The following is a 266,806-nucleotide window of genomic DNA, read 5'->3' on the forward strand; positions in this document are numbered from 1 at the left end:
AATACATAATTTACATGATTTTCCTAGAGCCTATGCCACATAAATCCATAGATTGAGGGTTTGTTTACCATAAGCAATCCTAGACAATCAGGTACATCCTTCTGAAAGCATTCCAGGGATAAACACTCTCCTGCTGGCAAATACTACTAGTTTGCTTACCAGGTCTGTCATTAACATGTTTACAAGGAAATTTGACTACATCACCTTCTTTCTTTTTTGATTGTGTCTCCCAAGCAATTAAGAAAATGAATTACAGAACTGTTCATTAACCAATTACTGCACTGTGTTTAAAATGTGCTGGGACCTCTGTGATCCCAGCACTTTTGGAGGCCGAGGTGGGTGGATCACCTGAGGTCAGCAGTTCGAAACCAGCCTGACCAACATGGTGAAATCCCGTCTCTACTAAAAATACAAAAATTAGGCTGGGTGCAGTGGCTCACACCTATAATCCCTCCACTTTGGGAGGCCGAGGCAGGTGGATCACCTGAGGTCAGGAGTTCAAGACCAGTGTGGCCAACATGGTGAAAACCCGTTGCTACTAAAAATAAAAAAATTAGTTGGGTATGGTGGCAGGTACCTGTAATCCCAGCTACTCAGGAGGCTGAGGAAGGAGAATCGCTTGAACCTGGGAGATGGAGGTTGCAGTGAGCCGAGATCACGCCACTGCACTCCAGCCTGGGCAACAAGAGTGAAACTTTGTCTAAAAAAAAATAGCTGGGCGTGGTGGCAGGCACCTGTAATCCTAGCTACTCAGGAGGCTGAGGCAGGAGAATTGCTCAAACCTGGGAGGCGGAGCTTGCAGTGAGTGGAGATCATGCCATTGCACTGCAGCCTGGACAACAGAGCAAGACTCCGTCTCAAAAAAAAAAAAAGAACTCTATGAGTGTAGTATTATTGTATTATTATCCCCATTTAACAAATAAGGATGTGAGACTCAGTGCTTACGGGTTCCCCAAAGTCATGATACCCGGTAAAATCTCAAATGTCCTAACCTCAAGTTTTCCTCCCCATTGTATTCCCGAAGATAAGGTCCCCTACCCAAATAACCCTTCTTATCATAGGGGCCAGGCACAGTCTCTATGTAACCCTATCTCTCCTAACCCTGAATAGCAGACTTCAGTTCTCTGTCAATCTGAGGAATTGTTCAAACAAGCCAATCACACCCTCCCTCAGGAACCAGGAGTCACCCCACTCTCTTGTTATTACAAAGCCTATGGCCCATAGCCCCGGCTTGTTCACTCTGTTCTCTGTTCCCAAATGCAACCTTTGTGTAGCCCTGCATAGCATGTGATGTCCTCCTCCCCTAGACTGTGACCATACGTGCCCAATAAATTGTTGTCAATCTCATCTCAGGTGTCACATGTTCAGCCATCCTTATAACCCTAGGGTGGAATCCCTTGCTCACTGATGGGGTGAAGTGAGGCAATCAAAACAATCAGCAAATCTGACTTCTTAGTCCATGTGCTTTGTATTACATTACACTGCTTCCCACAGCTAAAAATCATGCTCCCTTCACCATCTCCAAAATGTAGACTCAAGAGGAGACCCAGACATGAAGCTTGAGACTAGCGAGGAATGATACACCTGGGATATTGACTTTCACCTTGCCTGGGTTCTCAGCAAAATACATCTAGGATTTCTCTAGGGTTGTTACCAGTTACTTGTATCCAGCAAGAAGGCAGGCTCACAGCCAGAGTCTCTACAACCAGAAGAACCAGAAAAATGTCAAAAGGGACATTCCTAAGTTACTTTGATGAGGCTGTTTCATTGGCAGTGGGCCCTTTCATGGGACTTGAAATCCAGGAGAGCTTCCCCCTCCCACTGGAAGTGCTGCCGGATTCCTTTTTCTCCATGCATGTCCATATATAGGTAAGGGGCATCTTTTACCTTCAATGGCATAATTGTTGTCTGTTTTTTCATCACATGACACTTGCTGTCACGTGATGATCACAAGGATGATGTGAGTGGTGTATTTATAGTAATGATGGGAAGCTAAGGGAGGCAGGCTTAAAAGGGGGAAGAAATTGGGGGTGGGAGAGAGCAAACAAGAGGGGACCTGGGGGAAGAGTGAAGAGCAAAAGAAGATGGCCAAGGAGAATGACAGACTGGCCAAAAAGAACTGTTAAGAATAGGGAAGACTCATACTCAGTTTTAATAATTGTTTACATTCACGTGACAAAGCTCATCACTTTTCTAAAAGCTTTGATAAAAGGCAGTTTCATAGGTAAAAGCCTTCAGTGAATTTGGCTTAAGCACTTTTGAATGGAAATAAAAAGTACTCCAAAATGAATTTTACATTTGGGTGAACATCATGGTGGAGACAAAGGAACAGCCATTTTCTGAAGAACCAGAAAAGAAGAGTAAGGAATTAGAAACTATAGGTGATTCCGATAACCCAAGTGTTTCAAAAATTTTCAGAAACTTTTGGGTAGACGTTGGACTTTTCGCAGGACTTAATAGATAATTGAGCTAACCATATTTCAGTCTTGCAAAACAGGAAGGCCTTATTTGACAATATGCAAATAACAAAACTTGAGTGTGTTTCAAGTGTCAGGGTAGTTACGCCGATGGCAGTGGTGGGGGTCCACTTCTTAAATAAAACCAGGTAGCAGGACATCTATTAGCTCACAATTATTAAACTAGTTTTTTTTTTTAAACACGTAGCAGGGGTTTCCTGTCACATGATGATCACAAGGATGATCATATCGTCTTGTTATATAAGATTAAAATGTTTATCTTGTTTTTGTTGTTGTTGTTGTTGTTGTTTTGAGATGGAGTTTTGCTCTTGTTGCCCAGGCTGGAGTGCAGTGGTGTGATCTCAGCTCACTGCAACCTCTGCCTCCTGAGTTCAAGTGATTTTCCTGACTCAGCCTCCCCAGTAGCTGGGATTACAGGCGTGAGCCACCACGCCCAGCTCATTTTTTGTATTTTTAGTAGAGACAAGGTTTCACCATGTTGGTCAGGCTGGTCTCGAACTCCTGACCTCAGATGATCCACCCGCCTCGGCCTCCCAACATGCTGGGATTACAGGCATGAGCCACTGCGCCCAGTTGGAAATATGTTTATCTTTCTTAATTCAGTATTAGCATCATCTCTGGGAAGTCTTCTTTTGTGACTAAGCCCAGTCACTCCACTGATAACTATCTTCTTTGTGCCTCTACTCTGCCCTCAACAGTTGTCTATCTTAGTAACTGTGGCCCTAATGGAACTGTAGATCTGTCCCTCCCAATAGTCTGAATGTCCTTGCAGGCAGAGACCACATGTTTTCTGTGTTTTGAATCTCTAGTGCCTTGAGAAGTGCTTGGCTAACAGTAGGTCCTCGGTCTATGTTTGATGAATTAATCATACACCTGATCTGTCAGGTTAACTCATTAAACGACCCCAATGAGAGAGCAAGGATCTTGACAAGTCTGTCATTAAAATGAGGAACTTGCTAAGAGATCACATGGGTCTTAGCATCTTCTTTTTAGGACAATGACTCTGTCCTTCATGCTTTTCTATTCCTGTTGGCTACTCTAGTGCCTAGCACATAATAAACGTTTATTTGTGTAAGCTTTGCCAAATGGAAAGGTGAATAAATGAGGCTCAACAGCAACATATACCAGCCTGTGTAGAATTTCAAAAGCTGATGGATCTGTAGCAGTCTCACAAATCATCTGCTACCAGCCTGAAGCCCCTGAAGTAACTGAAAAATCACTGCACAATGTGGCATTTTCATGCAGGCTGCCTTCGGGGCTGTGGAGGTGGTGGCTGCTCCTGAGTAAACACAGGCTGCACTGAAGAGCCATTGTGGCCACTAGTAGTTCTTTTAAGTTCCCCTGGGGTCTGAAGTTGATTTGCAGCCAGAGCCAAGTCCCTGCCAAGCCCCCACACAACCTCCAATTTACCCTTCCCTTCTTTATCTTCTTTTTTTTTTTAATTAACTATAAGAAAAATATCCAGGGTGTAGCAGTTAGCAGTGGGCTGCCAATAGTAGAAAATTTTCTTTTGTTTACTCAGAGTGTTTGCACCTAATCTACTGAAAAACAGTAATGAGTCCTCAGAAAGCAATTCAGACGCCCTGGCCCCAAAGGAACACAGGCTTTGAACTTGGCAGGAAGGCATCCAGGGCGGCAAGAAGTGGGGCTGTAGCATCCCTCCTCAGCATGAGTCTCATTTCCAGGTGAGTGTTGTCCACAGGCTGCTTCTGTGCTGGCATTCCCAGGACCCTGGGAAGTCTCCAGTGCTCCAATCTCCCAAATATCTCCTGTTGGCCCTAGTTCGAATCCTGCTGCTTTCTTTGTTTCTTGTTGAAATACAAATGCCACTGAGAAGGACAACCCTAGAAAAGAGTCAGATGAACTGAGTTTAATTCTGGCTTTTGCAACTTAACTTTTGGAAATATGAATACAACAATTTACATCTCTGGGCCTCAGTTGCTTTACCCATTCAACAGAGTTGATTATGCCATGTGACATATAGGATTTTTGAAGTTGGAATTACTTTGTAAATTAAAAAAAACTTTTTTACATAAAAGTATTATCTGTAATAATTTCTACATGCATGGTACCTCAGCACATTGCAACATTGTATCTCTCTATAAACCACTTGAGGGCAAGGACTGTGTTTCATTTTGTATTCACCGCAACTAGCTCAGTACAGGGGGAAGAATAGGTGCCAATAAAGGACAGGGGAATTGAGCAGGGCTAGTTTACAGCAGCAGGAAGTTTAAGTATACTCTAACCTTCTACCATGTCTAACATTAAGATCTTCACTTCTTTAAAGATAATCACTGAACTATGTCTTTTCACTCTGGGAAAGCAGGGTAAACTGACCATCTCCACTGAATTCCCTGTGGAACTCTGAGCCATTGAACACGATGAGTATTCTGGGAACTCTTCATCCCAGATCTTCCCCAGATAGTCCACAGGTTAATATAGGTTGAGTATCCCTTATTCAAACTGCTTGGTCCCAGATGTTTTAGAGTTCAGATCTTTTCAGATTTGGGAATATTCGCATTATACCAACTGAGCATCATAAATCTGAAGATCCAAAATCTGAAATGCTCCAATGAGCATTTCCTTTGAGCATCACGTCCACACTCAAAAAAGTTGTGAATTTTGGAACATTTCGAATTTTGGATTTTTGGATGTGGGATGCACAACCTGTGGACAGTCTTATTGTACTCTTTGGTAGAGATGTGCTTGTCAGGCTATGCACCAAATCTTTGTTTCCAGAAGAATACTTATCATATACAAGGGACATGGTGAGACAGCAGGAAAAACCTAATGATGTGACATGTTAAAATCACTCATGTGAGCCCATATGCTGATTTTGACTTTTTACTGAAGCTTAGCAAAGGCAGAGATTTTTAAACATTTCCTTTGAGCCTGGGCACGGTGGCTCACACCTGTAATCCCAGCAGGTGGGATTTGGGATGTCGAGGCAGGTGGATCACGTGAAGTCAGGAGGAGTTCAAGACCAGCTTGGCCAACATGGTGAAACCCTGTCTCTCTAAAAATACAAAAATTAGCTGGGCGTGATGGCGGGCGCCTAAAATCCCAGCTACTCAGGAGGCTGAGGCAGGAGAATTGCTTGAACTGAGGAGGTGGAGGTTGCAGTGAGACAAGATGGCGCCACTGCAGTGCAGCCTGAGTGACAGAGCGAGACTCCATCTGAAAAAAGTTTAAAAAATAAAATAAAATTTACTTTGAGAAATAATGTAGGCTCAACCCTAGGGCCATCAGAAAACTGAATTCTACCATCATCTACTTATTGTTGGGTTAATCATTCCTTTGCCCTCCATTTCTTGTTTAGTAAAGCCCAGCAAGTGGAGAGATGACTTCCAAGGAGATTTCCATTATTCTGTGTGGGAAAGGCCACTTTCCTCATGCATAGCTGTTTTCTGTGTTTAGAATGCCTCCTGTTGGCCATGCTGAAGTTTCCACTCCCTCTCCCAAAATTGCTCAGAGCATGGGACCAAATCTGGACCATGCAAGACAGAGAGTTGGCACAGTATTATTTTGGGTCTGTCACACAAGTTCATCTGGAGAAGCAAAGAGACTTTAGCAGGAAGAGGACAGAAATTTGTATCAGCTGCCAACAGCTGAGAAAAGAGCTGCACAGGATCCCCAAACAAAGATGCATCCACAAGAGACAAGGGAGACCAAGCCAGTGAAGAGGAGAAGACTCATGCCAAGCAAAGTTATGCATTTTGTTTTAATTTTTTTTTCATTAAAACAATTTTTTTTTCTTTTTAGGAAAGGGGATACAGTATGTTGTCCAGGCTGGTCTCAAACTCCTGGCCTCAAGCAGTCCTCCTGTCTTGGCCTGCCAAAGTGCTGGGATTACAAGCTTGAACAACTGTGCCTAGCCCATATTTTGATTATTAAGTGTCTAGTGCCAATTTCTGAAACAAAACTGTGTTTGTAACTTAAAGTGGCAGTGAGACCATTACCCACTAAAGTGGAAAAAAGGCCGGGCGCAGTGGCTCACGCCTGTAATCCCAGCACTTTGGGAGGCCGAGGCGGGTGGATCACGAGGTCAGATCAAGACCATCCCAGCTAACACGGTGAAACCCGGTCTCTACTAAAAATACAAAAAAATTAGCCGGGCGTGGTGGCAGGCGCCTGTAGTCCCAGCTACTCAGGAGGCTGAGGCAGGAGAACGGCATGAACCCGGGAGGCGGAGCTTGCAGTAAGCCAAGATCGTGCAACTGCACTCCAGCCTGGGTGACAGAGCGAGACTCTGTCTCTAAACAAATAAATAAATAAAAATAAATAAAGTGGAGAAAAGCCATGGATCCACCGTAGGTTGGGGGACAGGGACAATTACTGTATTAAATAATATTCAGGCCAGGCATGGTGGCTCACGCCTGTACTCTCAGCACTTTGGGAGGCCAAAGCGGGTGGATCACCTGAGGTCAGGAGTTCGAGACCAGCCTGGCCAACGTGGTGAAACCCCGTTTCGACTAAAAATACAAAAATTAGCCGGGTGTGGTGGTGGGCACCTGTAATCCCAGTTACTCAGAAGGCTGAGGCAGGAGAATTGCTTGAACCTGGAAGGTGGAGTTTGCAGTGAGCCGAAATCGTGGCACTGCACTCCAGCCTGGGTGACGAGAGCGAGACTCCGTCTCAAAAAATAATAATAAAATAATAATAATATTCAAAGAAACAGTGGGAGGTAAAAATGAACTTCTGCCTTGATCACAATCCATGTATCACTCTTATTCAACATACCAACTTATATACCTTAAACATTTTTATATTCATTTCAAACCTCAGTTTATTGTCTGAATATATATATCAGACTGTGTAAAACTATTTTCCTCCTTTAATATTATGCACTGGAGGTTAAAACCACTCACTACTGAGTTAACAAATCAACAATAATTAGGTTAAGTCACCTATAAAATGTAAGATACACACATCTATAGAACTATACACATGACCGTTTTCCAGGCACTTGATTAGAATTGACTTGGTCTCAGATAGGTAATAAAGAAAAGGAGAGAAATATATTTTGTGTTTCTCCTCTGTTCCCTACAGTGGGTAACAAAATGCTTAACAGAGAAACACATGGGGTTTGCCACTCAGTATTACTATGATAAAGAGCAAATGGCTTAGCTCTCATTCATTCATTTTGTGCAATAAACATGTGATGGCCAAGTAAGAAGTCGAGAAGTAGTCTCAAGGAAGATTCAAGTTTTGAGGAGGTTGGCAGCCATAGCCTAGGGATGAAGCTAGGCTGGAATCCAGAGAAGTCCACCAGAGCACCTGGGAGGTATTGTAGGCATATAGCCCTGAGGACCCCACTGGAGATTGAACTGGGCTCTTTAATGCCTAATTAAACCCTGCAGAAGGGCATTGCTGCTCTGGGGAGACTTGAATTAGCTGCATCTTGGATTGCTAGGTCTGGTATCTGCTATCTTAGCCCCTGTTTACTTTTATGCCATCCATAAAACAATGGCTAAGCTTGCTTTAATTTATTGCAAAGGGTAGGAATAGCCTTGGGAGAATAATTAGAAGCCCACTGTTTTTCATTACATTATATTTTAAGACAGCATATTTTCCTGTCTAGTGACTTTTAAGAGGGCCCTGCCAAACAGTCTGTGTAAGAGTAAATGAGCAAATAAAAAGATTGCTTTGTAGCTATTTGGACTTGGTGTTTAAGGGACTTTATCTTCATTCACATGAAAAAATAAACAAACTCTAACTTCAGTTTCGCCAGGTTCCACAAAAATGTATAGTGTGTGCCTACAGAAGCAAAAGGGAGAAAAGGATGGAAAAAATGACTTAGTATTCAAGGGAAAGGATTCTGCTACCAATGAACAGGGGGCACTTTATGGATTGATTAGGCAATGATATTGACAAATTATTTGGAAAAATGGAGCAGCAGTAGGATCTTTTGAAATGCTGTAGGGGAAACATCTACTATAAACATAGCACGTTAAAAAATAATCCGAAAATGCCAAATAAATTGTCTGGCAAAATGATGTTCTTTTCCCCAAAGTTCTGTTCTTACTCCAAAATTCCCTTTTCACCTGTATAAAAACTTCAAACACCAACCCCGTCAAAGACCAGAAGCATCCACCACTGTAAGTTTGATGGGTAAAGTTGTGTTTTCAGGGTTTTTTTTTTTTTTTTTTTTTTTTTTTTTTTGATGAGTCTGACTCTGTCACCCAGGCTGAAGTACTGGCACAATCATAGCTCACTGCAGCCTCAAACTCCTGGACTCAAGCAATCCTCCCACCTCAGCCTGCCAAGTAGCTGGGACTACAGGTGTGTGCTACCATGCTTAGCTTTTTTGTTGTTGTTGGTTATTTTTGTTTGTTTGTTTTTGGTTTTTTTTCTTTGTAGAGACAAAGTTTCACTGTGTTTCTCAGGCTGGTCCCAAACTCCTGGGCTCAAGCTGTCCTCCTGCCTCAGCCTCCCAAAGTGCTGGAATTATAAGCATGAGCCACCATGCTGGATCTAAAGTTCTTAAAAGAGTGAGATAGATCTATATGTTATAATTTAGAAGTCCAACACATATTGTTGAGAAAATAAAGAAGTTCACTGAGTATATATTATGATACTATTCATGTAAAAAACAAAATACACTCTAGATAATACTATATAGTATCTATATCTATCTATCTATCTATCTATTCACTATGTTAATAGCTCCTTGATGCCTTTAAGTAGATGTTTTCCAAACCCTTTTTATCCATTTTATACATATATAGCTATATAGATATCTAATATTATATACATCTTTTTTTTTTTGAGACAGGGTCTCACTCTGTTGCCCAGGCTAGAGGGCAGTGAAATGATCTCAGCTCACTGCAACCTCCACTTCCCAGGTTCAAGCAATTCTCCTGCCTCAGCCTCCTGAGTAACTGGGATTACAGGCGTGTGCCACCATACTTGGCTAATTTTTGTATTTTTAGTAGAGACAGGGTTTCACCATGTTGGCCTGGCTGGTCTTGAACTCCTGGCCTCAGGTGATCCACCTGCCTCAGCCTCCCAAAGCACGGGGATTACAAGTGTGAGCCACCACACCTGGTCAATATATCTAATAATTATCTACGAATAGCTATATCTATATGTGTGAAAATAGAAAAGGTTTCAGGGAATTTCTACTTCTGATAATGGTAGAAAGGCATCTACTTAAAGGCATCTATTTAAACGTGTCAAGGAGCTATTAACATAATGAATAATTATTAGGCTAGGATCCAAGGAAGGGAAGGGTTCAGAGAGATGATCCCAGTGTATAGGATCTCTTTTTCCTTTGGGGGTTATTTCACCATTTACAAGGGACTGCTGAGAGGACAAGAAACTGAAAGTTTCTTTTGATAGTCTTGTTAGGCTAAGAGAACAGGAAAATGACAAGGTTCAACCAAAAACGGGGGTTCCCTGGTAAAGCTCCCTTGCTTTTTGCTGGGGTTTCAATACTCCACAATAGTAATAAGTGCGTGCAAGAGTAGGCAAGTTTTTGCAGCGATTGCCACTCAGCTTTGAATTTGGCTTAAGGAAATCTCATATTATTTGCTCACGGATGTGAGAAAACATGAAACTCTTCTCTGAAGGAAAAATACATCATATTGAGCAAAGAATTATTCTACAAATAATCTGCATATACATATCTGGCCTACATTTAAAGCACAATGGGCAAATAGGAGATACAATAAAAAAATAAAAACCAGCAGAAAAAACAAATGATGAAAAGGAGACCTTCAGAGAAACCAGAAACTGTGGCTATCAGACAACATTTTAAAATAATTCTGTTCACTATGTTCAGAGAGATAAAAGGAATGACTGAGAAATATGACAGAGAACTAGCAACACTAAAGAACAAAATGTTATCCAGCCTTATATTCAGAAAAAAAAAAGAACAAAATGGAAAGTCTACAACTAAAAATTATAACTGAATTTAAAACACAATAGACATATATATATATATATATATATATATATATATACTTTTTTTATTTTTGAGATAGTGTCTTACTCTGTCACCCAGGCAGGAGTGCCGTGGTGCGATCTTGGCTCACTGCAACCTCGGCCTCCCAGGCTCAAGCAATCCTCCCACCTCAGCCTTTCAAGTAGCTGGGACTACAAACATGCACCACCACACCCAGCAAATTTTCTTTTTTGTATGTTTTTGTAGAGATAGGGTCTCACCATGTTGCCCAGGCTGGTCTTAAACTCCTGGCTCAAGTGATCCACCTGCTTTGGCCTCCCAAAGTGCTGGGATTACAGGTGTGAACCACCGCACCTGGCCAAACACAATGGATATTTTTAACAGTGGATTAAACATTGCTGAATAGAGATTTAATGAACTGAAATATCTGTTGGAAGAAAATAACTAGAATGTAGCATGAGATAAAAAGAAGAAGGTGGCCGGGCACAGTGGCTCACGCCTGTAATCCCAGCAGTTTGGGAGGCCAAGGCGGGTGGATCACGAGGTCAGGAGATCGAGACCATCGTGGCTAACACAGTGAAACCCCATCTCTACTAAAAATGCAAAAAATTAGCTGGGCGTGGTGGCAGGCGCCTGTAGTCCCAGCTACTTGGGAGGCTGAGGCAGGAGAATGGCCTAAACCCAGGAGGTGCAGCTTGCAGTGAGCCGAGATCGTGCCACTGCACTCCAGCCTGGGCGACAGAGCAAGACTGTATCAAAAAAAAAAAAAAAAAAAGGAAGAAGGTATAAAGTAGAAAAGAAATAAGAGATATTGAGACTACAGTGTGACGATCTAATATATGACATTTTAATTTTCCAAAGGAGAGTAAGAATGAAACAAAAAAAAAATTTGACAAGATTATGGCTGAGGATTTTCCTCAATTGATAAAAGATATAAAGCCACAGATGCTAGAAGACATACAAAGCCAAAGAGGATAAATACAAAGAAAGCCATACCTAGGCACATTACAGTAAAACTTCTGAAATCCAAATATTACCAAAAAAAGTTAAATGCTAAAGAAAAAAGAGAGAGATTATCTTCAAAGGAGAAACAAAAGAACTTACAGCTAATTTCCCCCTAGAAACAATGAAAAGCCAAAGACAACAGAATGGTATGTTTAAATTGCAGACAGAAAATGACTGCCAACCTAGAATTCTATGCCTAGTGAATACATCCTTCATGAGTGAAGGTGAAATGAGGACCTTTGGTTTTCAGACATTAAAAAAACTACAGAATTTAACACCAGTATAGCCACATTAAAAGAAATAACCAAAGTTATTCTTCTGGTAGAAGGAAAATGATCTAAGATGGAAGACTGGAGATACAGAAAGAAATGAAAATGAATAAAGTAGGTAAATACAGAGCATTATTGACTACATAAAACAATAATATCTTATGAAGTTTTACATGTTCAATAAAATGTGTGATAACAGCATACAAGTAGGAGAGAGGGAATGGAGTGAAGATATTCAAAGGGTTTGTATTATCTGGGAAAGGGGGAAAGTATTGATCAGATTAGACTTTGAGGACCTCTGATGTTGACCAAGATGGAATATGCCCACTACAGTCTATCTACATGATATATCACCACAAAATACTTTGGACAGAATAGAAAAACCACCTGAAACCTAAATGTAGACAATAGTAGATGGAGATGGCCATTATTAACAGCAGGTGAATTGGAAATGTAAGTCAAAACTTAATTACCTGTTTTGTTTTTCTTCATTTCACCACTTTGATCTGAGGATAAGTAAAGCTGTAGAACCTCACAATGGACTTAGACAATAAAAACCCTTGAGAGAAATCTTCTATGGTAAACAGCCTTTACTATGACCCACAATGTTTTGTGCCTCTGGAATACATGCCATTGTGTAATCTCTTCCCCTTAAGTGTGGGCATTATTTAGTGACTTGCTTCTAATTAATAAAACATGGCAGAAGCGATGTGATGTCTCCTCTTAAATCAGATTGTAAAATGACTGTGGCTTCTATTCTGAATGTCCTATTTCACTGTCTTTCTCATTCACTCTGAGATGAACTATCTGCCATGTTATAAGCTACCCTGTGAAGAGGTCAACCTGGCAAGAAACTGAGGAAAGCCTCTATCCAATAGCCAGCCAGGAATTTAGGCCCTCAGTCCAAAACCCTACTAGGAAGCAAGAGAGTTTAGAAGTGGATCTTCCCCCAAGCAAGCTTTCAGATGATACTGCAACCCTGGCCAAAAGCCTAATTGCAACCTCATGAGATCTTAAACCAGAGACACTCAACTAAGTTGTGCCCAGATTTCTGACCTACAGAAACGGTAAATGTTTGTTATTTGAAGCCAGTTTTGGAGACAATTTGCTATTACCAACAGATAATTAATACAATATGCAAAACCAGATGGTTAATTTCAGCAGAGAGATGGAAACTGTGAGAAAGAACCAAATGAAAATTCTAAGAATAGAAACCACAATAACAGAGAAAATAATCTATAAACTTGAAATAAATAGAAATTACCCAAGTGAAACAAAAAGGAAAATAAAATGAGGAAAAACAGCATCCAAGAACTCTGAGATAACATGATAACAATCTAGATAAATGGTCTAACATATGCATAATTATTATAATTATGCATGATATATGCATAATATCTCCTAGAAGGAAATAAGAGAACATGGCAAAAGAAACATTTGAGGAAATGATGGCTAAGAATTTTCCAAAATTAATGAGAGACACTAAACAGCAGATGCAATGAACTCAAAAAATACCAAACGGAATTAATACTCCCCACAAAACCCCAATAAAACAAAATACTCATCAGGACATATCACATTTAAACTGCTGAAAAACAAAGACAAAGAGAAAAATCTTGAAGTCAGCCAGAGATAAATGACATATTACTTGCAAAGAAAGATGGATAAGAATTAGAGCAGACTTCTTGTCAGAAATGAGACAAACACAAAGATAATAATGTGACAGCTTTAAAGTGCTGAAAGAAAACAATTCAACCTAGAAATCTAGAGTCAACAAAAATATTATTTCAAAAATAAAGGAGAAATAAATACTTCCTCACACAAACAAAAACAAGGGAAATTCATTGGTAGTAGATCTACTTTATAAGAAAATAACTTTCAGGCAGAAGAATAATAAGACAGAAGTCTTGATCTATATAAAGAAATGAAGCACATTGGAACTGGAATAAATAAAGATACATTTAGTTTTTCTTAGTTTTAATTGCTCTAAAAGGTAACTATGTAAAGCAAAATTACTAAGAATGTATTACCTATTTATAGCATATTTAAAAGTAAAATATATGGCAATATGACAATAATAGTGCACTAGATGGAAGGAATGAATTGGAAATATATAGCTACAAGTTCCTTGCACCACATATGATGTTGTGTAATATTATTCAAAGGTAGACTAGATTATTTAAAATGGATATTGTAGACCCTAGGGAAACCACCAAAACTTAAAAATAGGTATAAATCAAGATGGAATGACAAAAATGACAAATTTTCATGACCAAGAGAAGGCATGAAAAGAAGAAATAGTAAACAAAGAACAGATAGCCAACAGCTAACATGATGGTAGATTTTAATCCAATCACACCAATAATTATGTTAGATGAATAGTATAAACACACTGGCTAAAGGACAGAAATTTCCAGATGGACAAAAAGTCAAGAACCAATTTATATGTTGTCTATGAGAACTAAGTTTAAATATAAAAACATAGATAGGTTAAAAGTAAAAGGAGGGAGAAAGTCTTACCATGTAAACACTAGACAAACAAAAACACTGCAGTAGCTGTAAAGGCATACCTCAGAGATATTGCAGGTTCAGTTCCACACCACGGCAATAAAACATATATCACAATAAAGCAAGCCACATAAATTTTTACATTTCTCAGTGCATTTAAAAGTTATATTTACACTATACTGTAGTCTATTAGGTGTGCAATAGCATTGTCTAAAAAATGCACAGACTTCTATTAAAAATAATTTATTTCCTTCCCTAATCACCATGGAATGAAATAAAAAGAATTTATTGCTAAAAAATGCTAACAACATTCTGACCCTTCAGTGAGTTGTAATCATTTTGCTGATGGAGGGTCTTGCCTTGATGTTGATAGCTGCTGACTCAGGGTAGTTGTTGCTGAAGCTTATGGTGGCTGTGGCAATTTCTTAAAATAAGGCAACAATGAAGTTTGCCGCATTGATTGACTTCCTTTCACAAAAGATATCTCTGTAACATGGAGTGATGTTTGATAGCATTTTATCCACTAGGACTTCTTTCAAAATTGAAGTCAATTCCCTCTGAAAACTGAAAATGAAATAACAGTGGAGAAAAATCAATAAAAACAAAAGCTGGTTATTTGAGATCAATAAAATTGATAAGCCTCTAGCAATATTGATGAGTAAGAAAAGAAGGAAGACAAATTACCAATAACAAGAATGAGAAAGGTGATATTACCACAATTTCCACAGCTGTTAAAAGGATAATAGGGCCAGGCATGGTGGCTTGCACCTAGAGTCCCAACATTTTGGGATGCCAAGGTGAGTGGATTGCTTGAGCCCAGCCTAAGCAACATGACAAAACCCTGTCTCTGTGGGGAAAAAAAATTAGTCAGATGTGGTGGCCTGAGCCTGTAGTCCCAGCTACTTGGGAGGCTAAGGTGGAATGATCACTTGAGACTAGGAGGTTGAGGCTGCAGTGAGCTCAGATCACACCACTGCACTCCAGCCTGGGTGACAAAATGAGAGCTTGTCTCAAAAAAAAAAAAAGGTGGGGAGGATAATAAAACATTACAAACAACTTATTAAGTAATTCCAGCAAATCTGAGAACTTATATGAAATGGACAAATTCCTTGAAAGACATAAACTACCAAAGTTCACTCAAGAAGAAACAAATAATCTAAATAGCCCTATATCTAAGTTTAAAAATTGAACTTATAATTAAAAACCTTCCCACAAAGAAAATTCTTGGGCCAAATGTCTTCACTGTTGAAATGAATTAATTTCATGACACCAACCTTATCCTAACATTCAAACCAGAGAAAAACAGTACACAAAAGGAAAACTGCAAGTCCTTGTCAGTCATGAACATAGATGCAGAAATCCTCAATAACATAGCAAATTGAATCCAGCAATATATAAAAAGGATAATACACCATGACTAAGTGGAGTTCATCCAAGCAATTGATTCAACATTTGAAACCTTTTATTCAAATTTCAACATTTGAAAAATCAATGTAATTCACCATAATATCAGACTAAAGATGAAAAACCTCATGATAATCTCAACAGATGTATAAAAAGCATTGGACAAAATTCAAAATATATTCAGTATGAAATAAGACAAACAAAAAAGCCTCCCAGCAAATTAGAAATAAAAGAGAAGTTCCTTAACTTAATGGAGGGCATCTACTAAAAAACTACAGCTAACATTATGTGCAATGGTGAGATACAGAATGCTTTTTCCCTAAGACCTGGAAATCCTGCTCCTGGTTATTTACCCAAATGAGTTGAAAACTAATGTTCACACAAAAATCAGTGTTTGAATGTTTATAGCAATTTTATTCAAAATAGCCAAAAAATGTAAATAACCAAGATGTTCTCCTACAGGTGAATGAATACACAAACCATGTGATGTCCATGCAATGGAATACTACTTATTGATAAAAAGGAATGAACTATTGATTCATGTAACAACATGGATGAATCCTAAATGCACTTTGCTAAGTGAAAGATCCAAAAGGCTAAATATTGTATTATTCCATTTATATGACATTCTGAAAAATGTAAGACTACAGTGGTAAAAAATAGGTCACTGGTTGCTAAGGCATGAGTGTGGAAGAAGAAATTGACTACAAAAAGGCAGAGCAAGGGAATCTGGGAAAAGATGAAACTGTTCTATATGGTACTGTGAGGGACACACAACCTTATGCACTTGCCAAAAACTCACAGAGTGTACACCACAAGGAGAATATTTTACTGTATGCAAATTTTTAAAAACCAAACACCAAGATGGAATTCAGAGTATGACAAATAAATCTAACTGTATTACATATGACATATATATTATGTATAATATAACCACACTGAAGAGGATGAGAAAGAAAGGCACTGCCCTAAGAAACTTTGGAAAACAGTGTTTTGAGTAGACATTGTAATGCCAGAGATAAAAATAACTATATAACCAATGTACTCTAGTTGGTAAACATGTTTCTTATAGGGATATGCATTCTGAAATTACATGTATACTATGGTTGAACAAATAAGTAAATATACTATAGATATACAAGAATAACAAAAATTCTCACTGCCAGAGAAAGAAGTTACAAAGGAGGAATGCAAGAATTAACCCTGGGTTGCTAGATTGGAATCCAAAACGTCCATATGAACTCATGGTTATTTTAATACATGTTCAGAGAGGTAACACAGAAGACATGGGTTAGCATACATGTATCATACATTCTCTAGCTCTGTTTACTTAGAGGACCTAGAAGCAGTGCTATCCTAGCAGCAATGGATACACCTAAGGCCCAGATCTTCGTTTCTAAATACCATTCTCCAATACAAAGAACCAAGGTTCTTTGGAGAAGCAGTTGACCCTGGGGCTGAGTCAAGGAAGATATAGATGATCCTGGAGTGCCTTGGGGTGCCAGAATAAGGAAGTTCTGGGAAAAAAACAAGATGAGGGCACGTCCAACAGTTCCCAATGCTGGAACAATTTGAATAACAAAATTAAAACCATAGTTTTGGGTTATAACCCACTGAATAAAATAAATATCCATGAGACCCTTGTTGATACGAATAAGTGACTGAATAGATAAATAAATTAGGGAAAAGGAACAACTCTTCTTCACAGAAGAACTTCAATAACACATTAAATTTAGAAAGAATGAAGGGAGTAAAAAAATCACAATTAGAATACCACAGTAATATTAGCTGCTGAAAGATCTGCCTATGAATGTGCTAATTAGTGGGCAAATGTTTAAGAAAAAACAGGATATTTACATACCCTCAAAGTATCTCCCCGTAAGTATTAATTAAAAAGGAAAATGTAACATTACAGTGGAGAAATCTGGCCAATACTACCTCAACCAAATGATCAATGTTAACATCACCAGTAAGATACTGGCATAATGTACTCCCTGATATCATGCACTAAGAGGGCACACCGCCTGTATGGTATTCTTCCCCCAAATCTATAGCCTTAAACTAATCATGAGAAAGTATCAGATAAACACAACTTGAAGGACATTCTACAAAATACTTGATCAGTACTCCTCAAAGGCGTTCAGGTCATAAAAGACTGGAGAAGATTGAGGAACTGTCACAGTTTAGAGGAGACTAATGAGACATGACGCCTAAATACAACGTGAGATCCTAAATTTCATGTTGAAACAGGAAAGACATTAGCGGAAAACTGGTGAAATCTGAATAAAATGCAATTTAGGTAGTAATATTGTACCAGCGTTAATTTATTAGTTTTGATAATTGTATCATGGTTAACATGTTCGCATTAGGGGGACCTGAGTAAGGGATAAATTGGAACTCTCTGTCCTATCTTTGCAAGTATTTGGTAAGTGTAAATATTATTTCAATAATAAAAATGTACAACCATTATATAATATGAGCCATAAGCTGTGAGGGAAGAAACAATAAAAAATTTTGAAAATGCAAAACATCATTATAAAAACCCAAATAGATGAGTTGAATAAGATTGAACATGGACAAAGAATAATTAAGAACTAAACATCAAGCAGCTGGTATCTCTCAGGACATAGAGCAATAAGATAAAAAGATGGAAAATATGGGGTTGGGTGAGAAATGTGCCAGATAGATCCAGCAGTTCCACTACATGTGTACTAGAAATCCCAGAAAAAAAATAATAGGGAAAGAAATGAAGATACTACTTGAAAAATAATGGCTGAGAATTTCCCAGAAATGAAGAAAGACACGTGTCTTCAAATTGATCGAAATCTTACCAAATGGCAGGAAGAATTAAAATAGTGATCACATCTAGACACATAGAGTAACATTTCAGATATCTATGAAACAGAGAAAAATCCTTATAACTACCAGAAAGACAAATGTGTACAAATGAATGAGAATCAGTTTGATATCAGACTTCCCATCCAGAAAATACCGATATAAAAATGTGAAAGTTGGCCAGGCGTGGTGGCTCATGCCTGTAATCCCAGCACTTTGGGAGGCTGAGGTGGGTGGATCATGAGGTCAGGAGATCGAGACCATCCTGGCTAACACGGTGAAACCCCGTCTCTACTAAAAATACAAAAGATTAGCCAGGCGTGGTGGCGGGCGCCTGTAAACCCAGCTACTCGGGAGGCTGAGGCAAGAGAATAGCGCGAACCCAAGCGGCGGAGCTTGCAGTGAGCCGAGATTACCCCACTGCACTCCAGCCTGGAAGACGGAGAGAGACTCAGTCTCAAAAAAAAAAAAAAAAGGTAAAAATCTCAGGTAAAATTTCTTAATGGGTCACTACTGACATTTGGATTAAACTAATTCTTCATGTGCAGGATTTCCCTGTGCATCACAGAATGTGTTAGCACCCATAACCCTGCCCACTAAAGGCTAATAGTGTGCCCCAGTCCTTATGACAACTCTCCCCTTCCCCTTCCTTCCTTCCTTCCTACCTTCCTTCCTTTCCTTCCTTCCTCCCTTCATTTTTTCTTTCCTTCTTTCCTTCCTTCCTCCCTCCCTCTCTTTTCTTTCTTTCTCTCTTCCTTTCTCTTTCTTTCTTTTTCTTTCTTTCTTTCCTTTCTTTCCTTCTCTCTCTCTCTTTCCTTCCCTTTCCCTTCCTTTCTTTCTTTCTTTCTTGCTTGCTTGCTTTCCTTTCTTTCCCTTCCATCCTTCCTTCCCCTTCCTTCCTTCCTCTTTCTTTTCTTTCTTTCTTTCTTTCTTTCTTGTTTTTTTTGTTTTTTTTTTTTTTTGAGACAGAGTCTCGCTCTGTCACCCAGGCTGGAGTGCAGTGGCACGACCTTGGCTCACTGCAATCTCTGCCTCCCAGGTTCAAGCAATTCTCCTGCCTCAGCCTCCCTAGCTGGGATTACAGGTGTGCACCACCATGCCCGGCTAATTTTTGTATTTTCAGTAGAGACAGGGTTTCACCATGTTGGCCAGGCTGGTCTCGAACTCCTGACCTCAAGTGATCCACCCACCTTGGCCTCTCAAAGTGCCGGGCTTACAGGCATGAGCCACCGTGCCCGGAATTTTTTTTTTTTTCCCAGACAGGGTCTTCCTCTGTCTCCCAGGCTGGAGTGCAGTGGTGCAGTCAAGGTTCACTGTAGCCCTGACAGATGCATGCCATCATGCCTGGCTAATTTTTAAATTATTTTGTAGAGATGGGATCTCCCAATGTTGCCCAGGCTAGTCACAAACTCCAGGCCTCAAAGGATCCTCCCGCCTTGGCCTCCCAAAGTGCTGGGATTACAGGTGTGAGCCACCATACCCACCCCCCTTCTCATTTCTAAACATCCTCTAGGGAAGCAATACCACCCAAGTGGAGGAACATTAGTCTTACAGAAAATAATTTTGGCCCTAGAATACTTTTAATATCCAGATGAGTTTATGATACTTCTTTGTGCCGGAAAATAAAGAGCTGATCAAAGAATGGTAGGGACGTATTAAAAGGACACAGGAAACTGTGGAGGGGCTCCCACTGGCCAAATCCAGGACAATTTTAACAGCAAAATAAATAATAACAATATTAAATTACAATCCATTGAGTAAAATAAGAATTTGAGTCCATACTGATATAAATACATGAGTGCAGAAATGCATGTGGAGAAGGGAAAGCTCTTCCTTGCAGAAGAAAATGTATGAATAAGTGTAGAAGGAATAATGGAAATAGATAACCATCAATAGGCAAACATCATAGTGGTAGTTGATATGGGCAATGGTGGTCAATGTTTGCTAAGGTTGGTATATGGAGGTTTAATATTAACATATTATCAAAATATATTCCCACAATTTTTCAAATCCCCTATGAAGGGAAAAATGGTGACTTTACAGTGGGAACACTTTATAGAGCAGCCCTGGTTCTTGACCAATAGTCCAGGTTAACCTCACAAGTGATAGCACACATTGATATCATTACTTCCTGACGTGATACGCTGAGAAGCACAGCATCATTACTATGCTGTTCCTGCCAAGAGTACATGTCTGAATCTGGCCATAAGCAAACATCAGATGAATCCAAGTTACAGGTCACTCTACAGAATGAAAGGCGTCTATTCTTTAAGTCCATCAAGGATATAAGGGACAGGGAAAGACTGAGGAATTGTTCTGCATTGAAGGAGCCTCAAGAGACATGACAACTATATTAGTTATGTATTGATGCATACAAATTATTCCAAAACTTATGGCTGAAAACAACTATCATTTATTTTGTATTTTTAAAAATATAGTTTATTTATTTATTTTAATATTTATTTATTTATCTATTAATTAATTAATTTCTAGACTGGGTCTCACTCTGTTGCCCAGGCTGGAGAGCAGTGATGTGAACATGCTTCCCTGCAGCCTCGATTTTCTGGGCTCAGGTGATTCTTCCACCCCAAGCTCCCAGGTAGCTGGGACTAGAGGCATGCATGACCATGCTTAGCTAATTTTTTTGTATTTTTTGTGGAGATGGGATTTCATCATGTTGCTCAGGCTGGTCTCAAAACTCCTGGGCTCAAGCAGTCCTCCCACCTTGGCCTCCCAAAGTGCTGGGATTATAGGTGTGAGCTGCAGTGCCCAGCCCTAATTTAAATTTTAAATTTTTGTGAGTACATAGTAGGTGTATATGTTTATGGGATACATGAGATGTTTTGATACAGACATGCAATGTATAATAACCACATCACAGAAAATGGGGTATCCATCCTGTATTAGTTTGTTCTAGCATTATTATAAAGAAATACCTGAGACTGGGTGATTTATAAAGAAAAGAGGTTTAATTGGCTCACATTGCTGCAGGTTGTACAGGAAACATGATGCTGGCATCTGCTCAGCTTTTGGGGAGACCATAGGAAACTTAAAATCATGGTAGAAGACAAAGTGGAGAAGGTACCTCACATGGCCAGAGCAGAAGCAGAAAGAAAGAGTGGGGAGGTTCCACACACTTTTTTTTTTTTTTTTTTTGAGACGGAGTGTCACTCTGTCACCCAGCCTGGAGTGCAGTGTTGCAATCTTGGCTCACTACAAGCTCCGGCTCCCGGGTTCATGCCATTCTTCTTCCTCAGCCTCCCGAGTAGTTGGGACTACAGGCACCTGCCACCATGCCCAGCTAATTTTTTGTATTTTTAGTAGGGACGGGGTTTCACCGTGTTAGCCAGGATGGTCTTGATCTCCTGACTTCATGATCCACCCACCTCAGCCTCCCAAAGTGCTGGGATTACAGGCATGAGCCTCCGCACCTGGCCCCACACACTTTTAAATGACCAGATCTCAGGAGCATTCACTCGCTGTCTCAAGGACAGTACCAAGAAAATGGTGCTAAGCCGTTCATGAGAAACCCACCCCCATGATCTAATCACCTCCCACCAGGCCCCACCTCCAACATTGGGGATTACATTTCAACATGAGATTTGGGCAGGGACACCTATCCAAACCATATCACATCCCCTCAAGCATTTATCTTTTGTGTTACAAACAATCCAATTACACTCTTTAAGTTATTTAAAAATGTACAATTAAATTATTATTGACTATTAGTCACCCTGTTGTGTTATCAAATACTAGGTCTTATTCATTCATTCTAACTATTCTTTTTGTACCCATTAACCATGCCCTCCTCACCCCCCACCCCACAATATCCTTCACTGCCTCTAGTAACTATCCTTCTGCTCTCTATCTCCATGGGTTCAATTTTTTTTTTAATTTTTAGATCTCACACATAAGTAAGAAAATGCGATGTTTGTCTTTCTGTACCTGGCTTATTTCACTTAACATAGTGACCTCCAGTTCCATCCATGTTGATGCAAATGACTGAATCTCATTCTTTTTTTTGTGGCTGAATAGTACTCCACTGTGTATAAGTACCATATTTTCTTTATCCATTCATATGTTGATGGACACTAGGTCACCTCCAAATCTTGGCTATTGTGAACAGAGCTGCAACAAACATGGGAATGCAGATATCTCTTTGATATACTGATTTCAACAAGCATTTATTATCTCGCAGTTTTTGTGAGACAGGAATCCAAATGTGGCTTAGCTGGATGTTTCTGGCTTAAGGTCTCTTACAAAGCAGCAATCAAGTTGTTAGCTAAGGGCTATGGTCATCCCAAGGCCCAAATAAGGGAGGATTTACTTCCAAGCTCATTTATGTAGCTATGGACAGAACTAGGGACTGGAGACATCAATTCCTTATCACACAGGATTGATGGTTATCTATTCCTTTCCATAGGGCAACTCATCATGGCAGCTGCTTCCTTGAAAGTGAGCACGAGAGCAGGAGAGACTGCCCAAGGAAAAAGTCACTGTCTTTCTGTAACCAAATATCAGAAGTGATATCCCATCACTTCTGCTGTTTTCTATTTGTTAGAAGACAGTAAGTCCAGCCTATACTCAGTGGAAGAGTATAATACACAGGCCTGACCACAAGGAAGCAAGGATCATGAGAGCCACCTTAGAAACAGTCTGCTAAAGGAATGCAGTGTATTCCTGGAGCAGATAGGAAAAAAAAAAAAAAAAAAAAGACATAGTTGAGACAGTTGGTGGAATTTGAATGGGGTCTGTGGATTGGATGGCAGTGTTGGATCAATGTTGATTTCCTGAGCTGGAGGACTGCTTCGTGGTAATAGAGGAGAATGTTCTTGTTTGGGGGAAGCTCTAATTAGTGTTTAGGGATAATGCAGCATCATGCCAGTAAAGTATTTTATAATTATATATCTATCTACCTCTCTACTGAGCAAAAGTGAAGCAAATGTGATAAAATGTTAACAATTAGGGAATCTAGGTTAAGGATATGTGGGAGTTCTTGTACTGTTCTTGCAACTTTTCTTTTACCATAACTTTCTGTGGGTTTGAAACCATTTCAAATATTTAGAAAAAATTCTAAAAAATAATATGAGTTAAGTAAGGGTTGAGGATAAAAGGAAGAAAAACTCATACTAGAGTTCTTGTTTTATTTGGTGGAAAGAGCGACTGATTAACTACTTTGACAGAAAAATGTTTGTGTGTTTATTTTGATATTTTAAGAGTAATTACTAAAAGTTTAGAAACAATGTGTATATCTTTCAAACAAGTAGAGGGAAAAATGAAAAACTTGTTCAATCAAACAGTAAGGAAGAAACAAGCAAAAAGACCCAAACAATAGTACCTGGAACCTATAAAATAAGTTTGCAGAAACAAGTTCAAATACAACAGTATTCATAATAAATGTGGACAGATTAAACTCATCAATTCATAGAGAGGGCATCTCATGTTGGAGATACAACATATTCCTATATAAATCACGTACATAATACATAAATGCATATGTATGAAAAATTATCTATAAACTCATCTATTCAAAGACAGGGCATCTATCTATGCATGCATATATGTGAAAAATTGTTTATCTTTCTATCTATCTATCACCTAAAATCAACCTTCCAAAGGACACAAGCTAGAGCAAAACAACACAGAAGCTGGGCATGGTGGCTCATGCTTGTAGTCTCAGCTACTTGGGAGGTTGAGGCAGGAGTATTGATAGAGCCCAGGAGTTCAAGGCCAGCCTACATAACACGGTGAGACTCCTTCTCTAAAACAAACAAAAACCTAGTGAAAGAAACACAGAAAAATTAATAACAAAGGAATAGAGAAAGATACACCAGATTAATAATAACGCAAGATATCTGGTAAAGTAATAAAGAGTAAATAGGATTCACGGTGAAAAATTCAGGACCAAGAGGGATATTTCATATTGATAAAATGACAAATTGTCAAGATGATATTTGTTAAGAATGTGTAGGAGCTAAAAACATATATATTTTTTAAAAGCTATTTTATTAAGATATAATTTACAAACCATGCATTTCACCCATTTAAAGTGCACAATTCAAGGGTTTTTAGTATATTCACAGATAGGTACAACCACCACCAGTCGGTTTTAAAATATTTTCATCACTCGGAAAGAAACCTCATACCCTTTAGTCATCATCACCCTACCAACCCATTCCTCCTCCAGCCCTAAACAACTATTTTCTATCTCTATAGATTTCTGAACTTTCATGTGAATGGAATCATATAATAATTGGGCTTCTGTAACTGGCTTCTTTTACTTAGCACAATGTTTTCAAGACTCATCCAAGTTCTAGCATGCATCAGTACTTCATTTCTTTTCTATGGCTGAACATTACGTTATGTGGATATACCACATTTTGTTTGTCTATTCATCTACTGATGGACATTTGGTTTGTTTCCTCCTTTTGGTTATTATGGATAGTGTTTCTATGAACACTCAGGTAAAAATTTTTGTATAATCATGTTTCCACTTTTCTTGGATATTTACTTACAAGAATTGCTGGGTTATATGGTAACTTTATGTTTAAGCATTTGAGAAACTGTCAAACTGTTTTCCACAGTGGCTGTACCATTTTTATATTCCCACCAGTAGTTTATGAGAGTTCCAATTTCTCCACATTGACACCAGCACTTGTTACTATCTGACCTTTTGATTCTAGTCCTCCTAGTGGGTGTGAAGTGGTATTTCACTGTGTGGTTTTTTTTTTGTTTGTTTGCTTGTTTTTTGTTTTGTTTTGAGACAGTCTCACTCTGTCACCCAGGCTGGAGTGCAGTGGCATGATCTCAGGTCACTGCAACCTCCGCCTCCTGGGTTCAAGTGATTCTCCTGCCTCAGTCCCCTGAGTAGCTGGGATTACAGCTGCCCACCATCATGCCTGGCTAATTTTTGTATTTTTAGTAGAGATGGGGTTTCACCATGTTGGCCAAGCTGGTCTCGAACTCTTCACCCTCAAGTGATCCACTTGCCTCAGCCTTCAAAAGTGCTGGGATTACAGGTGTGAGCCACTGCGCCTGGTCTTCATTGTGGTTTTGATTTGCCTTTTCCTGATTAATGATTCTAAGTATCTTTTCACGTTCTTATTGGCTATTTATATAGCTTTCTTAAAGAAATGTCTATTCAGAGCCTTTGCCTATTTTTAAGTTGAGGTATTTTTCCTTTTATTATTAAGTTGTAAATATTCTTTATACATTCTAGATACAAGTCCCTTATCAAATACATGATTTGCAAAAAATTTCTCCCATTCTGTGGGCTGTCTTTTCTCTTTCTCGATTGTGTCGTTTGAGACACAAAAGTTTTTCATTTTGATGAAGCCCCATTTATCCATTTTTTCTTTGGTTGCTTGTGCTTTTAGTGTCATATCTAAGAATTCTTTGTCAAATCCAAGGTGGCGAAGATTAATTTCTATATTTCCTTCTAAGAATCTTCTTTTTTTAGCTCTTACATTTAGGTCTTTGATCCATTTTGAGTTCATTTTTTGCTTGGTGTAAGGTAAGAACTCAACTTTACTTTTGTTTTTGCATGTGGATATCTAGTTATCCCACCACATTTTGTTGAAAAGACTATTATTTTTCCTATTGAATGATCTTTACCTCCTTGCTGAAAATTGACCATAGATGTATGGGTTTATTTCTGGACTCTCAATTCTATTGCACGGACAATATAGCTTTAAATTTTATATAACACAAAAATTGACAAAGGATGCAAAAGAAATTGACAGCCATGGTGGAAGTTTAAAAAACACTTCTTGGCCAGATGCAGTAATCCTAGCACTTTGGGAAGTCAAGGTGGGAGGATTGCTTGAGGTTAGGGGTTCAGGACTAGCCTGGGCAACATGGCAAGACCCCGTCTCTAAAAAAAATTTAAAAATTAGCTGGTGGTATGCACCTGTAGTCCTAGCAACTCAGCAGCCTGAGTTGGGAGGATCATTTGACCCCAGGTGTTTGAGGTTGCAGTGAGTTATGATCACAGCATTGTACAGATGGCAAATAAGCAAATGAAAAGATAAAGATAATATCATATATCATTAGAGAACTGCAAATTAGAACAATTATACACCACTATATACCTATTAGAATGGCTAAAATCCAAAACTTCTGGTGAGGCTATAGAGTAACAAGGATGCTCATCCATTGCTGGTGGGAGTGCAAAATGATACAGCCACTTTGGACGACAGTTTGGCAGTTTTTTAAAGAAAGCTAAATATATTCCTTCCATATGACTCAGCAATTGTGCTTCTTGGTATTTACACAAATGAGTTGAAAATGAACACAAAAACCTGCATACAAAGTTTATAGCAGCTTTATTTATAATTACCCAAACTTGGAAACAACCAATATGTCATTCAGTAGGTGAATGGATAAACAGGTACATCCACACAACAGATTATTATCAGCAATAAAAATAAAAGAGCTGTGAAACCATGAAAAGACATGGAAGAACCTTAAATGTATATTGGTAAGTGAGAGAAGCCAGTCTGAGAAGGCTCCATACTGTATGACTCCAACTACTACATTTTGGAAAAGGCAAAGGTATAAAGACAGTAAAAAAGGCCGGATGTGGTGGCTCACGCCTGTAATCCCAGCACTTTGGGAGGCCAAGGCAGGCGGATCATGAGGTCGGGAGATCGAGACCACCCTGGCTAACACGGTGAAACCCCGTCTCTACTAAAAATACAAAAAATTAGCCGGGCGTGGTAGCGGGCGCCTGTAGTCCCAGCCACTTGGGAGGCTGAGGCAGGAGAATGGCGTGATCCCGGGAGGCGGAGCTTGCAGTGAGCCGAGATCGCGCCACTGCACTCCAGCCTGGGTGACAGAGCGAGACTCCGTCTCCAAAAAAAACAAAACAAAACAAAACAAAAAAACCAGTAAAAAGTTCAGTAGGGGGCCGGCCGCGGTGGCTCACGCCTGTAATCCCAGCACTTTGGGAGCCCGAGGCGGGCGGATCACGAGGTCAAGAGATAGAGACCATCCTGGCCAACATGGTGAAACCTCGTCTCTACTAAAAATACCTGCTAACAAAAGTTAGCAGGTCGTGGTTGTGGGCGCCTGTAGTCCCAGATAGTCAGGAGGCTGAGGCAGGAGAGTCACTTGAACCTGGGAGGCAGAGGTTGCAGTGAGCCAAGATCGCGCCACTGCACTCCAGCCTGGGCGACAGAGCGAGACTCCGTCTAAAAAAAAAAAGAAAGAAAGAAAGAAAGAAAAAGAAAAGATCAGCAGGTCAGTAGGGGTCAGAGATTGATGGGTGGTGGGGGAGGGAGGGGCACAAGGGATTTTCAGAGCATAAAACTATTCTGTATAATACTGTAATAGTAGATACATGACCTTGCACATTTGTCAAAACCCATTGTACAACACAGAATAAACCCTAATTAAACTATGGACCTTAGTTAATAATAATGCATCAGTGTTGATTCATCCGTTAACAAATGAACTACTATAATGCAAGATGTTAATAATAGGGGAAATTGTGTGTGGGTTGGAGAGATACGAAGTGTATATGAACTCTACTTTCTGCTCAATTTTTCTGTAAACTAAAATAGCTCTAAAAAATAGTCTAGTAATTAAAACAAATAAAGGCAGAAATTAATCACATAGGAAAAATGGAATTGATTGGAACCATAAGATGGCTTTTTGAAAAAATTAATAAAATAATACAGATTAAGTCCTGATAATATTGATTAAGTGAAAAAGGGAGGACATGTAAAAGCATTTAAAACCTTGTAAGAGATAATTTTGCACTAATAAATTTGAAAATCCAGATGAAAATAATCATTTTCTATAAAGGTGGAAATTACAAAAATCAACTGAAGAAAGTATAGAAAACCTAAATAGACCCACTAACCACACAAGAAATGGAAATTTTTGTGTAATTTCCCAAATGTGTCCAATAATTTTACAAACAAGTTTTGTGAAAACTTTAGGGAAGAGAAAATTGCTATCTTACACAAAGTATTCCAGAGTACAGAAAATACAGAAAACTATTTCTGATAAAACATTCACTGTTTCTGTACACATACAATACTTTTGACAGCAAATAGGTGGATTTTTTTCCCCCCACACCAAGCAATTTTGCAACTCTCCAGATCCGGACTGAGTGTCCTACAATTTAATCCCATTTCGTTGCTCAAAAGCTTTTATATGGCTTAATCCCCAGAATCCTACAACCCCTTTCTAGAGGCTAGCGGGTGGGGCTAAATGTTTCAACCCTCTAATTACTTGGGTGTTTTGGTGACCAGCTCCATCCTGAGGCTATTTAGAGGGCCTACCCTAAGTCACTCATTAGATTAACTCAGATGTGATCAAAAGAGGCCACTTATGAATAACAAAAGACAATCTTATCAATTCCCAGGGTTTTAGAAGACTTGTGCCAGGTACTGGGAACACAGACCAAATATATTTCTTGTACCACACATTGAATCTATTTTGTGCAGTTGGGATAATCTTGTCACAAAAATAAGACATACAGAGTGCTATGGTCTGAATATTTGTGTACCCCCAAAATTCTTTGTTGAAACCTAATCCCCAAGGTGATGATATTAAGAGGTAGGGCCTTTGGGCGGTGATTAGATACTGAGAACAGATCACTCATGAATGGGATTAGCACCCTGGAAAAACAGACTCCAGGCTGGCCCAGTGGCTCACGCCTGTTATCCCAGCATTTTGGGAGGCCTTAGCAGGTGAGTCACTTGAGCCCAGAAGTTCAAAACCAGCCTGGGCAACATAGTGAGACCCCCTCTCTATAAAAAATACAAAAATTAGCCATGTGTGGTAGTGCATGCCTATAGTCATTCCAACTACTAGGGAAGCTAAAGAGAGAGACAGAGAGACCCAGAGAGCCAGCTAGTACTGCTAGTACCTTCCACCATGTGAGGACACAGTGAAAAGCTGCCATCTATGAACCAGGAAATGGGCCCTCACCAGCCCCTGAACCTGCCAGCTATCTCAATCTTGGACTTCTTAGCCTCCAGAACCGTAGGAAATAAATTTCTGTTGTTAAGCTACCCATTCTATGGTATTTTGTTATAGCAGCCCAAATGGACTAAGATATATAAACAGAAAAAAAAAGAACTAAAGCAGAAGGCAATGTCATTTCTATATATAGATGCAAAAATCCTAAATATTAACATTAGCAAATAAATTCCACCAGATTAATAAATCACTAATAATAAGCAAATTTTATCACAGAATGCAAAAATGATTGTCAGAAATATATTGATTCAAGTAATTTGCTCATTAACAAATTAAAGTCAAAAACCATATAATCTTTTCAATAGGGGTCAGAAAATAAAGAATCCTAAATTTCATACATTATTCATTATTTTTGTCTAAAGTTATTAAACTGAATATAAATAAATATTAATAAAAACTAAAAAATAACCCAAGCAACATAAATCATTATACTTACTGATAAAATTTTTAAACATCTATAATAAAAACAGGTACAGACAAGACTGATCTCCATCATTCCTAGGATTCAGAACTTTACTGGAGGTGCTGTCTCATGCAATTAAAGCAGAAAATGTAAGATATATAAGGATTGGAAATATACAGACAAAGTATCTATTATTTGCAAATAAAATAATTATCTACCTAAAATTTTTGAACAAATCAACTGGCAGTTGGTACAAGTAATAAGAATCCTATAGCATGCCTCCACAAATTATCAACATACAAAAATTAAGAGTTATCTATCCAATATAACTAAATAGAACTTGTAATTTTTGTAATGACTACTGTCATTATAGTAACGAAATGTATTAAGTACCTAGAAATTAAACTCAACAAAAAAAAGTTTAAGGCCAGGCACAGTGGCTCATACCTGCAATGCTAGCAATCTGGGAGTCCAATATGGGAAGATTGCTTGAGCTTAGGAGTTCGAGACCAGCCTGGGAAATATGACGAGACGCCATCTTTACCAAAAATAAAACATAAAAAAAATTAGGTGGGTGTGGTGGCATGTGCCTGTGATCCCAGCTACTCAGGAAGCCAAGGTGGGAGGATCCCTTGAGCCCAGCAGGTTCATGCTGCAGTGAGCTGTGTTTGTGCCATTGCACTCTAGTTTGGGCAACAGATTGAGAACCTGTCTTAAAAAAAAAAAGAAAAAAAAAGTTGGAGAAAAAGATAAAATTTTATTGAGCTAACTAAAATAAAACAAATAAATGGAGTGATAAACTGTATATATAGATGGGAAAATTCAATATTCTGCAAATGTCCATTCTCCCCCAATTTCATCTAAAATTTGATACTATCCAAGTCCAAATACTAATAGGATTTTGTTTAGAATGTGACAAAACTTTTGTAATATTTTTTATGGAATAGTAAATGTGCAAAAATAGTGAAGACACTTGTAAAAGATGAAGAAAATAAAAAAAATTCAATATATGTGTTACCACACTAAAACACTTCATGTCTAGAAATTTTAAAATATCATCAAAGAAAGAAGAAATCATAATGAAAATCAGAAAATATTTTACACTGAACAATTATGAAAAAATTACAAATAAAATTTTAGTAATAAAAACAAATAAATGGGCCGGGCCTGGTGACTCACGCCTGTAATCCCTGCGATTTGGGAGGCCAAGGTGGGTGGATCCCCTGAGGTCAGGAGTTTGAGACCAGCCTGGCCAACATGGTGAAACCCCATCTCTACTAAAAATACAAAAAATTAGCCAGGTGTGATGGCGCATGCCTGTAATCCCAGCTACTCAGAAGGCTGAGACAGGAGAATCGCTTGAACCTGGGATGCGGAGGTTGCAGTGGGCCGAGATGGCACCACTGCACTCCAGCCTGGGCAACAAGAGTGAAACTCTGTCTCAAAACAAAAAAATAAATAAATAAAATAAATACATATATTTTTAAATTTGAGACAGGGTCTCCCTCTGTCACCCAGGCTGGAGTGCAGTGGCACAATTTCAGCTCACTGCAACCTCCGCCTCCCAGGCTCAAGCAATCCTCCCACCTCAGCCTCCCAAGTAGCTCGTACTGCAGGTACAAGCCATCACACCCAGTGAATAATTTTTGTATTTTTTTGTAGAGATGCAGTTTCGCCATGTTGCCCAGGCTGGTCTTGAACTCCTGAGCTCAAGTGATTCACCGACCTCGGGCTCCCAAAGTGCTAGGAATACAGGCACAAGTCACCGCCCCTGGCCAAAGAAATATTTAGATAGAAAATTACACCTTAAAAATAAAATCTGAAAGAAGAAATCTTGAAATTAAATAAGCTAAACATCCATCTCAAGATGTTATAAAAAGGTTGTAAAATAGAAAGCTAAGAGCAAAACTGAGTAAACAGAATATATGCAACAAATAACAAATTTGGTTTTTTGAAAAGACTAATAAAACCAGCAAACTCTAGGCAAGATTGATTAAGTAAAAAAGAACGAAGTTACAAATAACCAACCAATATCAGGAATAAAAGAAAGGATAACTGTGGATCTTATAGATTTTTAAGATAATTTGAGGATATTAGGAACTAAATATGACAAAAATTCGAAAATTTAGATGAAATGGAAAATTTATTATATTTTGTAACTTAACAAAAATGATTCAAGAAGAAATAGAACAGCCAAATAATTCCCAAGTGTCAATAAAATTGAATTAGATATTTATTCCCACAAAAACTCCATATCCAGATGGCTTTAATAGCAAATATTACCAAATATTTAAGAAAACATTCACAAATTATTCAATGGAGAAACAGAATACATCCACCAACTCGTTTTATGTCACGTCATCCTACTATCTTCTGACCTCAATGGTTTTCAATGAGAAATCAACTGTTCATGTTACTGAAAATCTCTGTACATGATAAGTTGCTTCTCTCTTTCTTGCTGCTTTCAAAATTCTCTCCTCGTCTTCGGCTTTCAACAGTTTGATTATTATGTGTCTTAGTGGGATCTCTTTGAATTTATCCTACTTTGACTTTGTTGAACTTCCTGAATGGGTAGATTCAGGTTTTTCATAAATTTGGGAAGATTTGGCCATAATTTCTTCAAATATTCTTTCTTCCCTTTTTCTCTTTCTTCTTCCTCTGTGGATTCCATAATAAATATATTGATATGCTTGATAGTATCTTAGGGGGGCCTTAACTTCTGTCCAATGTTTTATTTGTAATTCTTTTTTAAATGTTTTTAAATTAATTTTTTTATTTCAATATTTTTTGGGGAACAATAGTTTTTGGGTGTTTGGTTACATGGATAAGTTGTTTAGTAGTAATTTCTGAGATTTTGGTGCATCCATCACCCGAGCAGTGTACACTGTACCCCGTGTGTAGTCTTCTGTCCCTCACCTCCCTCTCATCCTTTCCCTAGAGTCCCCAAAGTCCATTATATCATTCTTATGCCTTTGCATCCTTGTAGCTTAGCTCCCACTTATAAGTGAGAACATACGATGTTTGATTTTCGATTCCTGTGTTTACTTCACTTACAATAATGGTCTCCAGCTCCATCCAGGTTGCTGTGAATGCCATTATTTTGTTCCTTTATATGGCATGTATATATATAGCATTTGGGTTGGTTCCATATTTTTACAATTGTGAATTGTGCTGCTATAAACATGTGTGTGCAAATGCATTTTTCATATCATGACTTATTTTCCTCTGGGTAGACACCTAGTAGTGGGATTGCTGGATCAAATGGTAGTTCTAATTTTAGTTCTTTAAGGAATATCCACACTGTTTTCCATAGTAGTGTTACTAGTTTACATTCTCACCAGCAGTATAAAAGGGTTCCCTTTTCACCACCTCCATGACAACATCTATTATTTTTTTATTTTATAGTTATGGCCCTTCTTGCAGGAGTAAGGTGGTATCACATTGTGGTTTTAATTTCTGTTTCCCTGATAGTTATTGATGCTGAGCATTTTTTCATATGTTTGTTTGCTATTTGTATATCTTTTGAGAATTCTCTCTTCATATCCTTAGCCTACATTTTGATGGGATTATTTGCTTTTTCTTGCTGATTTGTTTGAGTTCCTTTTAAATTCTAGACATTAGTCCTTTGTTGGATGCATAGTTTGTAAATATTTTCTCTCACTCTGTGTGTTGTCTGTTTGCTGATTGTTTGTTGTTGTTGTTGTTGTGCAGAAGCTTTTTAGTTTAATTAGGTCCTATCTATTTATCTTTGTTTTTGTTGCATTTGCTTTTGGGGTCTTGGTCATGAGCTGTTTGCCTAAGCCAATGTCTAGAAGAGTTTTTCTGATGTTATCTTCTAGAATTTTCATGGTTTCAGGTCTTAGATTTAAGTATTGGATCCATCTTGAGTTGATTTTTGTCTAAGGTAAGAGATGAGGATCCAGTTTCATTCTTGTACATGTGGCTTGCCAATTATTCTGGCACCACATTTTGAATAGGGTGTCTTTTCCCCAATTTATGTTTTTGTTTGCTTCATTAAAGATCAGTTGGTTGTAACTATCTGGCTTTATTTCTGGGTTCTATATTCTGTTCCATTGGTCTACATGCCTATTTTTATACCAGTACCATGCTGTTATGGTAAATATAGCCTTATAGTACAGTTTGAAGTTGGATAATGTGACGACTCCAGATTTGTTCTTTTTGCTTAGTATTGCTTTGGCTATGCAGGCTCTTTTTTGGTTCCCTACGAATTTTAGGATTTTTTTTCTAGTACAGTGAAGAATGATGATGGTATTTTGATGGGAATTGCATTGAATCTATAGACTGCTTTTGACAATATGATCATTTTTACAATATTGATTCTACCCATCTAAGAGTGTGGGATGTGTTTCTATTTGTTTATCTGTTATTTCTTTCAACAGTGTTTTATAGTTTTCCTTGTAGAGATCTTTCACCTCCTTGGTTAGGTGTATTTCTAAGTTTTTTTTTTTCTTTTTTGTCAGCTGTTGTAAAAGGGTTTGGGTTCTTGGCCGGGTGCAGTGGCTCAAGCCTGTAATCCCAGCACTTTTCCCAGCACGAGGCAGGAGGGATCACCTGAGGTCGGGAGTTCGAGACCAGCCCTACCAACATGGAGAAACCCCATCTCTACTAAAAATACAAAATTTGCCGGGCATGGTGGTGCATGCCTGTAATCCCAGCTACTCGGGAGGCTGAGGCTGGAGAATCGCTTGAACCCAGGAGGCAGAGCTTGCGGTGAGCCAAGATCACGCCACTGCACTCCAGCCTGGGCAACAAGAGCGAAACTCCGTCTCAAACAAAACAAAACAAAACAACAAAATGAAAAACGGGGGTTTGAGTTCTTGATTTGATTCTCAGCTTGGTTGCTGTTGGTGTATAGCAGTGCTACTAATTTGTATACACTAATATTGTATTCTGAAACTTTATAGTATTCATTTATCAGATCTAGGAGCTTTTTGGATGAGTCTTTAGGGTTTTCTAGGTATAGGATCATATAATCAGTGAACAGCAACAGTTTAACTTCCTCTTTACTGATTTGGATGCCCTTTATTTCTTTCTCTTGTCTGATTGCTCTGGCTAGGACTTCCACTACTATGTTGAGTAGAAGTGTTGAAAGTGGGCATCCTTGTCTTGTTCCAATTCTCAGGGGGAATGCTTTTAACTTTTTCCCCGTTCAGTATACTGTTGGCTGTGGGTTTGTCATAGATGGCTTTTATTACCTTGAGGTATGTCCCTTCTGTGTTGATTTTGCTGAGGGTTTTAATCATAAAAGGATGCTGGATTTTGTCAAATGCTTTTTCTGCATCTACTGAGATGATCATATGATTTTTGTTTTTAATTCTGTTTATGTGATGTATCATAAATATTGACTTGCATATGTTGAACAATCCTTGCATCTCTGGGATGAAACCCACTTGATAAGACAGGCGTGGTGGCTTATGCCTGTAATCCCAGCACTTTGAAAGGCCAAGGCAGGTGGATTGCTTGAGGTCAGGAGTTTGAGACCAGCCTGGCCAACATGGTGAAACCCCGTCTCTACTAAAATACAAAAAATTAGCCGGGCATGGTGGCGGTGCCTGTAGTCCCAGCTACTAGGGACGCTGAAGCAGGAGACTTGATTGAATCCATGGGGTGGAGGTTGCAGTGAGCTGAGATTGCACCACTGCACTCCAGCCTGGGCGACAGAGCAAGACTCCATCTCAAAAAAATAAATAAATAAAAGAAAAAAAGAAAAAAGAAACCCATTTGCTCATGGTGTATTACCTTTTTGATATGTTGTTGAATTTGGTTAGCTAGTATTTTGTTGAGGATTTTTGCATCTATATTCATCAGAGATTTTGGTCTGTAATTTTCTTTTTCTTTTTTTTGTTACGTCCTGTCCTGGTTTTGGTATTAGGGTGATACTGGCTTCATAGAATGATTTAGGGAGGATTCCCTCTTTCTCTGTTTTTCTGAATAGTTTCAGTAGAATTGGTACCAATTCTTCTTTGAATGTCTGATAGAATTCAGCTGTGGATCCATCTGGTCATGGACTTTTTTTGTTGACGATTTTTAAATTACTGTATCAATCTCACTACTTGTTATTGGTCTGTTCAAGAGTTTCTATTTCTTCCTGGTTTAATCTAAGAGGATTGTAGATTTCCAGGAATTTATCCATCTCCTCTAGGTTTTTTAGTCTGTGCATGTAAAGGTGTTCATAGTAGCCTTTAATGATTTTTTGCATTTCTGTGGTATTGGTTGCAAAATCTCCCATTTCATTTCTAACTGAGCTCATTTGGATATTCTCTCTTCTGGGTTAATTTAGCTAATGGCCCATCAATTTTGTTTATCTTCTCAAAGAACAAGTTTTTTGTTTCATTCGTCTTTTTTGTTTGTTTCAATTTCATTTAGTTATGCTCTGATCTTTGTTATTTCTTTGCTTCTGCTGGATTTGGGTTTGGTTCGTTCTTTTTTCTCTATTTCCTTGAGATATGACCTTAGATTGTCTATTTGTCCTCTTTCAGACTTTTGATATAGGCATTTAATGCTATGAATTTTCCTTTTAGCACTGCTCTTACTGTATTTCAGAGGTTTTGATAGGCTGTGTCACTATTATCTTTCCATTCAAAGAATGTTTTAATTTCCCTCTTGATTCCATTGTTGACCCAAAGATCATTCAGGAGCAGATTATTTAATTTGTATATTTGTATAGTTTTGAGGGTTCTTTAGGAGTTAATTTCCAATTTTATCCCACTGTGGTCTGAGAGGGTACTTGATATCATTTCAACTTTCTTAAATTTATTGAGACTTGTTTTGTGGCCTACCATATGGTCTCTCTTGGAGAGTGTTCCATGTGCTGATGAAAAGAATGTATATTCTGCAGTTGTTAGGTAGAATGTTCTGTAAATATCTGTTAAGTCCATTTGTTCTAAGGTATTGTTGAAGTCCATTGTTTCTTTGTTGACTTTCTGTCTTGATGGCCAGGGTAGTGCTGTCAGTAGAGTATTACAAGCCCCCCACTATTATTGTGTTGCTGTCTATCTCATTTCTTAGATCTAGTAGTAATCATTTAATAAATCTGGGAGCTCCAAAGTTAGGTGCATATATATTTAAGATTGTGATATATTCCTGTTGGACTAATCCTTTTATCATTATAAATGTCCCTCTACGTCTTTTAAAACTGTTGTTGCTTTAAAGTCTACTTTGTCTAATATAAGGATGTCTACTCCTGCTTTCTTTTGGTTTCCATCTACGTGGAATATCTTTTTCTACCCCTTTACCTTAAGTTTATGTGAGTGAGTCCTTATGTGTTAAGTGAGTCTCTTGAAGACAGCAGATACTTGGTTGATGGATTTTTATCCATTCTGTCATTCTGTATCTTTTGAGTGGAACATTTAGGCCATTTACATTCAACGTTAGTATTGAGATGTGAAGTACTGTTTCATCTATTGTGCTAGATACCTTGTTTCTTTTTTCATTGTGTTATACCTTGCTTTTTTTTTTCATTGTGTTATTGTTTTATATACTCTGTGAGATTTATGCTTTAAGGCAGTTATATTTTGGTGTATTCTGAGATTTTTGCTTCAAGATCTAGAATTCCTTTTAGCATTTCTTGTAGTGCTGGCTTGGTATTAGAGCATTCTCTCAGCATTTGTCTGAAAAAGACTTTATATCTCCTTCATTTATGAAGCTTAGTTTTGTTGGATACAAAATTCTCAGCTGATAATTATTTTGTTTGAGGAAGCTAAAGATAGGACTCCACTCCCTTTTGGCTTGTTGGGTTTCTGCTGAGAAATCTGCTGTTAATCTGATAGGTTTTCCTTTATAGGTTACCTGATGCTTTTGCCTCACAGCTCCTAAGATTCTTTCCTCTATCTTGACTTTAGATAACCTGATGACTATATGCCCAGGTGATGATCTTTTTGTCATGAATTTCCCAGGTGTATTTTGCACTTCTTGTATTTGGATGTCTAGATCTCTAGCAAGGCCAGGGAAGTTTTCCTTGATTATTTCCTCAAATTTGCTTTCCAAATTTGTAGATTTCTCTTATTCCTCAGGAACATCAATTATTCTTAGGCTTGGTCATTGTATTTGTCCATTTTCATGCTGCTGATAAAGACATAGCCAAGACTGGGAAGAAAAAGAGGTTTAATGGACTTACAGTTCCACGTGGCTGGAGAGGCCTCAGAATCATGGCTGGAGGTGAAAGGCATTTCTCACATGGTGGCAGCAAGAAAAAATGAGGAAGATGCAAAAGCAGAAACCCCTGATAAAACCATCAGATCTTGTGAGACTTATTTACTGCCACGAGAGAACAGTGTAGGGGAACCACCCCCGTGTTTCAAATTATCGCCCATCACGTTTCTCCCACAACACATGGGAATCATGGGAGTACAATTCAAGATGAGATTTGGGTGGGGACACAGAGCCAAACCATATCATTCCACCCCAAACCCCTCCAAATCTCATGTCCTCACATTTCAAAACCAATCATGCCTTCCCAACAGTCCCCCAAAGTCTTAACTCATTTCAGCATTAACCCAAAAGTCCACAGTACAAAGTCTCATCTGAGACAAGGCAAGTCCCTTCTGCATATGAGCCTGTAAAATCAAAAGCAAGCTAGTTACTTCCTAGATACAATGTGGGTACACATATTAGGTAAATACAGCTGCTCCAAATGGGAGAAATTGGCCAAAACAAAGGGTTTACAGGGCCCATGCAAGTCTGAAATCCAGAGGGGCAGTCTAATTCTAAAGCTCCAAAATGATCTCCTTTGACTCCATTTCTCACATCCAGGTCATGCTGATGCAAGAGGTAGTTTCCCATAGTCTTGGGCAGCTCCACCCCTGTGGCTTTGCAGGGTATAGCCCCCTTCCTGGCTGCTTTCATGGGCTGGCATTGAGTGTCTGCAGCTTTTCCAGGCACACGGTGTAAGCTGTCACTGGATCTACCATTCTGGGGTCTGGAAGATGGTGACCCTCTTCTCACAGCTCCACTAGGTGGGTGCCCGAGTAGGGACTCTGTGTCAGGACTCTGACCCCACATTTCCCTTCTGCACTGCCCTAGCAGAGGTTCTCCATGAGGGCCCCACCCCTGCAGCAAACTTTTGCCTGGGCATCCAGGTGTTTCCATAAATTTTCTGAAATCTAGGTGGAGGTTCCTAAACCTCAATTCTTGACTTCTGTGCACCTGCAGGCTCAACACCACATGGAAGCTGCCAAGGTTTGGGGCTTGCAACCTCTGAAACCATGGGCCAAGCTGTACCTTGGCCCATTTTAGCAACAGTTGGAGCGGCTGGGACACAGGGCACCAAGTCCCTAGGCTGCACACAGCGTGGGGACTCGGGGCCCAGCCCACTAAACCATTTTTTCCTCCTAGGCTTCTGGGTCTGTGATGGGAGGGGCTGCGGTGAAGACTTATGGCATGCCCTGGAGACATTTTCCCCATTGTCTTGGGGATTAACATTTGGCTCCTTGTTACTTATGCAAATTTCTGCAGCCAGCTTGAATTTCTCCTCAAAAAATGGTTTTTTCTTTTCTACTGCATTGTCAGGTTGCAAATTTTCTGAACTGTTATGCTCTGTTTCCCTTTTAAAATGCAATGCTTTTAACAGCACCCGAGTCACCTCTTGAATGCTTTGCTGCTTAGAAGTTTCTTCCACCAGATACCTTAAATCATCTCTTTCAAGTTCAAAGTTACACACATCTCTAGGTCAGGGGCAAAATGCCATCAGCCTCTTTGCTAAAACATAACAAGAATCACCTTTGCTCCAGTTCCCAAGAAGTTCCTCATCTCCATCTGAGACCACCTCAGCCTGGATCCTATTGTTCATATCACTATCAGCATTTTTGTCAAAGCCGTTCAACACGTCTCTAGGAAGTTCCAAAATTTCCCACATTTTCCTCTTTTCTTCTGAGTCCTTCAACTGTTTCAGCCTCTGCCTGATACCCAGTCACATTTTTGGGTATCTTTTCACAACACCCAATTCCTGGTACCAGCGTACTTTATTAGTCCATTTTCATGTGGCTAATAATGGCATACCCAAGACTGGGAAGAAAAAGAGTTTTAATTGGACTTACAGTTCTGCATGTCTCGGGAGGCCTTGGAATCATGGCTGGAGGTGAAAGGCACCTCTTACATGGCAGCTGCAAGAGAAAATGAGGAAGATGCAAAAGCGGAAACCCCTGATAAAGCCATCAGAGCTCATGAGTCTTATTCACTACCACGAGAGAACAGTATGGGAGAAACCACCTCCGTGATTCAAATTATCTCCCACCGGGTCCCTCCCATAACATGTGGGAATTCAAGATGAGCTTTGGGTGGGGACACAGAGCCAAACTGTATCAGTCATTTAACATAATCCTAACTTTCTTGGAGTCTTTGTTCAATATTTTAAAATTCTTTTTTCTTTGTCTTTGTCTGATTGTGTTAATTCAAAAACCTTGGCTTCAAGCTCTGAAGTTCTTTCTTCTACATATTCTAGTCTATTATTGAAACTTTTCTGTGTATTTTGTATGTCTCTAAGTGTGTCTTTCATTTCAAGTAGTTGTGATTGTTTTTTCTTTATGATATTTATTTCTCTGGAAAATTTGTCATCCATATCCTGTATTTTCTTTTAATTTCTTTACGTTATTTTTTAACTTTCTCTGGTATCTCCCTGAGTAGCTGAATAATCAACCTTCTGAAACCTTTATCTGGCAATTCAGATTTCTTCTTGGTTTGAATCCATTGCTGGGGAGCTACTGTGATCTTTTGGACATGTTATAGAACCTTGTTTTGTTATATTACCAGAATTACTTCCCCGGTTCCTTCTCATTTGGGTAGACTATTTCAATGGAAAGATCTGGAACTCAAGGGCTGCTGTTCAGATTCTTTTGTCCCACAGGGTGATCCCTTGATGTGGTGCTCTCCCCCTTTCCCTAGGGATTGGGCTTCCTGAGAGTTGGACTGCAGTGATTGTTATTGCTCTTTTGGGTTTAGCCACCTAGTGAGGCTACCAGGCTCTGGGCTGGTGCTGGAGAATGTCTGCAAAGAGTCCTGTGATGTCATCCATTTTCAGGTCTCCCCACCTGAAATTCAGGTGTGGATACCAGCACCTGCTCTATTGGAGGTGGCAGAGGAGTGAAGTAAACTCTGTAATAGTCCTTGGTTATAGTTTTGTTTAGTGTGCTGGTTTTGTCGAATGCTGGTTATTCCAGCAGTGAAGTTGTCATGTGGACAGACTCAGGACCTCTGGTAGGCCAGGATGTTGCAGGCAGTGGAATTAGCTGTTGTTTTAGCTTTCCTTGGAGTAGGGTTATTCTGTCATGAGTTCTGTAATGGCTTGTGTTGGTTGACCTCCAGCCAGGAGGTGGCACTTTCAAGAGAGCACCAGCTGCAGTAGTAGAAGGGGGATTATAAGCGTGCCCTAAATTGGCCAGGATAAATATTTGGGTTTCTCAGGTGATGGGCAGGGACATAAAGCTCCCAAGAATTTGTGTCTTTTGTGTTCAGCAACCAGGGTGGGTAGAGAAAAAACATCAGGTGGGGGCAGGGTTAGGTGGGTTTGAGCTCAGTTTCTCCTTGGGCAGGGCTTGTTGCAGCCACTGTGGGAGATGGGTGATGGTTCTCAGGCCAATGGAGTTACGTTCCAAGGGAGAATATGGTTGCCCCTGTTGCGTAACACAAGTCACCAGGGAAGTGAGGGAAAGCCAGCAGTGACAGGCCTCACCCAAATCCCACATAGCCAACAAGGCCGGTCTCACTCCCGCTGTGCCCTGCCAACAGTGCTGAGTTTACATCTAGGATCCCCAGGCATGTGCATGGGGCTCAGACCTTGCCCCAAACTACGAGCCTCCCTGCTGAGAAAGTAAGTATGGCTTTCAGGCCTTGCCCTTCCCCACCTGTCCACACAATTGGCTGTGGCTCCTGCAGCAATTCCCATTTGCCCCCCAGATTCTGCTCAGGAAAATTTGTGCTCAGTCAAAATTATTTCAAATTTCAGTACTGGGTGTGGTGGCTCATGCCTGTAATCCCAGCACTTTGGGAGGCCAACGTGGTGTATCACCTGAGGTCAGGAGTTCGAGGCCAGCCTGGCCAACATGGTGAAACCCTGTCTCTACTAAAAATACAAAAATTAGCCAGGTGTGGTAGCACATGCCTGTAATCCAAGCTACTCAGGAGGCTGAGGCAGGATATCACTTGAACCCAGGAGGCGGAGGTTGTAGTGAGGCGAGATCACGGCACTGCACTCCGGCCTGGGCAACAAAGCAAGACTCCTTCTCAAAAAGAAAAAAATTACAAAATTTAGTTGGAAGCTTCTTTCACCCTACCTAGTGACCCCTACCTAGTTCCGCTGCATGCCTTCCCCAAGGACCCCTGTGAGGCAGAGTCAGGGATGACTTACCTAGGCTTGAGCTGGGGACTGGGAGTACCTACAGGGCTCTTCTCATTGCTTCTTGTATTTTAATATTTTGCTCAGCTCCCTAAATCCATTCCAACTCTAGGTAAGGTTAAATTATTCTCCTGTGATCTGGATTTTCAGGTTCCCCAGTGAGGATGTGTGTTCCGAGGCAGGTTTTCCCCTCTCATACTTTGGGAACTCAGGTTTTTAGCTGTCTCACACAGTTTGCAGCCATGAGCCGCTTCTTCCACAGGATCTGTGAACTCTTTCGGTCTTCCTGGCACATTCCTGCTGTGGTTCTTGGAGCAAAAGTACACAGTGTGAGCTTCCACATGCTGTTCTGTCTGTCCAAGTAGGAGATGCACATTAGTCCTGTCTCCTATCTATCATGTTCTCATTCTTCTTTCTAGTCTTCAGATGAATAACTTCAATTGTTCGCTGATTTTCTTTTGCTTGCTCAATCTCTTGCTAAACCCCCATGGTGAAATTTTTTTTCAGCTATTGCAGTTTTCAGCTTCAGAATTTCTATTTGGTTTCTTTTTATAATTTCTACCTCTTTATTGCTATTCTCTATTTGTTCATATGTTGTTTTCTTGGTTTCCTGTTGTTCTTTTGTTCAGGATTTTCTTTAGTTATTTGAGCATATTTAAGATAGTGGATTTAAGTCTCTCTTTAGTAAGTTTAATGTCTGGGATTTTATAGGGATGGTGTTAGGTCCACGACTATGCCAAATGTCCACTCAGGGTCAGGTTCTGGCCCATGCTGAGGTCTGAGGGGAGTGGGTGGATGGGCATTTAGCTGAAAGAACACTCGGGGGGCCGTAGGCAGGTGAATATTGTTTTATTCAGAAGCAGCTCTCATCAACAGCTTTCTCATCAGCAGCTTACTTACACCAGCTTTCTCACACTGTCTATCTCAGCTCTCTGCTCTGGCTCTGCGGCCCCTGCCTTCCCCATGTCTGTAGGGGCACGGCCAGCTCTCCCTTGCTTTCAGGGTCAGCAGCTTAACTCTTTCTCTCTCTGGGCACCAGCGTGAGCCATGCCATGGCTCATCTGCAAGATGGACAGCTCTGGTTCTCCCTCTCTCTTTCTCTGGGCACCAGCACCATGTCAAGCCATGCCTGAGAGCCCTGTGCACAGTGTCAGCAAGGCAGTTATACCTTCTACAGACAGTTATACCTTCTACAGGCTTTGAGCCAAGTATGAACTTAACACAAACAGGTTATATAACAAGTGGAGGTGTGCGCCTATGCACCAATCCTGCTGTGTCATGCAGGCCTGGATGTCTGCCTCAGCCTATTCCTTGACTAAAGCACATCCACGTACCTTACAGATGGTTTCTGTGAATTTATTTTTTTCCCTTGTGAGTGGGCCATACTTTCCTGTTTCTTTGCATGCCTTGTAATTATTTTGCTGAGAACTGGACATTTTGAATATTATAATGTGGAACTCTGGAAATAAGACTCTACCCAAGGCTTTAATTTTCATTATTGAGGGCAGCCATCCACTTGTTTAATGAGTTTCCAAATTGTTTTTGCAAAGACTGTATTCCTTGTCAAGTGTGCTCACTGAACTCTCTGTTTTGTTATCTTAGCAGTTGACTAGTGACCTGAAAGAGATTTCCTTAAATACCTAGAGACAGAAAAAAAAGAAAAAGAAAAACACCCACAAAACCACAAGACCGTGCCTCTGGTCTTTGCATTCTGGCTGTAAGCTAGGACACTCCTTCAATGCTAAGCCAAGCTGATGGCAACCCTACCTTAGCCTTCACTTCTTGCTTGTGTGGAGTCCAAAGATCAGCCACAAGTGTAAGTCTAGGATCCTCTTAAGCCTTTTCTGATCATGCATCTGGGCCTGTGCATGTATACTATACTCCAGATTCCCCAGTATATGCTGTAGCCCTCCAAAGCTCTTATTTCCCCAAGAATCTTCCTCCTCATTCTCAGGTTTTTGGATCTGTCTGTTGCTTGCCTCATCCTCCATTTCTTGCCCCAGGCAGCAGTGGATAGTGTATGTCTTTAAATATTTCCATCAGATCCTGTGCAGGAAGCCCTCCAACCTGAGGAGGTAAAATTAAGGGTCAGCTTCCAGGTCAGTCTCTTACAGCAGGGGTCCCCAACCCCAAGGCTATGGACCAATACTGGTCAGTGGCCTGTTAGGAACTAGGCTTGGGCTGCATAGCAGGAGGTAAGTGGTCATTGAGTGAAACTTCATCTGTATTTACAGTCTTTCCGCATTGCTTGCATTACCACCTGAGTTCCGCCTCCTGTCAGATCAATGGCAGGATTAGATTCTCATAGGACCACAAACCCTACTGTGAACTGCACATGTAAGAGATCTAGGTTGTGCATTCCTTATGAGAATCTAATGCCTGATGATCTGTCACTGCCTCCCATCACCCCCAGATGGGACTGTCTAGTTGCAGGAAAACAAGCTCAGGGCTTCCACTGATTCTACATCATGGTGAGTTGTATAATTAATTTTTTATGTATTACAGTGTAATGATAATAGAAACAAAATACACAACAAACGTAATGTGCTTGGATCATCCTGAAACCATCCCCCATCCCAGTTCATGGAAAAATTGTCCACAAAACTGGTCCCTGGTGCCAAAAACGTTGGGAACTGCTGCCTTAGAGAATGCAGAAACCGGTCAAATGCATAACCAAAATGTTTTGAGAACAAGGTCATAGTGCTGAGCCTGGGACCAGCAAGCTGCATCAGAACACAAGCCACCATCCATAAGACTACCACCAGGCTGGGGAGTAGAGGATGCTAGGTGGGCAAGCAAAATCCCCCATAATTCTTTCCTATCAAAATTCAGCTGCCTCTTTCTTTATTAAGCACTCCCTGGTGGACTTAAATATTTTATTAGACTCCAGAGTCTGAAATGTCGATTCTGTCATTTTTCCCCATTTAATGTTTGCTTCAGTAGAGGGACCAATTCTTGGCGCTCCCTATTCTGCTAATTCTGTGATGTCGCTTCCGTTACAACTACTTTAGAAAACAATTTGGAAACATAAATTTCTTCAGATTTATATAGTAAATCTGTAAACCAACAACTCTACTCTGTTGACATTCCAGAGCTGTGGTTCTCAAATGGGGCAATTTTGCCGCTCTGTGGACATTTGGAAATGCCTGGAGACATTTTTTGATTTTCAAAACTGGGGTGCACCATTAGCATCTAGTGGGTAGAGATCATGGATGTTGTGAAACATCTTACAATACACAGGACTACCCTCTCCCTCCAGCCTCCAGCAACAAAGATTTATCCGGCCCTACATGTTAAAAGAGCTAAGATTGAGAAACCGTCATCCAGAGAAATGTGTCCATGTACACTAGGAGAATGCTCATAGCTTCATCATTTATAAGAGTCCTAAACGGGAAATGATCCAAATGCCTATCAACAGTAGAAGGGATAAATATATTCTTGTGTGCATTCAGTGAGATACTTTATAGCTATAAAAATGTAGTACAAACACTTATAAAGAACTACAAGAAAGTACTTGGCACAGTGGCATGCACCTGTAGTCTCAGCTACTGAGAAGGCTGAAGTGAAGGATCACTTGAGCCCAGGAGCTCAAGGCCAACCTGGGCAACATAGCCAGACATCGCTCTCCAAAAAAACAAAAATAAATGAATAAGGAAATGCAAGAAAATGATTTCCATAAATTTCACGACAGAGATCACCTATAGGGGAAAAGTTGAAGGGGGAATTCAGATTAGGAGAGTAGACATGAGGATCATCTGGGTTGCTGGTGATGTTCTATTTCTTGAACTGGGTGGTGTTTATATAAGGGTTCACTTTAACAAAATGTACATTTGTATTCTATTACTTGTATTTATATCTCATAATAAAAAGATAAAAATAAAGGCTGCCAGTAATTACAGTATTTATTTTCTATTATACTCCCTACTCTATCAAGTCATATTCTTATTCAGATCTTCAAACTGAGCATAGTCCCAGCATAGATGTTCATTCATTCAATCATCGGTATTTACCGAACATCTACTATAAGTATTTACCGAACATCTACTATAAGTCAGGAACTGTTCTAAACACTAGGAATACACAATGGAACAAGATAGACATCTTGCATTCCAGAGCGGGGAGACAGGAAGTAATTAATAAACAAAAAGGTATAAAAGATAATTTTGAGGGGGGCTAAGTACTTTGAGAACAAGACAGAGTTAAATGAGGGAGGCTGACTGAAGTGAGAGTGACCGGAATGAGCTATTTTAGGTCAGTGAAGGCTTTTGCGAAGATGACAATTGAGGAGATAACTGACCTGTATCAAATGAAGGAAGGGCCTACATGAAGTTCTGCAGGAAGAATATTCCATATAAAGGAAGCAGATATTATTGAGGCTTTTAAGTACAAAAGTATTTGATGTGTTTGAGGAACCTCAGGAAATAAAAGTGTGGCTAGTGTGGCGTGAATGAGGGAAGAGTGACAGGAGATGGAGTTGGTGCAGTGGGCAAGGCCTCCATCGTGTACCATTTTGGTAGACCATGGAAAGCATTTGTATTTTTTTCTTTTTCTTTTTTCTTTTTTTTTGCACACAGAGTCTTGCTCTGTCACCCAGGTTGGAGTGCAGTGGCGCGATCTCCACTCACTGCAACCTCTGCCTCCCGTGTTCAAGTGATTCTTCTGCCTCAGCCTCCCAAGTAGCTGAGACTACAGGCGCCCGTCACCACACCTGGCTAATTTTTGTGTTTCTAGTAGAGATGGGGTTTCACCATGTCAGCCAGGCTGGTCTCGAATTTCTGACCTCAGGTGATCCTCCCACCTCGGCCTCCCAAAGAGCTGGGATTACAGGCGTGAGCCACCTTGCCCGGCCTGTATTTTTTTTTAAGTGCTATGAGAAGCCACTGAAAATGCTGCTATTGTGTAGGATGCAGGAGGGAAGACATGGGGTCATAGTCCACTTGTGCTGCTATAACAAAATACCACAGGACTGTGTAATTTATAAACAATAGAAATTTATTTTTCATAGTTCTGGAGGCTGGGAAGTCTAAGATCAATGTGCTGGCCGATTTGGTGTCTGGTGAGGGCTGCTCTGCTTCCAAGATGGTGTCTTGTTGCTGCATCCTCTGGAGGATTGCTGTGTCCTCACCTGGCAGAAGGGATGAAAAGGCAAAAAGGGGCTGAATTCACTCCCTCAAGCTCTCTTATAAGGGCATTAATCCCATTCATGAGGACAGAGCTCTCACGGCCTACTCCCCTCCTTGAGGTCCTCTTCCTAAAACTGTCACATTTTATATGTTTTCACATAAAGTTTGAAGGGGACACAAACATTCAAATCATAGCACATATGGAGATGAATTTGGGTGAGACAATAGTGGTTGTGAGGTGGAGATGTTATAGAGTGGATAGATTGAGAAGGTGGAGTCAAGAATATGTGATAATGGACTGGAAGTGAGGTGTGAGGAAACAGCGGAATCAGGGACAATTCCTAGGTTTTTGTCTTAACAATCAAGGGGATAGTAGGGACTTTCGCTTTGAGAAGACTGGGGAGTAAGAAACTTGGATCAAGAGGTTAATTAGGGCCATATTACGTTGTGATGTCTATTAGGCACTCCGGGGGAGATGTCAGGTCAGCTGTTGAATATGATTCTTCTTCACAGATTTTTTTTTACACTTTAAAATTCTTTTTCTCTTTTTTGTAACTTTTTTTGTTGTTGTTTTTATTTTGTCATTTTTTTCTGCTTCTAACACACCAAAACTCACTCCTTCCTTCCTTCCTTCCTTCCTTCCTTCCTTCCTTCCCTCCCTCTCTATTTCTTTTTTTTCTTTTTTTTTTTTTGAGACAGAGTCTCACTCTGTTGCCCAGGCTGGAGTGCAGTGGCACGATCTTGGCTCACTGCAAGCTTCACCTCCTGGGTTCACGCCATTCTCCTGGCTCAGCCTCCAAGTAGCTGGGACTACAGGCACCCGCCACCATGCCCGGCTAATTTTTTGTATTTTTAGTAGAGACGGGGTTTCACCCTGTTAGCCAGGATAGTCTCAATCTCCTGACCCCTTGATCCATGGGCCTCGGCCTCCCAAAGTGCTGGGATTACAGGCGTGAGCCACCGCGCCCGGCCTTTCTCACTCTTTCTTTCTTTCGAGTCAGGGTTTTGCTATGTTGCCCAGGCTGGTCTCAAACTCCTGGCCTCAAGCAATCCTCCTGCTTCAGCCTCCCAAAGTGCTGGGACTACAAGTGTCCCATCGCACTGGGTCCTTCTTCATAGAGTTAATGGACTAGATTTCAGGATATCTAGAGTTCCCTTCAACCATATTAAAAACATTCAACAAATTGCCAGTTGACTTAATGAATTAGACAACATGCATAGAATGCTATTCCATTAAGTGGTATGCAAAGATAATAATTTTTTTTTTTTTTTTTTTTGAGACGGAGTCTTGCTCTGTCGCCCAGGCTGGAGTGCAGTGGTGTGATCTCAGCTCACTGCAAGCTCCACCTCCCGGGTTCACGCCATTCTCCTGCCTCAGCCTGCCGAGTAGCTGGGACTACAGGCGTCCCCCACCACGCCTGGCTAATTTTTTGTATTTTTAGTAGAGATGGGGTTTCATCGTGTTAGCCAGGATGGTCTTGATCTCCTGACCTCGTGATCCGCCCGCCTCGGCCTCCCAAAGTGCTGGGACTACGGGCGTGAGCCACCGCGCCTGGCCCCAAGATAATCATTTTTAATCTAAAAAAGTAGATTATAAAACAGTTACCTATGGTTTGCCACCATTTTTAAGAATACAGTATATTATAACAACTCATTGGAAGCTTGAAGCAGATAGAATGGAATCTGAGCAGTAGCTACTTCAGGTGCTGGGGTGAGTGTCGTTTTATCCTTTTAAATTCTTGTTATTGGTAATTTAAAATGTTTTCAATAATCATGCATTACCTGTATAACGTTTTAAAAAAAAAAAATCCATGGTCTCTTTCAGCTGGGCAGTCTGCGGCTGGGTAATCTGTCAGGTGAGGGACATCAAGGTGATCAGACTCAGAGGATGGACCAGATACAAAGTGGGAGAGGCGAAGAGGCCCAGTTCCAGGGCCGGGGGCGAGGGGTGGGCGGTCCAAAGGGCACCGCCCCTGCGGGTCACGTGCTCGCCGACCACCAATGGCCGCCTCCGAGCCCACCTTGGGGACGGGGCGGGGCGCCTGGCTGGCGTCACCAGGACAACGGGCGTCGCCGGCGCCGTGTGACTTCGGGCTGTGGGCTCGCTCGCGGCTCTTCGGCCATGGTGAGTCTGGGACCCGCGTCTGCCTAGCTGCCCCGCCCCACCCCTACCGGGCTGGGTCCCCACGCCGCCGTCCGCTAGGGTCGGGCGGGCGGCGCAGGGGTCGTGGAGAGGCCGGGCCGCGGCCTGCGAGGCTGCTGGGCAGGGCAGGGCTGGGCGGGCCCGGGGAGGGGTAACCTGGGGGATTCAGAGCGCCCGCCTGCCGGGGGGCGACCGCGATGCAGCGTTTCCTGCCGCTGGAGTCGGGGTGACAGCCCGGACCCCCACCCAGTGGGCCGCCGGACGACGTGACGCTGTTTGGCCCGAGAGAGCCTGGGAAGCCACCCAAGGAGGGTGTGGTTAAAAAAAAAAATCTTGTATATGGATATCATATGTATTTATATTTACACTAAAGCAGTCTATATGCCTCCAGTTTTGTTTCTATGCAATTATGTGTAACTAATATAAGACATATATCTTCCTTTCAAAATCAGCATTCTGATAGGTTTTTTAGCACGTGGAAATTAAAATTTTTGATTTTAGAGACCCCTCCCCTCCTTTCTAAAAAATAGAGGGCATTAAGCTGGAGGGTTTTTTTTTCTGAGTGCCGCACCCTCACTAAGGGATTTAATTAATTCATAATTAGTGCATTGTAAACGTCTTAAATCATTACCTTTGTTCAGTTAACTTCAGACGGCGTGGGCATAACACCTGGCCCCCTTTAAGCTCGTTTTAAAAACGTTGCTCGGTTTCACTCGGCGGAGGTGCTGGCTTGAACAGACAAGTTCAGAGAATTGCCAACCAAAGGCATAATTCTCCAGAGGCCTTCACGGGGTGTAAGAGAAGAGAGGAGCTAGACTCCTTGCTTGGGGACACACCCTTGGTATAGAATACTTGAGGAGGTATGGCGGTAGGTGTAGGTAATAGGGAAATACTTAGTTTTGTTTTAACCATGAGTAATTAAGTGGAGATTTTCTCCTTATCTGCAGGAGTTTAGTGGAAGTGCTGATGAGCTGAGAATGCAGGGTGCTCCCCGAGTGCCAGCTGGCCTCATGGAGAAAAAACTATCATTAGGAATCCTGGCTGGCTCAGTTTTTTTCTTAATAACCAAGGAGAGGGATGGTGGTGGGAGGTGGATGGTGTCTCTCATTGACTCTGGAAAAGCAACTTCCAAATGTGTGGCATTATTGCTGGCAGGAGAAAAACATCACCCATAAATCACAGTACCATGTAATGCCTTTATTTTGTGTATGTTTCTTTTTTAAATTGCGAATTGCTTTTTAAGTGACAAATTAATGGAGCTGGCAAGAGTTTCAGAAAGTGAATTTTATGAAGATATAAGTGTTTCAAATATTGCAGTAATTTACTGTAATATGTTATATGTGAGAAAAGCCCTAACAATTGTAGCAAGGAGAAAGAATATCCAGGAATTAATTTTTCACAGCTCTCTGAAGTCTCATATTCCTCCTGTCATCCATTTTCCTTTATTTTTACTTCTTCCACTTCTTTCGTTCTGACCCACAGCCCACCCTCATTCACTATTGTGAATTTTAGAGTTTTACTTTAAAATAAAAGCATTTACTGTAGTTTTGTATTAGTGGTTGCTTTGCTGAACTTAATAATGCTTTGCTTTTTGTTTGTCTTTAAGCATTAAGAATTTAACTCACAGGAGCTTAATTGATTGATAAGGTGCCCAGGCTTCCATGGAAGTGGGGAATGGTTGGTACAGGAGGGAGAGGGATGAAGCGGCTGCATATATATGTCATCCCCAAAACTGTATTCTTTTTTTTTTTTTTTTTTTTTGAGACGGAGTCTTGCTCTGTCGCCCAGGCTGGAGTGCAGTGGTGCGATCTCGGCTCACTGCAAGCTCCGCCTCCCGGGTACACGCCATTCTCCTGCCTCAGCCTCCCGAGTAGCTGGGACTACAGGCGAGTGCCACCACGCCCAGCTAATTTTTGTATTTTTAGTAGAGATGGGGTTTCACCATGTTGGTCAGGATGGTCTCCGTCTCTTGACCTTGTGATCCTCCTGCCTTGGCCTCCCAAAGTGCTGGGATTGCAGGCTTGAGCCACCATGCCTGGCCCCCAGAACTGTGTTCTAAATCACATTACACTTCCTTAACTGCTTGAATCTAAACAAAACTTTAGCCGTTGATATAAATGACTTGGCACATTAATTTTGGAACTATTTCTCAATGAAAATTTCTTCAATTAAGTCATTTATTTCTACTCTATAATAATAATGACAGCTAATATTTATTGTGTACATATGTACATAGTTATTACTATAGAGGCAGTAGAAATTTTTCTAAGAGTCGTAAATGATCACAACAACCTTGTGATGAAGATACCTTTATCCTATTTTAGAGATGAGGAAATTGAGGCACAGAGAGGTAAAGTAACTTGCCTAGGTCACCCCACTGATAAATTGAGCCACTTTTAAAACCTGGCAGTTTCTCTCAACCTGTTTATGGATTGTACTGTAACGTATAGTGTATCTTTATATGTTTCCTCATATATATGTTAGGAAATTAGTTTTCTTTCTTATTAGGACTTAAGGTTTTTGAGCACTTATAAATGACTTGTGTTTTGTTGTTCCTGGCACTGGGTTAGATACTACGGAACAGGGTAGGCATGCTTAGCCTTCTCTCCCCTCTTTCTTCTTTCCTTCTTTCACAAAGTTGAAATGAGAAGGAATTAATAAAGACATGAATTAGATCAGCGTTCTTACTCACAGCTATACTAGCATTGAGTTTCTCCTGTCACATCAGTTCAGTTAAGGAATTGGCATCCGCTTTTTGTGTGAATCACAAAGACAAGTGTTTTACATAAAGCCTTTTGGATGTGGAGGATTTAACAGTGTTTTTAAAAAATGTATTCTCTGAGATTTTCCTGATTTTTAGATTTTAGTTTCATATTCTACAATTGTTATGAAAAGACTTCAAGGCTGGGCTCAGTGGCTCACGCCTGTAATCCCAGCACTTTGGGAGGCTGAGATGGGAGGATTGCTTCAGTCCCGGAGTTCAAGACCAGTCTGGGCAACATGGTGAGACCCATCTCTACTAAAAATTTGAAAAATTAGCCAGGCATGGTGGTGCACGCCTGTGGTCCTACCTATTTGGGCAGCTGAGGTGGAAGGATCCCTTGAGTCCAGGAGCTCAAGGCTGTGCTGAATTGTGTTCACACCACTGCCCTCCAGTCTGGGCAACAGAGCAAGGCCCTGTATCCAAAAAAAAAGAAAAAAAAAAAAAAAAAAAAAAAAGAAAAGAAAAGAAAAAAAGGCATCTAATAATTGTTTAAATTTTAATTCATATGGAACAAAATCTATTGGGATATATATGACTTGTCAAGTTTTTGTTATTGTTTAACACTTTATTGTGTAAAGCAGATTTAGTTTTTGGAAATAAATAATATTTTATCATATAATTTTCCAGTTTAATTTGTTCATTTCGACTTTCCTATTTTGACACTTCTCTTTCTGTATTTGTGGTCAAGACTTGTCACAGGTATTGGGAAGCAGAAGATGGAGAGAACACTGCAAAAATAGTTTGCCCATTAAAGTGATTTTTAAAATTTTTAATTTTTAAATTTTTTAATTATACTTTAAGTTCTAGGGTACATGTGCACAATGTGCTGGTTTGTTACATATGTATACATGGGCCATGTTGGTGTGCTGTACCCATTAACTTGTCATTTACATTAGGTATATCTCCTAATGCTATCCCTCCGCCCTCCCCCTACCCCTCAACAGGCCCCAGTGTGTGATGTTCCCCACCCTGTGTCCAGGTGTTCTCATTGTTCAATTCCCACCTATGAGTGAGAACATGCGGTGTTTGGTTTTCTGTCCTTGTGATAGTTTGCCCAGAATGATGGTTTCTGGCTTCATCCATGTCCTTGCAAAGGACATGAACTCATCCTTTTTTATGGCTGCATAGTATTCCATGGTGTATATGTGCCACATTTTCTTAATCCAGTCTATCATTGTTGGACATTTGGGTTGGTTCCAAGTCTTTGCTATTGTGAATAGTGCCGCGGTAAACATACGTGTGCATGTGTCTTTATAGCAGCATGATTTATAATCCTTTGGGTATATACCCAGTAATGGAATTGCTGGGTCAAATGGTATTTCTAGTTCTAGATCCTTGAGGAATCGCCGCACTGTCTTCCACAATGGTTGAACTAATTTACAGTCCCACCAACAGTGTAAAAGTGTTCCTATTTCTCCACATCCTCTTCAGCACCTGTTGTTTCCTGACTTTTTAATGATCGCCATTCTAACTGGTGTGAGATGGTATCTCATTGTGGTTTTGATTTGCATTTCTCTGATGGCCAGTGATGATGAGCATTTTTTCATGTGTCTGTTGGCTGCATAAATGTCTTCTTTTGAGAAGTGTCTGTTCATATCCATTGCCCAGTTGTTGATGGGGTTGTTTGATTTTTTTCTTGTAAATTTATTTAAGTTATTTGTAGATTCTGGATATTAGCCCTTTGTCAGATGGGTAGATTGCAAAAATTTTCTCCCATTCTGTAGGTTGCCTGTTCACTCTGATTGTAGTTTCTTTTGCTGTGCAGAAGCTCTTTAGTTTAATTAGATCCCATTTGTCAATTTTGGCTTTTGTTGCCATTGCTTTTGGTGTTTTAGTCACGAAGTCCTTGCCCATGCCTATGTCTTGAGTGGTATTGCCTAGGTTTTCTTCTAGGGTTTTTATGGTTTTAGGTCTTACATTTAAGTCTTTAATCCATCTCGAATTAATTTTTGTATAAGGTATAAGGAAGGGATCCAGTTTCAGCTTTCTATATATGGCTAGCCAGTTTTCCCAGCACCATTTATTAAATAGGGAATCCTTTCCCCATTTCTTATTTTTGTCAGGTTTGTCAAAGATCAGATGTTTGTAGATGTGTGGTGTTATTTCTGAGGGCTCTGTTCTGTTCCATTGGTGTATATATCTGTTTTGGTACCAGTACCATGCTGTTTTGGTTACTGTAGCCTTGTAGTATAGTTTGAAGTCAGGTAGCATGATGCCTCCAGCTTTGTTCTTTTGGCTTAGAATTGTCTTGGCAATGCAGGCTCTTTTTTGGTTCCATATAAACTTTAAAGTAGTTTTTTCCAATTCTGTGAAGAAAGTCATTGGTAGCTTGATGGGGATGGCATTGAATCTGTAAATTACCTTGGGCAGTATGGCCATTTTCACGATATTGATTCTTCCTATCCATGAGCATGGAATGGTCTTCCATTTGTTTGTGTCCTCTTTTATTTTGTTGAGCAGTGGTTTATAGTTCTCCTTTAAGAGGTCCTTCACATCCCTTGTAAGTTGGATTCCTAGGTATTTTATTCTCTTTGAAACAATTGCAAATGGGAGTTCACTCATGATTTGGCTCTCTGTTTGTCTGTTATTGGTGTATAGAAATGCTTGTGATTTTTGCACATTGATTTTGTATCCTGAGACTTTGCTGAAGTGGCTTATCAGCTTAAGGAGATTTTGGGCTGAGATAATGGGGTTTTCTAAATATACAATCATGTCATCTGCAAACAGGGACAATGTGACTTCCTCTTTTCCTAATTGAATACTCTTTATTTCCTTCTCCTGCCTGATTGCCCTGGCCAGAACTTTCAACACTATATTGAATAGGAGTGGTGAGAGAGGGCATCCCTGTCTTGTGCCAGTTTTCAAAGGGAATGCTTCCAGTTTTTGCCCATTCAGTATGATATTGACTGTGGGTTTGTCATAAATAGCTCTTATTATTTTGAGATATGTTCCATCATTACCTAGTTTATTGAGAGTTTTTAGCAAGAAGGGCTGTTGAATTTTGTCAAAGGCCTTTTCTGCATCTATTGAGATAATCATGTGGTTTTTGTCTTTGGTTCTGTTTATATGATGGATTACATTTATTGATTTGTGTATGTTGAACCAACCTTGCATCCCAGGGATGAAGCCAACTTGATCGTGTTGGATAAGCTTTTTGATGTGCTGCTGGATTCAGTTTGCCAGTATTTTATTGAGGATTTTTGCATCGATGTTCATCAGGGATATTGGTCTAAAATTCTCTTTTTTTGTTGTGTCTCTGCCAGGCTTTGGTATCAGGATGATGTTGGCCTCATAAAATGAGTTAGGGAGGATACCCTCTTTTTCTATTGATTGGAATAGTTTCAGAAGGAATGGTACGAGCTCCTCTTTGTACCTCTGGAAGAATTCGGCTGTGAATCTGTCTGGTCCTGGACTTTTTTTGGTTGGTAGGCTATTAATTATTGCCTCAATTTCAGAGCCTGTTATCAGTCTATTTAGGGATTCAACTTCTTCCTGGTTTAGTCTTAGGAGGGTATATGTGTCCAGGAATTTATCCATTTCTTCTGGATTTTCTAGTTTATTTGCATAGAGGTGTTTACAGTATTTTCTGATGGTAGTTTGTATTTCTGTGCAATCAGTGGTGATATTCCATTTATGATCTTTTATTGCATCTATTTGATTCTTCTCTCTTTTCTTCTTTATTAGTCTTGCTAGCAGTCTATCAATTTTGTTGATCTTTTCAAAAAACCGACTCCTGGATTCTTTGATTTTTTTGAAGGGTTTTTTGTGTCTCTATCTCCTGCAGTTCTGCTCTGATCTTAGTTATTTCTTGCCTTCGGCTAGCTTTTGAATGTGTTTGCTCTTTCTTCTCTAGTTCTTTTAATTGTGATGTTAGGGTGTCAATTTTAGATCTTTTCTGCTTTCTCTTGTGGGCATTTAGTGCTATAAATTTCCCTCTACACACTGCTTTAAATGTGTCCCAGAGATTCTGGTATGTTGTGTCTTTGCTCTCATTGGTTTCAAAGAACATCTTTATTTCTGCCTTCATTTCGTTAAGTACCCAGTAGTCATTCAGGAGCAGGTTGTTCAGTTTCCATGTAGAGCACTTTTGAGTGAGTTTCTTAATCCTGAGTTCTAGTTTGATTGCACTGTGGTCTGAGAGACAGTTTGTTATAATTTCTGTTCTTTTACATTTGCTGAGGAGTGCTTTACTTCCAACTATGTGGTCAATTTTGGAATAAGTGCAATGTGATGCTGAGAAGAATGCATATTCTGTTGATTTCGGGTGGAGAGTTCTGTAGATGTCTATTAGGTCCGCTTGGTGCAGAGCTGAGTTCAATTCCTGGATATCCTTGTTAACTTTCTGTCTCATTGATCTGTCTAATGTTGACAGTGGGGTGTTAAAGTCTCCCATTATTATTGTGTGGGAGTCTAAGTCTCTTTCTAGGTCTCTAAAGGCTTGCTTTATGTATCTGGGTGCTCCTGTATTGGGTGCATATATATTTAGGATAGTTAGCTCTTGTTGTTGAATTGATCCGTTTACCATTATGTAATGGCCTTCTTTGTCTCTTTTGATCTTTGTTGGTTTAAAGTCTGTTTTATCAAAGATAGAATTGCAACCCCTGCTTTTTTTGTTTTCCATTTGCTTGGTAGATCTTCCTCCATCCCTTTATTTTGAGCCTATGTGTGTCTCTGCATGTGATATGGGTCTCCTGAATACAGCACACTGTTGGGTCTTGACTATCCAATTTGCCCGTCTGTGTCTTTTAATTGGAGCATTTAGCCCATTTACATTTAAGGTTAATATTGTTATGTGTGAATTTGATTGTGTCATTATGATGTTAGCTGGTTATTTTGCTCGTTCGCTGATGCAGTTTCTTCCCAGCATTGATAGTCTTTACAGTTTGGCATGTTTTTGCAGTGGCTGGTACTGGTTGTTCCTTTCCATGTTTAGCACTTCCTTCAGGAGCTCTTGTAAGGCAGGCCTGGTGGTGACAAAATCTCTCAGCATTTGTTTGTCTGTAAAGGATTTTATTTCTCCTTCACTTCTGAAGCTTAGTTTGGCTGGATATGAAATTCTGGGTTGAAAATTCTTTTCTTTAAAAATGTTGAATATTGGCCCCCACTCTCTTCTGGCTTGTAGATTTTCCGCCAAGAGATCCGCTGTTAGTCTGATGGGCTTCCCTTTGTGGGTAACCTGACCTTTCTCTCTGGCTGCCCTTAACATTTTTTCCTTCATTTCAACTTTGGTGAATCTGACAATTATGTGTCTTGGTATTGCTCTTCTCAAGGATTATCTTTGTGGCATTCTCTGTATTTCCTGAATTTGAATGTTGGCCTGCCTTGCTAGGTTGGGGATGTTCTCCTGGATAATATCCTGCAGAGTGTTTTCCAACTTGGTCCCATTCTCCCCATCACTTTCAGGTACACCAATCAGACGTATATTTGGTCTTTTCACATAGTCACATATTTCTTGGAGGCTTTGTTCATTTCTTTTTATTCTTTTTTCTCTAAACTTCTCTTCTCACTTCATTTCGTTCATTTGATCTTCCATCACTGATACCCTTTCTTCCACTTGATCAAATCGGCTACTGAAGCTTGTGCATGCATCACGTGGTTCTCATGCCATGGTTTTCAGCTCCATCAGGTCATTTAAGGTCTTCTCTACACTATTTATTCTAGTTTGCCATTCGTCTAATCTTTCTTCAAGGTTTTTAGCTTCTTTGCGATGGGTTCGAACATCCTCCTTTAGCTTGGAGAAGTTTGTTATTACCGATCATCTGAAGCCTTCTTCTCTCAAAGTCATTCTCCATCCAGCTTTGTTCTGTTGCTGGCAAGGAGCTGCGTTCCTTTGGAGGAGAAGAGGTGCTCTGATTTTTAGAATTTTCAGCTTTTCTGCTCTGGTTTCTCCCCATCTTTGTGGTTTTATCTACCTTTGGTCTTTGATGATGATGATGTACAGATAGGGTTTTGGTGTGGATGTCCTTTCTGTTTGTTAATTTTCCTTCTAACAGTCAGGACCCTCAGCTGCAGGTCTGTTGGAGTTTGCTGGAGGTCCACTCCAGACCCTGTTTGCCTGGGTATCACCAGCGGAGGCATCAGAACAGCAAATATTGCGGAACGGCAAATGTTGCTGCCTGATCCTTCCTCTGGAAGCTTCGTCTCAGATGGGCACCCGGCTGTATGAGGTGTCAGTCGGCCTCTACTGAGAGATGTCTCCCAGTTAGGCTGCTCAGGGGTCAGGGACCCACTTGAGGAGGCAGTCTGTCTGTTCTCAGATCTCCAACTCTGTGCTCAGAGAACCACTACTCTCTTCAAAGCTGTCAGACAGGGACATTTAAGTCTGCAGAAGTTTCTGCTGCCTTTTGTTCAGTTGTGCCCTGCCCCCAGAGGTGGAGTCTACAGAGGCGGGCAGACCTCCTTGAGCTGCAGTGGGCTCCGCCCAGTTCGAGCTTCCCGGCTGCTTTGTTTACCTACTCAAGCCTCAGCAATGGCGGGCCCCTCTCCTCCAGCTTCTCTCCTGCCTTGCAGTTCAATCTCAGACTGCTGTGTTAGCAATGAGCGAGGCTCCGTGGGCGTGGGACCCTCTGAGCCAGGCGCGGGATATAATTTCCTGGTGTGCCGTTTGCTAAGACCATTGGAAAAGCGCAGTATTAGAGTGGGAGTGTCCCGATTTTCCAGGTACCATTTGTCACGGCTTCCCTTGGCTAGGAGAGGGAACTCCCCGACCCCTTGCACTTTCCAGGTGAGGCAATGCCCCGCCCTGCACCATGGGCTGCACCCACGGTCCGACAAGCCCCAGTGAGATGAACCTGGTACCTCAGTTGGAAATGCAGAAATCACCCATCTTCTGCATCGCTCACGCTGGGAGCTATAGACTGGAGCTGTTCCCATTCCGCCATCTTGGAACCTCCCACCCTAAAGTGATTTTTTTTTTAACTCAAGGTTTACAGACAGTTTTTTGTCATTATATGACACAGTTAAGAGAATTTATATGAGATCTATGTTAATAGATCAAGGAAAGTAGAGATTTCTCTATTAATTTTCTTTCTCTTGACAATATTCATCTCCCTTTTGTCTGCACTATTGTGGGGTAGGGAGTAATTTTTAGTAATTGTAACAATAGCTTTCTTTTATAGAACCCATTCTCTGTATCCAATTCTGGGCTGATCACATTTATTTTACTCAATTCTTCAATGTCGCTAAGAAATTGGCATTTGTTATTTAATTTTATTTATTTATTTATTAATTTTTTTGGAGACAGGGCCTCGTTCTGCCACCCAGGCTGGAGTGCAGTGGCTCAGCTCACTGCAACTTCGAACTCTTGGGCTCAAGCAGTCCTCCCACTTCATCCTCCCAAAGTGCTGGGATTACAGATGTGAGGCACTGCACCCAGCCTGAGTTTGACATTATTCCCATTTAATAGGGCTAAATTGAGTAGGCAGTTTGCCCAAGGTCATATAGTTAGTGAGTGGCAGAGCCAGGATTTGAACTCAACCAGTCTGTTTCCAAAGCCTGGGCTCTTAACCATTACATTATGGCTTCTTGCCAAACTAAAGATTGTGCCCAGTGCCTGGCACAAATGTACTAATTACACCAAGATTAAGAGTCTTAATGTCTTAACTGAGTCAGCAGTCTCTTTTAAATTTTATGACAAGCTGTTGTCATGTTGTCTAATGACATCCTGAAGGATTTACTGGGTTTTTTTTTGGTTTTCCAGTTCAGACAACCAAAGCTCAGATATGGACAGCTATGGGTTGGGTACACTTTTATTGCTGTTTTCTCTACCTCACTTTGAATCTCACTGCTATCCTGTGTAGTGTCTATATCAGCCACTTCCTCTTCCAGCACTAGGGTGGCCATGAGAGAGACAGGGATGGAGCAGGGAAGTCTAAGGAGACAGAACAGGGCATTTACTGGGAAGTTTTTAATAGAGTCAGAATCAAGGTTCAAACTCAGATTTCCCAGTTCTCAGTGCTGCCTCTACAGCTTCGTCTTTCCATTGATTTTTTTTGTTCTTTGGGTTTCTGTCCAACACATATTTATTGTGTGCTACTGTGTGCTAGTGACTGTTCTAGTCAGTGGATATCCAGCAGTGCGCGAACCGAGTATGGCTCTTCTCTCATGGAACTTATATTCTAGTGGCAGGGAGACAGATAATAAACAGATAAGGTGGTGAAAAGTACTTTGGAGAAAAATAAAGCTGGGTAGGAGAGAAAGAATTCTAGGGTAGGGTTGGAGAGTGAATGAGGGAAGGGATGTGTTGCTTTTAATGTAGAATAGAAGGGAAGGCCTCTCTGATAAGGTGACATTTGAGCAGAGGATATGCCATGGGAATGCCTGAAGAAAGACTGTGTCAAGAGAGGGCACTAGTCAAAGGTGCCGAGGCAAGAACATGCCTGGTGTGTTGGATGAACAGCAAGAAAACCAGTGGGGCTGGAGTGTAGTAAGAGAGGGGAGTGTGGTAGGAAGTAAGATCAAAGGGAGTCAAATCATGTAGGACTTTTAACCTATGTAAAGGATTTTGACTTTTCCTGTGATGGAAGGGGAAGGGATTGGTGGGGTTTATGTAGAGAAGTGGCATATATGACTTATATTTTATAAGAGAACCATTGTGGAGTAAAATTAGGGGAGAAGGGACAAAGCAGGGTGACTGTGGCATTTTTGTTGCAGTAATCCATAGGATTAGCTGATGGATTGGTTATGGAATATAAATGATTTTGATGATTTGAGCCTGAGCAAGAGGAAGAAGGAACTGCCATTTGCTGAGATGAAGACCATGGAAGGAGAAAGTTTGGAGTAGGGATGAAGAAAGCAGGAATTGGACTTCATTGACTCTTGAAGTGTTAGAGTTGGAAGAGACTTCGAGTTTATCTAGTATAGTCGTTTCCTTTTACAAGCTAGTAATACTAAATACTGAGAGGTTAAATGACTTTCCCAGAGTCAAACAGCCTATACTACCTGTTGTGCAGCATAAAGAGCCCTGGAGTTGTAGTCATGAGATGTTAAGTTCAAATTGTAGCTTTTTTGTTTCTTAGCTCTGAACCTTGGTCAAGTCATTTATTTTCTCCAAGTCTGTTTTTCTTCCATCAAAAGGGATAATAAAGACTTCCATTTCCTGTTACGATGTTGCAAGTTGCAACAGTTGACATTATTGCTCCCACTCTGGTAGTGAGAAAAGTCAGAGAAGGTACAAAATCATAATTTTAAAAAACCTATCAGAGTTGACACAAAAAAATCTAAAGAAACAAAAATCTGGAAAGTAATGAGTGAGCCTTCTCAAGAGAAAAAAAAAAGAGATACATAGGTACTTTCATCTATGGTGGAACAGCAAGAGGAAGAATTTGCAATAGATAGTTAAAGAGAAGTCAACAGTTACTGACTGCACATAGGCTGGAGTGACAATTTGGAATCCTGAGGAGTTCCAGCTACAGTGCAGGACTACACCTACCTGCCAACTTTTCCCATGGGCCTTCAATTAGTACATTGGAATAGGAGTTCGGATGCTGGGGCAAGGGAAAGAGAGCTAAGAAGGATCCTGCTGAGGTGGGTGGATTCTGCTGAAGGTTGGGGGCAGGGCAGGAGAGTTAAGAGAAATCCCTGTAGTGCACCAGGGGGTTTATGAAGTCTAAGCCTGGGCGTGCAACAGGCTGGGGGCATGGCAAGACAGCTAAGAAATCTCTTTATGATTATCTAGGCTTTTACTGAGGACAAGCCAGCCTTTGAGAAGGCATAGTCAGGGTAACAGAGCAAAGAGAGATCTCCTCAAGGCACAGAAAGCAGAAGGTGCTAGTGGAGACCAAGGACAACACCCTAGCTGAAAGCTGGAATGTGAGGGGAGGGCAGAGAGGAGGGAAGATATCTCACAGTTAAGAAACCTTGCATAGGTTATGAAGCTCAGAGATCTGTGAAGCTTCAACAGTGCTCAGATTTTAGCTTCTCCTGAAGGTAAAGTTCTGATTTCACCCTGAAATTATTATAAGGCAATCATGGACTAACACTACAGTCTCAAACCCAGCTCAACTGTAGATTAAAAGGATTGAGCCTCCACTCCCAGTTTCCCAGCAACTTAATTGAAGAAGGAACTTTCCTTTATGGAGATAAATTTATGTTCTTTTATACGCAGTATCTGGCATGAAATAAATTATGAGATATACAAAGAAACAAGAAAATGTGATCCATGGTAGAGGGGAAGAAAGAGGCAACAGAAGCAGTCTCAGTGATGGCCCAGATGTTGAACAACATGGATAAACAGAGAAAATTTCAGCAGAAAGATGTAAAGTGTGAAAGATAAAGATGTAAACTATTTCTCCAAGTAGAAATGCTAGAAATGAAAAATATATTAGAAATGAAGAATTCATTTGATAGGCTTAATAGCAGACTGCACACAGCAGAAGAAAGCACCAGTAAACTTAGGGACAGATCAATAAAAATCAGCATTCAAGATCTGTGGGACAATACAAAATTGTCTAGTATATACCTGTAACTAGAGTTCAAGGAGTGGAGGAGGAGCAGGGACAGAAGTCTGAACTGAGGTACATCAGATTCAACTTTCTGAAAATCAAAAATTTTTATAAAGGAAATCTTAAAAGGAGGTAGAAAAGAAAAATATATATAAAGGTGAACAGTAATATGAATAATTGACACCTTGTCAGAAACAATGCAGGTCAGAGGACAATGAAATAATTTTTTTTTTTTTGAGACCCTCTCACTCTGTTGCTCAGGCTGGAATGCAGTGGTGTGAATATAGCCGACTATAGCCTTAATGTCCTGGGCTCAAGGAATTCTCCCACCTTAGCCTCCTGAATAGCTGGAACTACAGGTGCATGCCACCATGCCCGACTAATTTTTTAAATTTTCTGTAGAGACAGTGTCTTACTGTGTTACCCAGGCTGGTCTCAAACTCCTGAGCTAAGTGATCCTCCTGACTTACCTCCCAAAGTATTGGAATTACAGGCGTGAGCTACTGTGCCTGGCCTGGAAGAACTTTTTTAAAGTGCTGTATTTTTTCTTAAGCAAATCTGCTAACCTGGAATTCAATATTCAAAAGTGAAGGAGAAATAAAGATATTTTTGACAGAAGCAAAAACAATTTGTCTACATCAGACCTATATTACAATGTTAAAAGAAGTTAAGTTGAAGGGAAGTGATAATAAAGGAAGTTCAGATCTGAAGGAATGAATTACACCAGGAAGGGTAAGTATATGGATAAATATAAGGGACCTTTTAAAATATGTTTCTTTAATACATACATTTATTTTAAAAATATGGACTATTTAAAGTAGAAATAATAACATATTATTTGGTATATAGTAGAAGTAGAAGTAAGCTATCCAACAGTAAGTGCACAACAAGCAGGGGAAGTCAAGTGAAATTAGACTGTGATAAGTTAAAGATGCACTCTATAATCACTAAAGCAAACATTGAAAAAAAATACAGAGAGGTATAGCTGTAAGATCAGTGAAGGAAACAGAATGAATATCACATTATGAAAAAAGTCAGGAAAGCAGAATAGAGGAACAAAGAAGAGAAGCAAATGGAAAATAAATATAAAGATGGCAGACTTAAAATCAACCATGTCAGTAATTACATTAAATGTAAAGACCATCATCTCCAATTAAAAGTTTGCAATTGTCAGGCTGGATAAAGTAGCGTGGTCCAACTATGTGCTGTCTTTATGAATCACTGTAAATATGAAACACAGATTGAAAAAGGGTGAAAAAGAAATACCATGCAAAAAGCATAAGAAAGTTGATGTTGCTATATTAACAAAGTAGACTTTAAAACAAGGATCATTTCTAGAAAAAAGGATCATCTATAATAATCAATTTATTAAAAATACATAACAGGCCAAGCACAGTGGCTCATGCTTGTAATCACAGCACTTTGGAAGGCCGAGGCAGGTGGATCACTTGAGCTCAGGAGTTTGAGACCAGCCTGGCAAACATGGTGAAACCCCATCTCTACTAAAAATACAAAAATTAACTGGGTGTGGTGGTGCACACCTGTAATCCCAGCTTCTTGGGAGGCTGAGGTGGGAGGATCATTGAGCCTGGGAGGCAGAGGTTGCAGCGAGCCAAGATCATGCCACTGCACTCCAGCCTGGGTGACAGAGCAATCCTCTGTCTCAAACAAACAAACAAAACAAATTTGTGTGTACCTCACAACAAAGCTTCAAAATACATGAAACAAAAATTGGCAAAACCAAAGAGAGAAAGAGGCAAAACCACAATCATAGTTGAATATAACACCTCTATCACTAATTGACAGAACTTGTGAAGAAAAAAAAAGTCAGTAAGGATATAAAAGATTTGAACACCACTATCAACCAACTTGATCCTTGGCATTTATGAAGCAGTACACATCACTACAGAATTTGAAAAACAGCAAAATGGCAGATGTTAGTCCCTCCTTATTAGTAATTACTATAAGTACAAAAGGATTAAATTTACTAACTAAAATGTAGACACTGGCAGAATGGATAAAAAAAAAAACAAGCAAAAAACTTCCCACATGATCCAATTTTATGTTGTCTGCAAGAGACCCTTGTTACATCAAAAGACAGGTTAAAAGTGAGCTGGGTTGGCTATACTAATATCAGACAAAATAGACTAAGTTATAATAAAAATTGTTACATGAGACAAAGGTGATTATATGTTGATGAAAGGTTAATTCCTACAGGAACCATAACAATTATAAGCACATATGCACCAAACAACAGAGCCACAAATATATGCAGCAAAGTGACAAATGCAGGGAGAATTTTTTCTTCTTTTTTCTATTTTAGTGACGGAGGTCTGTCTATGTTGACCAGGCTGGTCTTGGACTCCTGGCCTCAAGCAGTCCTCCCACCTTGGCCCTCCAAAGTGCTGGGATTACAGGTGTGAGCCACTGCACCTAGCTGAGAAGTGGTTTTATAATAGTAATTGGAGACTTCACAGCTGTCATCATAGCTACCATGTGTTAAGCACTTACTATATGCCAAGACTGTCTTAGGCACTTTACGTTTATGGACTCATTTCATTCACAACTGCCCTTGTGGCAGGTTCTATCACTATCCCTATTTTGCTGAAGAGGAAACTATGGCATAGAAAAGTGGCAGGTTCCATTAATATCCCCATTTTGAGGAAGAGGAAACTATGGCATAGAAAAGTTAAATGACATGCCCAAGGTTTACAAAGGTGTAAGTGGAAGATCTTGGATTATAAGACTCTTTTGGGAAATTAGATTTGATCCTTAGAGGTTTCCTAGTCTCATTTCCCACTGAAGAAGGGATTCCTTTCTCTGACAATACTGGTTCTGTAGACTCTACAGGAGCAGTGAAGATGGGGGATCACTGCTTCAACAGCAAGACATTCTAGTATGGCCTATTCTAATTGCTAGAAAGTTTTTTTTTTTCCTGTATTGGGGTGAAATCTCACAACTTTGATTCACTAGTCTTTGTAATAACAGAAAATAAGCCAATTGTTCTGACTGTTGAGATATGTGAAGGTTTTCATGTCATTCACCACTAACCCCAGCATCAGTTGGAGACTTCAGTACCATACTTTCAATAATAGAACATTTAGACAGCAGAATAAGGAAACGGAAGTCTTGAACAACACTATAAATCAATGAAACCTGACAGAGTTATGTAGAACACTTAACCCAATCACACCAGAATTGACATTCTTCTCAAGTGTACATGGAACATTCTTCAGGACAGACATATGTAAGACCACAAAACAAGTTCCAATAAATGTAAAAAGACTGAAATAATACTAAGTATCTTCTTGGATAACAATGGAATGAAGCTAGAAATCAATAATAGAAGGAAAACTGGAAAATTCACAAATATGTGAAAATAACACTTTATTTTTTTTTGAGACGGAGTCTTGCTCTGTTGCCTAGGCTGGAGTGCAGTAGCGTGGTCATAGCTCACTGTGGGCTCAATCTCCTGGGCTCAAGCTATCCTCCTGCCTTAGCCTCCTGGATAGCTGGGATTATAGGGACATGCCACCATGCCCTGCTGATTTTTAAATTTTTTTGTAGAGTCGGGTCTCACTATGTTGCCCAGGCTAGCCTTGAACTCCTGGTCTTAAGTGATCCTCCTGCCTTGGCCTCCGAAAGTGCTTGAGTAACAGGCATGAGCCACTGTGCCTGGCCCCAAATTAACACATTATTAATCAATAGGTGAAAGAAATAATGGCTATTTAAAAATACTTTGAGATGAATAGAAATGAAAATATATCATATGGGATGCAATGAAAGCAGTATACTTAGAGGGAACTTTATAAATGTAAATGCTTACATTAAAAAGAAGAAAGGCCAGGCACAGTGCCTCACACCTATAATCCCAGCACTTTTGGGGACTAAGGCAGAAGGATCAGTTGAGCCCAGGAGTTCAAGACCAGCCTGGGCAACATAGGGAGATCCTATCTCTACAAAAAATCGTTTTAAAAATTAGCTGGGTGTAGTGGCATGTACCTGTAGTCCCAGCTACTTGGGAAGCTGAGGTGGGAGGATTGCTTGAGCCAGGGAGGTTGAGACTGCATTGAGCTGTGATCATGCCACTGTACTCCAGTCTGACTGATAGAGTGAGACCCTGTTTCCAAAAAAAAAAAAAAAAGTCCAGTCAGTAACTTTGCACCTCAAGGAACTAGAAATATATTAGATAATTTAGCTACTTAACATAGTGCTCACTGGAACTTGGAATACAGTAGGCACTTACTAAATATTAGTCTCATATATCCAACACAAAGATTCATCATTGACACTACTTTGAAAATAAATGTAAGTTACTATTTATGGCACTATTTCCACTTCTGCAGTTTGTTTTGGTGGATTGTTTTTTTAATCCAGGTTTTAAAAATTGAGATATTCATCATATACTATAAATTTTGCTCACTTAAAAAGTACACTTCAGTGGGATTTAGTATATTCACCAACTTGTGTGACTGTTACAACTGTCTAATTCAAGAATTTTTTCATACCTTCAAAAGAAACCTCATATGCATTCACAGTCACTTTCCAGCCCTAGGCAACTACTAGTCTATTTTCTGTCTCCATGGATTTGCCTTTTCTGGACATTTAATGTAAATTGAAACATACAATATGTACCCTTTTTTGTCTGCTTTCAGTAGCATATTTTCAAGACTCATTCCTGTTGTAACATGTATCATTACTTAATTCCTTTTTATTGCTGACTGATATTCCACATTTTGGAATACCACATTTTGTTTATCCCTTCATCAGCTGATGGACATTTTGTAATTGTTTCCACTATTTGGCTATTAAGAGTAATGCTGCTATGAACATTCATGGACAAGTTTTTGTATGGACATATATTTTCATTTCTCTTTAGTCTTGACTTACAAGTGGAGTTGCTGGGTCATATGGTAACTCTTTTTAACCTTTGAGGAACTGCCAGATTGTTTTCCAAAGTGGCTATGCCATTTTACATTCCCACCAGCAGTGTATGAGAGTTCCAGTTTCTCCACATGTTCACCATTACTTATTAGTATCTTTTTTATTTTAGCCAATCCTATGGGTATGATGCATCTCACTGTGTTTTGACTTACCCTTGTCTTACCCTTATGTTGAACATCTTTTCATGTATGTATTGGCCATTTGCATATCTTCTTTGCAGAAATGTCTATTCACATCTTTTGCCCATTGTAAAATTGGTTTGTCTTTTATTGAGTTTCAGAAGTTCTTTATAGTTTGCATACAAGTGCCTGCTCAGATCTGTGATTTGCGGATATTGTCTCCAATCTTGTGGGTTTTTTTCCTACACTTTCTTGATGGTGCCCTTTGAAGTACAAAGGTCTTTTGTTTGTTTGTTTGTGTTTCTGAGACGAGACAGGGTCTTGCTTTGTAACCCAGGCTGGAGTGCAGTGGTGTGATCTTGGCTCACTGCAGCCTCTGCCTCCCAGGTTCAAGCTATTCTCCCACCTCAGCCTCCTGAGTAACTGGGCCTACAGGCATGCACCATCATGCCCTGCTAATTTTTGTACTTTTAGTAGAGATGGGGTTTCACCATGTTGGCCAGGCTGGTCTTGAACTCCCAACCTCAAGCTATCCACCTGCCTTGGCCTCCCCAAGTGCTAGGATTACAGGCATGAGCTGCCACGCCCAGCCAGGTCTTTTATTTTGATGAAGTCCGGTTTATCAATTTTTTTTGGATGTTTATGCTTTCAGTGTCATATCTAAGAAACCATTGCATAATCCAAGGCCACCAAGATTTATGCTTATGTTTTCTTCTAAGGGTTATAATTTTAGCTCTTATATTTATTTAAGTCGCTGAGCCATTTTGAATTTTTTTTTATATGAAGTGAGATAGGGGGTCCAAATTCATTGTTTTGCTTGTATATATCCAGTTGTACCAGTACCATTTCTTGAAAAGACTTCTTTCTCCATTTAAATCAGTGCTCATAAATTTAAGAGTTTATTTCTGGATTCTCTTTATTTTAGCCAATTTTATAATTTTATTTTAGATTATCTGTTCTGTTCCATTGATCTATATGTCTACCCTTATGCCAGTGAACACATTGCTTTAACTGCTGTAGCTTTGTAGTAAATTTCAAAATCTGGAAGTTTGCGTCCTTCAACTCTTGTTTTTCCTTTTCAAGATGATTTTAGTTAATCTGGGTCCCTTGCATTTTCATATGAATTTTTTGATCAGCCTTTCAATTTCTGTAAAAAAGGCAGCTGTAATTTTGAGAAAGATTGAATTAAATCTATAGATTAGTTTAGGAAGCGTTGCTAACATAACACTAGTAAATCTTTCAGTTCATGAACATGGATGTCTTTTGATTTATTTAAGCCTTCTTTAATTTTTCTCAACAATGTATTGTATAAGTTTTCAATATGGAAGTCTTATTCTTCCTTTGTTAAGTTTATCTCAAAGTTTTTTGTTCATTTTGATGCTGTTGTAAATAGGATTGTTTTCTGAAGTTTATTTTCAGGATGTTCATTGCTACTATGTGGAAATACAGTTTATTTTTATATAACTATATTGTATATTTATATGTTGTATCCTGCAGCCTTGCTGAACTCCTTGATTAGTTCTAATTGATTTTTGTGCATTTTTAGAATTTTCTATATGCAAGATCATGTCATCTGCAAATAGAGGTTGTTTTACTTCTTCCTTTCCAATCTGGATGTCTTTTTTATCTTTTGTCTAATTGCTTTGGCTAGAACCTCTAGTACAATGTAGTATCAAATGGCCATGTATTGCCATTTTTATGAAACAGTGATAGGACATAAAATATTTTATATTACTCAATATTAGAATATGGTGGCTGCATGAAATTAGTCACACCCTATTTGTAGGACAATAATTGGGGCTGTTCTGATCTAGTAGTATAAAAACAATTAATTTTTTCCACATTGATTAAAGAACATTTTCACAATTTCCTTTTTTTTTTTCTTTCCAGGTTTTCTCAAACAATGATGAAGGCCTTATTAACAAAAAGTTACCCAAAGAACTTCTGTTAAGGTAAGTGTAGATAAATTCTGGATGAAGAGTTTAGATCTGATTTAGTCATCAAGTTCCAAGACTATCTTCTTTCTCACTGTGAGTCCATAGCATAGAAAAACAGACAGAATTAGCCTAACTGACTTTTTGTTTTTGTTTTATAGAATGCTGTTCAGCTTGTTGTTAAATTTTACTTGGTCTAATCCAGAATGTACTAAGTATGTACATAGCATTGGTCTGGATTCTTTTTGTAATGTGGTAAGTATTGTAATAATCTTCAGTAGGTGCCATTGTTTTGTTTTCAGTAGATAATCGTGATGAAGTCAGTAATATGAGGAGAGATTATTGCAAGGTTGTGAGCTCCTGAAGTCATAAAGTTTTTGATGTTTTCAGACAAATGAGTTTTAAAATAAATGCAAAAAATAAGCACAGTTATGATATGTTCTTAGCACTTAAAATGCTGTCAACCCCAAGTATTGGTATGTTTTTATTCATATGAGAAGTATAAGTGACAGTAGTATAAAATAGGCTTTTTGTCTTTTGTTTCTGGCATCACTGAATATACAGTAAATGTTATTTTGGTTGTTGTTTTTACTAAGTAAAGCTATCAGCAAACATTTGTTGGCCTGGAGGCACTTCAGTTTTCTTTAGTATTATGCAGTCATCAAAAGAAATCTTATTTTAAGGCCAGGAGTGGTAGCTCATGTCTGTAATCCCAGCACTTTGGGAGGCTGAGGTGGGTAGATCACTTGAGGCCGGGAATTTGAGACCAGCCTGGCCAATGTGGTGAAACCCTGTCTCTACTAAAAATACGAAACAATTAGCCAGGCGTGGTGGTGCACGCCTGTAATCCCAGCTACTGGGGAGGCTGAGGCATAAGAATTGGGAGGCTGAGGCAGGAGAATCATTTGAAGCTAGGAGGCAGAGGTTGCAGTGAGCCTAGCCTGTGCTAACTGCACTCTAGCCTGGGTGACAGAGTCAGACTCTGTCTCAAAAAAAAAAAAAAAAAAAAAAAAGCTTATTTTTGTTTTAGATGTTGTTATATTTTAATTCTTTACGAGGAATTAATAGGTGTACACATGGTAATCCTTGATAGTCATTCCCCTGTTTCTCTTATCACTGATACTCCACAAAACAACAGCAACAGAAACCAGATTTTGTGATCAAATAACTATAGGAAACAAACTGTAGTCCTATAGGGTTAACAAAACCTATAGGACTTCACAGGGCCTTAATAGGCTAATGTGCATGGCGATGATACAAGTTGGGTAATTGTGCCATTTCAAACTTACTGACAATGGAATCCTTTTATTTTTTTAATTTTATTATTTATTTATTTATTTATTTTGGTGAGATGGAGATTTACTCTTGTTGCCCAGGCTGGAGTGCAATGGCATGATCTCGGCTCACCGCATCTTCCGCCTCCCAGGTTCAAGCGATTCTCCTGCCTCAGCCTCCTGAGTAGCTGGGATTACAGGCATGTGTCACCACGCCCAGCTGATTTTTGTATTTTTAGTAGAGATGGGGTTTTACTGTGTTGCCCAGGCTGATCTTGAACTCCTGATCTCAGGTAATCCGCCCGCCTTGGCCTCCCAAAGTGTTGGGATTACAGGCGTGAGCCACTGCGCCCGGCCGGAATCCTTTTAATATTCCACAGAAAATTTGGGGGAAATGCTGACATACAATAAGAGATTGACCAGATGACTCCATTCCCTGGCTGTACTAAATCTCACTTTAACATTTGGGGAATGACTGTGAGTTTTGTTTAAATATTGGGAATAATTATTTTCATCTCTTCCCAAGTTCACCATAGAACCACTTTGTAGATGCCACAGATTACTCACATTTGCTGTCATCAGGTTATTAAGACATTTTTCCTTCAGTTAGAAATGGGGTAAGGACTTAGCTTCTTTGTGGTAGTGATCACATTTCAGGGACTTCAGAGGGTGTTTCATTAGTCATCAGGTGTTGTTTGACACTGTTGTCATGAGCTCCTTCTCAGTTGATTAAAAAAACTGAGACAGGATTGTATGAAAAATATCAATTATATTTTCCAATAAGACAAATATTTGGATAAGAGAGAATGTTCTTTGGCATTTTTGACAAGTTTAAGGTAAGAAAGTGGTGACAAGAAAGAAATGTATGTTTGCCATATAAACCCAAAAGGCTTTGCTCAAGCACAGTAAGTTGTTAGAAGCAATACCGCTGTGTCCCGGTGGGCAGATTGTCACTATACTACTGCACAGATGCCATCCACATTGACTACAGTGTAGATGGTGCCCCCTAGGATTATGCAGTGCTTGCAGTCTGGGTCCGAACATTTCTCTAGAATGGGCATCAAGCTGTAATCTAAATATGGTATTCTTACCCTGGGGAATCATAAGCAGCTTCAGGCAGGCCCATGTTGGTCACTAAACACTAGGGTGTGATTAAACTCCACCCTTCTCATGCATACTTCTGCTGTGACTCAAGGCTACTAACTGAATGGTTTTTTCCTTCTGGTAGGGTTTGCTTTTATACTCCACTGAGCCATAGAACAGTTTCTGTCTGTTGATACCAAAAAAACAAAAAGGAATTATATCACTTTCTATGGTAGTGTGATTTCTAAACTGCAGTCTTGGAAACTTCAGTTCTTTTAAAGAACCATGATGGACTCAGCTGTTAGGAATTCTGGAGGTTGTCATCACTACTTATAGCTTTTGAATCATGCCATAAAGCTCATACATAGATCACTTTTCAGAAAGAATTGCCATTTGTGAGCAAATGTTAATGTCTCTTCATAGACTTATGTTCCCACTTGTATTCTTATTTCAGAGTCTGTAAGGGGAATTTAAAATATTGCCACTACAGATCTTCTCCAACTTGTGAGTCTCAAAATTAACTCTAGCCAACCATGTATTTTAATTTAAGAATTTTTTGCTGGCCTTTAAATCATTTCTGTCATTTTACTTTCAGACTTTCCATTCTCTGTGTAGCTTTCCCCCTTTTCCTAGAGATGCTTTTTTTTTTTGAGACGGAGTCTTGCTCTGTTGCCCAGGCTGGAGTGCAATGGCGCAATCTTGGCTCACTGCAAGCTCCACCTCCCGGGTTCACGCCATTCTCCTGTCTCAGCCTCCTGTGTAGCTGGGACTACAGGTGCCCGCCACAACGCCCAGCTAATTTTTTTTTTTTTGTATTTTTAGTAGAGACAGGGTTTCACCGTGGTCTCGATCTCCTGACCTTGTGATCCGCCCGCCTTGGCCTCCCAAAGTGCTGGGATTACAGGTGTAAGCCACTGCGCCCGGCCTTTCCTAGCTACCCTTTCTAAGAAAAATGTTGAAGAAGGGTTTGAACCAGATTTCCTAAGCATCCATCTTCATCATTAGTTAATTCCACAACATTGGGTGTAACAAAGCCCCCACCTCATGAAGCTTAAATCTTTATTATTTTCTGCTCAGTTAAATTATGTCTTCATTGTCTACCCTTGGCTTATATTTTTATTTCATATTGTAGACTTCTTTGGGACAGTGTAGTCTGTTGTTCCTAATCTTGTTGAATTCCTATTCACCTTCAGTCTTACTTCCTCAATACATGTGAATTCTTTGACTTTGAGACAGACCTATTTGCTTTCAGTCCAGATCATTTTCTCTTCTGCCACTTTTGACTGCTTCTGTTACTGCCATCTTTAATTCTCAACTAGCTTCCAATACTGATCACATCAACCGAAGCTTCAGCTTCCCCTTTGGAACCATTAACAACCATAATCTGGAATAATATGCTGCTTTTCATCTCTCTGTTATCACTTTGAATCCACTCAGAAAAATCTATGTTTTCTTTTCATCTGATTTTATTGATAGTTTTAAGAATATATATTATTTACAGATTCCTTCTCTACTACCCATTTTTAGTTTGTTACTGAACAAGTTTTTACAGTTTTGCTTTTTAAAATCCAGCTCTTGCTCATAAATTAAGGCTACTGAAGTTTTTTCCCTACCCTTTGCTCTCACATAGCCCAACAAACAGCTTTTAGTATTATTATTCCTGGGGAGTCAGTCACATAATTTTTATAACAGTGGAAGTACTTAATTTGTTGCAACCATTATCTATTAGTGAGTTGGATTATCCTTGCATATATTTTTTCACATTGTTATTGTCCATATTACTGTTGGAATCAGACTTTCTGGGTTCAGATTTCAACTCTTCTTATTTATTAGTTGTGTGACCTTAGTTACTTAACTCTCTGGGCCTTAATTTGCCCATCTGTAAAATGGGAATAGTAATAGTTCTTACCTTATGGGGTTGTTGTTCTTAGAGTACCTGGCATGTAAGTATTAAATAAATGTTCGCTCTTATTGTATATTAATATCAATTTTTGGATGCCCGAATATTTAATAAATGCTATTTGACAATGCAGTCAGCTTTAATGCAAACAACTGATGAATCCAGCTCTTAATATGGATCTTAATATATGCTACTGCTAACAATATCTCAGTAAAGTACCTGATTATTAAGTAACTCTGTGAAGGCCCAATGCTTCATTTCATTAAACTGGACGAATTCAATCTCAATAGAAATTGCATACTACTATCTTATATGAAACTGACAATTACTATTGCTTAAGCAAATGTGTGGTGTTGTGACACCTGATTTACAACTGCAATTACCTTGCATTATAAAAAAAGATAGTCTCTCAGAGGGAACTCTTCCCTTTTTGAGAAAAAAAAAATGTCTTCTGTGAATTGAATATTGACCTAAAACTCAGATTATAAATTATAATAGTAATTTGACTTTAAGTTTTAATTTCTATTATGGTTGCTTTCAGATGTTAATGATGAAGTAAAAGCACATGTGGAACCCCTCATAGGAGACAGCAAGTGATACCTGCAGTAAACAGCTTAAAACATCCTGAGGAGACAAAGCTCTAGTTAGTCATAAATAATAATGAAAGAAAATTACTAGACACATTTAAAACATTAAATTACTATTATTGATGTAATTTTCTTTCCTTTTTAAATTTGTGTGGATACATGATAAAATTTATTGGCTTGATAAAGGAAGATTTCATTGCCCCAAATGAGGGATTTGAGCCTAATAATTCTGGGCAATATGAAATCAAAGACATAATTTCATATAATACGACAGTTTTAGTAGTTGAATTTGCTTGGGAAAATTATAAAATGACTAGCACATCATTTTCAAATTTTCCTTTTCTTAAATTTGTAAGCCAATCCCATGAGTGAAAATCATTATGGTTTTTGTTGGAATCATTAAGATATAGCCCAGTGCTTATCATAGGTCCTTGGCAAGCAGTGCAGTAAAGGGCTCATTCCTGCTATGGGTCTCATTGAGTAGGTCTTGTTGCCTGCTGGTTGGTTTCAGCACTCCATGGGCTTTTTTAAGGACTGCTGCCTCTATTTCCTGCTGTCTGTGGTGCCTGCTGCCTTATATACCAGGGCATCCGAACAGGTAAGATGCTCTTTTGGGGGTACATGCTGCAATTTCAAATTTAAGCATCTATGCAGATTTTCCCTCTTTGCCGAAGAGTTTTTTTAGGTTGGTTTGCTCGCTCTCGTGGTTGTTTTTTGACTTGTGTGTGGCAGTGTGGGACTGAATAAATGTGTATGTTGAAATCAAATGCAGAAGCTTAAAAGCCCTCATTTTCATTACCTCCCTAAACTGTTATGTACTGTTTTAAGGTTGGCACTAAGGTCCAAATTGGCAGAAGCAAGTTTTCTTTAGTCTAGGTTGGGGTTATGCTTGTATATGAAAACTCTGAGGATGACTTTGGATTTTATATCTAGATTGAGATGCCATGAAACACCAATAGAGCTTTTCTGATAGGAAGGATAGAAACTAGATACATTTTGCCTCAGAGCCTTATCCCTAGCAAATTATATTAGAGATCTATTCATTTAAAAACTGTGAATTCAGTAACAGAAAAGATTGGTGAATTTGACTGTATGAATCGTGAAGTATGGTAAAATTATACCATACTAAAGATAAATAGTACAGTGGTGGATGAAATAATTAGATATACATTATAAGCAAGGGCATTATTCTTCAATATGCAAAGAAAATCAAAATTATTAAGATAAAGGTAGATTGATTTTATTAGAAATACAGTTTGAAGAGGCCACTAACAAAAGAAGAAATACAAATGGCTAATAAATGTATAAACAGATGCTCAACAAGGCCCATATTTAAATACAAATCAAAATAACAATAAGATATTACCCAAAAGTTTGATAATATTAGGTTTTGGCAAGGAGATACGAGATACTTTAGGTGGGAATATAAACTGTAGCAGCCATTCTGTAGGGCCACTGGAAAAAATTTTTAAAATGCTAAATGTATGTATTCACAAATTCCATTTCTAGAAATTTACTAACATATATTTGCAAAAGCACACTGAGGCATATATACAGGATGATTACTGCAGCATTTTAAAAACTTCAGTTATGCAGAATTGGATTACTCATAATTCTTGGTTAATGATACATTTTACCATTGATCCATGCATTGCCCTCTTTTATTCATTTTGTGGTATAAGGAATGTACATAAATGCTGCCCCTCCTCATTCCCCACCATAAAGGTAATATTATCAACAACTTTGTATTTATGATTTCTTGCTTCTTAAAACTTTTTATCTTAAATATATTTTGACTAAACAATATGTTTACTTTTGCTTGTTTATTAACTTCGTAAAAAAAGTATATGGTATATTCTTAGAAATGTTTTTCACTCAAAATTATGTTATGAAAGGTGATTCTTGTTGCTCTGATTGGCTGTTGCTCATTCATTTTTACTGCTGTATAATATTCTACTGTGTGAATGTACTAAAATTTTATTTTTTCCCCCTTTACTGAGTATTTTGGTTGTTTCCAGTGTTTTATCAGTAAGAGCAGTGCTGCTTTGGACATCCTCGTAGATGTCTCCTGGTGCACAAGTACACAATTTTCTCTGAAAGTAGAATTTCTGAGGGTTATAGGCTATACAGATATTTAACTTTATAAAGAAATATTAAATCATTTTTCCAAAGAGGTCTTACCAGTTTATGTTCATACAAAGAGTGGATAAGAGATTCAGTGCCAAACTGAATCTCTTTCCAACACTTAGTGTTGTCACATATCTTAATTTTTGCCAAAGAAGTGTAGAATGGCACCTTATTGTGCTTTTGTTTTGAATTTCCCTGGATTCTAGTAGTGTTGAGCATCTGTTCATATGTTTATTAGTCACACGTGTTTCCTCTTCAGTGAAACACGTATTTTTGTTTTTGGCCTATTTGGTTATCGGCTTATTGATCTGTAGTTCTTTATATTCTCAGTATAATCTTTGTACTGATATTAATGTTTAGCTGACAAATACTTTATCCCATCTTCTAACTTGTTTTTTTCACATTCTAAGGCATTTTTTAATGAATACCTTTTGTGAAGTCAAATGTATCAATCTTTTCTTTTATGCTTAGCGTTTTTTGTGCTTTCTTAAGGAACTTCCTCCTTACCCTGAAGACAAAGAGATAGTCACATGTATTTTCTTCTGAAAGCTTAAAAATTTTGTTTTTGATATTTCAGTTTTTAATCACTGTGGTACATATGTTTATATATAAGATAAGAATACATTTTTGTTTTCTTTTGCATATGGATTATCAATTTTTCCAGGTTCGTTTGTTGAATGATCCTTTCGTTTCTACATAGAAATGCCTTATCACCTCTGTCATACATTTATGAGTCTATTTCTAGTATTTAGTATTTTCTGTGTGTCAATACTACATATTTGGTAAGGCATCTGTATTTTTGAGTGACCAGGGCCCACAAATTTATTTCTCATACTATCTTTATCTGATTTTTTTGAATTAATATAAGCCTCAAAGAATTGAGTTGAGCAGTATTCACGTGTTTTTCTGTCCTCCGAAAGCATCTATTTGTCTTGGTTTAATTGTTCCTTGAGAGTCTGTTAGAACTATTAAATTATGTGAGGCTAGAATTTTCTTTTTGGGAAATTAATTATTACTTTAATTTGTTAGAAATGAATAGTATTTTTCAAGCTTTTTTTCTGTTTTTTCTTGAGTCACTTTTACTAATTTTATTTTTCTAGGAGTGTGTCCACTTTGAGTTTTACATTGGTAAAACTCTTGGTAGCTGTCTTTTTATTTTCTTTGTAAACTCTGCTGTATCTGTTGTAATGTTACTTTCTTCCTTAATATCGTTAGTTTATGCTCAAGTGTTCCCTCCTTGATTAATCTCACTAGAAGTTTACCTATTTCATTAGTCTTCAAAAACTAGCTTTTGGCTTTATTCTTTTCTATTGTTTCTTCGTTTCTATTTTAATAGTTTCCATTCATGTCTCTGTAAAAATTTTTTCTTTGCGTTTTATTCTGTTTTCTTTAGCTGCCTTCATAAGTTGGGCATTTAATTGCTTATTTTTTGAGCCTTAGACAATTAACTCAAAGCTCTTCTTTTGTTGCATTCTACAAATTTTGAACTGTAGTGTTTTTCTTATTCAGTTTCAAATATTTATCACGTACCACTTTTGCTTCTTTGACCCATACGTGTTTTTTTTAAAAAGCTTTATCATAAAATACAATATATAGTCAGAGAACTACACAAAACAAATATATGAAACAAATATCCTTGTAGACACCACCTAAGTCAATAAACTTTGCCAGTCACCAAAGAAGCACCTCTGTGTCCAAATCACAACTGCTTTTTTCCTCTTCTGAAGGAACCACTATCTTGACTTATAGCTATCACTATGTTTCATTTCTTTGTAGATTTATCACCTATATGTGCATCCTTAGACATTACAGCTAGTCTTGCCCATCTAAAAAAAATTGTAAATCTTTGAAGTCTCAGTTAATCTGCAGGTCCTCACTCCATATCTTTCTCTTCCATACATTTGTCTTTTGAAGAACTTGGGTTATTTGGCCTGTAGAAGTTCCCACAGTCTGGATGCTTATTGTGTCCTCACAGTGCAATTTCAAGTTTCTTCCATCCTTTATATTTCTTGGAAGATTGACAGTTGGATCCAGAGACTTTATCAGATTGATTCTACCCCTTTGGTAGGACTTTCTGTGGTGCTGTATTTGTTCATCAGGAGTCATACAATGTTTGGTTTTATCTTTTTTCAGATGCTAGTGTCAATGCTTATTGTCTACATCATTAATTTATTGGGGCTGCAAAGTGGTGATACTCTAATTCTTTTTCTTCCCACTTAGTGGAATACTTTTATAAAGAGGCACTTCAGTACTATTTGAGTGCCTAGTGTTATATTTTATATAGGAAAGGTGGGGAAAATGCTTGATTCTATCCTTTTATTTGCCAGTTTTAGAAATAATGAGATATATAAAGGTATGATGAGAAACAAAATATTTACATAGTTTCAAATAGTCTTTCCACTAGATAAATGTTAATTACAAAAGGAAAAATGCTAACTATAATAGGGCAGTCTGGCAGACACCACTTAAGCAAATGATCAAAGTTGGCATCACTGGTAACAATACAGATAGACATCATATGCCTGCTCATGCGACGTAGAGCACAATATCATATCTGTGGCATTCCTGACAAAAATTTATAACCCAAATCTAATCATGAGGAAGTATCAGATATACACACAAGGACATTCTACAAAGTAATTGGCCTATTTGCTTTTAAAAATATTGAAGTTATGACAGATAAAGGCTGAGGAAGTGTTCCAGATTAATGGGTACTGAAGAGAAGCCATGACAGCCAAATGCAGTATATGATCCTGAATTGGATCCTGGGTCAGATTTTTTTTTTCTTTTGCATTAGGACCATTAATGGGACAGTTGGCAGATTTTGAATAATATCTGTAGATTAGATAATAGTAATATATTACTGTTAATTTCCTTATTTTGATAATTATACTGCATTTGTAAAAGAATATTCTTGTTTGGGGGAAATATTTGAGAATTTAAGGGTAAACAGGCATCATGTCTACAACCTACTCTCAAACATTTCAGAGAAAATGAGATATATATATATAATATATTAAATATGTAGAGAAAACGATAATGCAAATGCAGTATAATTTAGCTTTGGCAAATTTGGGTGAAGAATATGTAAAAATTATTTGTCATACTTTTGCAACTTTACTGTAAATCAGAAATTATTTAAAAATAAAAACTAGTTGGTTTCTCATCCTCTGAAGGTGACCACATAGATTTTTTTAAAAAGTTATAAATTTATGAATTTAAACATATTTGATAATTTTCAGTCCATTGAAATTACCTTTATTGAAAATCACATTGTCTTGTCTTTGGCTCCTGAGTCTATTTACATGATCTTAGTAGGGTTTGTTTGTTTTTAGTTTTTTGTTGTTGTTTTTGTTTGTTTGTTTGTTGAGGCAGGGTTTTACTGTGTTACCCATGCTTGCCTTGAACTCCTCAGCTCAAGCAATATTCCTGCCATTGCCTCCTCAGTAGCTGGAACCACAGGCACCTGCCACTGCACCTGGCTTCTTGTAGCTTTTTCTGGTTTACTTCCTATCTAAGATAGGATATACCAGGCTCATCTCATATAGTCCCTATCCCAGACCTGGAATTAGCCATTTCTTTAGAAGTATTGGTTTCTTTCTATGGGAAAGGGTATTTCAAGATTATAGTCTGGTTGCTAGAGATATTCATGATTATTGGACTGGTTATTATTTCTAGGCATTTTCAGTACACTGAATTTATATCATATGAGAAACTCATAATTTCATACTTATATTGCTCATTCAAATTTAGGACTACAGGTATCACTTAATGTCATCAATCTTATGTCTCTATCTTCTTCCATCCACACTGATAGTCCTAGTTCTGGCACAGGAGATTGTAGAATTAGAATATCCTGTAAGTACTCATTTGCTTTATTCTGCATTACACACATAACAGCCTCAGAATGACACTAACACAGTTGTCATCAACATGAGTACTAAAAACAGGCAATAATTTTTCTTCTTCCTATTTCTCTCAGCCCCCATTTTTTGAGATCTTTCTTCTTTTTTGATGTTGGTGTTTAATGCTATATTATAATATTATAATTCCCTCTCAGAACTGCTTTTGCTGCATCCTTAAAGTTTTGGTATGTTGTGTGTCCATTTTCATTTGTTGCAAGATTTTTGATATTTTCCTCTTAATTTCTTCTTTGACCCATTGGTTGTACAGAAGCATGTTGTTTAATTTTAGAAATTCTTCTTTTTATTGGTTTCTAGTTTCATACCATTGTGATTAGAAAACATATTTGATGTGATTTCCAACTGCTTAAATTAGTCAAGACTTACTTGGTGGCCTAACATATGATCTATCCTGGAGAATGTTCTGTGTGTGCTTGAGAAGAAGGTGTATCCTGCTGCTGTTGGGTGGAATATTCAAAATATGTCTGTTAGGTCCTCTTGATCTCAAGTGTAGTTCAAGTACAATATTTCCTTATTGATTTTCTATCTAGATAATGTGCCATTGCTGAAAGTGGGATATCTACTATCTCTATCTACTATTTCTGTATTGCAGTCTTCTACCAGCTGCCATTTCTATATTGCAGTCTATGGCTCCCTTCAGATCTATTAATATTTGCTTTTATATATTTAGGTGCTCTGATGTTGAGTGCCTATATATTTACAATTGTTATATTCTATTGATGAATTGATCCCCTTTGTCATTATATAATCACTTTGTCTCTTTTTACAGTTTTTGACTTAAAGTCTATTTTATTTGATATAAGTATATAGCTACTCTGTCTCTCTTTTTGATTTCCATTTGCATGGAGTATCTTTTTCCATCTCTTTCAGTCTGTGTGTATTCTTGCAGATAAAGTGGGTCTCTTGCAGATAGCATATAGTTGGGTCTTTAAAAAAAATACATTCAGCTACTTTATGTCTTCTGATTGGAGAATTTAACACATTTACATTAAAGATAATTATTGCTAGGTAAGGGCTTAGTACTGCCCCTTTGTTAATTATCGTCTAGTTATTTCATAGATCCTTCATTCTTCTTTTTCACGCACTTGATATCTTCCTTTGTGATTATATGATTTTTCTGTAGTGGTATGCCTTCATTCCTTACATTTTATCTTTTGTGTATATACTATAAGCTTTTGCTTTGCAGCTACCACAAGGCTTACATAAAACATCTTACAGTTATAGCACGCTATTTTAAGCTGTTAACGACTTTAATCATATACAGGCCAGGCATAGTGGCTCACGCCTGTAATCCCAGCACTTTGGGAGACTAAGCGGGGAGGATCGCTTGAGGCCAGGAGTTTGACACCAGGCATGCCAACATAACAAGACCTTTTCTCTACAAAAAGGAAAAAAAAAGTCACATACAAAAACTCTACGTTGTTTCTTTCCTCCCCTTGACATTTTAGGTTTTTGATGTCATAATTTACATTTTTAAACATTGTGTATCACTTAAAAATTATTGTAGCTATATTTATTTTTAATAGTTTTATTTTATTTTATTTTATTTTTTTGGAGATGGAGTCTCGCTCTGTTGCCTAGGCTGGAGTGCAGTGGTGCGATCTCAGCTCACTGCAATCTCTGCCTCCTGGGTTCAAGCAATTCTCCTGCCTCAGCCTCCTGAGTAGCTGGGACTACAGGCGCACGCCACCACGCCTGGCTAATTTTTTGTATTTTAGTAGAGATGGGGTTTCACCATTGTTACCAAGGCTGGTCTCGAACTCCTGAACTCAGGTAATCTGCCCACCTCAGCCTCCCAAAGTGCTAGGATTACAGGCGTGAGCCACCATGCCCTGCTTCTTAATAGTTTTATATTTTAATCTTCATACTAAACATATGTGACTTATATATGCCATAATTATAGTGTTAGAGTATTCCAAATTTTACTATGTATTTTTACCGGTGAGTTATACTTTCATGTTTTTATCTTATTAACATATATTTTCTTTTATCTTTAAGAATTATCCTTAATTATTTTTTGTAAGGTAGGTCTGATGGTGATGAACTCCTGAAGCTTTTTTTCATTTGTCTGGAAAAGTCTGTCTCTCCTTCATTTCTGAAGGACAGCTTTGCTGGGTAAAGTATTCTTAGTAGGGAGGTTTTTTTAAAAAAAATTATATATTTAAAAAAACATTTGAGATGGAGTCTAGTTCTGTTGCCCAGGCTGGAGTGCAGTGGTGCAATCTTGGCTCAATGTAACCTCCGCCTCCTGGGTTCAAGTGATTCTCCTGCCGCAGCCTCTTGAGTAGCTGTGATTACAGGTGCACACCACCACTCCTGGCTAATTTTTCAGTATTTTTAGTAGAGACAGGGTTTCACCATGATGGCTAGGCTGGTCATGAACTCCTGACCTCAAGTGATCCACCCACCTCGGCCTCCCAAAGTGTTGGAATTACAGGCATGAGCCACCACACCCAGCCAAATTCTATATTTTGACTATGTCATCCTATTCTCTTGTAGATTGTAAGGTTTCTGCTAAGAAATTTGCTGATAAGTGTATTGAAGTTTCCTTGTATGTGATATGCTGCTTTCACAATCCTCTCTTTCTTTAATTTTTGACAGTCTGCCAATCCTGTGTTTTGGTGTAGTCTTATTTGGATTGAACCCGATTGGAGATTTTTGAGCTGCTTGTGTGTGAATATTCATATCTATTCCCAGACTTGGGAAGTTTTCTGTTATTTAGTTTTATAAGCTTTCTACTTGCCCCCACCTTTCTTTTTCTCTGCTCCTTTTGGGATCCACCCTCCTATAATGGGTATATATTACTTCACTTGTTGGTGCCTCATAATTCTGATAGGCTTTCTTCACTCTTTTTCATTTTTTTTCCTTTTTGTTCCTCTGAGTGATGAATTTTAAATGCCCTGTCTTTGGGCTCACTGATTCTTTATTCTGCTTGATCAAGTCTGCTGCTGAAGCTCTCCATAGAATTTTTCAGTTAAGTCATTGTGTTCTTAGCTACGGAATTTGTTTGGCTCTTTTTTTTTTGAGACGGAGTCTTGCTCTGTTCGCCCAGGCTGGAGTGCAGTGCCACTATTTCGGCTCACTGCAACCTCCGCCTCCCAGGTTCAAGCGATTCTCTGGCCTCAGCCTCCTGAGTAGCTGGGACTACAGGCGCATGCCACCATGCCCGGCTAATTTTTTGTATTTTAGTAGAGACGGGGTTTCACCGTGTTAGCCAGGATGGTCTCGATCTCCTGACCCCATGATCCCTCGCCTTGGCCTCCCAAAGTGCTGGGATTACAGGCATGCGCTACTGCATCCAGCCTGTTTGGTTCTTTTTATGGTTTCTATCTCTTTGTTGAACTAATTTTGTTTATGTATTGTTTTCCTGATTTCATTTAGTTGTCTTAATGTAGCTCAGTGAGCTATGCAATATAGATAGACAACTATTTTTTATTCTTTTTTTATTTTTATTTTGAGACAGGCTCTCACTTTGTCACCCAGACTGGAGTGCAATGGTGCAATCATAGCTCACTACAGCCTCGACTTCCTGAGCTCAAACCATCCACCTGCCCCAGCCTCCTAAGTAGATGGGACCACAGGAGCGTGCCACCACACCTGGCTAATTTTTAAATTTTTTTGTAGAGACAGGGTCTCATCATATTGCCCAGGCTGGTCTCCAACTCCTGGGCTCCAAGCAGTCCTCCTGCCTCAGCCTCCCAAAGTGTTGGGATTACATGCATGAGTTACTGCACCTGGCCTATTTCTAATTATTTGTCAGGCAGTTTGTAAATCTCCATGTTTAGGGCTGATTACTGGTGCTTTATTTTGTTCCTTTGATGATGTTATGTTTTCCTGATTTTTGTGATTCTTGTGGCTGTGCATTGGTGTCTATGCATTTGAAGAAGTAGGGACTTACTTTGATCTTGGCAGAGTGGCTTTAGCAGGGAGAGCTTATCACCAGTCAGCCCATCCGGAGATTCTGGGAAGGCTATCTGGCTTCCAGCCCCCATTTCTTAATGGTTGTATTAAATCTACATTGTTAAAGCTTTTAGCTACTATATATTATACTCTCTCTTTAACGCTTATTTAACTTATTATTTATTTATTTTATTTATTTAACTTACTTAACATAAATTATTTATTATCCTAATAGCCAGACTGACTAGGAGGAAAAAGAGACAACATTTACCAATTTCAGTAATAAGAGAGGAGATATCACTGCAGTTATTGAAATGATAGGCCAGGAGTGGTGGCTCACGCCTGTAATCCTAGCACTTTGGGAGGCTGAGGCAGGTGGATTGCCTGAGCTCAGGAGTTTGAGACCAGCCTGGGCAACACAAGGAAACCCCGTCTCTACTGAAATGCAAAAAATTTGCTGGCATGGTGTTGTGCCTCTGTAGTCCCAGCTACTTGGGAGGCTGAGGCAGGAGAACTGCTTGAACCGGGAGGTGGAGGTTGCAGTGAGCCAAGATTGTGCCACTGCACTCAGCCTGGGTGTCAGAGTGAGACTCCGTCTCCAAGAAAAAAAAAAAAGATAAGACAATATTATAAACAACTTTATGCCAATAAATTTAAGAAGTTAGATGAAATAAACAAATTCCTTGAAAGTCACAAACTACCAAAACTCGCAAAGAAATAGATAATCTAAAGAATTCTTTTTTTTTTAAATTTTAAACTCCATCAAGTCCTGGTAAACTAAAGATTTCTATACATATTAAAGAAATTGAATTGGTGGTTGCATAACCTTTCCTTCCAAAAACATGCAAAACCAGATGGTTTCAATGGTGAATTCTGTCAAACATTAAAAAACAAAACAAACATCAGATTCTACATAAACTCTTCCAGAAATTTGTTTGTTTGTTTAGAGAATAGGGTCTCACTCTGTCACCCAGGCTGGAATGTAGTGGTGTGATCATGGCTTACTGCAACCTCAACCTCCTGGGCTCAAGCAATCCTCCTGACTCAGCCTTCCAAGCATCTGGGACTACAGATACATGCCACCATGGTCAGATAATTGTTTTTTTTTTTTTGTAGTGGCAGGGTCTTATTATGTTGCCCAGGCTGGTCTCAAACTCCTGGCCTCAAGCCATCCTCCTGCCTTACCTCCTGAACTACTGGGGTTATAGACATGAACCACTGCATCCAGCCTCATTTAACTTATTCAGTACTCATTATGAGTCCATATTCAATTTCCATGTTGTCATTTTGTTTTGTGATTTTGATGCTTGTTCTCCAGAAGATATCTCAGGTGTTAATGGGAACAATATTCTCTGAGTTTTTATACATTGATAATAGTTTGTGCCTTTTATACTTGAAGGTCAATTTTGCTGGATATTAACTTGGTTCATATTTTCTTTTCCTGATTATCTTAATTATGCTATTCCATTTTCTTCTGGCATAAAGCTTTGCTGTTTAAAACTCTGATGATGATCCAATCTTTATTCCTTTATGTCTCTATATGCTTTTTATATTGTTTATATATCCTTGATATCCTCTTTAATTTTTTTTGCTTTTTACTTATTGTGAAATATTTAACTGATAAAGATTGAATATATTCAAGGTATACATGACAACATGATGATTTAATATATGTATATATTCTATAATGATTACCACAATCAAAATGACACATCTGTCACCACTCATGCTGTACATTAGATCCTCAGAACTAATCTTATAACTGAAAGTTTGTACCCTTTGACCAACATCTCCCCATTTCCCCTGCTTTCCCAGCCCCTAGCAACCACTGTTCTACTCTCCTCTTCTATGAGTTCAGCTTTTTTACATGCCACATATAAGTGAGATCATAGAGTGTTTGTCTTTTCTATGTCTGACTTATTTCATAGTGTCCTACAGGTTCATCCATGTTGTCACAAATGGCAGGCAGGCTCTATTATGGCTAGAGAATATTCTATGGTATAGTTAAAATGTGGAATCTAAAACCATGGTAGTGAACTTTTTGTATTCCGTTACATTGAACTCTACTTTTCTTGGTACTTTCAATGGATCTTTTTCCCATTTAAAGTTGATTTTGAAACATGTATCAGTCATTTGGATAATATGGTTCACTAAGTTATGCAAATATTCCCCTTGTTAATACATTTTATAATATTAAAATATCACATTCATTAATATCACCATTGATCTCATCAGAAAAGTCTTTAAGAATTGAGAAGCTAACAACTCGGAAGCCAATACAAGTTTTCCAAAATTCTAACTTTTTCTTAGAACTTGAATTTTATTATTGGTATAATTTTCCTTGAAGTGACATACTCAATTCATTAATTTTTAAAAAATGTCTGCCAAGTACCCTTGTCTGAATTACCATAATTTATGTCAGTTGTTCTTACATGTGAAAATGTGTTTCATGAAAAAAGTGGCTAGTTTAGCTTGCACTGCAAACAATTGCTTTTCCTTAAGACAAACATTTTAAGTTCTTCTTGAGACTTTTAAATTTGTCACACAGAAATTAAAAAGATGTGTGCTCAAAAGTCAAGATTCATTAGAATTACTATTTTGTTTCTGCTTAAAGTGAAATCAGCTTTTTTGTCCTCCCTCCCTTCCCTGTCTTTCATTCTTTCCTTTCTTTTCTTTTCTTTTTCTTTCTCCTTTCCTTTCCTTTTTTTCTTTCTTTTCTTTCCTTTCTTTCTTTTCTCTTATCTTTCTTTTCCTTTCTTTCCTTTCTCTCTCTCTGTTTCTCTCTTTCTCTTTCTCTCTCTCTCTCTTTCTTTCTTTCGCCATGGCAGTGAAGACTCTAAATATGATATGGTGTCACTTTCTTGATTAGTGCTAAGGTAGTTTTACCTGCCATTTCTTTTGTATTATCAATGCAAATGTCAGTTAAAAAAAAAAAAGATGTGCTTTTTCCAAAGTTGGAAAAGCAAGTAACATCTTAGTATTAACTGTGAAGATAGTTTTGGCCTTACAGACTCCCTAAGAGGGTCTACAGGACTGGAACACACTTTGGAGACTGCTGCCCTAAGGCATTGTCTTTTTTGTTTACTCACTTTGGTGTTCTTCTGTGGTTTTTATTTCAGAAAATTTTTCTTTCATTTATAATTCTATTCTTGAGTTCTGTTATGTCATCTTAAATTTTTCTAATTCTGATTTACACTGTTCTTTCATGTCGCTTATCATTTTCTTAAATTTAACTTATTTTGAAATAGTAGGTTACAGTTTTAATCTGTTTTGTGGACATATCTTTCTGGTATGTTTTAATCATAGGGATATTATTCTGCTCTTTTTTTTTTCTTTTAAAACTTTGCATGGGATTTGTGAAATTAGTTTTTCTTAATGGAGATGTAAGTGAGGAAAGCCTTTGGAATTTCATAAAGTTTCCTCTTAGTCATCGCCATTGTTGTTTAAGTGTTTAAGAAAGCAGCAGGTTGCTCTCATTTCCTGACTTTCTTCTCATCCCCAGCCTTTGACCTTTACATGGACTTTACTACTTCTTTGTTCTCTGTTTTGCTTACTTTTTTTTTTTTTTTTGAGACAGGGTCTTACTCTATTGCCCAGGCTGGAGTGTAGTGACGTGATCTCAGCTCACTGCAACCTCTGCTTCCTGGGTTCAAGTGATTCTCTTGCCTCAGCCTCCTGAGTAGCTGGAATAAAGGTGTGCCCCACTATGCCTGGGTAATTTTTGTGTTTTTAGTAGAGATGGGGTTTCACCTTGTTGGCCAGGCTGGTCTCAAACTCTTGGACCTCAAGTGATCCACCCACCTCAGCCTCCCAAAGTGCCGAGATTACAGGCATGAGCCACCACGCCTAGCCTCCTGCGTAATGTTTTTATTCCACCCTTAGCAGTTTCCTAAGTGTGGGATCCCATCCTAAAAGGTAGCTTTGGCAGTTGTTTTTGAGTTCATATGGCTCAGAATGCTTCAGCCCCTTTTAGAAATTAGTGTGGACCCCTCCACTCACATGCTATTTGATTAGTCAAAATTTCCTCCCAGTATCATCAGCTGCTGTTCTCACATTAGCTACCTGTGCTCTCTAGGGTATATTAGCTGTTTTGGGATTCTCCTGAGGTCAAAGGCCCCTTGGCTCCCTCCTGCATAGACACTGATAATAGTGGGTCCTGTGGCACTTGGCGGTTTGGCCCTCATCCACCTGTATTTTGAGGTTTGTGGGGATACTTTATCACTTAGGCTTTTTTCAACAGTCAAATGCATTACTTATTGAAGTATAATTTACAGACAATAAAATATGCCTTTTAAGGTAATCAATTCTATGAGTTGGGCAAACATTTTCAAACATATAACTATCACCACAGTCAGTGTATAGAATTTTCTCTGTTTTTCTTTTTTCTTCTTCTTTTTTTTGAGACAAGATCTCACTCTGTTGTCCAGGCTGAAGTACAGTGGCATGATCACAACTCACTTCAACCTTGAATTCCTGGGTTCAAGCGATCCTCCCACCCCAGACTCCCAAGTAGATATGACTACAGGTGCATGCTATCACGCCTGGCTAATTTTTAAAATTTGTACAGCAGGTCTCACTATGTTGCCCAGGCCGGTCTTGAACTCCTAGCCTTAAGCAATTCTCCTGGTTCAGCTTCCCAAAGCTATGGGATTATAGGCTTGAGCCACCATGCTCAGCCTAATATATGAATTTTTCATCACCCCCCAAAGTTCTCCAGTGCCCCTTTGTACCAGTTCCCCTTCCCCGCCTCTCGCACCGTGTTGGTGATTATTCTTTTCACAGAGAATGCACTTACACCTCAACCTCAAGAGAGAAAACCCAAATCCCATTCATTCACTGCATCCAATTCATAGTTCAGGGTCTGTGGGTGATATGCATTCCTCTCCATCAGATCTGGATGTGGTACTTAATGGTTTTGTTACTCTCCCTCAACTACTGTCTCTCACCCCATATTCAGGAGCAGGGACAGGATAACAACAATAAACAATAAAACTTGTAAAAAGGAAGAATGGAAGACACACATCATTGTTTTGTAGCAATGATGAGATTCTGCTAAACAGATATTATGAAGCCCGCCTTATCCTAGCAGTAGGGGTATGTTTCTATTCTATTCCATTCCATTCCCTATTTTGTTTACTGGAGGGGGCTCCCTTACCATTGGTCTTGGTGACTTTTAACTCCAGCCTCAGAAAGGTCTTACTTGCTCATTATTTTCCATGACTACATCTGAAGTGGGTGTTAGGGAATATGCCCTTACTGGGGACTGTACATGTTGAAAATCCCTAATCCAAAAATCAGAAATCTGAAATGCTCCAAAATCTGAAACTTTTTTGAGCACAGACATGAAACTCAAAGGAAATCATTGGAGCATTTTAGATTTCAGATTTTTGGATTAGGGATACTTAGCCCATACTTATTTCACAGCCATTTCTTACCTGTGTAGTTTTGGGAACCTTAGGATTAGTTGATAATCACAGCATGTTCTGGGCCAGGTTTCTGGGTTTTTTTTTTTTGTTTTTTTGACAGAATTTAAGAACTTAGTAGTCTTCTAATTACCACGCTCTAAATTCATTCTTAGACTGTAGCCCCAGACGTCTTTTGTTTTGTTTTGTTTCCTGTTCCCCATGGCTGTTTCTCACTGGTATCTATCTTGAGACATCTGAAACATAGGTGTGGGATGAAGGAGAGCAACTTTAATCTGATCTTTGCTACAGGTCTTGGTTGTTCTGTTTAACAGAGATTTGCAGCTCAAAGTGCTTTTCAATCTTACTTTTACTATGTGGCATTTAGAAATAGTTGACTTTTCTAACAATCTGAGGCTCTAAGTTTCTCTTTTCTCTTCCCTTTTATTTCTGCTTGCAAACCAACTAGTTATTTATTGAGTACTCTTTCTTTTAATGCCTTGATAAATATAGGAAGGAGAAACCATTATTTGCTAACCTTTTGGCACTTCGTAATCTCTTACCTAGATCTGCATTCTTTGTCTGCTGTCCAGATAATCATAAGCAATTATATTACATAACATGTCTTTATCTTGCCAGCTTCAGATGCATGTTTCCTGTGCTGTTACCCACTAGATGGACACACTAGACAGATGTCACATATTTTAGATTTTTGTTCAAAGTAGCACCTCACATCAAGATATCTGTTTCTAAATTAGTGTAGTTAGAGTAGGCTAATGTGGCATATACATCTAATTTTTTAAACATAACTGAAATTTACTTATTGCTCAACTAATAGAATTCGGTGTGTGAAAGGTCAGCAGGGCAATCCTCCTCTCTGTAGTTATTGAGGACCTTGTTGAAAGAAACCCTTCTGTCTTCAACCATGGCTTCCATTTATCCAGCTTACTTTTCATGGCTAGATCTCAGTTACATGGCTGTACGTACCTGCAAGGGGGTTTGGGAAATGTAGTATAGGTGTGTTTCCCGAAGGAGAAGGGAATGTGGATTTGGTGAGCAGCTAGCAGTTTCTAACACGAACTTCATTATTTGTAAAGCACGAATCCCAGGCAAGATGGGAGTTTTCTAGATTTTCCTTTAGGTGTTTTAAGACGTCACAGTCCCGGGATATATCAAGACAGAATTATAATTTTGATCATCCCTTTTGTATCTTGTTCAAATTTTACAAACTAGGTACTGCAATGGTTCAGCACAAACTTCAAGTATGGGAGCCCCCTTGTGGGAGTGCCCATGGCAAGTTTATCTAACCTAAGGATGATTTTTTTTTTTAGTGAGGACTTATTGAAAATAATTTTTTATATATCTCTTTATTATTTTAACTATTATTGGAACCATTTGAATGTATTGCCTATTAAATAAATTAAAAAATAAAGTAATTCATCAAGTGGATGTATGATGTAATATACATGAAGTATCTATGAATTTTTAACTTTAAGAAATAATTATGGAAATTATTCCTGAAGACATTCCTTCATTTAACAGCTACTTCCTGAACACCACTGTGCTTAGAATGTTGAATTATTGAATTCTTACATATTTACTTCGATGAGCAATATCACAATCATGAAAACTGTATCATTGCCTGGGGAAATAGAATATGTTTGTTGGAACTTAAGTGGTTCTCTTAAATGTAAGAAATAATACCTTTAGCATCTATACAGTTGATTATGTATTTTAATGTATGAGTTATTTCCAAAAGAAGGTATCATGTTAACCATGAATAACTTTTATTTTTTTTAAAAATGGAAATATCAAAGCATTTCTTTATTCATTTGATATTTGGTGCTTATTTTGGTTCACACACTTTTCTAGGGACACAAGAAGGAAATTAATGTCATTTAGGAATATGTCACTTTATTTTTGTTTCATTTACCTAAATTCAGACATCCAAAAAATATGTAAGATATCTAAAGACAAAATCTCACAGAAGATGTGCAAGTCCTATATGGAGATAGTGATTCAGTGTTATTAACAGACATTAGAGGAAATATTAATAAGTTTCAAGAAATATATTCATGTATAGATAGGCCCAGTATTACAAATATACCCATTCTCCCTAGATCTATGGATTCAATGCAGTTCTAATCCAAATGCCATCTGGAATTTTGGGGGGGACATTTAAAAAACTGACTCTGAATGTATATGATCAAGTGATAGCCAAGATATTTTGAAGAAAAATAGATATAGGGACTGCTCTATAAGCCATCATAATTTATTATGAAGTTATAACAAGTAAAACAGTAAGGTATTTGGCATGGAGTAGAGAACCAGAAACAGACCAATGCATGGGTACAGGATATAACACAGGGAAATGAGGGACAATATATGGTTCTGGGATAATTATTTATATGGGGAAAATAAAGAAATTGGATCCCTACCTCACACATACAAAAAAAATCATAATTGAATTAAAAACTTGCATGTGAAAGGAAAGACTTTAAAACATTTAGAAAAAGTATTGGAGGCTATGATCTTGGGGTAGGAAAGCATTTCTTTTTTTTTATTTTAGACGGAGTCTTGCTATGTCGCCCCGGCTGGAGTGGAGTGGCGCAATCTCAGCTCACTGCAACCTCTGCCTCCAGGTTCAGGCGATTCTCCTGCCTCAGTGTCCTGAGTAGCTGGGACTACAGGCGTGCACGACCATGCCTGGCTAATTTTTGTATTTTTAGTAGAGACGGGGTTTCACCATGTTGGTCAGGCTGATCTCGAACTCCTGACCTGGTAATCCACCTTCCTTGGCCTCCCAAAATGCTGGGATTACAGGCGTGAGCCACCACACCTGGCCAGGAAAGTATTTCTAAAACATGACACAAAAATTGTTTACCATGGAAGAAAAGATTGTTATATATTACTACATTAAAATTAAAAACTTTATTCATCAAAAAACACCCTGAAAATTGAAAGGAAAGCCACAAACTAAAAGATACTTGTAGTACATAAAACCAACATATTCTTAGTATCCAGAATTTATGGAATTTATAAAGAACTCTTACAAATCAATAAGAAAACGACAAACAATCTAACTAAAAAATGGGGCTGGGTGTGGTGGCTCACACCTGTAACCTTAGCACTTTGGGAGGCCGAGGCAGATGGATTGCTTGAGGTCAGGAGTTCAAGACCAGCCTGCCCAACATGGAAAAATCCCATCTCTACTAAAAATACAAAAATTAGCCAGGCATGGTGGCACCTACCTGTAATCTCAGCTACTTGGGAAGCTGAGGCAGCAGAATCACTTGAACCCAGGAGATGGAGGTTGCAGTGAGCTGAGATTGCACCATTGCACTCCAGCCTGGGTGACAGAGCCTGACTCCATCTCAAAAAAAAAAAAAAAAGAAAAAAGAAAAAAAAGAAAAAGAAAAATGTGCAAAAAGCATTAACTAGTATTTTAAAGGAGAGGAAGCATAAATGGTGGAAAAAAATATGAAAAGATACTTCACATCATTAGTAATCACAGAATTTCAAAATAAAGATTACAAGTGACCATCTACTCTTGTGAGATTGGCAAAAATTAGGAAATGTGACATTATCCACAGTTGGAGAGGATGAAGATTCTTTTATACAGTTAATGTGTCACTTAACAATGGAGATACGTCCTCAGAAATGCCAGGATATGTTCTGAGAAATTTGTTGTTAGGCAATTTTGTCATTGTGTGAACATCGTAGAGTTGACTTACACAAAGCTAGATGGTATAGCCTATTGCATTTCTAGGCTGTATGGTATAGCGTGTTGCTTCTAGGCTACACACCTGTATGACAAGTTACTGTACTGAATACTGTAGGCACTTGTAGCAGAATTGTATTTGTGTATCTAAACGTAGAAAAGGTACAGTAAAATTATTGTATCATAATCTCATGAAACAACCATTGTATATGTAGTCCATTATTGACTGAAATGTCATTATCCAGTGCATGACTGTACATTGCTGGTGGGAAGGTGGTCAGTACCACCACTTCAGAAAACAGTTTGTCACTGCCCTGTAAAATCAAACATTGGCATATTCTGTGACCTGAATTGCCACTTTTGAGTATACCCTTAGGAACCTGCAAATGTACACCTGGTGACTAGGTGATTTTTTTTTTTTTTTTTTTTTGAGACTGAGCCTCACTCTGTCGCCTAGGCTGGAGTGCAGTGGCGCCATCTTGGCTCACTGCAAGCTCTGCCTCCCGGGTTCACAGCATTCTCCTGCTTCAGCCTCCCGAGTAGCTGGGACTACAGGTGCCTGCCACCATGCCTGGCTAATTCTTTTATATTTTTAGTACAGACAGGGTTTCACTGTGTTAGCCACAATGGTCTTGATCTCCTGATCTCGTGATCTGCCCACCTCGGCCTCCCAAAGTGCTGGGATTACAGGCGTGAGCTACGGCGCCTGGCCAACTAGGTGATGTTTATAAAAATGTTTATAGCAGTGGTATTCATAATAACAAAAATCCTAGAAATAACCAAATGTTCATTGACTGGAATGTTGGAAAGCAGTGAGATATACTAGAGGTTTACACAGTTGCTTGGATAAATCTTAGTCTTCTAATGCTGAGTGAAAAAAAAAGTTGTGGAAGACATATACAGCATGTACCATTTTTATAAAGTTCAAAATCAAGCAAAACTACATGATGTGTCATTTAGGAATGTGTACCTTGTGATAAAACTATAAAGAATTAAAAACAGAAGTCATGAGCATGTATATTAGTGGAGACGTAGAGAAAGGGAATAAGGGAGAGACACAAAGTAGATGCAATTACTGGTAACATTTTGGTTAAGTTTGAGGGGTGATCATACTGTTTTATTATAAGGTGTCATATATTGTGTGTGTGTCAAAATGTATTTAATATTTGTTAAAAATTTGAAAGGTATGATGAAGTCTACTATGTTTTATTCTTTCCTTGATGTCTTCTGATTACTGTTTTTTGTTCTTGTGCCTCACAGTCTTGCTGTATCTCCCTTTGCTGTCTTTAGCAATAGGTGTCCCTAATGTTTTGTTTCTCTGTTTCTCATTCAGAATGATTCCCATTTGCTGTGTTCCAGCCTCTTGAATTGCTACCTTACTAAGTTCACTATTAATTCCTCAAATGACTTTTAATAAAATCTAAAGTTATTTTGTCCTTTATGGTAATTTGATTTGATCTTAACAATACGTTCTACCTAGTTTTTCTTTGCAAAAGTCTTTCTTTCTTAGGCTTGATATAGTTTCATAATGTTAACTTTGCAAATTTTTCCTCTCCAGCTTCATGGTACAGTTTTCTAACTGGAAAATTTCACATTTCTCATCTATCAGTTGACTTACAGTTTTAAAATGAACCAAATCTTCCTTTTTTTATTATTATACTTTAAGTTCTTGGATACATGTACAGAACATGCAGGTTTGTTACATAGGTATACACATGTCATGGTGGTTTGCTGCACCCATCAACCTGCCATCTACATTAGGTATTTCTCCAAATGATATCCCTCCCCTTCCCCCCGACGCCCAACAGGCCCCATTGTGTGATGTTCCCCTCCCTGTGTCCATGTGTTCTCATTGTTCAGCTCTCACTTAAGAGTGAGAACAGGCGGTGTTTGGTTTTCTGTTCCTGTGTTAGTTTGCTAAGAATAATGGTTTCCAGCTTCATCCATGTCCCTGTAAAGGATATTAACTCATCCTTTTTATGGCTGCATAGTATCCCATGGTATATATGTACCACATTTTCTTTATCCAGTCTATCATTGATGGGCGTTTGGGTTGGTTCCAAGTCTTTGCTATTGTGAATAGTGCTGCAATAAACATATGTGTGTATGTGTCTTTATAGTAGAATGATATAATCCTTTGGGTATATACCAAGTAATGGCATTGCTGGGTCAAATGATATTTCTGGTTCTAGGTCCTTGAGGAATCACCACACTGTCTTCCACAATGGTTGAACTAATTTACACTCCTACCAACAGTGTAAGAGCGTTCCTATTTCTCCACATCCTCTCCAGCATCTGTTGTTTCCTGACTTTTTAATGATCGCCATTCTAACTGGCATGAGATAGTATCTCATTGTGGTTTTGATTTGCATTTCTCTAGTGACCAGTGATGATGAGCTTTTTTTCATATGTTTGTTGGCCACATAAATGTCTTCTTTTGAGAAGTGTGTGTTCATATCCTTTGCCCACTTTTTGATGGTTTTTTTTTTTCTTGTAAATTTGTTTAAGTTCCTTGTAGATTCTGGATATTAGCCCTTTGTCAGATGGGTAGATTGCAAAAATGTTCTCCCATTCTGTAGGTTGCCTGTTCACTCTGATGATAGCTTCTTTTGCTGTGCAGAAGCTTTTTAGTTTAATTAGATCCCATTTGTCAATTTTGGCTTTTGTTGGCATTGCTTTTGGTGTTTTAGTCATGAAGTCTTTGCCCATGCCTATGTCCTGAATGGTATTGCCTAGGTCTTCTTCTAGGGTATTTATGGTTTTAGGTCTTACCTTTAAGTCTTTAATCCATCTTGAGTTAATTTTAGTATAAGGTATAAGGAAGGGGTCCAGTTTCAGTTTTCTGCATATGGCTAGACAGTTTTCCCAACACCATTTGTTAAATAGGGAATCCTTTCCCCATTGCTTGTTTTTCTCAGGTTTGTCAAAGATCAGGTGGTTGTAGATATGTGGCATTATTTCTGAGGCCTCTGTTCTTTTCCATTGGTCTATATATCTGTTTTGGTACCAGTACCTTGCTGTTTTGGTTACTGTAGCCTTGTAGTATAGTTTGAAGTCGGGTAGTGTGATGCCTCCAGCTTTGTTCTTTTTGCTTAGGAGTGTCTTGGCCATACGGGCTCTTTTTTGGTTCCATATGAAATTAAAAGCAGCTTTTTCTAATTCTATGAAGAAAGTCAGTGGTGGCTTGATGGGGATAGCATTGAATCTATAAATTACTGTGGGCAGTATGGCCATTGTCACGATATTGATTCTTCCTATCCATGAGCATGGAATGTTTTTTCATTTGTTTGTGTCCTCTCTGATTTCCTTGAGCAGTAGTTTATAGTTCTCCACGAAGAGGTCCTTCACATCCCTTGTAAGTTGGATTCCTAGGTATTTTATTCTCTTTGTAGCAGTTGTGAATGGGAGTTCACTCATGATTTAGCTCTCTGTTTGTCTGTTGTTGGTGTATAGGAATGCTTGTGATTTTTGCACATTGATTTTTGTGTTGAAGTTGCCTATCAGCTTAAGGAGATTTTGGGCTGAGATGATAGGGTTTTCTAAATAAACAGTCATGTCATCTGCAGACAGAGACAATTTGACTTCCTCTCTTCCTATTTGAATACCCTTTATTTCTTTCTCTTGCCTGATTGCCCTGGCCAGAACTTCCAATACTGTGTTTAATAGGAGTGGTGAGAAAGGGCATCCTTGTCTTGTGCTGGTTTTCAAAGGGAATGCTTCCAGCTTTTGCCCATTCAGTATGATATTGGTTGTGTGTTTGTCATAAATAGCTCTTATTATTTTGAGGTACGTTCTATCATTACCTAGTTTACTTACAGTTTTTAGCATGAAGGGGTGCTGAATTTTGTTGAAGGCCTTTTCTGCATCTTTTGAGATAATCACGTGGTTTTTGTCATTGATGAACCAAATCTTTCTTCATTTAGGGATTCAATTATGTATTCTTTAAGATTGTACTAGCATTATAGATAAAGTGGATTAATCATCGTTTAAGCCTCTTGGATTTCCATTAAATCATTGGTCTTTCCTTTGACTATACTCTTCTTGTTAAAATGTTTTTTTAAAAAAATTTAATCAGAAGTTAATTTGATTTATAGTGTGTTTTATTTTTGTAACTAATGTTCAATATTTATCATGAAACCTTTATTCATGAATTAGTAATAGAATAAATGGAACCCAGCCATAAAAATTTCTATTCTCTACCAAAAAATATAATGATTGCAAATTTTAAAAATGTGCTAGTTAATTTAGCTCTAACTTCCCCTTGAAAATATAGAGAGTCAAAACCAAAGTGAGATTGTGCATACATATCAGGCTAATTCTGCTATTCTGGTGTCATTTTTCTCTCTTTAAATATTTATTTATTAGATTCCTTTTAAATTCAAAGGCATGATAGTTTTAGCAAATCAAACAACAACAAAAGTACATAAGGAAAAATATAAATATCCCTTCAGCATCCCTTAGCTCTCACACTCTGAGATAACAAATGTAAATAGTGTCTATACTTCTTAGTTGAATTCTTTGAAGCTGCCCTTAAAGAAAATACCTCATAGAGGCCAGGTGCAGTGGCTCATGCCTGTAATCCCAGCACTTTGGGAGGCCGAGGTGGGTGGATCAAAAGATCAGGAGATTGAGACCATCCTGGCTAACATGGTGAAACCCCGTCTCAACTAAAAATACAAAAAAAATTAGCCAGGCGTGGTGGCAGGCACCTGTAGTCCCAGCTACTTGGGAGGCTGAGGCAGGAGAATAGCGTGAACCCAGGAGGCGGAGCTTGCAGTGAGCCGAGATCGCTCTACTACTGCACTCCAGCCTGGGCGACAGAGCGAGACTCCGTCTCAAAAAAAAAAAGAAAAAAAAGAAAAGAAAAGAAAATACCGCATAGAATTCAAGGTTTTTTCTTTTTCTTTTCAATGATACTATTAAACTAATACAGTGAAACCTCCAATTTAACTTTTGCTTATATAACACATCAATATCTTTGATGTTCTGGTAAAATAATGGTTTTTTATTCAGCCATGCACCTTGGTATATGAGCACAGGCTTAATGGTCTTTTGAAAAAAAATTATCTTCCATATCCAAACATCAAAGACTCTAGATGTTTTCACAAAAGAATTGAGGCTGTAGTTTCATCTTTGGAGGTATTACTCTAAGTTAGGTAGTTCTTTCAAGAACCTAGGGCCTGGCATCACTTTTTGTTATCCTAGTGATCTAAAGACATAGAGAATGTGTGTAAATACAAAATAAAAATGCTGAAAGTTGTCACATTCTGAAGCTTTCTGCTACCCTTAACACTCAGTAATTCTAAGCAGAACAACTGATGTTCATGTAACAATTTAAAGGTCCCCAGACTTTTCTAAAGTCCTGTTAAGATTTTGCCTCCAGCTTGAGAGAAACTGCTGATAGTTCTGTTAATTCATGATGTGTACCATATATTCTGTCTAATGTTTACTAATGATTATTTTAAAAAAAGTTTCTGAATACACTGCAGCACTTTTATAATCATTGCTTGATACTCAAAACAGTCTTGTAAGGTAAAGCTGTTATAATCATCTTGATTTTATACATGAAAATCTGGAGGCTCAAAAGTTGAATGGCATAATCAAGATTCCACAGCTGGGAAGAACATGAAACTTGGAGTTTAAAGGGTCTGCATAGGTCTGAAACTTGAACCATAGCCTATTGACTTCAAATATCTTGTTCTTTCCTCTATACATTATTGCTTCTTAAAAAAAAAAGTTTTGAAACTGTTTGTCCTATAATCCACCCCCAAAAATCCCTCATAGGTTTTATCTATTTACCTATAAAAGATAAGGCATATAATTTTTATTCTGTTCTGGAAAGCACAAACTTCCAGTTTTACAGATTATTCACCACTACAGGTCATGTGTCTAATCAAAAGTCAACTAGCTCAAGACTAAGAAAAAGAAGACCCAGATAAAATCAGAATAGAAAAAGAAGATATAGAAACCAAAACCACTGAAATACAAAGACTCATTAGAGACAATTATGAACAACTAAACACCAACAAATCAGAACACCTAGAAGAAATGGATAAATTTTGGGACATATACAATCTACTAAGATTGAACCATAAAGGCTTTTTCTCTAAGATCTAGATCAAAACAAGGATGCCTACTTTCACCATTTATATTCAGCATGATACTGGAAATCCTGGCCAGTGCAATAATTAGGCAAAAGAAAGAAAGGGCATCCAAATTGGAAAGGAAGAAGTCAAATTAGTCTTGTTCACAAACAACATGATCTTATATTTAGAAAAAGCTAAAGAATCTACCAAAAAAAAAAAAAAAAAACTGTTAGAACTGATTAACAAATTCACTAAAGTTGCAGGATACAAAGGCAGCATACAAAAGTCAGTAGCATTTATATATGCCAGTGGTGAGCAAGCTGAAAAAGACACTGAAAAAAGCAATCCCATTCATAATTGCTACAAAGAATAAAAATTACCTAGGAATCAATTTAACCAAAGAAATCAAAGATCTGTACAAGGAAAATCTAAAACATTGATGAAAGAAATTGAAGTGGACACCAAAAAATGGAAAGACATCCCATGCTCATGGATCAGAAGAATTAATATTGTCAAAATGACTACACTGCCCAAAGCAATTTATAGATTCAATGCAATTTCTATCAAAATATCAATGATATTCTTTACAGAAGTAGAAAAAAATCCTAACATTTATATGGACCCACAAAAGACTCCAAATAGGCAAAACAATCCTGAGCAAAAAACAAAACTGGAGGCATTACACTACCTGACTTCACAATGTACTACAGAGCTATAGTAACCAAATCTGTATGGTGCTGGTATAGAAACAAACACATAGAGCGGTGGAACAGAATAGAGAACCTAGATATAGATCCCTGTACTTACAGCCAACTCATTTTTGACAAAGGCACCAAGAACATAAAATGGGGAAAGGACAGTTTCTTCAATAAATGGTGCTGGGGAAACTGGATAACCATATCCAGAAAAATGAAACTAGACCCCTGTCTCTCACCAGATACAAAACCCAAAATGGATTAAAGACTTTAACACCTGTAATTGTGAAACTTCTAGAAGAAAACATTGGGGAAACACTCCAGGACGTTGGTTTGGGCAAATTTGTGTGTGTGCATGTGTGTGTGTGTGTGTGTGTAAGACCTCAAAAATCACAGGCAACCAAAGCAAAAATAGACAATTGGGATTACATCAAGCTAAAACGATTCTTCACAACAAAGGAAACCATAACCAAAGTGAAGAGACAACCCACAGAATGGGAGTAAATGTTTGCAAACTATCCAGAATATATAAGGAACTCAAAACAATTCAGTAGCAAAACAAACAAAACAAAACAAACACCTACCTTCCCCCGACCCAGATAGTCCAATTACAGGCCAGAGATCTGAATAGACATCTCTCAAAAGAAGAAATATAAATGGCCAACAGGTATATGAAAAAATGTTTAACATCATTAATCACCAGAGAAATAGACACTAAAATCTCAATGAGGTATCACCTCACCCCAGTTAAAAGTGCTTTTATCAAAAAGATGATGGAGTAAAAGATGCTGACAAAGATGTAGAGAAAGAGGAACACTCGTACACTGTTGGTGGGAATGTAAATTAGTACATCCACTATGGAGAACAGTATGGAGGTTCCTAAAAAAATTTTAAAATAGAACTACCATGTGATCCAATAATTCCACCACTGGATATATATCCGAAAGAAAGAAAATTAATATATCAAAGAGATATTTACACTCCAATGTGTATTGCAGCATTATTCACAATAGCCAAAATATGGAATTAACCTAAGTGTCCATCAGTGGATGAATGGATAAAGAAAATATGTTATATATACATAATGGAATATTATTTAGCCATAAAAAATTGAAATCCTGTCGTTTGCAGCAAGATGGATGGAACCAGAGGTTGTTAAGTGAAATAAGCCAAGTACAGAAAGGCAAATATTGCATGTTCTCACTCATATGTGAGAGCTAAAAAAGGTTGATGGGCATGGTGGCTCACGCTTGTAATCCCAGCACTTTGGGAGGACCGTTTGAGACCAGGAGTTTGAGATCAGCCTGGGCCACATAGCAAGATTCCATCTCTACAAAACTTTTTAAAAAATGAGCCAGGCATGGTGGCTACTTGGGAGGCTGAAGTGGGAGGATCAGTTAAGCAAGCCCAGGAGTTCAAGGTTGCAGTGAGCTGATAGTGACATCACACTCAAGCCTGGGTGACAGAGTGAGACCCTGTTTTTTGTTTGTTTGTTTAAGTTGATCTGGTCCAGTGTGGTGGCTCACACCTATAATCCCAGCACTTTGGGAGGCCAAGGCAGAAGGACCACTTGAGCACAGGAGTTTGAGACCAGGCTGGGCAACATGGCAAAACTCTGTCTCTAGAAAAAAATTTTAAATTAGCTAGCTGTGGTCTTGTATGCCTTTAGCCCCAGCTACTGAGGAGGCTGAGGTGGAAGGATCTCTTGGGCCGCAGAGGTTGAGGCTGCAGTGAGCTGTGATTGCACCAATCATAGTCCAAACTGGGTGATGGAGCAAGACACTGTCCAAAAAAAAAAAAAAAATGCTGATCTAATGAAGATAGAGAGTAGACTGATGGTTAACAGTGGCTGGGAAGGGTACGGAGTTCTGGGGATGAAGAGAGATTGATTAATGGGTACAAATATACAGTTAGAAGAAATAATACCTGTTTTTTGATAGACCAGTGGAGTGACTATAGTTAACAATAATCTATTGTGTATTTAAAAATAACTGGAAGAAAATAATTCAAATGTTCCTAGCATAAAGAAAATATAAATATTTAAGGAGATGAATATCCCAAGTACTCTGACTTGATCTTTACACGTTATATGAATGTATTAAAATACGACATGTGGTGGGTGCAGTGACTCACACCTGTAATCCTAGCACTTTGAGAGGCCAAGCCAGGCAGCTTACTTAACGCCAGGAGTTTGAGACCAGCCTGGCCAGCATGGCAAAACCCTGTCTCTACTAAAAAATACAGAAATTAGCCAGGTGTAGTGGCGTGTGCCTGTAATCCCAGCTACTTGGGAGGCTGAGGCAGGAGTATCATTTGAACCTGGGAGGCGGAGGTTGCAGTGAGTCAAGATCATGCCACTACACTCCAGCCTGGGCAACAGAACGAGACTCTGTCACACACACACAAACACACACACACACACACAAATATATCTATATCATATAAAGTATATATTATAATATAAAATATTCTATGTTGTATATATATAATATATATCTTACATGTACCTGAAAATATGTACATCTGTTATGTATCAATAAAAGGTTTTTAAATACTTTAAATCAACTAGCTAATGCACCCGGTTTCGTTTGCTATAATAATGGAAGTACAGGGTAGTTGATATTCTAACCTATAGACCAGACTATGTACCATACTATTAATTGTCATAAAAGAAAAAAACACCTGAATTTAGGATTCTGTAACTTTGGAATGGGACTAGCATGAAAGCATAAGTAGAAAAAATGGTTACAATCAAGTAAAACAGAGAAGTAAATATGTTGTTTAAGAAAGTCATCTTAGGATACCTGTAACATTCCAGTTACAGGTATCCTAAGATTAGGCAAAGCAGATACCAGGCTGTCTGTAATGGCTAGTGGCCCTCACAGAGAAAGGAGATGAGGTCTTTGAGCCTGAGGAATTGGATATGTGACCACTACACCATGCAGGGACCCTGGAAAGGCTCCCTCCCCCTGTTCTTCTTAAACAGAGAAATCCCTGTTTCTTCTCAGGGCTCTGGGTGAAGCGGGGGAAGTTTGTCTTGAGAAATCTAGTGGTATTTATAGATGATTCAGAAATTCCAAGCTAAGAAATTAAATTAAAACTGATGCTAGAAGGATGAAACCTTTGGGAGAACTTGGCAGAATCAAATGTAAAACAACTTTATAGGGACATTTCACAAACTAAGATTCCTGAGCTTTCCACACCTCAATAATCGGATGAAAATGAGATCATGATAGTTCTTATAAGTTACTTATGGAAATGATCCTTGTTAAGGGAGAGTAAGTGGATTAAATAACTATTAGATCAAGTTGAAAGGGAATTAGAAAGCTGAAAAACACAGATGAGGAATTTATACAAAATGCAGCATAGAGAGATGAAGATACAGAGATATAGAAAAGGTTAAGAGACCCAGATGATGGGATTAGATGATTTCTAAAGGAAATTATAGACAAAGAATAGAGAGAGAATGTGGGAAGGATAATATTTGAAACAATAGTGGCTGCAATTTTTTAGAATGGATTAAATATATAAATCACCAAATTGAAAAAGCATATCAGGTTCTGGAAAGGATTAATAAAAATAAATACCTAAATAAAAAAAACCTAGATACAATATAATAAAATAGAAGAACTCTAAAGACAAAGTCCTAAATTAATCTGCAAGGTGAATAAGATTACCCAAAAGGGTCGGCAATTAAACTGACAACAAATCTCTCATCAGCCAAAGTGGAAGTGGAATAGAAAAATATTTTCCATGTGCCAATGGAAATGTAAACCTAGAATTCTTTACTTTGCTAAATTATTCTAAAATGAAGATGAAATAAAAACCTTTTCCATAATGGTACAGCCACTGCAGAAAACAGTTTGGGAGTTCCTTGAAAAGTTAAACATATAATTACTATGTGGCCTAGAAATTCCACTTTTAGGTATATACCCCAAAAAACTGAAAACTCCAACAGTACTTGTACACAAATATGCATAGCAGTATTTTTCACAATAGCCAGAATGTGGGAATAATCCAAATGTCCATCAACGGATAAATGTATGAACTAATTGTGGTATAGTCATGCGTCACTTGACAGTGGAGCTGTATTTTGAGAAATGTGTCAGGTGATTTTGCAGTTGTGTGAACACTACAGAGTGCACTTATTCAGAGCTAAATAGTATGGCCTACTGTGCATGTAGGCTATATGGTAGCCTATTGCTCCTATGCTACAAATCTGTAAAAGCATGTTACTGTACTGAATACTATAAGTGATTGTAACACGGTGGTATTTGTGTATAGAAAAGATACAGGGAAAATGCAGTATTATAATCTAGGATCACCATCATATATGTGGTTGATCGTTGAGCAAAACATCGTTATGCAATGCATGATTGTATATAAGTACAGTGGGATATTATTCAGCCATAAAAAGGAAAGGACTACGGTTACATGTTACAATGTGGATTAACCTCAAAAACATTATATGAAGAAATGAAGCCAAACCCAAAAGGTCACATATTGCCTAATTACATTTACATGAACTATGCAGAGTAGATAAATCCATGGAGACAGAAAGCATATTGCTGATTGTCAGGGGCTGAGGGGAGTGGGGGATAGGGAGTGACTGCTTAATGGGTATAGTGTTTTCTTTTGGGGCAATGAAAATATTTTGAAATGTGGTTACACAACATTGTGAATGGATTAAATTGCACACTTTTTTAAAAAAAAATGTAACCATTTGGGTAAAAATAAGTATTGATTGTTTAAAAGAGAAAATATTGATAATAACTATGTCGAGGATTTGATGAAACAAGATGGAGCCAAAATAGTCAACAATCTTAGTTGGATGATGGGAAGAGGGTGATTAAAATGAATTAAGGTTGTTGGATAGAGGTATTGATTAACTTTAGACTTTAGAAATATTAACATAAAATAGAACTTAAGATAATAGACATTATTACAAAGACTTCTGCTTCTACTTCAGAAGAACATGAAAGACTTTTGCTCCCATGATAATCATAAAAGTTACCAAGTTTTAAAATCATACTTGTTATAGGGCAAGTAAAGAGCAGCAGACAAGAGGAGGTCTGAAAAGTCTGAATTTCACAGAAAAATAAGGCCTTCATAAATGAGTAGAGAGCCACAGCAGCTTCATACCTAGGGGTGGGTGCCTGGTCATGGTACAAGTGGGTCTGACTTAAACACTAAATCACCCATGCCCTAGAGGCCCAAATGCAAAGAGGAATCATTTAGCCTAGAAATTCTTCCCCTTCCCCACCCCCCCAACCCATAGAGATTTCTCTAGAGAGAAATCGTCTAGTTCTTCACATTCTTGCAGAGATTGATTCAGTGTACTTGCCACATTTGAACCAAAAAGCAAACAAAAAGTATCGAAACTGCAGCTAAACCCTTCTATATCACTTACTAACAAGATTTTTTTTTTAATATAGTGGCTCAAGGGTTTGGGTATTGAGCCAAACACAGCTGATCTAAGTGTACTTTTAGCTGTGACCCAGCTCCAGCTCAACTCTAGAAGGATTACAAATGAGCAGACACTAACCTTAACTTCCGGACAGAGGGAAGGGCTTGTACTCTGGGAAATAACAAGCCAAAATAAAATTATACTACATTCTTAACTATTCTGTCTGGAATGTGTTCTAAAATTATGAGCTACACAAATTAGCAGAAAAATGTGACCTATTAACAAGAGAAAATAGTCAATGTAGTCTGACGTTTTGGTGACCCAGTTTTGGAATTTAGTAGATGAGGGCCTTAAAACATCTGTGACAAATATGTTAAAGAATTTACAGGAAAGATGGATGTAAGGATTGAAGAGATGAGATATTTCAAGGGATTCATGGAAGTTCTAAAAGAATCAAATAGAATTTCTATAACTGAAAAATCTCAAATTTTAAAAATCATTGAATAGGCATTTCAGCAATTATTCACTACAGAAGAAAGGATTAGTGAACTTGAAGACAGGTTAACAGAAATTATTCAAACCGATGCACAAAGAGAAAAAAGATAGAAAAAATTAACACATCATCAGCAACGTGTAAGGAAATATTAAGAGGTCTAACATACATGTAATTGGAGGTGCAACAAAGAGAAGAGAAAGAATAGGGCATACAAGTGTTTGAACAAATAATGTCCCCCAAATTCCAAATCTGAAGTCAGACAACCCACAGATTCAAGAAGCTCAGTGAGTAAATATGAAACACCTATGCACACTATTAAATTACTAGAAACCAACGATAAAGAGAAAGCTTAAGACGACAGAAGAAGGAAGGCTAAAAAAATTGGGGGGAGGCTGGGTGCAGTGGCTCACATCTGTAATCCCAGCACTTTGGGAAGCTGAGGCAGGTGGAATGTTTGAGCTCAGGAATTTAAGATCAGCCTGAGCAGCATAGTGAAACCCCATCTGTACCAAAAATACCCCTCCCCCCACCAAAAAAAATATGTATGTCGGGCATGGTGGTGCATACCTGTGGTCTCAGCTACCTGGGAGGCCGAGGCGGGAGAATCACTTGAGCCTGGGAAGCAGAGATTGCAGTGAGCTGAGATCACGCCACTGCACTCCAGCCTGGGCAACAGAGTGAGACCTTGTCTCAAATAATAATAATAATAATAATAAGAATACTCACTGACCTTTAAGAAATAATTGAAAGCCAAATTATATATATATTCAAAATTCTCTTCTAAAAATAAAAGCTTTTTAGGTGAAAAAAAAAAAACTGAGAGGATTCATCACTAACATTTCCACAACTAAGAAATACTAAAGGAAATTCTTTAGGTGAAGAGAAATGAAACCCAGATATGTAGGAAGGAATGAAGAACACCATAAATGCTAAGTATGTGATAAATATGAAATCCCTTTTACCTCTTTTTAAAAGTCCTTTAAAAGATAATTAACTGTTTAAAGCAAAGATCATAATGATGTATTGTTGTCAAGTAAAATATTTGACAGTAGCACACAAGATAGGAAAAACAGTGAGCCAAGATTGCACTACTGCACTCCAGCCTGGGAGACAGAACGAGACCCTGTCTCAAAAAATAAAAATTTAGAAAGACAGGAAAGGATTAGAGGAAAATACACTGTTATTCTGGTGATAGAAGCATAATATTATTTCAAGGTAGACTGCAAAAGGGATGTATTTCATGTAGAACAACCATAAAATATGCATAAATATTTAATTATTTCAAAAGAGGTCTGAAAAGGGGAACAAAGGAACAGAAAGTAGATGGGACAAATGGGAAACAAATAGCAAGATGTTAGATTTGAACCATATTCATGATTAAATGTAAATGAGTCTAACACTCCTATTAAAAGCCTGAATGACAGAGTGAGACCCTGTCTCAGAAGAAGCGGGCAGGGGAGATAATTTTATGCTATTCACACTAGCATAAAATTACCTAAGACTAAATATAACTTTGTTAGATTTGCAAGTTTAAGACCTAAAAAATGTTGCTGGAGAGAAATTTCAATAACCTAAATAAATCAGGAGGTACGTCATGTTTATGGATTGGGAGCCTGAGTTACAGATTCAAAACAATTTTAATCATAACCCTAGCAGAGTTTTTTGTTTGGAAGTTGGTAAACTGTTTCTAAATGTTATATGGAAATAGAAATGTCCTAGAATAGCCAACACAATCACAAAGAACAAGAGCAAAGTTGAGGACTTACATGGCCATATGTAAAGGCATATTATAAAACTGCAGTAATCAACACAGAGTAGTATATTAGTGTGAGGAAAAATACATAATTTATTGGCACAAAAGATTCCAGAAACAGACCCCCATATAAGGATCACCTGATTTACCAAAGTACCCTTACATTTCTATGGGGAAAGGATGACCTTTCAGTAAAATGTGCTGGGTCAATTGAAAAAAAACATGGAAAAGAAAAACAAACCTTGATACCTACCTCAGAACATATGCAAAGAGTAATCTGAAATAGTTCATAGATATAAATGTGAAAGGTAAAACAGATTCTAGAAGAAAATACACAAGAATATCTTTATAATCTCAGGGTAAGCAAATATTTCGTCAACATGACATACTGTATCTTCATAACCATTTAAAATAATTGATAAATTGGACTTCACTGAAGTAGGAAATTGTTTATTAAAAAACAACTGAGCGCAGTGACTCATGCTTGTAATCCTGGCACTTTGGGAGACCGAGGTGGGTGGATCACGAGGCCAAGAGATCGAGACCATCCTGGCCAATATGGGGAAACTCCATCTCTACTAAAAATGTAAAAATTAGCTGGGTGTGGTGGCGTGCACTTGTAGTCCCAGCTACTCAGGAGGGTGAGGCAGGGGAATCGCTTGAACCCAGGAGGTAGAGGTTGCAGTGAGCCGAGATCCCGCCACTGCACTGCAGCTTGGCGACAGAGCTAGACTCTGTCTCAAAACAAACAAACAAACAACCTTGGCCTGGCGCAGTGGCTCACATCTGTAATCCTAGCACTTTGGGAGGCCGAGGTGGGCGGATTGCCTGAGCTCAGGAGTTCGAGACCAGCCTGGGCAAAACGATGAAACCCCATCTCTATTAAAATACAAAAAATCAGCTGGACGTGGCGGCGTGTGCCTGTAGTCCCAGCTACTCGGGAGGCTGAGGCAGGAGGATCGCTTGAACCCGGGAGGTGGAGGTTGCAGTGAGCCGAGATTGCGCCACTGCACTCCAGCCTGGGCGACAGAGCAAGACTCCGTCTCAAAAACAAACAAACAAACAAACAAAAAAACCTTAAGATAATGTGAAAGGACAGAGAAGACATCCTATCCAACAAAGTGCTCATATCCAAAAGATAAAAAGAACTACAAATCTATCAGAAAAAGAAACCCAATTTAAAAAAATGAGTGCTTCACAAAAACCCCCAAAATGGCCAATAATTATATGAATAGGTGCTCACAATCATCACTTGTAGCAGGGAAATACATTTTAAATAATACAATATCATTATATCCTTATTAGAAGGATGGTGTTAAGAAGACCAACAATACCAAGTATCCATAAAGGTGTGAAATAATTGAAACTCTTGTAAATTATTCATGGAAGGATAAATTGGCACAACTGTTATAGTTTAGAAAACTTTTAGCAATAACTACTAAATGGGAAGTTCTAGCCATAGCAATCAGGCAAAAGAAAGAAAGAAAAGGGATCCAGGTAGGAAGAAAGGAAGTCAAACTATCAGTCTTCTCAGATAATTTGATTCTATACCTAGAAAACCCCATAGTGTCTGCCCAAAGGCTCTTAGATCTGATAAACAACTTCAGCGAAGTTTCAGGATACCAACTTAATGTACAAAAGTCAGTAGCATTTCTATAGACCAATAACGTCCAAGCTGAGAGCCAAATCAAGAACGCAATACTGTTCACAATAGCCAGAAAAAGAATAAAATGCCTAGCAAAACAGCTAACTAGGGAAGTGAAAGATCTCTACAACGAGAATTGCAAAACACTGCTGAAAGAAATGAGAGATGACACAAACAAAAGGAAAAACATTTCATGCTCATGGATGGGAAGAATCAATATTGTTAAAATGGCCATACTGTCCAAAGCTATTTACAGATTCAATGTTATTCCTATCAAAATGCTAATGCCTTTTTTTTTCACAGAATTAGAAAAAAATATTCTAAAATTAATGTGGGGCCAGGCATGGTGGCTCACACCTGTAATCCTAGCCCTTTGGGAGGCCAAGGCAGGTAGATCGCTTGTGATCAGGAGTTCAAGACCAGCCTGGCCAACATGGTGAAACCCTATCTCTACTAAAAATACAAAAATTAGCTTGATGTGGTGGCAGGCACCTGTAATCTCAGCTACATGGGAGGCTGAGGCAGGAGAACCACTTGAAGGTGGGAGGTGAAGGTTGCAGTGAGCCGAGATCATGCCACTGCACTCCAGCCTGGGTGACAGAGTGAGACTTCATCTCAAAAAATAATAATAAAATAAATAAAATCCATATAGAATGAAAAAAAAAAGTCCGAGTAGCCAAAACTATCCTAAGCAAAAAGAACAAAACTGGAGGTATCACCCAAATGGACTTCAAACTATTCTGCAAGGCTACAATAACGAAAACAGCATGGTACTGACACAAAAACAGACACTTAGACCAATGGAATAGGTTAGAGAACCCATAAATAGAGCTGCACACCTACAACCATGTGATCTTTGACAAAGCCGCCAATAACAAGCAATGGGGAAAGGATTCCCTATTCAATGAATGGTGCTGGGATAACTGGCTAGCCATATACATAAGATTGAAACTAGAATCCTTCCTTTTACTATATACAAAAATCAGCTCAAGGTGGGTTAAAGACTTAAATGTAAAACCTAAAAATATAAAATCCCTGAAGAAAACCTAGGAAATACTGTTCTGGACATAGGCCCTGGCAAAGGCTTCATGACGAATGCTCCAAAAGCAATTGCAGCAAAACCAAAAATTGACCAGTGGGACCTACGTAAACTAAAGAGCTTCTGCACAGCAAAAGAAACTATCAACAGAGTAAACAGACACCCTACAGAATGGGAGAAAATATTTGCAAACTATGCACCTGACAAAGGCCTAATATCCAGAACCTATAAGGAACTTAAATAAATTCACAAACAAACAAACAAAAAAACCCTTTTAAAAAGTGGGCAAAGGGCATGAACAGACACTTTTCAAAAGAAGACATACATGTGGCCAACAAGAATATGAAAAAAAGCTCAACATCATTAATCATTAGAGAAATGCAAATCAAAACCACAATGAGATACCATCTCACACCAGTCAGAACAGCTATTATTAAAATTCAAAAAACAGATGCTGATGAGGATGCAGAGAGAGGGGAATCCTTATACACTACTGGTGGGACTGTAAACTAGTTCAGCCACTGTAGAAGGCAGTTTGGAGATTTCTCAAACAACTTAGAACTACCATTCAGCATGGTTGCAGCTGGAGGCCATTATCCTAAGCAAACTAATGCAGGAACAGAGAACCAAATACTGCATTTTTTTAAATAAGTGAGAACTAAACATTGAGCATACGTGGACACAGAAAAGGAAACAGGAGACATGGAGGCCTTCTTGGGGTGGAGGGTAAGAGGAGGGTGAGGACTGAAAAACTACCTGTTGGATACTATGCTCATTACCTGGATGACAAAATAATTTGTACACCAAACTCCAGTGACACACAATTTACCCATGTAACAAACCTGCACATGTACCCCACCAAACCCAAAATGAAAGTTGGAAGGAAAAAAAACACTGCTAAAAGTAAATACTCTCCAACCCTTTAGTCTAGCAGTTTCTTCCTAGGTATATGTTCAGGTGAAATAAATGTATGTGTCTACCAAAAGATGTGCACAAGGATATTTATAGCAGTTTTGCTCATAATAGCTAAAAGTTAGAAACAACCTAAATGTCACTTAACCACAGCATGGAAAAATAAATTGTAGTATATTCATTAAGGGAACACTACAGAGCAAAAAGTACAAACTGCTGCATCATGCAACAGCATGGACAAATTTCACAGACAGTTAAAGGTGAAAAAGTAAAACCAAAGACGCATAGTGTTTGATTCCATTTATGTGAAGTGCAATATCAGTTGAAATTAATCTATGGTAATAAAATTCAGAGGTGTTTACCTCTGGGAGGGGATGTATTTTGTTTATCTCTGGGTGCATAAAAAGGCAAAACAGAATCTTTTGGTGTTGAATGTGTTCTATGTCGAGGGTGAGATAGTGGTATTATAAGTTTGTGTATGTATTTTTATACCTAGGATTTGTATACCTTAGTGGATGAATGTTATACTTTAATAAAAAATCATTTTTGTGGGGGCGTATTTTAGATCTGGCTACTGAACATGCAATATGACCATCCGATATCATTGTGCTGCCTTAGCATCCATATTATGGTCTTGAAATATTATTTTCCACAAAAAGAAACCAGGGCTTGGACAAAGGCTGATTGTAGGACTGAGGCAGAAAATGTATGAGATGGAACTAGAACACCTTATTGTAAAAGGCAGCCAAGTAAACTGAAAGAGTTATTTGAAAGGTACTCAGGAACCAACATGAAGAGCCTCCCCCTGGCCAAAATGGGTTATTTTGATTAAAAAAAAAAAAAAAAAAAAGAAGGAAGTAGGCTGGGCGCTGTGGCTCATGTCTGTAATCCTACCACTTTGGGAGGCCAAGGCAGGCAGATCACTTGAGGTTAGAAGTTCGAGACCAGCCAGGCCAACATGGTGAAACCCCGTCTCTACTAAAAATACAAAAATTAGCTGGGTGTGGTGGCACATGCCTGTAATCCCAGATCCTAGGGAGACTGAGGCAGGAGATTCGCTTGAACCTGGGAGATGGAGGTTGCAGTGAGCCGAGATTGTGTGCCACTGCACTCCAGCCTAGGTGACCGAGTGAGATTCCTTCACCCCCCCCCCCAAAAAAAAAAGAGGAAGTATTTAAATTGCCTATCTTATGCAAACTGTACTAGTAAGTAAAAGAACAGTGGATGAGACTTTTCTTTAGTGAGGAACTCCAAATGAAAGAAGAATGTTGAATTTAGAATGTCACCATTTTACAGCTCTTAATAAATTAATAGATCTAGGCACTGAGCTTTCAATGCTTCTTATTACAAAAGGAGAAGTAACCAAATATTATGTGCCTCCTGATGAAAAATACCATTTGTGAAGTAGTCTTGCTCAGACAAAAAAGTCAAACCTGAAATTGGTCAATTTTATAGATCCAACTACCAATTTGTAGAAAATACAGAGGCCAGAGGAATATTAAACAACATTAACATGGGTACAATTAATAAAATCCAGACTGTGAGAAACTACAGGATAATCTGATTTCTTCAACAAATAACTTGCATGGGGGAGAAAGAAGGGATGGAAGGAGGGTGCCTGCAGATTGAAAGATTTAAAAGGACAAATGAGAACGAGGAGCTATAATGTTTAGAGATGATAAATTGAATAATAAATACAGAAAAGAAAGTGAAGAGTATAAAGTGGCAGGATGGTGCCTACACTTAGAAGAAATGGAGGATAGTACTGTGATTAGAAAGGGACATGTGGGGCCCAGCATGGTGGCTCACGCCTGTAATCCTAGCACTTTGGGAGGCTGAGGCAGGCAGATCACCTGAGGTCAGGAGTTTGAGACCAACCTGGCCAACATGGTGAAACCCCATCTCTACTAAAAATACAAAAATTAGCCGATCATGGTGGTGGGTGCCTGTAATTCCAGCTACTGGAGAGGCTGAGGCAGGAGAATTGCTTGAACCCGGGAGGTGGAGGTTGCAGTGAATTGAGATGGCGCCACTGCTCTCCAGCCTAGGTGACAGAGCAAGACTCCGTCTCAGGAAAAAAAAAAAAAAAAAAAAAAAAAAGGACAGGTGAAGGCTCTGGGGCTCTGGGGTTGCTGACAAAGTTCTATTTCTTGACCAGGGTAGGTGTTATAATAAGATGTTTGCCTTATAAGTCATTGGTCTATACATTTCATTTTTCATTTATGCAGTTTTCCTTTTCTTTTTCTTTCTTTCTTTTTTTTTTTTTTTTTTGAGACGGAGTCTTGCTCTGTCTCCCAGGCTGGAGTGCAGTGGCACGATCTCGGCTCACTGCAAGCTCCGCCTTCCAGGTTCACGCCATTCTCCTGCCTCAGCCTCTGGAGTAGCTGGGACTACAGGTGCCTGCTACTACGCCCGGCTAATTTTTTGTATTTTTCAGTAGAGACGGGGTTTCACCGTGTTAGCCAGGATGGTCTTAATCTCCTGACCTCGTGAGCCTCCCGCCTCAGCCTCCCAAAGTGCTGGGATTACAGGTATAAGCCACTGTGCCCGGCCTATGCAGTTTTCTTTATATCCATTATATTGCTAATAGGAAGACTTAAAAATATATATATATTAAACATTTAAAGCTTATGAATGATAAAGAAGAAAAAACGTTAAGACTTGCTTTTAGTAGACTTGTTCTACTTTTTTCACTCTCATAAGTCATTTTTAACCAAAATTCCTCAATTATGAAAAAATAGAGTTTCTGATAATGTTAGCATTTGGTACTGTGTTTATTTTAAATACGGCCATTCTGAACCAACACTGTAAGCATTTTTTGCTTTTAGGTATTTATGACGAAGAGTAAATTTCTAACAATTCTTTTTAATACTTTGTTTCCCAACTTGAGGACCAAATGCAGAATAATAAAATTATTTTGATTTATTTACAGCCATTAGATTCTTGCAAAACAAATGTAACTTCTTTTTTTTTTTTTTTTTTTTTGAGACAGAGTCTCGCTCTGTCACCCAGGCTGGAGTGCAGTGGCGCGTTCTCGGCTCACTGCAAGCTCCGCCTCCCGGGTTCACGCCATTCTGCCTCAGCCTCCCGAGTAGCGAGTAGCGTAGCTGGGACTACAGGCGCCCGCCACCGCGCCCAGCTGTTTTTTTTTTTTTTTTTTTTTTGGTATTTTTAGTAGAGACGGGGTTTCACCGTTTTAGCCAGGATGGTCTCCATCTCCTGACCTCGTGATCCGCCCACCTTGGCTTCCCAAAGTGCTAGGATTACAGGCGTGAGCCACCGTGCCCGGCCAACAAATATAACTTCTTAATATTTTCAGCCATCTGTTTTTTTTGCTTATATGCATGTTATAATTTATGATTTTGCAGGTACTCATGAATTAGTATAGTATTCAAAGCAATTATATATATATGATAGTTAAGGAACATTTTGTAATATTCATATGACACTTAAATCTATGTATATGTAGGTCTAGTTCTAACATGTAGCATAATACCAATATAATTTTGTGCAATAACAATTTAATTTCTCTTATGCTACTTTATTACTAAACTTGAACATATATGCAGACACTTTTGGTATACTTTCTAATCTTAAGTATTGTTTTTATAGATTTCAGTTGCTGTCCCCAACTGAAACTTCAGCCTAGTGAAATTTCTCCAAATTTAGATTAATAAAAAACTTTAAAAACTACATGACTCAAGAAAAGTTGTCTAATTTGGCATTAATAATGATGGAACAAAAATTATGTAAAAACCTTAATTATAACAACATAATGAAGCAATAAAAATATTTTATTGATTAGAAATACAATATTTAGGAGTCTATGTATCTTTATTCTATTATTCAAATACTACAAACTCTTCAGTAGGACACCCAGTCATGTGTAATAATAATTATATTCAATCTTTAGTGTTTTGCCTACTTCCAATTATATAGTGTAATTTTCCAGTTTTTTAAAAATTTTGTCATCATGAAGATACATCTGTCAAGGAGGGAAGAAAGAGCATATTTAAGAGTTTGCTAGCTTGATTTTTATAACTTTAAAATATTTAAACCTGTGGTATGTGGGTCTTCATTTGTACTCTTGCCCTTGGGCCTGCAAATGTTATGGATAGTCTGTTACTTTTGTTACATAGTGTTTTCCAGACATACTAGCCAATGAAATTAGACAAGAAACAGAAATAAAAAATATATAAGCATTTATAAGGTATCATTAATTGAGACAATCTGTTCTACATAGCAGTATCAAAAGAATCAATAAATATGAGTATGGTAATATTATTGGATATACAATTAATATCTAACAATCAGTTTCAATTATTAGGAAAAAAATACAAAAAAAGATAACACTCATAATACAAAAAAAAAGAAAAAAAGCTATAAAATACCCTGGAATAAACTGAACAAAAAATGTGACTTTTATGGAGAAAATTAAAATTTTCTGAAAGACTAAAAACAAAATGCAAATAAATATCAAAGTAAACCACATTCCTGGATGTAAAGACTCAACACTGTAAAAATGTAATTTCAGTCAAAATCTCGGGAGGAAGCTTTGGATAATTTAACAAATTGATTTTCATATTTGTGTATAGTAGTGAAGATGGCCATATAGCTAATACAGTTTTGAAGAAGATCAAATTGAGTGGACTTATCCTTTTGCATACTAACACTATAAATCTATAGTAATTATCATGATGCTATATTGGAACAATACAATGGAAAAGAATAAAGAGTATAGTAACAGATCTATTCACACATAGGTACTTAGTATAGGATTGAGATAAAATCATAAATCAATGTGTGAGTGTTCAAAAATAAATTCCAGATGGATTGAAAACCAAAAATGTGGTAAGTAAAATTATACACTATTAAAAGAAAAAGTAGTAAAACTGAAAATCAATTACTTGAGCATCAATTGGAAGGAAATAAATTAAAACTAAAGAAAGTGGTAGGAAAGAAAATTAAACCAAAATTAAGGAAATACAAAACAAACACAACAGAGAAAGTTAACAAAGCCCAAAAGTGGTCTTTTTAAAAGATTAATTGATAAATTCTTACTAAAACTGATTAAGAAAAGAAAGAAGGCACAAATAACTGATACCAGAAACAAAAGGGGGACATCACTATAACATCTACAGGATTACTAACACTGACACCAGAAGAAACCAAAGTCTGAAGATTCCTGTATCTGTTAAAGAAATTGAATCCACAAAGCAACCTCCATGCCCAGATGGCTTCACTTGGGAATCCTTTCAGATGTTAAGATAGAAACAATGAAAGTCTTATGTTAACTTTTCCCAGAAAACAGAAAAAGAACATTTACTATATTCATTTTCTATGTCTGCTTTAACAAATTGCCACAAACTGGATGACTTAAAACAACAGTTCTGGAGATCAGAGTCTGAATTCAAAGTGTGAGCATGGTTATGCCCCCTCTGAAGGCTCTAGGGGAGAATCCATTCTTTTTTTGGCTGTGTCACTCATCAGTCTGGGCCTCCGTGGTCACATTGCCTCCTTCTCTTCTCAAGATCCCTAACTTAATTACATTTGCACAACCCTTTTTCCAAATAAGGTAATATTCACAGGTTCTGTTGATTAGGTCACAAATACATCTTTTTTTGGTGGTAGTGGGGCACACATCATTCAACCTACTACATTTTCTAATTCATTTTATGAGACTAGGATAATTCTGGTATCAAAACCTACCAGGACATTATAAGAAAGGAAATATACAGACCAGACTTTCTTGTGAACATAATGCAGAAATCCTGAAGAATATACAGTAACATCAGTTAACTAGAACCGATAGACATTTATAGAATGCTTTATCCAACAACAACAAAATACACATTCCTCTTAAGGTTATATGGAACATTCACCAAGATAGACCACATTCTAAGTCATAAAACACTCAACTCATTTAAAAGAATAGCATACAAAATGTTCCTACAGACCACAGTGAGTTAAACTAGAAATCAATAACAGAAAGCCAAAAATTCCCAAAATATTTGGAGATTAAACAACACATTTCTAAATAATACATGGGTCAAAGAAAAGGTCTTAAGAGAAAAGCAAAAATATTTTTAAATGAAAATGAAAATACAACTTACCAAACTTTGTAGGAAGCAGTGCTTAGAGGGAGATTTACTGCATTGAATGAATACATTAGAAAAAATAAAGATCTAAGATCGAGAATCTGGCCAGGTGTGGTGGCTCATGCCTGTAATCCTAGCACTTTGGGAGGCCAAGGTGGGTGGATCACCTGAGGTCAGGAGTTTGAGACCAGCCTGGCCAACATGGTTGAAACCCTGTCTCTACTAAAAATACAAAATTAGCCAGGTGTGGTGACGTGTGCTTGTAATCCCAGCTACTTGGGAGGGTGAGGCAGGAGAATCGCTTAACCTGGGAGGCGAAGGTTGCAGTGAGCTGAGATCGTGCCATTGCACTCCAGTCTGGGCAACAAGAGTGAAACTCCATCTCACAAAAAAATAAAAAATAAAAATAAAATCAATAATCTAAGCCTCCATTTTAGGAAATTAGAGGAAACAGGGCAATAGAAGTCTAAAGCAAGCTAAAGAAATGAAATAATGGGCTGAGGCAGGAGGATTGTGTGAGATCGTGAGTTCAAGACCAAGCAAACATAGTGAGACCCCATCTCTATCATGAAAAAAAAAAAATTAGCTGGGGATGGTGGCATGTGCCTGTAGTCCTAACTACTCAGGAGGATCCCTTGAGCCCAGGATTTCAAGGTTACAGTGAGCTATGATCACCCCACTGTACTCCATCCTGGGTGACATAGCGAGACCCCGTCTCTAAAAATAAATAAATAAGTAAATAAATAAGCTTTAAAAAATAAAAAGGAGTAGAAATTAAGGAAATTAATAACAATGGAGAAAATAAGTGAGACCAAAAGCCAGTTCTTTGAAATGTTCAGTAAAATTGCTAAACCTTTAGTCAGACTAACCAAGATAAAAGAAGAACTGAAGTACCAAGATCAGAAATGAAAGGGATTGTTGTTGCTGGTCACATGGGCATTAAAAGGATAATAAAGGAATATTATCAACAACTCTGTGTTCAGATTTTAAAAAAATTTTGTGGATACACAGTAAGCATATATATTTATGGGGTATATGAGATACTTTGATACAGGCATGCAGTGTATAATAATCATATCAGGGTAAATGGGGATATTCATCCCTTCAAGCATTTATCCTTTGTGTTACAAACCAATTATACTCTTGTATGTTTAAGTGTAGAATTTATTATTGACTAAAGTCACTCTGTTGTGCTATCAAATACTAGGTCTTATTCGTTCTTTCTAACTACTTTTCTTACCCATTAACCATCCCTATGTCCCCTCCACATCCTCCTGCCCTCACCCTTCCCAGCCTCTAGTAACCAGCCTTCTACTCTCTACCCCCATGAGTTCAATTGTTTTAATTTTTAGCCTCCACAAAGAAGTGAGAACATGTGAAGTTTGTCTGTCTGTGCCTGGCTTATTTCACTTGACATAATGACCCCCAGTTCCATTCATGTTGTTGTAAATGATAGGATCTCATTCTTTGTATGGCTGAATGTATATATGTTGGATGTTGGATGGATATATGTTGGATATGTATGGATGAATGTATCCATTGTACATATGTCCCACATTTTCTTAATCCATTCGTCTGCTGATGGACACTTAAGTTGCTTCCAAATCTTGGCTATTGTGAACAGTGCCACAACAAACATGGGAGTGCAGATATCTCTTCGATATACTGATTTACTTTCTTTTGGGTATATACCCAGCAGTGGAATTGCTGGATCATATGGGAGCTCTGTTTTTAGTTTTTTTGAGGAACCTCCAAACTGTTCTTCATAATAGTTGTATTAATTTACTTTCCCACCAACAGTGTGAGGGTTCCCTTTTCTCCACATCCTTGCCAGCATTTGTTATTGTCTGACTTTTGGATATAAGTCATTTTAACTGGGGTGAAATGATACCTCGTTGTATTTTGATTTGCATTTCTCTGATGAACAGTGATGTTGAGCACCGTTTCATATACCTGTTTGCCATTTGTGTCTTCTTTTGAGAAATGCCTATTCAGATCTTTGGCCCATTTTTAAATTGGATTGTTAGATTTTTTTTTCCTATAGGGTTGTTTGAGCTCCTTATATATTCTGGTTATTAATCCTTTGTCAGATGTGTAGTTTGAAAATATTTTTTCCCATCCTGTGGGTTTTCTCTTCACTTTGTTGATTGTATCCTTTGCTGTGCAGAAGCTTTTTAACTTGATGTGATCCCATTTGTCCATTTTTGCTTTAGTTGCCTGTGCTTGTGGGGCAAACTCAAGAAATGTTTGCCCAAAACAATGTCCTGGAGCATTTCCCCCAATGCTTTCATGTAATAGTTTCATAGTTAAAGGTCTTAGATTTAAGTCTTTAATCCATTTTAATTTGATTTTTGTATATGGTGAGAGATAGGGGTCTAGTTTCATTCTTCTGCATATGGATATCCAGTTTTCCCAACACCATTTATTGAAGAGACTGTCTTTTCTCCAGGATATGTTCTTGGGACCTTTGAGTTTATTATAGGTATATGGATTTGTTTCTGGCTTCTCTATTGTTCCATATGTGTCTGTTTCTATGGCAGTACCATGCTGTTTTGATTACTATAGCTCTGTAGTATAATTTGAAGTCAGGTAATGTGATTCCTCCAGTTTTGTTCTTTTTGCTCAGGATAGCTTTGGCTATATTCTGGGTCTTCTGTGATTCCGTATAAATTTTAGGATTGTTTTTATTCTATTTTTGTGAAGATTGTCATTCATATTTTGATAGGGATTGCATTAAGTCTGTCATTTGCTTTGGGTAATATGGACATTTTAACAATATTGATTCTTACTTAAACCCAGGGGACAGAAGTTTCAGTGAACTGAGATCGCACCACTGCACTTCAGCGTGGGTGACAACAACAAAACAAAACAATTGATTCTTCTAACCCATGAACATGGAATATCAATATCTTTCTGTTTTTTGTGTGTGTGTTCTTTTTAATTTATTTCATTAGTGTTTTATATTTTTATTGTAGGGATCTTTCACTTCTTTGCTTGATTCCTTATTTAATGTTATTTAATTTTATTTGTGACTTGTAAATGGGATTACTTTTTAAATTTCTTTTTCATATTCTTCACTGTTGACATATAGAAATGCTACTGATTTTTGTATGTTGGCTTTGTATCCTGCAATTTTATTGAATTTGTTTATCAGTGCTAATCATTTTTTGGTGGAATGTTTAGGTTTTCCCAAATATAAGATCATATCATCATCAAACAAGGATAATGTGACTTCTTCCTTTCCAATTTGGATGCCCTTTATTTATTTCCCTTATCTGTTGCTCTAGCTAGGACTTCCAGTATTATGTTGAATAACAGTGGTAAAAGTGGTCATCCTTGATCTTAGAGGAAAGGCTTTCAGTTTTTCTGCATTCAGTATGATACTAGCTGTGAGTCTGTTCTATGTGGTTTTTATTATGTTGAGGTATGTTCCTTCTATACCTAGTTTGTTGAGGGGTTTTATCCTGAAGTTAGGTTGAATTTTATCTGGTGCTTTTTCAGTATCAATTGAATTGATCATATGGTGTTTGTCCTTCATTCTGTTGATACGATGTATCACATTGATTGATTTGCATATGTTGAACCATCCTTGCATCCCTGGGATAACTCTCACGTGTTCATGATGAATGATCATTTTAATGTGTTGTTGAATTTGGTTTGTTAGTATTTTGTTGAGAATTTTTGCATCAATATTCATCAGAGATGTTGGCCTGTAGTTTTCTTTTTTTGGTCTTGTCTGGTTCTGGTATCAGGGTAATACTGGCCTTGTTGAATGAGTTTGGAAGTATTCCCTCTTCATCTGTTTTTTGAAATAGTTTGAGTGAGATTGGTATTAATTTTTCTTCAAATGTTTGGTAGAATTCAGCAGTGAAGCCATGAAGTCCTGAGCTTTTCTTTACTTTAGTGACTTTTTATTATGGCTTTGATCTCATGTTCACAAATTTGATAACTTAGATGGAAAGGACTAATTCCTTGAAAGACACAAACTACCAAAAACTCACACAAAGAGAAGTAAACTGAATAGGCATATATAATAAAGAAATGTAATTAATAGTTAATAACCTTCCAAAACAGAAAGCACCAGACCCGGATGGTGGTTTTACTGGTGAATTCTACCAAACATTTAAGAAAGAAATGATACCAGTTCTCTATAATATTGTCCGGGAAATGGAAGCAGAAGACTTCCCTAACTCATTCTGGGTGCCCAGTGTTACTATAATACCAAGACCATATAAAAATATTACAAAAAAGGAGAACTCAAGACCAACATTTTTCATAAAAATAGATGCAAAAATATTTAACAAAATATTAGTAAGTCAAATCCAGCAATGTATAAAATAATTATATCCCACAATAAAGCAGAATTTATTTCAAATATGCAAGGATATTTTCACTTTCAAAAGTCAGTGTAATCTGTTACATCAACAGACTAAAGAAAAAAATCATGTGGTCACATCAGAAAATGCAGAAAAAATATTTGGCAAATTGTGGCACCCACTCGTGATAAAAATACTTATCAGACTAGGAATAGAGAGGAACTTCCTGATTTGATAAAGAACATCTACACAAGACCTACAGCTAACATCATAATTTTTTTTTTTTTTTAAAGACAGAGTCCAGCTCTGTTGCCCAGGCTGGAGTGCAGTGGTGCAGTCTCTGCTCACTGCAACATCTGCCTCCCAGGTTCAGGTGATTCTCCTGCTTCAGCCTCCCCGGTAGCTGGGATTACAGGCCTGCGCCACCATGCCTGCCTAATTTTTTTGTATTTTTTAGTAGAGATGGGGTTTCAACATATTGGGCAGGCTAGTCTCAAACTCCTGACCTCAAGTTATCCACCCACTTTGGCCTCCCAAAGTGCTGGGATTACAGGTGTGAGCCACCGTGCCTGGCCAACATCATACTTAATGATGAGAAACTAGATGCTTTCTCCCTGAGATTGGGAAAGAAAAAGATGTCCCCTTTCACCACTCCTGTTAATCACAGTATTGGAAGTCCTAGCTAATGTAATAAGGCAAGAAAAGAAAAGATATACATTGGAAAGAGATAAAATTGGCTTTGTTTGCAGTTGACACGATTGCCCATGTCATGAAAACCCCAAAGAATTGACAAAAAAAAATAGTAATAATAAACCTCCTCCTGGGCCGGGCGTGGTAGCTCACGCCTGTAATCCCAACACTTTGGGAGGCTGAGGCACGTGGATCACCTGAGGTCAGGAGTTTGAGACCAGCCTGACCAACATGGTGAAACCCTATCTCTACCAAAAAATACAAAAATTAGCCGGGCATGGTGGTGGTAGCTGTAATCCCAGCTACTCAGGAGGCTGAGGCAGGAGAATCGCTTGAACCGGGAGGCAGAGATTGCAATGAGCCAAGATTGTGCCACTGCAGTCCAGCCTGGGTAACAGAGCAAGATTCTGTCTCAAAAAAATAAAATAAATAAACCTCCTCTTGTAACTAATTAGCAATTATAGTAAGGTTACAGGATCTAACATTAATATTACAAAAGTTAATTACTTTCCTATATACCTGCAATGAACTACTGGAATTTGAAATTTAAAATAATACTGTTTACATTAGCATCAAAAAAATGAAATACCTAAGTATAATTCTGAAGAAAATCTTGTAAGATCTATATGAGGAAAACTACAAAACTCCAGTATTCCAGTGAAAGAAATCAATGAATATCTTAATAAGTGAAGAGATATTACATATTCATGGATAGGAAGACTCAGTATTGCTAAAATGTTAACTTTTTTCAAGTTGATATATAGATTCACCAAAATCCAAATCAAAATTTTACTAAATTACTTTGTGAGCAACAGGAGCAACAAGAACTCTTATTCATTGTTGGTGAGGATTCAAAATGGTACTGCCAGTTTAGAATACAGCTTGGCAGTTTCTTACAAAGCTAACCATAAATGTATCATTTAGTCAAGCGGTCGTATATTTAAGTCACAAAACTGGTTTTGTGGATGTTCGTAAAACCTGCTTGGAAAAGCAAGCTAGGTGCAGTGGCTTGTGCCTATAATCCCAGCAACACAGGAGGCTGAAGCAAGAGGATCACTTGAGGCCAGGAGTTTGAGACTGTCCTGGGCAACATAGTGGGACCCCCATCACTTAAAAAAAAAAAAAAAAAAGTTAATATGGAGAAGCCAAAGACTGAGAAGAACCAGCACAGTACTGAATAAGAAAAAAGTCAGAGGACTGACACTATTGGACTAATTTTAAGACTTAGTATAAAGCTCCAGTAATCGAGACATGTAGCATTGGTGAAAGAATAGATTAATGACCAATGAAACAGAATAGAGAGCCTAAAAGTAGAGCCACATAAATAGTCAACTGATCTTTGACAAAGGAGCAAAAGCAAGTCAATGGAGAAAGTATACATTTTTTTCAACAAATGGTGTTGGAAAAATTGGACATCTATATTTAAAAAGATGAAGGTAGACACAGACCTTTCACAAATATCAACTCAAAATGGATCATATACCTAAAAGTAAAACACAAAATTTCTAGAAGAAGTGTAGGAGAAAATCTAGGTGACCTTAGATTTGGCAATGAACTTTTAGATACAACACCAAAAGCACTACTCATGAAAGGAAAAGTGAGTAAATTGGACTTTATTAAAATTTAAAACATCTTCTCTGAGAAAGGCACTGTTAAGAGAATGAAAACCACAGACTGAGAGAAAATATTTGCCAAATGTATAATAAAGGACTTGTGTGCAATATATGTAAAGAACTTTTAAAACTCAGCAGTGAGAAAATCAGCTGGGCTCTGTGGCTCACGCCTGTAATCCCAACACTTTGGGAGGCCAAGGTGGGCAGATCACTTAAGGTCAGGAGTTCAAGACTAGCCTGGCCAAGTAAAACTCTGTCTCTACTAAAAATACAAAAATTAGCTGGGTGTGGTAGTGTGTGTCTGTAATCCCAGCTACTGAGGAGGCTGAGGCAGAGAATTGCTTGAATACGGGAGGCGGTGGTTGCAGTGAGCTGAGATCACACCACTGCACTCCAGCCTGGGCAACACAGTGAGACTCTGTCTCAAAACAAAACAAAACAAAACAAAAAACAAAACAAAAAAAACCCATCTCAATAGTGAGAAATAACTCAATTTTTTAAATGGGCAAAAAATCTGAACAGACATTTTACCAAAGAAGATATGCAGATGACAAGCATAAGAAAAGATGCTTAATATGATATGTCACTAGGGAATTGAAAATTAAGGCAATGAGATACCACTGTATACCTATTAGAATGGGTAAATCTCAAAAATCTAAATACAAAATGGTGGTAAGATGCAGAGCAACAGGAACACTTATTCACTGTTAGTGAGGATTCAAAATGGTACAGCCAGTTTAGAATACAGCTTGGCAGTTTCTTGCAAAGCTAACCATAAATGTATCATTTAGTCCAGCAGTCACATACCTAAGTATTTATCCAAATGAGTAGAAAATTTATATCCACACAAAAACCTACACACAAATGTTTATAGCAGAATTATTCATAATCACCCCAAACTAGAAGCAACTAAGATGTCCTGCAATAGGCGAATGGATAAACAAACTGGTATATTCACACAATGAGATATTTTTCAGCAATAAAACACTGTAAGTTATCATGCCATGAGTAGACTTGGAGGAGCCATAAATGCATATTGCTAAGTAAAAGAAGCCAGTCTGAACGGTTACGTAGTGTTTGATTCCAATCATATGGCATCTGGAAAACACAAAACTATAGCGATATTAGAAAGATCAGTGGGGCTGGGCTCACGCCTGTAATCCCAGCACTTTGGGAGGCCAAGGCAGGAGAATTGCTTAAGGCCAGGAGTTCAAGACCAACCTGGACAACATAGACCCCATCTCTTCAAAAAAATTTTTTTTCTAATTAGTTGGGCATGGTGGTGTGGCTTTACTTTCCCCTGCTTGGGAGGCTGAGGCGGGATGATTGAGTGAGCCCAAGAGGTTGAGGCTGCAGTGAGCCATGATCATACAACCATACTCTAGCCTGGGTGACAGTATGAGACCATGTCTGGGAAGAAAAAAATCGGTAGTGGCCAAGGGTTCATGAGAAAGAGAGGAGGGATGAATAGGTGAAACATGTTGTTGACAGTAAACTATTCTATGTGATACTGTAATGGCAGCTACATGACATGCATTTGACAAAACCTCTAGAACTAACTATATAATACAGAGTGAACTTTGTTGTAAACTATAGACCTTAGTTAATAATAATGTATCAATTTGGTTCATTAATTGTAACAAATGTACCACACTAATACAACATGTTAATGATAGGGGGAACTATGTGTGTCTGTTGGTGGGGGTGTATATAGTAACTCTCTATACTACTTGCTCTTATTTTAAATAAAAATTTTAGGCTGGGCCCAGTGGTTCACGCCTGTAATCCGAGCACTTTGGGAGGCCGAGGCGGGTGGATCACCTGAGGTCAGGAGTTCGAGACCAGCCTGACCAATATGGTGAAACCCCGTCTCTACTAAAAATACAAAAATTGGCCGGGTGTGGTGGTGGGCGCCTGTAATCCCAGCTACTCAGGAGGCTGAGACAGGAGAATTGCTTGAACCTGGAGGCAGAGGTTGCAGTGAGCCGAGATCACGCCACTACACTCCAACCTGGGTGACAGAGCAAGACTCCATCTGGAAAAAAAAAAAATTAAAGGGGAGATAAACAAATGTGAAAGGTGTTAAAATTGTGCATGTGCCAAATGGAAATATTTTACAGTCTGTAACAAAGGAATTATAAAATAATTGAAAGGCAGGAAAAAAAAACCTATAGTAAACATCATAATTGAATAGTGGCAGCTTTTTCTCTGAGATGAGAATGAGACAAAGATGTATTTCATTACCAGTTGTATTTATCATTGTACTAGAGAAGATCATAGCCACTGTAATAAGCAAAAGAAATAGAAAGTATAATTATTGGAAAGGAGGAAAGTTAGTTCATTATTCACTGGTGAATTGATATTTTATGTGGAAAATCAGAATGAATGGACAAATTTAGAAATATTGTTGGGTACAGGGTCAGTATATGAAAATTAACATTATATACTGGCAGCAATTAAAGAATGACATTTAAAATATTCCTTTTTTTTGAGACAGGGTCTCCTTCTGTTGCCCAGGTTCATAGCTCACTGAAGGCTTGACCTCCCCAGGCTCTGTTAATCCTACCATCTCCACCTCCTGAGTAGCTGGGACTATGGGCATGCGTCACCACACCTGGCTAATTACTGTATTTTTTGTAGCAATGGGGTTTCACCATGTTGCCCATGCTGGTCTTGAATTCCTGGGCTCGGGTGATCCTCCTCCCTTAGCCTTCCAAAGTGCTGGGATTATAGGCATGAGCCACCACTCGCTGCCAAAAAATATTCCATTTTAATAAGAACGTCAAATAACCAGGAAAAACAATCTAAAGATGAGCAAGGTATCTATCTGGAAAACTACAAAAATTACTGTGAAAATTAAAGAAATCCTAAATAAATTTTGAAATGGATCATGTTTCTGGATTGGAAGATTTAATATTGTAAAAATCTCAATTATTCCCAAATTTTCTACAAATTCAATGCAATCCCAGTAAAAATTTCAGAAAGTTTTCTTGTAGAAATTGATATGCTGATTCTGAAACTTAATAGGAAATTCCGAGGATCAAGAATAACTAAGATAATCTTGATGAAGAAGAACAAAGTTGAAGGACTTACGTTACCAGACATTGTGACTTATTATTAAAGCTTCATAATTAAAACAGCCTTAGTGGCACAAAGACAGACTAATGGAGCAGCATACAAAGTCCAAAAGTATATCCAATCCCTTACTCCCCTGTGATTATTTATAACCAGGGTGCTATTGCAGTGCTTGCCTTGTAAAGCTGAGGCTATCACATTTGAGATAAGGAAGCACTTTCTAGGAAAGAATGTTTTGAAGGGGTCAGAACTCAGTTTGCCACTCATGTCGCTATCTGCATTTCTATTGACAGTATCCCAGGCTGTGTAATTCAGGGCATTACTTTTACTCGTCAAAACTTGAGTCAGGAATTGGCTTTGGTGTCAGTGTGGTAGTTTGGAGTATCGCCACGCCTATTTGTGCAAATTCAACTACTTTCAGTTTAAAAGGTTGGGGAGAGATGGGAAATAATGTAAATACTTTAGGCAATCTATTTTTTCATTCAGTAATCATAAAACTAGGTATGAGATGAGATGAGAAATGTGAATTCCTGTTCCACCTGTTGGTTCCTATGTGTCTCAGTGTGTGAGCTCTTGCTTCACTTGTGAGTGAAGCATGAGTCCAGTTTGTTCCAAACAACATACTCACTAAACGAAAACTACTTCATTTATTATTATCAGTTAAGAAATAGCACTGTCGACCTAAATAAGGAAACTGAGGCAAAATTAATCTAGAGAGTTTATTTGGGGCAAGTTTGAGATTGCAGCTCAGGTAACACTGGGAAGTGATCCCGAGAATAAAGGAGTTGCTCGAGTTGTTTTGTTTTGTTTCGTTTTTTTGAGATGGAGTCTCACTCTGTCGCCAGGCTGGAGTGCAGTGGCGCGATCTCGGCTCACTGCAACCTCTGCCTCCTGGGTTCAAGCGATTCTCCTGCCTCAGCCTCCTAAGTAACTGGGACTACAGGTGCACACCACCACGCCCAGCTAATTTTTATATTTTTAGTAGAGATGGGGTTTCACTGTGTTGACCAGGATGATCTCAATCTCTTGACCTTGTGGTCCACCCGCCTCAGCCTCCCAAAGTGCTGAGATTACAGGTGTGAGCCACTGTGCCCATCCTGCTCGAGTTTCTAAAGAAAAAAGGATGAATCAGGAGAGGGGCAATTACAAAAGTTGTTTTTGGGAACTCTTACGGGTTTCCAGAAGTAGCATTGATTAGTGATTGATCGTACATTGTTGAACTATAGGGTAGGAGTTAGAGTATCAAGCATATGGTATTGTTAGGTTACTTTATAGCTACTTGTGTCAGTCACTCTAGAGCCCACATAGCGGCTCACATCTCTTAGATTAAAAGTTTCTTTTCTTTCTCAGGATCTAGCCCAATCCTGAGGGAAAAGCAGTTGTGTTAAGCTTTCCAAAGCAGTATATGTAGTGGTCATGGCTTGTGCTCTTGAACCAGACTACCTGGGTTCAAATCCTAGTTCAGTGTGCCCTGGGCAGGTTACTTAACCTCTATGCTCAGTGTCCTTATCTGTAAAATGGAGATAGTAATAGCACAACACCTCATAGCAGTGAACTAGCATATAAACCATGGTTGGCACATAGTTGGTGCATAATCAATGTTAACTATTTTTGTTATTGCCAGTATTGTTATTACTGAGACGTGATAAAGGTATGCTCTTAAGGTATTTTCAAGGGAAACAGCTAACTCTTTTTTTACCTTTGGCTTATGCTTTTAGAACCCAATCCCTGCATGAAATATGATTCTACTGTACCAGGCTAGTTTCTCTGTTTGGTGTTTGTTTCTGTAGGGAGCTGACAATCAGATGTGGCTAGCTGTGGGATGGTCATATGTCACAGAACACAGCTATTAGGGGCAGGAGAGCCTTTGTGTTAGGCAAGGTAGATGTGTAGATATCCTAAAATACATTGAATATGTATGTGTAAGTACACATATTTTAGCCACCGGCATTTTTCTATGTACAAAGATCCACTGAATCTTTTAAAGTCAATGTAGCCCTTATTATGCTTCTATCCTTTGCTTTTCACTAGAAAATGATTGTAGCCTATATTGTAGGATGGCATCTATGCAGTCAGTATCCAATGGTACTGCATGTGGGTGCATTATTGTAGAGTACAACACTTTCATGTTTTATGATTCTACTCTTCTTCCCTGAGTCCGTGGATTTTTATCTCACCACCGATTGTTGCCTTTGAAGAATTTTGAGGAACATTATAGGTGGCTGTTCGCCATCTTACCACTCTCCCCCTTCCACACTCAGAGGCACAGACTCTCATATTTACTTTCCAGGACTCTGAAAACTGAGGCACTACTCTTGTTCCTGACTTCAACCCTGTCCACCCTTCTTCTCACAGAAAAGCTGCCCTTTGTTTTTAGCTGTCACTCTGCAGTGCTGAGGCGCACACGGCTGTTTGCTCACATACTATGAGCAGCAGCTCCTCTCCTTGACTGCCAGAATGTCGAGGCTTCACTCAGTCCCCTGCCATGCTGGCAGCTACTGCTTCCTCTAAGGCATTACTGATGCCAACCAAGATTTTGTTTGCTTCTGTCTGCTTTTCTTCCCCCCACCTCTTCCCGCCCCATCTTTCCTATGTTCTCTGGCTCCTTGGCTTTTGCTTAGGAAAAACTGATCACTTATAGACTTTGCCAACTAATGAGCTCCATCTTTCTGCCAGGCAAACAAATACTTCAAACCAAATGGGCTTTGTCATCAAGCTTTTTTTGACAGTGTTATTTGAGGCTCAGGCATCTGAGCCTGTTCAGTGCATCTACCACCAAAAGAGGGCTTATGCTAGAGAGTTGGTCTTCAAACAGAACCAGTTATGGTCTTTCCTGTGTCCATTACTTAGAACAAGGGAAATATAAGCTTAATGAGTTCTAAGGTAATTTGTATTGTGTGTCCAAAATAGCTTCTGAACATGCAAACACTTAATATTTCACTGTAGTGATGTAAAGTTATAGTGCACTTGTATATTTCAGATTGAGGAATCTTGAAAAAACTTATGTATCCAGGTGGCGGATTAGAGTTTATCTTTCAAGTTATAATTATCCTGAAATGTTAACATCATCTCGTTTTTGTGTTTTTTTCCTCTCTCTGTAGAATATTTTCCTTCTTGGATATAGTAACTTTGTGCCGATGTGCACAGATTTCCAAGGTAGAGTATTCACCACATTTTTTAATCAATAAATATCAAGTTTTATTAGAATGAGTTTTAGTTCAAATTACTGAAAATTAAAATTTTATTATCTTTTATACTTAATATAACATAATGGTATAATTGTGCATTTGATGATTAACTTAATATACATCAAAAATAGGAGTTTGGAAGTAAAGGTTAATCAAGACTTTCTTTAATAGTCTCAATAAATGTGTTTCTTTCATCCCAATCCCTCTTCCTTTACCTCCCACCTTCCAGGCTTGGAACATCTTAGCCCTGGATGGAAGCAACTGGCAAAGAATAGATCTTTTTAACTTTCAAACAGATGTAGAGGTAAGTTAGCTTTGGTTTAGACAAAAAACTTTTTAAAAACATGAGTAGCTGTTCCCTCTTTCCTGCCTTTTTATTTTACTGCATTTAGATCTAACATTAAAGTGCTGAGGTAGAACAGAAAGAAGAAAAACTGGAAGGGATTTGCATACATCAAAACAAAACCCTGCTTGCATTTTAAATTGTATCAGTAACAGATTTTTTCCCCTTGTTTATGTTTATAGTCTGAATTTTACTACTCAGCTTTTTAAAGCCACACACCTGCATCATTATCACCTGGTTCAGTGCTTTAACCTTAGGAGACTTAACAAATACTTATTGATCTAGAAAATCCACCGAGAATTCTAATTCAGCATCAAAAGTGGAGAAATGGCAGAAGCAGAAGCCCAAGAATGAGGCTGGAGATCTAAAGTGTCACCCTAGCTCGGCCACTTAAGTCATATAATCTCTCAGTATTCTGTTTTATTATCTATAAAATAAAGTAATAATTAAGTCTTATACAATTATTATATACAGAATATATAAGATTCTGATATATTTATCTGTAAATATGTAAATATCTCCATTTAAGTGTGGTAAACCTGATGAAATGAGGAAAGTTTATGTTAAAACAACTTTGATATTCAATACTAAATTTCTAACCAAAAAGAAAGTTTAGGCAGGGAATAAAAAAAGAGCATTGTACTTAGGAATTGTCTGAAGTGCTGGTTTGAGGGTCTTGAGATTCTGAAGTTTATTTTCTACCTAATATAAAACCTAATTGATTTCCAGTTTAGCAAACTTACAGTAGTGGAAATGCATTTTAATTTAGTTACTCACATAGTATGTTTGCTATGTGTTTTTACCAAGATGTATATATTGGTTTTTTTTTGTTTGTTTTGGATAAGGAAATGAATGTGTTTAACAGTAGGATTGAGCTAAGCAATTTCCTGCTAGCTACTTAACCTGGCTTGACCTAGACAAACTAATGGTCTAGGTCAGTTGTGGAGACTCTTCACCTCCTTCTCTAGGTTACTTACTGCCTGAGAGTCTCTGGTTCTCATCTTAAACCAGTGGAGCACAATACTTACAGTAAGTGGGGCAGAGCAGAAGATTTCCCTTTATTAAATAAAGGGGGAAACCCCTTATTTCTGTCATATTGTGGTGCTCTGCTCTTGGAAGGGGGCAGGGACCTCAAGGATTCACGCCCATCCTGGAAAGATAAGCTCTAGTTCCTGGCTTAACACTGTAGTTTCTGAATTAGGTGTTCTTTAGTGCTCTTTTGAGACTTAACAGCAGTGATTACAATAGTACTCCACCTAAACATGCCAGCATTCCATGCCAGTGAATATAATTGCCCTTCAAACTGATCATACCTAACTCTTTGTTCACTATGTTTACTTAGTGATGATGTGGAGGACATTTAATTTCTAAAAATTGTAGTCATTTCTACTGACCACAAAGTAGAGTTATTGTTTTGAAAAAATTGAGCAAAATACTTTCTCTTTTTCTGTGGTTCTTCATGTCTCCTCAATTTTGATGACTTTTCCAACCATACAACTTTTTTGGAAAGCACATGAAGAACTTTTTTTTTTTTTTTTTTTGAGACAGAGTCTCGCTCTGTCACCCAGGCTGGAGTGCAGTGGCGTGGTCTCGGCTCACTGCAAACTCCACCTCCTGGGTTCATGCGATTCTCCTGCCTCAGCCTCCCATGTAGCTGGGACTACAGGCGCCTGCCACCACGCCCGGCTAATTTTTTTTTTTTTTTTTTGTATTTTTAGTAGAGACGGGGTTTCACCATGTTAGTCAGGATGGTCTCAATCTCCTGACCTCGTGATCCGCCCACCTCGGCCTCCCATGAACTTTTAAAGTCAGGCTGGGTGCAGTGGCCCACACCTGAAATCCCAACACTGTGGGAGGCCATGGTGGGCAGATCACTGGAGCCCAGGAGTTCAAGACCAGCTTGGGCAACATAGCAAAACTGCGTCTCTACAAAAAAATGAAAAAACAAAAGTTAGCCAGGCACAATGGCACATGCCTGTAGTCCTGGCTACTCAGGAGGCTGAGGTGGGAGGATCACCTGAGCCCAGGGGGCAGAGGTTGCAATGAGCTCTGATTGTGCCATTGCACTCTAGCCTGGGTGACAGAGTGAGGCCCTGTCTCAAAAAAAAAATTATTTTGATATTAAAAAGTACTACTATTTCAAGTAAATATCACTACCTTGTGCATTATTTGATTACAAGATTTTAGCTGACTGCTGACTTTCAGCTAACTGCCATATAAACACATCCCAGAAATACTTAAAAGTATATCCACCAAAGGGGAAGCCAGTTTATGGTTTACCAGTTATATAAAGAATTGCATGTGAAAACCTAAAATAGCTGGCACCAGAGTTTCAATCTAGTCGTAACACTTAGCTTCCCTTTTGGGCTAGCCCCCTTGGTCCACCCTAGATTATGAACCAGTCTTGGGGTCTGCCATAGTCCTTAAACAAGACCCTTTGGAGGATGCTTGCCCTAGGAAGCATTTTATGGATAGTCTTAAAAATATGCACTTTGGGAAGGAAATGGTAACTTTTGGATATGGTTGAGAGAAAAGAGAAGTTGCCAAGGATCAGGATCAACACACTAATAATATTTGTTGTGTGCCTGACACTGTTGTAAGCACCATATTAAAGAAACTGAGGCAAAGAAAAGGTTGAGTAACTTACCCAAGGTCACTCACCTACTAAGAGGAGACTGTAGGTATCTTGAACAGTGGGTTGCATGACTGGCACATGAAGAAAAGGCAGAGTAAAGCATCTAGGTGACAAGTGCACACGGTACCTTCCTTCCTCATCACTCTTTCCTGAATACGTGTAGTTTACCTGAAGTTTGGGTTGGCATTTTCTGTGCCTTTAAAACTTGGACATTTTGTTGTCAGTGTCTTCATGGTTATTGAAGATTGTGCTAGGCCAAAAATGAGAAATAACTAAGTAGTGTGTGAATCTAAAAGTGATAACTCCAGGGGTCTTTAGCCCATTTTAGGGCTTATTTTTCTCTAAAGCCCTTCATTCTAAAAGCATGCCTATAACATATTGTCTAGTAGATAAGACACAGAGTCATTGGCTTGAATATTGCACTGAAATGGATTTGCATTTTCCCCCTCTTAGTTGGAAACAGTGGAACAGAAAATTGTGTATGTAGTTTTGTATTCCAGTACAAGAACTTTGCCCCAAAAAAGGAGGACTAGAAAGTTTATATAAATGTTACTAACTTGATATTCCCCATCCTGTGTCCATGTGTTCTCATTGTTCAATTCCCTGTATACATATGTAACAAACCTGCACATTGTGCACATGTACCCTAAAACTTAAAGTATAATAATAATAAAATTTTAAAAAATGTTACTAACTTGAAATGGAGAACAGTATATTAGGTGCTCTTATTTGTAGACATTGGTGTAGAGCTGTTTTTTTTTTCCTGTTTATTAGGTACTTAAATATATATCTTTGATTTCTAAGTCATAATCTTTTTCCCCCTGGTGACAAAGATTTATTTTACAGTTGTCTGGAATTTTGCTTCAAAAAATATTAATAATTATTAATGCAAGTAGTCTCAAGAAAGTATAAATAAATGCTAGCAGTATCAAACATTGGATTTTCAACATAATTAAGATGTTAGCTAGGTAACAATATGTATCCTGTGGGGTTTTTTGTTTGTTTGTTTTTATGAGACAGAGTCTTGCTCTGTCACCCAGGCTGGACTGCAGTGGCGTGATCTTGGCTCACTGCAACCTCTGTCTCCCAGGCTCAAGCGGTTCTCCTACCTCAGCCTCCCAAGTAGCTAGGACTACAGGCATGCCCCACCATGCTCTGCTGATTTTTGTATCTTTAGTAGAGAAAGGGTTTCACCATGTTGGCCAGGCTGGTCTCAAACTCCTGACCTCCAGTGAATCACCTTCCTCAGCTTCCCAAAGTGCAGGGATTACAGGCGTGAGCCACTGCACCTGGCCCCTGTGGTTTTGATGTATCCTGGTGAATTCATCATGCTTACAGTTCAGTGCCAAGATTGCTGTTTTATAAAATGAGGATAATATTATTCAAAACCAATCAAATTGTCCCTTTGAACTTTTCCTCCCTTGTGGAGGTAGAGGTTGTAGTTAGTATTTATAACTACCTTCTTCCACAATGCATTTCTGTATTCCTTTGCCTTCAGCAAGCACCTCAGCTGGTGATGGTTCTTTACCTGGTGGAATGACTCAGACCTTTATTCCTGAAGGTCTGGTCATTAATAGTCGTGCTTGGATTGGGTTGTTGTAGTTTGCTACTGACATAAATCACAGGGCATGGTAGTACTACAGGATGCCCTAAGGGATCTTCTGTATTCCACACATACTCTTTCTTACCTCCATTTTGGGAGTGTTCATGAAGTTTTTTGACTATTAAATGAGCCATAATAGGTACAAGAAATTGTTCCTCAAAAAGTGGAAGTAAACCAGGTGCCATGGCATGTTCCTGTAGTCCTAGCTACTCTGTAGGCTGAGGCAGGAGGATCACTTGAGCCCAGGAATTTGAGGCTGCAGTGAGCTATGACCACATCACTATACTCCAATCTGGGCACCAAAGCGAGACCCCCCAACACCAGCCCTGTCTCTAAAGAAAAAAAGTGATTTGAAATAGAAAACATTTTTTAAAAAGTGGAGGTGCTTAATCATTGTTCATTGTTCATTTTCTTTTTGCTTCCTCTAATATCTCTGCCAGTATTCAACAAAAGTTCCTTTTTCAAAGCAAATGTGTTTAAGTAGAGGACAGCTAAGGAGGATGAGGGGGAGCTTTTGCAATATATTGTTATACTTTTGAAGTGGTAATGCTTAGCTCAAGTAGGATTTTCTTTTTAAAGCAGCATTGTCTTAGATCTCTGCTCAGTGGCTGGTATTCCCACAGCTAACCTCAAAAAGCCTTTTGGTTGGTGGAATAGCTGTGACCTGGCTAGGGAGGGCCTAACCCCAGGGCTAAGGCTTTCAAAAGGCAGTGTACAGGTTTTGGTTTTTGCATTTGTGTTTGTTTTTGTTTGTTGGTTGGTTTTAGAATACTTAATGCTTTAATTGGACCATTTTTCAGTGCTTGCAGCCCCTGTATGCATGAAGGATAGAACTGAGGTGTTACAGGAATGTTCCAAAATATTTTCTGTTACACTTGGAAAAATATATTCAGTTCCTAGATTTCAGGTTATTTTGCTGTTAGATAAGCAGCATGAAAAAACAGTATTTTTTCCTCCCGAACTTTCTTGATTAAAGGGTCGAGTGGTGGAAAATATCTCGAAGCGATGCGGTGGATTCCTGAGGAAGCTCAGCTTGCGAGGCTGCATTGGTGTTGGGGATTCCTCCTTGAAGTAAGTCAAATCCAGTGACTCACTGTCATGGCAGCTTGTAGCATTTTCATCAGCAAAAATAAACCAAGCCTATTACATGCTCTTCTTCTGTTAAAATTCTTTCTGTGGTAATTTGCATAGAGTAATGAGAGGACCAGGACTTTGGAATAGCAAACCTGGGTTGGAAACCGAGCTGTACTGTTGTTAGGGATGTGACCTTGGGACAAATTATTTCCCCTGGCCGAGTGTCAGTTCTCTCTTCTGCAAAGTCAGGGCAGCTATAGCTCCCACAGGACTGTCATAGGCATAACAAGAAATAACATGTATGAAGTGCCTACCTCTTTTCTATTCCCTTCTTCACTTCGGCATCTTCCTAGTTTTCCTCTCATAATATTAGCTACCTTTATATATAAATTTTACTAATTGATAAAATAACTATTTCAAAAATTTCCGTGGCATAAGCTAGAATTTTGCTTACTCATAATGAGATGTGATTTTTACATTAATTTTATTACAGTTAGCAATATATCCTATCCAACCAAATATTTGCCCATCTCTTACTGGATAGCCATTATTTATTGGGGTTTTTTTTTTTTTTTTTTTTTTTTTGAGACCGAGTCTCACTCTGTCACTCAGGCTGGAGTGCAACGGCACAATCTCAACTCACTGCAACCTCTGCCTCCCAGGTTCAAGTGATTCTCCTGCCTCAGCCTCCTGAGTAGCTGGGATTACAGGCGTGCACCACCATGCCCAGCTAATTTTTGTATTTTTAGTAGAGATGGGATTTCACCATGTTGGCCACGCTGGTCTTGAACTCCTGAGCTCACCCATCTTGAACTCCCAAAGTGCTGGGATTACAGGTGTGAGCCACTGCACCCAGGCTATTGGGAATGTTATCAATGTTAAGGATGTGTGCTGGCCAGGCACAGTGGCTCATGCCTATAATCCCAGCTCTTTGGGAGGCTGAGGTGGAACGATCCCTTGAAGCCAGGAGTTTGAGACCAGTGTGGGCAGCAAAATGAGACTCTTCGACCAAACAAACAAACAAACAAACAACAATTTGTGCTTTGAGGATTTCTGGAGACAGAGATGATTAAAACCTTCATGTCTTTATCCTCATGGCCTCTAGTATTGCTTATGAGTTTGGCTAAAATTAGGATATACCCCCCATAACCTTGGAATACACTTTGTGTTCTTGCAGACCTAAATATTACCACAATGTACAGCAATCACAGACTTCCAGTAAGAATGTGCAACATACAGTGAATGCAGACAGTAGAATTTATAATTCAAACATCTGCTATACCATTGCTAAAAAAAAATTGATTCACAACATCTTTTAAGTATAAAAACACTCACTTTAAATGTTATGGAACAAAATGATTTTCCTTAAATGAAGAAAATTCTTTAAATCATGAATTAGATTGGCTCTTTTAAACATGTTTAAACAACCCTCCATCACTCATATAAAGCACACTTGAATTGCCATGTATTATTTATTTTATATATTATTGGATCCTATTTGCTACAATTTTGTTAAAAAATTTTGCATTTGTGGTCATGAGGAATATTGTCTTATGATTTTATTTTCTTATAATGCTTTTGTCTGGTGTAGGTATCAAGGTAATACTGGCTTCATGGAGTGAATTGGGAAGTATTTCCTCCTATTCACATTTCTGGGGGTGTGTTCAGTGGCTGACATCTATAACCCCAGTGCTTTGGGAGGCCAAGGTGGGAGAATCACTTGAGCCCAGGATTTTGAGACCAGCCTGAGCAACACAGCAAGACCCCATCTCTAAAAAAAAATTAAGTAGCTGGGTGTGGTGGTGCATACCTGTAGTCCTAGCTATTTGGGAGGCTAAAGTGGGAAGATCACTTGAGCCCAGGAGTTCAAGGCTGCAGTGAGCTATGATCACACCACCATACTCAAAGCTGGGTGACAGAGTGAGACCCTATCTCTGAAAAATAAAAACAATTTGGCTGGGTGAGGTGGCTCATGCCTGTAATCCCAGCACTTTGGGAGACTGAGGCGGGTGGATCACGAGGTCAGGAGATTGAAACTATCCTGGCTAACATGGTGAAACCCTGTCTCTACTAAAAATACAAAAAATTAGCTGGGCGTGGTGGCAGGTGCCTGTAGTCCCAGCTACTCGGGAGGCTGAAGCAGGAGAATGGCCTGAACTCGGGAGGTGGAGCTTGGCAGTGAGCAAGCAACAGAAAGAGACTCCGTCTCAAAAATAAATAAATAATGAAATAAAAAAACAATTTAAAAAAATTCTGGGAGTGTTTATGTGCAATTTGTATTTTTAAAAAATGTTTTGTAGAATTCACTATTGAAGCCGTCTGCTCCTACATGTTTTTTGGGGGGAAGGTTTTTAATTACAAATTCAGTTTCTTTTTTTTTTTCTTTTTAGATGGAGTTTCACTCTTGTTGCCCAGGCTGGAGTGCAATGGCACAGTCTTGGCTCACTGCAACCTCAAAGGATTCTCTTGCCTCAGCCTCCCAAGTAGCTGAGATTACAGGCACCCACCACCATGCCTGGCTAATTTTATATTTTCAGTAGAGACGGGGGTTTCACCATGTTGGCCAGGCTAGTCTTGAAGTCCTGACCTCAGGTGATCTGCCTGCCTCGGCCTCCCAAAGTGCTGGGATTATAAGCGTGAGCCACCGCACCCGGCCTCAATTTCTTTAATATGTATAGAACTCTTCAGATTATTTCTTCATAAATGAGTTTTGGTAGTCTGTGTCTTTCAAGGAATTTGTCCATTTCACCTAAGTTCCTGGACTTATTAGCATTAAGTTGTTTATAATATCCTCTTATTTTAATATCTGTAAAATCTGCAGTGATATCCCCTCTCATTTCTGAAATTGGTAATTGTTGTCTTTTTTTTTTTTTGGTCCTCGTCAGTCTGGCTATTAAGAGGTCTATCAATTTTATTGATATTCTCAAAGAACCAGCTTTTGTTTTCACCCATTTTTCATTGTTTTTCTGTTTTCTACTTCATTTATTTCCACTCTGATCTTTATTATTTCCTTCCTTTTGCTTACTTTGGGCTTCATTTGTTTTTGTTTTTGTTTTTTCTCTAAAGATGGAAGCTGAAGTCATTGATTTGAGACCTTTTTTTCTAGTATGGGAGTTTAATGACATAAACTAAGTCAATACTTTGGGGAAAATTTATGCCACAAATTCTTATATGCTATGTTTTCATTTTCATGCAAAATGCATTCTAATTCCCCTTTTGATTTCTTCCATGACCCATGGGTTGTTTAGAACAATATTATTTAGTTTCCAAATATTTGGACATTTTCCAGAAGAGCATGTTAATGATTCCTAATTCAATTCAGTTGTGATCACAGAACATAGTTATACCCTGAATCCTTTTAATTTTATTGAGACTTGTTTTGTGGCCAATAATATGGCCAGTCTTGGCAAGTGTCCCATGTGCACTTGAAGAGAATGTATATTCTGCTGTTAGATGAAGTGTGCTATAAATGCCAGTAGGTCAGGTTGGTTGATAGTGTTGAGCAGATCTTCTATATTCTTACTAATTTTCTGACTACTAATTTATCAACTAATAAGAGGAGTATTGAAATATCTGCCTATAATTTTGCATTTGTCTATTTCTCCTCACAGTCCTATCAGCTCTTGCTTCAATTATTTTGAAGCTCTGTTATTATGTATATAAACATTTAGAATTGCTATGTCTTTTTCATTGATTGTCCTTTTATTCCTGATAGTTTTCTTTACTATAAAATCTTCTTTGTCTGATATAGTCATTCCAGCTTGCTTTTGACTAGTGTTGGCATTATATATGTTTTTCCATCATTTTATTTTAATCTATTTGTATCTATATTTAAAGTTGATTTTTTATAGTTGGGTGTTGCTTTTTTTCCCTTTTTTTTAGATGGAGTCTTGCTCTGTCGCCCAGGCTGGAGTGCAGTGGAGTGCAGCTCACTGCAGCCTCTGCCTCCTGAGTTCAAGCCATTCTCCTTCTCAGCCTTCCGAGTAGCTGGAACCACAGGCGTGTGCCACCACACCCAGCTAATTTTTTATATTTTTAGTAGAGATGGGGTTTCACCTGTTAGCTAGGATGGTCTTGATCTCCTGACCTTGTGATCCGCCTTCCTCGGCCTCCCAAAGTGCTGGGATTACAGGCGTGAGCCACCGCGCCCAGCTGGGTGTTGCTTTTTATCCAATATGACAATCTTTGCTTTTTCATTTGTGTTAGACCGTTTGCATTTAATGTGATTGTTATGGTTAGGTTTAAATCTACCCTCTTGCTGTTTGTTTTCTATTTGTCCCATACATCCTTTTTTCTCTTTTCCTCTTTTTCTTTCTTCTTTTAGATTTTTTTTTTTGAGACAGGGTCTTGCTCTGTTGCCCAGGCTGCAGTGCAGTGGCACAATCTCGACTCACTGCAGCCTCTGCCTCCTGGGTTCAAGCGATTCTCGTGCCTCAGACTCCCAAGTAGCTGGGACTACAGGCATGGGCCACCTTGCCTGGATAAGTTGTATATTTTTAGTAGAGACAGGTTTTCACCATGTTGCCCAGGCTGGTCTTGAACTCCTGACCTCAAATGATCTGCCCACCTCAGCCTCCCGAAGTGCTGGGATTACAGGCATGAGCCACCATGCCTGGCCGAGATTAAGTGTTTTTTATGATTTCATTTTATATTCTTTTTTAGCTTCATTTCTATAGCTCTTCATATGTTTAGTTGTTGCTTTAGAGTTTATTGACTGCATCTTTGATTTAGTACAGTCTACCTTCATATTGTATTACATAACACTTCCATTTCTCCTCACTCGGTTGTGAGTGTGCTATTGTTGTCATACATTTTAATTCTACTTATATAAACTTCATAATAGATTTAGTATCTTTAACAGCCAATTATTTTAAAGAGATTTATTATTATCATTATTATCATTATTATTATTATTTTAGACAGTCTCACTCTGTCACCCAGGCTGGAGTGCAGTACCATGGTCTAGGCTCAGTGCAACGTCTGCCTCCCAGGTTCAAGTGATTCTTGTGCCTCAGCCTCCCAAGTAGCTGAGACTACAGGCATGTCACCCCGCCCGGCTAATTTTTGTACTTTTAGTAGAGACAGAGTTTTGCCCTGTTGGCCAGGCTGGTCTCAAACTCCTGGCCTCAAGTGATCTGCCTGCCTCAGCCTCCCAAAGTGTTGGGATTACAGGCATGAGCCACAGTGCCCGGCCTATTTTTAAGAGATTTAAGTTTAAAAGTTGTATACACCCAAGTAGTTGCTATGTCCAGTCATTCCTTTCTGTAGACACATATTTTTATCTGGTATCATTTTCTTTCTGCATAAAGAAGTTTTTTTACATTTCTTTTACTGCAAGTCTGATTAATTCTTCCAGCTCTTCTATGTCTAAAAAAATCTGTTTTTTCCTTCACTTAAAAAAAATATTTTTGCTGGGCCAGGTGCAGTGGCTCACGCCTGTAATCCCAGCACTTTGGGAGGCTGAGGCGGGCGGATCATGAGGTCAGGAGATCGAGACCATCCTGGCTAACACGGTGAAACCCCGTCTCTACTAAAAATACAAAAAAAAAATTAGCCGGGCATGATGGCGGGCACCTGTAGTCCAAGCCACTTGGGAGGCTGAGGCAGGAGAATGGTGTGAACCCGGGAGGCGGAGCTTGCAGTGAGCCGAGATTGCACCACTGCACTCCAGCCTGGGTGACAGAGCGAGACTCCGTCTCAAAAAAAAAAAAAATTGCTGAGTCTAGAATTCTATAGTGACTATTTTTTGTTTTTTGTATTTTAAGGATGGTGCTCCTCTGTTTTCTTGCTTTTTCATTACCAGTGATAAATCTGCTGTCACCCTTACGTTTTATTCTCTGTACATAACATGGCTTTGTTTTCTGGCTGTTTTTAGGGTTTTCCTATCACTGGTTTCTCTCTCTCTCTCTCTTCCTCTCTCTGGAGTCTCACTCTGTCACCCAGGGTGGAGTGCAGTGGCACCACCTTGGCTCACTGTAACCTCCACCTCCTGAGCTCAAGTGATCCTCCCACCTCAGCCTCCCAAGTGGCTGGGACTACAGGCACACACTACCACGCATGGCTAATCTGTCACTGGTTTTGATCAATTTGGTTATTATATGCCTTGGTGTGTTTTTCTTCATGTTTCTTGCACTTGTGGTTCTTTGAGTTCCTTGGGTCTATGGGTTTATTGTTTTCATAAAGTTTGGGGAAAATTTTGGCAATTATTTCTTCAGTATTTTTTCCTTCTTCCTCTGTCTCTCTTATTTAGTGATTCCAATCGCATGTATATTAGGTTGCTTGAAGTTGTCCTACAGTTCATTCATGCTCTGTTCTTTTTCTGTTTCTGTATTTCGTTTTTGATAGTTGCTATTGCTATGTCTTCAAGTTCACTAATCTTTTCTTCTGCCATATCTAATCTTTTGTTAATCTCATCCAATAAAGTTTTATATCAGCCATTGTGGTTTTCATTTTTTTTTTTTTTTTTGAGATGGAGTCTCGCTCTGTGGCCTAGGCTAGAGTGTAGTGGTGTGATCAAGGGTCACTGCCACCTCCACCTCCTGGGTTCAAGTGATTCTCCTGCCTCAGCCTCCCAAGCAGCTGGAACTACAGGCATGTGCCACCATACCAGCTAATTTTTTTTTTTTTTTTTTTTTTTTTTTTAGTAGAGACAGGGTTTCACCATGTTGGCCAGGCTGATCTTGAACTTCTGACCTCAAGTGATCTGCTTGCCTCAGCTTCCCAAAGTGCTGGGATTACAGGCGTGAGCCACTGCATCTGGCCGGTTTTCATATCTAAAAGTTTAACTTGGATCTCTTTTATTTTTCCATGTGTCTACATAACATGTTTAATTGTTAGCTTCATAGAAATATATTCTAGGCAATAACATTATAACTTTTAATACCTTTGTTGTTTATGCTATTTGTGTCAGTTTAGAGTAGGTTTTGGTGGATTACCTTTTCTCTTTATTGTGGATATATTTTCCTCCTTCTATGAAAACATGATAATTTTTTGTTCAATGCCAGACATTTTGAATTTTACTTTGTTGGGTGCAGATATTTTTGTATTCCTATAAATACTCAGGTTTTGTTCTGGGATACAGTTGACTTAATTGGGAATAGTTCCTGTTAGGTCTTGTTTTTAAGATTTGTTAGGTTGTACCAAAGCAGTGTTTAGGGCTAATTATGCGCCACTCCTAAAGGAAGACTCTTCTCAATACTCTATCCAATGCCCCAAGAATTGTGGCATTTTTCACTCTTGGTTGGTAGAAATGGGCACTATTCCTTGCCCTCGGTGAGCTCTGGCTACTGTTTCCTTTAATGCTTTTTGTTCATTCTGATTCCCTGGCCTTGGGCTTTGGGTAGTTTCATCACATGCATACATTGATCAGTGTGGTACTGAATTCTTTTTGTTGTTGCTGTTGTTTTGGAGATAGAGTCTCACTATGTTGCCTAGGCTGGTCTCAAACTCTTGGGCTCAAGGGATCCTCCTGCTTTGGTCTCCCAAAGTGCTGGGATTACAGGCATGAGCCACCATGCCTGGCCTGTACTTAATTCTTGAGGGGCACCCTCCACAGATCTCTGGAGTTCTCTTTGTGACGTTCTCTCTACTCCAATGCTCTTGCCAGATAACTCCAGCTGCCTTGGTCTTCCTAGAATTTCAGCCCCATTTCTTCATCTCAGACAGTCCATCAGGCTTGGTTCCCCCTACCTGTACCAGGGCAGGTTGGAAGGAGCAAATCTCAAAGCTGTATTTCAGAATGATGGAGACGACCTGAGCTAGTCCTTGCTGAATATGTTAAGCAGTGACTGGTGAATAGGGCGTTTTAATGTGCTGCTTCTGGCCTTGCTACCAACCCACAGATCAATGAGGAAGTTCCTCTTCATGACTGAATGTCCTCACCAGTAAAATGAGTGGGTCTTGATACTGATTAACTGCTGTCTTCTATCAATCGCCAGAAATGGTTTCTCTGGAAAGGCTCTAGGGTAAGCAAGTGACAGCATGGCACAGTACTAGAAGATTTGCCCCCTTGGTTCAAATTGGTTTTTTTGTAGAGCGGAGGGAGCAGGGAGCTAGGCCTCTATTCTCATGATTCGGTGATGACTCACCAAGCTGTGGGTAAAGGAGATTGATAGGTAGTCTAGGACTCTGCTTCTCAAAACGTGGTCCCTAGACTAGCAGCACTGGCATCACCTGGGAGTTTCTTTGAACTGCAGACTGTCGAGCCCCATTCTAGATCTATCATCAGAATCTGCACTGTGACAAGAACCCTAGCTGATTCTTACGCGCTTTAATTAAGTTTGAGGAAGCGCTGTTCTAAGCGTGAATGGTTTCATATGCCCTCTAGTGGCTGTCCAGCAACTTGCAGGGAGCTTTAAAATGTTTTCTCATTTTAGGACCTTTGCACAGAACTGCCGAAACATTGAACATTTGAACCTCAATGGATGCACAAAAATCACTGACAGGTAAGTAATGAAGATTAATTGGTGACCAAATAGCCACGGGGAGAGAGAAGGGAGAGAAACGTGGTTGAAAATATCTTTAGTGCGTCTGCTCTTTTTCAGCACGTGTTATAGCCTTAGCAGATTCTGTTCCAAGCTGAAACATCTGGATCTGACCTCCTGTGTGTCTATTACAAACAGCTCCTTGAAGGGGATCAGGTAAGAGTGCCCACTGTTTGTGTCAAGAGAAATACCCAAAGCTATGAACATTCTGGAAACCTTCTTAATGGCCACATTGGATCCAGCAAGAAATAGGTGACTCCAAGAGGTCCCAGGCATGGTCTCCCCTTCTGAATTTCTTGTGATGTACTAAACTCAGAGTTGGTCATTAACTCTCTACAGGAGAGACTGCACATAAGTTTTTGTTTCTTGTTCTCTCAGTGAGGGCTGCCGAAACCTGGAGTACCTGAACCTCTCTTGGTGTGATCAGATCACGAAGGATGGCATCGAGGCACTGGTGCGAGGTTGTCGAGGCCTGAAAGCCCTGCTCCTGAGGGGCTGCACACAGGTACCAGAGGGTTGATACAGCTGTTTGTGTTATGTGTCAGGTGTGGGCACATCATCCAGAAAGGTGCTTTTGCATTTTTCTTGGTGTCCCACTGTTCCCTCACCTGGATTCCAGCTGTCTTTTGTTTTCTCTGTCCACTCAGTTAGAAGATGAAGCTCTGAAACACATTCAGAATTACTGCCATGAGCTTGTGAGCCTCAACTTGCAGTCCTGCTCAGTAAGTAGCGTGCCTTTCCTGAACACCGTTTGCTCTATCTTGTCTCCCAAAGCAGTCTGCCTCAGGCCTCCCTGCAGCCCCCTAGGCACCTGAGATGGGCTGTGTTGCCACACCCTGATTTTCATCCTGTGTCCTTATATAACCTACCAATTTGTCACAAGCTGGAAGAACAACAACAACAAAAAGGAATCATACTCAATATAAAGCCACTGACATCTCCCCTAAAAATAATATAGACTAGGTCTTGATTTTGTTGAATAGAGTATTAGGGACGCTATTGAGGAATGCAGTGAATTGGTCACTAAATAGTTTTAAGACATGAAGTGTCTTTTTTTTAACTTATAAATTGAGGATGATGACTCCTCTCACGTTGTTTCAGTGGATAAAATGAAATAACACATGCAAAAATGCTTTAAAGAATAAAACGCATAGGCAAGAGCAAGGTGGCATTTTCATCAGGACATTAGCCTATGAAAAACTATTGGTCCTTCTCCACTGCCATTGTAAATGTTGATAATTGAAGAGGATGCTTGCTACATCCTACCAGGTTTTCAAGGGGAACATAGATTTTGAGAAAGGTAAGGGAAAACCCTTGCATTCAGCTTTAAATGAATATATTATAAATCTTTAGAGTCCCTAGTGGTGGGGAAAAAAACCAGAAACTATCTTATGGACAAACGTTGACCATATGGGCCAGGACTACTCAAAAATAGGACCTTGACTTATGTGTAGCATAGCAGTGGCTGATGGCTTGAAGTATAATATAGATGTGCGTGTTTATTTCTATATGAAGTAGTCTGTTTAAGTGAACATATTATTTTGAATCTTCATGGCCAAATTCATAGAATTTAAGGTATTTATCAATAATTTTGTGATTTATTTAATTTTCCTATTGTCTAAAACATTTGATGAAATATGAATATGTGTATATTGTAAATATCTAAAGCATTAATCTGCAGAAATCCAATCAAATATTAATGTCAGTTAAACTAGGAAAGCCTCAAAAGTTCTTTAATCAGATTTTTAAATTATGAGTTTATAAATTTTATGAAAAAAATCTATATTTTGATGACTAGTGAGGGAGAAATGGAATTTTAAACTTTTATTCTCCATTTATATTATTTAAAATTTTTATTTTGTTTTTTCCTGGATGCATGTATCTTATCTAAATTGCTAAAATATTTTAAAGCTGTGCAGAGATAACACAAGTACCTGTCTACCCTCTACTTCTTATTTTGTTGAAGTTATTTGGATAAAATGCTAGTAATCAGCAACCAAAACTGAACAACAGCAGATACTTTTCTGCTGCTCCCGTTTTGGTATTGCTGGTGTCCTCTGACTTTTCTTTCTGTGCTGCTTTTCCTCAGCGTATCACGGATGAAGGTGTGGTGCAGATATGCAGGGGCTGTCACCGGCTACAGGCTCTCTGCCTTTCGGGTTGCAGCAACCTCACAGATGCCTCTCTTACAGCCCTGGGTTTGAACTGTCCGCGACTGCAGTGAGTACACTGCACTTTTTGCTTTGCAGCTCAGAGTTTGGCTGAGTTAACCAAGAGGGCTTCCTTCAGGAGAGGACAGGCTTGCCAGGTAGTGGTGGTGGAGGCAGTAGTTATGTTGTTGTTGGCTTTTGTTGGGTAAATTGGGGTGGGGCGTGTATAAATCCAGTTCATTGGAGGATGTACTGGGAGAGTATAAAATGTCTACCACCAGTGAATCCAAACTTTAATTTCTTAATGAATGTCACACAGTTTCCCACCTAATTTACCTCATCATGTTATTGCTTTAAGCACCCGAGTGAGCACATAGTGAGGAGAGTGATAGCCTCACATCCAAAGGACATGAGCTTCTCCTCCAGAACTGCTGCCAAATGGACAGAATGAGGGGAATATCACAATCACCTTCTTACTTAGCTTCTTCCCCAGTAGGAGAAAAAGTTTTTAACAAATAATAATTTAGGCCAGGCATGGTGGCTCATGCCTGTAATCCCAACACTTTGGGATGCTGAGGTGGGTGGGTCACCTGAGGTCAGGAATTCGAAACCAGCCTGGCCAACATGGTGACACCTCGTCTCTACTAAAAATACAAAAATTAGTCGGGTTGGTGGCAGGTGCCTGTAATTCCAGCTACTCGGAATGCTGAGGCAGGAGAATTGCTTGAACCCGCGAGGCGGAGGTTGCAGTGAGCCAAGATTGTGCCACTGCACTCTAGTCTAGGCGACAGAGTGAGACCCCATCTCAAAAAAAAAAAACAAAAAAACCCAATAATTTGTATTCTTATCCTCAAGGTAATAGATTATCATTACCAGCTATGAATATTAAAATTTTAACAATAGTAACAATAGTTGACTTCAGAACCAGCAACCTTAAACTTTATCCAAGAGGCAGAAAAAAAGATACTTTTTAAAAATCTCTGCTTCCCAATGAAACTGATCCATTCCCACGCTCACACCAGTTCTGTATCTTTTAAGAATTGTATATTTCTGCTTTTGCCAATTTTTCTTACTGTTGTAGAGAAGGTACTATATCATTTAGATATTTCTGCTTAGTAGAAGGAATTTGGGTGATCAAAACTGGCCAGAAAGGAGGTCAAAATTATTGCTGTAAGGGAGTGTTTAACTTAGAAATGTTATTCATGCACCCATCCCTATTAAGCATGGGTAATTGAGAATTAACTTATTTTTCATTGTCCACAAATTTTTAAAATTTCCTTTAGGGTACCTGGGAGTTTCCATAAATGCAGTAAATCTCAAGATGATTTTGTTGAGAAAAGTTCATTTTAAATGTGTTTAAAAAGTGAACAAGGCTGGGCATGGTGGCTCATGCCTGTAATCCCAGCACTTTGGGAGGCCGAGGTGGGTGGATTACCTGAGGTCAGGAGTTTGAGACCAGCCTGGCCAAGATGATGAAATCCCGTTTCTACTAAAAGTACAAAAATTAGCTGGGCATGGTGGCGGGCACCTGTAGTCCCAGCTACTTGGGAGACTGAGACGGGAGAATCATTTGAACCTGGGAGGCGGAGGCTGCAGTGAGCCAAGATGCTCCACTGCACTCCAGCCTGGGTGACAGTATGAGACGCTGTTTGCAAAACAAAACAAAACAAAAACAAAAACAAAAAACAAATATTAGAATACTATTTAAAAACAACATGCTGGTAAAGCAGGAAGATTCTTGGATTTACTTTCCAAGTTTGGGATGGAACTTTGGGGCTTTGGGCAGGTCACATTCCCTAAGGGCTGTTAACAGAAGCAAAAGCATGTCAAAGAGCAGAAAAGACTCAAGTATGCATCATAAAATATGTGTTTCCATTATTAACTAGTTGGTACCTTTTTCTCCCCTGTACCCACTTTCTCCTCAGAATTTTGGAGGCTGCCCGATGCTCCCATTTGACTGACGCAGGTTTTACACTTTTAGCTCGGGTAAGGCATAGATTTAAAGAATACAACCAAACTCTTAATTCACCTCCCGAATTCAAAGTGACTTGGAGTGGTTTTGGGTGTGCAAAAGACTACCTTCAGAAAAGACAGGCACAAAGTAGAGTAGAACCCTTGGGGTGTGTATTGCAGTTTTTCCAGTTAGCCAGAAATCTAGGGAAGTCCTATAGAGGGTTCTGTAAAGAGTCTGAGCCTCACGCGTGGTCAAGTGGGACCAGCCTCCTCCTGGCAGGAGACCCCATTCCTCATTGGACCCCAACTTGGCCTCTCAGCAGCTCCCCCTAACTGGGCTGTACCCTGCCCTTTGTCCTGCAAACACTGACCACTGGGGGCCCCTCTGGACCTGCTGCCAGGAACCCATGTCCTCCTGGGGCTGCTGATACACTTGGCTACCTCCACCCAACCCCCACAGTGTGGCTTAGTGCCCCATCCCCATGCCCTCCCAGAGTCTAGGCTATGGCTCAAATTTACCTGCTGATGTCTGCGAGCCACTGGGAAGGTTGTAGACAACTCTCTTTACAAGTTGAGAGAAGGAAATGCAGCCAGAGGCAGCCCTATTCCCATTTCCAAAGCACTGTAACTCAAAAGGCAGCTGTTCAGAAGTGCTGGTTTACTGGGTAGCTTTAGGAAGAGGGCATACTTCTTAACAGAAGAGAACAAGGACACTGGGCCAATACTCAGAGGGATAGGGCAAGCCACCATTGTTGCTGTCACCACTGACTCACATGTGGGGTGTGTCTTGTGGACTCTTCCAGAATTGCCACGAATTGGAGAAGATGGATCTTGAAGAATGCATCCTGGTGAGTGGACTCCTGACAGCCCTGCAGGGCAGCCTGCTCCTTAGTCACTGCTGGCCAGTACAGCACAGCCAGAGACACTGACTCGCTATCATCCTGACCCTCCTTGATCAACCTCAGTGGCAGGACTTGGAAACCTGTGAAGGCCATGGCAGTGGATGCGTGAACTTTTGGCCATTCTCAGTCATCAGACAGAACTACAGAAGAGAAGTTCAGGATAGCTCTATAAAATAAGCTTGCATGTCCAGTGATGGGGTGACTCCAAAGAGGAGAATCCTGGGAACCCTCCTTGCCCACTCCCTCTTTATCTCTTGCCCCAAGCCTCCTTGGGGTACCAGAAGAGAGACCAAAGAACAGTTTTGCATCTCTAGAAGTGGGCAGATTTTAGAGTGCTGGTGAAGAGAGGAGCTCCCAGCCCCAGTGTTTGAGATGAGTTTTTAATTCTTTTACGCCTTTTGATTGTCGTGTTCAGGAGAAGCCAGGATTAGGTATTAAGTTCTGGTGTAGAAGCCACACTGACACAGCATGTTTCTCTCCAGATAACCGACAGCACACTCATCCAGCTCTCCATTCACTGTCCTAAACTGCAAGCCCTGGTGAGTCTGAGTTTTTCTGACATTATTCACCTGTTAAAGATGAAAGAGCCCTCCCACCACAACAAGAAGCTGTTTGGGTTCTCTTTCTGTAAGGTATCATCTCTCTTGATTTCAAAAATCTATTAATTGGGCTAACTTGGGAGGCAAGGTATCTAAATATTTGATTACTGCTTTCATTGAATTTGCAATTTTAAGATTCCCAAAAGAGAAATGTCCAGATCCAGATGGTTTTGTTGGGGAACTCTACCAAACATTTAAGGAATGAACATCTTTTTTTTTTTTTTTTTTTGAAACAGGGTCTCACTCTATCGCCTAGGGTGGAAAGCAGTGGCACAATCTGAGCTCGCTACAACCTCCACCTCCCAGGTTCAAGCAATTCTCCTCCTCAGCCTTGCGGGGGGATTACAAACATGCGCCACCACGCCTGGCTAATTGTTGTATTTTTAGTAGAGACGGGGTTTCACCATGTTGGCCAGGCTGGTCTCGAACTCCTGACCTCAGGTGATCTGCCTGCCTCGGCCTCCCAAAGTGCTGGGATTACAGGTGTGAGCTACCGCACCTGACCTGAATTAACATCAATTCTATACACTCTGTTTTAGGAAATAAGACAGTAAAACATTTTACAACTCTTTTTTTATTTTGAGACAGAGTCTTGCTCTGTCACCCAGGCTGGACTACAGTGGCGCGACCTCGGCTCACTGCAACCTCTGCCTCCTTGGTTCAAGCTATTCTCCTGCCTCATCCTCCCGAGTAGCTGGGATTACAGGCGTGCACCACCACGCCCAGCAAATTTTTGTATTTTTAGTAGAGACGGGGTTTCACCATGTTGGCCTGGCTGGTCTCGAACTCCTGACCTCAAGTGATCCACCTGCCTTGGCCTCCCAAAACAACTTTTTTTTTTTTTTTTTAATGAGGCCAGTAATACCCTGTTATCAAAACCAAACAAAAATTGTACCAAAAAAAACCCAAAACAAAACAAAACAAAAACACTACAGACTGATATTCCTCATAAACATAGAAGCAAGTATCTGTAACAAAATATTAGCAAATAGAATGTAGCAATATATAGAAATAATTATAATACCATGGCCAAGCAGGGTTTACTCCAGAGACACAAGTGTAGTTTAATATTTGAAAACTGACGGATGTAATCAACCATATTAACTAAAGAAGAAAAATTACATGATCACATCAACTAATGCAGAAAAAGAATTTCACAAAATTCAAGAGGGCTGGGCACGGTGGCTCACACCTCTAATCCCAGCACTTTGGGAGGCTGAGGTGGGCAGATCACAAGGTCAGGACATTGAGACCATCCTGGCCAAGATGGTGAAACCCCATCTCTACTACCAAAATTAGCTGGGCGTGGTGGCACACGCCTGTAGTCCCAGCTACTCTGGAGGCTGAGACGGGGGAACTGCTTGAACCTGGGAGGCGGAGGTTGCAGTGAGCCAAGGTCACACCACTGCACTCCAGTCTGGCGACAGAGTGAGACTCTGTCTCAAAAAAAAAAAAAAAAAAAAAAATTCAAAAGAAAAAGTTACTTTAAAAAGTACCAGGCTGGCTGCGGTGGCTCATGCCTGTAATCCCCAGCACTTTGGGAGGCCGAGGCAGGCGGATTGCCTGAGGTTGGGAGTTCGAGACCAGCCTAACCAACATGGAGAAACCCTGTCTCTACTAAAAATACAAAAAATTAGCCAGGCATGGTGGCACATGCCTATAATCCCAGCTACTAGGGAGGCTGAGGCAGGAGAATTGCTTGAAACTGGGAGGGGGAGATTGCTGTGAGCTGAGATCTCGCCATTGCACTCCAGCCTGGGCAACAGGAGCAAAACTCCATTAAAAAAAAAAAAAAAAGTACCAGGAATATGAGAAAAATGCCCAGTTGCCATGTTCCCTACACAGGGATAACTATCACTGTGGCCAGTTTCTGTCCTTTTTGAGAAATTCTTTGTGCAATGAAAAGTGATTGTCTTTCTCTGTCCCTCTCCTCCCTGTGTCTTTCATGCACACACATCCACACCACATCCATGGGAGCAGAAGACACCTGCTGATGGCAATTAAAAGCAATTCCACCTCCCATTCTGCATCTTCTGCCCCACCATTCTAATAGGGCAGCCACAGGAGATGAAATCAGGCCAGGGAGATAATGGGCCCCAGATTTGTTTTGAACTGAGCTCACTCACAGCCCAGGGCCCTGATGCTAAAGGACTCCGGAGGCCGGTTTAGCATCAGAAATGCTTTGGTGGTAGCTCTGGTTTTCATTAGGTCCTTTGGGCCTTGGATACACTGAGGTTAAGGGTCCATCTCTCAAGAAATGCTGCTTTTGGTGGGGGTTGGGGGGACACAGAGAGGAGCCATGGAGTGTTTGGTCTTACATGTGAGAGTCCACCTCTGAGTCAGGAATGTGATATAAGCTGCTCGCTTCCAGAATGCATCACTCCTGCCAGGGATGAGTGACAGTGCATGACAGGAGAAAAGGCTTTAAGGCCAACCTGAGCTGGGTATAATTGGCAAGTTTCAACTTCTTTGAGCCACAATGCTGTCATCTGTAAAAAGGGAATAATGACACTTACTCTGCAGAACTGGCCCGAACCAGACAGCTTTGACTATTGACTACGTTGTTAGTGTTAATGTAGAAGGCCCCACTGCTGTGTGAACCATGTTGGCAGCGGATTTTCCTGTTAACTCAGAACAGGTCAAGCACCCTCTGATTTTCCTTAAATCAGTTTTTAAAAATTTCTATGAATACTTGAATATGCCAGTACATAAGTTTTTCAATTAATATAACAGTATCTCCTCAGTCTCATATGTTACTGCTAACTTCTTGATTTCTGAATTTCCCTATATTAAAACAATGGAGAAATTGACATTCATACACCACCTCCATCATCTTTCTCCAATCTGTGTTTGTAAATATACACGTATATACGTGTGAATCCATATGTAAATAAAATGAAATTGGCTGGGCACGGTGGCTCACGCCTGTAATCTCAACACTTTGGGAGGCCAAGGCGGGTGGATCACCTGAGGTCGGGAGTTCGAGACCAGCCTGACCAACATGGAGAAACCCCGCCTCTACTAAAAATACAAAATTAGCCAGGCATGACTGAGGCAGGAGAACCGCTTGAACCTGGGAGGTGGAGGTTGCGTTGAGCCGAGATTGCGCCATTGCACTCCAGCCTGGGCAACAAGAGTGAAACTCCATCTCAAAAAAAAAAAAATTAAAATTAAAAAAAAAAAGAAAATGAAATATATACATACACAGACACTTTTTTTCTCATTCCATTTTATTGTAAGTAATCAAACTTCTATTTTTTTATTTACCAATTTTAAACAGCCTCCTAAAGAACCAGTTTTCTGGGTTTACTCTTAATTCTAAAAGCTAAAAACCAATGAACAGCATTGATTACATAAATACTATTTGATGTAAACCATGTAGAGTGATTCGATTCATGAGAAAGGAAATATATTCCACATTGTTAAGATCAAGCTCAGAGAAGAATCTTTAAAGCATCAAGGTCCAACAGAATTCCTCTCCTCTAGCTTCCCTTCCCTCGAGGTGGTACTCTGCTGCCTAGTTACATAGCCAGTAGTTCTAGTTTCTAGCAGTAGTTTCTAGTTTGGGGCTGTTACAACCAGTACTGCAATGTCTTAGATTTTTTATTCTGCAGGAATACCTTACACCCATCCACTCAGGTCTCCTCTGCCAGGACTTGTCAAGTCCAAACTCTCAGACATTTCCTTGCTTCATAGACTGCAGTAGCCATTCACTTGCTCTAAACTGTATCCACTTTCGCACTAAAAAATTTGGCAGTCAGAATGGTTTTTCAAATTTTAACTTTACTGAAGTAAAATATACATGTAGAAAAGTACATTTATCATTGGTGTATAGATCAATGCATTTCCATAAACTGAATACACCCCGATCAAAGGTCAACATTATCATGACCCTGGAAAGGCCCTTTCTGCTCCCTTTCAATCACTGATCCCCCAAAAGTCGTGACTTCCAAATAGCATATATTAGTTTTGCCTCTTTTTGTATTTTATTTAAATGATATGAATGGAATTATCATGTATACTCATCTGGTTTCCTTATCCATATTGTTACATGTAGTTGTATATTGTTCATTCTCACTGCTTTACAGAATGGGTACACTGTGATTTATTTATCCTTTCTCTACTTTTGAATATTTGAGTACTGCTTCTAGTTTGGGGCCATTACAGCCAGTATTCCTGTTTTTTGGTTAACACATGTATGCATTTCAGTCAGAAACATCGAAATAACCCCTGCAGCATATGAGACTTCCAATTGCTCCACATCCTCACCAACACTTATTTTCCATCTTTTTTGAAAAAACAATTGTAACATCACATTCTCCTTACAACTCCTCCCACTGACCTTGGAATCAGAACTAAATTTCTTTACATAACCTACACAACTCTGTGATCTGGCCCTTACCTCCCCAATTCCATCTGCATCTACATGCGTCCTCTTATTTCCCACCTATTGTATGTTGACCTTCTTCCTAAACAGTACTTGCCGTTCTCCTGCTACCCCTGGGCCTTGCACACAACAAACTCTTTGCTCTCTTTCCTAGGATTAGCTCCTAATCCTTCAAATATCAACTCGGTGGTCTGTTCCCCAGGACAAATCCTGCTATCATATGCTCTCAAAGCACCTCAGCTTCAGTTTAAAAGATTAGCATTATTTGATTTTATAGACTCTCCAGTCTGGGCTCTGCCAGTGCAGAGAAGTATACTTTTACTCATCATTGCACACGTGGGGGCTGGGACAGAGTTGGAACTCATTTATTTGAAGGAACAAATGAACAAATGGGACATTGATACAGTACTTTTGCCTCTCTAGTTTTTATGGTGGGGTGAATCTTACATTTGATATGCACTGGGGGAAACTGTCAGGTCTGAAACTGTTTTTGATATAGAGAACTTAAGAGAATTACATAAATGTCATTTGGCTATATAATATTCATCTGAATTTATCTTTTGCAACCGTTACTGTTTACCCAAGAGAAGTCAGTAATGTCAGATCACACTGTTCAAGGTCTATTTGATTATAACCTTCAAAGATGCTCAGTATATCTCTGGGTCTCAGCTATTTGTGCAATTTTCTAAATGAACAAGGACATTAGATGCATTGATTTCACTGGCATCCCCTCAAATGGAGAACTGGCCAATAAAACTGCTCTCAAGGGGGTAAACTGAAATTTCCCCTGAAGATTTTATTTCCATCTTTACACAATTAGAAGAGAGAAGCCACTCCCAGTGTAGCAAACCCATAACCAAAGGGCCCCAAGGCTTTGTGTTTGGTCCTCACTGCCTGATTAAATGTCTCAGTCTGTTTTGTGCTGCTACTACAGACTGGATAATTTGTAATGAACAGAAACTTCTCATAGTTCTGAAGGCTGGGAAGTCCAGGGGCTGGCATCTGCTGAGGGCATTCTTGCTGTGTCATCCCATTGCAGAAGGGCAAAAAGGCTAGCTTCCAGCTTTTTTTTAGAACTTGAGCCTTGGAATAAGGGTCCTGCAAACATTTACTCATGTCTTCCTGTTCCAGAGCCTGTCCCACTGTGAACTCATCACAGATGATGGGATCCTGCACCTGAGCAACAGTACCTGTGGCCATGAGAGGCTGCGGGTACTGGAGTTGGACAACTGCCTCCTCATCACTGATGTGGCCCTGGAACACCTAGAGAACTGCCGAGGCCTGGAGCGCCTCGAGCTGTACGACTGCCAGCAGGTTACCCGTGCAGGCATCAAGCGGATGCGGGTAGGTATGGGGCAGGGGAGTCAGTCACACCTGACATTTCTAAGCACCAAAGGAAAACATCAAGAATCAGACCGGGGCTAGGCACGCGGTGGCTCACGCCTGTAATCCCAACACTTTCAGAAGCCTAGGTGGGTGGACCACTTGAGGTCAGGAGTTCAAGACCAGTCTGGTCAAAATGGTGAAACCCCATTTCTACTAAAAATACAAAAATTAGCCAGGTGTGGTGGTGGGCGCCTGTAATCCCAGCTACTCGGGAGGCTGAGGCAGGAGAATCACCTGAACCTGGGAAGCAGAGGTTGCAGTGAGCCCAGACTGCACCACTGCACTTCAGCCTGGACCACAGAGTGAGACTCCATCTCAAAATAAATCGATCAATCAACACTCATTTCCTGTTATGCAATAGTTATGCAAACTGATCTGGTACAAGTGTCACCTTAAACTTCTTCAAAATATTCTTGCTTAGACTCCACCCTGGAAGATTCAACTTGAGTTGGGTCTGGGCTGGAGATTCCACATAGTCTGGTGATCGTAGCCCTTATAAGAAAGCCTATGTTGGGTTGGGCGCGGTGGCTCACGACTCTAATCCCAGCACTTTGGGAGGCCGAGGCGGGAGGATCACAAGGTCAAGGGTTCGAGACCAGCTGACCAACATGGTGAAACCGTCTCTACTAAAAATATAAAAATTAGCTGGGTGCGTGCCTGTAATCCCAGCTAATTGGGAGGCTGAGGCAGGAGAATCGCTTGAACCTGGGAGGTGGAGGTTGCAGTGAGCTGAGATTGCGCCATTGCACTCCAGCCTGGGCGACAAGAGTGAAACTCTGTCTCAAAAAAAGAAAAAAGGCCTATGTTAAAGGCAAGCAATTTAAGGTCATTATGAGTGGGAGGTAGAACTCTCTTGGCTAATTTCCAGGTAAGAGGGCTTAACAGAATTTGGCTTTTCCCATATAGTTCACCTACACTGTTTTCTTGATTATGCTTTAAGTTTAGGCAACTGCATTTAACAGCCCCATCCAGGGTGCTACAGCTGTAGAGAACATTCACTTAGTTTGTAAACAGGGCTGGTTACTACCCCTGGGTGGAAACGTATCAACATAAGTGTTTTCACTTATCCTTAGAAGGTACTAATGGGGGGCAGACGGTGGGGGGAGTAACAGGAGTAGCTCTAATCTATAGCATAAATTCTACTTGAACTAAGGTGAAGATTTTTAATAGAGGACTATAGGTTTTTCTAGAATTATGACTATAATCCTAAAAATAGTAATGTGTAAAGACTCCACTTTTTTCTTCATCCTTCCAGGCTCAGCTCCCTCATGTCAAAGTCCACGCCTACTTTGCTCCCGTCACCCCACCGACAGCAGTGGCAGGAAGTGGACAGCGACTGTGCAGGTGCTGTGTCATTCTCTGACAGCAGCTGCCTGGGCCCAAGGGGTGATGAGGCATCCTTTCCTCTAGAAGACCTGAGTCTTCCTGACCGACTCCACCATCACCCAATCTGTTGATTCTCCATTGGGAAAGGCATTTACAGGTAAAAGACTTCTGTATGGATTGCAGTTACTCTGGTGATAGTTTTCACCTTTATTCTGCTGTGAAACAATCAAATCAAAGCCTTGTGTCAGTTAACACGTGACAAGTGGTCTCAATGCAGCTAGGACCATGCCAGAAACCTGGATCTCTTAAGAGATTGGTACCTACCTAGGTACGAAAGTTCTACCCTTGGCATACTCAGCATTCCTCAAAAAGACCATCAGTGTTAGCACAAACTGAGCAGAAAAAATAAGCTGTTGATTTTCTACCTGATACTTAAGCCAGTGGCCTACTTTAATTCACAATTCCATTTTGATTAGCAGGACTTTTCCACTTTGAAGATAAAATAGCAACTTTATCAAAGTGACTGTACTGCAAATTCATAATGCCTGATAGTTTTATATATAGAGACTTATGTGGAAGGCATGTTAATAGGTTTCCATGAGACACCAAAGAAAAGAGGACTCTATACTGGGTGGAGCAGGGTCTTCACCTTTTTGTTTCTGTCAACTTGTCATATACACCTCCAGGGACCAAAAACAAAAGCAGCTCGGAGTCTGTGTTGCCTGACTGGAAAGTAGAAGCTCTGGTGTATGCTACAGCACATAACACATTTTTATTAAAGGAAAAAAGCTAATTATGTCCATGCCTCTCATAAAACTGGGGGGAACCTTAAAGAGAAAGAACTAAGGCTTAAGTTATCTGTAGTATAATCAATTAGAAGTAATGAATGGATGCATGTAAAATGGATGTGATTTTTTTTCAAGCTTATTTTGAAACCTTAAAAATCAGGTTACACCATAGCTACTCAAAAGTTTTACACACTTAAAACTCAGATCAGTAAGTGTTGGTACCTTTTAGACTCATAAAATTGAATAAACCATTGCAATGCTTTAAAAAAAATTAAGTCAGAGGGTTTTATTGCTATGATTTCATGGCAGACACATCCAAGCAAAACCATTTTCCAAATGCAGACTTTCCTGATGTTATCTGAAATCTGATAAAATGACCCTACTCTCTGCTGTGGTTCATTCTTGCTCCATGCTGTCCATATTTATGATCTTTATTAAGAACCTATCAATCAATCAATCATCACCACCTTCATTGTAAACTTAGGTGTTCATGGTGGCTGGCCCTTCCAAACAACCACTCCCCCAAACTGAAGGGCCAGAGCTCATGAGAAACTTAAAAGTGAAACGGCAAAAGCAAGATGTGTTCCCATGACTACCAATACCTTTATTAGGCAGTTTTAGAAGTATTTTTAAGGATATATTTATTATGTCAGCTGCATTCTAGGAAGAGAAGCAGATTATATATATATATAATCTCCCCATAAACGGACTTAGCACGATTATCATCAGAGTAAGCATTAAAGTCATTTTATTGCCTTATGATATATTCCAGTATTCCTTGGTCTAAAAATTGTGTGGATACCATAGCAGTTAGTTAAATATACATTTATACCCACTGTTGTGGAGGAGATGGGGGAGGAGGACTGATGCAGGAAGCAACTTCAATAAATGAGCATATAACAGACTTGCTTCAGTGATTATGAATTAGTTTCTATTAAAAAAAATTAACTTAAGGCCGGCCACGGTGGTTCATGCCTATAATCCCAGCACTTGGGGAGGCCAAGGCGGGTGGATCACCTGAGGTCAGGAGTTTGAGACCAGCCTGGCCAACACAGTAAAACCCCATCTCTACTGAAAATACAAAAATTAGCCAGGCGTGGTGCTGGGCACCTGTAATCTCAGCTACTCGGGAGGCTGAAGCAGGAGAAATGCTGGAACCCAGGAGGCGGAGGTGGCAGTGAGCCGAGATTGTGCCATTGCACTCCAGCCCAGGAGACAACAGTGAGACTCCATCATCATCATCTCAAAACAAACAAACAAACAAACAAAAAAAATTAAACAACCAGAGCCTTCTATACATGATTGATTGATTTCTTTTGAGCCAGGATACAACCTATCATCAGTCACAGCTATTGGACCTGATGCTCAATGATCCATGGCCTCATTTACAAAACAGGAGAACCTCTTGTAAGAAAATCAGGTTTGCAGGCCGGGCACGGTGGCTCACGCCTGTAATCCCAGCACTTTGGGAGGCAGAGGCGGGCGGATCAGGAGATCAAGACCATCCTGGCTAACACAGTGAAACCCCGTTTCTACTAAAAATACAAAAAAAATTAGCCGGGCGTAGTGGCGGGCGCCTGTAGTCCCAGCTACTCAGGAGGCTGAGGCAGAAGAATGGCGTGAACCCGGGAAGCAGAGCTTGCAGTGAGCCGAGATTGTGCCACTGCACTCCAGCCTGGGCGACAGAGCCAGACTCTGTCTCAAAAAAAAAAAAAAAAGAAAATCAGGTTTGCTTCCTTTTAAAGTCTGGAATAGTTAGTTAGTTAGTTAATGGAATAACAACATATCCTCAGCTGCATCAGCTTCCAGAAAATAAATTGAAAAGGAAAAAACTATGAGCCTAACCTCTTACTACATTTAGACTGGCTCAGAATACACACAGGGAAACTCCTTGATTCTATGACACGAAGTGACAGTAGCAGGAACTGGGATTTTAAATGAGACACACATTTGCAAAACAATCAGAAAACATTTATTATACTGAAATGTGTACATCCTACTATTAAAAAAACAAAGTAACAAATTTGCTGGTGCCAAAATTTATTTAGCCTGTTTCACTGGGACAAACTCACGTTCAATGCCACTCAGTATAATTTCAAGTCTGATAAGCATCTAAGTATTTTTACCCCGCTTCTAAAACCTGATGAGGAATTCAAAATAAGCACACAGCATTAAATGACATTTATTGTTCCATAAATCTTGAGACCCAAAAAGGAATGCTAAATAGACAAGCAAAACTTTTAAAACAAACGAGATAAACTCGCTTCTTTCCCCAGTGACTGGTACAGAAAACATGTGGTCACACGAAAGCAAAGGGAAAAAGTCAGAAAGGAAAACTCTCTGCCTATAGGATCTATAGGAGTTACAGATATTTTCAAATCGATGATGAAAATAGATCGTGCTTCTTTGTAGCAAATAATTAATTAACCCCCTTTATGAATAAAACATAAAATGTCAAAGCTTTTACTCACTGAAGTAGTTTGTCTTCTGGGAGAGATTTCAAACTCAAAATTACTCATTTCCTATTTTTTGCCTGAACACAATGAGGATCAAATAGTACATTCAAATCAGGACACCTGGGTATATGGACAAAGATATCCTACAATTAAAATGGAATAGAAGTTAAAAAAAAAATTCAGTCCCCTACACCACAGGCCTCAAACATGCTTGCTGATGGATTCTGGGAAGGTTTTGGATGAAGGACGGAGATATGGGAGGAAAGTGAGAAAACAGTGGATTCCCTTTGAAAAGTATGCTAGCAGACAAGCATTTGGTTTTATGAAAGAGGCACTCTTATAGAGAAAGAAGCTAGTATGTGGTGTATAAAAGCCCCTAAATCATCACCAGAATGTCTATCCATGATTGTACTAAAGCTCAATATTTGAGAGGCTTAAGGGATTTGTATGGTACATTTTAGTGTTTGATTGATAACATCTAGTGTTTCCACAAAAAAATTCATCTTGTTCATAATGAAGATCCCTTAACACCTAGTCAGAAGCTATCAACAATAATACTTTCTCCCCCTACTTGGGTCACCTATTTCCAATGTCTGGGGTAGGGCTTTAAAAATGTTTAATAGGATGGTGGGGGTGAGGGGTTAGGGTGGGGGTGGTCAGAGATGGAGGGAGAGAGGGAAGAAAACGAGAGAAAAACCACGAGTTTAAAAGGCAAGTAATCTCCAAAAATGAAAACCAGAAACTAAAATGCTAAAAATGGAAGCAGAAGCAAAAAAGTTTTTCAATAAATCTGTGACAAAGCCAAAACACAAAAGTCTTTGTACCTATTAGGATTTACACTGATCCTCTCACCAAGGTACTCCTGATAATGCAGTTTGCTTCAAGCCCATCTTCCTGGCTTGGATCTTCTCCAATCTGGCATGATCGTATCAAACGTACACCCTCAGACATGATTTCTTCCAAGAAGGTGCCGAGCCTCTTACCTGACCACCAACGGCCACATCAGCACAACACAACTCTCCGCATACAGATTCACTGCTGGCCCCACAACAGCACTGTCCCCCATCTCCTCTCCAGGTCAGCATAAGGTTCAGGCAATAAAAGCCAAACTGGCACAGAAAGGTAAATGCCCACAGTAAGTTTCTACATTCATTTCCAAACCGCATACAGTGTAAAAAGACAGCAAAGGCTGCTTCTAGGAACTGTATTTACTGGCCTCTGCCAGAGCAGCAGGCAGCTATGCCTGCACCGTGGCCTCCAGAGCTGGATGCATGCTGTGCCGATGTGCTCACTCTCATGAGGATGCTTGGCTATGGCAGTGACAGTGAGGAGATTCACCTCTCATACAGCTCATTAGAAAGGTCATCTTGTGTTTTCAATATGAAACATTTCATGTGGTAAAATCCAATCCCAAGACTTCTTGGATTCAGTCTTCACACACTTTTAAGCGTGACTATTTGGTACTGAATACAGTTCAGTCTATATAAGACATCACTTCAAAATTATGTGGATGCCATCACTATTTTCAGCTGCAGAAAAAGGAAAGACAGTATTTCTTCAGTCAGGCTTAGGAAATTAAGCCTATTAAATGGAAAACTCCCTGCCAACTACAACCTCCCTTCCCAATTCAGAGGTTACCTTTAAATGATTCTAGAGAAACAAGCAGATTAACTTGCTCTAGCTCCTCTTCCCCCAAAAAACTTCATGTACACATTCCCTTTTTAGACATTCTGCGAAGCCTGGCCCACTATCTACACCCCCATTCCAACACTGTCTGCCAGTTCTGGGGGTAGGGGGACATCTATCAAGACACACAATAATAGTGCTGTCCATAAGGGGAGCAAGAGCTAGAAGGAGAACAGGTGAAATATACTGTGTCAGGGCAGAGGACCTGAGGGAGTAAATGCAAATGTGTCATCTACCTTTTCCAGAAAAATTTCTGAGCTACTCACAGAGATTTCAAACATTTTAAAAATGTATCATTCCTTTTGCCTAGTGTTTCTCAGTAAATAGTGAGAAGCAATATAGGCATTCATAAAAAAATGATTTTTCTCATGACGACAAAGTTTAAAAAAAAAACAAAACAGTAAATTGAGATTAGAGGGGAGATCCTATGATTTCTAATACCAAAAAATGTCTGCTGGTTTCACAAAACAAAACTATGCAATTATAGTATATGTCTTCTTTTTCAGACAATGCCAGTTATGCAAGGTAAAAACTGTACTGCTGTGAAAACAAAAGACTGAGCAGAAGGGTACTAGGCTAAAGATGTTTCTGAAAGAGTGAACCAGTTCAGAGTTAAAACTCAGCCTTGCAGGTAACCTGATGGCATACGCAACATGTGAGGCGCAAAATAAAATCAGTATTTCAGTAGTTTGGGGACACCTGACACACATGACATCTCCCTCTTCTAGGGGCAGCTTTTGTGCTAAGACCAGATTTGGATCTTAGCTCACCTGACTTTTAAAACAGTCTATGAATGTATGATCTCTTCTCAAATAATTTTACATTTAGGAATCCCTCCTCTTTAATGTTGGAGCCACCTAAGCCTGGTCCTGGCTCTTTTCATATTCTCTCCCTAAATGACCTTAACAACTTCTACAGCTTTGAGTCACTGTTGATATGCTGAAGGTTTCCAAATTTACATCTCAAGCCCAGGCCTCTTCTCTGAGCCCCAGACTGGTAATAGTCAACTGCCTACTTGACATTTCTACATATCCAAAATCAAACTCTTGGTTGATTTACCCCAACCATACTTACCTCTTCAATGAGATCACCATCTGCCCAGTTACTTTCCACAGAAAATAAGGTGTCAGAACTATTCCTCCCTCAAAAGTGGAGCCCACTGGGACCCTGTCTATAAACGTGTAAGATACCATCACCTTTCACCTGGATATCTCCTGCCTTGTTTTGCCACCTTCTCATCTGTCTCCACAGAGTTGTGAAAGTGAAAGAAAAATCTAGTCACATTACTACTCCTTTGTTTAAACAACTTCAGTGACAACCCAATGCATTTCAAGTAAATCCGAACTACCATCATCATCCGGTCCCCACATGCCAGACCCGGCCTCCTGCTTTGATTCGCCCTGATCCGCTCACCCTCACACACTGCATGGCACCTACATGGCCCACTGCCAGGCTTTCCAAGAAGCCAGGTGTTTTCTTTGCACACAGCCCCACGTTGCCTGGGGATGCTAATCCAATGGCCAGCTCCCGCTTCTTCTCATTCTTCAAGTCTCAGGATTAATAACACCTCCTCAGAGAAGCCTTGCCTTACAGTTTCATATTCCCCTCAACCCAGATCTCCCTTATCCAGAAGTACCCCACACTTTCCTGTTCCTTCATGGAACTTAACATATTGGGAATTTTGTGTATCTCTTGGCCAATTTTGGTTTCCTTTCCCCAATAGGAGTTTCATGGATTCTGTTTTATTCAATAGATCCACTGAGCGACAGAAGCGCGGTGTCTGACACAAAGTGCTCAGTAAGACGTTGGCTGAATGAACTGAGATTTTTTTTTCCAGTCATCTAGAAAGACTGACTCCTCTTCCTTATATGCTAATTTCTGTTACAACCACTAGAAATATTCTCATTTATCAAACTTTCTTCTTAAAATGAGTAAAGCAATCATTTTAAAGAATAAACACGAGAGGCACTAATTAGAGGCACACACCATCTCTCATGATTCCAGCATTTTAAGACACACACACATGCAAAGTACCTTTTACTGTGGAGAATAAAAAACAACTCTCATCTTGAAAATTCTGAACCATCTGGAAGGATAAAGTAAATGCGTAAGTACAATTAAGATCCAACTGTCGTTTCTTAAAATGATTTTAAAACAGTAAATATTCTTCTCAAACAAACACAGGACTCAATGGCCAAAACGATAATTCATGAAGGCAGTGTGAGGCAGCAAAGATGCACACGTGCTGCACTGCCTTGTGTTCACTATGCCTGTCCATAATGGTCCCTGAGAGACCTGGTCAGTCACCCATGTGACCCACAGGGGCACATTCCCTGCCGGCTCCAGTGGATGATGACTCGAACAAAAATTGCATAAAGTGCTCTTCTATTATTACTTGCCACCAATCACTAGGGGAAAAATTATATATCTTACATGTTTTTTTAAATTAGTCATCAAATAATAGACAAAAGGAAAACACATCCAGTGACTCACCTCATAAAAAGGGCCAAAGCCTGCCACTATCCCTAGAGTGCCCCAGTGACTGGCTGCATCCTAAAGGGCTGGGGGGAGGCTAAGCCAGTTTTCCTTGGCTTGTATTCCATATTATCACTAGGATGCCTGAAACTCTTGGTTATAAGTTCTTCCAAAGTGATTCCCAACTCTCTGAAAATGATTCTCATAAGTATTTTCAAAAGAGGTCACAGAATTTTTCTACAGTTCTACAATTACATGTATAAAAGTAAATACCAGTCTGAAAAGGAAAAACAAATGATTTGATTTACCTGATCACTAACAAGAATGTGAATACCAGTGGGACCCTGTCTGTAAACCTGATTAATTTGGTGGAGAGGGATATTAAACACCAGCGCAAGTTTTCGAGCAACTTCTGAGGCAATCATTTCTTCCAAGTAGATTGCATGATAAACTGAAATTAAAAAAAAAAAAGAAAGAAAGAAAAGCATTTTAACAGTAATCTTTGATCTGTTTTCTGCCTGATCTGTAGGATCTGTACGAAGGTCACACCTTTCAAAGTACCAAAAAAGTAAAAAAACATTTTAAATGGGAATAAACTATTTCTTTCCCCCATCTTACTACCTTGAAATCTTGAACTGCCAATCTAAAACGTAAGAATACATTATTTATATCCACAAATATAATTTAATAAACATTAACAGAAATCCCTGGACAAAAAGATTTGAGGTTTGAATTTTTCTTCATATTTTTATTCAATGAATATAGTTTCATGTATTCAAAATTTAAAAACAGGAATTGGCTGCAAATGGACATGGGGGATCTTCTTGAAATAATGGAACTCAAACTAAATTTTAACAATGGCTGCCAAACTCTAAATTGGCTAAAATACCATTATATACTTACAATGGGAGGACTTTATGGTATGTAAATTATGCCTGAAGAAAGCTGTTTTTAAAAATAATATATACTTCTATATACTTCATGTATTTCTAGCAATATACAAAAAGAACCCTAAAAGAGTCATAGTTCTTTTTGTTTATTTTTTTAAGACAGTGTCCTTTTTTGTTGCCCAGGCTGGAGTGCAGTGACACAATCACAGCTCACTGTAGCCTCTGCCTCCCAGGCTCAAGCAATCCTCCCACCTCAGCCTCCTAAGTAGCTGGGACTATGGTGGGGGCACACGCCACCATGCCTGGCTAATTATTATTATTATTATTATTATTATTATTATTATTATTTGTAGAGACAGGGTTTCACCATGTTGCCCAAGCTGTCTCAAACTCCTGGGCTCACGCAGTCTGCCCAGTTAGGCCTCCCAAAGTGCTGGGATTACAGCCGTGAGCCAGCACGCCCAGTTAAGCATTATAGTTTTTGATCCAGTAATCCTACTACTAGGAATTTATCCTAAGGAATAAAAGCTATCTGTATATGCCCCTCCCCCACAAAAAATTTTAAATAAAAGATACTATATGAAAAGCTAATATAAACAATGAAGTGTGATGCTTCCTTACAGAAAGCCCCAGCCACATTCCATCCAGTGTTCTGCATTTTTGCTACACAGAACTTATCAGCAGACATCTGCACAGTGCACATCTGTAGTGAGTCTCACTCTTGTACGTCCTGCTTAATTACTGATTAAAGCCAGACATGGATCAGGAATATCATTACTGAGAACTTTGCTTCCCCAAACAAGGGGTTTGTAAGTATAGAAACCCAGAATTTTCCATTACATAAAAGAAGCTGGAACTAAAATTACAGTAAGAATATAGAAATGATCTAGAGCAGGGGTCACCAAACCACAGCCCATATGGGCCAATTCCTGCCCTCCACTTGTTTTTTTTTTTTTTTTAATAAAGTTTTACTGGAACAGCCTTATCTACAATTTACATATTGTCTATGGCTATTTTAGCACTACAATCATAGAGCTGAATGTGAGAGACCCTATGTATGATCTAAAGAGATGGAAATATTTACTACCTGACCTTTTACAGAAAAAGTTTGCTGATTATGGGAAAATATCCAATATTTCCCCATATCCCTCCATAAACACTCATGTTTGAGAATACACCTTCCAAAATATTATAATCTTGGCCATATCTAAGTGATGTATAAGCTCTTGATGATACATGGAGATCTCCTTTAAATTTTTATCCTTTAAGAATTTGTATACTTAATCTCAAAATTCAGAGCTTTTGAAGTCAAAATAATACCAAATAGAAAAGTTCACAGTAGTGATGCTATCCTTCCAATTTTTCAGTAAAATTCAAACCACAAAACATTTTTCAGAGCTCTACCTATTCTTAGGGCAAATAACTGCATCTCTGAATGCCATTAACACATCTTTTTTTTTTTTTAAAGTTCTGAGTATGTTGCCTTTGTTCTACTTCAGAGTATGGAAAGAAGGAAATATTACCATATATCCATACAATAAATGAGAAAATATATGCCTTTTAAAATGCTTGCTTTTTTTAAGGGCCATATTTAGAGGTGAGAAGAGGGAGAGGCCAAGATTATCTCTGTCCTAATCCAGCACTATACCGTACAATTAAACGCTCAGGATGAGAAGCCCTCCCAAGATAACGTACTGGGTAGTATTATTTACAATGACATAAAAACACGGCACCAGACTCGCCACACAAGGTGCACAAGCTGGCCGAACACTTGTCAGTGACAAGTCCACACACTTAGGACTATTACATGCAGGCACTGTTGCACATATGTTATGCTTTAAGAGTTCTCCCCATACCTAGTCAGGAAAATTGAAAAAAAAAAAAAAGAAAAAAAAGAAAAAGGAAAGAAAAACCCTCCTGCTTTTTTGTTAAGCTGCCAGTGTTATATTCATCATTTCAGTAAATCTGACCAAAAAAAAAAAAAAAAAAAAAGCCAGAACTCAATGCATTCAAGCTAGTTTTTCCACTTGTTAGATATTTCCGGCATGAAGGGCCACATGAAAAACAGACCCATAGTGTGGCTGCAATAACTGAGAAAGAATGCCAGTTTCCTCTTCTCCCAAGGACTTGACCCTAGAGCTGCCACCTCTCATTGCTGTCAAGGCTCCCACATGAGCAACTTGGCATTCCTAACACAGCAAGAGTTCTCCAAAGCCTGCTCAATCGAGTCCTTTCCGTTTCTGTCTGACAGTCTCAGAAGTGACAGAATTGAGATGCCCTCAATACCTACCATAGGGTGCCCCACTGCCATTCTCGCTTGCACTGCTTGCAGCTTGCTGCTGCCCTTGCAGCACTGTGCTGCTTGGCTGCTCCCGGCAGACATAGATGGTTAAACGGGGTCTAACCGACCTGCAATCAGAAGATGCCACTGATGAGCCTGGGAGAGAAAGCTGCCTTACACATGTACAAATATGACAACTACAGGAATCTAAGTTCTATTTCCTTATGAGAACTTTATAATGTTATTTCGTTATACAAAGTAATTTACTAATAAAAATATAAAAACCACACACCTCACACCAACTATCACAGGTGGTCTAATATGATGATCCAGACTCTAAACCATTGAGATGGTCTGTCAGATGCTGGTAAATTTAAGTTTCAAGATTAAGTCAGCAAATTAAAAATCAGTAAGATTCAATTTTAATGGAATTCTCACACCACAAGTATAGAAAGAGCAATGATAGTAAATGGTTCTTACAAGCCAGCACAATTTACAGTTTCTGTCATTTTAATTCACAATTAGTTTACATTTTTAATAACTGTTTAGTAATAGTCATGACCTTGAAAACCATAGATTCTGTATAGCTCACCTAAATTAGAAGTTTTGTTTTCTTGGCAACAAACCCAGTCGTCTTCAAGAAATCAGTACTGCCCATGTGCATTTCTACCAGTCTTACAGTCTACCTCTGCCCTCATCAGTGCCTGCATCATATCTGGGCCTGCCCTGAAGGTGTACACAAAACAGTCTTCTTGTGAGCACAATGCTGCCAATGCTCGATGGCGCACACAGGCACACACGCCAACCTAGCGTGGAAACACATTCTGCCCAAATTCCCCACGCAAAGAAAGGTACATTCTTATTTCAAGCAAAACAGTTCACAGTATTTTACCTTGACTTCAGTGAATTATAGAGCCGAATTCCATCGGCTGCACCACAAATTTGAACTAAATCCTCCTTTGTCAGTTTTAATAAGTCGGCACCTAGAGAAGAGCAAAAATATTTTTCTCAAATAAATGGAAAAAGAACAGAACTGCTTTACAGGCATCTGTCTTCATGCAGTCCAATGTCCTTCAAAATAATCAGATATCCTGAATACACACATACACATGAACAATACAAGAAGACAAACAGACACCTGTCCTTCAGAGCCAAGGAAAATGCTGGCTTTTCCATGTCCTGTATCAAGAAGGAGCTTAGAAGTCCCGAGGCTGATGAATCAAATCAATGAGAGCAGGGCCTAAAGAACTCTTCCCGATATAGGATTTCACTCATCTACCTTATTTAGTGACTGGGTTGTGGCTATGTGAAGAAACATGATTCTAACCCACCCCACAGAAACAAACCCTGAGATCACCCGGGCCAGTCAATCTTTAATTTTAAAAAAAAGGAAATGGAAGTCCAGAGTTTGTGGGACTTGCCTAAAGTCTGTAAGAGTTGGTAGCCGAACTAGGACTGGGCCTCTTTATTCTGAAACGTGCAATGTAAAGTCAAACATGTTAAATTTTATAACATAAACAACTCTGTCACAGCAGCCAATTTTAACAGAAGAATGGCAGAGAATCACACATTATACCCTAAGATTTCCCCCAAGCACATCCTACTTACGATGTCATTTACAAGTGTAAATGTCTCTCTATACAGGTTTCCTATAGCACCACCTAGAGAAGCAGTGTTTGACACTTCAAAAAATTCTATCTGAACACTCCCTTCGCTTACCATACAAGAAAAAAAAACTTACATTTAAGTATAAAAAAGCCATACCTGAGTACATACACACCATGAACTACTATTCAGTATTTCAAGCATAAATGATATGGCATCTAGGATTTGCTTTGAAATACAACAGAAGGCAGGAGAGGAAATAGTGGAGAGCAAGATTGACCAAATGCTGGTAGTTTTTGAAGGTAGGAGATGGCTGCATGGGAGTTCATCATATTCTCTCTACTTTTTAATGTCTGAATGTATCCATAATCTTTTGTTTTATTCTCTAACAGCCAGGATACAGTTTATTGGGGGAATTAAGATGAACTTTGGGATGAAGGCTTGACTTCCATATGATAAATAGCCACTTACATATGTAGAAGATAATGGAGTCATCTTTCTATTTTTTAAAGGCTCAAATGCAATAGCCTACTAAATTTCTAGTCTGTAAAACAAATAAAGATCAGAGAAGCACATCTCCCATGAGAAATGAGCATTAATAGAGTCATTTTATAGAGTCAGGTAAGCAAAGAGGCTCTCTTTCATCTCTCTACTAGGGCTTACTACATGCACCTCACAGTTGTGACCAGAGAGTACTGTGTATGTGTGTGCACACCCTTAACCCATACAGAGAACTGCACAGATAACTGCAATGTACAACCCTTCCTGAAATGTGAATGCCCACAAGGATCAGAGCAAGAAGACTCACTGTCCTCCTCACCATGCTACTGTCAGTGCTGTGACTCAGGAGATGTGCCCAAAGGGTACCATGGCTAGCTCCTCGCCCACTTTCTTGGAAGAAATCCCCAGGATAAGGAAAAGGCAGAAGGCCACGCCATGTGATCACTGCTCACAGCGAAAGGGATTAAAACTCACCAGATAGAAACATTGATTTGCCTGATGTAACAGGAGTAACGTGGGGCCTCCTTCAGTTCCAAATGTCGGCGCTTTTTCTATGTGCTATGCTTTTCATCTGCCTTCCATACAACAGTGCAAGACAAACCCCAGCTCCCCGACCCTGAAATTTTACAATTTCTAGTTTTTCACACATAAAAGGCTTTACTTAATCATATAAAAATGTAGTCCCCAGCTAGCAAATGACCTCCATCGGGAACTTTAAAGAGACAAAGAAGTACACGGGGAATAACTACTCATTGCACAAACATTACAATACGTGGCATAGTAAGAAACCATGTTCTTAGCAAAATCAAGCTTTTCTTCAGGCTGAGTGTGTGCACACACAAGTTCTGTCCTCTTAAAGGGATTCACAAAGTTGTGTTTTAATGGCCCTACTGCACTGCAGGTGAAGGAATGCTAACTACCACTTTACTGTGATCCAGCACTTCTCAGGATGTTTGGCCAGGCCATGTTACTAGGTGGTCATGTTGGAAAAAGAGTCCCAGAGCCAAATATATTTGGGAAATGCTACCTCTGCCCCACCTGTCATTATCTATTACTGTCCCTCTAAACAGGTTTCCTATAGCACTACCTGGAGAAGCAGTGCTTGATACCTTTTAAAATTCCTTCTTAACATTCCCTTAGCTTACTGTGCAAGAAAAAAAACTTACCCATAAGTATATAAAAACTGTAATTGAGTACACTCAGACTATGAAACACTACTTAGCAATAAAAAGGATTAAACTACTGATAAACACAACAACTTAGGTGGCCGTTATGCTAGTGAAAAAAAGCCAATCTCAAAAGGCTATATACTATATGATTGCATTTATATAACATTCTCAAAATGACAAAATTATAGACAGAATATAAAGTGGTTGCCAAGGATTAGGGATGGTGGGGGAAGGGTGTGGGTGTGACTCCAAAGGGGTAGCAGGAGGGAGATCCTTGTAGTGATGGCACAATTCTGTTATCTTAATTGTGGTGGTGGTTACAAATATCTATACCATAACATACATTGTGCCAATGTCAGTTTCCTGGTTTTGCTATTGTACTATAATTATGTGAGAAACGGAGTGAAGAGTACACCGAAACATCACTGTACTAGCTCTGTAACTTACTGTAAAACAAAAATTATTTCAAAATAAAGTTAAAATGAAAAAAATCATGTAAAACTATATACACCTACATACAAATGAGGTCACGTAAGTCTGGTAAAACTGCTGACTGAACCAATGTCAACTGCCTGGCTTCAATAGCATATAATAAAAATACAAGATATTCCTATTGGGGGATAGATATAAAGAACTTCTCTGTACATTTTTCTTTGCAACTTCCTATCCATAGTTATTTCAAAATTTTAAAAATATAAAGTTAATAAAAGCACAGAAACAAAAACAAAACATTCTCATGCACAGATACACACACACATACACATACCTGAAAAATTAGAGAACAGTCTTGTGTAGGAAGAGAATCTGTTTTTGAGCAGCCATTGCTGTGTTTCCTGGATCGTAGCTGAAGGCTGAATTTGCTATTAACAATGAAAATGAACATAAATAAAAGGAACCATTCAGACTTAGAACATTTAAACAAAACACAGAAAGCCTCGGAGTCTGAAGTAAAAAACACCCAAAAAGAGCATGAGTCTGACTCCAGCAACCCAAATGATGCAGGCCCTTGTCAGAAACTTAAACATGATACACAATGGGATGCTATTCAGCCATAAAAAAAGAGAAAAATCATGCCGCTGCTAATGAAATCGCCTTTTGCAGCAACATGCACAACATGAACATTTCATTGTCTTAAGTGAAATAAGCCAGGCACAGAAAGACTTATATTCTCACTTACATGTGGGAACTAAAAAAATTTGAACACATGAAGGTAGAGAGTGGAAAAATAGGTAACAGAGACCGGGAAGAATGGGTGAGGGATAAGAGAGAGGATGAGAAGAACTGGATTAAAGGGTGCAAACAAACATACAATAAAACAGAAGGAGTAAATTCAGTATTTCATAGCAGAGTAGGATGACTATACCTAAAAAAATGTACTCTACTCAGGTGATGGACACCCGAAATATCCTGACTCGATTACCACACATTACCATACATGTAACAAAACTTCTCACCTACTCCATACATTTGCACAAAAACCAAAACTTTAAAATGTAGGACCCTGAAAGCATCAGATAGTTTTAGGAGAAAGATACTTACTTCACCAGAGGCCTGTGAAGCTCCATCTCCCTGATGATTTGGGGAAGAAGAATTGCTGGGGAGAAAGGAGAAAGAAGGAAATGATGATTTTTATAATACATATATGTTTTAATCAAGGCATTAAAAGCTGTTGCATTGTAACTATGCAAATTTCAAGTAAGGCAACAGTGGGAGACAGCTATGAAAGTCTGCAACAAAATGCAAGCGCAACAGCTTAGGGTGTGGACGTGATGACGAAATTAAGACACAGAAGACTGTGTCTTAATTTGTGCCTTCTTCATCTGTACTAGTAAGAAATTCAAGTTTTGTGAAACAAAAGGGCTTCCCCAATTATCTTCAGGGATGCCAAGGAAAATGAAGGATACACATTAATTTTTAAAAGTTAGGGGAAAAAATATGAAACATCAAATTAGATAGTTGAAAATAATTGCAAAAAAAATGAGCTACAAGAAATAGTACAATGATCCTAAGCAAAAATATAAAATGATACTCCTTTAAGTAATACATATATCCAAGATTGATGAGGGTGAATTTCAAGAGAACAAAAGAAATTAACTTGTACCACTATCCTTGTGCTTCTAAGTAAAATGAAATGAAAAACAGCTCCACAGGGAATAGGGCTACCTTCTGGCTCTTGAGCACCGACTCCTTTCTTAGCCCCCGTGCCTCAATTGCTTAGATTTATTATCTTGATTATTTATATCCTTTCTACCCATAAGAACTTAAGCTCCTTCAGACGGGGGTCTGTCTGTTTGGGCACTAATGTATCAGAACACTTAGAACAGTGCTGGGAACACAATAAGTTCTCCAGTCTACCAGTGAGTACATAAACTTACAGCTCACCTTTAAAGCCATAAGCATTTTCTAAGATTATTCAGACCGGACTGACTAGGAAACTATTCTAAGCCCTCAGACATGGTAACCTACTGGTCCTCTGGTCACTCCTCTAAGTTTCTGAGTCCAAGGGTATTTTTCTACTCTTAAAGCATAATAGCCTACATGACAACAAGCTGCCTTCTCAGTTTATCCATCTCCTCAGGGGGAGAGCACATTTTTGCTTGCTTTCTCATCAGACCTTGTCAGCATGACCGGAGAACCTTTTTCTTTGTGATCTTAGCTTTCATAATTTTCCTCCCCAACAAGAAACTTCCTAAAAATAGGGAACTTCTGATGCGAACTACTCTGCATTAGTTCTGCAGCAAAGCCCTAGAATGGAAAGCCTCCATGGGGTACCGCTGTACCTTCAAGATGCCCCAAATGCAGTCTCTTGCTCCCACCCTGAGCTTACTCTAGACTCTTGCCAGTCAAGGCTGGATAACGAATAAAGAGTCCACCATTTCCATTTCTAAAACCACAGCAAGTCTGTAGAAACCGAAAGGTCTTCCTTTAAAGATTTAATTAAAAAAATAGCATATCTATTGGGAGAGAAAAGAAATACTGCAGAAAATAACCCATTTGATATAAGCATTACAGACAAGTGAATGAACTTAGTAATAAACTCACTTTGTCCCTCTCTCTCTACCTATAGACACTGTTAATGTTGTCTTTAATCTTACAAAGAATATATCTTGGCTATGTCTTGAAAATGGCCCCTTGTCTACAATTACCATAGTTGTGACTATGTAAGGCACAAGGGGCTCGGAGTAAAAAAGGCTGGTAGGTGAAGAAAAGACAATGATTGTCCTCTGCCACCAAGATACAGGATACTTCCCCTTACTGTTTCCTTTAGGTACAATACAAACAAAAGGCTGCTGTACATGGAGAGATGGGGAAATGAAGGCACATGAGCATTAGTTAGCTGCAGGCACACGATCACACAAACTAGATACCTGTCTGGGACACTGCAAGTGCTCTGCTGTGGGGAGGTGAAAGTGGGCGCTGGGGAAGGGCTGTTATTCACATAGGCTGTGGGGGCATCGGGCCACGGAGAACACTAAGGACAGAAACAGAAATAAATTAGTGATATGCTTTTAAAATATGTGGAAGAAATATTTTTGTAATTCACTCACTAACCAAATGCAAGATTATAAAATGCGAGACAGCTGACATTTATCAAGCAACCTCACAGACACATGTCAAATTTACTTCTGTGTGGCAAAGAAAAGTTTTACCTGCTGTGTGCATCTAGACACTGATTAATCTTAGAGAAGACCTAAAGTGATGACAGCAGCAAAAATTTATAAAGGTATTTAAAATATATGCTTAAGTATAATTGCTTTGAAGAGCTTTCTCCTCCCTCTTTACCAGTATCCTCTTTATCAGTTTCCCAACAGGCACCTATCAAGATTTAAGAATGGCGAAGACAAGAAAGGATTTATAAGCAACATCTGACATCACATGGTGACCTGAAACATGGCTCTGACCTAGCTAGTGCTCCTTTTGCCCTCTTCCCTAATGAGCAGCCTCACCAGTACCCATTTGCTTCTCTGATACCTCTAAAGGTTAATAATCCTCAAGACAGACCAGACAGGCCCAGCATCAAAATACATCAACTGTGTACAGTACTACATCTATCTCTATCTATCTGTCTGTCTGTCTGTCTGTCTGTCTGTCTGGTCTGTCGGTCTATCTAATCTATCTGTCTGTCTATCTATCTATCTGTCTATCTATCTATCTTTCTTTCTTTCTTTCTTTTATATTTTCTGGAAGGGTTATGGTGAACTTTAATATTTTTCAGCTCCAGGCAAAATTCTGACTAGAAACAGAACAAAGACACGGAGATACAATATTACAATTAGGAGGTTGAAAAAGTCAGTCAAAAGCATGCTAAGCATGCCAGAGTAATCTCAAATACAAGTCTTCAGACTTGAGATACAGACATCACATGGTGTGATTTCACTTTACAGGTATTCTTTCTAAAAACCAATGTATCTGAGGACTCAGTTTCAAGGGTCCCCTTTCATAATCATCCTTCTCTCATTTTACACAAGAAAAGCATCACATCTAACTATAGCCCTGGGGTTTAAGACTCTCCCAGGCTGGACACGGTGACTCATGCCCCTAATCCCAGTGCTTTGGGAGGCCAAGGCGGTAGCCCAGGATAGCTTGAGCCCAGGAGTTCAAGACCAGCCTGGGCAACACAGTGAGACCCTGTTTCTACCAAAAAATAAAAACAATAAAATAAATATAATGAGGCCGGGCGCGGTGGCTCACGCCTGTAATCCCAGCACTCTGGGAGGCTGAGGCGGGTGGATCACGAGGTCAGGAGATTGAGACCATCCTGGCTAACATGGTGACATCCCGTCTCTACTAAAAATACAAAAACTTAGCTGGGCGTAGTGGCGTGTGCCTGTAATCCCAGCTACTCAGGAGGCTGAGGCAGGAGAATCGCTTGAACCTGGGAGGCGCGGGTTGCAGTGAGCCGAGATCGTGCCATTGTACTCCAGCCTGGGTGACAGAGCGAGATTCCATCTCAAAAAAAATGAAAATAGATAAATAAGTAAATATAATGAAGACTCTCCCAAAGCCAAGCTAAAGATAATAGGATTAAAAAAAAAAAAAATAGCCAGGTATGGTGGTGCACACCTGTAGTCACAGCTACTTGGGAGTCTGAGACAGGAGAACTGCTTGAATCTGGGAAGGGGAGGCTGCAGTGAGCCATGACTACACCACTGCACTCCAGCTTGGGTAACAGAGTGAGACCCCCATCTTGAAAAAAAGGAAAGAAAAAGTACATAACTCTAATGACTAAGTTTTTCTGTAAGTCAGGTGATTTTCAATTATTTGCTATCAAAATAATTCAGGAGGATGGACCTATTGTCAACTGACATATATTGAAATAATCTAGTAGATCACATAAAAATGTCCCTGGGATTTTTGACAGATGATTCAAAAGGACTTCCAGGACCTGAATGACACCACCGAAAGAAAAAACAAAATTTCTCATATCTATAAAATTCTAGAAGTTATATTCTATCCTGTCTCATCATTCAAGATGCATTTCCAATAATATTTCTATTTTTACATTTAATAAATATTCATCAAAATCTGTAGGATTTGTTGTTTTGATAAATTGGTACTAATAAGAAGTTTTAAATATCTTGACTGAGTTAAGAGGCTATGGTCACAGCAAATTTTAAAAATTAAATTTCAATGTATGTAAATTTGTTGTAAGGCAATTTTTTTAGGGTGATCATTTAAAAATTTCAGTTTCATCATTTGAAGCCTCGGGAATAAAAAATAAAAATAAGAAAAAAATTTTTAAAGATTTTCAGGCATAAAACTATGTCATATTAGGATAAAATTTAAGGGGAGTGAAATACAAACATGAGACCAAGAAGGAAGAACAGAGTAAAATCTTGGATTTAATGAATTTTTTGAATGAACAATAGCCGTGGTCAAACTGCCATGGCATTTAGATTCCATAGGATGCACTTCAAGAGTAATGTCACAGTTTTATCTTAAATTGTAAACGCAAATCACCACCACGCCAGAACATTGCCTCCTTTGCAGCTATTTAAATTTATGATGAAAAAACTTTATGATGAAAACTTTCAGATGTCTATCTGGAAAGGTGCAAGTATATCCTTTTTCAAAATTCTTTTGAGGCCAGGTATGGTGGCTCATGCCTATAATCCCAGCACTTTCGGAGGCCAAGGTGGGAGGATCATTCTGAGGCCAGGAGTTGGGGATCAGCCTGAGGAACACAGCGAGAACCTGTCTCAAGTGTCTTGGATCACTTGAGCCAAGGAGTTTGAGGTTGCAGTGAACTTTGATCACACTACTGCACTCCAGGCCCAGGTGACTGGGCAAGACACTGTCTCTAAAAAAATTTAAAAATTATTTTGAGTAGGTAAGTGTCAAGACCACTGGTGTAATGGAGCTAAGAAACTGTGAAGCACACTGAGGGCAGAAATTAAGTCTCACCAATGGCTACAGGGGCTTAAAACGCTTGTCTGACGTCCATCAAAAGCAATGGATACATGGAAAATAATCTCAACTACCCAATTATGTATCCCCTTAAAAAAGAAAAATGATTGCAGACTTATTACTTCTATTATCAGTCAGCTTTCAAAAAAGAAATCTAATTTAGCTGGAGAGCTTTAAATAAACTTATTGCATGGCATAGCAACTTTGCTATAAATTACATTTTACACAACAATGCCCATTCTTTTAAAAATTAGGGCCTTTTAAGCCAGGTGTGATGGCACACACACACCTGTGGTCCAACTACTCAGAAGTCTGAGGCAGGAGGACTGCTTGAGGAGATTGAGGTCAGCCTTGGCAATACAGTGAAAGCCCATCTCAAAAAAATAAATAAATAAACAACTAAAAAACTAGACCCTTGTTTTTCTTTCCACCTTACAAAGTATCACCTCCTCAGTTTACACTGTTTGATGAACCCAAGACCCTGTGAGCTGACTAGCAAATCTAATCATGGGTATCACACACTGTCACCTCACCTCTACTATCTGAAAGATTTTCCTGCTACAACATCCCCCTGCACATATAAAACATAACACAGCATAACATACATGTATAAATAATGTAAACCATTTAATATTAAAAGTATCAAGTCTCTCTAAACTTTTGGTAATTATTGCCAGCCATTTGAAGAAATGAAGCCATCAAAAAGCTTCAAGTTAGCATGGCAGAGTAATGCCGAAACACCAAGTTTACCAAAACTCCATAAATACCCATTTTGCTTTTAGATATTTAGATTCTTCTAACATTCGAAAAGCAAGCAATGGTGCAGTGCCTATGCTCCTGAATTCATAACGGCGCTAGCAATGCCTGGCCTGGGCTCATAGTTATGGTTTCGGTACACTGTGAACACAGTCCCTCCCCAGGTAAAGAATGATCACCCATTTTAGGCTGTAGAAATTGGCAGTCATCATTTGAGCCAATCATATACAGCTCAGAGATGAAGACCAACAGACACACTAAGAGTTTTGTTGTACGGCATCTCCTGGTAACCAACAGTAGTGACTATTCAGTGTGGCACCATTTCATTCGGCATCTTTTCGACTCTAACAGTAAGTCTGGATATCCCTTTTTACTGAAAGCCAATTGTAACTAGCCAAAAACTCTATGAAATGTTGGCCTTCCTTTGTAGGAATTTGAAGAAACATATGAAATTCTGCAAACTTTCCTTTTTAAGTGACAATCTGTACCCTGCATTTTTAAAAACAGGTTTTCAAGATGAGCTCTAACCACCCCTAGAAGCATCTGAACAAAATCAAATACAGCCAGGGCAGTAAGCAATACATGAGGAAGATGTGAAATCCCAGGCCAGTGAACTGCTGACGTTTTGCATACTTTAGACTTGAGTTAAGAATCATTAAGAATTTACCAACAGGTTTCCCATCTTCAGATTACCTCTGGGCTATAATGAATTTCTTTTATTTAGGAATTACCAGAACCCACTTCTTTATTAGTTAAATGGTTTATAACAGGAGAGGAAAAGTGAGTTGCCAGAATCCCCCCCAAAGAAGTTTACTAAGAACCATTGGTGGGTCTTCAGCTGAGAAATCAGAAGAGGATAAAAACAAAATTGCTGGGGCGGCTGTTTTAGGAAAGAATATACAGCTGTTTTAACAATCTTTGATTCAAATTTATTTAAACAACAAAAAAAAAGCCCAGTTAAAGAAAATGTAACGTGTGCTTCCAGTGGCACTAGGATGAGTACAATTTCAGTTTCATTGCATAGAGAAGCATTAAAACATTTTTATTCGATACTATAATTGGAAATGAGTTTCTTGTGATAGTGCTTGTGACAGTAACATTCAAAGTCTACATTTAACCACAGTAAATGTGATATGTGTAAGAATGAAAAATCCTCTGGTACTTTAATAGTGCAAAGACTGCAACAGTGAATACAGCAGTCACGAATACATATGATGACAATTATTTTAAATGATTCTTTAATGTTCTGTGTTTATATTTACTGAAGGTATGTAGCTGATCTAAGTTTGCAAAGCAGGATCATCGTTTGTGGACTAATAGATGAAGAGTCATGTCATAAAATAAAGATTTGCTATACTTAACTGGACAAAGCACATATTCAACCAGATGCCCCCTGACTGCATATTGGGGGGGGCCCAGGTCTAGGTGTAGCAAGGTACACTACTTTGGCCTGAAGCATTAATTCACAATGCAACTGCCAAGAAGAAACATGAATCCCATCAGAGTTTGTTTTTTTCTACCAGTGCTGCCAAACAGGCTCTTAGAAGCATAGACAGACACACATTTTTATACTACATGCAGAAAAATGTAACAAAGAACTGCACGTGTTAATGTCAAGCTTGCTGCCATCATCTAACTGTCCACAAAATTTTATCAAGTATACACATGAGAAAGCAAGACCCTTTTCAGTTACACAAAAATAATAGCTAATTTACTAAAGAAAGTATTTTCAATTAATTTCAGTGCTCTTGAAGGAGGTGTGTGTGTGAAGGAGAGAGAGGGAGGGAAGGAGGAAGGGAAGGAGTCAGGGAGGGAATACATATCTCTGAGTGTCTTTTTTTCCCTCCAAAACCACCCAATATGGTCAACATTGTTTTTTGCTTTGTTTTAAAGTGTTAGATTTAGGAAATTTTCCTCACTGAGGAACAAACAGAAGCAGGAAGTCTAAACAAAAGCAAATTAAATCAAGACATGGACATCAAAAACAATTTTGGCTTTACTTTGCGGTGGAAGTTGGTCCTATATCTAACACTGCACAAGGTTTCTTGCACAATGAAAAGAGAAGCAGAAGTCCCTTACACTGCCTCGCTTTGCCAGAGAATCACCGTAGTCTGCTGGCAAAGTCCGCTTGCTGGACTTTTTCTGCTCATGTTCAACTGCATCTTCAATTATAGGCTCAAGCCTCATCTGGACAAACACCAAAGATTGGGATCAATGTCTTTTCATTATACAAAGAAAGATCTAACACCCTGTTTCATGTCTCTTCAGTCCAATTAAACAAATGCATGACTAACAGGATTCAAAGTTAAAAAAAAATGCAAAACCCCAGCAGTGACAAAAATTGGACTTTCTAGGCTCCAACTTAAGTCTCTTGCCAACTTCAAAGTTTTTAAGGTCTGTTTCTAAGACCTCATTGGGATTTCAGCATCTTCATTTAAGATCCCACCCAGGAAACAGTCTATCAAAATCCCCAAATTTAAATATTTTCCCCAGAAATTTCACAGAGAATAACATGTCAAACTGCCACCCAATCTTCCCCAACCCTTTTGTAGCAAAACTCATCTTAGAAATAGACTAATATGCAACCTTTGCTTCTCTTCCAAAACCTAATGCTGTACTACATTACCTCTGTGAGGATTGTGGTATCATAGGACGGCTGATACTTTTCTTTTTCATGAGCTGTTCTCTTCTCCATCTTCTCTCGGTCAGTTTTTTGTTTCCTGTCTGCACCTTTAGGCTTAAAAACAAAGTATACTATTTCATCTATCAGGCTGCAGACACACAGCTTTACAGGCAAAACTGAGCCTTAATTACAGAAAACCCGGGTTCTCTGTCTTACCTTAAAAACTTTGATTTGGCAGCTAGCTGAGTGTAGATGATCTGTGTATTCTCCATTTTCATTCTGCTTAAAGGTGTCAACCTGGATCCTAAAGGGCACTCCCTTTTCACCTCCGTGCTTCCGTGGAGTAAATTCTGTGCTGATGCAGTGTACCTATAAAACGATTCAGGCTGAAATGGATTCAAAGAACTTCCACTGGTTATTTTTCTATTTTGTTCCCTCTTGAGTGACCTGACACCACTATAAATTCAAGATCCTTTAAAATGAACTCATCACACATATTAGCCAAATTATCTATGAACCTAATTGTTTTTAAGATATGGCTTCCCTTTCACAAATCCAACTGAGCCTCTCCAGACTTTCTGAGCTCTTGCCCATCACAGTGCCTCTCCTCTAATGCAGGACTTGGCTCCAGTCAGGGGTACAACACTACAGTAGCTTCCTATGTATACTGCCCACCTCCACCTTGGACTGTCTGCTCATCTCAGACCCAGGGTACTAAGCCCTGTTCAATCCACAGCAATCTTCACCTCATTGTTTAGAGCTTCTGTTGTTTGCCCTCTACTGCCATCACCCCTATTCTACCCAGCCAACCATCTTACTGCTGTTCCTACAGATGCCAATTTGTGATACTTTGCCTGGGGAAATTTTACAGTCCAGAAAACCCACTACCCATCCTATTCTGTATCCATCTAAACTCTTTGGTCAACTCTTCAAAGTCCATTCAGGATCCAGAGGGCAATACTCATCTTCCACCACTCCTGCCCTGTCTCCTAATACCCACCCTGGATGACAGCCTTAGGGTTTCACACAGAGTTAACAGCAAGACCTTGGTCATTTCTGACTGCTGCACATCCCCCTCTTCTAATGACTCACTATTAAAACTGATCTCTGCAATATGACAACACAACCTGATATGTAAAGCCAGGTCTTGTATCACTTTGATTTACTACATAACTAGTTGCCTTATAGACAAACACCAACAGTATGAGTTTACATCAATATTCAACGGATATAAACCATGCCCCCAGGGATTAACTGATGGAGAATAATATTGGTAGAATACCAAAATGCAAAATACAAATGATTTTTTACAGTTCATGCAAAGCATAGCTTATGAAGGCTGGTCAGCAAGTAAGTGGTTTTCCTTTTCTATATATTACCTACCTGGTAGTTTAAATTCCACCACATACAAATTTGAACATTGTGGGTATTAGAATCACTATTTTTTTTAAACACAGAATAATGATATTATAGTTACTTTTTAAGACTCATCTCTTAGAGACATGATATTTATGGATGAAATGGTATGCCTGAAACTTGCTTTAAAGTACTCTTAACAGGCTGGGCACAGTGGCTCACACCTGTAATCCCAGCACTTTAGGAGGACAAGGCAGGTAGATCACTTGAGGTCAGGAGCTCAAGACCAGTCTGGCCAATACGGTGAAACCCCCATCTCTACTAAAAATACAAAAATCAGCCAGGCATTGTGGTGCACACCTGTAATCCCAGCTACTCAGGAGGCTGAGAGATGAGAAGAGCTTGAATCTGGGAGGCGGAGATTGCAGTGAGCCGAGATCATGCCACTGTATTCCAGCCTGGGTGACAGAATGAAACTCCATCTCAAAAAAAAAAAAAAAAAAAAAAAAAAAAGTGCTCCAAGAATAACTAAAAGGGGGCGGAAACTACTAAAAACTGCTAAAGCCAGGTGATGGTTACATGGACAATTAGTCATCATTATTATCCTATTTGTAGAGGTTTGAATTTTTCAGTATTAGAATGTTTTTAAAATAATGCTAGAAGGAATTTTAAAACCTCAATCTTTTTTCAATCGTATCCTTTTAAATAGCAGCTTGTGTTCAAGAGAAATACATCTCATGAAAAATAGACATTTTCATTATTGGGACTACTAGTGGTAAAAATAACATTTGAATAATGCTTTACATATCATAGAATGTCTTCATATATGTTAGTTTAAAATAGGGTGAACTTACTAGATTAAACCTAACTATGTATATAGAAAGACACTACAACATAGTTTATAAATAGACATTTAAAGGAAATGATACTGTATCAAAAATCCAATCCTACCATGACCTAAATAACTAGGTTAGTAAGCTTCTAATAATGTAAAAATCCAAACCTGAATGAAAGCAGAGGTGCGTTTTGCTGGGTCCCACAGAAATTCAACCGCATTTAACTGGCTTGGATTCGTCCTTGTGTCAATTATTCCCACAGACATTGGAATATCTATGTTTTAAAAAGAAGTTACATAAAAACATCCACTTTAAATAACTTTAAAAACTTACAACTTACTATATTATGTTCTAATGAAATAACTGTAACTGCTTTGAACTCTGTCTTTCAATGGTCTCCATGATCAACTTCTTCAACATCGAAACCCACCCTAAACGAATATCATCGTTTCCCCTACCATGGTTTGTATTTCATTTTTTTAAAGAATATGATAAGGCTGAGCGCGGTGGCTCACGTAATCCCAGCACTTTGGGAGGCCAAGGCAGGCGGATAACCCGAGGTCAGGAGTTTGAGACCAGCCTGGCGAACATGGTGAAACCCCGTCTCTACTAAAAATACAAAAATTAGCCAGACGCAGTGGCGCATGCCTGTAGTCCCAGCTACTCAAAAGGCTGAGGCACAAGAATCACTTGAACCCGGGAGGCGGAGGTTGCAGCGAGCCAAGATCGCGCCACTGCACTCCAGCCTGGGCAACAGAGCGAAACTCCGTCTCAAAAAAAAAAAAAAAAAGATAGATGGTTTACAATTAAATGGTTTTAAAATCATAAAATTCCAGGTTCACATTAGTTTAGCACCAAAAAGCTACTTGACGTTTTAACTATAAAAGAACTCTCTCGGTTCTTTATAATACGAGGATGGGAAAAAAATAAAAAGAAAATAATGTATATACATACATACATATATATGTATGTGTGTGCGTATGTATATATAGAAAACAACTCTCAAGACACAAGATCCTAGAGAGGCATGGTGGCGCGCGCCTGCAATCCCAGCTACTTGGGAGGCTAAGGCAGGAAAATCACTTGAAGACGGGAGGTAGAGGTTGCAGTGAGCCAAGATTGTGCCACTGCACTTATCCTGGGCGAGAGAGCAAGGCTCTGTCTCAAAAAAAAAAAAAGACACCAAATCCACAAACACCAAAACTTTCCCCACACAAGTAATTCATGATGCCAACACAACACATTACTGGCTATAGCTAAACAATACCCTCATCTCCATGGTCTTTTGATCACTGCCTGTACCTAAATCAAGAAGTCTGTCTCCTGGGCGATTCCACTTCCATCCTTCAAGTTGCTGATGCTCTGTGTATTGTAGCCGTCTGTCATGGAATACAACCCTTATGATGCTCTGTGGAATAAGTGCGGAAAATGAGTACTTTTAAACTGCTCCAGCTAAAATGCAGGACCATTTCTACTTCTTATGTGTTAACCTGTAGCAGTAGAACACATACAACTAGATTCTGTTTTAAACATTCTGTAAGTGAACTCTTTTGCCCTTGGATACCTGGATTACGGTACAATTATTTGGTGCAAAGAATTATAACTCAAAAACTAAAATTATAAATAAAATGGTAACTTAGGTATTGATTTTATAAAATGATTTGTTATTGCAATTCAAAATTAAGGTTCTTCCCACTAAAATTAATGAGCAAGAATTACATTCCTATAAAGAAAATACCAGATGCACACAGGAGTTATTAAAAATGAAAAGATGGAGACAGAGAAACCCAGAAACAATGGTAAAACTTTGTTAATTTAAAATAACAGTTAACAATTGAGTTTTCTGGCCGGGCGCGGTGGCTCACACCTGTAATCCCAGCACTTTGGGAGGCTGAGGTGGGAGGATCACGAGTTCAGGAGATTGGGACCATCCTGGCTAACACGGTGAAACCCCATCTCTACAAAAAATACAAAAAATTAGCCAGGCATGGTGGTGGGCGCCTGTAGTACCAGCTACTTGGGAGGCTGAGGCAGAAGAATGGTGTGAACCCGGGAGGCAGAGCTTGCAGTGAGCCGAGTTCGCACCACTGCACTCCAGCCTAGGTGACAGAGCGAGACTCCATCACAAAAAAAAAAAAAAAAAAAAAAAATTTGAGTTTAAAAAAAAAAGAACTGGCAAAAAACAAAAATCCGAAACACTGCCCGCTGCCTTGAAAAAGTGAACTTAGGCCAGGTGCGGTGGGGCTCATGCCTGTAATCCCAGCAGCCAATTAAAAGTAGCAATTTTTTTCTTTGAGATAGTTAAAGAGTACCATGTGGGAGACATTTATAGGGCTCAGTGGCTGCTTTATTCCCATCTTCCTTACCTGCACCCACACCTGCAGGGCCTGTCCAAGCAATTACCCAGCACCCACTTCACACCATCACCTGACCAGAGCAAAGCTCTCATAGTGATGGTGCATAGGCTAGTGGTGGCCCCTAAGACACCAATGCCAGTGGTTCACATCTGCTAGCCAGCTCGTCTCCAGAAAAAGGTACAGCACAGAAAATAGCACAATTCTAATTGTTCCATATTAAGAACCATACTAAATACACATATTCAGATGAAAACAGTATTAGAATACAGGTATTAGACTTCAGAGCTTTACTAAGCCCCATTCTAGAAGGTTGGACTAAAATACTAAAGAAGATAAAAGGAGGACCAAAGTTAGGAAATTACAAGATATATAAGAAAAATTCTAGCATTATATAGCTCTTTTAGAATTTGTCTAGCAGGTTTTCCAGTTTCTACCAGAAACCCCTACCCAAAAAAGAACGGAAAGGAAAAAAGAAAGGAATGAAAAGGAAGGGAGGAAGGGAAAGAAAAAGAAAGAGAGGGAGGAGGGCGGGAGAGAGGAAAGGAACTTCTTATATGAAACAGGGAGAAAATCTCATTATCTGAAAGTTCTCCCTAAAAGGAGATTGACTGCATTTTCAGAACTAGCAACATGTGATGGGGCCCTAACAATAAGACTAAAAGAAAAAAATAGGACAAAAAAAGACGAAAACAGAACAATCAGAGAAAGCACATTGTTAAATATGTTCAGCACATTCAAGAAGTTCCAAAGCACCTTCGCAAACCTATCACTTGATCCCCAAGGTTCCCCCCCAAATTTAAGTAGTATAGTCAAAGATCCTAAGGCCAGTAAATAAAACTCTAGAAATTTGAAGCATATGTTAGGGATTCTCTAGCTAAAAAAAGGATGTAATTTCCAAGAAATTCATCCTGCAGTCTTTGGTAGTAGCCAACAATAGCTCTTAATCCCAGACAAGCTTATAGAATATAACTGCATGCCTGGCATATCCACCAAAAATCACACAGCTGGCTTATCAAACAGAAGATGAAGCCAATGTAAAATGCTTTAAAAATTAACCCTTTTCAATCAGTGGGCTAAATATTTAGATACTGATGCCTTCAGAATAAGTAACCTTGTCTAGGTGGAATATACTAGTGTTACGTCAGCAAAACATTCACTGTGCATTTATAAGTTAATGGTTTTGCTACTAACAGTAGTTCATTACGTCATAATGAGGTGTCATTTTTCCCTTAATTTATTTGCTTGCATTAATCTTGTATATTAAATGTTTTTACATGTTTTAATTTGGAAGTAAATACAAGGAAGTTGAACTTAAAGCAGTCATACAACTTTACCCTGCCATCCCAAGTTAATCTGACAGGTATTTTAACCAGCTTGCCAAAATATTTTAAACATTAGGTATCACCTATCAGACTAATTATTTCTAAATCCTACCACCTATTCAGGGAACTGCCCTGGAAAGCCAGCTTGTCTCCACTGATAAATGACAAAGACAATTGCTTCAGAATTGATATTCTTCAATGCCTTGATGGACACTGAATTTTGGCATTTGGTCTGGATGTCAAAGTTTGTTATATTTTCCTCAGAACACTGAATGGTCATGAATGAAGAACTGAGTTAAAATTACAAATTAGTAAATTCTATAATCCAGCATACACAAAAAAAGCACAAGGGGAATAGATGAAACAAGTCTGGCAAATTGTGGAGAATGTTGAAGTTGGCATGAGAACTTATGAGAACTCATGATATATACCAGATATATTTATTATATACCACCATATGATGGATATATGTGGATTCATTGTACCATTCTCTTTACTTCTGGGTATGTTCAAATTTTACCATAATAAAAGGTTAAAAAAATTGTTCTAACATTTTTGGATCCAGTTTTAAAGACCTCAATATAGGGCCCATCAAATCCTACTAAATTTTATTATGGAGTTCACAATTAAAACAACTTTCCAACCCTTTTACACTGATACATTAACAAAAAAAAAAAACACAGAACAAAGAAAGACAAAAACAGAACAATCAGAGAAAGCACATTGCTGAATATGTTCTGCACATTCAAGAAGTTCCAAAGCACCTTTGGTAACCTATCATTTGATCCGTAAGTAACCTTCCAGGTGCCCTCCAGGTACTGGGCAGCTGGCTTTCCCATACATGCCAAATTAGTTAACACACCAAATTTAGATTGCCTGAATCCAGTTCCCACCACAAGGCTGCCCTTCCCATGCTTACCCACTAAAAAGGCAGATCCACAGAGGGCAGGTCTTTCCAATAGAATGCCCCTCCACACTGAGGGCCCAGCAGCACCTGGGCCCTGACATGCCACTCTGTGGGAAGATGGAAGGATCAAGAGAACTTGTCTCTTGCTAACACTTAGTTAGCCACATGAGGTTTTACCTTTCCCCAATTAAGATTCTTTCATTAACCCTGCCCTGTAATGCTATGGAATTTATAACTAGCCATGATGTATGATGGATACAGGCTAGGAGGGGCCAGGGGGCAGGGATGGTTCTGAGGATACATCCTAAAAGAACAGGTTAGCTGGAAAACAGCTATGCCTCCTATACCTAGGATGACTGACTTCTTCATTCAGATACATGAGTAGGGTGAACAGAGATTTCTATTTTTTAAATGAAACTTTACAAGGTAAAGGATTTTTTAAAGTTTTATGCCAACATTGACATTCTTCCCCATATTATCTTTTACTTTTAGAGAGGCTTATAGGTTTTTGTTGTGGTGATGAGTTTTTTACCCCATAACTACAACTAACTTTTCTATTGCTCCTTGATTTCCAAGGGTCTTTCAAAATTACTCTACCCAATAACTGCTATAATTCCCATTTTACAGGTGAATAAACAAAATATAGCTCATAAAGTTAAAAAGTTGCAATACAACAATTATTGAAGTGAAATTAATTTTTTTTAAACAAAAACTCATTCAATCACAGCAATATCCATTGGGAATTAAAATGGACTGTCCTTACCTTTACTAATTTTCCACTGATCTCAGGCATATCACCCATTTTCCGATTATCCAGCATCCGAATTTCATATGACTGACCTATTTAAAGAAATTGTGTATAAAAAACAATCCTTATAAAGAACATCACTTTGCTTAACATAATTCAAAATGCATGTTTCTCAGAACATACATTACACAATGATAGTTTGTTAATTTGCTACGGAAGCAAATTCAGGTTGATCCTTCTCTTCCCTGAAAATCACACCAACCTTCTGTTCTAACATTATTACAGGAGACAAGAGTTTCTCTGTCAATTTATCTTCATCTGCCACTCTCTTACACTAAACTTTTATTATGCTTGCATTACCTAAGACTAATTTTTGTAACAGCTTTTCTGAGATATAGTTTACATACCATAAAATTCACATTTTTAAAAAGTGTGTAATTCATTGGTTTTCAGTATAGTCAGAGTTGTGCAACCATCACCACTACCAGTTTTAGAACACTCGCATCATCCTAAGAAGAAACCTCTATTAGTCACTTCCCATCCCTCCCCCACCCCCCACCTGGCCAACTGCTAGCGATCAACAATCCACTTTCTGTCTCTACGATTTGCCCACTCTGGATACTTTCATAAACAGAATCATACAATATGTGGGTATTTGTGCCTTGCTTTTTAAACTTAGCATAATGTTGTCAAGGTTCACCCATATGTAGTATATATCAGTCCTTTTTATTGCCAAATAATATTCACTCCTTTTTATTGCCTAATACTATTCCACTGTGTAAAGACTAAACCAAATTTTGTTTATCCATTCATCAGCTGATGGATATTTGGGTTGTTTCCACTTTTAGTGTTTATTAGAAAACACAGATATTCACACATCAATCTAGATAATTAGGAAAATCCTGCTGTAAAAAAATTAATAATGTACTCCAAATCCACAAAAAATGATTTCTGGATTATCTGTTATTAAATAATAAAAATGACAGTATAATTTGGCATGCAGAAAATCAGTAAAAATTAAAGAATGCTTATAATATCACATGAAGTTGAGAATCTTTATAACTACCAACACCTTGTCCATACTCCCAGGGGGCTTACAGAAAAATATACAAAGGATTCTAGATTATAGGGTCAAAATTCAACAAGGGGTTATCAAAATACAACTACATCACTCCAAGGCTGGTGAAGGAAAACAGCATATATATAGTCTGCTACAAAGAAAAGTTGCTTACATTCATTCAACAGACAGAGAAACACTAAAAAACACCTGTATGGGAAGAGACATTTTTAAAAAGTTAAACTAAGACACAGATTGGAAGAAGATATATGCACTATATTTAACAATGGATCTATATTCTGAAAACAGAAATAATTTTCAAAATGAAGAATATAAAGTTTTGAAAAATACACCATTTATGTTTAAAATTACACTCAACCTCACAAGAATTTAGGAAATAAAAATCAACAAAAGGTTTATGCTGATTATCAGATCAATAAGAAACATTAATTTTTATTTATTTATTTATTTTGACAGGGAGCTTCGTTCTGTCGCCCAGGCTGGAATGCAGTGGCGCAATCTCAGCTCACTGCAACCTCCACCTCCCAGGTTCAAGCAATTCTCCCTGCCTTGGACTCCTGAGTACCTGGGATTACAGGTGCCCGCCACCACGCCCAGCTAATTTTTGTATTATTTTTTAGTAGAGACAGGGTTTCGCCATGTTGGCCAGGCAAGTCTTGAACTCCTGACCTCGGGTGATTCACCTGCCTCAGCCTCCCAAAATGCTGGGATTACAGGCGTGAGCCACCGCACCCAGCCATAAGAAGTATTTAATTAGGCTGGGTGCAGTGGCTCACGCTTGTAATCCCAGCACTTTGGGAGCCCGAGGCGGGCAGATCACCTGAGGTTGGGAGTTCGAGACCAGCCTGACCAACATGGAGAAACCTCATCTCTACTAAAAATACAAAAATTAGCTGGGTGTGGTGGTGCATGCCTGTAATCCCAGCTACTTGGGAAGCTGAGGCAGAAGAATCGCTTGAACCTGGGAGGCGGAGGTTGCAGTAAGCTGAGATTGCACCGCTGCACTACAGCCCGGGCAACAAGAACAAAACTCTGTCTCCAAAAAAAAAAAAAAAAAAAATTGCTAACAAATGTCCAGTATCCCTAGAAGAAAAAAATGAGCAAATGAAATGGACATGTGGGTTCACAAAAGGAAATGCCAACAGTTCTTAAACATATTGAAAGACAACTTCCATTAGAGAAATGCAAATTAAAACCACACTGAAATCATTTTTCACCTATCAGAACAGTATAAATCCCTCAGTTTTCTGCTGTATTAGATGTAAAGTGTAACAGAAAGAAGAGTTGAGGATTACTCCTGATTTTTGATCAAGGAATTGAAGAAGAGTCACCATTTCCTGACCTCAAAGACAGCCAGGAGCTGACTTGAGGCAGAAAAATCAAGAGTTGGCCAAGTGGAGTGGCTCACACCTGTAATCCTAGCACTTTGGGAGGTCAGGGCAGGCAGATTACTTGAGGTCAGGAGTTCAAGACCAGCCTGACCAACATGGTGAAACCCCGTCTCTACTAAAAATACAAAATTAGGCCGGGCGCAGTGGCTCACACTTGTAATCCCAGCACTTTGGGAGGCTGAGGTGGGCGGATCACGAGGTCAGGAGTTTGAGACCAGCCTGGCCAACACAGTGAAACCCCGTCTCTACTAAAAATGCAAAAACTAGCTGGGCATGGTGGCAGGCACCTGTAATGCCAGCTACTCCAGAGGCTGAGGCAGGAGAATCGCTTGAACCTGTGAGGCGGAGGTTGCGGTGAGCCGAGATCGCGCCATTGCACTCCAGCCTGGGCAACGAGAGGGAGACTCCATCTCAAAAAAAAAAAAAAAAAAAAAAAACCAGAAGAAAAGAAAAGGCTCTATAACACTTGCTACACTTAAAGTGGTTTCTCTGTTGGAAACTATTATATTCTTCAATGGTAATATCCATTGAGAGAACAACCAGACTTTTAGAAATTTCCTAATTTGTCCCCAATCCATAATTTTTAATACCACGGCTTCCTGAAACAACAGTCTAGGTTGTAACTGAAATATAAAGAAGGATCCAGTATTAACGAAATATAAAGTTAATATAGTCCAACAGTAATATTCTGTGAGATGCTAGTCCTATTTTTAGCTTTATTTTCTCAATTTACTTTTCATGTTTTATTTTTTGTTCCATTTTTGGCTCAGAAATGCAAAAATTCTGCCAGAGTTGAAAAATATGACTGTTGTGATTCATGTCCCCACCCACCTTTGAAGACACATACTCTAGTCTAGCTTCATCAAATGGGACTCCAGGGCAACATGGAGCCCAAGATGTGACAGCCCCCACTTTGCTAAATTCAATGCTTTAGAAACCTTATTTCTAAAGTCCTATTCCTATCATGAAACTTTAGTAACATGAACTGAAACTAACCAGGAGGAAATCTACTGTTGTGAAAAATGAAACTAAGCAAAAAGAACTTTCTGAAATATTTAACGGAATTCTTAATCCAATAAACATGCTGTTTCTAGGGCCTTATAGCTGTACTTTATTAACATTCTTTTTTCTTTTTTGAGACAGAGTCTCACTCTATTGCCCAGGCTGGAGTACAGTGGTGCAATCTGGGCTCACTGCAACCTCCCTCTCCCAAATTCAAGCAATTCTCATGCCTCAGCCTCCCAAGTAGCTGGGATGACAGGTGTGTGCCACCATACTGGCTTTTTTTTTTTTTTTTGGAGACAGAGTCTCACACTGCCGTCAGGCTGGAGTGCAGTGGCACAATCTTGGCTCACTGCAACCTCCGCCTCCTGGGTTCAAACGGTTCTCCTGCCTCAGCCTCCTGAGTAGCTGGGACTACAGGCACGTGCCAGTACGCCCAGCTAATTTTTGTATTTTTAGTAGAGACAGGGTTTCACCATGTTGGCTAGGATGATCTCGATCTCTCGACCTCGTGATCCACCCGCCTCTGCCTCCCAGAGTGCTGGGTTTACAGGCGTGAGCCACCATGCCCAGCCTAATTTTTGTATTTTTAGTAGAGATGGGGTTTCACCATGTTGGCCAGGCTGTTATCGAACTCCCAACCTCAGATGATCCACCCTCTTCGGCCTCCCAAAAATGCTGGGATTACAGGTGGGTTAATTAACATTCTTAGCAGCGTATTCTCCAAGTAGAATTTGGTCTCCAAATGAAAATGTATTTGGGGACTAACAAGGAGAAATTCTTTTCATTTGAAGAGTTAGGGGCTGATCCAGCAGTAGCAAGTCAGCAAGGGGGTAAGATCAGAAGTCTCAGTCATATTTATCAGGTGTGGAAGCATCACAGGCTCAGCCCCCAGCTGTTAAGACAAAAGGCAGCCTATTCCAGCCAGATCTCTGCCCAAAGGGAAAGCCAGCTATGTGTACTCCACCCTCTGGTGGCTCCATTTTGGAACTACAGTTTTTACTCTAGAGTTAAAGTCAGGGACTTAACTCCTCTTCTTATTCAGGCATAACCAGGGAAACACAGATACAGGTTGCTTTTTTTCTTGCAGGGGGCGGGGGCAGGGGACTGGAGTGCAGTGGTGCAATCTTGGCTCACTGCAACCTCCACCTCCCAGGTTCAAGTGATTCTCCTGCCTCAGCCTCCCGAGTAGCTGGGACTACAGGCGTGCGCCACCATGCTCAGCTACTTTTGTATTTTCAGTAGAGATGGTTTCACCACATTGGCCAGGCTGGTCTTGAACTCTTAACCTCACATGATCTGCCCGCCTCAGCCTCCCAAAGTGCTGGGATTACAGGCATGCGCCACCGCACCCAGCCTTAAACACAAATAAGTTTTTAAACTCAGTCCCTCTGAGGTTCAAAAAGAACTCAAAAAATGACACTAAGACATCAGTACAACTAGGAAAACTTGCTCCAATTTCTACTGACAAAGTGAAGACTATACCAAATTTGATTTTTATTTTCTTTACAGCATTACATAGTGGCAAATATTCTTCATCAAGAATGACCATTTCGGCTGGGCGTGGTGGTTCACACCTGTAATCCCAGCACTTTGAGAGGCCAAGGTGGGTGGATCACTTGAAGCCAGGAGTTCGAGCCTGACCAACATGGTAAAACCCCATCCCTACTAAGAATACAAAAATTAGCCACACATGGTGGCGTGTGCCCATAGTCCTAGGTACTCCAGAGGCTGAGGCAGGAGAATCCCTTGAGCCTGGGTGGCAGAGGTTGCAGTGAGCAAGACTGCATCGTTGCACTCCAGCCTAAGAGACAGAGTGAGACCCTGTCTCAAAAAATAAATAAATAATAAAATTAGAAAGAAAAAGAAAAGCGAGTCTAGTGAGCTGAAGATACTTTGCTAGTCTGGATCTTTGTTTGTCTTATTACTTTAAATTAGCAAGCTTCTATTATTCAGTAGACAAAGAGGTAGGGTGAAAGATACTCAGAAATGTCTCAGTCTGGTCCAATCCTTGTCCAAATCTAGAAAAAGCTATGAATCCTCTCATTAGAAAAATATACCTTTAAGGACTACATCCCACCTACTCAGAAGGCCTGAGGCAGGAGGATTGCTTGAGCCCAGGAGTACAAAAACAGCCTGGGCAACATGGCAAGATCCTGTCTCTAAAAACAAACAAATAAAAGGAAAAGAAAAGAAGGGAGGAGGGAGGAAGGAAGAAAAAAAGGCCAGGTTCAGTGGTTCACACCTATAATCCCAGCACTTTGGGAGGCCAAGGCAGGAAGATCGTTTGAGCCCAGGAGTTGGAGATTAGCGTGGGCAATGAATAGTGAGATCCGCCATCTCTACGAAAATTTTTTTTAAAAATTTGCCAGGCATGGTGTCCTGTGCCTGTAGTCCCAGCTACTCAGGAGGCTAGGGTGGGTGGATCACTTTAGCCTGGGAGGTCAAGGCTGCAATAAGTCATGATTGTACCACTACACTCCAGTCTGGGTGACAGAGCAAGACCAAAAAGAGAGGGAGAAAGAAGGGAGAGGGGGAGGGAGAGGAGGGGGGGGGGGAGAAAGGGGGAGAAGAGAAAGGGAGCAGAAAAAGAAAAGGAAGGGAAGGAAGAAAATATACATTTATAGAAAATTAAAAACTTGTTTAAGGATTCATGGAAAATTTTGGGTTTAAAACTTTTTGTCAAGATGATAAATGCTAAGATACAGTCTGTGCAAAGCACAACACACTATTATATATGATACTCATATAGGTATTATTTTGAAAGTTATTATAATTTCTTTTAAAAGGGTACATAAAAGTACAATTCCTTTAAAATTACTCAAAAAAAAGTTTGTTTTTTTTTTTGAGACAGAGTCTCGCTCTGTCACCCAGGCTGGAGTGCAGTGGTGTGATCCTGGCTCACTGCAACCTCTGCCTCGAGTTCAAGTGATTCTCCTGCCTCGGCCTCCTGAGTAGCTGGGACTACAGGTGTGTGCCACCATGCCTGGCTAATTTTTGTATTTCTAGTAGAGACGGGGTTTCACCATGTTGGCCAGGATGGTCTTGATCTCCTGACCTCATGGATCCGCCCACCTTGGCCTCCCAAAGTGCTAGGATTACAGGCGTGAGCCATCGCGCCCGGCCCATATTTTTTAAAATTACTAAAATGTACGTTGTTTTAAACATGTCTACATATACAGTTCAGCTTTCTACCTTTTTTCTGAAAAGACTAGAAAAAATCAAGAAATAAATGAACACAATTCCAGAACCAAGAAAATACTCAACATTAATACTGCAGTAAGCAGAATAAAGGACAAGAAAATCACCTGCCCTTACATTGATTATATTCAAGTGAGGTATCACCTGAGAAAGAGGCACAAGGGAGCCTGCTGGAGTACTGGAAAAGATGGAAATAGGTAGTAGTTTCAAGGGAATATATATGTAAAAATTCATTAAGATTTGTGCACATTACTGTAATACTTCAAAAAAATTTTGTTAAAACCTAAGCTTTCCAAATGGACACTGAGCAAGGTAATTAACTGCTCTAAGTTTAATCTATAAATGAATAAATCTCTCCTGGAGTTACTGTGAGAACTGAATAAGGTTAACACATGTATTTAGTACAATGCTAGATGCACAGTATCAATTAATGTCAGTCTACTATATCACTACTACAGATGGTGGATTATGACTTTTATCGATATGAAATATCTTTATCTGGTTTAAGAACAACCATGATAAATTATGGGCATTCCCCCAGGCCAATAAATGCACATCCTACATGTTGCTTTAAACAGGGTGTATATGTGTACTAATTCATTCCATGGTATGTATGTAACAGAACTTAATCGACTATTCCACAAGTAAGGAAAATTCAGATTATTTCCTTTTTTATCTTTAGAAATAAAGTTACAGTGAATATCCTTGCCCCTACATTGTTTCTTCTGTTATTTTTATGTCTACAACAGATTACCAAATAAGTTCTTAAGGTTCTTTCAAATATAAAACTTAAGTCTCAAATAAGTGATTGCCTATCCAAACACTAAATATAAAAACAAACAGGGAATTGTCACAAGTGCCAGAGACAGGACTACCTGAAGGTAAAACCTTATAGATTCTAAACTTATATATCAAATGAAAAGGTAGAAATAAGTTATTCTTCCACATTTCAGATTAATCACATGTAAAAGTCTAAAATCTATTGCTCTTTCCAAAACTTTGAGTAAAAATTCTATTTAATGACAGAAAAATAAACACTATATACTCAAGTGAACAGATGTATAATTCTAATTTTTTGAAAGAAAATGTATATACATTCAAGAAACAGACCAAAAATGTTAGTCAATTTTTGGCATTATCCCTTCACATATTTCCCAGTTTTTCTACAATGAGCATATAACAGTAAAAATGTTCAAAAAATTGTTTAAAATCAGAATTCAACCTGCTTTCAGTATATGTATCCAACAAATTAATTCCTGCATTCAAAATACTTTTGTTTACAGGGGTAAGTCACATCAGCCTGTGCCCAAACTGCAAAGGGCAAACTCTCCTCTTTCCAAAGATAAACTCGGCCGGGTGCAATGGCTCACGCCTGTAATCCCAGCACTTTGGGATGCCGAGGCAGGCGGATCACTTAAGGTCAGGAGTCTGAGACTAGCCTGGCCAACATGGTGAAACCCTGTCTACTAAAATTACACAAAATTAGCTGGGTGTGATGGTGTGTGCCTGTAATCCCAGCTACTTGGGAGGCTGAGGCACGAGAATTGCTTTAACCTGGGGGGCGGAGGTTGCAGTGTGCCGAGATTGCGCCACTGCACTCCAGCCTGGGCGATAGAGCAAAACTCAGTCTCAAAAAAAAAAAAAGGTAAACTACCCCCACATCTCTATTTTCCCTCCTTCCCCACCAACCCTTTCATATCACTGAAATGTAACACTCTGACATAAACTACAAACAAGATATAGGGGATAAAATTTGATGTTTATTTAGCCACAGACTCCATCCTGGTGCAGCTTAAGTCTATTTTCAGCACAGAACTGCTTCATGTTCAAAATCCAGGTTCCTTGCTAGCTGGACTTCTGATTCATTCTCAAGTTCCATATTGAAATCACTGTCCCTAAAAATAACTGACTTACTTTCCTACTTGCTAGTCCTTTGGATTATGTCTTAAAAATCCTGTAATAAATGTTCCTCCTCAGACCCTCTTTAATGCAAATCAATTTACACAAACTGTACTTCAGCTGCTCACAGTAAAATTCCTACAATTTTCATTAAGTTGTAAAATTTAAGAAAAAGAACCTAACTTTTAATTATTATCAATAATCTAGGCTACAATGCCAAAATATTATTTTGTATTTCTGTAAATTCTTACATGTCAAATGTGACATAACCACACTAACCTTGGTTCAAATAAGTAAGCGTTTCATCATGCAGTTTTACTGCTGGTGACGTTGCAGCACACATCACATACTGAAAGGGTGGGTGCTCTGTTTCACCATCCAATGGAAGGCTGGAATCTTCCTGCTTGAAAATGGGCAATGCCAAGACATCACTGAAAAGCAAAAAATCAACACTGACCTTACTTTGGGTTTGAAATATTTGTCTACAGCCATATCATCCTGAATGCACCCAATCTTGTCTGAAATATTTAAAAGCATATAAACATTTAGGGATAGTTTTTTTTTTAATTTAAGATCAGAAATTATATGTAGAATAAAAGAACTATTAATGCTGTGTGGTTCATCTAAAGGATGGCATTAACAACCCCTATCTCGGGGTGGGAAGTGGGGGAGGGCGGCAGGGCAGCTCTGAATATATATATATATATATATATATATATATATATATATATAGCACTTTAAAAAATTCTTTTAAAACTTTAAGGTCCAGATTCTTTCTATAAAAAAAAAGCAAGTCAAGAGTACATAGCTACTTGATTTGAAAGGCAAGAAATAATACTGCTGCCAAAGGTAGGTCACACTTGATACCATGGAATTACAAAGAAGCATCTGATTAAAATGGGGTTTTACAAAAAGTTCCCTGCTGTGCCTTGGCAAGTGTTAAGAACATAAAGCTTCATGCCTAATCTAAAACAATGGCTCCTACTGAGAGGTAAACAGGAGCAGCAGCAGTCGCAGCAGCTGCTATTCTCCCCCCAAGAATAACCTGGGGCACTGATTGGGAGAATGATGAGGGGTCTTCTGGGACACTGTCTTTATTGGATGTTGTTTGGTTTTAACAGCTTTATTGAAATATAATTTACATATCATAAAGTCACCCTTTTAAAGTCTGAAATTCAGTGGTTTTAAGTATATTCACATCATCAGTATCTAATTTGAATTCCAAAATATTTTCTCCCCTCAAAAAGAAATCCCATACCCATTAGTAGTCACTCACCATACTATCCCAGACCCACTCAGCCCCTGGCACCCACTGATTTGTTTTCTATCTCTACGGATTTGCTATTTGGGACATTTAAATGGAATCATATGACTATGTGGTCTTTTGTGACTGGCTTCTTTCACTTAGCATGTTTCATGGACCATCCGTGTTCTAACATGTACCAATGCTTCATTCTTTTTAATGGCTCCATTCCATTGTATAGACATACCGTATTCTGTATCCATTCAGATGATGGCCATCTAGGTCGTTTCCATTTTTTAGCAATTATGAATCATGCTGCTATGAACACTTTTCTATGTTTTTGTGTAGATAAATTCTGCTAAGTATACACCTGGAACTGGAATTACTGGATCACATGGTAACTCTGTTTAACTTTATTTTACTTATTTTATTGGAGACAAAGTCTCACTTTGTCACCCAGGCTGGAGTGCAGTGGTGCTATCTTGGCTCACCACAACCTCTGACTCCTGGGCTCAAGTCATTCTCATGCTTCCGCCTCCCAAGTAGCTGGGATTAGAGGCATGTGCCACCACACCCGGGTAATTGTATTTTTAGTAGAGACAGGGTTTCGCCATGTAGGCCAGACTAGTTTCAAACTCCTGGCCTCAAGTGATCCGCCCGCCTCAGCCTCCCAAAGTACTGGGATTACAGGCGTGAGCCATCACGCCCCGCCTCTGTTTAACTTTCTGAGCAACTGCCAAGCTGTTTTTCAAAGTGGTTGCAATAATTTTACATTTCCCCTATTAATGTATGGAAGGTGATTATTTGTTTTTGAGATAATTATCTGAGCTGTACGTTTGTATCTTAACTTTTCTATACTCATTCTTCAATAAAAAGTAAAATGATAATAACAGTAGCAACAACAAAACATCAAATGAATAACTACTGTATCAACACCAATAATAGGGACTTGTCTGAACTGCTTATTTTCTCTTTTTTTCCTACAAGCTGTTCACTCAGATACTTGGGTAGCCAGGTCAATTCAATTCAATTCAAAAACAGAATGTGAAAACAAGTGAAATGGGACGGAAACCCTGGGAGAGAACGTTATCCCACCAGTAGTCCCTACTCCCCCCATGCATTTCTATTAAAGCACTGTGCTGATTTTCAAAGATACTAACTATCCACTAATTCTCCCTCTCTTATTTATACCCAGGAATTGTCAAAACACTCCTACGTACACAAGTAATAACCAAGGATCACACGGTTAGCAATGGTCCCAACACTCCCACAGAGTTCTCTCAACACCTTGACCTAGGGATTTTGCCCCACCTAAGCTCCTGCCTTGGGGGCAGATATAAAAACTTTTCAGAAGACTTCAGGCCAGGAGCAGTGGCTCACACCTATAATTCCAGCACTTTGGAAGGCTGAGGCGGGTGATCACCTGAGGTCAGGAGTTCGAGACATGGCGGGTGAAACCCCGTCTCTACTAAAAATACAAAAATTAGCTGGGCGTAGTGGGGCACGCCTGTAGTCCCAGCTACTTGGAAGGCTGAGGCAAGAGAATTGCCTGAACCTGGGAGTCGGAGGTTGCAGTGAGCTGAGATCGTGACACTGCACTCCAGCCTCGGTGACAGAGCGAGACTCCATCTCAAAAAAAAAAAAAAAAAAAGAATCAGATCACCTGTTTATAAAAATCAGTCATAACAGTCAAATTGGCTCCAGGGAAGATAAAAATATATACTGCATTTTATGTATATGTAAGCATTTAAAACCCTCTCAGAGAGAAAGAAAACAAGAATGAGAGTTGTGACTCAGAACCATTAATTATACTGAAAAATAACACAGGGAATAATTTTAACATTTCAATGCTAACTCCTTGGGTTGATCATTAGATACAGATCATCAAAATAAGATGTATAACTGCATGAGAATGGCTTTTTATAAATAAATTGTCACATATGGAAGACAATTTTATATGCTTCAGATCCTAGAAGACAACCACTTTTTTATTCACTTGGTTATAGTCTCCATGATCCACACAGAAAATACTATGCTCATGGTAAGTGCTAAACGACTCCTGAACAAACATATAAACATGTAAAGATTATTTGCTATTGAATTTCCAATTAATTTTTTACTTAATTAGAAAGAAAATGCCTTCCAGTCAACACAGCAACCAGTGATCCTTTTCAAACAGAAGTTAAACCATTTCAATTCTCTGAACCCTTACATCAGCTCACTTTCAACCAAAGTCCTTACGAAATCCTACATCTCAAAAAAAAAAAAAAAAAAAGGCCCTACGCAACCTGCTCTTCAACCCCTCTTCTCGTCACCCTCATTCCCCCTGCTCCAACTACCCCGGCCTCCTGATTCTACTCTTCTACTGGATATCCTAATGGCTCATTTCATTCAAATGTCATCTTTTCAGTGACAACATGACACTGGAGTCCTCCCACCCACACTCCCAATTTCCCTACCCTAGCTCTATACACAGCTCTTACCACTTTCCAACAATATACATGACTTACTAACTTTGTATCTGCTATAAGCACGTAACTCCAAATACGTGTTTCTTCAATGACTGATGCCAGCATCTAGCACAAAGGAGCTCAACTACTTGCTGAATCAATGAACTGATTGCTGCATTAATAATCAACCAATTAGTATTAAGATTGAAAACTAGGTCTCCAGACAAGATTATAATTTCTACTATGTTGAAAGTCCTAAAACCTTGATGGTTTTTGTAATCCCATAAATGGAAACAGACTTTTGAGTACTAAAGACAGAATGTTAAACGGAACTAAAAGTAGGGTGTTTCTTTATTTTATTTTTTTTTAAGACAGGGTCTGGCTCTGTCTCCCAGGCTGGAGTGCAGTGGCATGATCATGGCTCACTACAGCCTCAACCTCCCACCTCAACCTCCCAAGTAGCTAGTATTACAGGCTTGTACCACCATGCCTGGCTAATGTTTGTATTTTTAGTAGAGTGGGGTTTCCCCATGTTGGCCAGGCTGATTTTGAACTCCTGGCCTCAAGTGATCCACCCACCTCGGCCTCCTAAAGTGCTGGGATTACAGGCATGAGCCACTGCACCAGGCCCAAATGATGCATTTTAGAAGGCAAAACTGAAAGATCTACATGTTGGTAAATTTTAATGTAGCTTAGCACCAAAAATCAGGATGCTAAAAAAGACTTGGAAATCACAACAAGCTTGATCAAATGAAGTATAAAAATCTACTAGGACATCTAAAAATCCAGCAATGTAAGCTGCCTTCAGGGAGGACAAAAGAATGACTGCAAGACCCTAGTGTGAGGCAGAGACTGCATTGTACACCCTCTCATGGCCTTTGAAAATAATTATATGAATGTACTGATTTTCAAAAACAGTGAAAATTTGAATTTTTCTTAAGGACAAGATAGATAAAACATATATGGAAGCTAAATGAGAATTCTAAAGAGACATGAAAGAAACGAAATAGAAAAAACAACATAGAGAACTGTTTAGTAATGGCAGGCTAAGTAATTTAAATGAACCTATACCCCATCCACCCTCACTGAGGATGGGGGGAAAAAAGTTGTCAGAGAACACATATATTCTTGAAAGTATTGAAGAACTAACAAGATAAGGAAACAGGCTGAAATCTGAAAAAGTGCAGTAAGTCCAAGCAAGCCTAGAACTGAAAGTGGCTTTTACCTACCCAAACTGAGGAAAGAACTGCAAAGCTGTACTGTAGTTTTAGTGGCCTTGTGGGTGTAGGATACAGCCATCCACATTAAACTGGAATGAGAACAACTAGATGCTCAGGGTAAGGGTGAAGGGAAAGTACTGGTTAGCTTCTCCAGCCTGGTCCGGGGAACCACTGACAGGTAGGGCTCCCAGGGGTCTGACAAGCAAGTGAAAAGACTTAGGCATCAAATTATTCCAAGTAATTCTGAAATGCCAGTACACCAAAATAACCAGGCATAAAAGGACAAACAAGACTCTAGAAGCAAAAACCAACAGCAAAAACAACAGATGACATATATCCAGTTCCAGATTTTGTCTGCTGGTATTCAGATCTTTTCTGCCTCTACTGCAGAAGGTTAGAAGCCTGAAAACTACATATAGAATTCTTGCTAGACAGTCTTGTCAGGTTCTCCAAAGGCAAACACTGGTGGAAAATTAAAAGAGCGGGAAAGGGAAAAGCCAGATGCAAAAACAGGCAACCACACGGAATGTAGCTGCGGAAAATTTCAGGGGATCAGCAGCCATGCCTCCAGCAACAAGCCCAAGAACAACCAGGTAACATGGCCTCCTCCTCCAACCCTTCCAGCTCCTTTGCAATCAAATACTTCACTAAATCCCTCTCTGCTTGAGACATCTCACTGATTTCTATTTTCCTGACTGGACACAGACCACCAGAGATTTCAGATGCTGGAATTATCAGATCCAAATTATAAAATCGTACTTACTCTATTTAAAGAAATAAAAGAAAAGCCTGAAAGTATCTGGAAGGAACAGGAAACTTTAAAGGACAGCAAAACTGAAAAAGAGCAAATAGAACTTCTAGAACTGGAAAATAAAACTGTCCAAATTAAGAACTCAGGTTTAATAGCAGCTCAGACAGAAGTGAAGACTGAATTAGGAGACTGGAATACTGGAATATAGGTAAAAAGAAGTTATTCAGAAAGCAGCACAGAGAGGGAAATGATGGAAAATGAAGAAGTTAAGAAGGGACCAAGTGAGAAGATTTTGCATTAAATTCAAGTCTCAGCAAAGAACGGAATAGAGGCAAAAACTGAAGACAGGAAGGCTGAGCAAATTCTAGAACTGGTGAAATATACCAATTCATGGATTCAAGAAGCCCAAATGACCAAACCAGAATAAATAAGAAATACACACCTAAATACACCATAGAAAAACTCACAAGCCAGTACAGCATATGAAAGTTCCGCCGGGTGCAGTGGCTCACACCTGTAATCCCAGCACTTTGGGAGACTGAGGCGGGCGGATCATTACATCAGGAGTTCAAGACCAGCCTATCCAATATGGTGAAACCCTGTCTCTACTAAAAAATACAAAAAAATTATCTGGGCATGGTGGCACACGTCTGTAGTCCCAGCTACTCAGGAGGCTGAAGCAGGAGAATTGCTTGAATCTGGAAGGCAGAGGTTGCAGTAAGCCAAGATCGCGCCACTGCACTCCAGCCTGGGCGACAGAGTGAGACTCCGTCTCAAAGAAAAAAAAAAACGAAAAAAGACAGCTCCATTTTCCCAGTAAATAACTAAGGGAATCAGTTGAAAATAGGCATGGCAAGGATGAGTTGTGAGGCTGAGGAGGTGTCATTAAGCTTTCTAGATGAGTAGGGGAGGAAATGGATGAGAATGTTATGGTGTAAACTACAGAGCAGCAGGAAAGACATACTTGACAGCCAAGGTCATGAACCAACCACTATTAACAAAATCTGAATACTCTCATATCCATTAAATAAATTACATGTATAGTCAAACATTTACTCATCCAAAGAAAGTTAAAACTGGCTGGGTGCAGTGGCTCACACCTGTAATCTCAACACTTTGGGAGGCCGAGACAGGCGGACTGCTTGAGCCCAGAGACCAGCCTGGGTAACATGGTGAAACCCCGTCTCTACAAAAAATAGCAAAAAAATTAGCCAGGCATGGTGGCGCATACTCATAACCTCAGCTACTAGGGAGGCAGAGGTAGGAGAATTACCTGAGCCTAGGAAGTCAAGGCTGCAGTGAGCCATGATTGCACCACTGCACTTCAGCCTGGGTAACACAGTGTGACCCTCTTCTGGCTAAGTTCTCTGTTTCGGCAAAGCTTTTTAATTTAAAAAAATTTTTTGGTTAAAACACAATGGTTTGTAATTGTTATTCTAAATACATTTTTTAATGTTTTCAAATTTCTTGATATTTTCACATTATGAAGTTACTACAACATATACAACATCCTATTTATATTTAGATAAATTGAGACAAAGTAGTAACTAAACAAATACAAGCAACTGTGGTCCTACTATACTCAAAATCACTGCTAAAAATAAGAGATCCTTTCAAGGCTAAATAGCATTCACAAGTGTGTCTCATCTTTGCATTCCCCACCCACACCAAAAAATTACATGTTTCTAAAACAGTTTTAACCACTACACATCAGAAGTGTCAAAATCATAAAAGAAGGAAAAACTAAAAATTGTTACAGGACACAAAAACTAAATGCAATACAGAATCCTGGATTGGAATCTGAAAGGACAAAATGGAGAAAACTGTGAATGCCAAATAAATTTTGTAATTTAGATAACAGTATTGCACCAAGTCTAATTTCTTGATTTTGACAATAGTACTCTGGTTGTATAAGTAGGAGAAGCTGGGTGAAGGGTACATGTGAACTCTCCATACTACTTTTGTAACTTGAAAAATTTCAAAATGAAGAGTTTTAAGTTAAAAGTTCAACTATGAATACATGAATGAGTAATAACTAGTTTTGTCATAGTTCATATCAAGGCAACAATTTCACAATGTCCAAAAAACTCAGAGTTTTTTGTTTTTTGTTTTTTTTTTGAGACGGAGTCTCACTCTGTCGCCCAGGCTGGAATGCAGTGGTGCGATCTCAGCTCACTGCAACCTCCACCTCCCGGGATCAAACGATTCTCCTGCCTCAGCCTCCTGAGTAGCTGGGATTACAGGTACATGCCACCATGCCCGGCTGATTTTTGTATTCTTAGTAGAGACGGGGTTTCACCAGGTTGGCCAGGCTGGTCACGAACTCCTGACCTCAAGAGATCCACCCACCTCAGTCTCCCAAATTGCTGGGATTACAGGTGTGAGCCACCCCGCACCCAGCCTTTTAAAAAAAAAAAAAAAAAAAAGACTACCATAGGCCGGGCACCGTGGGAGTCCGAGGCGGGAAGATCACGAAGTCAGGAGCTCGAGACCAGCCTGACCAACAAGGTGAAACCCCACCTCTACTAAAAATACAAAAATCAGCTGGGCATGGTGGCATGCACCTGTAATCCCAGCTACTCAGGAGGCTGAGGCAGGAGAATCGCTTGAACCCGGGAGGTGGAGGTTGCGGTGAGCTGAGATAGTGCCACTGCACTCCAGCCTGGGTGACAGAACAAGACTCCACATCTCAAAAAAAAAGACTCTACCACCAAAGGCTGACAATTTCATATTCATCTATTAGATCTGTCCCAAAACAAGCAAAGTAAATAATACAGAGCCTCCTTTCAATTCAGTCATGAAGCTGGGCACCATGTGGCACACCTGTGGGTCCAGCTACTTGGGAGTTTGTGGCAGGAGAATCCCTTGAGCCCAGGAATTAGAGCCTGTAGTGTGCAGTGATCAAGTCTGCAAATAGCCACTGCACTCCAGCCTGGGCAACAAAGCAAGACCCTGTCTCTAAAAATAATAATAATATCAGTCATAGAACCTACAGCTAAGAAAAAAAAAGAAAAAAGCATCAGATGATATTTCCAGCCAAAGCAAACGTTTAAATGTGTACTGGCAAACCAACAAATGCCACTATGATGAAACATCAAGTTTAGGAGACCATATCAATAAACCACCAAGTTTCAAACAGTCCTAACTGAAGGATATAAACTGTACTATATCTTACAGGGGCGGGGGAACCCTAATTTTAAAAACTGAACACAATAAAAATCTATAGACAAACAATGGAATTACATAAATTAGCTGAGACAGTTCTTAGACTACATAAAAATAATTTCTAGAAAGTAAGGTTTCAGTAGTCAGCAAATCCTTTTTTTTTTTTTTTTGAGAAAGAGTCTTGCTCTGTCACCCCAGGCTGGAGTGCAGTGGAGCAATCTCGGCTCACTGTAACCTCCGCCTCCCGGGCTCAGGCAATTCTCCTGCCTCAGCCTCCCAGTAGCTGGGATTACACGCATGCGCTACCATGCCCAGCTAATTTTGTAAGATGGGGTTTCACCATGTTGGCCAGCCTGGTCTCAAACTCCCGACCTCAGGTGATCCACCTGCCTCAGCCTCCCAAAGTGCTGGGATTACAAGCATGAGCCACTGCGCTCGGTGACTCTATCCTTTAGAGCAGGGGTTGACAAGCTATGGCCTAAGAGCTAAATCCAACCAGCCCGTTTTTACACAATTATGGGGTAAGAATGGTTTTACTTTTTTTTTTTTTTTTTTTTTTTTTGAGATGGAGTCTCTCTCTGTCACCAGGCTGGAGCACAGTGGCGCGATCTCAGCTCACTGCAACCTCCACCTCCCGGGTTCAAGCGATTCTCCTGCCTCAGCTTCCCGAGTAGCTGGGACTACAGGCATGCGCCACCATGCCCAGCTAATTTTCGTATTTTTAGTAGAGACGGGGTTTCACCATGTTGGCCAGGATGGTCTCGATCTCTTGACCTCGTGATCCGCCCACCTTGGCCCTCCAAAGTGTTGGGATTATAGGCGTGAGCCATGGCGCCCGATCTGGTTTTACATTTTTTAAAGGGTTGTAAAAAACAAAATGTGACAGAATCCATACATCCCACAAAGCCTAAAATATTTACTACCTAGCCCTTTACAGAAAAGGTTTGCCAACCTTAGCTTTACAGTAATAAATTTTAAAATGTGGACACTATAATCTTAAATCAATAAATTTTTTAAATGAGTTAATTTATTAAATCATTTCCTGTACTGCAGCCAAGATTAAATCCAGGAAAAAGTTGTTAAACCTTGAAATTAGAAGTTTTATAGAAATTGCTTCATGAAAAGATTCTAAGGAAAAAAAACAGAAATTACTGCCAATTCTGGGAGTATTCTGAAGAACCCATTTTTAAATTTCACTAATCCTAAAATTGTTCTACACAGATGTTCCCCGACATATAATAAAGTCCCAATCAACCCATTGTAAGTTGAAAATATCATAAATCAAAGATAAATTTATCAGCCTGGCCAACATAGCAAGACCTTATCTCTACTAAAAATAAAATTTTTTAAATTAGCCAGGCATGGTGGCACTGCCTGTAGTTCCAGCTACTCTGTGGCTCAGGTGAGAAGACTGCATAAGCCCAGGAAAGTCAAGGCTGCAGTGAGCCATGATTGTACCACTGTACTCCAGTGTAGGTGACAGAGCAAGACCTAGTCTCAAACGAACATTTCATGCACCTAACCTACTGAACATCATAGCTTACCTAGCGTACCTTAAACATGCTCAGATCAGTTAGATTAGCCTACAGTCGGGGAAAACCACCTGGCAACACAGTATACTGAATGGGAACTATGGCTCACTGCCACTGCCCAACATCACAAGAGAGCATCATACCATGTATCAGGAGCCTGGGAAAGACAAAAATTCAAAATACAACATACAGTGTCTACTGAAGGTGTTTCTACTGAATGAATATGGCTTATACAACAAAAGTTTTAAGTCAAACCATCATAAGTTGGAGATCATCTGTACTTCCAAGATATATATTACCTACTCAGGGACATTCTATTTTAGCATGAGACCAAAAGAAAATCATCAATTATTAACAGCTACATAATAAACCCTACCCTTGCTAATCTTTTACTAACTTAATACTGATCTAAGTTGAAATTCTGTTACCTTACAGGGTCTATAACATTAATTTTTTTTAACTTTTTAAAAAGTGACAGATAATAGTGTACATTACCATGTACAACACGATGTTTTGACATATATACACTGTCCAATGTTTAAATTCAACCAATTAACAAACGTATTACCTCAGTTATCACTGTGGTGAGAACATTAACATCCACCCTTTGCATTTTTCAAGAATACATTGTATCATTAACTACAGTAACCTTGTTGTACAATAGATTTCTTAAATAAACATTTTACCTTTCAATCAACATAGGAAATCTGTCATTAGCTCAAAGCAGTTTTGATTTAGCAAATTATTTGTAAACTATGGATGTACCTCCCATTTCAAAATACATAATGTATATCTTTTGTTTCAAGAGATTTATACCACAGTGAAGTTTAACAAACAGGGCTCAGACAATACCTTTTTTAAAGTAATAATTTAATATCAAAATTTTTAAAAGAGTAAGCTACACAAGCCATTACTTCCTATAACCTTCAAAAATATTTCAATATTGAGCCCCCAAATCCTAAAAATTAACTTGGCTACAGATGATAAATTTCATACAGTGAGATGGAAAGAAAATTACCAGGTGGTCCAAAGACCCTCTTTGAGTTTTAATGAGTATTATTTTTAAAAGTCATTTGGTTATCTACTCCATACTTCACAAAACAAGAATGACCCAGATTTCAAGTTACCATGAGTTTCAGTCTTCACTCTGTGTGGGGGAAAAAATCAGCCTTCATCTGTTTAAGCCAATCACTTTAACATCTATGACCCTCAGATAATGCATTTACAGTATAAGAAAAGGAGTGGTCTAGACTCTAAAAGGTTTCTAAGGTCTCTATCCATCTCTAAAATCCTGTTACTGTAACCAAGATTTTTAAAAACATTTATGACCTGCCTCATTTCAAATAGAATCTGCTGCAGTTCACATCTCACATCCAAATATAATACCAAAAAAAGACTAAACAAAAACAACAACAAAAAAGTATAATACAACAGCACACACAGAACACATGAGAACCAGAGCCAAAAGAAAAAAAGAGAAGCAAAGGTAATGTTAGTAATTAGCCCCAATATATTCCCAATATTACCAGCCTACATTATTTTACACAAACATATTTTTCCTACTGTTTTAAGAGAAAGGGGTGGGGGGAAACAACAAAAGAGAAGGGGGTCTCATTCTTGCGCAGGCTGGAGTGCAGTGGCTATTAACAGGTGCAATCATAGCACACACTACACCCCTGAACCTCTGGGCTCAAGCAATCTCCCATGTAGCTAGGTCTACAAGCATACCAAACATCACACCTGCCTATTTTTAAGTCAGACCACTGACAGAAGCCATTTCTTCCTTTCAAACTATCCTCCCAAAAGATGAGGAAACCATTCCCTAAGAGAAGTCTTTTAAGAAATACCTCTTGTTTTAAGCCATCCAAAAAGCAAATACAGTAAGCATGTTTCATTTTGAAAGAAAAATGGAAAGCTGCCTACAAAATCAATTTGTATCAAGAAGTCATTTTTCCAGTAATTTCTTCAAGTTTACTTCTTGAACTTTGAAAGATAAGCTTTCCTTCCCACTGGATGCCAGAGGAAGTGACTGAATGCTCAAGCTGGCCATTCATAGGCACTCCAACCCTCTCAGGGCTCCAGGGCCAGGCATGGAAAGTACAACTGCAGTCCAGGGAGGCCTGCAGCAGCTAACGCCTTCTTCAGATTTTCTCCTTATCGAGTCAATTTTGGAATTTCCTTAGTTTGAGAATTTCAAACAAAGGGCCTTGAATTTGCAAGAGGCAAGCACTCTCATCTCTTAGTTTTTGAGGACTCAATTAAACGAAAAAAATAACCTTCTTAAAAATGGTAATTACCTTCAAACTTCTTTGAAAATTTAGATTAAATGACACAACCAAAAAAGCATTCAAGGGAAAATTATCCCTGTAAAGAGTACTGTAGGTTACACAGAATTACGAAGATCTCACACATTACTTTAAAAATACATGGTCAGGGAAAGGTTTAAAATCATCAAGATTGTACTTCCTTTTCATGGAAATAAACCATACACAGAAGTTATTACATTAATAAGTTGGCTGAATCACTAAATCAAAGTACAGGTCAAATAAAACCCTAGAAAAAAGTAAAAGCTCAAAATAGCTATCAATAAGTAAACTTTTCAGCAGCAAACTTTCATTTTACCATAAAAGAGAAGCAACTGAGGAGAGACACATATTGAACTTGCTTCACGTGCCTCCTTTGCCTTGACTATAAGCCTCGTGTTTCCAGTAGAGAGCTAAGGAGCAGAATGGCACTAGAGGAGTGCGTTTTCACTAGAGAAGCACTGCCTCTAATACTCCCCTCTGGGGTGACTCCATGACTTTCAGTAGCTCAATTTCCTCAACAACTGAAACAGCTGTTTTAGAAAATAAGCCAACTCATCTACAGGCCTTAAGTTATACAACTGCAGAGAGAAGAGGTGCCAAGTTCAGGAAGCCCAGCAGAGACCAAATCAGAGCCAGACGCTGGGGAACTCCAGGTTTAATATGCCTTCCACTACTCACTTCCACACTCCAAGAAATGTCTCCAACCCTTCTGAGAGTTCTTTATGGCTCAGAATTTCTCCTTAAGATTTAAAGACCCAATTACTTCAAGGAGCAGCCACCAAGATTCCAGGCCAGCTTTGACCCAGAAGTCCTCCTCTAGAGCTGCAGTAAGATGGATGAATGCTACTGGGAAACTGTAGAGCACTTCCAAAACATCAGACATTTTCTAAAGAACAGAAAGCTACACTTAATTCACATTATTGAAAAGCTGCCAAACCACTGATTTTTAGACTTTATTAGTCAAGTCAACGCTATGGTAAACTATATTTCAATAAAGCCACTAAAAAAATACAGTTTCCAAACTCCTAACAGTTAAAAAGGATAAAGGGCGGAGACTAAGCTCAGATCTGTTTCAATCTCTCCACATTAAAATGAATGACTGCTGGTAGAGACAGCAGAGACTAAACAATTATTTGTGGTGCAATCACTGCATCTTAAAACCCGCAAGAGGAAAGAGCCTGAGAGGGTAGTCTCCAAAATGAGAAACTTCACTTTGAGACAATCAAAAAAACAAAACGAAGTCACAGTGCTACTCCCACCGCTGCTCTTTCAATTATAATTTACTAACATCAAGTGATTAAAATCTGCAGCCAGAAAAGATCATAATGTAGGACAACAGAGTAGGAACTGATCCCAAAACGCTAGACAGTATTCTCCCAATATAAGTGCTGCCTTTTCGTACGGTGTATTCTAGCTCCAATGGTACTTGTAAATCACTTATAAGGAAAAGAAGCCCCTTCCCCCACCAACCCAAGCCATCCTAATAGCTGGGCGTGTTTTACAGCAAATATGAAGCACTCAGGAGCGGTCCGAGGCCGACGCTTGCGGGGCCATCCTCCCCCACCCGCCCGTCACCAGGGCGAGCAGAGGCCTTTGGGGTTCCATGGTCCCCGACCGCCACGCGGCAGGACTCCGACCCCGCAGCCCAGGAGGCCCGCGCACCTCTGGGAGCAGCCGCATCTGGCAGAGACTCAGGGCTGCGCAGGCCTTCCCCAAGGAGACAGAGGCTTCTCCCCGCCCAGGGAGCCCAGTACCTCATGCTGTAAGCGCCGGCGCCCAGTTCCTGCCCGATGCCCGAGAGGCTGGCGTCGAAGTCGTGCACCAGCCCGGACTCGATCACCTCGTCCATCTTGAGCACCCAGGCCATCTTCCGGCCTCGCCGTCGCCCCGCACAGCGCGGCCTCCGCGTCCAGGGCGAAGGGGCCGGAGCTCCGCTGGCGCGTCCTGGGGGAGGGCGCGGGTGAAGCCTCCGGGGGGGCGGCGAGTGGTCACCAGCGGCGGCCGGGACGAGAGCTGCGGGGGCCCCACTGGCAGGGCACGGCGAGCCCAGCGAGCAATTGCAGCGGGAGCGGCCGGGCCGCCGGCAGCGCCACCCTCCCGCGGACACCGGCCCTGCGCCTCATGCCGGCGCCGCCGCCCAGCCCCCGCGCCGCTAGCGCTGCAGCCGCCGCCGACCGCCCCGCCCGGGGCCCCCCGGTCGCATCCTCCTCCGGGACCGCTGGGAGGCTGGACCTCGGGACGCTCCGAGGACCACACGGGGGCAAGCGCTCCGCCTGCCCGTCACCCGCCCCCAAGCCTTGACTCCTTGCCCCCGACCCGCCCAGGCTCTAGCGCCACACCGCCCCGGCCAACCCCGCCGACGCCGCTCTGCCGGCCGGACGCTGGCTTCAACGCGGCTCCGACTTAGGTTCACGCGCCGCTTCCGCCTCCCCCGGCCCCGCCCCGACCCCGCCCCGGCGTTCGCCCCACGCCCCGGCCCTCCCCGTACAGCCCCGCGCTTAGGGCCACTCCCCGCGCCTCGCGGCCCAGGAACTGTCCAGAGAGTGCAATGCGGCCCCGCCCACGCGGCTGTTCCCAGCCGGTGTGGCCTCGCTGCGTCCCCGCACAGCAGCCCAGGAAGAGGCGGTGCCAAAAGGGCTGCCAGTTTCCGCCCCTTCTAGCGAGCGAGATGATTGACAGGCCAACTGAGCAATACCTGCAAGGGCTTGGACGAAGCTCCCGTGAGTCTCTGTGTCCCCCGACTAAACAACCAATCAAAATGTTCTTCACCTTGGGCGGGCTCGAAGACGGAATTTGTTGCCAAAAGAAAGAGTTCATTGGACTGCATGGTAGAAAGCGACCCAAAACGCCACTTCCGGAGGTGATTTGCTCCTCTGTGGTATTTCCCGGTCGTCTCTGCTTTTTGCCCTCTCTACCGAGGGAGTGAGCGGTTCGCACCCCATCTGGTGACAGAAAAGCCAGTTGTGCAGAAAACCTTGATTGGCGTGAGAATAAGCCAATCAACGCTCCTGAGAAAGAGCTCTGGAAAGACTTCCCCTATTGGTTGCATTGCCGAGAGCAGCTTGGCTGTCCTGAGTTGAACTAGCTGTTGGTCATCCTAAGGGCAGGCGGTCTCCTGACCTTGGGCCGAACCATTAGGACGTGCCACAGTAACAGCTACGCTGCTCAGAAGGCCCGAAGGGTCTTCCTTCCAGTGGGCACGCGCCACTGGGGCCAAAAGACAGAAATATTTTTACCGAAAGAGATGAAATAGAAAGCAGGAGCCAGAGGCTGACTTACAGAGCCAGTGTGCGGATCAGAGTTCCTTAGGAGCGGCTGCTGGCGCTTGACGGGCGGAATCCTTGCTGAAGAGAACGTCAAGGCCCGGGCTTCGCCCTGCATCGAACTTACTGCCTAAGAATAAGACCCAAATGCTGAGCGCCCCGCCCCAACTTGCCAGTTTAAGTGCAAAAATACATAGATTAAAATGTCAGCCTAATAGAGCAGTGGCACTGAGCCAGAAAAAAATAGTCTCAACGCCTGTGTGAATTAGGTACTAACTTACAGGCTCACGCCTGTAATCCCAGCACTTCGGGAGGCCGAGGCGGGTGAATTAGTTGAGGTCAGGAGACCATCCCGGCCAACATGGTGAAACCCCGTCTCTACCAAAAATAACAAAAATTAGCTGGATGTGGTGGCGCGCCCATGTAATCCCAGCTACTCAGGAGGCTGAGGCGGGAGTAAGGCTTGAACCCGGGAGACAGAGCAAGACTCGGTCTCCAAAAAAAAACCCAAAAATTAACTTGGAGAATGTTTTTCTCTTTACACAACATTTTTGCAAACATTTCATTTGATAAAGCCATACTTTAGAGATGAGGTAATTCAGGTGAAAATGTGTAAAGATTACACAGTGCAAGGTCACACAGTAAGCAGGTAAACCGGGGCTATTTGACTAATCCAGATTTCTCTGATTCCAGGCGAAAACATTAGATTGGCCATCAGTTCAGGAAGCTCCATTCCACTATTACAAATAAATCTGCACAAACAATTGGATAGTCAAGGGAAACATTGGTCTCATTGGGGGTCTCAGATGTGTCTTCATTCCATGATCTCACCTCACTTGCATAACCTAGTCTATAACCAGATTAGCCAGGCCTACTATTAGTTGTTGGAAAATTTGGAGAAATGGAATTGGGGGAAGATAATTCTCTGGTTTTTGGAGAGAGTGTAAAAGTACAAGCTACCATCAATTTTTCAATCAGGCTGTGCCCTAAGGAAGTACTGGGTCAAATATTTAGAAATTGAGCCTCAGGCTGGGCAGTGTCTCAGGCCTATGATCCCAGCGCTTTGGGAGACCAAGACTTAAGGCTTGGGAGGATGGCTTAAGGCCAGCAATTGGGAGACTAGCCTGGGCAACATGGCAAGATCCCGTTTCTACAAGAAAAAAAAAAATTAGTTGAGCATGATGGCATGCTCCTGTAGTCCTAGCTACTTGAGAGAGACTGAGGCAGGAGGATCACTTGAGCCTGGGAGTTTAAGGCTACAGTAAGCTATGATTGTGCCACTGCACCCTAGCCCAGATGACAAGATGAGACCCTGTCCTTAGAAAAACAAACAACAACAACGAAAAACAAAAAACAAAAAAAAAAAAATTAGAGTTCTGGAGGATAGAAATAAAAGTGTTGGCTGGTCATGGTTGCTCACAACTGTAATCCCAACATTTTGGGAGACCAAGAGGGGAGGATCTCTTGAGGCTAGGAATTTGAGACCAGCATGGGCAACAGAGCGAGACCCCTGCCTCTACAAAAGAAAAATTTTTTATGAGACAGAGTCTTGCTTTGTTGCCCAGGCTGGAGTGCAGTGGTGCGATCTCGGCTCACTGCAAGCTGCGCCTCCGGGGTTCGCACCATTCTTCTGCCTCAGCCTCCCGAGTAGCTGGGACTACAGACGGCCGCCACCACGCCAGGCTAATTTTTTGTATTTTTAATAGAGACGGGGTTTTACTGTGTTAGCCAGGATGGTCTCGATCTCCTGACCTCGTGATCTGCCTGCCTCAGCCTCCCAAAGTGCTGGAATTACAGGCATGAGCCACCGCTCCTGGCCAAAAAAATTTTTTTAATTAGCCAGACATGGTGACCTGCACCTGTGGTCCCAGCTACTCCAGAGGCTGAGGTGGGAGGATCACTTGAGACCAGGAGGTCAAGGCTTGCAGTGAGCCATGATAATGCCACTCTACCCTGGGTGACAGATGAGACCCTGTCTGGAAAAAAAATAGAAGTATCAAGAAACGCTAAATAGTAATGTCATAAAGAGACCAAAATATAAAAGAAGGATAGTGTTAAAAGAAAACTTTAGACAAATTAAATATAAGAGTTTAATTTTGCAAATAAAAGATTTGTCAATCAGGTAGCCACCCCGAACCAGAATATGTTCAGAGAGACTCCAACACTGTTGCATGGTGGAAGAAGATTTATGGACAGAAAAAGACAGTGATGTACAGAAAACAGAAGTGAGATACAAAAACAGCTTGATTGGTTGAGTGTATTATTTGAACAGTTGGCCTCCTGTAATTAGCCAAAACTCAGTGATTGTTATAATAGGTTATAGACCATTTATACATCCAGTTAGGTTACAATTTACTGTGTACAGAGAAACCCTTAGGCTGAACTTATAAGGAGGCAACTTTAGGCTAAACTCAATTTAACAATTTCTCCCCTTTTGTTCAACCTCTCAACTTGACCAAAATAGAGAGGTTGACCAAAATCCTAGACATTGACATTACTTTCTGACCATTGTAAATGTACTTATCTGGTCGCAAATCCCATTGGGAAACAGTACAACAGTGGGTTTTGTAAGGTGCGAATAAGAACTTTAGGTTATTTTCTGGTAAGCGTTAGAGTAGAGGATACTTTTTTTTTATTATGTTGGAATTTTTATTTATTTAAATTTTATGGACATTTTATGGATGATTGTATGTAAACATTTAAAACTTTTGAAAGTCCTTAGTGCACATAGGAGACTACTATTAAGATTACCAAGAGGATAATACCAAGACTTTGGAGTATGCCCCTTAGCCAGGGTCAACATGAACTAAACTAACTAAAATCAAATAGATCAAAGAAAGAGCTAGATAAAAGATCAAGCTGTTTTAACCAAGCAGCTTGTTTATTAATCCCCTGTAACTGAATCTCTATAATACCTGATATGTTCATCTCTGTGCAACAAGAAGTGTGAGCAACTGCAGATACTTCTCTGTATCTGCATACAGAGATACATACTTCTCTGTATCTCAGTAAGTAATATACAGCAATTCCGTTATCTAGCACAACTTTAGCAAGAGAACTTAAAGTCTGTTGTGCCATGGCCTTTGCAGTAGAGTCAGCTATAGAGTCTACTATGAGGGATAAATTTCCTTTTTCTTTCTTTTTTTTTTTTTCACTTGTTGAGACGGAGTCTTGCTCTGTCACCCAGGCTGGAGTGCAGTGGCGCGATCTCGGCTCACTGCAAGCTCCACCTACCGGGCTCATGCCTTTCTCCTGCCTCAACCTCCCGAGTAGCTGGGACTACAGGTGCCCGCCGGCACACCCGGCTAATTTTTTTCTGTTTTTAGTAGAGACGGGGTTTCACCATGTTAGCCAGGATGGTCTCGATCTTCTGACCTCGTGATCCGCCCACCTCAGCCTCCCAAAGTGCTAGGATTACAGGCGTGAGCCATCATGCCCGGCCTTTTTTTTTCTTGAGATGGAGTTTCGCTCTTGTTGCCCAAGCTGGAGTGCAATGGTGTAATCTTGGCTCACTGCAACCTCTGCCTTCCAGGTTCAAGTGATTCTCCTGCCTCCTGAGTTTTTGGGATTACAGGCACCCGCCACCATGCCCAGCTAATTTTTTGTATATTTTTTTTCAGTAGAGATGGGGTTTCACCATGTTGGCCAGGCTGGTCTTGAACTCCTGACCTCAGGAGATCCACCCACCTCAGCCTCCCAAAGTGCTGGGATTACAGGTGTGAGCCACCGCATCCAGCCATGAGGGATAAATTTCTTTTTTTTTCCTTTTTTTTTTTTTGAGAGAGTCTCGCTCTGTTGCCAGGCAGGAGTGCAGTGGCACAATCTCGGCTCACTGCAACCTCCACCTCCTGGGTTCAAGTGATTCTCCTGCCTCAGCCTCCTGAGTAGCTGGGATTACAGACGTGCACCTCTATGCCCAGGTTTTTTTTGTTGTTTTTTTTTTTTTTTGTATTTTTAGTAGAGACAGGGTTTTACCATTTTGGCCAGGCTGGTCTCGAACTCCTAACCTCGTGATCCACACGCCTCAGCCTCCCAAAGTGTTGGATTACAGGCGTGAGCCACCGCGCCTGGCCATGAGGGATAAATTTCTAATCATTGCTTCATTTATTCTAAATTATGGAAAAAGAGACAATAAATGATGTCTGTATCTACAAGACTGAAGGCCTCTTGGCAATGTTTTTTTTTACATTTATGATATTGGTTAAGAGGAGTGGACTAAAGTTTTTGACCGATTATGAGGTAATAAAGGTATTAACATCAGTTATCTATATTGGGGTTTTTTAATTGTTTTTTTTTTTTTTTTGAGACAGAGTCTTGCTCTGTTGCCAGGCTGGAGTGCAGTGGTGCGATCTCAGCTCACTGCAACCTCCTCCTCCTGGGTTCAAGTGATGCCCCTGCCTCAGCCTCCTGAGTAGCTGGGACTATAGGTGCCCGCCATCATGCCTGGTTAATTTTTTTGTATTTTAGTAGAGACGAGGTTTCACCATATTGGCCAGAATGGTCTCGACCTCCTAACCTCGTGATCTGCCTGCCTCGGCCTCCCAAAGTGCTGGGATTACAGGCATGAGCCACTGCACCCAGCCTATTTTTTAATTTATTAAGGCACAAAGTTGTTTGTTAGAAGACTGGCTTTGAAATCTTTTATAAATAAAACTATATTCTATGAGTGCATATAAGACTTTTATTTATTTTTATTGTCTATAGAGGCATATGTAAGGAAAAAATTAAGAGGTAAGAGTCTCATGATGGTAGAGAAGTCTTGATTTGTGATCTTGGGAAAGTTGTCCATGTCTAGGATGTTGTCTGTTTTCAGAGAAAGTTTTTTTTTTTTTTTTTTTTTTTTTTCTGGTTGGTTTTTTGTTTTTGTTAGTTTTAGGTCTCTAATGGGTATATAGTTTTAAGAGTCTGGGCCAGGCGTGGTGGCTCATGCCTGTAATCCCAGCATTTTGGGAGGCTGACGTGGGTGGATCACCTGAGGTCAGGAGTTCAAGACCAGCCTGACCAACATGGAGAAACCCTGTCACTACTAAAAATACAAAATTAGCTGGATGTGGTGGTGCATGCCTGTAATCCCAGCTACTTGGGAGACTGAGGCAGGATAATTGCTTGAACCCAGGAGGTGGAGGTTGCAGTGAGCTGAGCTCATGCCATTGTGTAAACACACCAATCAGCACCCTGTCAAAATGGACCAATCAGTGCCCTATCAAAACAGACCATGCGGCTATCTGTAAAATGGACCAATCAGCAGGATGTGGGTGGGGCCAGATAAGAGAAGAAAAGCAGGCTGCCTCAGCCAGCAGTGGCAACCCGCTCGGGTCCCCTTCCACACTGTGGAAGCTTTGTTCTTTAGCTCTTTGCAATAAATCTTGCTGCTGCTCACTCTTTGGGTCCACACTGCCTTTACGAGCTGTAACACTCACCGCGAAGGTCTGCAGCTTCACTCCTGAAGCCAGTGAGACCACGAACCCACCAGGAGGAACAAACAACTCCAGATGTGCTGCCTTAAGAGCTGTAACACTCACCGCGAAGGTCTGCAGCTTCAGTCCTGAGCCAGCAAGACCACGAACCCACCAGAAGGAAGAAACTCTGAACACATCCAAACATCAGAAGGAACAAACTCTGGACATGCCGCCTTTAAGAACTGTGACACTCACCACGAGGGTCCGTGGCTTCATTCTTGAAGTCAGTGAGACCAAGAACCCACCAATTCCAGACACATTTTGGCAACCACAAAGGGACTATCGCCTATCGCCAAGCGGTGAGACTATTGCCGAGTGGTGAGACCATCGTCTATCGCTGAGCAGCAAAACAATCGCCTATTGCCAAGCAGTGAGTACCATCGGACCCCTTTCGCTTGCTATTCTGTCCTATTTTTCCTTAGAATTTGGGGGCTAAATACTGGGCATCTGTCGGCCAGTTAAAAGCGACTAGCGCAGCCGCCGGACTAAAGACATGGGTGTCAGGCTTTCTGAGAAAGGGCTAACAACCCCTGACTCTTCGGAGTTGGGAGCGTTGGTTTGCCTAAAACCAGCTTCCGCTTTTCCTGTACTTCTGGGCTGAGCCGAGGGTCGACAGAGAGGAAAGTCATGCAACTCCAGGGTCCTGACAACAAGTTGGTTGACCCTGGGGCCATGAGCAGAACTCTCAAAGGCATGTCGCCCAAGTGAGACTCGCCCATCTATCCTATCTATCCTGACTCTTGCCCCCTGGGTCCTGAAGCCTGCCAGACAAACTTCCTCTCACCTCTCTTCTCTGAGGTTAGTCCCGCTTCTAAAAATTGCTACCTGTCTCTGGTGCTTTTCTAGTTTCTCCTATAAGAATGATTTCTAGTATAAACTCCAGGACTCTATTACCTTCTTTAGGCACCTGGGCTCCCCAATCAGAAAGACATAATTTTTGCCCAAAGCCCGTCGTAGTGGGGACTACCTGGAATTTTAGGATCCCTCCTCAGACTAATAGGCCTAACAAAAGCTATTCCTGAAGCTAGGATATGGGGAGCCTCAGAAATTGTATCCTTCCTATTCACATAAGTGAGGACAAAAGGCGTCACTCTTCCAACCCTGGAGATCCCTTCCCTCCCACAGGGTATGGCCCTCCACTTCATTTTTGGGGCATAACATCTTTATAGGAGAGGGGTAAAGCCCCAGTACTAACAGGACAATGCTTAGGACTCTAATAGGTTTTCAAGAATGCGTCGGTAAGGGCCACTAAATCCGATTTTTCTTGGTCAGTCCTCCTTGTGGTCCAGGAGGACATGCAAGCGTGCAGGTTTTCGAGAATGCATCAGTAAGGGACACTAAATCTGACCTTCCTCGGTCCTCCATGTGGTCTGGGAGGAAAACTAGCGTTTCTGCTGCTGCGTCGGTGAGGGCAACTATTCCGATCAGCAGGGTCCAGGGACTGTTGCGGGTTCTTGGACAGGGGTTGTTTCTGCTGCTGTGTCAGTGAGCGCAACTATTCCGATCAGCAGGGGCCAGGGACCATTGAGGGTTCTTGGGCAGGGGGAGAAACAAAACAAACCAAAACTGCAGGTGGTTTTGTCTTTCAGATGGGAAACACTCAGGCATTAACAGGCTCACACTTGAAATGCATACTAAGCCACTGGGACCAATTTGACCCACAAACCCTGAAGAAGAGGTGGCTCATTTTTTCCTGCACTACGGCTTGGCCCCAATATTCTCTCTCTGATGGGGAAAAATGGCCACCTGAGGGAAGTACAAATTACAATACTGTCCTGTAGCTTGACCTTTTCTGTAAGAGGGAAAGCAAATGGAGTGAAATACCTTATGTCCAAGCTTTCTTTTCATTGAGGGAGAATACACAACTATGCAAAGCTTACAATTTACATCCCACAGGAGGACCTCTCAGCTTACCCCCATATCCTAGCCTCCCTATAGCTCCCCTTCCTATTAATGATAAGCCTCCTCTAATCTCCCCTGCCCAGAAGGAAATAAGCAAAGAAATCTCCAAAGGACCACAAAAACCCCTGGGCTATTGGTTATGGCCCCTTCAAGCTGTACAGGGAGGGGAATTTGGCCCAACCTGGATACATGTCCCCTTCTCCCTCTCTGATTTAAAACAGATCAAGGCAGACCTGGGGAAGTTTTCAGATGATCCTGATAGGTACATAGATGTCCTACAGGATCTAGGGCAAACCTTTGACCTCACTTGGAGAGATGTCATGCTACTGTTAGATCAAACCCTGGCCTTTAATGAAAAGAATGCGGCTTTAGCTGCAGCCCGAGAGTTTGGAGATACCTGGTATCTTAGTCAGTAAATGATAGAATGACAGCTGAAGAAAGGGACAAATTCCCTACCAGTCAGCAAGCCATCCCCACTATGGATCCCCAATGGGACCTTGATGCAGATCATGGGGACTGGAGTCGTAAACATCTGTTGACCTGTGTTCTAGAAGGACCAAGGAGAATTAGAAAAAAGCCCATGAATTATTCAGTGATGTCCACCATAACTCAGGGAAAGGAAGAAAATCCTTCTGCCTTCCTCAAGTGGCTACGAGAGGCCTTAAGAAAATATACTCCCCTGTCACCCGAATCACTTGAGGGTCAATTGATTCTAAAAGATAAGTTTATTACCCAATCAGCCACAGATATCAGGAGAAAGCTCCAAAAGCAAGCCCTGGGTCCTGAACAAAACCTAGAGGCATTATTAAACCTGGCAACCTCAGTGTTTTATAATAGGGACCAAGAGGAACAGGCCCAAAAGGAAAAGCGAGATCAGAGAAAGGCCGCAGCCTTAGTCATGGCCCTCAGATCAACAAACCTTGGTGGTTCAGAGAGGACAGAAAATGGAGCAGGCCAATCACCCGGTAAGACTTGTTATCAGTATGGTTTACTAGGACACTTTAAAAAAGATTGTCCAATGAGAAACAAGCTGCCCCCTTGTCCATGTCCACTATGCCAAGGCAATCACTGGAAGGTGCACTGCCCCAGAGGATGAAGGTTCTCTGGGTCAGAAGCCCCCAACCAGATGATCCAACAATAGGACTGAGGGTGCCCGGGGCAAGCGCCAGCTCATGTCATCACCCTCACTGAGCCCCTGGTATGTTTAACTATTGAGGGCCAGGAAACTGACTTCCTCCTGGACACTGGCGTGGCCTTCTCAGCGTTAATCTCCTGTCCTGGACGACTGTCCTCAAGGTCCGTTACCATCTGAGGAATCCTGGGACAGCCTGTAACCAGGTATTTCTCCCACCTCCTCAGCTGTAATTGGGAGACTTTGCTCTTTTCACATGCCTTTCTAGTTATGCCTGAAATTCCCACACCCTTATTAGGGAGGGATATATTAGCCAAGGCTGGAGCTATTATCTACATGAATATGGGGAACAAGTTACCCATTTGTTGTCCCCTACTTGAGGAGGGAATCAACCCTGAAGTCTGGGCATTGGAAGGACAATTTGGAAGGGCAAAAAATGCCTGCCCAATCCAAATCAGGTTAAAAGATCCCACCACTTTTCCTTATCAAAGGCAATATCCCTTAAGGCCTGAAGCTCATAAAGGATTACAGAATATTGTTAAACATTTAAAAGCTCAAGGCTTAGGAAGGAAATACAGCACTCGCTGCAACATCCCAATTCTAGGAGTACAAAAACCAAATGGTCAGTGGAGACTAGTGCAAGATCTTAGACTCGTCAATGAGGCGGTAATTCCTCTATATCCAGTTGTACCCAACCCCCTATACCCTGCTCTCTCAAATAGCAGAGGAAGCAGAATGGTTCATGGTTCTGGACCTCAGGGATGACTTCTTCTGTATTCCCCTGCACTCTGACTCCCAGTTCCTCTTTGCCTTTGAGGATCCCACAGACCACATGTCCCAACTTACGTGGATGGTCTTGCCCCAAGGGTTTAGGGACAGCCCTCATCTGTTTGGTCAGGCACTGGCCCAAGATCTAGGCCACTTCTCAAGTCCAGGCACTCTGGTCCTTCAATATGTGGATGATTTACTTTTGGCTACCAGTTTGGAAGCCTCGTGCCAGCAGGCTACTCTAGATCTCTTGAACTTTCTAGCTAATCAAGGGTACAAGGTGTCTAGGTCGAAGGCCCAGCTTTGTCTATATCAGGTCAAATATCTAGGCCTAGTCTTAGCCAGAGGGACCAGGACCCTCAGCAAGGAATGAATACAGCCTATACTGGCTTATCCTTGCCCTAAAACATTAAAACAGTTGCGGGGGTTCCTTGGAATTACCGGCTTTTGCCGAGTATGGATCCCTGGATGCAGGGAGATAGCCAGGCCCCTGTATACTCTAATCAAGGAAACCCAGAAGGCAAATACTCATCTAGTAGAATGGGAACCAGAGGCAGAAACAGCCTTTAAAACCTTAAAGCAGGCCCTAGTACGAGCTCCAGCTTTAAGCCTTCCCACAGGACAAAACTTCTCTTTATATGTCACAGAGAGAGCTGGGATAGCTCTTGGAGTCCTTACTCAGACTCATGGTACAACCCCACAACCAGTGGCATACCTAAGTAAGGAAATTGACATGGTAGCAAAAGGCTGGCCTCACTGTTTAAGGGTAGTTGCAGCAGTGGCCATCTTAGTGTCAGAGGCTATCAAAATAATACAAGGAAAGGATCTCACTGTCTGGACTACTCATGATGTAAATGGCCTACTAGGTGCCAAAGGAAGTTATGGCTATCAGACAACTGCCTACTTAGATACCAGGCGCTACTCCTTAAGGGACCGGTGCTTCAAATATGCATATGCGTGGCCCTCAACCCTGCTACTTTTCTCCCAGAGGATGGGGAACCAATCGAGCATGACTGCCAACAAATTATAGTCCAAACTTCTGCCACCTGAGATGATCTCTTAGAATTCCCCTTAACTAATCCTGACCTTAACCTATATACTGATGGAAGTTAATTTGTGGAGAATGGGATATGAAGGGCAGGTTACGCCATAGTTAGTGAGGTAACCATACTTGAAAGTAAGCCTCTTCCCCCAGGGACCAGTGCCCAGTTAGCAGAACTAGTGGCACTTACCCGAGCCTTAGAACTGGGAAAGGGAAAAAGAATAAATGTGTATACAGATAGCAAGTATGCTTATCTAATCCTACATGCCCATGCTGCAATATGGAAAGACAGGGAGTTCCTAACCTCTGGGTGAACCCCCATTAAATACCACAAGGAAATTATAGGGTTATTGCACACAGTGCAAAAACCCAAAGAGGTGGGAGTCTTACACTGCCAAAGCCATCAAAATGGGAAGGAGAGGGGAGAACAGCAGCATAAGCAGCTGGCAGAGGCAGCAAGGAAAGAGAGAAAGAGACAGGAAGTCAAAGAAAGAGACAGAGAAGAAGAGACAGAGAGACAGAAACAGAGAGTCAAAGAGAAGGAGACAGAAAAAGAAACAGAGAGGAAGAAACAGATAGTTGAAGAGAAAGAGACAAAGAGAAGGAGTCAGAGAGAAAGAGGGACAGACACAGAAAGTCAGAGAGTCAGAAAGAGAGGAAGAGACAAAGAAGAAGTCAAAGAGAAAGAGAGATGGAAGTAGTAAAGAAAAAACAGTGTATCCCATTCCTTTAAAAGCCAGGGTAAATTTCTGTCTACCCAGCCAAGGCATATTTTTCTTATGTGGAACATCGACCTATATCTGCCTCTCCACTAACTGGACAGGCACCTGCACCTTAGTCTTTCTAAGTCCCAACATTAACATTGCCCCAGGAAATCAGACCTTATCAGTACCCCTCAAAGCTCAAGTCCATCAGTGCAGAGCCATACAACTAATACACCTACTTATAGGGTTAGGAATGGCTACTGCTACAGGAACTGGAATAGCCAGTTTATCTGCTTCATTATCCTACTACCACACACTCTCAAAGGATTTCTCAGACAGTTTGCAAGAAATAACGAAATCTATTCTTACTTTACAATCCCAAATAGACTCTTTGGCAGCAGTGACTCTACAAAACCGCCGATGCCTAGACCTCCTCACTGCTGAGAAAGGAGGACTCTGCACCTTCTTAGGGGAAGAGTGTTGTTTTTACACTAACCAGTCGGGGATAGTATGAGATGCCACCCGACATTTACAGGAAAAGGCTTCTGAAATCAGACCACGCCTTTCAAACTCTTATACCAACCTCTGGAGTTGGGCAACATGGTTTCTCCCCTTTCTAGGTCCCGTGGCAGCCATCTTGCTGTTACTTGCCTTTGGGCCCTGTATTTTTAACCTTCTTGTCAAATTTGTTTCCTCTAGAATCGAAGCCATCAAGCTACAGATGGTCTTACAAATGGAACCCCAAATGAGTTCAACTAACAACTTCTACCGAGGACCCCTGGACCGACCCGCTGGCACTTCCACTGGTCTAGAGAGTTCCCCCTTAGAGGACACTACAATTGCAGGGCCCCTTCTTCACTCCTATCCAGCAGGAAGTAGCTAGAGCAGTCATCGGCCAAATTCCCAACAGCAGTTGGGGGGTCCTGTTTAGAGGGGGGATTGAGAGGTGGCAGTGTGCTGGCAGCCCTCGCAGCCCTCGCTCACTCTTGGCTCCTCCTCGGCCTTGGCGCCCACTCTGGCCATGCTTGAGGAGCCCTTCAGCCTGCCACTGCACTGTGGGAACACTGGCCAAGGCCAGAGCCAGCTCACTCAGCTTGCGGGGAAGTGTGGAGGGAGAGGCGCAGGTGGGAACTGGGGCTGCATGCGGTGCTTGCGGGCCAGCGTGAGTTCCAGGTGGTTGTGGGCTTGGCGGGCCCCAGACTCGGAGCGGCTGGCCTGCCCTGCTGGCCCCAGGCAGTGAGGGGCTTAGCACCCAGGCCAGCAGCTGTGGACGGTGCGCTGAGTCTCCCAGCAGTGCTGGCCCACCCCACCAGCACTGCACTCGATTTCTCGCCAGGCCTTAGCTGCCTCCCCGCAGGGCAGGCCTTGGGACCTGCAGCCCACCATGCCTGAGTCTCCCCCGCTGCCGCCGTGGGCTCCTGCATGGCCCAAGCCTCCCCGACGAGCACTGCCCCCTGCTCCCCGGTGCCTGGTCCCATCGACCGCCCAAGGGCTGAGGAGTGCAGGAGCACGGTGCGGGACTGGCAGGCAGCTCCACCTGTGGCCCCAGCGCAGGAAGCCAGCTGGGCTCCTGAGTCTGGTGGAGACTTGGAGAATTTTTATGTCTAGCTAAGGGATTGTAAATACACCAATCAGCACTCTGTATCTAGCTCAAGGATTGTAAATACACCAATCAGCACCCTGTGTCTAGCTCAGGGTTTGTCAATGCACCAATCGGCACTCTGTATCTAGTTAATCTGGTGGGGAGTTGGAGAATCTTTATGTCTAGCTAAGGGATTGTAAATACACCAATCAGCACTCTGTATCTAGCTCAAGGTTTGTAAACACACCAATCAGAACCCTGTGTCTAGCTCAGGGTTTGTGAATGCACCAATCAGCACTCTGTATCTAGTTAATCTGGTGGGGACTTGGAGAATCTTTATGTCTAGCTAAGGGATTGTGAATGCACCAATCGGCACTCTGTATCTAGCTCAAGGTTTGTAAATGGACCAATCAGCACTCTATGTCTAGCTCAGTGTTTGCAAATACACCAATCGACACTCTATCTAGCTAATCTAGTGGGGACGTGGAGAACTTTTGTGTCTAACTCAGGGATTGTAAATGCACCAATCAGAACCCTGTCAAAATGGACCAATAGCTCTCTGTAAAACAGACTGACTTTCTGTAAAATGGACCAATCAGCAGGATGTGGGTGGGGCCAGATAAGAGAAGAAAAGCAGGCTGCCTGAGCCAGCAGTGGCAACCCGCTTGGGTCCCCTTCCACACTGTGGAAGCTTTGTTCTTTCGCTCTTTGCAATAAATCTTGCTGCTGCTCACTCTTTGGGTCCACACTGCCTTTATGAGCTGTAACACTCACCGCGAAGGTCTGCAGCTTCACTCCTGAAGCCAGCGAGACCACGAACCCACCAGGAGGAACAAACAACTCCAGATGCGCTGCCTTAAGAGCTGTAACACCGCGAAGGTCTGCAGCTTCACTCCTGAGCCAGCAAGACCACAAACCCACCAGAAGGAAGAAACTCAGGAAAACAGCTGAACATCAAAAGGAACAAACTCTGGACACACCACCTTTAAGAACTGTGACACTCGCTGCGAGGGTCTGTGGCTTCATTCTTGAAGTCAGTGAGACCAAGAACCCACCAATTCCGGACACAATTCCACTCTAGCCTGGGCAACAAGAGTGAAACTCCATCTCGAAAAAAAAAAAAAGAGTCTGGAAGGGCCCTTCTGAGTTGTAATATTATGAACTTAAAATTTGAGGTCCTGAAGTTTTGTTGCAGTGTGAATGATAAGAGTAGTCTTTTTTTGATATCATCTGTAGAAGACCCAATTTTGGGGTTTCAGATTAGGAAGGGTTTGATGGTTTTTAGTGGACTATGAAAAGGTTTTTTTTGGTGAAAATATATTTTGGTATAATGTACTAAAATCTTGTAGTATTTAGTCATAATAGAGTTTAACAGTGGAAGCTATATGAAGTTTGTCTTGTTTTTTTTTTGTTTGTTTGTTTGTTTGTTTTTGAGACAGAGTCTCACTCTGTCACCCAGGCTGGAGTGCAGTGGTGTGATCTCGGCTCACTGCAAGCTCCGCCTCCTGGGTTCACACCATTCTCCTGCCTCAGCCTCCCGAGTAGCTGGGACTGCAGGTGCCACCACCACGCCCGGCTAATTTTTTGTATTTTTTAGTAGAAACGGGGTTTCACCGTGTTAGCCAGGATGGTCTGGATCTCCTGACCTCATGATCTGCCCACCTTGGCCTCCCAAAGTGCTGGGATTACAGGTGTGACCCACTGCTCCCAGTCATGAAATTTTATTATTAGGAACATAGGCCTTTTAGTTACTGTTGTTTATGGGGGCCATTAATTTTTTATTTTTTTGAGACAGGGTTTCATTCTGTCACTCAGGCTGGAGTGCAGTGGCGCAACATAGCTGACTGCTCAAACAATCCTGCCTCAGCCTCCCAAGTAGCTGGGACACGAAACCATGCCCAGCTATTTAAAAATTTTTTTTGTAGTGATGGGGTCTCACTATGTTGTCCAAGGTGCTCTCAAACTCTTGATCTCAAGTGATCCTCTCACCTTGGCCTCTCAAAGTGATGTGATTATAGACATAAGCCACTGTGCATGGCCATACATTTTTTAAATAAAAGGGTTTTAAAATAGTTAAATGTCAGAAAGGTGTATTTTGGAGACTGGTTTGGTTTAATAGGTGGTGTTTTTAACTTCGTTATTGTTTTTTAGCTAAAATTATTGAGTTTAGAGTGGAAAGGAATAGGGCAAAGAAAGTATTCTCTATGTCTGGTCTAAATATGGATAGGTCTGAAAAAAAGGGAAGTCTACTTTATCTGAGGGCCTATCTTTTATGAATATTTTATTTAGGATAGTTTGTTTTTTTTGTTGTTGTTGTTCTTTGTTTTTGTTCTCTTGCCTTTGGAGTGGGATAGTTACTAAGTCAAAAAGGTTAGTAGATTTAATTTTTTTTTTTTTTTGAAACTGGAGATTCTCTCTTGTTGCCCAGGCTGGAGTGCAATGGTGTGATCTTGGCTCACTGCAGCCTCTACTTCCTGGGTTCAAGCAATTCCCCTGCCTCAGCCTCCTGAGTAGCTGGGACTACAGGTGTGCGCCACCACGCCCGGCTAATTTTTTTGTATTTTAGTAGACATGGGGTTTCACCATTTTGGCCAGGATGGTCTCAATCTCCAGGATGATCCTCCTGCCTCAGCCTTCCAAAATGCTGGGATTACATGCATAAGCCACTGCACCTGGCCAAAAGATAACATCTTAACATATGTTTCTGGGTTGTTTTCAGAAATCCAGATCCCCACCAAATGGAAAATGCTGTCCACTGGCACCTAGACCTCAGATAAGGGGGAATTGAGAACTGAATGATGACCACTATTTTTTTTTTTTTTGAGACAGAGTCTCACTCTGTTGCCCAGGCTGGAGTGCAGTCATGTGATCAAGGCTCACTGCAGCCTTAATCTTCGGGGCTCAGAAGATAATCACACCTCAGGCTCCCACTTAGCTGGGACTAACAGGTGTGCAACACCATGACTGGCTGAATTTTTTGTGTATTTTTTGTGGAGACAGAGTTTTGCCATGTTGCCCAGGCTGGCTGACTGCCATTCTTTGTTCTGAATTTCTTCTTGAGGAGCCTGGAGGAAGTCATGCTCATAGGCAGTTACTGGTGGAAGAGATCCAAGTTGCCCAAAGTTACTGGTGGCATATCCTTGTGGGTCCATAGCAAGTTCAGTCCTTGCCTCCTCAGAAGAAAAAATTCGACTGAGGGGCATAAGGCAGAAAAAGAGACCAAGGCAAGTTCCAGAGCAGGAATAGAAGTTTATTTAAAAAGGCCTTAGAGGTCAGTCATGGTGGCTCACGCCTATAATCCCAGTGCTTTGGGACACCGAGGTGGGTGGATCACCTGAGGTCGGGAGTTTGAGACCACCCTGACTAACATGGAGAAACCCTGTCTCTACTAAAAATACAAAATTAGCCAGGCATGGTGGCACATGCCTGTAATCCCAGCTACTCAGGAGGCTGAGGAACGAGAATTGCTTCAACCTGAGAGGCAGAGGTTGTGGTAAGCCGAGATCGTGCCATTGCACTCTAGCCTGGGCAACAAGAGCGAAACTCCGCCTCTAAAAAAAAAAAAAAAAAAAGCTTTAGAACAGGAAAGAAAGGAAGGTGCACTTGGAAAAGATCCAAGCAGGGATGTGAAGGTTAAAGAGAGAAGGTCAAGTGCCCTGTTTAACTGTGATCCTAGGACTTTTTTTTTTTTGAGACAGAGTCTCGCTCTGCCACCCAGGCTGGAGTGCAGTGGCGCGATCTCGGCTCACTGCAAGCTCCACCTCCTGGGTTCACGCCATTCTCCTGCCTCAGCCTCCCGAGTAGCTGGAACTACAGGCACCCGCCACCATGCCTGGCTAATTTTTTGTATTTTTTAGTGGAGACAGGGTTTCACCATGTTAGCCTGGATGGTCTTGATCTCCTGACCTTGTGATCCGCCCGCCTCAGCCTCCCAAAGTGCTGCGATTACAGGCATGAGCCACCGCACCTAGCCGATCCTAGGACTTTTATGACCTCGCCTCTTTCCCATGATTATTCCCTTAGGATGAGCTGCCCACATGTGCAGAACCCTCCTTACCCTTGGGAAGTGAGCACACACAGTGTATTTAGGGAGTTATACACATGCCTATCTGAGGCTTTCTTCCTTTATCTGGTGGAGTGTACCCAGAAGATCATACTTTGCCATTTCTGTCTCTTAATATGCATGCCAAGGAAGCTGTTTCTTGCTGGGGCCTGCATTCAATTCACATTTTGATATTAACAGGTGTAGACCATCAGGAAACGGCCTCTCCCTGGTGCTGCCAAATTATCACTTTTAGAGAGGCAATGAGATAATTGCTGAAACATCACCAGACATTTATAGTGGGTAGGAAGAGAGCCCTCCCCTGCCCAGCTGATGCCTAATTACTGATGCAGCATTTTTTGCTTCTTAGCTCAGCTAAATCTGGGTTCTTGTCTCAGGATCAGGAAGAATTAGGCACACAGATGCATTGAAGGGTGGGGAGGATGGAATTTATTAAGCAAAAGGGGAGCTCTCAGCAAAGACAGTAGTCCTGTCAGCAGGCTCCCACCTCAAAGATTGAATACCAGGCCACCACACATGAGCTGAGGAGGTCAGCCTCCTCTCCTGCATAAGGCATGAATTTCTTGTGGCTCCAACCCAATCCCCCAGTGGATGTGGGCCTCCAGTCTACTGTGGGCATGATCAGGCAAGACCCTGTGCATGTTCCCTTATCTGCACAAAAACATCTGGTATAAATGCTTGTGGGGTGTATTATAGATTCTCTGGGGCCAGAAAGTGACATTCTTATTCACCACAAGTTAGGAACCCTGTATGGGGACAGTGTAGACATGGTATGAGGCCAGTTTTCCCAAGGGGCTTTAATCGGCTCTGCAAGTCAAGCTTGATTCCTTAAAGGGAAGCACATGCTTCCAGTCAAAGCCTTGGTAAAACAACCAGTTTCTCCAATTGTGTTCTCTTGCGAAAGAAAATGCATTCTTTTTGCACTAATGCAAATAACCATATTGCCATAAGTTAAGAATACTTACAACTAGTGTCCAAATTTTAGAGAAGCCAGGCAGAGAGAAATAAATAGGCTCCAAATTTTGTTCACAGGAGTTAACTTACTCGATTATTAAAGGCTATAAATAGCCCAAAATAAGTTTCCTTGACTCTGAAAAACAAAACAAGGATCAGCAATGTTTTAAGCAAAAGTAAACAAACAAACAAAAAGATTACTTCAGTTTTCTGTTTGTTCAATTCAGTCCATTAACTCTTATTCTGCTTGATATTCATAAACATTTCAACTCTTCATAGGTTCTGTACATTTTTCCTTTATTCCAGTGTCACAATCTCCAAAGTTATCAGAAATCTGCATTTTAGAGCACCAAAGTTCTATAGATGATTATAAACCATCTTTTGAAAAGGATCAAAACAAGACAAGAATTGTCTGTGAATAACAAGATGTCCAGGGTAGTTACAGTTAAAAACATGATTGGCAGAGAAATTTGGTTATCTCTGTGGTTTACAATAACTCAACATAATAACCTTAATTATGATTGAGAGCATAAACTCAGAACTCAGATGTTAGAATTTTAGGCATCCCATAAAATTTTGGAACATTTATTAATATTCTTCTCTAAAATATAACCTGAAGAAGATTAAACATCATTTTGGCAATCCCACATATCTAAACATGTCAAATAATCCTGTTTACCTCTCTTCTGGATGCTTCAGGGGCCCTCCGTAGCATCCAAAAGCTAGGGGCCAGGAAAGAAAATTTCAAAACTGATTTTGGGAAACCTGTTTAATAAGTTAGAGGTTTAAAACACTCGAAATTATAAAATGCAATTCTAGATTACCAAGTTATTTATTTTACCAAAATGATGACTCAAACTCTTTTCTTTTTTCTTTTTTGAGATGGCATCTTCCTCTGTCACCCAGCCTGGAGTACGGTAGTGTGATCTTGGCTCACCACAACCTCCACCTCCTGGGTTCAAGTGATTCTCCTGCCTCAGCCTCCTGAGTAGCTGGGATTACAGGCGCATGCCACCATGCCTGGCTATTTTTTGTATTTTTAGTAGAGACGGGGTTTCACTATGTTAGGCTGGTCTCAAACACCTGACCCTGTGATCTGCCTGCCTTGGCCTCACAAAGTGCTGGGATTACAGGCATGAGCCACCGTGCCCGGTCACATATTTCTTTTTTTTGTTTTTTTTGAGATGGAGTCTCACTCTGTTGCCCAGGCTAGAGTGCAGTGGCATGATCTCGGCTCACTGCAACCTCCGCCTCCTGGCTACAAGCGATTCTCCTACCTCAGCCTCCCATGCACCTGGGATTACAGATGCCTGCCACCACACCCGGCTAATTTTTGTATTTTTAGTACAGATGGGATTGCGCTATGTTGGCCAGGCTGGTCTCGAACTCTTGAACTCAGATGATCTGCCCGCCTTGGCCTCCCAAAGTGCTGGAATTACAGGTGTGAGCCACTGTGCCCAGTGACTCAACCATCTTTTTAAAGGCAAAAAACTTCACTTATTAAGCGTGAAGACTTAGCTTTCCAAACAATTTGTCTCCTGTCTTCTCTTTCTCTTTCTTGGCAGCCTATCCACAAGGGAAACTAAAATCTTTCCTTATCCTTCATTATTACATGAGAATCTTGTACAAGGGAGAGAAAGCCAAATTTTACCCTTCCATTAGCTTACTATTAATGTCAACCCCAATTTTCTAATGAAACCTTATAGACAATTCTATCCAATCTTAACTGGTTGGACCATGAGGTGAGATTCTTATAATCCTTTTATAACCCTTTACAAATTTTGCTAAAAAGCAAATTAGTGCCTTAAGAAAATCTTGTGCTTTTATTTTAATGCTCAATTTACAGAAAACCCAATATAAGACCGTTTTGAATTTAGTTAGTGTTAACACATAGAATTTCTTTTGCAAGATTAATTTTTAGAAACCTTCCACAACTTGTTAAACCTTTAGCTTTATCTTATCTAGTTTAAAACAATTCTTTAACCCTAGGCCAAAATTTCCACTTCCATGCCTTCTTATAAACTTTTACTAAAATCACATTTCACTGTTTTTACACACCTTGCATATAAATCCATTTTCAGTGGTCTCAGTTACATGATTTAATGGTAACTCTTAGCAATTTTTAACTGTAATGTAAAATCCAGTGAGCTGTTTTAATTATGCACTAGCATCAACAAAGTTTGACTCCTTCCTGCATAGTTAAGGGCGTGATTAATTCCATATGTACCTAGGCCTTAGCAACTGTAAAGCAGGCAAATCAAACAGTTCTCGAAAGCCAAAGAAGCAGTTTATAACCTTAAAACATGTAGCAAACCTAGTATCTGATCTGCAGAATTTAGATCACCTATTTACATTTTGATGACAGTTGCATTTTACCAATAATCTTTAAGACTGTTTTTATTTCTCAAAGATTAAAGTCATGTGAAGTAAAAACCTTCACAGCTTTTACTTCTCCTTCAAAAAAATTTTTATTTAAGTGCTTATTTTTCTTTTCTTTTCTTTTCTTTTCTTTTTTTTTTTGAGACAGAGTCTTGCTCTGTTGCCCAGGCTGGAGGGCAGTGGCATGATCTCGGCTCACTGCAAGCTCCGCCTCCCGGGTTCACACCATTCTCCTGCCTCAGCCTCCTGAGTAGCTGGGACTACAGGCGCCTGCCACCCCGCCTGGCTAATTTTTTGTATTTTTTTAGTAGAGACGGGGTTTCACCGTGTTAGCCAGGATGGTCTCGATCTCCTGACCTCGTGATCCGCCCGCCTCGGCCTCCCAAAGTGCTGGGATTACAGGCATGAGCCACTGCGCCCAGCTTATTTTTCTTTTTTCTTTTTCTTCCTTTTTTTTTTTTTTTGAGATGGAGTCTTGCTGTGTTGCCCTGGCTGGAGTGCAGTGGTGTGATCTCAGCTCACTGCAAGCTCCACCTCCCGGGTTCATGCCATTCTCCTGCTTCAGCCTCCCAAGTAGCTGGGACTACAGGCACCTGCCACCACACCCAGCTAATTTTTTTGTATTTTTAGTAGAGATGGGGTTTCACCGTGTTAGCCAGGATGGTCTTGATCTCCTGGCCTCATGATCCACCCACCTCAGCCTCCCAAAGTCCTGGGATTACAGGCATGAGCCACCATGCCTGACCATAAGTGCTTATTTTTCTTTAGGCCAATTAACTAGTTCTTTTTTTTTTTCCTTCTTCTTTTTTGAGACAGAGTCTTGCTCTTGTTGCCCAGGCTGGAGTGCAATAGCGTGATCTTGGCTAACTGCAACCTCCACCTCCTGGGTTCAAGTGATTCTCCAGCCTCAGCCTCCTGAGTAGCTAGGATTACAGGTGCCCACCACCACACCCAGCTACGTTTTGTATTTTTAGTAGAGATGGGGTTTCACCATGTTGGCCAGGCTGGTCTCAAACTCCTGATCTCAGGTGTTCCACTCACCTCAGCTTTCCAAAGTACTGGGATTACAGGCATGAGCCACTGGGCCCAGCCTAGGGCTCTTTTATATAAACTTCACACACATATAACACATATATAACAACACAAACAGACAGTAAAAGATCCAGTAATTGTAAGATTTTTTATTTGCCATTCTCCTAATTGGATTATTGGCCTCAGGGTGGAGCCTTTTAAGAGATAGTCTAGGAAACCATGCAGTTTCTAAGGCTTAATAATCAGGTATAGCTGGAAGACAAAAAATAGATTTTGAGAGGGACCTATCAACTTCTAATTCCTGGAGTTCCATGAGGAAAACAGAGGTTTCACCCAAAATGGAATCAGTGGCGCCTTTTCTGTTTTTCCCAAGAAGTCCCAGGCCATCTGAAATTATCTTAGGGCCTCTCATGCATGCATTAAGAGTGCCAAGACAAAATGGAGAAAAAGAATTCAATCGACTGAGAAGAAAAAAAAACTTTCTCTAGAAAAACAAGATCCAGAAAGAGAAAAACATAAAGCCCTTTTAAATGTACCTATAGCTTGGATATCCACTTTTAATTAAGCTAAGCACTCTTTAAGAAAATCCTTTTGAGGACTAAACTCTGATTTTTTTATCTTGCCCAAATTCCTATCTAATGAGTCTGGGGAGTCATGCCCTACAAATAATAAATTCTCATCAGATGGGTTTTATTTGACTGTATATATTGTTATTTGCTTTCCAACCTGACTCTGGCATAACATTATGAGACAAGGAAGAAAATCAAAATATTTTACCCAAAACATGTTTCTTTGCTATATCGTGAAATGGCCCTGCAAAGCTGTGCTTTGTGGGGGAAATTTTGCATCTGTAAAGAATCTCTATTAACATAGCTAGATCTTTTATTCCAGGCCCTCCCAATCCTAAAGAAATTAACTAAAAGTCTAGCACCTTTTAAAGATCTAAATAGGAAATATTTGTCATCTATTATCTCTAACCAGCAGCCACTATAAGACTTCAAAAGAACCTTTTGTTTGTTTGTTTGTTTTTCGAGAAGAGTTTCACTCTTGTTGCCCAAGCTGGAGTGCAATGGTGCGATGGTGCGATCTTGGCTCATTGAAACCTCCGCTTCCTGGGTTCAAGTGATTTGTCTCATGTGTCCGTGTGAAGAGACCACCAAACAGGCTTTGTGTGAGCAACATGGCTGTTTATTTCACCTGGGTGCAGGCGAGCTGAGTCTGAAAAAGGAGTCAGCAAAGGGTGGTGGGATTATCATTGGTTCTTACAGGTTTTGGGATAGGCGGTGGAGTTAAGAGCAATGTTTTGGGGGCAGGGGGTGGATCTCACAAAGTACATTCTCAAGGGTGGGGAGAATTATAAAGAAACTTTTTAAGGATGGGGGAGATTATAAAGAACCTTCTTAAGGGTGGGGGAGATTACAAAGTTCATTGATCAGTTAGGGTGGGGCAGAAACAAATCACAATGGTAGAATGTCATCAGTTAAGGCTATTTTCACTTCTGTGGATCTTCAGTTGCTTCAGGCCATCTGGATGTATATGTGCGGTGACTGGGGATATGATGGCTTAGCTTGGGCTCAGAGGCCTGACATGATTCTCTTGCCTCAGCCTCCCGAGTAGCTGGGATTACAAGCGTGCATCACACGTCTGGCTAATTTTTGTACTTTTAGTGAAAACAGGGTTTCACCATGTTAGCCAGGCTGGTCCTGAACTCCTGACCTCAGGTGATCTGCCCGCCTTGGTCTCCCAAACTGCTGGGATTAGAGGTGTGAGCCATTGCACCTCAGCCTCAGCTTTTTTATCTTTTTAACCTTTAAAAAAGATAAAAATCTTTTATCTTTTTTTTTTTTTTGAGATGGAGTCTCGCTCTGTTGCCCAGGCGGAAGTGCAGTGGCACAATCTCGGCTCACTGCAACCTCTACCTCCCGGGTTTGAGCAGTTCTCCTTGCCTCAGCCTCCTGAATAGCTGGGATTACAGGCACATGCCACCACGCCCAGCTAATTTTTGTATTTTTAGTAGAGATGGGTTTCACCATGTTGGCCAGGCTGCTCTTGAACTCCTGAACCTCAGGTGATCCACCTGCCTTGTCCTCCCAAAGTGCTGGGATTACAGGCAGGCAGCCACAGTCTTTTATCTTACCCTGAACATTTCCTGTCTGTGATCCCAGGTCTTTAGATAAACTCAACCAATTGTCAACCAGAAAAATGTCTAAATTTACCTACAGCTTGGAAGCCCCTGCTTTGAATTGTCCCACCCTTCTAGTCCAAACCAATGTATTTCTTAAATGTATTTGATTGATGTCTCATGCCTCCCTAAAATATGTAAAACCAAGCTGCGCCCTGACCACCTTAGGCACATGTTCTCAGGACCTCCTGTGGATGGTGTCACAGGCCATGGTCATTCATATTTGGCTCAGAATAAATCTCTTCTAATATTTTACAGTTTGACTCTTTCCATTGACACTTTTACTACCCTTGTTATGCGACTTTAGCCATGCCAAGCGGCCAATATTTCTGGCATTTGAACTTTACCAAAATTAACCTCACCGGTGAAATCCACAAAACTCAATTAAGTTTATGACTTTATCACCAGTGTATGAAGTATTTTCAAAGAGGTAGTAAGCAGTTTTTACAAAATCTAGAAATTTTAAAGGTAGCTCAGAGAAAGGAAGTTTCAAGAAAGGAAGCTATAAGTTGTTCATGAAGCGGAAGAGAATCAGCAAATGGTAAAAGTCACACAGATATTAACCAGAAAGTATTCATTCCCTAAGCCAAGACTGAACCCAGGCCACCATTGTAGAATGCCAGAGACCAAAACAAACTACTGCCACATGGCTCTAGGTCACCCTCACAAGGACATAAAACAAGATAGAGGCCTACAGCAAGGTTTGTTACTGCCAGTTTGCTGGGCTGACTTGAACAGCAGGCTTATGGGGTCCTGGGCCCACATCCTATTCTAAGGTGCTCCTCTTTTTGACAGAACCAAACAGAAAGACATGCAAAACACACCAGGTTGGCTACAGCTTGACACCAACCTCATAAGTCCTTTTTTGTTAATCAAAACTTTTCAGAGAATATAAACCATGATCCTTACCTTTCCTTTTACCAGTTTGCATGGGGAGAGGGAGGCCACAAGTCCAACAGGTAAAAAAAAACTTGTACCCTTTTTCCGGCATGTCAGGCTTCTGGGTTCCCTTCCCCTAGGCTCAATTCTGAGCCAACCAGTTTAAGGTTTGGGAAATTAACTTTTCCAAGTGTGAAGGATGCATCCCAGGGGAGTGTCCTATAGTACGGGGACGTGATTACCCATCTGTGAAGAGAGGACTGAGGGGGAAAAAGGGAAAAGAAGGCATTGTTTTTAAAGGAGCCCAGGACTCAGGATGCATTCAAAAGGGGCACAGACTGAAGATGAATGGCTACTCATCTAGAATGAGAGGAGCAAGCGTCCCTTATTCTTTTCTCTTCCTAGACAATATCCAGCTTATGTGAGGGAGAGAAGGAAGAGGCTTTCATTTTCTTTCTTCTGTCCTTATATCCCTGAGTCCTGGCGACCACAACAGGGTGCAACCCATGGGTGTCAATGTGGCTTTTCACCCATGTTAACAGAGGGGCTGGGGGTAGGATTATCCACTCTTACCCACATACTGCCTTTCTCCCTGCTGTCAGTAGCCTTCAGGTTCCCTATATCTCATTTATGCCATGGATACTAGCATGATCTCTATCCTTGAAATGGGAGTCTTGGTTTAATCGGCAAGAATTAATCATGCTCATGTGAGCTGTCCCTTTTAATTTCTGTTGTCTTATGCCTCTGGATCCCTCAGATCCAGTTTTCTTTCCTAGAGCTTCAACCCAAAGCTTGGAATTTAGTTTGGGACAAAAATTTGTCTCAGCAGGGTGCACGGACTCATTAAGTCCCAGGTGAAGCTGTGGAACTGGGTCCTCTTCCAACAAGGAGAGAAAAGGGAGTCTTGTGAATTGGAGTCCCAGCCTAGTAAAACGCCTTTCAAGAAAAAGCCTCTGGCATAGAGAAGCCCCTGTACTCGCAGGGATGGGTTATTAAGTTAGTGCAAAAGCAAGTGCAGTCGCCACCATTCTAAGTAATGTCAAAAACCGCAACTACCTTTGCACCAACACACCAACTCCTGATCTGGTGGAGAAAAGAAAAAGAAACAGCTTAAGTGTAGGGCGGGGAAATGCCTGGGGAAGAAACCTCTTATTCGTATGTAAATGGTTTCTCCAACAGGGAGATAAACTTTTAATTAAAAAAAATTTTTTTTGAGACAGAGTCTGGCTTTGTTGCCCAGGCTCAGGTACAATGGCATGATCTCAGCTCACTGCAACCTCCCAGGTTCAAGCAATTCTCCTGCCTCAGCCTCCTGAGTGGCTAGGACTGCAGGTGTACATCACCATGTCCAGCTAATTTTTTGTATTTTCAGTAGAGACAAAGTTTCACCATTTTGGCCAGGCTGGTCTCAAACTCCTGACCTCAGGTGATCTGCCCACCTTGGCCTCCCAGAGTGCTGGGATTACAGGTGTGAGCCACTGCACCCAACCCAAGAAACTTTTAATTGCTGTTTCCTTCTTCCTGGCTCTCCCTAGTACGTGGTGGGAGGGGACTGTGAGTGGGAAATGCTGGCCAGCTGGCCATACAGGGCTCTTGGGCTATGCATCCTGTGTGGGAGGGGGAGGGGGCTGGGAGCCACCACTCAACCATTTATCCTCTGTGTGCACCTGTGGCCATTGGGGTGGGGGTGGGACACCCCTAATATTGTAAAACAAAGATAGGTGCCATTATAATCCTGAAAAAAAGAAGAAAAATCCCAGAGAAAAGACTGGATTAGACTGAGGCCAACATTCCCAACCCCCAAGAGTGACGGTGGTGGGGGCAGTTTCTTCTGCTTTTAGAAAAAGTCTGAGGAAAAGAAGGCTCGGAAACAAAAGGGAAAGAGATTTTTGAGTCCACATTATACTCACCCTTCCTCTTGTCCCCTTATGGGTCAATGAAATGATGGAGGATTGTTTGCTCCTTAGCTCAACTAAATCTGGGTTCTTGTCTCATGACCACGAAGAATTAGGCACACAGACACATTGAAGGGTGAGGAGGATGGAATTTATAATGCAAAAGGGGAGCTCTCGGCCGGGCACGGTGGCTCAGGCCTATAATCCTAGCACTTTGGGAGACCAAGGAAGGTGGATCAACTGATGTTGGGAGTTTGAGACCAGCCTGACCAACATGGAAAAATCCCGTCTCTACTAAAAATACAAAATTAGCTGGGCGTGATGGTGCATACCTGTAATCCCAGCTATTCGGGAGGCTGAGGCAGAAGAATCCTTGAACCCGGGAGGTGGAGGTTGCGTGGAGCCAAGATCGTGCCATTGCACTCCAGCCTGGGCAACAAGAGAGAAACTCCGTCTCAAAAAAAAAGGAGGGGGGGGCAGCTATCAGCAAAGACAGTGGTCCTGCCAGCAGCCTCCCACCTCACAGATTGAATACCAGGCCACCACACACGAGCTGAAGAAGCCAGGCTCCCTCCCCTGCATAAGGCGTGAATTTCTGGTGGCTCCATCCCATTCCCCCAGTTCATGTAGGCTACAGTCCATTGCGGGCATGCCCAGGCAAGACCCTGTGCGTGTTCCCTTATCTGCAAAAAAACTTCTGATGTAAATACTTGGTGGCGGGGAGGGGTGGAGATTCTCCAGGGACCCTTCCTTATCTGCCTAGGCATTTGTCTGCCTCCTGCCTCTATCACTATCTGTAACAAGGCCAGAGCTCTACATTCTTTTCTGTTGATCCCAAGTTTTTAAACAAACAATATCCAGTTGCAAACCAGAAAATCTTTGAATCTACCTATGACCTGTGGGCCCCCACTCTGAGGTTTCCTGCCTATTTAGTCCAAACTAATGTATAGCCTCCATGTATTGATGTATGACTTTGCCTGTAACCTCTGTCTCCCCACCTCTAAAAACTCGTACATGTCAGCCATGAGAGGGTTCAGATCTGAAGCAAGACCTGCCCCATTCTCCTTGGTAGGTGCCTTGCAATAAATGCCTCACATTCTCTTGCTGCAAATCCCAATGTCAGTATTTGGCTTTCCTGTGCTGGGCAGGCCGACCCAAGTTTGGTTGACAACAATCTGAAGCCTCCAAATAGATCCAAGCCAGTTAATTATGAGAGCAAATCAGACCCTGGACCCAGTCTAGTTTCTATTGTGACTTCCAAATCCAGTTCAGATAAAACATTTGCTCAAAGAAACTTGGAAAGCTTAAAACACAAATCCATGGAGCTTCAGAATCTAACAGAGAACTTACCAATGATCCCAATTGCTGCAAGAGAGTAATGGACATAATGGCCTGGTGGATTTCTCACTTGGTCACTTGATGTTCCTGAGGACTGCTATAAATTGTACTTCAGATTCCACTTTTGATGCCATCTGTTAAAAGAAAAAGTTTAAACAAATTTTATGCAACAGAATTTAATTGAGCAAAAAACTATCTGTGAATGGGACAGCTCCCCAAAGCAGAATGGGTTCAGAGAGATTCTAGCCCTGTCACATGGTCAGAGATAATTTATGGACAGAAAATGAAAAGTGACATACAGAAAACAAAAGTTAAATACAGAAACAACTAAATTAGTTACAGCTTGGCATTTGTCTAATTTAAGCAGTTGGCTGCCTGTGATTGGCCAAAACTCATTGGTTAGTACAAGAGCAAGTTATAGTCTGTTTATACACCCAGTTAGGTTACAGTTTACCATATACAAAAGAATGTTTAGGCCAAATTTATAGAGACAACTTTAGACTTAATTTAACAATAGGAAATATTTGAATTATTTTATTTTATTTTATTTTATTTTACTTATTTTTGAGACAGAGTGTTGCTCAGTTGCCCAGGCTGGAGTGCAGTGGCACAATCTCAGCTCACTGCAGCCTCTGCCTCCTGGGTTCAAGCGATTCTCCTGCCTCAGCCTCCTGAGTAGCTGGGATTACAGGCATGCATGCACAACCATGCCTGGCTAATTTTTGTATTTTTAGTAGAGTCGGGGTTCACCATGTTGGCCAGGCTGGTCTTGAACTCCTGACCTCAGGTGATCCACCTGCCTTGGCCTCCCAGAATGCTGGGATTACAGGCCTGAGCCACCACGCTTGGCTTATTTGAAGAATTTAAAATTTTTCAGGAAATATTTGAAGTATTTAGAATTTTCCAGGGTTAAAATAAAAAAGGCTATGAAGGGAAAGGACTCTTCAAATGCTAAACACAATAAATTAGAGGGGGAAAAACTTAAAAGCCACAATTAAACTTTTCTTTAAAACCTACCAAGAGAGAAAGCAGATTCTCTCTAAAGGAATGATGCTTAACTAACATCAGACTACTCAACTGTGACACTGAATGTTCAACAGTAAGAGAGCAATTCAAAATACTGAAGAAGGAGAATTTTTTTTTCTTTTTTTTTCTTTTGAGACAGAGACTCACTGTCACCCAGGCTAGAGTGCAATGGCGTGATCTTGGCTCGCTGCAACCTCCTCCTCCTGGGTTCAAGCAATTGTCCTGCCTCAGCCTCTGGAGTAGCTGGGATTACAGGCACGCACCACCACGTCTGGCTAATTTTTGTATTTTTCGTAGAAACAAGGGTTTCGCCATGTTGGCCAGGTTGGTCTTGAACCCCTGATCTCAGGTGATTCAACCGCCTTGGCCTCCCAAAGTGCTAGGATTGTAGGCATGAGCCTCTGTGTCCAACCCCGCTCCTTTTTTTTTAAGAGACAGGGCCTTGCCTTGTCAGTCAGGCTGGAGTCCAGTAGTGCAATCATAGCTCAATGCAGCCTCAAACTCCTGGGTTCAAGTGATATTCCTGCCTCAGCCTCTCAAGTAGCTGGAACTACAGGTGTGTACCACCACGCCTGGCTAATTAGAAAAACTTTCTTTTTGTGGAGATGGGGTCTCATTATGCTGCCCAAGCTGGTCTCCAAATCCCAGGTTCAAGTGATCCTTCCTCCTTGGCGTGCCAAAATGTTGTGATTACAGGTGTGAACCCCTGTGCCCAGCCAAGAAGAAGAACTTTGAACCCAAAATTTTGTGCTTCATTCCCATTTTTCTAAGGGTTAAATAAAGGCATCTTCAGGCACACAAAGCATCAAAAGGTTTACCAAGAAAGATTACCTTTGAAATAATCAGAGGAAGTCCTTCAACAATGAGATAAATCCAGGGGCCACCCTGATATGTAGAAAAGAAGGATAAATACATAAACCAGTAAATATTTCTGTTTTGTAAATAGGATGTATCTATGAATTATATCTATAACAATTTAGAAAAAAAATTCTAGTCAAGACATAAAGGGAAAGAAAAGGCCCAAAATGGGTAAACACATGCTAAGATATTCTCACTTGCAAAAATCTACATCTATTGGCATATCCAGTGTTTTGTTCTGTTTTTAAATTTATTTTTATTTATTGAGATAAAATTTGCATATCAGAAATTTTCCATTTTAATCATTTTAAAATGCATGAGTAATTGTTTTTATTTTATTTGTAATACCATGCACCTAATTCCAGAATATTTCCAACACCTGAAAAAGAACTCCCACCTCTCTCCATTTACTTGCAAACACTAATACAATTCACATGTTTATGGATTTGAATGTTCTGGATATTTCATATAAATAGAATCATGCTGTCAATCTAAATAACAGAGGCTCTCTAAAAGAAAAAGGTATTTATTTGGGAATAGAGCATTACAATGGGAATACATGTACCATAGTAAACTGTGTGTATTAATATATTCAGGGAGGTAAAAGAAGACAAAAATTTTTCAAGGTGCTGGGCACAGTGGCTCATGCCTGTAATCCCAGCACTTTGGGAGGCTGAGGCGGGCAGATCACGTGAGGTCAGGAGTTCGAGACCAGCCTGGCCAACATGGTGAAACCCTGTCTCTACTAAAAGTACAAAAATTAGCCGGGCATGGTGGCAGGTGCCTGTAATCCAAGCTACTCGGGAGGCTGAGGCAGGAGAATTGCTTGAACCCGGGAGGTGGAGGTGGCAGTGAGCCAAGATCGTGCCACTGCACTCCAGCCTGGGGGACAGGAGCCAGCCTTCGTCTCAAAAAAAAATTTTTTTTTCAAGGAACAAAATGAAGAGTATCACATCATTGTTTTGAAATAATTATCCCTGGCTACAAAGATCAGTAACAAGGGTGACATCAGTCTGAGGCTGGACAGGCAGGTGCTGGGCAGATGTATTTTCTGAAGTATTTTTTGTGTAAGGTTGTGATGGCCTTTGTGCAAGATTGTGGTTTTTGTGCAGTCTTTTGTTATCAGGCATTTAAGCATGAGAACCCTCTCTTCATGGCCTTCCCCAAATCTATTTGTCAGGATATATATACATTTCTATCTATCTATCTATCTATCTATCTATCTATCTATCTATCTATCTATTTTTTTGAGATGGAGTCCCGCTCTGTCTCCCAGGCTAGAGTGCAGTGGCGCAATCTTGGCTCACTGCAACCTCCACTTCCCAGGTTCAAGCGATTCTCCTGCCTCAGCCTCCTGAGTAGTTGGGATTATAGGTGCATGCCACCACACCCGGCTGATTTTGTGTTTTCAGTAGAGATGGGGTTTCACCATGTTAGCTAGGCTGGTCTCAAACTCCTGATCTCAGGTGATCCACCTGCCTTAGCCTCCCAAAGTGTTGGGATTACAGGCATGAGCCACCGCACTCAGCCAGGATTTTTATTCTTATTTTTTTTCTGAGACAGAGTCTCGCTCTGTCGCCCAGGCTGGAGTGCAGTGGCACGATCTCAGCTCACTGCAATCTCCGCCTCCCGGATTCATGCCATCCTCCTGCCTCAGCCTCCTGAGTAGCTGGGACTACAGGTGCCCGCCACCACACCCAGCTAATTTTTTGTGTTTTTAGTAGAGACGGGGTTTCACCGTGTTAGCCAGGATGGTCTCGATCTCCTGACCTTGTGATCTGCCCGCCTTGGCCTCCCAAAGTGCTGGGATTACAGGCGTGAGCCGCCGCACCTGGCCTCAGCCAGGATATTTTTTAATGTTAGTGATTCCATTTTGATTCTGACAACTTTCATGTTTCCCCTATTTGATCAAGATTTTTTACCCAAAACTGCCACTGGTCAATCGTCCTTTAGATTTTGATGTCCCTTAGTGGCAAGATGAAACTGTCCTATGTGTTGGCCTCATGTCATGTTGGGGAGAGGGACTGGTGAATAGGAATCAGTGTCAAAACCATTTTAGTCACGTTAGAGCAATAGGGAGGTTTGAATGGAGTGGCTCTCAGGTTCCATGAGAGTCTGGAGTCCACTATTAAGTTTAATTTTCTCTGTCTGATAGTATTTTGCTATCATTTCAAAGTGCTAGGCCAGAATTATTTTTCTAGGAGTTGTACTTCTTCAAAACTTTAACAAGTAACAGATACAAAGTTTAAAAATGGAAAATACAAAGTAAAATTAATAGTAATATGACCATTCCAGTTTGCATAATTGTTTTGAGCCATGAACCTAGGCTTAAAGACAACCAATTGAAGAAATCAAATGACCGTAGAGAATTGAGTGAGACCTATTGTAACCATGTGGCCTGTTTTCTAATTTTGTATATATTGGTCTCACCTTTTTCCAAAGGAATTTATCCAGGTACAGCATGTAGTGTTAGCAACAGCATAGACATTTTCTTATTTAACCAATGAATACTGAAGGATTTCTTAGGTTAGTTTCTGTTAAGTTACCAGCCAGAAACTATTGGTTGTGAAACTTCAATTAAACTATTGTTATCCTGCCAAGTGAAAAAGGTAGCATTAAGGTGGGGAAAAGTCATATTAAGATACAGAGTCTTGGCCAGGTGCGGTGGCTCACCTGTAATCCCAGTACTTTGGGAGGCCGAGACAGGCAGATCACCTGAGGTCAGGAGTTCAAGACCAGCCTGGCCAACATGGCGAAACCCCATCTCTACTAAAAAATAAAAAATACAAAAATTAGCCGGGCATGTTGGTGCATGCCTGTAATCCCAGCTACTTGGGAGGCTCACGCAAGAGAATCGTTTGAACCTGGGAGGTGGAGGTTGCAGTGAGCCAAGATTGCGCCATTGCATTCCAGCCTGGGCGACAGAGCGAGAACCCATCTAAAAAAAAAAAAAGAGATACACGTCTTGCTCTGATGTCTTGGAAAAACTGGCTATAGCATGAAAACATCAACTTTTGGTTTGCAGTTTGAATATCGCTGGTCAAGACATCAGTTGGGTTGGTAAACATTTTGAGTAGCCCATACATCTAGCATGAAACTAATTCCTTAAACTTCATCTAGTTTCAGCTTACAGGGCTTTAGGAACAGAGCAGCTTTTGTTTTTAGTTGAAGAGTTGTAGCCAAGAGGAAAGTAGGAAAATTCAGGATCTAGTTCAGTCTACAGGTAGATAATCAGAACTTGAAAACAATGCGTAGGGCTATAATCTAATAACAGATGTATTATAATTTTTCCTTAGAAACATAACTTTTTTACTCTACACTGGTCATATAGGGATCTCAGATTTTAAAAACCTCTAGAGGTTAGGAAGCCCAACCAAGGCAGACTTCAGATTTTACTTACAATATTAAGATTCTTGAACTTGTCAGGAAGTGACAATTTTTACTCACTGCTGCAAGGCTGGGAACTCTTGAAGTCAGGCATTTTATGCACATTCTTAAATAAGACATTTCAATCCAAGCCTTGGTAATATTACCAACATTTCCAGCTGTTTTCTGCTTCTAGAGAGACAAAAGTCCAGGCGTAGTGGCTCACGCCTATAATCCTAGCACTTTGGGAAGCCAAGGCAGGTGGATTACTTGAGCTCAGGGGCTTGAGACCAGTCTGGGCAACTTGGTGAAGCCCTGTCTCTACAAAAAAATACAAAAAAAAAAAAAAAAAAAAGCCAGGTGTGGGGGTGCACACTTGTAGTCCCCAGCTACTTGGGGGGCTGAGGTGGGAGAGTTGCTTGAACCTGGGAGGTCAAGGTTGCAGTGAGCTGAGACCATGCCACTGCACTCCAGCTTGGATGACAGAGTGAGACCCCATCTCATTAGAAAAAAAAAAAAAGAGAGAGAATAGATTTTTATTGAACTTATTTAAACCATATTGTCGTAAATTAAAAATACTCATAAATAGGCCGGGTGCTATGGCTCATGCCTGTAATCCCAGCACTTTGGGAGGGTGAGGCAGGTGGATTGCTTGAGGTCAGGAGTTCGAGACCAGCCTGATCAACATGGTGAAACTCCGTCTCTACTAAAAATACAAAAATTAGCCAGGGGTGGAGGCAGGAACCTGCAATCCCAGCTATTTGGGAGACTGAGGCAAGAGAATCGCTTGAACCTGGGAGGTGGAGGTTGCAGTGAGCCGAGATCGCCCCACCACACTCCAGACTGGATGACAAAACAAGACTACATCTAAAAAAAAAAAAAAAAAAAGCAAAAAAACCACACGAATACTGTCTGAATTTTGGAGGAATCATGTACAGAGACAAAGCAAATGCTTTTACCTTTGTTCACAAAAATGTATTTTACCAAATTAGGCCTAGAGCAGTGGCTCACACCTGTAATCCCAGCACTTTGAGAGGCCGAGGTGGACAGACTGCCTGAACCTAGGGGTTCAAAACCAGCCTGGGCATCATCACAAAACCCCATCTCTACCAAAAAAAAAAAAAAAAAAAAAATTTAGCCAGCCGTTGTGGCCTATGCCTATAGTCCCAGGTAATCAAGAGACTGAGCTCAGAGGATGGCTTGAGTCCAGGAGACGGAAGTTGCAGTGAGCTGTGATTGTGCAACTGCACTCCAGCCTGAGTGACAGAGTGGGACCCTGTCTCAAAAAAACTCAAATCAAACCAAAACAAAACAGAAGTATATTTTACCAAATTGTTGTAAACTATAAATAGCTTATGAGAAAACAATGTCCTTAAATCTGGAAATCAAAACATTGAAGTAAAGAATCAACACTGTTTTAAATAAAAGTCATAAAACATCATTTAATCAATTACTTAACTTCATGTAATTAATTTTTTGTTTTGCTTGACCTTCATTAGCAATTTCATGAACCCATCGGTTTCTTTATTAGAGCTCTGAAAATTACGATTTATTCCATTGATCCTAAAATTACTAGCAATCTGTGTTCAAGAGTATTTGTCCATGTCTTCTTCATGAAAAACAATTTCAGACTATAGCTAATCACAAATGCTTTTAGAGAATAATTCAAATAATAACGGTGGATGACAAAAACTCAGAATATTTAAAGTTAAAAATCTGATGAAAGTTCTCAATTGATAATGAAGTCGAGTTATTTTTATTACAGGTAGCATTTTATGATAACAACCAGAATTATGACTGATAGGACCATGAGCCTTTTATAAATTTCATATAACCTTTAGAATATTCACATTAATAATATCTATACAAATATAACTTCACAAAAGATGTAACATTATTAAAATTATGGATGATAACATAGTAGGTTTCTATGAATTTATATAATTTAGAAACACTTATATCAATAACATACCCATACATGTAACTGAAAGATATAGTATCACTTATCATTTGACAATGCCTCTCATACAATTTACCCAATAAGCCCAATCATTTACATCTCTACAAGATGAGAGATACATTTTTTGATGCTCTCCAGGGGCCCAACTGGAAAATCTCAGAGTTAACATCATGTCAAAAAGACTTAATTTAGGATTTTGATTTGGTGGGCAGAGCCTACCAAAGATATCAAAAGGTTCAAAACACTTGATAAAAACAGACTCTCAGGTTACTGTAAAATAACTGTCATTCATTTAAGCAGAATGATATCAAGAATTCTCAGAAGCAATACAGAAAGTTACATGGATGTAAATATCTCAACACCTTCAAAGCCCAGTTCTTCTAAATAATCAAAGATCTAATAAAGACAACACAGGAATTATCTTGTTAAAACATAAAATCTTTGTTGTTGTTGTTGTTCTTAGGCCAATTACCAGAAATATATATTTTTTAATTTCTGCAGTGTGATTGCTTCTCGTTATAGGAAGCCCATTTATATAAACTGGAAGTCAAACCTAATGGAATGGGTGCTTGAAATTAATCATACACAAGAAGAACATCTCCAGGGTTAAGTATACACTATATACAGAAATATAAACAAGAAAACTGATACCTTGAGTAGGGCAATACACGGCTGTTGGTAACAGCATGGGAAGTTTCTTTGTTACATGGAACAATTCAGACACAGCAAGAAGAGCCATGAGTACAGAATCAAGTTATACTGAAGAAAACATTACTTTTCTAGGCCTTTATAATAAACATTTCAGCCTCAGGCCATAACAACAGACAGAGAATCAGAAAAAAAAAAAAAGTTGCTGAAATTGATGAAAAATGAAGGAGAAAGTTATCACCCCAGGCAAGCAAAAAGATATATCTTTTATAAAGGAGAAAAGAGAAGGCAATGATGTCTTCATCATGTGCAGCGAGGTACACAAAAGTTGAACTTCTGAGACAGACATCTGAGAAGTTTCAAAAAGAAAATTTTACCTCAAGAAATGAAATTACTATTCCAAATGAAAAATAGAGCATTTCCAACCTGAAACTAAGAAAATTAAATAGATCTCAGGAAGAAATGTGGCAGAAATAGAAACTGTTTACAGTTTTTAGAAGATGGTTTTTAAAGAAACATTTTAGAAGCAAAATCAAAACCACTGGCAATATTACTAAGAACAAATAAATACTTTAAGAAAACCTTGTTGTTCTGAGGCTGGGCGGTGGCTCACGCCTGTAATCCCAGCACTTTGGGAGGCCAAGGTGGGCGGATCACGAGGTCAGGAGTTCAAGACCAGCCTGACCAACATGATGAAACCCCTGCTCTACTAAAAATACAAAAATTAGCCAGGCCTGGTGGCACACACGTGTAATCCCAGCTACTCAGGAGGCTGAGGCAGGAGAATCGCTTGAACCAGGGAGGCAGAGGTTGCAGTGAGCCGAGATCAAGCCACTGCAACCCAGTCTGGGTGACAGAGTGAAACTCTGTCTCAAAAAAACAAAAAAAAAAGAAGGCCGGCACGGTGACTCATGCCTGTAATCCCTGCACTTTGGGAGGCCGAGACGGGTGGATCACGAGGTCAGGAGATCGAGACCATCCTGGCTAACATGGTGAAACCCCGTCTCTACTAAAAATACATAAAATTAGCCGGGCGAGGTGGTGGGCGCCTGTAGTCCCAGCTACTCGGGAGGCTGAGACAGGAGAATGGCGTGAACCCTGGGGGGCGGAGCCTGCAGTGAGCACCGAGATCATGCCACTGCACTCCAGCGTGGGCGACAGAGCGAGACCCCGTCTCAAAAAAAAAAAAAAAAAGAAAGAAAAAGAAAACCTTGTTGTTCTAACACAGGAGATGAAATTTTTAAATTTTGTATGAGTGGGTGGGGCACAGTGTCTCATGCTTGTAATCTCAGAACTTTAGGAGGCCGAGGCAAGCAGATCACGAGGTCAGGAGTTTGAGATCAGCCTGGCCAACACAGTGAAACTTTGTCTCTACTAAATAAAAAAAAAAAATTAGCCAGATGTGTTGGCATGCTCCTGTAATCCCAGCTAATCTCGAGGCTGAGGCAGGAGAATCGCTAGAACCCAGGAGGCAGAGGTTGTAGTGAGCCAAGATGGCACAACTGCACTCCAGCCTGGGCGACAGAGCGAGACTCCATTTCATAAATAAATAAATTTTGTATGAGTGTGTTTTCAATATAAAAGCTCAATCTTAGCCTGAGCAATATAGTGAGATCCTATCTCTACAAAACAATTAAAAAAAAATAGCCAGACATGGCCATGCGTGGTGGCTCACGCCTGTAATCCCAGCACTTTGGGAGGCTGAGGCGGGTGGATCATGAGGTCAGGAGTTCAAAACCAGCCTGGCCAAGATGGTGAAACCCCGTCTCTACTAAAAATACAAAAAAGATTAGCTGAGTGTGGTGGTAGGTGCCTGTAATCCCAGCTAATAGGGAGGCTGAGGCAGATAATTGCTTGACCCCGAGAGGCAGAGGTTGCAGTGAGTGGAGATTGCGCCACTGCACTCCAGCCTGGGCAACAGAACAAGATTCCATCTCAAAAAAATAAATAAATAAAAAATAAAAATAAAAAATAGCCAGACATGGTGGTATGCACTGGTAGTCCCAGCTACTCAGAAGGCTGAGGCAGGAGGACCACTGGGGCACAGCAGTTCAAGGCTGCAGTGGGCCATGATCATACCACTGCACTCCAGGCCAGATGACAGAGTGAGACCCTGTCTCTTAAAAAAAAAAAAATTAATATTAAAAAATCTCAATATTTACGACCCAGAGCATTCTACCGATTCAATGCAATCCCTATCAAAATATCAATTACATTCTTCACAGAAATAGAAAAAAATATTAAAATTTGTATGGGGCCAGGCATGGTGGCTCACACCTGTAATCCTAGTATTTTGGGAGGCCAAGGCAGGCAGACCACAAAGTCAGGAGATCAAGACCATCCTGGCCAACATGGTGAAACCCTGTCTCTACTAAAAATACAAAACTTAGCTGCACGTGGTGGTGTGTGCCTGTAATCCCAGCTACTCGGGAGGCTGAGGCAGGACAATCGCTTGAACCAGGGAGTAGGAGGTTGCAGTGAGCCGAGATCACGCCACTGCACTCCAGCCTGGTGACAGAGCAAGACTCTGTCTCAAAAAAAAAAAAAAAAGAAAAAATAGACACATAGGTCAATAGTACAGAACAGAGATCCCAGAAATTGATCCATGTATCTAGAGCCAACTCATTTTTTACAAAGGCATCAAGAATACTCACTGGGGGAAGGACAGTATCTTCAATAAGCAGCTCTGGAAAACTGGATATCCATATGCAAAAGAATGAAATTAGACCCCCCCACCTCTCATTCTATACAAAAATCACAACTCAAAATGGTTTCTGTTCATTCTTCCCCTTTCTAGTAGTCCCCAGTGTCTATCGTTCTTATCTTTATGTCTATGTGTACTCAATGTTTAGCTCCCGCCTTTTTTTTTTTTTGAGACAGAGTCTCACTCTATCACCCAGGCTGGAGTGCAACCTCTGCCTCCCAGGTTCAAGCAATTCTCCTGCCTCAACCTCATGAGAAGCTGGGATACAGGCATGCACCACCACACCCAGCTAATTTTTTGAGGGGTATGTTTAGTAGAGACAGGGTTTCACCATGTTGGCCAGGCTGGTCTCAAACTCCTGGCCTCAAGTGATCTGCCCATCTTGGTCTTCCAAGGTGCTGGGATTACAGGCATGAGCCACCATGCCCCGACCCTTAGCTCCCACTTATAAGAGAGAACATGTGGTATTTGGTTTGTTCCTGTGTTAGTTAGCTTAGGATAATGGTCTCCAGTTCTGTCCATGTTGCTGCAAAGGACACGATTTCATTCTTTTTTATGGCTGTGTTGTATCCCATGGTATATATGTACCAAATTTTCTTTATTCAATCCACTTTTGAAAGGCACCTAGGTTAATTCCATGCCTTTGCTATTGTGAATAGCGCTGTAATGAACATACGACTGTGTGTGTCTTTTTAGCAGAACAATTTGTTTTCCTTTGGGTATATACCCAGTAAAGAGATTGCTGGGTTGAATAATGATAGTTCTATTTTTAGTTCTTTGCAAAACCTCCATACTGCTTTCCACAGTGGCTGAACTAATTTACATTCCCATCAACAGTGTATATGCATTCCCAGAGAACCCTTACATACCACTGGTGGGACTGTAAACTAGAACAGCCACTATGGAGAACAGTATGAAGATTCCTTAAGAAAATACAAATACAACTACCATATGATCTAGCAGTCCCACTACTTGGCACTCATCCAAAGGAAAGGAAATCAGCATATACTGAAGAGACATCTGCACTTCCATGTTTAGTGCAGCAGCATTCACAATAGCCAAGATATGGAATCAACCTATGTGTTCAACAACAGATGAACGGATAAATAAAATGTGGTATATACACATAATGGAACACTCTTCAGCCATCAAAATAATGAAATCCTGTCATTTGCAACAACATGGACAGAACTGGAGGACATTATGTTAAGTGAAAAAAGCCAGGAACAGAAAGTTAAACAGTGCATGTTCTTACTCACATGTGGAAGCTAAAAACACTTGATCTCATAGAAGTAAAAGGTAGAAGAGAGGATACTAGAGGCTGGGAAGAGTAGGGGAAATTGGGGGGGTAGGGGGATAGGGAAAGATCTGTTAAAAAATATAAAATTATATCTAGATAGGAGGAATATGTTCTAGTGTTCTATACCACTCTAGGATGACTGTACTTATCAATGTATATTTCAAATTGCTAGAAGGAGGATATTGAAGTTTCCTAATGTAAAGAAATGATAAATGTTTGAAATGGTAGATATGCTACTTACAGTGATCAGGTCATTATACATTATATGTATTTAAACATCACTATGTACCTCATAAATATATACAATTATTACATGTCTTTTTGTTTTTTCCCGACAGGGTCTGGCTCTCTCACCCAGGCTGGAGTGCAGTGGTACAATCACAGCTCACTGCAGCTTTGATTTTGCAGGCTTAAGCAATGTTCCCACCTCAGCCTCCTGAGTAGTGGGACTGCAGGTGTGTCCCACTCTGCCTAATTTTTTCTATTTTTATTTTAGAGACCTCCCAAAGTGCTGGGATTACAGGCATAAGCCACCATGCCCAGACTACTATATGTCAGTTTAAAAAATAAAATAAACTTACAAAGTTCAATCTTTAGAAAGACTTATAAATAATCCCCTTCTAATTGTAGCCAACTTGATCATACACAAAATTCCTTTGATGATGTATTCTCTTTTTGTAACATTTATCATGACTTAGATGTTGATGACATGCTTGGACTTGCTGCTTTTTCATTTTGGCCTCTATGTGGCAGAAAAAAAATTATGTTGGAGAGATACCCTATATCATTACTCTGAGCTCAAGATTTTGACCTGTTTGATCTGAGAGCCTAACCGTTATAAACATTGTTGTAGTTCTTTTTCTTTTAGATAACTAATTTTTCAATTAAGTGTTCCATCACCATATACAGTTATTAGTCAGGCAAACCTAAAAGGTGTCTAGGTTATTGGTTACCATGGAGCTATTGTAACTTGTAAAGCCATTAATTTAAAAGTCCTTAAAACTTTTCTGTTTTAAATCTTGGCTGGAATGGCATATGCAATGAGTTTTATCTCAACACAGTAGAAAAGTCAGCTGACTTAAAGTAGGCAGAAAAAAATAGACAAAGAATTTAGAACACTCTACATGTTAATGTATAGTTGCAGATTTTTCAAATAATGACCATTTGAGCTCTGAATTTTTTTGATGTAATTTTGCCCATCAGTTTATAAATGTGCATAAGTTCCAGGCATGATGGCTCATGCAAGTAATCCCAGCACTTTAGGAGGCCAAAGCAGGCGGATCACTTGAGGCCAGGAGTTCAAGACCAGTCTTGTCAACATGATGAAACCCTGTGTCTACTAAAAATACAAAAATTAGCTGGGCATGGTGGTGCATGCCTGTAATTCCAGCTACTCGGGAGGCTAAAGCAGGAGAATCACTTGAACCCAGGAGGCGAAGGTTGCAGTGAGCTGAGATTGCGCCATTGCACTCCAGCCTGGGTGACAAGAGCCAAACTCTGTCTCAAAAAAAAAAAAAAAAAAAAAAAAAAAAAAAAAATATATATATATATATATATATATATATATATATATATATATATAAATGAAAATGTGCATAAGAACAGGCCATAATATGTAGCTGGCTGGAGTCCCAGAAGATCTGGCATACTTTAATGTTTGAGAATCCCATTTTATTTCTTAATAATCTCTTGAGAGCAATGAAAATCTTATAAATCTTGCCACGGAATGTCAGGAGTTTAAACTGGTGTTTTAGATGGTGGCAACTGCACTAGTGGCTTTTAATTATCCATCCTGCGCCTGCCATTTAGAATGTTTATTTTTGCTCTTGGGCAATTTTCAGAAATAAGCAAGGGAAAAGAGCCAAACCAAATAACAAAAATCAGATAAGAGTAATCACAAAAATTTTAAGCACAGGCATGCAGATCAAACAAAATATTAAACTAGGTGCACAGACCAAACAGAAAGTAAATTCACCAGAAAAGACATGCCTCACAAATGGAATGTGAATTCTGTAGAAATCACTGTTCTCAGTCCAGAAAGACATAAGTCTTTACACCAGAAAGGACTTATTAGAAAAGCTAAAAGGCCTTGTATCATCCCAGGAGGTAGGCACAGTCCTTTATTTAGATGGCTTAATCCAAATCAGATCCCAAATAATAGCAAAAAGCCTCTACCAAAAAAGAGAAAGGCTCAGCCTGAGAGAAAACTCACCAGGGAATAAAAGGTGAACCGTGTAACACATGCCAGTTCCAAATATCACTGATTCTTTCCAAGAATGATCTTTTTCAGGTCCCTTTTCAGACACCATATATTTCAACCTAAATTCCAAACAGAGAGGCTCTCTAAAAGAAAGGGTATTTATTTTGGGAATAGAGCATTGCAATGAAAATACACATGCCATAGTAAACTATGTGCATATTTAGGGAGGTAAGGGAAGGAAGATAAAGGCTTTTTTTCTTTCTATTTTTTCGAGACAGAGTCTCACTCTGTCGCCCAGGCTGGAGTGCAGTGGTGTGATCTTGGCTCCCTGCAACCTCCACCTCCTGGGTTCAATGATTCTCCTGCCTCAACCTCCCGAGTAGCTGGGATTACAGGCACCTGCCCCCACGGCTGGCTATTTTTATTATTTTTGTTTTTTGTATTTTTAGTAGAGACGGGGTTTCACCATATTGGCTAGGCTGGTCTCGAACTCCTAACCTCAGGTGATCCACCTGCCTCAGCCTCCCAAAGTGCTGGGATTATAGGCACTGGCCACCATACCTGGCTGACAAAGAATCTTAAAGGAAGAAAATGAGGATTACATAATTGTTTTGAAATAGTTATTCTTGGCTACAAAGATAAACAATAAGGCAGTTGCTGGGCAAATATCCTTGCTGAAGTATTTTTTGTATAAGGTCGCAATGGCCTTTGTGCAAGGCAGTGGTTTTTGCAGTCTTTTCGATAGCTTTCATTATCAGGCATACAAACCTTTTCTTCATGGCCTTTCCCAGTTCTATTTGTCGGGGTATTTTTTAATATTAGTGACTTCATTTTTATTCTGAAAACTTTCACAGTATAATATATGGCCTTTTGAGTTTGGCTTATTATATTTTCTTTCATTTATGCTTTCAAAATTTATACATGTTGTACCATGTATCAGTACTTCATGCCTTTTTTTTTTATTATACTTTAAGTTCTAGGGTACATGTGCACAATGTGCAGGTTTGATACATAGGTATACATGTGCCATGTTGGTTTGCTGCACCCATCAACTCATCATTTACATTAGGTATTTCTCCTAATGCTATCCCTTCCCCAGCCCCCCACCCCCTGACAGGCCCCGGTATGTGATGTTCCCTGCCCTGTGTCCAAGTGTTCTCATTGTTCAATTCCCACCTATGAGTGAGAACATGCGGTGTTTGATTTTCTGTCCTTGTGATAGTTTGCTGAGAATGATGGTTTCCAGCTTCATCCATGTCCCTGCAAAGGACATGAACTCATCCTTTATTATGGCTGCCTTCATCCCTATTTATGGCTGAAAAATTATTCCATTGTATGGATATACAATATTCTGTTTAATTCATTCATCAGTTGATGTATTTTGGTTGTTTTCACTTTTTCACCTTTTGGCTATTAAGAATAATACTTACTAGCTGTGACTAGGGAGGGTTAAAAAAAAGAATAATGCTGCTATGACTATGTATGTAGAAGTTTTTGTGTAAACATGTTTTCCATTCTCTTCCATATATACCTAGGAGCAGAATTACTGCATCATATGGGAACTCTATGCTTAACCTTTTTTTTGAGACAGAGTCTCGCTCTGTTGCCCCCTCGCTCTGTCGCTCAGGCTGCAGTGCAGTGGCACAATCTTGGCTCACTGCAACCTCTACTTCCCGGGTTCAAGCGATTCTCCTGCCTCAGCCTCCCAAGTAGCTGGGATTAGAGGTGCGTGCCACCACGCTCAGCTAATTTTTTGTATTTTTAGTAGAGACGGGGTTTCACCATGTTAGCCAGGATGGTCTCCATCTCCTGACCTCATGATCCGCCGGCCTTGGCCTCCCAAAGTGCTGGGATCACAGGCGTGAGCCACCACACCCAGCCTGCTTAACCTTTTAAGAAACTGCCAGACTGTTTATCCAAGCTCAAGCCAGTGTTTGAACCCAGACAGTCTCACTCTATAGCCCTATGTTATACTTCCTCCATTGAAATGCTAATAAAAGCCATCCCACTTTAAAAAAAGGCATGAGCCACTGCGCCGGCACACAGTTCGTTTTAAAAGGCTAAGTCAAGATGTTGGAGGGGCTGCCTTCCTTCTGGAGGCTCTAGGGGAGAATCGACTGCCTTGCCTTTTTCAGCTTCCAGAAGCGGCCTCCATGTCTGCATTATCACAATCTCTACTTCTGCCGTCTCATGTTCTTCTCTGACTCTCCTGTCTGCCTCTTTTCACTTGTAAGGATCCCTGTAATTACTCTCTTGCCTGTCTCTTTCACTTGTAAGGATAATCCAGGATAATCTCTCCTTCTCAAGGTCCTTAATTCGATTGCATCTGCAAAGTTTCTTTTGCTATATAAGGTAACATATTCATAGGTTCCATGCATTAGGATATGGATGTTGTTGGGGAGCTATTATTTTGCCTGTCACACTCCACTACCTTCACGTCTTTGCTCAATATCCCTTTCAGTAGGGTCTTCACTGACCAGCCTTCATAAGATCGCATTATGTCTCTGCCTTTAAAAAATCCCCCTTCCTGAGCCGGGTGCGGTGGCTCACGCCTGTAATCCCAGCACTTTGGGAGGCTGAGGTGGCTGGATCACCTGAGGTCAGGAGTTTGAGACCAGCCTGGCCAACATGGTGAAACCCCATCTCTACTAAAAAATACAAAAAATTAGCTGGGCATGGTGGTGGGTGCCTGTAATCCCAGCTACTCAGGAGGCTGAGGCAGGAGAGTTGCTTGAACCCAGGAGGCGGAGGTCGCAATGAGCCGAGATGGCGCCATTGCACTCCAGTCTAGGCGACAAGAGCAAAACTCCATCTCAAAAAAAAAAAAAAAAAAAACCCTTCCCTGTTTTTTTAGTGCTCACTACTATCTCATGTATGCTATATTTTTCTTATTTATCTTTTGTCTCTAACCAGAATATGAATTCCATGAGAGAACAGATTTTTGTCTACTTTTTCAGTGCTGTATTCCTAGTGCCAAGAACAATGCTTGACATTTGAATAGATGTCCAAGTACAGTTGAATATATATTTTTTAATGGAATGTAATTACATTTGTAGTATTTATTTCTCAGAAGAATAAACTTGATTGGTAACTTGAGTCAGGCTAGTTGGTATTTCATGATGATACAACATGAAATTTCATTAACAAAGGGTGTGTAATCTTAGGGATGCAGTACTGGAATTCCCTTATTGCAGTTAATACATTTGTATATAGATTTCCTATGGGAATGTGTAATGAAAAAAAGAAGCTGCTAACTGGAAGCATTAAAAGTGGAATCCATGAACTGCTTGTTAGTTGCTAAAATAAAGAATTTTGAAATCAGAGTATCATGCAATATTAAAATTTGTGTTATCATAAATAACTCTAGATTAGTGCTTCTCAAACTTTAATATGCATATGAATCATAAACTATAATGTGCATATAAATTACCTGGGAACATTGTCAAAAATGCAGATTCTTACTCAGTAGGTCTGAGGTAGGGTCTGGCATTCTGTATTGAGTTTCTGGGTGATGTTGATGCAGCTGTTCTGTGGAATAGCAAAATGTTTCATGACATTAAAACCAGAAATTTCAAAAGTAATACTTTTTCTTTTGTAGGAAAGATGTTAAAAGCTGAAGTCTGGGAATCTGAAGCAAGAATCAGTCTGATCAAATCGTACCATCATGGGTTACTGATGTGATAGGGTATTTTCTGAACTGAAATATCACTTTCCTTTGACCAAACATCATGCACTGAAGACTGACATTTGTGATGTATAACGGCTGGTTTAAACATGAAGGCAGGGAAAAAGGCAGACTGTGGAAAAGTAGACTGAGGAGTGGCGAGGGATCAAGGAAACAGAAGAAAAGACTGGAACGCCTACTTAATTTTTTGTAGGGTGTATTCGTCTGTTTTCACGCTGCTGACAAAGACATACCCGAGACTGGGTAATTTATAAAGAAAAAGAGGTTTAATGGACTCACAGTTCCATGTGGCTGGGGAGGCCTCACAATCATGGCGAAAGGCGAAAGGCATGTCTTACATGGTGGCAGACAAGAGAGAATGAGAGCCAAGTGAAGGGAAATCCCTTATAAAACCATCAGATCTCATGAGACTTATTCACTACCACGAGAACAGTATGGGGGAAACCATCCCCATGATTCAATTATCTCCCACTTGGTCCCTCCCACAACATGTGGGAATTGTGGGAGCTATAATTCAAGATGAGACTTGGGTGGGGATACAACCAAACAATATCATAGGGTAAGACTTTCATAAATACAAATCTATATTTACATAAATGAAATTATTAATATATCCCACATGTCAAACACTCTTTCTTCTCTCTTCCTTAGTCCTCCTACCCCACCTCCATGTTGCATGTCTGCAATCTTGAATGTATCCTTGCATCTTTTCCCAAACTTAAAATCATATATCATTCACACATGCATTGATTTTTTTTGGTTATTGTTTTTGTCATCATGAACAGCACACATCTGGAAGTGCTGGTGTAATTTATCTATTTTTTAAAGAAAATCAAAGAGAGGAAAATCTTAGAAACCTTTAGAATATCCATTAATACCATTAGGCTTTTAACAAAACTGTCCCACTCTCCTGGCTCATGAGATTGCTACTTTCCAAAAAGGAGTCGCTTTTAACTCTTAGTGATTTTATCTGGTATTCTGTTCTAGACCATATCTATTGGCTTTTTTTTTTTCTTTTTTTTTTGAGAAGGTGTCTTGCTCTGTCACCCAGGCTGGAGTGTAGTGGCGTGATCTCGGCTCACTGCAACCTCCACCTCCCGGGTTCAAGCAATTCTCCTGCCTCAGCCTCCCGAGTAGCTGGAACTACAGGCACCCACCATCATGCCTGGCTAATTTTTGTATTTTTAGTAGAGATGGGGTTTCACCATGTTGGCCAGGCTGGTCTTGAACTCCTGACCTCAGGTGATCTGCCCCTCTTGGCCTTCCAAAGTGTTGGGATTACAGGCATGAGCCACTGTGCCCGGCCAGCTTTTTTTTTTTTTTTTTTTTTTTGAGACAGAGAGTCTCGCTGTGTGGCCTAGCCGGGAGTGCAATGGTGCGATCTTGGCTCACGGCAACCTCCGTCTCCCAAGTTCAACTAATTCTCGTGCTTCAGCCTCCTGAGTAGCTGGGATTACAGGCGCGTGCCACCATACCCAGCTAATTTTTTTGTATTTTTAGCGGAGACGGGGTTTCGCCATGTTGGCCAGGCTGGTCTTGAACTCCTGTCCTCAAGTGATCCGCCTGCCTTGGCTTCCTTCCAAGTGCTGGGATTACTGGTGTGAGCCACTGCATCCGGCTCTATTGGCTTTTTACAATGGAAGGTGAGGATTCAACTCTACATACCTCCTGCATCATCACGGTTATATCAACTTTTTGGTTAAGTCAGCTTCCATTATTGTTATGTGTGTTTAAATATTAGTCATACATGAGGATATAGTGTATTGTGATACAGCCTTTGCTTTTCATTTGCTTTATTGTGAAGTTTACCTATGTTAATTCACTTCCCAAATCTGAAGAAGTACCCTCAATGTATCCACTCATCAAGTAAATCCTCCTCTTTCTTTCCCCTGGAGACCTTCCTCCTAGAGTCAACTATACCCAGTTCTCATCTGGGCTGGCTACTCCTCCATCAGGATGTTGTATGATGTCTTCCTGAGACTCTCTTCACCATCCAGTCTTGAAGACAGACAAGCAAAGCGAGAAAGGACAATTGGGAAAGGATGATGTAATCAGAAGGATCAGCAGTCTCAGTGAGCTGCTGGAACACTGGGAATTGGAGGTGAGGGAGCTGCAACCACGGAGCTCTTGCTGCCCTGACCAGCCCTGCTTTAGGTTATTCAACATCTACCTCCAAGACAAATGTTGTTTGAGTTGCATTGTGAGGCCTCATTATATTAATGCTTCCAGTAAAAAAGAGGATATAGAAACTGCATCTTCTTCTTTAACAACTATGAATATTACTTTACTTGAGTACTTACCTAGGTCGCATATGTACAATTTTAGAAACTCAGTATTTTCATGCACCAGTCATTCAAAAGCAATTTTGAAATGCCATAGGATTTTTTTTAAGGTCTTAATGGACACTCATATTCACAAAGAGGGAAAAATCTTAAAAATGTTCATATAGAATAGCTAGGGCATTTATAGCACACACAGAGATTAAGTTTTCTATCTCTGGCCTCAGACAGTCTGGGTTTAAAGACTGGTTACACAACTTATAGGCTATAAGACCTTGGGCAAATCAGTTAACTTCTCTAAGTCTCAGTCTCTTCTTCTGTAAAGTAGGAATGATGATAAAATAATAATAATAATAACACCTGCCTTAAATATTCGAATTAAAAGAAGTAATGCATCTAATGTACTTGGTGCAAGACCACACAGGAAAGAACAATTAGTATAAAGCATTTATTACGTATTTTCTTGCTGAAATATAAAGCAGCAACAAAAGTCTGAATGTGAAAAGCCATAGGACAATTTTATTGTTTTTAGGGGATTTGGATATTCTTTTTTTTTTTTTTCTCGCTCTATTGGCCAGGCAAGAGTGCAGTGGCATGATCTCGGCTCACTGCAACCTCTGCCTCCCGGGTTCAAACAATTCTCCTGCCTCAGCCTCCCAAGTAGCTGGGATTACAGGCGTGTGCCACCACGCCTGGCTAATTTTTGTATTTTTAGTAGAGACAGGGTTTCACCATGTTGGCCAGGCTGGTCTCGAACTCCTGACCTCAGGTGATCTGCCCGCCTCAGCCTCCCAAAGTGCTGGGATTACAGGCATGAGCCACCCTGCCCACCCAGGATTTGGATATTCTAAAGGCTCACTGCACTAATTCATTCCTGTATTCGTTTATTAAATGATTATTAAGTACTTATTATGTTCCAAGTATTGTTCACAGTGCTGGAAACACATAAATGGTTAAAACAACAACAACAACAAATGCCTGTGTGGCATTACTCACAATAGCCAAGAGGTGGAAGCAATCCAAATATTCATCAATGGATGAATGGATAAAGAAAATGTGATAAATACATATAGTGGAACTGTTATGCAGCCTTAAAAAAGAAGGAATTCCTGTCATGTGCTACAATATGAATGAATCTTTGAAGAAATTATGGTTAAGTGAAATAAGCCAGTCCCAAAAGGATAAATACTATATGATTCTACTTATATGTAGTATCTAAAGTAGTCAAAAATCATGAAAACAAAGTTGAAAAGTGGTTGCCAAGGACTGAGGGAAGTGGGAAAGAGGAATCAGTGCTTTTTTTTTTTTTTTGAGATGGAGTCTTGCTCTGTCGTCCAGGCTGTAGTGCAGTGGCATGATCTTGGCTCCCTGTAAACCCCGCCTCCCAGATTCAAGCGATTCTCCTGCCTCAGCCTCCTGAGTAGCTGGGATTACAGGTGCGTGCCACCATGCCCAGCTAATTTTTGTATTTTTAGTAGAGACGGGGTTGCACCATGTTGGTCAGGCTGGTCTCGAACTCCTGACCTTGTGACCCGCCTGCTTCGGCCTCCCAAAATGCTGGGATTACAGGCATGAGCTACTGTGCCCGGCCGAATCAGTATTTTATGAAAGTATAGAGATTCAGTATTCTAAGATAAAAAAGTTCTAGAGATCTGTTGCAAAACAATGTAAATATACTTAACACTTGAACTTTACACTTAAAAATGGTTAAGATGACAAATTTAATGCTATGTATTTTTTATCACAATTAAAAAATAAAAGCGTGCAATTGGCAAATGAACTGCTGGGTTTACGATCGTTAAGGTGGAACAGTTCAGGGCCAGGCTGGGGAAATAACTGAGCTTGAAGGAAGGCAGCAGCAGTCAGGGACGTCAGCTGGATGGCTACCACCATCCATTAAGACTATAGTCCTCAAGGCCATCACTTGCAGATATCAGGCTATGCTCAAGAGACAGACATTATTTCAGTCATCACAACCAATCTTATATGATAAGTGCTATTGTTTTTGCAGTTCTGTAGATGAAAAACTCAATGTTTTCAGAGGTTAAGTAACTTGTCCAAGTGGTGGAAACAGTGATTTCCACTAGAGTAATTCCAATGCATAACCCATTCTCTTAACCACTCTGCTCTACCTCCCTTGGGGAGATAGGGAAATTTGTGGGCCAGATGCCAAGTCCTTGAAGCAACAGCAGAATGCAAGGGTGATAATGAGAGGGAGGTGGTAGATCTGCCTATGGTATGAAACTTAAAGGAGGTAGGGTTTAGATAAAATGGGTCTGATCATATGTGCCAAATTTAGAAAAACAAAGAGATCAGTGATGAAGTCAGAATCAGTGAAATTGACATTAGGAACAAGGTAAGCAGAGAGAAAGTGAGAGAGGAAGCAAAGACAGAAATCTCACAATTCCTGTGGGCAAACACTCTCAACACAGCTGCTTTTTAAAAAAGTTGCTTCAATTTGCCTACTGTGTTCATATGCATATAAAATCATCTATGTAGATATTCTATATATTCTGTCTCAACATCCTTACATATAATCATTAGGTTAGGTAGTAAACAGGGTTCTAATCACTTTTATATTTTGAACTCATTTAAGATTTTTTTAAAATTTTGTTTTTTTAGACAGGGTCTTGCTGTCACCAGAAGTGCAGTGGCTCAATCTTTGCTAACTGCAGCCTCAAACTCCTGGGCTCAAGTGATCCTACTGCCTCAGCCTCCCAAGCAGCTGGGACTACAGGCATGGTTTTTTTTTTTTTTTTTTTTGAGACCGAGCCTTACTCTGTCGTCCAGGCTGTAGTGCAGTAGCACAATCTCAGCTCACTGCAACCTCCGCTTCCAGGGGCTCAAGTGATTCTTGTACCCTAGCCTCCAGAGTAGCTGGGATTACAGGCCTGTGCCACGACACCTGGCTAATTTTTGCATTTTTAGTAGAGACAGGGTTTCACCATGTTGGCCAGGCTAGACTCAAACTCCTGACCTCAAGCAATCCTTCCACCTTGGCCTCCCAAAGTGGTGTGATTACAGGTGTGAGCCACTGCACCTGGCCTTGAACTCATTTTAATGACTATCAAGTTATTTTATTGTTTTTAACTGTGGAGAAATACATGTAACAAAATTTATCATCTTGTCATCTTACTCATTTTAATTTATCATCTTAATCATTGTTAAGTGTTTGGCTCAGCGGTACTAAGTGCATGCACAATGTTGTGCAACCATCATTGCTATCCGTCTCCAGAACTCTTATCATCCCAAACAGAAACCCTGTGCCTATGAAATACCTCCTCATTTCTCCCTGCCCCCAGCCCCTGGCAACCACCATCCTATTTTCTCACATCCAAGTACTAAATAGGCCCAAACCTGCTTAGCTTCTGAGATCTGACAGGACTGGGCCTGTTCAGGATGGTATGGCCATAGGCCACCATTTTTTTTTTCTGTTTTTATGACTTTGACTACTCTAGGTACTTCGTATAAGCATAAACATACAATATATGAATGACTATCTAATGTTTAATACTGCCCAGCCAACCCCAAAGTCGTTCACTGCTGCTAACCTGCTTGGAGTAAACCTCACTGTAAGGAAATTCTCTCACCTCTGGGGCCGAACATCAGTTTTTTGAAATAAAAATCACTTTTATGAGACCAAAATTTGAGGGACTAGCGTAGCATTAAACAGAAACTTCAAAATTGAATAAGCTATAGTAGAAAATGAGCAGTGACAGTTTGGCCTGAGTTGAGGATCAATGATTTGTGTTGAATATTTGACATGTGAGTTCATCATTAAAAATGAGAAAATTTATCCTAAAATCAATCAGCTAGAAGTGATCTCCAAATTGTTCACCTTTCTATTTATTAGTGTAAAAGAACTGATTCAGGCTGGGTGTGGTAGCTCATACCTGTAATCCCAGCACTTTGGGAGGCAGAGAACAGATCATCGCTTGAGGCCAGAAGTTGGAGGCCAGAAGTTGAAGGCCAGTCTGGGAAACATAGTGATACGCCGTCTCTACAAAAAATAAACATTAAAAAAAAATGAGCTGGACATGGTGGTGCGTGCCCATAGTCCTAGCTACTCAGGTTGCTGAGGTGGGAGGACTGCCGGAACCCAGGAGTTCAGGTTACAATGAACTGATTGTGCCACTGCACTCCAGCCTGTGTGACAAAGTGAGAACATATCTCTAGACAAAGTAAGAAATCAAAACTGATTCAGTGCTTTTAACCAGGGCAATATTAGGACCTATCTATGGGAATTCCTTTGCTTTAGGGCAAGGTTTCTCAACTTGTGCATTATTGACATTTGAGGCCAGATAATTTTTTGCTGTGGAGGGCTGTCCTGTGTATTGTAGGAGGTTTAGCACCTTCCTTGGCCTGTACCCACTAGATGCTAATAGTGCCTCCACATCCAAATTGAGATAATCAAAAATGTCTCCAGATATTGCCAAATGTCCTCTAGCAGGCAAAAGTTATTGCAGTTGAGAATCACTGCTTTAGGAAGATAGAGAAGAAAAAGCACATTTTTTGCTTTATTGATGTAATCTAACTTTGATTCTACATCTCCACTCTGACCTAAACTTTGATGAAAATTATTGTAAATGTGGCTTTAGACTAAAACTAGCAAAACTGTCAGGCAATCTCTTTTTGCATTCACTTCCAATAAATAATAGATTTACAGTTTCTTAAGGGGAAAAATACTGCCCCATGAGTCTGCCATTAACATTGAATGAATACAGGGAGACCAGAGCTGCACAAAGCATGCTGGTCAGCATGGTTTGCAAAAAGCAGCATCCCTGGGCGCTTTCCTACCCCGAGTAACAAGCCAGCCCCTCCCATACCACTCTAATTTCTGAGGACACATTAACACGTTTTTCCCATTACCAGATCCACAACTACATATTTATAGCATGCAGACTTTAGGGGTGTCAGATGCACAGCAGGTGCTCAAATATTTAATAAGTGAATGAAGGACATCAGAACCAGGTTAGTAGTAGAGGCCAATATGTAAAAAACTGGAGTCTAAACCATCTCACTTCTGAAGTTTTCAGATTATGTAAAATTGAAGTGTTTGAGATGTTTATTCTAATTGCATTATTCTGCTGAAGTCTTCAGTGGAATCCTTAGCTCACAGACTATACCATAGAATATATATCTTCTATGACTCCATCTTGGGCCATTCCCCACTATCTCATGTTCTAGTCAAACCAAGTTGTGTTTTAACAGTGGCCAGTTGGGGAGATACTATGTTCAGTTTGGAAATGGAAATTCAATAGTATAACTTTACAAGATGAGAAAAACTTTTGAAATACTAACCAATAAAAGAAAAGCTATATCCAAGTTTGCTTGCTTGCAAGGATGCACAGATTTTTTTTTTTCTTTTGTATTTTAGAGATGGGGTCTCACTATGTTGCCCAGGCTGGCTTCAAACTCCTGGGCTCAAGTGATCCTCTTGCCTCAGCCTTCTGAGTATCTGGGACCACAAGTATGTGCCACCACGCGTGGCTGTTTTTGTTGCAGATATTTTTAAAGAAGGGAGGGAGATTTTTTAAATTTATGAAAATAAACAGTGGTTTATAAAGTTCCAGTGACATGCCCTAATGCTTCTTGCCATTTTATACATCGCTGCCTTGCTACTTTTGCTTCCTTTCTCTGCTCACTCTATAACCCCCAATGTATCTCAGATACATTCTGCCTTTAGACTAGGTTTAAGCATCACCTCTTTTTCTAGGAAGCGTCTAATGATTACACCTTATTTGCAACTCCTCCAGCCCCAGCTCCTAGCTCCCATCATTGTACCCTTTGTTTACATCATAGCACTAACCACACTGTATTATAGTTATGTGCTTTACTGTGTTCTTGAAGGGAGGTACTCAGGTATCTGTTGCATGAATGAATGCAGGTAAATTTGAATACTGAAAATCGGGTCTGTATAAAGTAAAAAAATCTTGTTTCCCTGTTCTACTGTAGATTACCATTATAATAATAAACATTGCTATTTAAGCAACTACTGTCATCTTCAAATAAACAACGACTTTCTACACTTAGCAATTCCATATTAAAGTCATGTATAAAATTGCCTACTATGAAATAATTGTAGATTTGCCAAAGATGTAGCTATTTGTTATAAGAATATTCAGTGAATATTAACAACCCAAGTATTAATGCTGCACACATAGAATGGAACACTTTGCTCCATTAGAAGCTACCTTTTAGAACAAAGAATATATTCAAAAGTATTGTTAAGGGCCGGGCATGGTGGCTCACGCCTGTAATCTCAGCACTTTGGGAGGCCAAGGTGGGTGAATCATTTGAGGACAGAAGTTCAAGACCAGCCTGGCCAACATGGTGAGATCCTGTCTCTTCTAAAACAAAAATTAGCCAGGCGTGGTGGCATGCGCCTGTAATCCCAGCTACTCGGGAGGCTGAAG

General features: G+C 40.0%; 2 protein-coding genes and 1 non-coding gene across 7 annotated transcripts; 2 read left to right on the forward strand and 1 right to left on the reverse strand.

Annotated features, from left to right (window-relative positions):
- Positions 1-49,056: 49,056 nt before the first annotated feature.
- On the forward strand, positions 49,057-158,447 carry FBXL2 (F-box and leucine rich repeat protein 2). 4 transcript variants are annotated; one of them, XM_034956042.2, is made up of 15 exons: positions 49,057-49,396; positions 69,574-69,635; positions 130,461-130,515; positions 130,777-130,851; positions 136,105-136,199; positions 144,578-144,646; positions 144,746-144,841; positions 145,064-145,190; positions 145,333-145,407; positions 146,775-146,905; positions 148,761-148,821; positions 149,592-149,636; positions 150,173-150,322; positions 155,808-156,020; positions 157,318-158,447. In XM_034956042.2, exons 1-15 carry the CDS (start codon positions 49,160-49,162, stop codon positions 157,423-157,425), a joined length of 1,599 nt encoding a protein of 532 aa, XP_034811933.1. In that variant the 5' UTR covers positions 49,057-49,159; the 3' UTR covers positions 157,426-158,447. The 4 variants fall into 4 exon arrangements, with proteins under 4 accessions (XP_034811933.1, XP_003826174.2, XP_034811934.1 ...); XM_003826126.4 differs by having other exon boundaries at positions 150,173-150,229; XM_034956043.2 differs by lacking the exons at positions 49,057-49,396; positions 69,574-69,635; positions 130,461-130,515; positions 130,777-130,851 and having other exon boundaries at positions 144,727-144,841.
- Positions 158,448-160,125: 1,678 nt separating this feature from the next.
- On the reverse strand, positions 160,126-212,215 carry UBP1 (upstream binding protein 1). Of its 2 annotated transcripts, XM_003826125.5 has the most exons (16): positions 211,545-212,215; positions 197,403-197,554; positions 188,568-188,644; positions 184,521-184,626; positions 183,386-183,492; positions 181,243-181,395; positions 181,030-181,140; positions 180,483-180,590; positions 174,608-174,711; positions 172,779-172,833; positions 172,006-172,099; positions 168,857-168,947; positions 167,974-168,092; positions 165,102-165,244; positions 164,353-164,404; positions 160,126-162,161 (listed from the first exon to the last, which is right to left on the reverse strand). In XM_003826125.5, exons 1-16 carry the CDS (start codon positions 211,655-211,657, stop codon positions 162,124-162,126), a joined length of 1,623 nt encoding a protein of 540 aa, XP_003826173.1. In that variant the 5' UTR covers positions 211,658-212,215; the 3' UTR covers positions 160,126-162,123. The 2 variants fall into 2 exon arrangements, with proteins under 2 accessions (XP_003826173.1, XP_003826172.1); XM_003826124.5 differs by lacking the exon at positions 180,483-180,590.
- On the forward strand, positions 185,960-186,021 carry LOC112439430 (U7 small nuclear RNA). Its single transcript, XR_003027712.1, has one exon. It is a non-coding gene; the product is annotated as a U7 small nuclear RNA (small nuclear RNA).
- Positions 212,216-266,806: the final 54,591 nt, after the last annotated feature.

Source organism: Pan paniscus, chromosome 2 (genome assembly GCF_029289425.2).
Source record: "Pan paniscus chromosome 2, NHGRI_mPanPan1-v2.0_pri, whole genome shotgun sequence".
NCBI lineage: Eukaryota > Metazoa > Chordata > Mammalia > Primates > Hominidae > Pan > Pan paniscus.

Coding starts and splice junctions, on each gene's coding strand:
- UBP1 (XM_003826125.5), bottom strand. CDS start 211,657: ATGGCCTGGGTGCTCAAGATGGACGAGGTGATCGAGTCCGGGCTGGTG. Junction 183,493..184,520: donor AGACAGACTTCTTGATTTAG/GTACAGGCAGTG, acceptor TTTAAAACATAG/ATATTCCAATGTCTGTGGGA. Junction 172,834..174,607: donor ACTTGCAGTGTCCCAGACAG/GTATCTAGTTTG, acceptor CTTTCTCCCCAG/CAATTCTTCTTCCCCAAATC.
- FBXL2 (XM_034956042.2), top strand. CDS start 49,160: ATGGACCAGATACAAAGTGGGAGAGGCGAAGAGGCCCAGTTCCAGGGC. Junction 145,191..145,332: donor TCCTGAGGGGCTGCACACAG/GTACCAGAGGGT, acceptor CTGTCCACTCAG/TTAGAAGATGAAGCTCTGAA. Junction 146,906..148,760: donor TTGAACTGTCCGCGACTGCA/GTGAGTACACTG, acceptor CTTTCTCCTCAG/AATTTTGGAGGCTGCCCGAT.